At 37.8% G+C, this 271,510-nt stretch overlaps 1 protein-coding gene across 1 annotated transcript; it reads left to right on the top strand.

Annotated features, from left to right (window-relative positions):
* Positions 1–112,245: 112,245 nt before the first annotated feature.
* Positions 112,246–254,839, top strand: LOC128867347 (protein doublesex-like). The gene is made up of 4 exons (XM_054108497.1): positions 112,246–112,290; positions 172,860–172,997; positions 215,089–215,506; positions 254,320–254,839. The coding sequence occupies exons 2-3, from the start codon at positions 172,922–172,924 to the stop codon at positions 215,415–215,417; spliced, it is 405 nt and encodes a 134-aa protein (XP_053964472.1). The 5' UTR covers positions 112,246–112,290; positions 172,860–172,921; the 3' UTR covers positions 215,418–215,506; positions 254,320–254,839.
* Positions 254,840–271,510: the final 16,671 nt, after the last annotated feature.

Here is a 271,510-nt window from a genome sequence, read left to right as displayed (position 1 = left end):
CTGAAATTGTGTTGGTGATATTCGAAAAAAATCAGCACAGGTTCCACTCATATTGTTGGCTGAATAACGACTGATGGGACGAGTATGTGAAATGAGCGAACAGAATTCTACTGCCGAACGTCCGGTGAGGTGGTAAACGAAGTTACTTGCACAATTTCGTTTTTCACTATCATTCTCAGGATGATAAAATTACCAGGTTTGCTCTTTAATTATGGTGACAAAGAAAATCGCGAGCGGAACTTCGGCTGCCACGTCACTTGGTAGATTCGTTCGAATTATGTACGATCATTTCACATGTACTCACACACTCGTCCAATTTCTCGTTGTTCAGATGGCCACGAAGTGTCACTGAATGATTCTATTCGTATATATCACCAACACAATCTCAGTTTTTTTATAAACACATAACGAATAACGGTCTGCAAAGACCACACCTGCTCCTCTCATCGCCCTGCTTCCTCTAACAAGTGCGAAAATATCGCCCAAGCAAAGGAAATTTTAAAAATAAAGCTAACCCAAAAGTGCTCCATGCGGAAATTCTTAAGAACAGACAAAACAATTACTCTAAATTCTCCTTCATTAGCTTCGATCGTTTTGAATTCAAATAACAATATTGAACTAAAAAACACTCAGCCACAAAATATGATCTTATAGAAAACACCCAATCTTCATCCAATATCTCACTTTACATTCGATACCCGCTCAATCGCAAAACCAATACCCCAACCAAGCTATTAATCCACAACATTCCTTTTTGTGCAATAACACCAGTACAGAAAACTATCTACCCTCTTGACTTCTCTCCTATCAGCAACGTAAGCGAAATGAACACTTACTCACTTACCAACTCTTTACCTCTCGCCGACGACTCCTCAATGTCACCAGATAAAGAATAAACAGACAAAAACACAAAACATAATATAATTTAGCAATTATCGATCAACTAGTACAAAAAGCAAAAACAATGCACTACTTATATGTTATATGTGGCATACAGATGAACACTGCTTTGTTTATTTTGGCCACACTCTTTCTTTTCTTTCACTCTTTGTCATATTTTTTAATTTAATAATTACTAAAGCACCCCAATGTAACATTAAAGGCATAACTGGAATAACTATCACGAATTGCAACTCTTGGTAAAAGTATGTTTTTTTCCTTGTTCGAGTGATCAGATTGGGGGTACTTTTTCCAATAGGTATTTTTTGACAGATCACGCGTGACTACTGTCAAACTAAAAATATAATTTTTTTCAGTATTCATTGAAATTTCATCATGCAAAGCCTTACGCCTCAACAACGTTTACAAATCATACAACGAAATTACGAAAATCGACGCTTTGTGAAAAGTGTTCATCGCGCGCTCATGGCTAACTTACGGTGTATGTACACAAGAATGATAGAAACAGGATTGCGGTCATCAGAGAGTGCGTGACATCACATTAGATGGGTTGTGCAGTGTTGCCAACCATTTACTCTTCGCAATAAATTTAGTGGTTTTTATACCCAAAATGCGAGAATTTTTAAGTTTGGTAATTGTTTCTTTTTTTTTTATTTAAAGTTACCGAAACTGTAAGTTAAAAAAAACTGTTTATTAAACAAAATAATGTTAAAAAAGATATCTCTGAGAAGATTTTAGTGCTAATGAAACTTTGTTGGCTCTTATAAAATTTGATATTTTGAAAGTGAAAATTTAATTTTTTGTTCCTTTTAAGGTTATGTTAGAATATTAAATCTTCTTCTTTCAACTCTTCTTAACATTGAAATCCTTTTTACACATTTTAAAAAGCGTTTAAATTTACTGAATGCGAATTAAACCCATAGAGGTGTAATCGTTTCTTCGGGTCCTCAATCCTTGGGGGGGCATAGGGCATCAAGAGGTGTATTCATAGTAAAAATAAGCAAAAAAAAAAAAAAAAATACCAGAAAATACCGAAGAAACCATCATGACATTTTTACAAAAAGAATAGTTTATCTTGTTACATAAGCTCAAATATAGCAAAAAAGTCGTTAATAAATAAAAGAGTTTCTCATAACAAAAAACTCATAAATTAAATTAAACATTTATTTAAAGAAATGCACAATTTAAAGACAATTTGTCACGCATACAAAGTTCTTTAAGTAATTGAATAAAAATTTGGTATTTTATTTTCTTTAAAAGGGCATTTGAGTGCGTTTTTATATCCAAAGCTAGGCAACACTGCAGTAGCAAGAGAGAGACTGGACTGTTGAAAGCAGAAGAACACCAGCAACAAATGCAATCGCGGGCAATGCCACCAGATGTTAAAAAAAAGTAAAGCTAAATAAAACTGAGTGAATTATTTAACTAATTATTAAAAAATGTACATTTTACAAAATTATAAACATTACATTTTAATTAGAACAGGCTAGAAAAATGTCATGAAGAATTAAAACTCCTAGACTAAGTAACAAAAAAAATGCTAAACCAAGTTACGAAAATGGTAATCCAACCAAATGTTGGTCACCAATTAAGCTAATATGACGTCACTAGCTGTCAAATTCGCTGAAAGCAAAGTAACGGTACCACGATAGGCGCCATCTCATTATTCTTTCCATCATGCGGGGTACATACAGTGACTCACAGCTTATTTGATGCAGCCAAAAAAAAGTATTAATATATCAAATATATTTTATGGAATTTCCATTACGGAAAAAAATCTTATATTTTTTATTGTTAAATACCATGCTTTATTTGATAACAAGAAATGTTTCTTCATAAAAAAGATATGGCAAATTAAAATAATTCAGATACACTTTTGAGGTCACAGCTTAAATGATGCACTAAATTAAAGGTATTCAAAAACATAAACACAATAATAACTCGATTTCGTGATTACGGATAATACTTAGTGGGGTATCCTTTTTGATTCAGAACAGCTTTTAATCGGGAATTCATAGATTCTACAAGTTTTGCTGTATAATCGGACCTAATTTTATCCCATTCTTCCTGTAGTGCCCGTTTCAGAACAGAAGCATTAGAAATATTGTGGTTTCTTATTTTATTTTCCAGCACTGACCTCAAATTCAACGTTATTGAGATCTGGACTCTGTGCAAGTGTCTGTACTAAATGTGGGCAGTTCCAGATAAGTCAAGTTTTTACAATACCAACCGAATACTTGGGATCGTTGGCTTGGTAGAACCTAAACGAATCCCTAATGCCCATTTTATCTGCACATTTGTACTAAATTATCTTTTAGCAGATCCAGATACATACATCTCTTTATTCATGTTTCCTTCGATAAATATTAAATTTCCGACGCCTAAAAATGACATTCAACGCCATACCATCACACTGCCTCCGCCGTGTTTAACTGTAGAGCGCAAATTACATAGTTGAAGCGCGGTGTTTGGTTTTCTCCGAGCGCATGACTTCCCATCAGACCTGAAAGGTTAAATTTGCTTTCATCCGCAAAAACAACGGACTTCCAAAACGAAATGTCTTTGTTCAAATGTTGTCTGCAAAACTCCATTCTTTGTTTTCTATTTCCTTCCATGAAAATTTTCCTCGCGCAGAACTCTACGAATAGTTTCAGAGTTACAGATCTTGTCTAAGTATTTTTCGACTTAGTTCGTTAATTTTTGAGGGCTTAAATGGGGGATTTTCTTTCACTTTGCGAATAATCCACCTCTTATCTGCATCATTAAATATTTTATTTGGCGCAGATCTGCCTTATCTTCTATCCTGTTTTCGTGGCGAAACCTTTCCATAATGTGCTGGACAGTTGAGGAACTAATAGCAACAATTTCTGGAATTTTTCGTTGGCTTTTGTCCTCTTTTTTCAAGTGAGGTCTGTTTTCCCATTTTAAAAAATTTAAATTTTTTCAAATTTTCTCTACAAAATTTTTTTGAAAATGACTTAAGACGCTAAGCTAAACAGAAAAAAATACATTTCAACGTTATTGCATTCTTAGAGAAAATATAAAATACACTGCATCATTTAAGCTGTGAGCATATTTTGTTGAGAAAACTATTTGTTTCTTTAGTTTTTCAGCAAGCTTTGTTTTTGTTATTGTTCTTTCTGCAGTGGTTAACAGTACATACATGGGTTTGATTGAAAAGTAATGAGGCTTATTTTTTTTGAGCAGTTTTATTAAACCTTTTGGCTTATACAACTAATATTCTTCAAAATTGGACCCTTGAGCGTCAATACACCGCTAGTAGCGGTCCTTCCACTGCAGGAAACATTTTTAAACTCATCCGCCGGAATCGCGTTCAATTCAGCTGTCACAGTTTTTTGGATCGCCTCGATGGAGTCGAAACGCCTCCCCTTCAGCTTTCTTTTCAGGCGCTGGAACAAGAAGAAGTCCGGAGGGGACAGGTCTGGGCTGTAGGGAGGGTGGGAAAGCACCGGAACCCCCATCTTGGCCAATGCAGAAGTCCAGAGGAAGGCGGTGTGTGCCGGCGCATTGTCGTGATGAAGGGTCCAATTGTTGACGATTTCCCGCACATTGTAATAAGTTAAATTTAACTCTTCACTGATCTCACGTAGACTATGTTCGGTCAATGTTCAAAAATTCACGAACCCGGTTCACATCTTCGTCTGTTTGCGTCGTCGAAGGCCTTCCAGATCGCTGTTCGTCTTCGACGTCCTCCCGGCCTTCCTTGAACGACTTGAGCCACCGTTTTATCTGGGCACTGGACAAAGATTGGTGCCCATAAGCCTCCTTGAGTAGCCCAATGGTTTCGGTACTCGTTTTGTTTAGCTTGCAAAATCCTAACACACTTTTAAAACATCTTTCACGCGCGGAGCGATGTTGACTGCACCGCTGTTGCCAGCGAACTGGCACCGGTTTCTAGTGGAAGGGGAAGGTCCAACGATCATTTTCCCCCACCAGCCGATTCGGTTGATCGCTTGGCAGACGCTCCGCGCGGGAAGGCTCATTACTTTTCAATCAAACCCTGTATCTCTGTCGGATACATTTTTTATTAAATTTAATAAACATCGAGTCAATTTCTTTTTTCTAAAAAAGTATTACCTGCATCAAATAAGCTGTGAGTCACTGTATATATATAATTGGCGCGTACACCATTTTTGGGTGTTTGGCCGAGCCCCTCCTCCTATTTATGGCGTGCGCTTGATGTTGCTCCACAAATGAGGGAACGTACAGTTTCAAGCTGACTCCGAACGGCAGATATTTTTTAGAGGAGGTTTTTCATGGCAGAAATACACTCGGAGGTTTGCTACTGCCTGCCGAGGGGGGAAGGGGGGGGGCTGCATTAGAAACAACTTTTTCGTAATTTTGGTATTTCATCGAGATTCGAACCTACGTTCTCTCTGAATTCCGCACCACTCTGAATACTCATGGACCAACCATTCGGCTACCCGCCGTGCAAAAATTACCAATGGCATCACTGTTCGTCATACACAACTTTAGGCGCGAATTACTTTGCGTTTACACACAAATCTGTGCCTGCTCTAATTTTTATCGGAGATTTATTAAAATGAGCAGCCAAAACAAACCAAAACAAAACGAAATAAACCAAAACAAATGAGAAGAAAGTAAATTCATAACAAATTCCCCAGAAGAAGGAATAAGCAAAACATAACTTTTGCGTAATGTAAGCAAACAATTATTTGTAGCACTTAAATTGAAGAGCTTTGCATATATACAGACATACATATATGGAGCTGACGATTACTACTTCGAAAGTAGCTTACGCATCCGTCTGAGGCTTTTCATAAATTTTAGTAATTGGGTTGTGAAAAAGGCATACGAATTGGCGTGAAATTAGTCAATTTCCTGCGAACCTTTAGTATAAAAGAATAGAATCTATACATCTGTCATATCTTAATTTTATATTTTATTATGACGTGTAAACAAGATAATTGCAATAGTAATTGAAAAAGCGAATAAGACATTTGACGACCCCCGTAGAAATATAACAAACTACACAACATACGTACGTACGTACGCCAAGCTTGTTCCTTTCGGGTTAATGGCTTATGACTAAAGAATAAAATATCTGATTTTTGCATTACTTTAATTCCATCTGTTATTGGCCGCGGAGTACTTTGTTCTTTCAAATTTCAATGAATTCAATTATTTCCATTCATACGGGACGTGATAGAGCAAACAGTTAATTGGAAACTTTCAGGAAGTACTCCTTATTTCAACGGAGGCAACGTCACGTACACCTGTATTATATGTATGTATATGTGTATACGTATTTATATTTGTATATTTGTATGTATGTATGCAATGACCTTATTTACAACGTGGCAGAATTCAGAACCTTGTTTTCGCCCGCGACAATATTAAAGTTAAGCAGGCATGCCAAAGAATCCGACACGGAACTGACTTTTGTCGGAAATGAGGTGATCTTCTTTTCTTGCAAATTGTGGATTTGGAATTTATTCCAAGCAGTCAATAATTCATAAAATTTTTTAATTTACTTATTGTATAATTTTGTTGTTTGATTCTTTTTAATTGCGTACGACGAATGCTGTGGAAAATGTATGTATGCGCAGAGTTTTGATGGATCATAGCAGTCCGCTGGAAATCTGCGTAATAGTCCGGAAGCCAGGGGTCGATTTTGGACTACGTTTTTATACCGTAAAATTCTTGACTGCACTTGTGATTTAGTTTTCATGAATAACGAAAGTGAGCGTCAGCTGGCGCACCCGCAGTGGGTGCGATTGTGGGAGGGTACAAAACGTGTCGAGAAAAAATTTCTACCAACTCATTTTATACCGGCTGAATTTTTTTTTGTGTATTGTTGACATTTAGTAGAATAAAAAAAAAATAGTCAGCTGCGCGGTAGAGGCGGGAAAACACGTCAGCTGAAAAAGCCGAAGCAAGAATGTATCATTGCGTTCCTACATCTCGGCGGCGCGCGGTCTTCCCACCGCTATAAACGCAGCTGACCATAATTATTATATTTTCATATATGTCCAAAAATATGTAAAGAAATTTCAATCGGCATAAAGTAGTTTTACTTTTTAATTTATTTTACAAGTTCGCCTTTTCAGCTGACGTATTTTCTCCCCTCCACGGCGCAGGTGATTATTATTTTTTTTATTCTACTAAATGTCAACAATACACAAAAAAATGTCAGCCAGTCTTAAATGAGTTGTTACAAATTTGTTTTCGACACGTTTCGCATCATCCCACCCACCGCTAATGGACCAGCTGACGGTTGGTTTCGTCATCCATTGGATGGCGTCTTCAGTATTCAGTATTAAAATCAGTCGGCATGAAATGATGAGGCCCCTGGCTTTCGGACTATAAGCACCAGCCGAGCACTAGCAAGAATCATAGAAAAAAGATTGCGCCCATCGGAGAACGCGCGGCGTTGCATTGGTGTAGATGTGCAGTGTTGCCAACCCTTTGCTCTTCGCAGTACACTTAGTGTTATGTTTTTAAACGAAAATGCGAATGTTTTTGAGTTTGGTGGTTGCTTTTTTTAATTTGACACTAACAAAATTGTAAATACAAAAATTGTACAATAAAACAAAGGACTACAAAACGCCACTCTTGCATTTAAGCTGTTATATACAGTTAGAAGGCTGAAAAAAGCGTATTTTCCAGAATTTCTCTGAAAAAACTTTCGAATTTATTGATCTAAAAATTTGTACACACATTATTCTATCTGTTAACTGTATTTGAAGGCTTAGAGTTAGTAAAAATATTTACTTGGAAAGGAGATAGGGCTGATCTCCGGAAAATCCTCTCGAAAAGAAAGTTTTGCGGTGACCACTATATCTCTGAACTGGTCCCCTGAAATTAAAAAACCAAACAGATTTCGTTAAAGTTAATATATATATGTTAAATATACTAATTAATCTAAGGAATAAGCAAAATACATTTTTGACGTGATAACGTCTTATAATTCGATTTAACAGGCTGCACGCACGAAAAAATGTGTCGTTACCTTGCTCATTTGTCGTTACCTTGCTCATTGTCGTTACCTTGAATGAACTGCAAGCGAAAGCGCGGAACGAACAAAGCAAACGAACGGCAACGTTCGACATCTTGCTCTCTCCTACTTAAGTGAGCGTATATATGTATGTATATGCGCATATGTACATATATACATTCACGTATTTGTACTTGCATATGCCTTCTTATTGATTATTATTAATTTGATTTACTTGAAGAATTTAAAATAAAACCAAGTTTGTTAATAATACCTGTTGTTTTAATGTTATTATTTTTAATTTTTTTATTATAATATATATGAAGGAAAAAATGTATGGTAATATTTACCTTATACCTTATAAGATATGTTGTATACTAATATATGTATATAAACATGCATATACATATACAATTTCGCGCAATTTTCAAAAAGAACAAATCTATATGTAAAGATGCATACAAGTCATATGGACATATCAAATATACGAATCTATTCCGTACGCAAGCAAATGTAAGCTAATGTGCTTGAACTGCAAGCGAGAGCGCGGAACGAACGACAAAGAGCACAATCGGTCCCCGCGTTCGGCAACGTTCGACATCTGGCTCTGTCCTACGTGAGTGAGCATATATATGTATGTATATGCGCATTTGTATATAAATTCACATACTTGTATTTGCATATGCCTTATTCCTGTGTGCATGGTAATGAACCATTTCTCTGTTGAGAATAAACGATGATAGGAAAAATAGGAAATGAAAGGCCGTGTTTCAAGTGTAATATGTCTTGAGAAAGTCAAATCGATGATGATGCCTCTTAGTGTTGTTGACTTATTAACGTCTGATGCACAATCGAAATTGAAGATATCTTTCATGAATTTGATAAATGTTTCGTCATTTTTCACGTTTGTGTAAATGTAACTTGACCTATTCCATTGCAATTCCATTTACCTCCTCCTCTATATCCATTCAAAATATCTATCAAACAAACAAAATTAAAATTTTGTTTTGAAAATTGCAACCCTTACATCAGTATTTTTTTATGACGTTGTCACGTTAAACTATCGTCAGTAAACCGACTTTACAGACAACCTCTTTTTTTTTTAAGAAAATTGCGGTTTCTTAAAAAAAAACAAAAAATCGATTTTTGAACAAAATTTCTGCCTTAAATTGTTTATGAAAAAAAAATATTTATCGGTGAGAAAAAATCTTTGATGAATTACTAAAAAATATATTTAAGAAGCTCGTGTTAAAATTTGAGACTAATCGGTTTAGCCGTTTTCGAGTAATGTTGGTAGCCGACTTTGAAAACACCATTTTGAGGAAAACGCGTTTAAAGTTTGAGAATCGAAAAATCATCCTGAGTGATGAGCCCATTTCCACCTCGGTGGCTTCGTCAACAAGAAACATTTTCGGATCTGGGGCTCATAAAATCCAGGAGTTATTGTTGAACGTGTGACTGTTTAGTGCGGTTTATGGTCCGGCGGAGTCATTAGACCTTACTTTTTCGAAAATGAAACTGGAGCAACAGCAACGAAACCATTGATCTTTTTCTCGAAGAGGTGGTCACAATTGGCCACAGAGATCTTGTGATTTAAAACCGTGTGACTTTTTTCTTTAGGGCCACGTGAAAGAGAAGATCTACGCCAACAGCCCAGGGTCGATCCAAGACCTCAAATTTTCATGAAAAGGACATTGTCCCGTAAGCGTGGTCGTGGTGGTCATTTGTCTGATATTATGATGTTTCTTTTGATGACTCAGAACTGTTTTGTGCACTTAATCAACTTCAATAAATTTTGGTTTCCCAAGTCTAAAACTGTCAAAACAAACGGATATTCATCTGCACACGGACTCTAAGTAAGTTTATTGAAGAACTGCCGACAATTACTACCCCCGATACTGATATTTAATAAACTTTAGTATATTAAAGCGAACGTGAAGCAAATTTCTCACTGAGCTTTTTATAATTTTGTTATAATTTTATCCACATGAGGAATGCAATAATTCCAATAATTTGTACCTACGCTTATAATTTTGCTGCGTCAACGGCTGTGCCATTCTTTGCGATTTTCAGTCGTGTTAAAGCTACAGCGTAAATTATTTAGTTTCATAATAATTTTACATTACCCAAACCAGTCCCATTCATCCTTCTTATGTACATATAATTTATCTTGACAGCTCACTGACAACTGTGCTACTGGTCTTTTGCAGACGGAGTTATATTTGAGTGGTTGCAAACCTTTTTATTAAACAGTGCGGACTCGATATTCGTAACCTTTGATACAGCAATTTCTCAATTTTTACAGTACTGTGGCAGGTGTAGTTATTTTTCACAATAATTTTGTGGAAATTCATGGATACTCAGCCAAACTCCGCAGTTCTTTTGAAACTAAGGATGAATCAAGCCGTTTTTTGATGCTTACATTGTAGTGAACTCTATTCCGGGATGACTCTTAATAGTTTGTGCATGTTGCACTTTTGCCCAAAACAAAGCGCATTATTATTGTGAAAAAAGAAAATGCTATAAATAATTTTATTACAGATGAATTTCCGCATATATACAATAATATATCGGCAATTGGCAAATTGATTCCCGCGATTGACCAAAAACGACCAGAATTGGCCAACAGAAGAGGTTTTGTGTTCCATCAGGATAACGCAAGGCCACACACGTCTGTAGCGACTCGCAAAAAACTCCAGGAGCTTGGTTCAAAAGTTTTAATGCATCTGCCATATAGTACGGGCGTGGCACCAAGCGATTACTATCTTTTTCCCTCATTGCAAAACTTCCTGAGCGATAAGAAATTGGTGTCAAGTGAATATTGTGAAAATGGGTTACTAGAGTTTTTCGCCAATAAGGACTAAGACTTCTATGAAAGAGGCATTATGAAGCTACCTTTAAAATTGACGCAAATTATACAACAAAGCGGTGCATATTTGACCCAAATCGGACTATACGAAACATCTTAAGGGGACAGATACCTGTAAACGGCCATATTTTCCCTGATTTTCTTTAAAATTATTTAAAATGAAGAAGTCAATATATTTTTGTCAAAAAAATACAGTTTATTTATAAAGGGTGATTTTTTAAGAGCTATAGAAAATTAAAAAAAAACACATGTAAAATTCATGAAATTTTTATTTAAATCGATAGTACAGTCCATATAGTTTCATGTTTGAAGATTATTTCATGCAAATGTTGACCGCGACTGCGCTTCAAATGGTCCATCCGCTTAGTCCAATGTTTCGGCCGGTATCTCACATATAAATGCTTTAATGTTGTCGTCCAATGCGTAAATTGAAGTAGGCTTGTCTGAATAGACATGAGCTTTAACATCGCCCCAGAAAAAATAATCTAAAGGCGTTAAATCGCACGATCTGGGTGGCAAATTGGCAGGTCCCGAACGTGAAATAAAATGTTCACCGAACTCGCCTCTCAACAAGTCCATGGTTACGCGTGCTGCGTGGCATGTGGCACCGTCTTGCTGAAACCACATGTCATGCAAGTCAAGCTCTTGCATTTTGGGCAAAAAAAAGTTGGATATCATTTCACGGTAGCGCTCACCATTCACAGTTACGTTACGATTCGCAGCATCTTTGAAGAAGTACGGTCTAATGATACCTCCAGCCCATAAATAGCACCAAACTGTGACCTTTTCTGGATGCATTGGTAGCTCTTGCAATTCTTCTGGCTGATCTTCACTCCAAAATCGAAAACTCTGTTTATTTACGTACCCCTTGATCCAAAAATGAGCTTCGTCGCTGAACACAATTTTTCGATAAAAAAGTGTATCTTTGGCCAACTTTCAAAGAGCCCATTCACAAAAAATTCTGCATTGCGATAGGTCGTTTGGCTTCAATTCTTGCTCTAGCTGTATTTTGAAAGGCTTCACACCCAAATCCGTTCGCAAAATTTTCCACGTTGTTGAGTAACAGAGGCCCAATCGCTGCGAACTTCGAGGACTGGCCGATACAGCTGCGAAATTTTCTTCAGTTCGCACTCTACGTAAGCGTGTTGGTGGTTTGATGTCCAATAATGTAAATTAGGTTCTCGAATAGCCAGTGGGTCGATTAAACCGACCATAAAATGGAAGAAGCGCGCGATAAACTTTCTTAACAGAACACGCATTTTTATAATAAAATTCAATGATTTGCAAGCGTTATTCGTTTGTAAGACAATTTAGGTTAAATTATAGACCAAACTGAAGATGTTTGACAGTGAATCAAAACACGAAACGTACGTCAGCTGCTTAAACCAACTTTTTAAGAAGATAATAGCTAAAAAATCACCCGTTACAAGTAACTCCGCCGCTATTTTTTTCACAATTATCACTGTTTGTCGACTTTCATTTAGTTTTTCAGCTGTTATATATACCATTTTTTTAAATAAAACAACAGCGCCTTCTTCGCCGTCTCGTGGCAATTTTCGTATTTATTTCATATTATAATTGATTTATTTCATATTGAGCGGCAAATATTCAAAATAATTCCACAGAACGATACGACAATCCAAATTGCATAAAACCCATAATTTAATACGAGTACGCAACTCTGCTCGAAGTTTCGAGCAACTTCGTTATTCGCTTCATAACTTTGTACGTAGCGCGACTTTCCTGGCAAACTTGCCGTGTTTGTAGAACCAATTGTTATACGAGTAACAGTATTCAGTTACGATCAGCAAACATATTGACAGTTCTGCTCTGCGGGCACGTTGGTCGTGCACTTTGCATTTAAATGGCGGTCGCAAATGATGAAATGCAATTTCGCACGCGCGACTGCTGCTGTACAACATTTTGACCGACATCACTACGGTGGCTGTCAGTATTGAGTTTATCGTTTATCGTTATCACAGCAACTCATGTGCTTACACAGAGAATGCTGAAAATTCGTTTGAGATATTCTCTTTTTAACCTTTTTGCCTTAAGGTATGTTCACATGAGTCTTTTTTTATTTTGACGCCAAATGAGAAACGCCAGTTTAACCCGTAACGCTTTGAGTGGTGAAATGGGTAAAATGAGATAAATAGGAAAGCTTCATTCTTTTGCAAGAAGAAAAAGTAGAATTTGTGGAACAACATCAAGACGCACACCCCAGATAGGAGGAGGAGCTCGGCTACCCACACAAAAAGGGTGTACGCGCCAATTATATATAAAGGGTGGTTTCAAAGGCCGGTGTTGATTTAGAATAAATTACAATTTTTTTAAGAAATTATTTTCATTTCTCTTTATTATGATAATATTGGTATGACTCAATTACGTATGGAACAAAATATCGGCCAAATGGCCGCCGCGGCCTCGGCGGCACATCTCCATCCGATGGTCCAAATTTTCGTTGACGCTGAGGCATAATTGAGGTTCTATGCCGTTAATGTGCCGAATTATCTCATCCTTTAGCTCTTGAATTGTTGCTGATTTATCGACGTACACCTTTTCTTTCAAATAACCCCGAAGAAAGAAGTCCAACGCTGACAAATCACATAATCTTGGCGGCTAATTGACATCGCCGCGACGAAAGATTATTCGGCCATCAAATTTTTCACGCAAAATAGCCATTGTTTCGTTATCTGTGTGACAAGTGGCACCGTCCTGTTGAAACCACATATCGTCCACATCCATATCTTCCAATTCGAACCATAAAAAGTTCGTTATCATCTCACGATAGCGAACACTATTCACAGTAACTGCCTGACCGGCCTCATTTTGAAAAAAATACGGTCCAATGATGCCGCCGGCCCATAAACAGCACCAAACAGTCACTCTTTGGTTTTTCGGCAATCACTCTTGGATTATCATTCGCACAAATGCGGCAATTCTGCTTATTGACGAATCCACTGAGGTGAAAATGTGCCTCATCACTGAAGATGATTTTCTTTACGAAGTGCGCGATATGCATTTTGATTTTTCATAATAAGCTTGAATAACTTTAACGCGTTGCTCGATTGTGTATCTTTCCATGTTTCAAAATGCAGAAAAAAACTTGACGTTTAGGTGTGGTTCACATTCAACATCGGCTCTTGAAATTTAACCACCCTTTATATATACATATATATAATTGCTAGGTTAGGTTAGGTTGACCTGGCTGGCTGAAAGCCATCACATAGACCTACATATTTGTCCTTAGTGGTACCAGATGGAGCTCGACCTTCACGTTTCAGTGTAGTAGGCTTCTTGTAATAAACTAGCGTCTTTTGCGAATCTAAGTAAGCTCCGAAGTTCTAACCCCGAGAGTCATTCTAACATATCATATCGTAGAGGTCAATTTTTATTTTCGACTGCGTTCTCAATAGGTGCGGATTCTACGTAAAATTATTATATAAGAAAAAAATCAATTAGAGCATCAATCTTATAACAATTTCGAGCACCGCAAATTTTAACGCATAGAATTATTTTGAAGCATACCATTGGTCAATGCGTAAGGCGGGCAATTCCTCTAGCACTTTCAAATTTTCCATTTTTGTTTTGTTTTTTTACTTTTAAATTTCATTTACAATCTAAAGAATATCTTTTCAATGTTTTATGCTGAATGGTTTTAAGCTAGAAAGTCCCTATAAAGTCAGTGAAATGATGAGCGTCGAAAATACCGAAAGTAGGTAAGGGAGCGCGCACTCTTTACGGCCTATAGTTTTTAATTTTTTACCCATATAATTTTTGTCATTACTTTCAACAAAAGATACCAGAACTGCACAGAAAAAAATAATACAAATACTATGAACGATTTTTATCGAAGAAGAAGGCTTGGTTAAATTGCTTTTAACTTTACTTTATAAGAACGAAAACTTTAGTCGCGTTTCGCAAAAAGTTATTGAAAAACTCATTGGCTGGAGGAGCTGCCTCCCTTTGGGGCCATTGGTAACAAGCGCTCAACGTTCAGGGATTGCGACCTACAAAAACTATTTTCATATTAATTGCGTGATCTAACGCTTGTTTAATACAATTCGTTGCAAGTGATAAAAAGTTATTCTGAGACGTTTAAAAAGCATCAGGCGCATTCATGTCTGCTTTCAAAAAGTGACGAAGCGAACTCTTAAGCAAAGCAAAAATTGTATGCACGTAGTCCCTAACCATGGTGGAAAGAATAATGAGATGGCGCCTACCGTGGTACCGTTACTTTGCTCTCAGCAAATTTGACAATGGGTTACGTCGTTTTAGCACCAGTATGGCCAGATTGCCATCTTCGCAACTTGGTTTAGCAATTTTTTTATTTTTATTTAGTCTAGGAGTTTTAGTTCTTCATGACATTTTCTAGCCTGTTCTAATTAAAAGTAATGATTATAATTTTGTAAAATATACATTTTTTAAAAATTAGTTCAATAATTCACTCAGTTTTATTTAGCTTTACTTTTTTTAACATCTGGTTGCATTGCCCGCGATTGCAGTTGTTGTTGGGGTTCTTCTCCTTTCAACAGTCAAATCTCTCTCTCGCTACTGCAGTGTTGCCGAGTCTTGGAAACGCACTAAAATGCACTTTTAAATATGAAATAAAATACCAAATATTTATACAATTACTTAAAGAACTTTGTATGCGTGACAAATTGTCTTTAAATTGTGCATTTTTTTTAATAAATGTTTAATTTAATTTATAAGTTTTTTGTTATGAGAAACTCTTTTATTAAGAGAACGACTTTTTTGCTATATTTGAGGTTATGTAACAAGATAAAGGACTCTTTTTCTAAAAATGTCGTTGTAGTTTCTTCAGTATTTTCTGGTATTTTTTTTTTTTTTTTGCTCTTGATGCCCTATGTCCCACTAAGGATTGAGGACCGGAATGAACAATTACGCTTCTATGGTTTTAATTCGCCTTCAGTAAATTTCAACGCTTTTTAAAATGTGTAAAAAAGGTTTTCAGTGATTTAATAAGATTTAATATTCTAAAGTAACCTTAAAAAGAACAAAAAATAAAATTTTCACTTTGAAAATATCAAATTTTATAAGAGCCAACAAATTTTCATTGACATTAAAATCTTCTCACAGTGACCTTTTTAAACATTCTTTTGTTTAATAATACTTTTTTTTAATTACAGTTAAATTAAAAAAAAAAAAAATAAACAAATACCAAACTTAAAAATTTTCGAATTTTGGGCATAAAAAAGCTCTGAATTTATTGCAAATAGCAATGGGTTGGCAACATAGCATAACACAGCTAATGCGACGTCACGCACTCTCTGATGGGCGCAATCTTGTTTCTAGCATTTTTGGTCCTTAAGTATGTGTGATGCGGAGAAAAAAAAAAACGATAGCACTGCAAACTACCTTGTTTACAAAGTGGATCGAAGGGGATGCACGCTTATATTCTCATTGCTCTGTATGCAGAATGTGGCGGAGAGCCACAATCAATCCTCTTAAACAAGAAATACCAGACGTGGAAAAACATGAACTCGTTTAGGTTTTTAACATTTCCTAATTATTATTAATAATGAATTATTATTGAATAGCCAGAGGGTAATGTAATGCGTGGCGAATGCTAATTGCAACGCGAAAAGAAATTTAGTAATTTTTATAGCAAATATCGCATTTAAATACAGTGGCTCAACAAAGAACTCGGACATACATAGCATGCAACTTCAAATTCAAAAGCTTTGTAAGAAATGCAAGTTAAATATTTTTATATGTTTCTGTTGGGTATTCAAATAAGATTTTAAAAATAGTAATAAAAATTTAGAAATCTATTACCTCCTTGTTATTAAAAGTTTATCATACAGCATTCGCAAATTGTTGTCAAAAAAGAAGTTGTAAATCTGGCATTATTGCGATTGTTTGGCACTCTAAAACGAGGAATCCCACAATTAAATTAGGCTTGGTTGACCAGTGCAAAGAAAGCACCAAATGTAATAAATTAAAGTAAAATTTTAGTCGTGTTTTGTTGAATAAAAGTCCAAATTATAAACATGGGTAGACAGCGGGGACAAAGTTCAGTTGAAGGATTTAATTATTAGTCATCATGAAACGAGTAAAATCGTTCGGGAAATCACAGAAATAGTGGATACACCCCGTTTGACTGAAAACGAAGTGATAAAACCTGTCAAAGAAATAAAATCCGTGGAAAATAAGAAGAAATCGGGACGACCAAAACTGTTTCGGATGCAGATGAACGATGGATAGTGGAACAAATTGAAAAAAAAAAACCCAAATTTGAGCGCTCCCAAGCTCGCAACAGAAGTCGCCCAACAACTGAATATTAAGTGCGATCCCGAAGGTATACGAATAGTGTTGCGAAAGAATAATTATAATGGAAGAGTTGCACGAAAAAAACCTTTCCTCAACGAGATTAACCGACACAAGAAAATAAAATTCGCAAAGCGTCATGGGGATAAAGATTTCGAGTTCTGGAAATATGTTTTATTTGCAGACGAAAGCAAGTTTAACATATTTAAGTCAGAAGGACAATCATACGTGTGGAGCAGACCTAACGAAGAGTTGCTGGAAAAAAACTTACGCCCGACAGTTAAAAATGGGGATTGGAATTGTATGGAATTGTATGTCCGCTGCTGGTGCTGGAAGTTTGAGATTCATTAAAGGCAATATGGACCACAAACAATGCCTAACAATTGTGAACGAAAATTTGGTCGAAAATGCTGAAAAGTTGGGAATTAAGGACAATTTGCAGTACTATACAACGAACACAAGCATAAGGCACTTGGTGTGCGTCTATGCCTTATGCACAACTGCCCTAAAGTACTTGAAACACCTCCACAATCGCCAGATATCAATGCAATTGAACATCTGTGGACTCATTTGGAAAACCAACTGAAAAACCAATTTATTAGAAAGAAGAAAGACCTAGAAGATGCTATTACAAAAGAGTGGCGGAAAATATATCCTTTAATAAGCAAGAAACTGGTCGAATCCATGCCAAGAAGACTGAAGGTCTGAGGAAAAATTAAGGATTGCCGATTAAATGTTAATTACATTTTTTTTTCTGTGTACTTGCGAATGGAAGCCACGCACTAACCCGTTCGGCCTCCGCCACCGTATCCGAACACAGAAAATAAATGGTTCGAATAGTACAATTTTCTTTGGTATCGCATTACAGAGTAGGGCCTGATACTTGGAATAGATTGGTTCAGCATTTTCTACAGTATTGCCAGAGATGTACATACTATGCATACAAATATTCTTAATTTAAAGATGTTAGAAAATATGTATGTTGAAGAACATTTATTATTGTTTCGATTTGTTGTATTTCAACAGAAATATAAGAAAGAACTATGAAAATTATATATTGCTTTCATTTGGTGCTAGTCAAATTGCATTTAGAATGAGTCGACTCCATCCAATATTCCTGCTGGTTGAAATATCAAGTCAGTCCATAAGTTCGTGCGTTTTTTAAAGGTGGTTTTAAAATTAATAAAAAATATGTTTAAAGTATTCATTAATCAATAATATATTTTCCTTCATTATTTACAATGTCTTCCCAACGTTTAGGCAATTTTTTAATTCCCTGCTCAAAAAATTACTTGTGCTTGGGGCCAAAATATGCTTCGCTATCTCTTTTTATAGCTTCTTTTGAGGAGTAGTTCTTGTTACGGAGTATGGTGGATGCGGTATTAGCTCCCATCCGAGCTGTTGTTGTTGTTGTTGTAGTAGTACCTTTGCCCTGTCAGTGTAGCGTAATCACCGGTCGTCTTCGTCTAGCTCATCTAACGGTAGGCCCAGGAAACTAGCTGTTTCGACGGGCTGTGTCCAGAGGGAGAAGGGTGTTAGATAAGTGGGTTTGATGGGGAATGTGAAAAGGTGGTTAGTGTCATGCGGGGTGCCTTCACATGCTGGACATATGTTTAGTATGTCGGGGTCGATTCTGGATAAGTAGGAGTTTAACCTGCTACAGTATCCAGAAAGTAATTGTGCCAAGGTTACGGGGGACTCTCGGGGAAGTTGGAGCTCTTTGGTGCGATTGGTGGTGGTTGGACTCCGATAACGGCATTCGGGGGGTTGGGAGCTTAGGAAGGTGGTGATGGTCTCCCGATGAATGTCGTTTATGGTCTGTCTGTACACTGTAAAAACACATGGGTCCGTCGAATATGGGCAACCCGTATATAACAATTTTTACAATAATAGGTCCAGCAGTTTTTAAGTTCATCGATGACATACAGACAAACATTCATTTTCATATATAAAGATTATGTTAATATACTTAAATTTAGTTAATTTAAATTTAATTATTTTTAAAAGGACCCTGAAATCCCACATAATCAACAAAAAAAAATCCACCATAAAATTAATTTTTCAGGACTCCCAAAACAAAATATTTAGTTTGAAATAAAGTTACTCTATGCTTAGGGTAAAGGTAATTTTCAAAGCGTGGGTGATACTGGTCAATGTTATGATAAAAAGAAAGATAGAAATAAAAAAATGTCAGTTTTTTGTTAAAAACCAAGAAAACATTTTTTTTGTTTTGGGTACAACCCTAATGTACACTTGTATGTATATACTTATGCATACATAATTTGTATAGAAATTCGCAAATGTTTGTTGTCTTATTAGGGGTATTCCCGAACCTTCACGTACTTGAGATCAGCATGATGCATAGGTAGCATAAATAGTATGAGTGGAAAAATGTTTCTTGTTTCACGTATTCAAATGTAATCTTGCCATGCTTATGCTGCTATGAAGTCCGTATTATTTCCATATAAGCACCGTGGCTATTTTTGCATGCTTGCACTCATGCAAAGCGTGAAAACCACTATTCAACTAATGACTTTTTTTAGCCTCGTCAGAACGTTACAACAATGTTGCACCTATTCGTATGTATGTATGTGTGTCCGAAGAAGAAATAGGGAATGGAAGCACATAAATAAATGTATAAGATTATACCCGCACGCACTCGTGCAGAAGGGTATTATAATTTAGTTCATATGGCGGTTGTGCTTATAACAGCATAAAGGGATCGAGATAGATATAGACATACATACATATAATATATAAGTTTGAGGAAAGAGAAATCAATTATTTTCCCGGTAGATGACTGTAGTGATCGATATCTCGTAAAGTATCGTTCAAAAAATTTAACGTTTATGCTCGTTGTCAAGGCCACATTTCACACTAAAAAAGTTTTTTTTGCTGTTATTGGTTTGTTCCATGCAGTTCTGAGTTACACGGTGTCAACAAAGAGAAACAATTTTTTGTTTTCATTTTATAGTTTTTTTTATAAAGGCGGAAATGCAAGCCAGACTATTGAAATTGAGAATGGTGTTTATGGTGCCGATACTGTAATAGTTAATTGCGCTCAATTTGGGTTTCGGCCATTCCGTTCAGGCATTTTTAATGTTAAAAAAGTGTCCATAATATCGAAAATGTAGATAAAATCACAGAAATAATCGAAATTGGCCGGCATGTTAGTAGTCGTAGCACAGCCCAGGAGCTAAAAATCAGCCATAAAATAGTTTTAAACCATTTGTGCTAAAACTTTTCCCAAAAATAATGCATTTCTTTTATCCCAAACTAATACAATAATACAAAATTGTCAGAATGATGAGAGAAGTCGATTCAGCAATGAATGTCTGTCCGCCCGACTCCGACTTCATTGAAACTCTGCACAGGCTTCGTATATTACTCTTTGTCCAAGGTAGATTGCTATTGAAAATGGGCGAAATCGGTCAGTAATCGGTGCCACCTTCCATATGCAATAATTTAAAAAACAAATGTTATGAATAAAGCAAAATTATTTATATTTGATAAAAGTTATAAACCCAAAAAACGAAATACGATGAAAGAAAAACTATTGTAAAAAAAAGCGATGCCACGCCTATTTCTGGTTCAACATGATATAAATATAATTGAAATTGCAGCGTTTGAGAGATGCTGTATATCGCAAACGGCCGGCAATGTCTGAAAAAGTTCTTGGATTTTGCATGATGATAACGCGCCATCGCACCGAGCCCAAATTGTGCTGGATTATTTGACCAAACACTAAGTAAATATCGGACGAGCACCGTATTCACCTGATATGGCCCCATACGACTTCTTTTTGTTTCCCAAGTTGAAGTTACCACTTCGTGGAAGGAGATTTCAGTCGATAGAGGAGATCAAAGAGAGTGCGACGAAGGAGCTGAAGGCCATCCCTTTGTCGGCCTACCAGGGGTGCATGGAAGACTATGTTAAACGTTGGCCCAAGTGTGTTGCTTCAGACGTGTCATATTTTGAAGGAGATAAAATAAATTTGCCTGAAATTTAACTCTGTTTTGTTTTATTTAAACATTCCCGGTACTTTCTAATCATAGGGTATATAAAATTATTATTTTCAAATTTCTCTGATTTATAAAATTAATTACTGAGAATATAAAAAATTTAGTTAATTTAAATTATTATTTTTAATTTATTATACAATATATAAAAATGTACATAAAAATTTATATGTAAACTAAATCAATAATAACAAAATAAAACTTTAATAATTAAATAATTAATTCAACTAAAAAAACTTAAAAATTACTTAATAAATTATATTTAAATGCGTTCCTTTGATGTTACAAACTACAACTCCCCTTATCTATGAGTTTATTTCCGAAAATTAGCATCCAGTCCACATTAAATTTGACTAAAATTGGCGTCGTTGACGTTTAGGTGTGGTTCACATTCAACATCGGCCCTTGAAACTTAACCACGCTTTAGAAAAGGCACTATTTGCATTTGGTGGTCTTGGAGGTGTGCCGCCTAGGCCATTTGGCCGATATTTTGTTTCATACGTAATTGAGCCATACCAATATTATCATAATAAAGAGAAATGACAATAATTTCCTAAAAAAATTGTATTTTATTCAAAATCAACACCGGCCCTTGAAACTTAACCACCCTTAATATAAAGTTCGGTCCGGCTCGAATTTCGCCCCTCCTTACTTGTTTTCGGTATTATGCTGCGTGGAATTTCACGAATGCATTTGTGGTACATGTGAATTAACAACAAACATGTATGCCAATATCAATTTAAGACCGCAAAACTGGTCGAGAGAGCGAATGAGTGACTGCTGAATTGTTTTTCACTCCGCCACGAACGCTTCAGAACGCAAAGAACTTCATTGTTTTTTACGCACACGAACGTTGTTTCTCCTGATGATTGCATATTGCCCGTACAACCTGTTGCTTTTCATGCTTTTTTTTTTTTTTTGTAATCAATCGTTGCTAGTGTAGCAAATCGTGATCTGCACTCTCGTTCGAATTGTATCTGCCGCCACATAAACAAACAACTACAACACAAATAAACAACTATGTTACCTTTATTACTTATGGCTGGACAGATTTCGCACACTTCGCTATATTTTTTGGAGGCATTTTGTTCCAAATACTTAAAATTAACTCTCGTCGGTATATAATTATGTTTATGCTGTAGTATGAAGAATTATTTTCCACCAAAATGAGCAAATTTTCATATGAATACAAGGGTACGTTGTGCTTGGGCTCCCTTTTCTTAACCTTTAACTGATGAGGTGAAATATTTATTGCATATGCCGGCTATGTAGGCCGGCCGCCGTAGCTTAATGGGTTGTTGCGATACTACCATTCGGAAGTGCGTAGATTCGAATCTCCGGACATGAAACAGCAAAATGATAAAACAAAAAAACGTTTTTCTGTCCACAATTGCTTTTACTAACCAAATATTGGGTTGTAAGCCTTTTATTTAAACAAAAAACAATAATTATATCAATAAATTAATCGATTATATATTCGCCGTTGCGGTTTACAAACTCTTCTCACCTCTCGAACTATTTGTTGATGGCGTTCCGCCTAAAATCGCTTGGTGTGGTGTCAAATAAGTTGTTGAGCCGGTATTTAAAGGTCTCTTTGTTTTCGAAGGTAACGCGCTTAAAAGGGTTTGCTAGGGAGCGGAAAAGATGATAATCGATCGGCGCAAGGTCCCCAAAATACGGCGTATGCTGAAAGGCCTCCCATACGAGCTCATGGAATGTGGCTTTGACGACTTGTGCAACATGGGGTCGTGAAGGAGTATGGTTTGACCACAACAATCAAGTCTTTTCAGTCGAACAGCCTCATTCACACGGTGTAGCTGGGCAATGTAGAGCTCCTTGTTTACCGTGGCATTCTTTTCGAGCATTTCCCAGTGCACCATCCATCCTCCCACCCACCCATTTCCCACCAAACACTTATCACGAACTTTTTTGGTTGAAAATCCGACTTGACTCTCGGCTTTGGCGTATCTCCTGTATCCACCCAATCCTGCCTTTGCTTCATATTGTTGTATAGGCATCACTTCTCATCTCCCGTGACTATTCGGTACAAAAGTCGCTGTTTATGACGGCGTGGTGCTCGATGGCGGGCGAGATGCTGGGAAGCAATTTGAAGGCGACTTTTTTTGTTTTTTCGTTGAGCTCGTGAGGCAGTCGTGAGGGGGCCCAGGCTTCCAAATTTTGGATAAAATTCGGTAAATAAATTGAATAACTCAAAAATACATTTAACATAGTTTTGTAGAGCAGAAAGAGTTGTATCGAATAAATACTTACCCTTTGCCAAATGGCAAACAAATCGTTGTAAAATAAAAGAAAATATAAAACCGCTATGAACTTATTCCCCTAATTAAAATTTGTTTCATCACCATAAACAATTGGCTCTCCCTGTTGACTCGTAAATCTAAAGATGCTGCTAAACTGCACCAATCTGCTCTCCTATTAACGGCCTCAACAATCCGTAGTTCTTCCCGCGTTACCTGCACGTGAGAAATTTGCATACTTAGGGAAACGTAAAATATTATTTATGTAATCGCATGCGTATGCAAATGTACTTACCTACAATTTCAGGTCCACTACATTTTGCATGCAATAAATATCCACATGGAGGCAAACGCGCGACTGGTTTTCGCCCATGCCCATCAGACAAATCGCTCATATCTATTATTTATTACTCGCTATCACACAAACTTAGGCTAAGTTGGGTTAAATGGTTGTCCATGCAAGTGACGACGTGGACGAGAAACACAAATTTCGTCACTTGACCACTGATACCATTGAGAAGATAAAACGGAAAAGAGAGAAAGAAAGTAGGGGAGAGGAGCTTATGTTTGATGGTTGTGGGGAAATGTCTAAAGATGATTAAATACGGTTGCATTAACCGCTTCATGAAATTTATCAGGTGTGTGATATCTACAGTTGCTACATTGGCAGGTGTAGCAAAAAAGTGAGAATTAAGAGGTCTGAATGTCAGCTCTATGTGAGCAGGAAAACTGAGGTGAAGGTGCTAAGAGGATTAAACTGGCACTGGCTGCAGAAAGGACTCGAAGCAATTTCAAGTTTCACCGCGTGAATACCTATCGCAGAATGTCGGAAAAGGACACCCACAAGAATTGTTAGCCTTAAAAGTTCTCACGAGCGGCTTCGATCTACCCGTGGCTAGAAGGATCTCCCGACTTACCATACATAGCCAATGCTCGTTGAACTAACGTGAAGTCCAACTTTCCAGCAGCAGACCACAGGTGTTTAAGGGAACCCCAATTCATTCATTACGCACGAAAACCACATCGATGATCCCCTATCTCTCTATCCTGGAGCTCATCCACCCAGCTGTTTTTCCACCTCATTGATCGCTTATCTCTCTATACTCGAACTCATCCACTCAGCAGTTCTTCGAAATGTCAGGATTTCCCCGACTAATTTCGAGCGCACTAACAATAGTCCTAATTGGCGCTGTACAGGCTGGTAAATACTTACCTTCCTGACCGGAGTTGTATAAGTAAGTAACCATTCAACGGCAATCACCGCTTCAAAGATACTACCGTGGCTGGGTAGCTTAAATAAAATATTGATGCGGAGCTCCTCGCAGAATACACTTTCACCAACACTCCGTGCGGACTTCTTCGAGCCCTCCGTCAAGAGGTTTACTATGCCCTGTCTTTAAACCCGCCAACTCTTCCCTTGAGGAAAAAGCTCGTCTCGAACCCAGCGATGGTGTGTATTGATTAGTCAGATGTACTTAAAGTTTCGAAGGATACTCGTCCGTTGCTTAAGTCTAGTCTGCAGTCCGAACACTTCGACCTGATTCCAGCACATGCGTTGGGAGTTTTCTCTGCGTTGTCCACAGGTACGATATTCAGCATTGTGTCAAGCGCTAGAGTTGGAGTAGTCCGCAGCGCTCACTGATCGCAATGACTCGCTGTAGACTCTCTCAAGCTTCTTAACCTATATCGCCCTCTGTAGCAAGTTCACCAGATGAGGACTTCTTACAACAGAATTGGCTTAATAATTATGCCATAGAGTGAGAGGCTGCATCCCTTGACCCTCGCCTTGGGCTTCCACATTAACTTTCTGTCAAAGATTAGTTCTGGCAATTCACCCCGGCGGTGCGCTCCATATTGCGGGGAGTTAAGTTCTTGGTATTTTATATTTCCTCGTGAATAAAACGAGCTTTGTTTTCAGAGGTTTCGTCGTTAGACCATAAACCGCGGCCCATTTCACATCTACTTTTGATTCATACAGAGTATTTAAAAACTTTCCCCCTAACAATGAGTGTGACGTCATCAGCGTAGGCAACCAACCTGCAGCCTCTCCTATCCAGCTCATCCAGCAAGACATTGACAGCAATAACCCAGCATAATAGTGAGAGAAGATTACGACTTTATTCACGCCTTACGAAGTGCTTCTACTCACCTGCCGGCGGAGAGAGATGATCCACTCTGCCACGAACGATCTCTCGCTATGCATTCTGTAGATTAACCTATTAAGGCCGTTTTCGACCCCAGTTTATCCGGAGTCTTTGTGAAAAAGGGACTTCTCAAAATCTTGTGCAAGGCAGGCTCCATCGATATGCCTTTATAGCAAGCATAATAGGGGTGCGACAAACGCCATCGAGGACATTCTCAGCCCATGCGCAGACCAATCATTCTTTGACGAGCTTTCAGCAGAAAAAATGAAAGACTGATTAGCCTGCATTTATACGAGCTCTTTTCTGCCTTGGATATGAATGTAACTCTCACAGCCCTTCACGATATGGGTGTGTAGTACCCCGCACAGACAGGGACGAGCCCTCGAGAAAGGATCTCTGCAAAAGTATAAAGAAATCGAGTTAGATGTAGACATATATGGTAGATAAATGCTCAGAATATTGAGAGGAGTCGAGTTAGCCATCCTAAAATAAGTTCTATTAAAATGAGTGCAAGTGCAAAAAGTTCGATCCGAACAAAATTTAGAACTTCCTTTCTGATTTCACCAAAATTTTGACTTGACCGGATCAATTTGTTTTTCTGTCGATTAAGGTCTAATAAATAAAGGGTGATCAATTTAGAGGTATCGGATTTCAAATTGAAATAAAATAACGAAAATTCAAATTGATTTGCCAATTTTTGATATTTTTGTGTAGAACTATTCATGACATTTATTTTATAAAGAAAATCCCTTTTAAATGTTGGCCGCAACTACGCCGTAATTCAGCCATCCGTAAACACCAATTTTGAATGTCTCGCTGGAGGACTTCGGTCGGTATCTCGTTAATAACTTTAGTAATGTTGGCTTCCAGCCAGTGCGCACTTTCCAAAAATTGTAGAAGGAATACCCATATCCATAGAACTGAGATCTCACTACTACTCATTGTCTACCAAAAGTTATGAATCTACTTCCAAATAGAGCAGGACACAAAAGGTACGATATTGTCTCTTTCTACCCTTCCCTCGAGCTTTGAGACATCTGTGTATACATGGATGAAGTCACCCTGTTTTACATGATCCCGTTGCCACTCTTCCCTTGAGGGTAGGAGGGTCGTGAACGTGGTAACGGCAGTTATAGGGGGGGGGGGAAGCGTCCATCAGTGTGGGAAGCTCGGAAATGGGTTGAAATGTGACCACTTACATATTTTGCCTGTAGATCTACTCGAAGGAAGTTTCGCTTTCGTTGGCGTGGCTGACATTACACCGATTGAACAGATTCGAGTCTTTGAACCTTGTCTTTTAACTCTTTTATGTTCGCACCCTTTTCAAGGAGATTCCACCATACTACATTACCATAGTAGATAATTGGCCTTTTTTTGTTTTTTTGGTAGGTGAGAACCCTACAAAATACATTCGCCCCTAAAACAATCCCTCCTCATCTTTTGGAGAGATACCCTTCCCGGAACTACTTTCTGCATTACTTCGGGGGAGCCCAGAATGGCGTTCATGAAATTGGTCCACCATGCATGTAGCCAGCTTCATGCTATAGGTTCGTTTTCTTATGGCTCTGTCTGTGAGGCTTTATACTGCGTTGTACTACGTCGAGGTCTATCTTTTTTCTCCGTAATACGCCTTCAACGTATATTTTAACAGCATTCCACGCGTTCAAGCATCTTGCCGATCACATTGTTCGGCTCGATGTCGCCAATCTGCTCTCTCAGAGTATCTCTTTCCACGAGCAAATTGCCGCAATTAAAAAACGAGTGTTCAGCGTCATCGTTCGGTGCTTTGCGGTATATGCATCTGAGGTCGCTTACCTTATCCATGCGGTATAGAGATATCCGGAAGTATCCGTGGCCCGAGAGACACTGAGTCATGAAGTAACCCACTTCCCCTCAAGTCCCTTTCAACCCATTTACCTATTGTATTGTAGCTTTGCCGTCCATCTGCCACTCGATTCAAAGTCCCACCGCTGCATGGCTAGTTTTCTGTCTAAATCGACTCGAGATCGTCATCCTGTTCGTTTTGTTTATTCGTCTATCTGTTCTTCTTATTCTTATTCTCATTCTTACTCGTATTCCACCTCTTTTTCTCCTTCTTCTTCTTCATATATTTATTAACATCTGACGTAAGTCAATATACAATTTCGTCTTCATGAAGTTTATGTGCCTTTACTTTAGGATCCTCTGCACTCAGTTAAAATTTAAATTAAAAAGAAAAAATAATTAACTGCCCTTTGCCTTAAAACAACAAGTGGGAGATGCCATGCTGAAACCAAATTAGCTACATACATTTCGATTCTTATTTGCACCAATTGTCATTTGCAAGTTGTTGTACATGAGTTGCACTTTTCCTATCTACAGCAGATAGGAGAGTGCAGAGAAGAGAGTGAAACTAGTGTTAGAAATAAAAACAAAAGAGAAAATAGATTGCAAGAGGTAATAATATGACGTAAATTTGGAGAGTCATCAGAAAAAAAATTTCGCAGCCGGTTAAGGCCTTAATCTCTTAGAGAACTGATAGCTGAGCTAATCGCACACTGATAAGCGCTGAGATACATACATATGTATGTATCAAGCACACCACGTGCATACGAGTGTGCACATCAAGTGCCTAGCTGAACTTCTACTCTCAGCTGTAAGCTTAGCTGTGTTTGCTCCGTCAAACATGTTTGATCGCGTTTTCAGCGCGTTGCTGTGCTGTTACATGGAGGCAGTCATAAAAGGCAAAAAGCAAAACAAAATTGTATTTTATTTATTTATTTTATATAAAATATTATACATTTTTAAAACTCATTTGAGTCATAAAATAAATAGCTACAGTGGCTCACAGCTTATTTCGTGTGCCCGTTTATCAAAATAAAAAAGTTTAATATTTTTGTATAAACTTTATTTAGAAAAAAAACTTAAACGTAATATACATTCAAAGATAAATTATTTCTTGTTACAAACATACATAAATAAACTTAAATTATTTCTTCTTAAGTAATATATTTACAGCAAAATCAAAATTATAAGTAAATCCACGTCACACCTTATTTCGTGTGCTTAACCAAACTAGAAAAAACATGATTTTTTTTTTTAATTTATTATGTTTTTACTAATCTAATATTTTGTAGGGTAGCCTTTTTGTTTTAATACAGCTTTTAACCGGGATTGCATGGAGCTAACAAGTTTTCCAGTGTATTCAGGAGATATTTTCTCCCACTCCACTTGCAATGCTGTTTTTAGAACTTGTTTGTTGCTTATGTTATGTTTTCTAATTTTTTGATCCAGAATATTCCTTAAATTCTCAATTACATTGAGATTAGGTGATTGTGCTGGCGTTTTTACCACATGAGGGCAATTCCATATAAGCCACCGGTGCACTAATTCCGACTTATGCTTCGGATCATTGTCCTGATAGAACCTGAACCTGTCCCGAATGCCTAATTTTTCAGCACTTTGTAGTAAATTATTTTTTAATAAATTCAAATAAACTGTTTTATCCATAATTTCGTCGATAAAAACCAAGTTTCCGACACCAGCTGTTGACATGCTGCCCCAAACCACTACATGGCCCCCACCGTGTTTATCACGCAGATTCTTCGGGTCCAGCTCCGCGTTGGGCTTACGCCAAACGAAAGACTTTCCATCGGAACCAAAGAGGTTGAATTTGCTTTCGTCGGCGAAAATAACGTCATTCCAAAATGTTTGGTCTTTATTAACATGGTTTTCGGCAAACTCCACCCTTAATCTTCTGTTACGCTCATTAACAAACGGTTTGTTTCAGCTGCACGACCATGGAAATCAGCTTTGCGCAGAATTCTTCTTATTGTTTCAGGATTACATGACTTATCAAATACTTTTTCAACCTCTTTTGTCAAAGCTGGCGCACTAATTCGTGGGTCTTTTTTAATTTTTCTTAATATCCACCTTTCATCAGCTTCTGTAAAAATTTTGTTTGGAGCTTGGCGGCCTTTGTCAACCACTCTTTTTTCACGAGAAAAGCGTTGAATAATGTACTGTACTGTGGAAGTACTTAAATTTACAATTTCAGCAATTTTTTTCTGCGACTTTCCATTTTTGTAATGCGTAATCACTAATTCGCGCCTTTCAATCGACGTACGACGACCCATCACGGTATTTTTAAATTAAGCTGGACAACCGACTATTTTCAATGTGTAAACTAAATAAGGATATAATCTAATATACTATGCAAAACAAATTTCCTATAATTGCTAACCGGTTTACTGGCGCCGATAACGGTAAAAGTGAACACACGAAATAAGCTGTGACGTCAATTTACCTAGTATTCTGTTTTTGTTGTAAATATTCTACTAAAGCAGAAAAAATTTGAATGCATTTATACATGTTTGTAATTAGAAATAATTTATCTTTGATTGTGCATTTAAATTTTTTTTAAAGTAAATCAAATAAAAATAATTTTACAATTCTTTAGTTTAACATACAGCCACACGAAATAAGCTGTGAGCCACTGTATATAATTAAATTATTACAAAATAAATTTAAAAGTAAATATTTAATTGATAAATAATTTTCATATAATAAAGAGTGGCCCATGTTGAATGTGAACCACACCTAAACGTCAAGTTTTTTCTGCATTTCATTTGACATTTCTTAATTTCAGACTTATTCAATTTGAACCATGGAAAGATACACAATCGAGCAACGCGCTAAAGTTATGCAGGCTTATTATGAAAACGGGTGTTCAAATTAAAATGCATATCGCGCACTTCGTGATTTTTTCGGTCATTTTAATCGTCCAAATGTCCGTACAATCGGAAAAATTGTGCAAAAGTTTGAGCAAACCGGGTCTGTAGGAGATGTGAAAACACCAGTGCATGCTCGTACAGCTCGTACAGCTCGTACTGCAGAAAATATTGCTGCTGTTCGCGATTGTGCGTCCACCTCAACTCGTCGTCGTGCCCAACAATTGCACCTCTCACGCTCGTCGTTGATGAACATTATGCATAAAGACTTGCATTTATACGCTTACAAGGTGCAATTGACTCAAGAACTAATAAAGCCTCTTGACCATTTCAAACGCCGTCAATGGTCAGAATGGTGCCAGGAAATGGCAAAAGTGAATGACCAATTTTCGCAGAAAATCATCTTCAGTGATGAGGCACATTTTCACCTCAGTGGATTCGTCAATAAGCATAATTGCCGCATTTGGGCGAATGATAATCCAAGAGTGATTACCGAAAAACCAATGCACCCACAAAAAGTGACTGTTTGGTGCGGTTTATGGACCGGCGGCATCATTGGGCCGTATGTTTTCCAAAATGAGGCCGGTCAGCCAGTTACTGTGAATAGTGTTCGCAATCGTGAGATGATAACGAACTTTTTATGGCTCAAATTGGAAGATGTGGATGTGGACAATATGTGGTTTCAACAGGACGGTGCCACTTGTCACACAGCTAACGAAACTATGGCTATTTTGCGCGAAAAATTTGATGGCCGAATAATCTCTCGTCGCGGCGATGTCAATTGGCCGGCAAGATCATGTGATTTGACACCGTTGGACTCCTTTCTTTGAGGTTCTTTGAGAGAAAAGGTGTACGTTGATAAGCCAGCAACAATTCACGAGCTAAAGGATGAGATAATTCGGCACATTAACGGCATAGAACCTCAATTATGCCTCAGTGTCATCGAAAATTTGGACCATCGGATGGAGGTTTGCTGCCGAGATCGCGGCGCTCATTTGGCCAATATTTTGTTCCATACGTAATTGAGCTATACCAATATTATCATAACAAAGAGAAATGACAATAATTTAAAAAAAAATTGTATTTTATTGAAAATCAACAGCAGCCCTTGAAACTTAACCACCCTTTACTACGTAGGGTGTACGAATAAATTGTGTGACCACTGTATGCACAAGGTAAAAAAAGAGAAAAGTGGTTCGACAAATTATTCAGGCGGCCAAACGAAGTATATCGAAAACAACTGCAAAATGATTCCATTCTGGTAGGCCAATTGTCAAAAAGTGGTTCCTTTTTAAGAAAAAACAAAAAAAAAATTAACAAAAAATACTTTTTTCGGCATATATGTAGGTATATGAAACACAATTTCATTCATGTGTCAGCCTCGGTTGGCTTCACAGTAGCGCATCCCACTCACCCCGCTTTCCGAGATCTTGGTGATCATTACTGGCTCTATCTCACGAATAGCTCGCTCGATATTCGCCGTAAGGCCCTGAAACGTTAATGGATTGTTCACATAAGATCGATCACAAAAAAATCTCAGACTGACATCGCTGAGGCGGCTGATAACACGATTACCAAACTTGGCATGCAAAGAGCTTCATTGGCTTCAAAATCCGTACTAAACTGTAGATGCATTGGCTTGTTGACAATCACATGCGGGTTCTCTGAACTGCAGATGCGACAATTTTGCGTGTTCACATAGCAGCCGAGATGGGAATGTGGTTCGTCAGAAAAGATGATTTTGATTTCTCTTCAATAAACGCACAACATTGAGCTTCTCCGAGAGGCGGCTGTTGTTTTATGAGAAGCCTTTACATGGCAAAATTACATCCGGAGGCTACATTATCGGCCAAGGGGCGACCGCTGTTAGCAAAAACTTTTTCTATCAATTGATGTTTCATACTTCCGAATAGTAGTCACGCACCAACCCATTCGGCTACGGCGGCCGCCCTTTCCTAATCAATTTAAAAAAGGCGGGATGGCCAATTATCTTACCAATTTGTCCCATTGATTTCATTTCTCTATGCGCTGAAATCTCAGACGAACTTTACATTATTATCAAAAGTGCAAGCTGCGTCTCATCTGATTGGTTGTGAAAAAACATCGTTGCGTGCACCGAAAAGAAAATTGGTAAAATCCAGTGCTTCGAATCAACAGACTAGCAGCTAGTTTTGAATCAGTGTATTTGCCAGTAGGGCGTCTTTCGTATATAAAGATTACGAGTACATTTTCATTAGTGCATTTTTATTTGGGTTGGGATGGCTGATAGTTAGTTCTTCTCTTCGGCGTACTCTGCTTAGAAGTTTAGTGCGTCAAAGCACACGCGAAGCAAACTAACACAACTCGCCGATATCTTTGCTTGATAAACTAACGATTTGTGAATTGTGGCGCGATTCATGACGCGCAGTAAATTAATTAGCTGAAGTGAATCGATTTTAGAAATAATAGTTGGAAGTTGGCGGAAAAGTTGAGACGATTTTTATGATGTTGACGACTTCTTGTCGGCCGGTTATTTTTATTTTTACTATTGCCGTAGCTTTCGTGCCATGGCTTGCAGGTGCAGTTAAATGCGCACATGGACGAAATGCACAAGCCAGAGTCACCCGGCGGACTTGAGGGAGCCAGCACTGCGTCGTCACACTGCACCCACGGTTTCACTCCACACAGAGTCCGTTTAACTACTCATCTGCCGTCATTTGATTACGTTTCAGTTTTAGTTTAGTTAAGTTCAGCTCTGTTTGGTGGCGTAGAATGCATTTTATTTGCACACACAACGGAAAAAAGTCTTAAAAATACTTTTATGACTCCAACAAAGAGGGTATTTTCATAATTACTACCATACGTGCGCATGTTGCTGCTGGTCGTGCTAAGTTGCTGCCAATGGCTGTTCATTGCTGCTCAGTCGGTTTTGCAGTTCGCTTCGCACAGACTGATATTTTTCCTTAAAAGGTGGTCATTAATCGAAATTGCAAACATTTATGTTTTGAGGCGTGAATGGAACCTAATGTAGACTAATGGAATAAAAACAAGAAAAAAAACATTCTCTCTTTCATAAATTTGCCTTTGATTAAAAACCATAAATCGGGCTTCGGTTATGCAAATTTTGCCAGAGAGAGGTTTAACTTTATTTAATCAATCTATACATAATTAAAAAGGTATCTTAAATCGGGTATACCGGGTATAAAACGCTTTTGTTTTCTTAGTCTTTCAACAGATTCAATTAACACAATTCTACGACTAAACCAAGACGCATTTATGCAAGGAGGTGGCACTAGACCAACAACAATGTGTTGTGCGATTGATTTTCAAAGCAAAGTATTGGGAAACTTAAGGGTGGTTAAGTTTCAAGGGCCGGTGTTGATTTTGAATAAAATACATTTTTTTTAGGAAATTATTGTCATTTCTCTTTATAATGATAATATTGGTATGACTGTATTACGTATAGAACAAAATATCGACCACACCTCCATCCGAAGGTCCAAATTTTCGATGACACTGAGGCATAATTGAGGCTCTATGCCGTTAATGTGCCGAATTATCTCATCCTTTAGCTCTTGAATTGTTGCTGGCTTATCGACGTACACCTTTTCTTTCAAATAACCCCAAAGAAAGAAATCCAACGGTGTCGTTGACATTTAGGTGTGGTTCACATTCAACATCGGCCCTTGAAATTTAACCACCCTTTAGAAAACAAATAATGAATTCGCCTTGTTTCATTCTAAGCTGACAGCCACATGGACACGGCAAAAGTTAAAAAACAAATCAGCTGATTTACCAACTTCACCTTAGACTAAACTCACCCCAAATTTGAGTGTGGCGAGACTTTTAATGAAATATAGAAAATTTTCAGATTTTTTTTATTCCATTTCAACTGTCAGTCGAATGTCGAAGCAAAATAATTTCGACCTCAATTCCTACTGTGGGCATAAAGATTCAAATGATACAACAAAAGCTCAATAATAAATAAGTATTATCGTCAAACGGAATTAATTTTTGCATGATAACTGGAGTAATAAGTGGTTGAAAATAGTGAAATATCCACGGCTTCTCTCTACATGAATTGTCTATAAATTCCTTAAAATGCTATTCGTAACTAATGAAGAAATTTTCCTAAAAAAACTTTTAAAAGTGGTCATGACACCGCTCACTTTGGCAAACACCATCAAACTTCGCGCATAGGAACATTGCATTAGAACTTATCGAGCCATGACCACCTCTCATGCAACATAAATTGTGATTTCTGTTCACCCTACCGCCTGCGTAAGGACTCCAATAAAAATTTCGATTTCTCGAATATTTTACTATGAAAATTAAAAATATCTCAAGGCCAATGAAATTATAAGTTACTTATAAGTCCATATGCAGATTGGTATATGATTCGTATGTCTCTATGGTTATATCGCTTTACTCGCAAAATAATAAAAAAAAAATTAATAAAAGTGATCATAAATGGTTTCAGAGATTCGCAACTAAGTTTCCGGATTTGGCACCGTTGTTTCTAGCGAATCATATACGAGTAGTTGATTATGTCTACATTTCAATAATAAATAATAAGATTTCGCACAAACGAATGTTTTTTTTAGAACATCGATCCTAAACGTCCATTTCTGAACAAAGAAAAATGTATTGAAGCGTTGCTTAAAATGAAGAATTGCTTTAAGACGCCTACAACGAAAATGCGCCATCAGAAACTAAATGCGAAGTTTGGCTTGAACGGTGCCAAAGCAGCGATAACTTCGACGCTGCTAGCAAAGAGCGCTATGGAAGACCAAATATATTTCAGAACACCGATTTGCAAGCATAACTGGACGAAGGCGATAACCAAACTTAAACACAACTCGCGAAGTTTTCTAAATATTTTCATCTTTTGTGCACAAATTTCCTTTCCAGAGGCTTAGTGCGGCGCATTTAATACCGTACGCGTAAAAAATATGCAACTTCAGATTTCTACTATCAATGATATCAGATTTTGGTTATTTTCATTGAGCTGATTGTTTTATAATTCGGTTGGCTGTAAGCAACACAAACATTTATGAAATTATTCAATGAAAAAATAGTTCAATTAATTCAAAATTACTTTCAAAACTTGCAGCCAGCTTTGATTTAATTGATTTATTAAAATTACCTTACTCTCAGTTTTCGAATTCTAACTGAATTATGTGAAGATATGACCTGTTCATAGAACAGACAGATAACTACAATAATCATAGAATTCTTTTTTTAAATTCCGAAAAAATTCAGTACATCTAAATTTACAAACTTACATACATACATCGAGAGCTCATCATTAAATTGAGAAAGCCTCACATCACCCAATCAAAGCGCCCGATGGTAGGAGCTCAGTTATTTATGGTGCTTACTCTGCGCTCAATAATATTGCATTTATTTCACCCTGTGCTAGGCTGTAAAATGTTCCTTTTTTTTACTCAAACTGCTATACTCGCACCAGGCGAATGTGCGACATTTTTTACTCTCTCTCAAAAAGTGAGAGTTAGCCTTGTACAGTCGTTTTTTGTTTGACTGAGTACGCAGTTCGCCCGAAATAGTCGAACGAAAACTTTCATTGTTGGAAAAAATGAAGTTGAAATGAAAAAATTAATAAATTCTCAACCCGTTCACAAGTGGCAGATTAGCTGCAAATTTGACAATCAATTTTTAAGTTGATGAAAACCTAAAGCCACTTGTGCTCATTTCCACTGCTATGTCTGCATCTACCATATATGGTAGTTCCTTTTACAGCCTCGTAATTGCGGCAGCATCCACCTCCAGTCTAGAAGAAGTTCGACCGCTTCTTTGAGACATTGCGATCGCTTTTTTCTATAAAATGTATGAGTGCATAATTAATAATATTTAATAAGCATTTTATTGGAATTATGTTTACAAACCTCTTTGCTTTGCCGGGGTCCATTTTATTTAGTTTTTACTACTTAGGAGATAACATAGAAAACACAGGGTTGTACCTAAAAAAGTATTCTTATATTCTAAGATTATTTTATTGTATAATCTCGGATTTCGGGAGAGAAATTTCGTATGGGTAAATTCACTTTTTAATTACGGATTGGGAGTTAGGCTCGAAAAAGTAGATAATCTTTTGAAATCTAGTTTCATATATGTGAAGCTGCTATAAATCGTTCTATTATTAAATGTTAAATATAAGTAAATATATTATAAAGAGTCTTTCAAAAGCGACACTGAGATGTCAGTAGTGAATAATTCTTAGACGGTGTCTTTTTTTTATGCAATCTTTGATATTTTTAAATGTATACAAATGTACAATTTCGCACGACAGAACAACGCGTTAAGCTTATCGAAACCTATTATGAAAATAGTCGATCTGTAAAAACAAAATTTGTAATTCTTTTGGTGCAAATAATCATCCGAATGAATAGACAATTCCGAGGTTTGCAAAAAAAGTTCAAGATACTACAATAGTTCTGGCAAGAATAGAAAAGGATAAAAGAGGAACAGTCGAGCAGACCAAAAACTGGACGTTCTCTGGAGAATATTGCCGCCGTAGCACAAAGTGTTGCTGATCAACCTTCAACAACAATTAGGCATTCATAAGAAACGTTGTGTTTCCAGATTTACTAAATCAATCGACTATTTCATCATCATTATTTTCCGCTAACTACTGCGGGAGCATAGGGCCGACGAGGTGAAACATCTGAACCGAGTTCGATGTTTTGCTAACTCCTTTATCTCCAGCCACGATTTTCCAGCATTCTCTGTAGCCTTCAAAACCGTGCGACGCCATGACGTTTTACGACTTCCCCTTTTCCGGCTGCCCTGGGAATTCCAGTCAAGTGCGTAGCAACAGATTTCCCCGGGAGGTTTCCGTAAAGTGTGCCCGATCCAACCCCATTTACGCCTTTTTATTATTGTAGCGACTGGCTCGATGTTACAGCGTTGGTATAATGACGAGTTGCTTATTGGGTTGGGCCACCAAATTTTGAGAATGCGACGCTGTCCTCTATTCATAAAGGCTTGTAACTTGCTTGGAAGGCTGTCGCTAACTAGCCATGCCTCACAACTATATACATAAAAGAACTGTGAGGACATTGGAATTTTGTTTCCTTGTTTGGTGAATTTTAACTGTAGATGTTCTCATGGTGGGCATTTAAATGATGTAATTTTTCACATGTAATCCTTAAGAGCTATATTTTGCATAAAAATAGTTAAACCTGAAAGAATCTAAATGTTTACACGTTTGGTTTTAACACAACCTCTTTTTAGTATCCTTTCTCCGATTCTTTGAGGGAATTTTCGCTTTCAAATTCCATTGGCCTCCATTTTACTTCTACAAAATACGAATATTTGTTATACATTTTCACAGGCATATGGCAATTCTTCCTAATGCCAGTATATAGGTGCCAGTCTGGCACTCCTCAAGTAGCACTAAAGCGCCGTTTTGATGCCATTATGAGACCTCTAACAGGCAGATATCTACAACCAGCCAGAGCTGTTGATATAATGGAGAAGATTGATTGGATTTAGGTTGGCGCAGCAGCATGTAATGAGGACATATTTTTTCGATAAAAGAAAAAACTATTAGACATTGCGTCTAAGCTAAGTTGAGTTTTATTATGTACTATTTAACATTTTTGCATCACCCTCAAAATGTGCGATGTACTCAAAAATCCGACGCGCTCAACTGCTCGCCTGTCCCAAGGCGAATCCATTAAAGGTGGTGTTGGTAAATCAGCTGAGGTTGTTTTTTTCTTTCGTCGTGTCCATGTGGCTGTCAGCTCAGAATGAAACAAGGTGAATTCATTATTTGTTTTCTAGATTCCCAATACTTTGCTTTGACAATCAAACGTACCATTGTTGTTGGTTCTTTAATGAATGTGCCTTGACCTGTCCATAATACCTTGCGGCGGCAAGACTTTTACGGTTTGTTCTAATGAAAATATATGTTACAGGATTACCAAAGTTATTTATTTCCCTCAAACTTAAAAAAAATGATTTGATGCGGATTATTCGTTCCGTTCTTATCCATTCTTGGTGTTAAGAGAGAGTTTTTGTTCGCGGATTATTCCCTTGAGTCGTGCAAAAAGGTCAAGGCATAGATACTGCAATCTCTTACTGCATTTAACAGATAAATCAGACTAGCCAAAAACTGAGCAACAAATACAAAAGCGAACACAATTTTTTACTTACGATTATATGGATATTTTTCATCAAACCAAAAAAAAATAAGCTTTTTGTTATTCATATTTTGAGTATGATTACCCTTCTGTGCGTTGGCAGACTTGCGCGTCTGAAGCGTGGGCATGGCAATTTTACTGCCTGCATTTAACTGCCGAATTTGGCGGTTTCGGAGGAGGCAGCAGAGCGAAAAGCTTGGCCGCTTTGACACGAACTGCTTACAATACATATACGCACACAGATACATACAACTATGCATTTATAAATACTCTCGCACACACGAAAGTTAATAAATACCCATACTTATGCGTACATTGAAGTACACATGCATTCATGTATGATATTATGCATATGTATATGCATACACATATATTTTAACCGTAAAATTTGTTCAACACATAACAACAAGTCAATAAAATTTAAATTATTCTCTTCTGACTGGAATGTAAAAAACAAACACATAAATAAGTATAAGCGCGGTCTTGAAAAATTGGCTACTATTGCAGGCAAAATTATTTATTAGTCTGTTACGTGTAAACACTGCGAAGTAAGAGATTAATTAAATTTACAATCTTATATTTGAGCAACAAAAGCAACTGTGGAAATGCATAAACATAAGTGCCTTTTTCTATTTGAGTGCGGCCTAATAACAAGCAATTTGAGCGTCCGTCGTTAACTCTGCCTCAACATATACAGCTTCTCTTTACTCGATAGAGGTCATACTTTGGCGTCAATGGATCTTGGTGGTCGAATTTCGTTGTATTCCGAGCTGCAATAGAGCCAGTAGTGATACACGCCCCCCTATGTCAAAAGTTGTGAATGAAGGAAAGTATGTACGAGGCTATAAATATGTAAATTAGCGCAAAAATCGCGTGGTAGGTATTCGGCTGAGCTTCTCCTCAAATTTGTGGTGTGCATCTTGATGTTTTCTTACAAACGGAGAATCCTTTTCATGACATATTTGCCAGTAGAAACGGACGCTAAAACGTCGTTTGCTTGATACGAGGCGATCGCTATTAAAAAAAAAAGAAAGAATGACACAAAATCATCGGATGTTTCATATCCGTAGTGAGCATCGAAGTCGGATCTAACCGAAAGCTTCTTCTTCGTGATTGGCGCTATAACCACTCAATCGATTTGGGCTGAGTTTAACAAAGCGCGCCAGTCGTTTATTTCTCGTGCCAACCACCGTCAGTTGAACACATCAAGTGAAGCTAAGTCCTCTTCCTTTGCTACCACCAGCGGGTACCGCATCGTATACTTTCAGAGCCGGCGCGGATGTATCCATTCGGTCGGCATGGCCCAGCCAACGTAGCCGCTGTGCCTTTATTCACTGCGCTATGTCTATGGCGTCGTAACGCTCATGGCCTTCATTGTCCCATCGCCTGCGATACTCGCCGTACAAAGGTTCAAAAATCTTCCACATAATCCTTCTCTCGCACACTCCAAGGGACGCCTCATCGATATGAGATGTCACACACAAATCGGCTGCATTAAAAGTAACTTGAAATAAGAAAATTCTCTACGTCTTGAATAAGCCTTGCAAGATGCAAAATTGCAAAGCTTTAATATGTACATCAATGACACAACAACAAAACCCATACAAGAAAATATTTCCAATATATCTAGCAAAAATTAATATGTACATATATTTCCTTGCATCGAAGTACAGTATAGGAAAACTCGTGCGCCTCTGTGCCAGCAGTTTATTGATGTTTATTTTAAGGTGGTGCGGTCAAGATCAAAGCGTTAACTGGCTCTCAGCGAATTGGAAAGAGGAAAGGTTCAGCTGATTGGCTGACGTCACCGGTGTAATGACAACGGTTTATTTACGAGAAAATTGAGATTGTGTTGATAAATCAAGAAAAAAATTGTTATAATCAAACAGTTTTTATTTAAAGTATAACGCAGCGCATAAAAAGCAAAGTATTAAAGCAAAACATATCTATCCGCTGTGCCTACTTACAAGTGATTGAATGAAAAGACACAGTAGAAGTGCATTTCGACAGAAAGTCTAAATACATCAAATAAGGTTGACATGTAACTAAAATATACAAATTCTTTCAACAAAAATCAACACAGTTTTCGCTCACGTTGCTTTGTTTTTCTTCATTATCACTAAGACAATCTCAGTTTTTTGGTAAACAAATCGCCGTCATGACGACCCATTTGACGTCAGCCAATCAGTTGATACTTACACTGTCATTGAAAGTCCGTTAACGGTCTCATCTTGGTCACACCTTTACAAAATTTGTCGCCGAGCTAGGAACTATAATGACCAGTTATACAAAATGATAAATTCTGCTTCGATCTCGATGTTAAGTGGTCGGTGGGATCAAAAACAAAGTGTAACTAGTTTTCTTAAAAAATAAAATAAATAATTGGCGCGTACACTTCTGTTAGGTGTTTGGCGGTGTTTCTCCTCCTTTTTGTGGATTTTTCAGCATTGCCGCAGAGCCTTTGTTAAAACATGGGGTCTGAAACCTGATGTGGTCCTATGGATATGCACAGCACTTATCAGACCAATCATCACTTACTCCTCTGTGGCCTAGTGGCGACGGACCATGGTTAAGTCCACAATCCGCGAACTATACAGGCTGCAAAGAAGTGTATGTTTATGCATTACGGGTGCCATGAGTACAACCTCTGGTGATGCCCTAAATGCTATGCTTGATTTGCTCCCCTTGGATCTTAAGATACCACAGGAAGCAATAAAAGCAATGTGTGGACTCCATAAATATGGTTTCTCGCACAAAGACGGAACTTCGGGACACAGAGAAATCTTTAAGTTGATATCAGAGCAGTATTCACTGTTTTTGACACCTAAAGACGACCTCATACCCACAGTTTCATTTGGAAGGCAATTCGATGTCAGATTTCCACTGCGTGAGCAATGGAGTAATTCAGAATGCATTCAGGGAGGTTTGACGGATATTTTTTTACGAAGAATGAAATAGGGTCTGGAGCCGGATGGTACTTAAACGATAACTGTTTCCCAAACGAAAATGTTTGCTATCCTGAAAGTAGCCGAATGGATAATCGAGAGGAGATGGAGCGGGAAACAGATTGGAGTTTCCAGTGACAGTCAGGCTGCACTGAAGGTCCTGTAGATCGCGAAGCAAACCTCAAAGATTGTTCAAGCATGTACGAAGAAGCTTAATTCTGTCAGAACAGGCTTGTACTTATATGGGTTCCAGGACACTGTGGTGTTCAAGGGAATAAAATTCCCGATGAATTGTCCAACCGTGGATCAGCGGTTCCCCCCAAAAGGGCCAGAGCCAATAATCGGCATCAGTTCTACAGGAATCGTAGATTGGATTGAGCGCAATTTACATAAAGAGCGATGGTTCGGTCTAGAACACTGCAGAACTGCAAAGTGTTTTCTGACAAGTCCGCACAGAGAACTGTCAAACTTTCTACTAAAACTTGGAAGGAAAGACGTTCGGTTGATGGTTGGTATTATTACAGGACACAACCCATGGGATCAGCATATGACCACCATTGGAAACATTGAGAACCCAGTGTGCCTGACTTGCTTGGAGAAGGCGAATAGCACTGAATATTTTCTCTGTGAGTGTCCTGCCTTTGCTAGAGCAAGGCTACGAGTTTTGGGTTCCGTTCTCTCAAACTGGAGGATATTTTCCAAGATTTGCCAAGGAGTCTGGAAAATTCTCACAGGACTAACTGCCTTTGGATCTGCCTCTATTTTTTCCTTTCTCTTTCTCTGAAACTTTTCTCCTTTCCACCTTGACTATCTACACTCTTTCCAGAGCTCTAAATAGAATGGGTTTTTAAACCTGAGTGTTTTAGGAGCGACCAAATCTCTTGGTGCTTCTTGGTCCGACCTGTTCAAATTTCAACTAATTGAATCATCCCAAAATCATTATGTAGCTGCCATCGTACTTCACGGTGTCTGTTTTTTTGTTAACTGCGTTGGGAACTCTTCTCCTTTAAGACGTCTGACATTTCCTCCAGTATTATTTCCATACTTTCCATTTCTATCATTTCCTAGCATTTTTTCATACCCTCTGATCGACATCAAGATTTGTGCTCTTGAGCAAAACTTTCCCACTTCCTTAAATTTCCTTGTATCAACAGAGAAACTTTACGAGCTATTCTGCCTGGTAGGCTCTTGCTCTGCAACTGCTCGCTGAAGCGGCGTTGCTGATTTCAGCTGCAATGGCCTTTGATGACGTAAAAGGATTTCGAAATGCACACTAAAGGGACTCAAGCGCCTAGGCGTCACCAATTGCAAAGAAAGTGCGCAAGCTGATAATTAAAGTAATAATTTATTTATATGCTTTATAATTATGGCGTTTATCTAATTTATTTTTTTCCTTTATCTCTTACTGGGGCATGTGGCGTTCAATTATTGTATAACTGATTGAAATTCCTTTTTTCTTCCGCTATCAGGAATGCAATCAACCTTTATCCACATAATTCAAATCGTTTATGTTAGTTTTTTGCAAACAACCTTTTCAATTGATATAGTACATATTAATATGCGTACGACATTTTATTGCTTACACGTGTCAAACCATCGCTACATAAATGATTTCTATGTTAGGCAACTTCATGTTTGACAACCTTCACTTAATTGAGATGGATGAAATCTGAATACCCTTTATGGTGAAAAGGTTTTGTGTAAAGTTCCAGTTCATAGATCAAAGTGATTTTGTTAAAATATCGAAATAAATTAATAAAATTCTGAATAAACATATATTTGAAGTTCATTGTTTAGATGTTAAGTGTGAAAATGATATTTGTACTTTGTTTCAGGTGATTATTTCTATTTCATCGGGTGATAGTTGAAGCCAATTTGCACACGTTTAATAAATAGTATAAGCTCTGTATGTATGCGCATAAGTGTGTTCATGTATAGTTATCAGGTGTCAGGTATCAGGTTGCTATGCATTCGATCGAGCGCAAATTATTGACAGCCATTTAGTACTATTAAGTTTTAAACTTTAAGACCCACGCCACACACGATAAAGATTAACATTTTACTTAAGTATTTCATTTGAACATTTATATAAATTTAAATGCAGGAGTATACAATTTTTAACCAAATTCATTTAGTACTAATATTGAAAATTTATGACTTGACTCTTTAAATAAATATTTTCCCTTTTCAATTTCATTGCATTTCTTCCCTTCAATTTGTTTGTGTAGTGCAGCTATTTTGGAGTATGAGATCTAAAAATCAAAACTTTATATATCATTCGACCAATAAGCAGTAGGTTTTATCCAATTTGCATTGAATGAACCGAGTGCAATGTGATACAATATATAAATGTTTTTCGTTTATCAAACCCTGGTAGCGATACATAAAAATTGTTTTTAGATTTTGAAGCTTCCGTCTATTCATTTATTTTGATATGAGATTTTAGTTTGTATGGGAGTTGTCATGCTCCTTTTCCAGTATATAATGTTTTTTGCCTTAAGGGGTCCCGGTGGTCTCGAGCACGAAATTTGAGGGTATTTTCAGGAATTTTCTTGCAACAAAAAAATGAAAAACGATATTTACATTTTTTAGGCTTTTTATTTAACTTATTTTATATACAAAAAATAAGGAAAAAAATTTGTTATTTTTAATAATTTTAAAAATGGCGGCATATAATGTTTTTTGCCTTAAGGGGTCCCGGTGAAGCTGGAAAATTTAGGTTATTTTCAGGAATTTTTTTTACAATAAAAAAATGAGAAACGATATTTTAATATTTTAGGCTTTTTATTTAACTTATTTTACATACAAAAATTAAAAAAATTTAAATTTTAAATTTTTTTTAATTTTAATGAAAAAAAACGTTTTAATTTTTAAATTTTAATTAATATAAAAAAATTTTAACTTTAAATTTTACCGAAAAAAAAACATTTTAATTTTTAAATTTGAATTTAAATTCTAAATTTTTAAATTTGAACTAAAATTCTAAATTTTGAAATTTTAATTAATTAAATTTTAAATTTTTTTAATTTTAAATTTTAAATTCTAAATTTTTAAATTTTAATTATTGTAAATTTTTAATTTTTTTAATTTCAAATTTTAAATTCTAAATTTTTAAATTTTAATTAAATTTTTAATTTTAAATTTTTAAATTGTAATTAAAAATTTTAATAATTTAAAAAATGGCGCTGCAGTTGACCCTCTCGAAAATTAGACCTGAATGGTGTTGTCCATTTTGGCTTTTCTATTTATCTGAAACACAAATACCAAAAAAATTATTAATCAGTATGACCTTAGCTATGTCCCGCTACTAGAATAACAAAACAAAAATTTACAAAATGGCGCGGTTTTAATAAAAAAAATACGAAATAATTGATATAATAATAAAGGGTCGTTAAGTTTCAAGGGCCGGTGTTGATTTTGAATAAAATACAATTTTTTTAGGAAATTATTGTCTCTTCATTTCTCATTTCTCTTTACTATGATAATATTGATATGGCTCAATTACGTATGGAACAAAATATTGGCCAAATGGCCGCCGCGGCCTCGGCGGCACACCTCCATCCGATTGTCCAAATTTTCGATTACGCTGAGGCATAATTGAGGTTCTATGCTGTTAATGTGCCGAATTATCTCATCCTTTAGCTCTTGAAGTGTTGCTGGCTTATCGACGTACACCTTTACTTTCAAATAACCCCAAAGAAAGAAGTCCAACGGTGTCCTTGGCGTTTAGATGTGGTTCACATTCAACATCGACCCTTGAAATTTAACGACCCTTTATGATTCTGGTACGGGCGAGAGCTATTGATATGGTGAACAAAGTTGTTTTGAGATAAATGAAATTGAAGTTTGAGTATATAGTATATTCTTAAGATACAATACTTTCGAAATATCGAAAAAACAAAAATCATTTTTTTGAAATTTCTAGACCACCGGGTCCCCTTAAGAAACGAACAAGCTGCATTTCGCCCTCGCCGAAGTCGTGTTGACCAAGCAAATTTTCTTTGCATTAGTTGAGCGGTGCTCCCCGCTTTGCATGCTGTTCGTTGACTTTAAGCAGGTTCGACACAATCAATCGATACTGTATATGGCTGGCGTTGAGCAGAAACGGAGTTCCCGCCAGGATAATCCACCTCGTAAAAGTCCTTTATGAGAACTCCGAACTGGCAGTGCTTCACAAAGGCAACAACAGCGATCCATTTACAACCAGTGCAGGCGTAAGGCAATATTGTCCCCTGTCGCCGCTTCGCTGCGCCATCGCCCTAGACGACGTCATGAGCCAAGTAACTCTGCTCAAAAGCGGCATTGGAGGCAAGAGGAGTTACACCAGACATCTTGAGGACCTGAACATCGCCGATGACATCTGCCTTCTCTCTCATAAACCCATTGATATGTAAGCGAAAGCGGGCTCGGACTAGAAGTCAACATCGCCAAGACGAAGTCTGCGAGAATCAACCACAATAAATCATGTAATGGTTGACGGATGCCCGGTGGAATTCGTCGAAAGCTTCTGCTACCTCGCCTGCACTATCATAACAGACGGCGGAGCAAATGAAGATGTCAACTGCAGTTTAAACAAAGCAAGGGCGTCGTTCGGGTGAATGCAAACAGTATGAGCGAGTTCGCTAATCTCCAGACGCTCTAAACTGCGAATATTCAGTTCATGTGTGAAGTCAGTTTTGTTGTACAGAAGTGAAATATGTTTGGTCTCCCAACACCATCACACAGAGGCTACAATCTTTCGTCAGCAAACACCTCCGCATCATCTGTAGACTATTTTGCCCGAACACCATTAGCAAAGACGAGCTGTGGAGCACAACAAATGAGGTACCATCCATCCTATGACAAATCAAACGCAGAAAGTGGCGATGTATGGGTCACACGCTTAGAAAATCACCAGATAGTGTCACGAGAATGGCACTGGACTAGAGCTCGCAAGGGAGCAGAGATCGCGGTCGGTCAAAGAATACCAAGTTACGTTGAGGAGGTCAAATTATGTTTCGTACCTTTGCACAATTTCGTGAAATTTAAATATCGCAACAGAATAGGCGGTTCGCTATTTTTCAAATAAATTTTGTGTGGTGGAAGTCTGGCTAATATGGAAAATCAACTTCTTCCATAAGGGTATTAATAGAAAAATACTCTTCATTTTTTCCATCAGTATGTGTCCGATTTAATTTTAGGAGCTTTATCGTTTATAGAACAAATAAAACAAATAAAACCCTATTTGCTTGCTACAGTACCACTTCTGTGAATTGTGCTTTTGTTTTTCCTGACAGCATTAGAAAATTATTTTTACTTTGCTACGATTTTTTTTATATTTTGCTTAAGTACTTTGAAATTTGTCTCCAATTAATCTTCACTGAAGTTCTCGCCTTTGATTTTGTTGCTGTGCTTGCGATTTCTATGTGTGATTCAATACCTCAAAATGTTTAGCATATGAACGCTGAAATAACACCATAAATCCCAACTGGATGTGTATTCTCTTTCTACTTTTCTGAAAAAATGTGTGTCCCAATATACGTTTATAGACACATTGCAATTATTTGGGAGAGCCGACATTGCGCGTGCTTTGTGCGGCGAGTGCAGTTGACAGTTGTTTTTGCAAATCAGACATTTTCCATTTCTGTAAAAATCAATTACCCGCCCATTTTGGTTTCTCTGTTGGACAAATCTTAATTACATGACCCTCCTGGTACAGTAATTGTAATGAATTACTGTGGTATGGGAAGGACAAGAAGTCGCTATTTGCCACAAGGGTTGCCTTTTATAGGTAGCACCTTTGCAACACTACGTGCGATGAGTAGTAACTCGATGTTTTTATCGAACACTTTGGTATTTTTTTGTAAAATCTTAAATATAATATTTTCGCTTACGAGCTTCATTTGTTCTTTTTCCTGTGGGTTTTTATTTTTTCGTGAACATTTTCGTGCGATGATTTTTTACGATTTTCAAAATGGAATCGAGGCAGCAGTGCATTAATCAACTTTCTCCGACTTTTGGCGCTGAAATACCACACTTAGCTGCTGTGAAGTGCTGGTACAACGAATTCCAACGTGGCTGTCGATCAGTGCAGGATGAATTTCATAGAGGCCGTTCAAAAACGATTGTTGTTATATTACAAAAAAAAAAAAAATCGATGTTGTGCGTCAATTGATAACGTAAGATCGTCATGTGACATATCGTGTGGTAGAGTCATCCTTGGGTTTTGGTGAGACCAGCATACGAGTACATACAAAATTGCATAAACATTTAGTCGTCAAGAAGCTACCGGATGTCTCGAAAATTTGTAAATTGCCCGAAAAGCGACTCATATCGATTGGTGTACAGGAATGTGGGAAAAATTCAGCCATGGTGGCTCAATTCACGTCTATGACATCGTAAAAGCTGACGAATCTTGGATCTATGCATATGAGCCGGATTTCCGAGCTGAAAATGATACATTTTTTTCAATTTTCTCAGTACTGATTTCAGTTTTTAAATGAGGGTGCGAGATTGCTTACAAATATCCAAACGCAAAACAAATTTACCTATTGGAATACGTTTTGATATTTTGAGCTTTTGTATTTTTTTTTTCCTTTTGATATTTTCCTCTTTGAGAAGGAATGTTGTCAAGTTCTCAAACATTTATTTACTGACTAAAACAGCAACGAATACCGTCTTCAGGATAAAAGAAGGTGGTTTTCGGAATGCTAGGACGTTTGGTCATAAAGTTATCTTAAACACCCAAAGGCTCGATAGCAGCTCATCAGTTTTTAATACCGCTACTCTAGACTTCAGAATAGAGCTCAAGGTTAAGTTGCCCATGCGAAAGGAGTGGGATTTGAATTCAGTGGTCAAAGAGAATACAACTGCACTTTACACTGACGAATCCCAGATGGATTGCGGAGTCGGCGCCGGTGTACACTTGAAAGACCTCGAAACCATGAATTTACCCTGATTTTAAACGCAATGAGTCCGATTTTCACTAGTAGTTTGCTACCTTTCCATAAAACTGGCGAAGAACTTCAAGAACTTGGTATTGCAACTTATACAAAACTATTGAGTGGTCCACCTTATCAAAGGCTTTCGAAAAGTCGGTATGAAATGCGTCTGATTGGGAACAGTTTAAAAACGCACCCACTATTTGATTTGCAACTAAAACAAGATTAGAGCAAGTCGACCTGCCAAGGAAAAATACATGCTGGCAATGAGTTATAACCTTCTCTATGTGATCGAAGAACTTCCTTTGTATTATGAGATTGAATAACTTAGCAATAGTGCTCTGCGTGACAATAGGTCTATAGTTACAGACGTCGTTCCGATTACTTGATTTGTAGACTGGGGTCACTTGAAGCTATATGCAATAAAATGTAGGTACCTCTAAATTAGACTGAGCATTGGTGCGAATCGCATGGTCTTTCGGCGAATCCTTTAAAAAGTATCTTAGTGCTTTTCACTAGGAAACGCAATATGGAAGGCGTGCTACTACCCACATTGAAATGGGTAACACTGCAACTGTCTTCTGAGGTTAAATACTTAGGAGTAATCCTAGATAATAAGCTTAACTGGAGGAAGCACGTCGAGCAGAATGGGGTCTAAGACCGGCGATAGTACACTGGTTGTTCATCACCCTGATTACATCCATTATTACATACGCCTCTGTAGTATGGTGGAAGGCTACAATGGTTAATTCCAGAGCAAAACCCCTAAAGAGACTACAGGGAAGTGTGTGCTTGGGTATTACAGGTGCTTTGAGTACGACATCTGGTGATGCTCTTAATGCCATTCTGAACCTGCAACCTCTAGATCTTCAAATTCGAAGGAAGCGATGAAGCTGGCGTACAGGTTCAAGTTAAAAAGAGTCTGGGGAAATGAAGAAAGCACTGGCTACTGTCAGATATACCACTAATTGTCGGAGCGGTGCACACTGTTCTCGATGCCAGTGGACAATCGTGTGCCTTTCGTTAGCTTCGATAGGAAGTATGATATTTTGATCTCAGATAGAGGTCAATCGTTAATTCCAGAGAACCTATTAACGGGATATCAGCACACTTTCTACACCGACGAATCCAAAACCAGTGATGGTAGCGGATCTGGATGGTACTTAGACGAAGACACTAAGTACTCCTATACCACAGGACAGATGGCCACGGTATTCTTTACGGAAGTCTATGCCATCTTAAACGTGGCATACTGGATAATTAAAAAAAAGTGGCGGGGTAGCAGTATTGGAATTTGTAGTGACAGTCAAGCTGCACTGAAAGCTCTTGCTAACCCACGCTGCTCTTCGAAATTAATCGGTGAATGTAAGACAAAACCGAAAAGTGTTGCAAAACACAACCCAAAGTTAGTCTTATTTGGGTGCCTGGACTTTGTGGTATTACAGGGAACGAGTTAGCTGATAAATTGGCTAATAAAGGCTCTGCAAGTATGCTACTGGGCCCTGAACCCTTTCTAGGTGTCAATTCTGCACCGATTCAACTATGGATTGACGACTTCATGAGGTCTACCCATAGAGGACGTTGGTTTGGGATGAATTCGTGCAGAGTGGCCAAGTGCTTTGTGAAAGAACCAAACAGGAAAATAGCGACCTTTCTCCTAATAATAATAATAATAATTTATCCTAGTAGGTGGTCTAATGACCGACACTGCGACCTAAAAGATCTTTTGTGTCAAGCTACCTAATTTAGTATGGATGATCCTTCTGATCATCCGCGAAAGTTACCCGACCACTACATCAGGTTCTAGTTTGCCTAGTTGTTCTCTGCCTTTGGAAAGGAGTTGGTTGAAAGCCATGTTCTTCCAACAATTTTTCTGCTATACGTATAAACCTTAGTATATCTGTAATAGGAGCTTTCTTTATTTCTTCCGGATCCAGTTGATCACGGTGGAAAGTTTGCATTCTGGTTCTAGCCAGTGCAACGCACTCGCACAATAAGTGCTCCGTTGTTTCATCATCCTCAAAACAGAGTCTACACTCAGTGTCCCTGAGAAGTTGAATTCTGTTAAGATGATAGTTTAGATAGTAGTGGCCCGTAAGAAAGCCTACTATTTTCCTGATATCTACTTTCCGTAAGTTAATCAGTTCCTTTTTGTAGGTAAAAGGTCTAACCAACCTCTTGGCTTGACGAAGTTTCAGATTATCTTCCCAGTAAGCTATTCTGAGAGTATGTTCCCACTGGTCTGCCCTAGATTTAGCTTCCGCCCAGTTGATACCACAATATGGTTCTGGTCCTATAAGGTCTGATGTCGATCCAACCTTTCTCCTAAAACACAGCAGAAACGAACAGAGAGTACTGGAGAGTGTAATCACAGGGCACAACGCAGGTGGTCAGCATATTCTGTCTTGAGGATGACGACACTGCAGAGCATCTTCTCTGTAGCGGTCCGGTGTTTTCCAGAATCAGACTTAGGATATTTGGTTGCGATATACTGAGTATGGATAAGGTTCATACTCTTCCTCTTCCGGATCTCTTAAGATTCTTCAATGAATCCAAGAGATTTGTGGAAGAGTGACCTCAAACTAATTTTTCCGTCTTACCACCCACACTGTATCTTTTCTATCTCCATTATTTCTACTGAAATCTATCCGGGTGTAGTACAATGGTCTACTGACTGAGTGCTTGGACTTGTCCAACCCCCAAAAAAATCTAATCTAATCTAAACTTGTTCAATACAGCTGAGTTTCCATGTATCAATAAAAGTTCCATTACTTAAACTAGACGAAATAGCCCGCTCGAATAACGAACTTTAAATTTAAAACCTAATTCTGGTTACCGGACACCCTGTAACTTTACTTACGAAGACATAGTAAAAACAAAACTGTGAAGCCGTTTTTCTCAACTGTTTGGTCTTTTGAGTTAAGACACTATTGAAGTAAATGGGCGATATGTTTCTGTAATGTATAACGGATGATTTTTTAGCTATTCTCTTTTTAAAAAGTTGGTTTAAGCAGCTGACGTACGTTTCGTGTTTTGATTCACTGTCAAACATCTTCAGTTTGGTCTATAATTTAACCTAAATTGTCTTACAAACGAATAACGCTTACAAATCATTGAATTTTATTATAAAAATGCGTGTTCTGTTAAGAAAGTTTATCGCGCGCTTCTTCCATTTTATGGTCAGTTTAATCGACCCACTGAAGCGGCTATTCGAGCTATTGTGACTAAATTTAGAACCAAATTTACATTATTGGACATCAAACCACCAACACGCTTACGTAGGTGCGAACTGAAGAAAATATCGCAGCTGTATCGGCCATTGTTAATGATGACCATCAATTATCGATTCGTCGCCGTTCACAGCAATTGGGCCTCTGTTACTCAACAACGTGGAAAATTTTGCGAAAGGATTTAGGTGTGAAGCCTTTCAAAGTTCAGCTGGTGCAAGAATTGAAGCCGAACGACCTACCACAATGCAGAATTTTTGGTGAATGGGCTCTTGGAAAGTTGGCCGAAGAAACACTTTTTTATCGAAGCTCATTTTTGAATCAATGGGTACGTAAATAAGCAGAATTGTCGATTTTAGAGTGAAGATCAGCCAGAAGAATTGCAAGAGCTAATAATGTATCCAGAAAAGGTCACAGTTTGGTGCGGTTAATGGGCTGGAGGTATCATTGGACCGTACTTCTTCAAAGATGCTGCGAATCGTAACGTAACTGTGAATGGTGAGCGCTACCGTGAAGTGATATCCAACTTTTTTTTGCCCAAAATGCAAGAGCTTGACTTGCATGACATGTGGTTTCAGCAAGACGATGCCACATGCCACACAGCCCGCGTAACAATGGACTTATTGAGAGGCTAGTTCGGTGAACATTTTATTTCACGTTCGGGACCTGTCAATTGGCCACCCAGATCGTGCGATATAACGCCTTTAGATTATTTTTTGTGGGGCTATGTTAAAGCTCATGTCTATTCAGACAAGCCTGCTTCAATTAACGCATTGGAAGACAACATTAAAGCATTTATATGTGAGATACCGGCCGAAACATTGGACTAAGCGGATGGACCATTTGAAGCGCAGTCGCGGTCAACATTTGCATGGAATAATCTTCAAACATTAAATTATATGGACTATACTATCGATTTAAATAAAAATGCATTTTTCTGAATTTTACGTCCGTTTTTTTTTTTTCAAAACTTTCCTATAGATTTTAAAAAATCACCCACTGTGGTAATCACCATCATTGCTCGAAAGATATAAAAAAGTATATAAATACATACATAAATTTTAATGAAATATCTAATTTTTTTGCTATTTTGATAATTGTAAACATTTCACATTACTTAGCTAACATTTTCCTCTGGCAACACTCGAATACTCGGAAGACGATTTCCGCACTTAACTGCCAAATTGATTTGTTTGCTGATAATGCAAATTTCTTCTCCGAATTATTGTCGACAAGTTGGAAAGAACTTTCTCTAACTGTTCTCCGGTGATCAGATGCTTATCAGCCTGATTGTACCTTAAAGAGGTCTGCGTGCATTGTTTCAAGGAAAATAATTATCAATATTATTCAACAGAAATAAACAATACATACGCACGTCTATTCTTGCATACATATGAACATACTGTATATACTCATATAATATATCTATGTATGTGTGTGTGTATGTACATATTTGAAGTCAATCGCGGTTGTTTAAATTTCTTTTTGTCCTTCAAAACAAGTTGACGGATTACTCAACCGCAATCATTAAAACACTCAAACCACATCTACGCAATAGTAGTTCCGTTACATAAGCGCGAGTATGAATAACCGACAATATGCGATCGTAAAATCTGGCAAGGCCCCTTCCTTTGCTCTTGCGATGGGTGCGCCCGTGCAGCAAACTGAAGCAAAACAAAAAATTATATTGTAATTTACAAGAAAATTTACACTTTGAATTTTATTTGCATTCTCTTTTATAGGATTTTTATGATGTCAGTTGTCATTTGGCTCTAGTTATTTCCTCTCCCGCGCGTGTGCGTTGCCAACCCATCCGATTACTCGTATAGTCGAATGACGTTTTTATTGCTTGCAATTCGCGACATTGCTGCGTCAAATAGTTTCGTGCACGCTCAGACTATATTTAAATTTACTTTTCGCACTATACATAGAATTCAAATCCGAATTGCTAGTTACCAGTGAACTAAGTTTTTTTTTTTGGTTTTTGGAAATTAAATAGTCAAATTTATATATGGAATTACGGTGCTTACATAAATACATACATACATACATATATTTATATTTGCAAACGTGAGTCTACGCTCTTCTCGTAAACTGACCTACAAACTACTTTTAAATTGGGGTTCTGTTCGAATTTAAAGCACATTTTATTGTCGACAGACGATGCAACATCGAGGCTTATAAAGATTAAGCGCAGGAATTGTCCACCCGTAGCATATTTAAGGGGCTTGCAGAGTGTGGAGCCAATAAGCGCAGTGGAGAAATTAAATTTTAAAAACAGAATTTTTACTTTATCGCTGGTGTTAACCAATTTTCAGTCAAAAACTTCATGAATCTTTAGACCGCAACCTCAAAATTGAGTAAAAATTAGTATCTAAAAGTTGAAGAGAATTGTTTTTTGCGGAGGAGACATACCTACAACCTCTTCTCTTCTTCTTTTCCCCGAAAAAATTTGTTTGCTTCGAAAATAAGTGGTTTTTACACATCTTTTTCAAACATTTTCATTCTTCTAATTAAATAAATGAAGAAAGCCTAGGTGCATTCAGCCAATATAAACCTTTCCTGAGATTGATATTTCTGAATCAGTGACCAGCAAATATGAAATGACCAGATAAGAATTTTAAATTAAACAGCCCAAGTGTGACTTCGTTTTGAAACTACATTCACGCCGTTATTTATGAATGTCTCTGTATTGAAGTGATCGTCTCGGTTTTCCTGGCAGTACTTTAAGCAATCGGTACAATTTTTGATAACTCAGTCTAACGTTATTCCGGAAATATCATCTCGAAGCTCGTTGAAAGTGGTTTATTAGTGCAGACTAAAAATTTGACGGAGACACGAATTGGAGTCATTAGTGACAAACAGACTACACTAAAGGCTCTGGAGAACGCAAAGCAAACTTCAAAGAATGTTCAAGAATGTAAGAAGAAGCTTAATTCTGCTACAAGACGGAATAAGCTTTCACTTATATGGGTTCCAGGACACTGTGGTGTTAAAGGAAGAAAATTTGCGCTGGATTGGCCAACTGTGGTTCGTCGGTTACCCCAAGGGGAGCAGAGCCAATAATCGGAATCAATTCTACAGGAATCGTAAATTGATTGAGCGCAAGTTACATAAAGAGCGATGGTCCGGTCCAAAACGCTGCAGAACTACAAAGTGTTTTGTGACGAGCCCTAACCGAAAACTATCGAACTTTCTTCTAAAACTTGGAAGAAAAGACGTTCAGTTGATGGTTGGTATTATTACAGGACACAACCCATGGGGTCAGGAATTGACCACCATTCGAATCATTGAGTAACCGATTTACCTATCTTACTTAGAGGAAGCAGATAGCACTGATCATTTTCTCTGTGAGTGTCCTGCCTTTGCTAGAGCAGTGCTACGAATTTGGGGTTCCGATGTCATGAGAAGAAGTATTACTCGTTTTCTCAAACTGGAGGATATTTTCATATTTACCAAGGAATCTGGAAAACCCTCATAGGACTAACTACCTCTATTTCTCTATTCCATCCTGTCTCTTTCTTTCTGTTCGTTCTATCGTTTCCTCCTTCACTTACTATCCTTTCACCTTCCAGAGCTTTATATACAATGGCCTCTTTAGTCTGAGTGTTTTATGAACTACCAAATCTCTCAATGCTTCTTGGTTCGACTTTTTCAAATTTCAAGGACTTGACGTGGGCGCAAAGAAAATATTGGAGAGGCGTCAAGTCGCTTAATCGTAGCGGGCAATTGACGAATGCTCGTCGTGAGCCGTTAAATTTCTTTTTCGCTAGCGCGCAGGATGCGGCACCCCCTTGTTGCAACTGCAGCACATAACGGTATCTACTCCCTCATTTCGAAAGAAATGCTTGCATTGATGCTTGGTCGAACATTTGTGGTTTGAGTTCGCTCAAATAACGACAATTTTATTTATTGAGTTTAAAAGAGAACTTCTCCGAAAATATAACTTTTTCACCCAAATCCGTATTTCCGGCATACAGTTCTAGCGTCTAATTAGTGAACTCGCGGCCTTGTCTGAATCGACATTTCTGGGTATTCTCCTATTCACTATTCTTGTATTCACTTCGCCCCAATATCTGTTATGTTTGGGATGTGTGCTTATGAAGATGAAATCTTTGAGCAAAAAAGCAAAAGACCATAATGCGTGGACGAGTATGCCGAGAATATCAACCGAGGTAGGAATTCGTTGGAGAAAAAGTTCCAATGTCCTTCAACCAAAGCACTCGTACTTGCTTGAAAATGAAAGGTGCTCTTCTAGAAAAGCTTTGTAACTTTATTCATTTGTTGGCACCAAAGCGAATTCTTTAAAGTCGGTGGCGCGAGACCAACAACAACATTTTGTACAATAGAATGTCTCCGTCAAAGTAAAAAACAATGAAGGGATTTATTTGAGAAGACAAAATAGAGAAATAAAATCAATTTATTTGTCGTGTTGAAACTATTTTAGGTTCATAATAACTTTTGAATTTTAATTTATTGCAAAATTTCGTTTCGGCGAAAGAAGGAAAAAAATCAACTGAGGGTAGTCAGAATTTTCAAAAAATTAAATGTTTTTGCATTTTCTTAAAGTATAATGTCTTAAAAATATTGTGTTCAAGGTTGAAGTGAATCCGATAAATACTTTTCGAGGTATTTAACAATTAACAAAGAGCGTTTGGGCGCTCCGGAGAAGATAGCAAAACTTTAAATGCATTTTTCTCAAAACTATGTTTTTTGAACTGGTCACTGTAACTTAAAAAAAATGTATACTGCTTTTGAAAAACATAAAAAAGTCATGTTTGATCCAAGGATTTTTTTTTTCAAAAATTTCGATTTTTTTAAACAATTAATTGTCGTTTTTTTTCTCGAAAATATGAAAAATATTTCCTGACGACGCCATATTGTTAATTTTGAAACAAAAGCTTCATAAGGCACAAGATTATCTATTAATAAACGTAATTTCTCTTGTCCGATTGATTTTAGATGAATCTCCAAGGGCTTGTGATGAGGGACCGCGAGGGACTTCTCCATACAAACAGCGATAACTTTTACAATTTTTTTTTTTTTTTTTAATTTTGCTTAAATCAAGCCGAAACATGATTTATTAATGCTATGTTTTTATTTTTGTAAAATAAAGCAATTGGCTAGGAAAAAAAATTATTGAAAATCACAATGTTTTTGGGCCTCTGATTACCTCTAACCCCTTAATAGATTCGCCTTGGTTGGTACGTAATAGAAGCAGAGGTGATTGGAAATAGAATTTTCAGTAAAGTGTAAAAAGTAGCTTCTTCTTCTTTTCATATTTCATATTCTTGGTTTAGCACCCTGTATATGAATATATATATATATGCGTACAATGCGCCGTACAACGCAAATCTAAATTAAGGTGCATATAGAAACTGTTTTGTATTTTAGTGGTATACTCGTACTATAGACGAGATTAGTGAAAATTATGTGCATTAAAAATATTTCTCAAAGGATTATAAGAAATCAATAAATTTGCTTAAATTTAGTGGTTCACATACTTACACATGCGTGTGCAGATGTGCTCGTACATCCCATTAGCAGCTGAATTCACTATTGCAAAAAGTACGCGAGTTGGTAAAAGGCCGCGGGGAAAGAAACAAGGGAATTTCGTTTTAAATTAAAATACTCTTAATTTTTCGGTGCTATTATAACTTTGTTCGTCGTGTAAACTCGGAATGTAGTTTTTATTACATTTTAAACATAGTTTACACTTTGGTTAAGGGGTTACATATGTACGCCCATCAGCGCCAAAAATGCGCTAAAAGAAAAACTGTTTTTAGAAGGGGTGACAATAGAAATAAATATAAAAAAATTGTATACATTGTTTATTAGTACTTAAACTTTATAAACAAAATTATTTAAATTTTTCTTTACAAAAATTAGTATATAAAAAACCTCCACTCCATCTGAAGTTTTTGAGCCGTCTGTATAGATGTTAAAAGTTCTATGGCCAGGCTTCCTGCCTTTGTGCCATCCCTCCTCTTCAATAGGCTAAAAAAAAAATACTATCTTTGACTCATAAGTAGAAAATTTAAAATAACAAATATAATATTTTTAATTATTTCTTAGCTAAAATAATGTCTTTTCATTGAGAAATATCTAAATTTCTATGGCATTTCTTCTGTGAAATTTAATAACTTTTTTTTTGAATAACTTTTTTTTTAATGAACATGCACAATGATTACGTTATAAAGCGGTTTTCAGTAAGAGCGCTTCAACTTTTTTTTTGAATACAACACAAACGGTTTGACTTTTTTAACTAATTTTTTTTTATTATCGAGTTTGAACATATACATTTAAGTATGAAATTCGATTTCTTTTGCATGACCACCGCGTGCACGTTTTACGAAGTCCAATCGTTGAACCCAATTTTCGACCACTCTTTTGCATAAATTGGCCGAAATTCCAGCAATTTCGCGTTCAATATTGGCTCTGAGCTCACAAATCGTCGCCGGCTTGTTACTGTAGACCAATGACTTCACATAACCCCAAAGAAAATAGTCTAGAGGCGTCAAATCACACGAGCGCGGTGGCCATTCGACCGGTCCATTTCTGGAAATAATGCGCTCATCGAACTTACTCTTCCACAAATCAATTGTAGCGTGTGCTGTGTGGCTTGTGGCCCCGTCCTGTTGAAACCACATGTCGTCTAAGTCCATACCATTCAATTGCGGCCAAAAATAATCGTTTATCATGTCGCGGTATCGATTTCCATTCACAGTAACGTGGCGATCGTTTTCGTCAACGAAAAAATATGGGCCAATTACGCCGCCGGCATGTAAACCGCACCAAACAGTGATTTTTTCGGGATGCAACGGTGCCTCACGAATCACGTGTGGATTGCTTTCTGCCCAGTAACGCATATTTTGCTTGTTGACAAAGTCATTGAGCCAAAAGTGAGCTTCATCACTGAAGAGGATTTTTTGGGAAAAATCTGGATTAAAGTAGTAGCAACAGAACGATTATTTTCCTAAAAAATTTGCACGATTTGCAATCGTTGCTCAAGTGTGTAGCGTTCCATGATGAAATGTATACTAATGAAGTTTACAAATGACAAGCGAAAAATAAAAAATATTGCGTCGTTCGCCCTCCCTATCGGAAAAAAGTTGAAGCGCACCTATTGAAAAACGCCTTACTAATTTCATATTTTTCCAATAGCTGTCGCACGAGGAAGTTTTTGATAAAACCCATGATGGAAAGAATAATGAGATGGCGCCTATCGTGGTCCCGTTACTTTGCGCTCAGCGAATTTGACAACTAGTTACGTGATTTTAGCTCCAGTATGGCCAGATTACCATTTTCGTAACTTGATTTAGCATTTTTTATTTGTTATTTTTATTATTTTTTGTTAGTTTGTTTTAGTTCTTTCTTCAGGACATTTTTCTAGCTGTTCTAATTAAAATGTCATGTTTATAATTTTGTAAAATATACATTTTTTAAGAATTAGTTAAATAATTCACTCAGTTTTTTTAGCTTTACTTTTTTTTAGCATCTGGTGGCATTGCCCGCGATTGCCGGTGTTGTTGGTGTTCTTCTGCTTTCGGCAGTCAAATCTCTCTCTCGCTACTGCAGACTTGCCTAGCTTTGGATATAAAAACGCACTTAAATGCCCATTTAAAGAAAATAACCCAACAAATTTTTATTGAATCACTTAAAGAACTTTTTGTAAAAATGTCAGTATGGTTTCTTTAGTATTTTCGGGTATTTTGTTGTTTATTTTTACAATGAATATAACTCTTAATGTCCTATGTCTCACTAAGGATTGATGACCGGAAGAAACGATTACACCTCTATGGTTTTAATTCGCATTCAATAAATTCAAAGGCTTTTTAAAATGTGTAAAAAGGTTTTCAATCTTAAGAAGAGTTGAGAGGCATTTAATATTTTTGCATAACCTTAAATGGAGCCAAAAATTAAATTTGCACTTTCAAATTATCAAATTTTATAAGAGTAAACAAATTTTCATTAGCTCTAAAATCTTCTCAGAGTGACCTTTTTTAACCTTTTTTTGTTTAATAATATAGTTTGTTTTTTAACCTAAAGTTTCGGTAGCCTTAAATTAAAACCAAAAATAAACAAACACCAAACTTAAAAATTGTCGCATTTTCGGTATAAAAAAGCACTAAATTTATTGCGAAGAGCAAATGGTTGGCAATACTGCACAACTCAGCAAACGTGACGTCACGTACGCTCTGATGGGCGCAATCTTGTTTCTATCATTCTTGGATAAAACCCATTCGAGACAGCTCTCTCTCGGGCTATCCTTCAAGATATGCACTTAAAATTATATATGCGATTGTATTAAATTATTAATTATTATTATACTGTTATTCCTATTTTTATACTATATATATACATATAATACAAGAGGGCGCAAAATTAATCATCTAATTTCGTGTTTGATTAACTTTTTTACTAATTAAAAAAAATAAAATTTTGAGCGATGGCAATCTTTATTTTGACCTTTACGCGCTCCTTGGCTTGTCTGTTGTGTACCGCAGCTGGCTATTTCGCAAGTGTCAAATATGATTGATGTGCGACGCCATTTGCAGGAATTATAAATCCTTCGATATGATGATTAATTTTGCGCCTCCTTGTATTAACATACAAAATTGTATATACATATATATATAATTGGCGCTTACACCCTTTATCGGGTTTTGGCTGAGCTGTTTCGCGGATGTATTGGATTTTAAATTGAAATTTTGGCTGAGCTGTTTCTCGGATGCATTGGATTTTAAATTGAAATAAAACTAGGAAAATTCAAATTGATTTAAATTTAAATTCTTTATTATTTTTGTGCAGAACCATTTATGACATTTATTTTTTAAAGATAATCCCTTTCAAGTGTTGGCCACAACTGCGCCGTAATTCTGCCATGCGTAAACACAAATATTGAATGACTCACTGGAGGACTTCGGTCGGTATCTCGCGAATTATTTTAGTAATGTTGGCCTCCAATGCCTCAATCGGAGCTGGTTTAGCCACAAAGCATTTATACCTTACATACCCCAATGCCCCCACAAATAAAAGTCCAAAGATGTGATATCACACGATCTTGGGGGCCAATCCACTTGCTCACCGAAACGACGCCAAGTAGCGCCGTCTTGTGGATATCACGGGCTTCAATTTCCGACATCAAAAAGTCGATTATCATGGCGTGATAGCGTTCGCCATTCACTGTTGCATTGGCGCCAGCCTCGTCTTTGAATACATATGGGCCGATTGTTCCTCCAACCCATAGGCCGCACCAAACGGTTGTTTTCAATGGATGTAATGGCTGCTCTTGAACAGCTGCGGGTTGCTCTTCAGTACAAATATGGAAATTTTTGCTTATTGACGTAGCCATTAAAAAAGAAGTAAGTCTCATCGCTGAGCCCTCATTGTTGGCTTGAGCGCGCGTTGTACACTTTTCACAGCGCGTCGGTTTCCGTAATACAAAGGTACGATTTGTAAACGTTGTTGAGTCGTAAGCCTTTCCATGATGAAATGTCAATGAATACTGAAAATAAATACATATTTAGCTTGACAGCAGTCACGCGTAATCTGTGGTAAAAGTACCTGCAATCCGATCACCCTTCATTATGATATTAACTGATGTTGTTCCACAAATGGAAGTTTTAAGCCAACTCCGAACGGCAAGTGGTTTTTTTGTGAGGAGCTTTTTCTTGGCAGAAATGCACTCGGAGGTTTGTCATTGCCTGCCGAGGGGCGACCGCTATGAGAAAATTTTACTTCTTATTTCCTATCACTTGGTGTTTCATGCCTGGAGATTCGAAGCTGGGCATTTCTGAATGGTAGTCGCGCAGCCACCCATTCGGCTACGGCGGCTGATTAAAATTAATTATTATTTTTTTATTATTATTTCTACTTGACTACTTTTAAAGTTTATAGAATTGAAATTATTCAACTGCATGCACAACTTTTCGCGCTAAATGCCGGAATTTATAGATTTTTCTGCATCGGCATTAACATAAAAGATGCGCATACATATTTACATTGGTTTTTTGTTTTTATTAGTGCCGCCTGAAAAAGCTTTTGATGCGGTGTGTGCATTTACGTACACATAATTTCGAATATAGGAATGCGTTGCAGTTGTGGTTTTGTCCAGCGGCAACCATCGGATATCAGCCATCAGTGATCAATGGTCGCCTAGCCACTTGACCGCCTAATAACAAAATAGTGAAATGCGGGACGCAAAATTTTTGTTTGTAAACAGTGTTTGCCAATTTTATGCCGTTTTAAAATTTTTATTATTATTTAAAAGAAAAATGTAATAAAATGACGGCACATTTTCTTCTTGAGCCGTTTTATTATTTTTGGTCAGCGTTTCATGTTTTGCATCTCAACATGCAATTCGTAAGGTATAAGAGGTAATTTTGTAAGAGTTTGCATCAAAGTTGTAAATGTCTGGCAGCAAATTTTCTGTAATAAATTTCGTATTCTTATGACAATACGAATGCACAACGCTGACGACTGTTGTTGTCGTTAATGCCGCCACTGCCGCTGCCGCTACCGCTGCCGCTACCGCTACCCCTTGGCCACTACCGTCGTTGGCAAACGACTGTTGATCTGATGTTTGTTTGTTACCGGCCGTCTCGACCAAACTCAATATCTACATACCTCGTCTCTCCCTCCCCTCGGTAGTGTGGCCAATGATCCGCGCGTTGCCGTACGAAGCAGGTCTAGATCCGCAGGGCAATACTACTATAATTGTGTAGCGTCGACGGCATAGTCGGCCGACAGTTGAAACGGTTTGGTGACGACTACGCAGTTCAGCTATGCTACTCTGCGCAGACGCGTTTTATGGCGTTTTTATAATGGTTTTACTTATTTTCCTTTTTCATGTGAAATTGCGCGCAAGATTTTACGATCGTACAGTATTAGCAAGGGATCAACGGAATGAAGACTGGCAGGCAATACCTACAAAAGCAAAACAAAAAAAAAAAAACAAAAAAAATCCATCAACGGCCTCCATGGCTACGATTCGATGTTTTCCCTTTTGCGTTTCAGTTTCACAGTAGCATACAAATATTAGTTTTTAAATAAGAAAACAGCGCATGAAAAAATAAAATTTTAAAATTTTGCATACAATTAGCAGAGTAGCAAAGTTTTTACTGCACCCAATGCGCAAAGTGTAATGGATCGGCCTTAATTCAAGCGCTGCTCGTCGATGCTGGCCAGAGGATGATACAAAACGTAAAATCCCAAATGTGGGCCCAACTAATGAACTGTTTCGTGTATGTTCGAGTAGACAGAATGAAATTAGTCGCAGAGCAACAAAATCCACGGCAGCATATTTATGTATGTACATAAAAGATGTGGCTACCTGATTTCACCAAAACATCGATTGGTCTCGACTTCTGCATATCGGAAGATGGAGTTGGCTACCTCCTGCTTTAATATTTGTAGGCTTCGATATTTTATTCCTAATTATTGCTTTATTTTAAGTACTTGTATGTAATATGAAAGCAAGATTTGGTGAAATTAAAATGACTAATAATTCGTAAGAATATCAAAAGTTAGTGAAAACCAAGTAAAACAGACTAAATGACACTTATGGCTTTTAACATCCGTGGAACGGACTTAACTTAGACTTAAACTATACAGTTAGAATTTTCAAAAACTCGATTTGTTTTTATTTTATTTTCTTAATTTACATACATTTAAGAATACACACAGAAAATTTAATATCCTTCCACTGAATATTTTCGAAGTTACACGCAAATTTGAAAAGGCGTTCAGAGTGCTTGAAAGTACAAGGCCGGAGCGGCAGCGTGTTTTTGTCAAATGGTGTTTCAAAGTCGGGGATCAACATTACTCGAAAACGACTAAGCCAAATTTTAACACGAACTTCTTAAATATATTTTTTAGTAATAAAATACCGATAAATATTTTTTTTTATAAACAATTAAAGGACGAAATGTTTGTTCAAGAATCGTTTTTGTTTTTTTGAGAAACCGCCATTTTATCAAAAAAAATTATTTTGCTTATTCCTTCGATTAATTACTAGATTTAACATTATATATATATATAATTGGCGCGTACGCCCTTCTCGGGGGTTTGGCCGCGCTCCTCCTCCTATTTGTGGTGTGCGTCTTGATGTTGTTCCACAAATGGAGGGACCTAAAGTTTCAAGTCGACTCCGAACGGCAAATATTTTTATGAGGAGCCTTTTCATGGCAGAAATACACTCGGAGGTTTGCCATTGCCTGCCGAGGTGCGACCGCTATTAGAAAAAGGTTTTTCTTAATTTTTCGTGTTTCACCGAGATTCGAACCGACGTTCTCTCTGTGAATTCCGAATGGTAGTCACGTACCAATTCATTCGGCTACGGCGGCCAAGATTTAACATTACTTTAACGAAATCTGTTTGGTTTTTTAATTTCAGAGGGTCCAGTTCAGAGATATAGTGGTCACCGCAAAACGTCGTTTTTGAAAAGAGCTCCTGGAGATCAACTGTAGCTCCTTTCCAAATAAATAGTTTTACTAATACTAGGTCTCAAAATACAGTTAGGTTAGGTTAGCCTGGTTGGCAACAAACCACGCATAGACCTTTTGGTCCCTAGCGATACCAGATGGAGAAATAAAATACAGTTAAAAGATAACATAATAAGTGTAAAAACTTTTAGATCAATAAATTTAAAAATTTTCTCAGAAAAAATTCTGGAAAATTCGCTTTTGTCGGCCTTCTAACTGTTTATAACCCCTTAACACAGAAGAAGTTGGCGCGGTTTTTATCCGATCTCAATAACATTTACGAGTATGTCGGATATAAATAAAGTGGGCAGCAATACGTGCGCCAAGTTTGGGCGAGTTTTATTGAGTCGTTGTCATGAGAAACACTCATGGGCGTGGAACTGACCATTTCTTAATTTTATATTATTACTGGCAGACACGACAGACGCCGTCCTGCCGAAACATTGGCTCGTCGGCTATTAGCTGATTAACTGAAAGTTTTTTTTAGACATATTTGGAATTGTTCACTTGATTAGCGGCAATAATTTTTTTGGTAAAAAATGGTTATTAAAGCAACCGTATTTGATGTAGTAATCCAAGGTTTTGTGATAATTCAAATGAAGACTGTGTTTTTCTCAAAAATCAAAATCAGCAATGCATCAAAATATTATTCCCCCTAACGGTATTTCGCAGCGGTAAAACTTCAGCAGCTCTAATACTGTGCTTGATTTATTGGTTCACTTGAATAGAGGCACTAGCCAAATAAGAAAAAGTAACAACAAATATGGGATGTTTTTTACATTTATTATTTAAAGATTAAAGCCCTCGCCTCATTTGAAATGGTGTTTTTTAGGTATCTCTTTAAAAGCATGTAAAACGGAAACCAAAAAAGATTTTTTATTTTTGTTTTTAGAATTTTATTTTTTGATCTATCTTTAAAAAAACTTTTTTTTTGCCCTACAAGGCTCGTGCAAAAAGTTGTTAGCCTTTAAAAAATGGTCTTCCAAAATATGGTATGTCGCTGGCGACATGCACTCCGGGGCTCACAGGTGTCTGAAATCAAAAAGATAGAAAGGTTCTTGTTCAGTATGAATGTCGTTATCGTGCGAATTGCGATCTTTAAAAAAAATTTGACAAAATGGTGGACGTTCAAAGATGAAAACCCGTTTTTTTACCCTTTTTTACCTTAAAGTTCCGAAAAAAACTCTTTTCCTAACGATTGTATTTCACACGATAACGAAATCAATTCTAAGTCATTCAAATTTTATTTCAACAAAATTGATTAAGTGGAACCGGCTATATCTGTGTCTATTACCCATGTGAAAACAGGAATAAAAGTCTTTTTTCGCTTCCGTTATACGCACTTTTAAAGAAACACCAAAAAACACCATTTCAAATGAGGCGAGGGCCTTAATAGTTTGTGCTGCCCCCTTGTTTATAAATTACTTCGTAAATACGTTGATGAATGGATTTGTACAAATTCCCCAGATAGTCTAATAAAATTTCAGACCAGGTCGTTTTAAAGATTCGAATTAAATCATTTTTGTCTTTATTGTTGTTCAATTGTTGGCCATTCTCATAAACATTACGAGTAAGCCATTCGCATAGATTTTCAATAATGTTCAGATCTGTGGACTAAGGTGGCAATGCTAAAGTTTCTACCTTTTGGGACGCAATTCAAGTTTTGACCCCACTTGAAGTGTGTACGGGTGCACTGCCCTGTTAAAAGATCCTATAATTTCTTCCAAATGTTTTAGGAATCTTCGGGAAAAGATGATTCTAACATAGTTTTATAGCTATTTTCTGTCATTTTGTAGTTTACAATTTTCAATTCGAACGCGCCATGGTACGAAATGGCTCCCTATACCATATTCGTTTTTTTTTGTCGGGACGGCAAATACAGCACTCAGACAACATTAGGACCATTGTACTGCGCTCGGACTCCCTTTTAATTTTCTTTAAATCTACCTGACCTCCGAAAAAATCTGAGTAAATGTCAGTCAATCAGTAGATGTAGTGGCGCCAAGGAGCCAAAGTGGTCACTTCCTAACATATCAGTGCCAAAGACCTCAAGCCTGATTCGAGCGAAGGCGGGGCGTACAGACGCACAGAAAGTGGTCCGCCGTCTAATCCTCCTCTTCACAAGCTGGGCAGAGTGCACCCACCTTTTCCATGTGCTCTGCCCATAGAAAGTGGCCTGTCATCAGTTCAATCAGCAGCCTGCAGTCCCCCTTGCTTAATAACAGGAGGATTTGCGACAGTCGGTCGGACATCTGCGGCCTGCTAATCTCGCTTGTAGGTTGTAGTAACCCATTTTCTAACCGTGGCTTTGATGGCTGCAGAAGGGAGTGGCAGAACAGGCTCCGGGTTAAAAAAGTTGGCGTCAGAGCCCATCCTAACTAGGCAGTCAGAGGCTTCGTTCCCCACGATTCCTATGTGTCCTGGGACCCATGTTATCATCAGGCAATTATATTATATCTACCGACATAGTGCAGCCTAGATTTACAGGATTCGACCACGCTTGAAGTGGTTGGAGGGCTGTAACGGGCCATGTCGTTACAGACACATACAGATCTGCCTCTCCACCTGTTTTCCACAACAAAGTTCATTGCTTCTTGAGCAGCATACAACACCGCTTGAAACACAGTTGCATGCATTCCAAGATCAAAGTGCAGTTTTATCGCGCTGGATTCCACGTAGACCCCATAGCCGGAAAAATGCGAAAAACCCCATACAATAAGACCACCTTCATGGCTGTAATGACGGCTGAGGTACCTTTCCTCTTTTCTTAAGTCATGAACGTGGTAATTGTGTCCGTTAGGTTCATTCAGAGTGAACTTCCTCTCGTCACAAAAAACTACTTTTTTCTACTCACCGGGAACGTTATATGTAACAGAACTCCAAGCTATATTGCCCCTTACAAAATCGAAGCGTCGTTCCTTGCAAAATTCATCCAAAGGTGTCTTGTTTTTGTATTGTAATTTTTTGCCCTTTTAGAATAGCTCTTCGAACGGTGGATTTACTGGCTGCTAACATTTGCCATTTCTTTAATTTTTGCTGTTGCAAGGATGAAATTTTAGGCAATCCTAAGGATTTTGCCGATTTCCTTCGGTGTTAAAGCCCTCGTAGCTCTGCTTTTGTAGTTCTAACCCGTCACTTTGATTCACGTAAATATCCACAACTTATGGACGTCGACCAATCTTTTTGGCAATTTGTCGATTTGAAAATCCCTCTGAGGTCAAGATATCGATTTGTCCTTTTTCGCGATCTGTTAAACCTTTCTGCTTTCCCATTTTTTAGAATTAAGAAATTTTCGACCAAACACAGTGAATGCTTAAAAAATCGATCCCTTTTCACCAATTAGGAAATAGAGGGTGCAATTATGAGTAATTTATAGAGCCAAGAATATTTTTTAATTGATATTAGCACTTAGGAAGGAAAACCAAATATTAAAAAAATCCATTGAATGCATCAAATTACCAAATATACAAATGTACAGATATGAGTACAGGTGCTCAGATATTCAGATACATTTATTGATTTGAATTTACAACTATTCGGATTTTCTCCTTCACTGAAAAAATTGCTCACAATAAATGTACAATAACTACAAACAATGCATTCTCTGTTTGAAAAGCTGCAATTCGTGTAGTTGCTGCGAAACTCGTTTGCTTAAATGAACTTTGTATGTAATTTGTTTGATTATTGGTATCCAATTAGAATGAGGTGTTAGCTCATTTGTTAATTGAATGCTGTTCAAATTATCACATTTCTAAAATATCTGCCTTGTTCGCTTCTATGAAGATTTTTTGTATTGAAATAAATCGAATTTGCATGAAGATATGAGGGCTGGCTTTTATGTTTTGCACCTTTGTAACGCTACGTGTGATGAGTTGTGATATTTTTATTGAATTTTTGTTTGGTATTTTTTAGTATTAAATTACTTCCATATAACGTTTCTGCCTACGAGCTTTATTTGTTCTTTTTCAGTGAGTTGAAAAATTCATCTCGCCTAAAAGATGGAATTAACTCACGCAAATTATTGCGCGGTGACTTATTACGATTTTCGGCGTGGATTATCGAGATAGCATTGATCAACTTACTTCGAGTTTTGGCGTTGCAGCACCACACTTAGCCACTGCGAAACGCTGGTTCAACGAGCTCCAACGAGGCCATCGATCCTTGAATGAGAATTAATTTAGTGGATCGCTGGTGGAACGATATGATAACGAAGGTTCGTCATGGGACATATCGCGAGATAGAGCCATCCCTGGGTTTTTGGGGGACTATCATACATTCAATATTGCATGAAAATTTGGCAGTCAAGAAGATTTGTCATCGTCGAATAACTCAAAGTTTGACAATTGCCCAAAACAGGACTCGTGTCGATTGCTGTCAAGAAATGATGAAGAACTTCAGGCATGATGATTCAAATCACATCTATGGCAACGTAATAGGTGATGAATCTTAGATCTATGCATATGAGCGGGAAACAAAGCAGCAATCGATGGAGTGGGTGTTCCAAGATGAGCTTAATCCAACAAAAGATTCACGCGGAAGAAGCACATCAAAGCAAATGATCGCCTATTTTTTCGGAAAATCTGATCATATCGTAACTATGTATATGACTAGAGAAACTTAAAATAGTAAGTTCTGAGTGGTACACTACCATTTGTTTGCCGGAAGTTAAAATGAAGGAAAACCAACTACCGAAGACGAATCAGCTTCACCAAGACAATGCGAGCTCTCGTAAGACAGCTTTTGAGCACACAAAAGATCGAGTTGATGTGTCATCCACCCTACAGCGCCGATTGGGCACCTAAGGGTGTCTGCTTCTTCTCAAAATCAAAAATAAAATGCGAAGAGAACGTTTTTCAACACCTGAAGAAGCTGTTGCTACCTTTAAACAGCTCGTTTTGGAGGCATTCATTTCTGAGTAGCAAAAGTGCTTTGAGAAGTGATTGAAACGAATCCAGAAGTATATGGTCTTCCAAGGAGAGAATATTTTGAAAAGCCATCAGCCCATTTTCATTATTATTTTACTGTGATTTTATTATTTAGGCAAAAACATGGTCTCGTGTGCCTTTTTACTCTTCCCGAAGCTAAAATTACAGCTCCGCGAAAGGTGATTTGCATCAATGGAGATCATACAAGAAAATTTTCAAGAGGGAATTGAAGGCCATAAGAGAATCAGTAATGGATTTCAAAGGTAATAGTGTGATTACATTATATTTGTGAAATGGTGCCGAGTCCTGTTGAAACGTCCATGGTCTGCCACCGAAATGCTTGTCTCCCCACGGTTTCAAAACAACCTCCACAATACTTTCCCGATAATTTTGCATTTACCTTGACGCCAGGCTCGATGAAAACGATTGCGGAGCGTACATCTACGATTATAGCGGCCCAAACCATTACTTGTGGCGGGTGCTGCCTCCTGGTGGCTAATCGATGACTCAAATTCTCGTATGAACGGTCGATCAAATAAACCCTATCATTTAGGAGTTTACAATTCGCTCAATTTGAAAAATTTTATCGTCAGAAAATACAAGGTTTGGAAATGGACTGCTTTCGCCCAAGCGCCAAGGTTTCGCTGAGAGATCATTTTTCAGTATACGACGGATGCTACGGTCGGATATTTTCAGTTCTTTCGCCATTTGATTGGCACTTCGGCGGGGATTTCCGGATACATGGATAAATATCCATGGCTGTCGCTTCTACTTCGACACTTGGTGCAGCAAAAATGCGAAGCAAACAATAATCATTTGGCTTTAATTCTTGCTTGAGTTGTTTTGTATAAATACGTAAGCCAAGATCCTTAACTATAATTTTCCAAAAGTAGTCGAAGGACAAAGGCCAAAAAGTTGAGAGCGATGACGAATCGACATTTCGGCGTCTTCTTCAACATTTCGCTCGAACTTCTCGAACATAGGTACATATTTTATTTGTTTTTCTCAAAGTAAATTTCCACAATTTGAAAGCGTAGTTCTGGCGTTAAACGATTCATGATGGCTTGTCAAAAACGGAATAGACAACACAGTTTGCCATTCTCAGCCGTGAAATCGATAGTTCTCATGCAGCTAAGAAACACCCTATAATTTGTTCCTTTGATCAGTAGAAATGGGCTTTAAGGTGCGTTTCATAATCATAAGTCCCCCCTAATTTTTCAAAGTACATATTTCAATTTAAAGATTTCAGAGGAAAATAAAAAACAAAAGTTATCTGTTTCATTACAGAATTTAGAACTTTTTTTTAATACATAAAGAAAATTTTTAGTAAAAACGCATTTTCAGGCGTTTCAAAATGATGAAACACTGTTTAATTAAGTGATCGTTTAACAAAAGTATACTTTTTTCGAATTTTATTTTATATTATATTTTATTTTCATCTAGAATATTTTAGTATTCTATGGAAGCACCTTTAGCGATACAAAGTAACGTTTCTTTCATCGGTTCTGCTAACTTTTTAAGTAAATTTACATCTAGAGAAGCCGATTCTGCCTTAATTGCCGCTTTGACTCTTCTGACTAATATGCCCTAAATGTTTTCTATTGGGTTTAGATCCGGAGAACACGCCGGCCAGTCCATAGTTTCTGTGTCAAATACTGCCTTGTTTCCCTGCTTACGTGCACTCATCCAAAACAACAATCAGCATCTTCTATCTCTTCAGAAGCTTATTTTCGACTAGAGTCTTATAATTATTAAACGCCGAAAAGACTAACAAAAGTGCAGCTTCTTTGAAAAAGATAACGGTTCTAAAAAATAGAGTGAGCTTTCGCACCAGAAACAATTGATGGAAGTTTTAAGGCTATAATTGTTAAAATGGCGCCAAATAAAATCTACTCCGGAAAGTAAAAGCGAGCTTATGGTAGTTCAAAAATTGTATACCACAGGTGTCTTATGATTATGAAACATACCTTAATATGGCGCTTAAATCGTGCAGCTTTTTACCTGTAAGTGAAAGATACTCGCAAAGATAAAACTAAGCAAAATTACACCTACTCGCGACGATATGCCAACGTCAGTCACTACAGCCGTTTGAGATTTGCTTAGTACAACATCAGCGCATTCTCGCCGCTTGGTTGGTTAAAGTGGTGATTCTTCCAGACTCCAACTAGCGTTTCCGCACCATTTTGTTGCCACATCCTCGTTACCAACTTGTTTAACGGTTATTTACAGCATCACTATATCCAGTCTGTGCGGTTAAGGAACCTTATTAGGTTTTTGACGTCTAAGCCAGACAGTTGTTCGAGATTCTCGAACAGCGGTTGGCCCAGGGTTGACATTCTGTCCTTCCATAGGGCAGGGCATTCACAGAGGAAATGGAAGACTGTTTTCTTTTTCTCCAGTTGTTTGCAACTGTGACAGTATGTATTGTGAGGTATACCCATTTTGGCTGCTTGTTCTCCGACAGACCAAAAGCCAGTTATGACTGCCGTTAGTCTCCAGGAGTTCCGCTTGGTATTAGAACAATAAAAATTATAACAAAATAAATAGCTGGGCAAAACACAGCTAAGTCTCTGGTTGCATTTTCCAGCTAGAAAAATGGTCCCATAAAACCATTCTCCGTTCTGTAGGCTCCATCATTTGTAGGATCTATTCGTATATCTGCCAAAGTCGTATGTGACAATTTGATTGATTTCTAGAATATTTCCGAAATTGAGATCTTCAGTATTCTGCTAGCGCGCACAGCAATGATACGATACCACGAACGGCCGCTCTCAAAATGTGCACTTTCAAAAACATTTTGAATGGAAACACTCGAGCAAAACTTGCAAGTGCAGGCATTTATTGAAGAACTTTCACGTTTTTTTCTAAGTACATAAAATGCGCAGGACATGATTCAAAAACCACCCTTTAGCTAAATGGTTTCGACTAAATTTGGAGTGTGTTATTCTGTAGCGAGCACCTCAGTTACGACGTGGCCAGCTGCTCATCGACTTTGTTGCCAGCCAAATCATGGGGCGCTCTTACTCGGGCAAATGCTCGCCTCCAATACAATTATCTTAATTATAGTCATAATTTGCTGCGTTTGCACATCGTTGCTTGCAATAGCTTTTAATAGCTGCGATTCACGACCAGCTGGCGAGTAGTGAAGAAAACTAAAAAAAATTGCCTTGAGTCCAACGCTGCAGCACTGCATTATTTGTGTTTGGTTCAATTGTTATGTCATAGCATTGCTTTTGAAGGCATCCCGCCTAAAATATGCAAAATATAATTGAAAAAATACCACATAAATTTGGTATGATAAGCTTCAGGGTATCACTTGTGCGCTAAGCGGCTATAAACGATGTCGTTTGCTTGATCATCGCTAAATTGCTGTTGCGTTCATATACGCTTAGTCTACTTGATGTACGAGGAATTTAAGCGTTTAAGCAAATGTCTCTGTTAGTTGCTATTAATGCTCGAGGCATGACCTAAACGTTAACTCTCATCGTTCTAAAGGTTTTGGTACATATATTTGTATGTATGCCTATATTTATCTCAATTCATTTATGCAGTTACATACAACCGTTATATGAAAAAATACCTTTGGGCACAATTGCTCCCGGGTATAATGGTGCTCACATTCACCAACGTAAACGTACGTTCCGTGTCAGCTGATGTAAATGAAAAATCACCACTATTCCGTTCCGTAGTATCGTAGATCGTTGACGTGGGTAAATGAAAAATGTTGGATTGTTGCGTAGGAACGTTTCAGCTAATTGCTCGCTCACCGCACGGTGTTGCCAAATAGTACATTTCGAAATATGTAATTTACAAAATACACTTAGAAAAATTTTAATTTTTATTTATGGGTATGGGAATTAGTTTCCGTCCTTTCTTAACCAAATTTAGGAATTATTTAAACAACTAAATAGTAAAGGGTGTTTTTTTTAGAGGTTAGGTTTTCAAGATGAAATAAAACGTATATAATTTAATGTTATGGCCAAGAATTTAGCTTTATTATAAAGATAAGGGTTTGCCATGTTTTAAAAATGATTTCGGGCAAGTGGCCGCCGCGGCTGGCTCGAATAAATTCCAGCCGAGAGGCCCAATTTTCGACCACTTTTTGCAGCAATTGGGGCCGTATGTCAGCAATAACGCGCCGAATATTCTCTTCCAAGACGTCAATCGTCTCGGGCTTATCTGCGTAGACAAGCGACTTCACATAGCCTCACAAGAAATAGTCCAGCGGTGTTATATCGCACGATCTTGGAGGCCACGCCACAGGTCCACGGCGCGAGATAATGCGCTCACCAAAAGTTTCCTTCAATAAATCGATTGTTGCGTTGGCTGTATGGCATGTAGCGCCGTCTTGTTGGAACCAAAGGTCGTCCACATCAACATCGTCCAATTCAGGCACGAAAAAGTCATTAATCATGGCGCTATAGCGCTCTCCATTGACTGTAACATTATGGCTGGCTTCATTTTTAAAGAAATATGGACCAATGATTCCCTCTGTCCATAGAGCACACCAAACAGTGACTTTTTGAGGATGTAACGGCGTCTCAGCAATGGCTTGTGGATTATGTTCACTCAAAATGCGACAATTTTGCTTATTGACATACCCATTCAACCAAAAGTGAGCTTCATCGCTGAACAAAATTTTCTTGTGAAAATCGGGATCGGTGGCCATCTCGTTTTGGGCCCATTCACCGAACGTGCGACGCGCTTCTTCAGGTGTAAGTCTATTCATTATGAAATAGCAAACCAAACTGAGCATAAATCAAGTGACAGCTGTCAAAAACACCATCTACGAAAGAAGTAGTGCCAACTTGAAAACCTAACCTCTAAAAAAACACCCTTTATTTGGTATTATGTGAAGTATGTGCCATTGGAAGCTACAGCTTTACTTCATCTTTCAGGCAACCTACGAATTCCTCTGATGAAAAATTCGAGTTCTTTTGACTTCATCCATTCATTGAGCCAGTTTGCGATGCTTTCGTAAGAAGTGAACCGCTCTCCAATAAGGGCTGACTGCATTGAGCGGAACAGATGGTAATCCGAAGGTGCAATGTCTGGAGAATACGGCGAGTGGGGGAAGATTTCCTTATTCAGTACCTCTAAATATTACCCTATCGATTTAGCAACGTGTGGCCTGGCGTTGTCATGCAGCAAAATCAGTTTGTCAAATCTACCGTCCCATTCCGGCGGCTTTTCTTTGAGGGTTCGATTCAAACGCATTAGCTGCAGTCGGTAACGACCGCCAGTGATGGTTTCAGATGGTTTAAGGAGTTCATAGTAGATGACACCCGTCTGATTCCACCAGATGCACAACATAATCTTTGAAGCGAGAATATTTTTTTCGCTGCCGGTTGACCTGGTTCATCTGGCAGGCTGCAACATTTTCAACGTTAAGGCTTATCATAATCGATCCATTTTTCATCGCCAGTGACGATGCGATGCGGAAAACCTTTTCTTTTGTGCCGTTCAAAGAGTATCTCACACGCTCAAGGGTTCGCCATGCGTTTTCATCGAATAATTTTTGTAGTTGAGTATCTTCGAATGTTTTCGGTGCACCTTCGCGATCTTTATCACTCATGTCGAAATTACCACTTTGGAAGCGTCGAAACCACTTTTTACAAAATGTGTATGGAGCGTGATTACCGTAAATATTGATCAATATACGACACGTTTCACCTGCACTTTTCTTTAAAAGGTAATAATGAAGCATGACTTCCTGCAAATGCTGTTTTTTTTTCGAGACGAACATAAACATTTTTGACATCAGATAAAAAAGGATCTTTACGCTTCAAACGAATGTCAACTACTGCAATGGTGACCTCTCGTATATATCTTCATATCACCAGTATACGAGTATTACTAGAGCGAATACAAAAATAGTATCAGCAGCGACATCTCTTTTACGAGGGCGGAAACTTATTCCCATACCCAATGAAATAACTTAAAACTTTGTTGGTTTTTGGCTTTGATTTATTAAACAATGAAAAATTATAACTGACAACGCAGGCGTGTGTAAAATGTGCGTATGGAAGAATATGGAAAATATGGCAACATTGTGTCGATACCACGAAACATAAACACACACAAGCCGATGTATTGGTGTAAATATATAATCAGAGGAAAGCAGCTGTTTTCTACGGGCACAAGTGTTGCTCAATTTTGTGTATTCTACGGGCAGCGGAAAGAGACTACGATACGTTGGCGAGTGTGAGCACCATAAGTGGTAATTAGTGTGAAGTTTAGTCTTCCCTATTTGCACATACATACATGCTCACGTACATGCATAAGTTCACTGAGCATAGTGAAGGTTCGCAGCGCTACGAACTGTGTTGCAGAGACTGGAATGTTAAACATTTGTGTTCCGTAATTTTGTAAAAGAATAAAAACAAGGAAATTATGTTTTTCACATAGTACAGATATAGTACAGCTGTGTTCAAAATAATAAGAACGCGACGAATTGGAAAATGTTAACTATTTTGTTTGTATTAAATTTTTTTTTGTTTTTATAACAGTGTAGTATGTAAATTCTACAGCAAAAAGCCATATAACTCAAAACTATAAACTTTGCACAAAATTCAGAAAATTTTAACAAATTTAAATTTAAATTTTTTCATTAGAATCTCTAGGAAACTTCTGGGTATGCAGCTTTATAGCCCATTAATTTTCGTATAAAAAAGTGAAAGTCGCTAAAATATCGCCTTGATTTTTGAAAATGTTTTTTTTTTTCTTACAATTTTCTTTGATATAAAGCGCATGCTCTGAAGCCTTTTATATGGAAGAAGAAGCTTAACACCTCAGCCAAAAAAAAAAAAAAAATTAAAAAATCAGTGCGAATTTTGAGGCATCAAAAACTTGCACGCTTTTATTCTGAAGTTGAATTATTCTGAACAAGAATTTGGGGAATTTTGTTGCATTTTTTCGAGATTTATTAAATTTATGTGCATTTTCCACCAAGTTTAGAGACTTGCGTTAAATGATTTTCGCCGTAGAATTTACTATACTTTTATAAAAATTAAAAAAAAAAAATTGTAAGTAAAATATTTATTTAAGCCTTGTAAAACGCCGCACCGCTATTATTTTGCACACAACTATACACTGGTATCTACTGACCAATTCCCCCACCCACGAAGCACAGAATGCAGTGGTGTGGCCAACATCTGACGGCTCTTAACAATTTCGAATGAATCACCTGATTTGCTGACGTAATAGGGCTTAGGTCAGCGGCTTGCTTGCGACAGATAGCTGAAATTGTGTTGCTGATAGATGTACGAAAGAAATTAGCACAGCCATGCACCATGTTACTTTGTTGCCGTCTGAACCATAGGTGACTAGATGCTAAACTCTACTCTTTTTCTCGTGAGAGCGCTTTAAAATGTGCTATTCTCACAACTTTAGCCGGTGTTGCCACATCGGAAGATAAATGAATTGGGTATTTTTTAAACAAATATTGTGAATTTTACAGTTTCCACTCCACCAAAAACAATAAAAATAAGTCAGTGTAAAATTCATCATTGAGTAAAAATTCAAAACTTTAGATGCAAATGAAATTATCAAGCTTTGAAAGATAAAAATAATGAGGGCGGAAACCATAATTCTAGAGAATTATAAAAAATAGTGCAATTTTTTAATAGAAGATGAAAAATGGATATAGCTTTTGGATTTGCTGTTTTTATATGTTAGCTTAAAAAAATTTGTTGTATTAGGTGCGCAACTAAGTTCCCGCTGTTTGTCAATAGATGCCGCCAGCAGTGTGTGCTAGTCGATTATAACTTAGTCTAAACGTCATAAACCAAGTTTAGGCATATGGTAAATAAACTGCTTCGACACATTAGTGATTTTGTTTTTGTGAAAATGTCTGATTTTGTGTCGAATAATCGCCATTTGCGGGAAGTGTTGATTTTCCTCTTTCATTCGAAAAAACGGCGTCTGAAGCGCATCGCGAGCTACAAAAGTTGAAGTGAAACAACGTGCCGAGATAGTTTCCGTCGCTTCAAAGACGGTGATTTTAATGTTGACGACCGTCCGCGTGAAGGAAGGCCAAAAACCTTCGAAGACGCTGAATTGGAGGCATTGCTCAATAAGGATCTGTGTCATACGCGAGAAGAGCTTGCTTCAGTATTAGGAGTTACCCGCCAATTCATTTTCAAGCGATTGCGTGCTTTAGGAATGATTCAGAAACAGGGGACTTGGGTTCCTTATGAGTTAAAACCAAAGGATGTTGAACGTCGTTTTTTCGAATGTGAACAACTACTCCAGCGGCAAAAAAGGAAGGGTTTTCCTCATCGTAACGGGACGGGTGATGCAAAATGGATTCATTGCAGCAATCCAAAGAAAAGAAAGTCATGGGGACTGCCTGATCATGCTTCTACGTCGTCGCCTTGGTCGAATATTCACGTAGCGAGGGTGGGACTAAGTTGGTGTTATTTATTATGAACTGTTAAAACCAAGCGAAACCATCACTGGGGATGAGTATCGACTTCAATTGATGGGATTGAGCCGAACACTGCGCCAAAAGCAGCCGCAATACGCGTAGAGGCATGAAAAAGTGATGACAACTCTCGCTGCCAAACCGGTTAAAACCTATCTGGAAACACTGAAATGGGAAATCCTACCCCACCCGCCATATTCTCCAGATATCGCGCCGTCCGATTATCACCTGTTCTGAGCGATGGCACATGGTCTAGCTGACCAGCAGTTCCATTCGTATGAAGACATCAAAAAATGGCTTGATCCGTGGATAGCCTCAAAAGATGAACAGTTTTACCGCGACGGTATACGAGATCTACCAGAAAGATGGGAAAAAGTAGTAGCCAGCGATGGGCAATACTTTCAATGATTCACTTGTAACCTTTCTTCAGAATAAAGTTATATTTTCATCAAAAAAACAGCGAGAACTTAGTCGTGCACCTAATAAAATATCACAAGATATTTGCACTAACTTTGTTCCTATTTTTATTTTTCTCTCTTACTTTAACATAAATGCCCCCAAAATATGTATAACGCGGCATTAACGTATAAGCGAACTGTTTTTGTCAGTTTTTTTTTTGGCGCCTGATTTCTGGCAGCCCGCCATTTCGTTTATCACTTGTTCGTCAGCTCAGAGATTGCAAGTGCTGCCAAGTACTCAAACGAGTTCCTGTGTGCGTTCTCACATAAAATTAGAGAGTTTCGCATATAGTCATCTTTGGTCTTAGGACTTATTGTACGAGTGTGTGAATACGTGGGAAATGAGCGGGCAAAATTCTGCTGCTGAATGCCCAATGACGTGACAGCCGAAGTTACTCTCACAAATTTGCTGCGGATGGCCAAACCTTGTAATCTATCACCACCTTCGTTAGCTATGTATGTAGTTCACGTCATGCTGCTGCCCTCAAACCCTTTTGGCTTTATCACTGAAAAAAAAACGCGTTAACGTGCCTCGTCAATCAATTTCGTATCGAAATCATTTACTTTTCTGTAAAATTTAAATCTTACTGCAGTTTACTCTTGCTTTTGACACCCCCAATTAAAAAAAAAAACTTTCAAGTGACCATAAGAAGTCGGAAGCATCTTAAATAACCTCTCGCATTCATTTTATATGCAATATAAATAAGTAACAGTTCATTCGCTTGCCTTCCATTATAGCCAACGGCAAAGTACTTTTTGTGCATACAAAGTATTGCCTTCGCATTCTCGCGATTGTTTATCTTTACGCTCAAAGCCATACGCCAGAGTATTGAGTCGATGCATCACGACGAATTGAAAGCGAAAGTGCAAATAGCGCAAAGTATTTTCGAGAGCGCTGGTGAGCGGCTGCTTGCATACATATGTATACACATATTCATATGTTTACATTTGCATAAGTGAAGGAGCATGCATGCATACATAGAAACATGCACGCCAACTAAAAAAAATACAGAGCGATTTACATAACATGAGCATTATTAATAGAATAGAATTAAAATAATATTCATTCGCATATTTAATAAAACTTATTCAAGAAATACCATAAATTACATCTGAAGAGTGTAGCCGTCTGAGTCGACATTAGGAACAATTGAATTAAATATGCTAACGAATTCTCCTGACATTGATATGTTTAAACAATGTTTTGTCTATACTAATATTATAAAGAGGAAAACTTTGTTTGTTTGTTTGTTTGTAACGAATAGGCTCAAAAACTACTGGACCGATTTTAAAAATTCTTTCACCATTCGAAAACTACATTATCCAAGAGTAACATGGATTACATTTTATTTTGGAAAAAAATAGGGTTCCGTAAGATATTTGGATTTTTCGGACACAAACTGAAAAAAATCTTATATATAAAATAAAGTCAACTTTTTGTGTGTGTTCGCTAACCGGCCGTGTCTGCACCGAATTAAACCAAACTTACACACAATATTAAGAAGGTATTGAAGATGGTTTCCGTATAGTTTGAATACCTATTGGTAGATAGGGTCTCGAGATATAGGTCAAAACGTGGACCCGGGTAACCTTCGGACGTGTATGTACAATGTGGGTATCAAATGGAAGCTGTTGGTGAATGCTTTAGTTCAGAGTATTTTTCATGCCGCTCCGTGACTAGGGTCTCGAGATAGAGACCAAAACGTGGAGCCTAGAATGTGTTTGTACAATATGGATATCAAATTGAAGCTGTTGGTGAATGCCTTAGTACAGAGTATTTTTCATGCCGCTACGTGACTGGGGTCTCGAGATATAGGTCAAAACGTGGACCCGGGTAACCTTTGGTTGTGTATGTACAATATGGGTATCAAATGAAAGCTGTTGATAAGTGCTTTAATACGGGGTCATTTTCATACCTATTGATGACTAGGGTCTCGAAATATATGCCAAAACGTGGACCCGCCGTGTCTTTGCACCGAATTAAACCAAACTTATGCACATTGTTAAGTAAGTATTGAAAATGGGTTTCGTAAAGTTTGGTTGTAATTCGGAGCAGTGGCAACGGGTACAGCGTTCTTTTGAGCCAGCCATAATGTCGCTTACTTTTTTAACGCTTGGGGCGGAACTGAACTGTCAAATTGACAGTGTGAGTTACAATGTGTCAATATTTCTTTCTGATTTGGATGCCATAAGGAAAAAACGTAAGTGCAACATGTAAAAATTGTTTGTGAATTTTTTTGGAGTGGATTTTGGAACAGTGAATAATTTCTTACGAAATTTGAGAATTTAATGTGAAATCCGAATGAAATTATGTGTTCGTGGAAAAAACAATTTTTTTCGTTTTTGTTTTTTTTGAAAAATATAAATGGATAATGGTTAAAAAAGCTCCAGTGCTTAATAAAACATATAAATTGAAACGAAAAATTCATGGATGATCAGGAAAAAAGACGATTGTTTATTCATATGCGTTGATTTGAAATTTAAAATCAATCTCCTTTTTTCCTGATTTTCAATTTATATTTTATATTTACTCAAAAACAAATAGAAAAACAAAAAATATTGTTTATGCCAAAGCGTTTGAATAAAGAATAAAGAAATAAATAATATGAAAACCATATATTTTCTGTTCTAAACCATATCTATTCTATTTTAGTGTGCCCAGCGAAGGGGGCCGGGTTTGCTAGTATTGAATAAAATACAAACAAACATACGTACGTATATACCATATATGGAGTGTATAAAGAGTTACCGTTCTCGGAGTTGGTAAAAGGCAAACAAAAGGAGGCCGAGGAGGAGCTCGGCCAAATTTAAAGTCTATAGAGACTAGTAGCTGAGAGCCGGTTAACGGTCTGATGTCTGTTCTCACCTCTGCAATTCTGTATAAAGACGCAGTAGAAGGTATACATCATGATGAAAAAAATATCGAGATGGCGCCTATCGTGATACCGTTACTTTGCGCTCAGCGGATTTGACAATGATGCTGCAAACAGTCACCGACCTAAACGCAGTCCCCTGTCAGCTGTTACGATCAAACTAATCAGAACCCCATGTAAATGAAAAATTCCTTCCCTTACGTATCGTAGTGTCGTAGATTTTGTCGCAGGATTTTTGAAAATTCCTCTCAAGATTGCTCTCTCACCACAGAGTGTTGCCAAACAGTACATTTCGCAATCATTTACAAAATAAACTTGGAAAAATTTTAGTTTTTGTTAAAATAACTTAAAAACAAAGTTGAATAATGTTAATTGTTGTTGGTTTTTGGCTTTGATTTATTAAACAAGGAAAAATTGTAACTGATAACGCGGGTGTGTGAAGAAGTGTGTAAGCAAAAATAGCAATGGCAACATTGTGTAGATACAACCAAACACATACACACACAAACCGATGTATTGTGTAAATATGTAACTAAAAGAACGCAGTTGTCCTCTACGGGATGAGTTTTGGTCAATTTTGTGCTCTCTAGGGGTTGCGGTAAGAGACTACGTACGTCGGTGACTGTTTCGAGCATGAGTTCCGTCGATTTAGCACAGTATGGCCAGCTTACCATTTTCGTAACTTGATTTAGCATTTGTTTTTTGTTTTTTTTGTTATTTAGTTTGGGAGTTTTAGTTTTTTCTTCATGGCATTTTTCTTGCCTGTTCTAATTAAAATGCAATGTTTATAATTTTGTAAAATAGACATTTTTTAAAAATTAGTTCAATAATTCATTTAGTTTTATTTAGCTTCAGTTTTTTTAACATCTGGTCACATTGCCCGCGATTGTGGGCCTTTCAACAGTCAAATCTCTCACTCGCTACTGCAGTGTTGCCTAGCTTTGGATATAAAAACGCACTGAAATGCCCTTTTAAAGAAAATAAAATACCAAATATTTATTTAATTACTTAAAGAACTTTGCATGCGTGACAAATTGTCTTTAAAAAGTGCGCTTTTTTAATTGTGTTATGGTTATGTACAATTTAATGTATGAGTTTTTTTTTTGTTAAGAGAAACTCTTTTATTAAGAGAACGACTTTTTTGCTATATTTGAGGTTATGTAACAAGATAAAGTACTCTTTTTGTAAAAATGTCGTGATGATTTCTTTAGTATTTTCTGGTATTTTTTGTTATTTTTAATATGAATACACCTCCTAATGCCCTGTGTCCCACTAAGGATTGATGACCGAAGAAATGATTACACCTCTATTGGTTTAATTCGCATTCAGTACATTCAAACGCTTTTTAAAATATGTAAAAAGGTTTTCAATCTTAAGAAGAGTTGAGAGAAGAAGATTTAATATTCTTGCATTAACTTAAAAGGAGCAAAAAATGAAATTTACACTTTCAAAATATCAAATTTTATAAGAACCAACTAATTTTCATTAGCACTAGAATCTTTTCAGAGTGGCCTTTTTTAACTTTATTTTGTATAATAATACAGTTTTTTTTAACTTAAAGTTTCGGTAGCTTTAAATTAAAAAGAGAAGCAAACAGGAAACTTCACAATTTTCGCAGTTTCGGTATAAAAAAAGCACTTAATTTATTGCGAAGACAAATGGTTGGCAATACTGCACAACTCAGAAAAACGTGTCGTCACGCACTCTCTGATGGGCGCAATCTTCTTTCTATTATTCTTGCGTACATATATATATAGGGAATGTAAGTGTATGTAGAAGCTGAGAGCAGGTTAACGGTCTGATCTCTGGTCTCACCTCTGCATTCTGAAGAAAGACGCAGTAGAAGGTATATACTCTTGCTGCCTTTTGTTTTTAGTGTAATTAAAGGAGAAATTGATTGCTCATCTCTGTTATGGGGCATTCACTTGCATATCCCTGCTAAATAGAAATCTACGTTACATTAAGCTTAAATTGCTTAACACAAATTATGCGTATATATTGCTGCCATTGTCGGCGGACTTAAAGAATTTAATGAGATCTCGAGTTCTATGTCGCTTGACTTATCGTTGTGAAAGAGGGAATTTTATGCATTTTTGGCAGAATTCCAATTTGTACTCGTGCTGCTAGAAAATATTTGAATTTCATTTTAGAATTTAGATGTCTAAGTTTTCATATTGGAGATAGCGACTAAATTCACTTCAAGGAAACTCTTCATTAAACTAATTACTATTTACATAAATATTCAAATATGTACATATATATATATATATATATATATATATATGTATGTACATATTACTTGCATAAAAGATACTAAATATAATAAGTTTAATAGTGCGAAATTCGTCCGATTTACTAATGAAGTGAAGACATTCGGCGCGCTGGGTTCTAAAGCACGAAATTTTTAAAATAAATTTCAATTTTTGGTCGTTAGCCTGTTTTCCTTTGAATCTGAGCACAATAGCACGGTCAAGAAATATATATATATATTTTTTTAATTTTATTTCGCAAAACGTGGCACATCCGATAATTCTCCTCACACATACTACATATGTATGTATGTACATATGTATGTACGCAAATGCACGCGCGCATGTAATTTTCACACCATAGATAGTATACATAACAAAAATTATTTTATTTATATCTTTATTCCCGCTATAAATTTCATAGTTCATTATTGAATCTGCAAACATTAATAGAATAAATGAAAATACTGCGTTCCTACTGAGTGTAGTACTAAATTTATATGATATTTGTAGGCATACATTTTTGAATTTTGTAATCATCAGGTAACACATATAAAAGAACATTTAACTCGCTTATGTTTATTACTTAATCTTTTCAGAGGTATTCGATATTGATTCTTTTTATTTGAATTGTGATATGAAAAGTTACGTGTGAGTAATAGTATTGCGGTCTCACAGTGCAATGCGCTGGGGAACATACAACTCAAATTTTACTACTGTTGCTACTTCTGTTGCTACATTTCCCCACCTTTACATCTTGATTTGCTTAGTTGTTTGGTGGGGAAATTTTGTTATTCTAGTCCCCGGCGCTTCTTCTTCTTAATTGGCGCGATAACCGCTTACGCGATTTTGGCCGAGTTTAACAAAGCGCGCCAGTCGTTTCTTTCTCGTGCCAACCCACGCCACTTGGACACACCAAGTGAAACCAAGACCTTCTCCACCTCATCTTTCCAACGCAGAGGAGGCCTTCCGCTTCCTTTGCTACCACCAGCTGGTACCGCATCGAATACTTTCAAAGCCGGAGCGTTTGTATCCATTCGGACGACCTGACCCAGCCAACGTAGCCGCTGGATCTTTATTCGCTGCGCTATGTCTATGTTGTCGTAAAGCTCATTCAGCTCATCGTTCCATCGTCTGCGATATTCGCCGATGCCAACGTGCAAAGGTCCAAAAATCTTTCGCAGAATCTTTCTCTCAAACACTCCAAGCGTCGCTTCATCGGTTGTTGTCATCGCCCACGCTTCTGCGCCATACGTTAGAACGGGCATGATGAGAGTATTGTAGAGTGTTAGTTTTGTTCGTCGGTAGAGGACTTTACTGTTCAATTGCCTACTTAGTCCAAAGTAGCACTTGTTGGCAAGAGATATTCTACGTTGGATTTCAAGGCTGACATTGTTATCGATGTTAATGCTGGTTCCTAAATAAACGAAGTCTTTTACAACCTCGAAATTATAACTGTCAACAGTGGCGCTACATTCTGCAAACTTTTGACGTGATAACGTCTTACATATAGTTCATTTAGCCGGCTGCACGCACGAAAAAATGTGTCGTTACCTTGCTCATTCATCGTTACCTTGCTCATTTGTCGTTACCTTGCTCATTGTCGATACCTTGAATGAACTGCAAGCGAAAGCGCGGAACGAACGACAAAGCAAACAAAGCAAACCAACGGCAAAGTTCGACATCTTGCTCTCTCCTACTTAAGTGAGCGTATATATGTATGTATATGCGCGTATGTACATATATAAATTCACGTATTTGTATTTGCATATGCCTTCTTATTGATTATTATTAATTTGATTTACTTGAAGAATTTAAAATAAAACCAAGTTTGTTAATAATACCTGTTGTTTTAATGTTATTATTATTAATTTTTTTATTATATATGAAGGAAAAAATGTATGGTAATATTTACCTTATACCTTATAAGATATGTTGTATACTAATATATGTATATAAACATGCATATACATATACAATTTCGCGCAATTTTCAAAAAGAACAAATCTATATGTAAAGATGCATACAAGGCATATGGACATATCAAATATACGAATCTACGCAAGCAAATGTAAGCTAATGTGATTGAACTGCAAGCGAGAGCGCGGAACGAACGACAAAGAGCACAATCGGCCCCCGCGTTCGGCAACGTTCGACGCCTGGCTCTGTCCTACTTGAGTGAGCATATATATGTATGTATATGCGCATTTGTACAATATATAAATTTACATACTTGTATTTGCATATGCCTTCTTCCTGTGTACATGGTAATGAACCATTTCTCTGTTGAGAATAGGACGATGATAGAAAAAGTAGGAAATGAAAGGGTGAAAAGTGTTTCGAGTGTAAAGTGTCTTGAAAAAGGCAAATCGATGATGGTGCCTCTTAGTGTTGTTGACTTATTAACGTCTGATGCACAATTGAAATTGAAGAAATCTTTCATGAATTTGATAAATGTTTCGTCATTTTTCACGTTTGTGTAAATGTATTCCATTGCAATTCCATTTACCTCCTCCTCTATATCCATACAAAATATCTATCAAACAAATAAAATTAAAATTTTGTTTAGAAAATTGCAACCATTGCATCAGTATTTTCTTATGACGTTGTCACGTTAAACTATCGTCAGTAAACCGACTTTGCAGACAACCTCTTTTTTTAGTACGACTACCAACTATTCTCTAAGCCTCTTTATATTTATTAGGCTAGGTTAAGTTAAAGGTGCAGCCGCTGAGGTCCATTATGTCGGTATGCAGTGCCAGTGATTTTTTGAATACAGTCTGCAATCCAGCTGCTCCAAAAAACTGGAAATTACATAGATTTCGCTATCAGACTGAAAACCACAACATCAGTCCGAAAATCTGTAAGATTCTCTCATTTTCGAACTGTCCGTGAATCGTTTGCAATGATGTATGATTCGCTCAGCCACTTCTCTTAAGAAATTGAGCGCCAAAATAGTGCGCACAATCGATTTTTGTGATCTAATAGTCAGAGCTTCTTGCTTGCATAAGTGAATAGTGTCAATTGGTTTCAGTAACATAACAGTTTTCAAACCCAATATGGTAGATTGTTGGACTAGAGGTTGATCCCCCTGACGGGGCTGTCGCCTTTGTAACGCTCCGAAGGAAAATCGTAATGAAAGTACAGCCGCTTGATTCAAGTCAGACTCTGTTCTTGGCCACCAACTGTTGAACAGACGCCAAGCGTTGTTTTGTTACATATCTTTTGATTCATCCTGCGTATTTTTTTCCGCAGTACCCGACATATCTGCTAAGCGTTCCCCTATTTACCACCTGGGGAGAAGGCGCTGCGAACTCCTTCGGATAGTCGGAGCTTCATGGTTCCACTCTAACTCCAAAATGTAGGCCATTACCGACAACCTGTTAATTGCCCTATACCTCAGAGCCCTGTTAGCTTCTGCACCATTGGGGAAATAGTCGTTTCCAGATGACAGTTTCGTGCGCCTACCGATGCGCCTATTGAAGTCCCGTAACACCAATTAAGTTCTCTGTAAAACACGCAGATTAAAAAGATCAGCCGGTCTCGATGAAGTAAATGAGAGAGTGAGTTTATTGAACTGCTTGCTTATTCATAAGTAACGGAAAATTATATACATTCGTATTTAGGTACTTCAATACTTCTTACTTATTAGAGAGAAACATTCTTGGACAGTATGAAAATAACTGTGAAAACTCAGATCGAAAGAGAATAAGTTGATACAAAAAAACAGTAAGCGACTTAAACATTAGGACGCTTAACATTTTCCTTATACGTTTCGCGCAATTCAACTTCTACTCAGGAAAAATACGCTGTATCCCTTTGTGAAGCAGAGTAGAAAACTTTTTTTTTTGTTTTTCATTGTTTGTAAAATTATATTTAGTAAATAAGTATTAAAATAAAATCATTTCATTTTAAATGTTTTTAAGATCTAAAACTAAATAGTTTTTTATGAAATTTTAGGCGAAAAATAGTTATGTCGCTAAACTCAAGTTAAAGCACGGTAAAAGTAATCATTTTGATAGGATACATCTGCCACTCACTTCTAACTTCTAACTTTTTTACCCGTTAAGTGTGATGTAAATTACTTTGGCTCATTTCTTTCGCATTTTTTTGTTTTGCTTATCATTTATATCAAATATGAGTAATTTTGCTTTGTATTACTGCAAGAAATAAATTTATGCCCTAGTTTTCGAGCGCACGCGTACAAGTGCGCTCAAATGCGCGCAAATGGGGAAATTATTATTACTAAGGAGAATGCATTAAATCATCCAGCGCGCCACGTCATAACGGCGAGCGAGTTCCTATGAGGGATTATGATGATTGTTCTACATTCCTTGTTTGTTTTTTTTTTTTTTGCTAGAGAAAACGTCGCTTAGTGTTAAAGGATAAATAAAAACCAACGGCTTCATTTTTCCCGACGGAAAATAATTTCGGAAGCTTCTCTGCAGTGCCGATACCGGTGCTTTTTAAGTAAGCACAACAGGAAAATCAATTGAAATTTCACATAAATTGGCTTTGGCTAAGCATACATATATTTGTATTAGGGTGGTCCTTTAATCTAGGAAGAAAATTGTTGCACCAAATTTCCTTGCAAAGTTCAGATTCACCTATGGAGGTGCAAAAGTTTTAAATTTATCAAAAATAAAAAAAACTCTTTTCCAGCACACGTTCTCCGCTAGTACGAGTTCTATATTTGCCAGCCATATGCCTCGGAGCCAATTTTGTTGCTTTAGTTAAACGATCCTGGTATTAATCGAGGCGCTTATTCGCATTTCTTTTTTGAGTTATTTCTCCAACTAACTTTCAAAAATTCTTCATTTAAAACCAAAGGAAGTATACACCGGGACATTAAATAGCGTTCCATTTAGCAAAAAAGAGGCACACATGCCCCCAATTGTTCCTGAATCTTTCTGTGGACTTACAAAAGGCCACATCAACGAACTTCTCAGGAGCATAGAGATGAAGAAGCTCGTTAAACACTGGCGAAACTCTATCGTTCCGCCACAAGCGAAACAATTCCTAACGTTGGACAGGGGAATTTCTGCTAAACTACTGTCACTCAGCAGAGCAGACTTACGACTTTTAACTGGCTAATTTACAGGTCATTATAGCCTGAGATAGCCACTTAAACAAAATTGTATCTCTGAGAGCAACATCTGGCGATACTTTATAATGGACACTGAAAATTCAGAACACATTCTTTGCAAATGTCACGCACTAGGTAGAAAACGGCTACAGCACCTTGGCCGTACTGCAGTGCCTTGATATAAGTAAGTGCTAAAATTTTTAAAACGCCTTAAAATATAGGATACCTCACTAGGCTTTGCACAATAGATCTATTTTGGTCGCAGTGCTCAGTAGCCTAATACTAATAATAATAATAATGCACCGGGCTAGCTAAGGTGGTATGATCGATTTGTGGGACTCGATGACTTTAGTTGCGCATTAATGTTACACCTATATTGCCGATTGTTAATACTGTTATTTATTATTTTTGGGGAATTTAACATACACAAGCCTACATATATAGTAGATATGTATATAGAGTCGGTTTTTTCTTGTAACTTCAAAATATATTTCGTTCTCCTTTTTGTGCGTAATAGTCCCACTCAAGGGCTACGACGTCAGTGCTAACTCAGGTTAGTGTCGTTCGAAATTTTCCCGTAATCGCAACCAAACAAAAATGAGTGAGAAATACGCGAAGCGTTTTTATGCACGCATTCGAAAGCGCCGAAATTATCTTACGCCGCGGCTGTAAAAGGAATTAGAAAATCGAAAAGGTCTTCCCAGTCCCCAGACACAAACCCCATTGAAAATGTGTGGAGAACTATGAAAACGTATCTTGCCGGAAGGCCAGGCCATGATTTAAAGCAACTCTTGCGTCAAGTTCGCAAAATCTGGTCCTCCTCGTTCGAGTTACGCAGAAAAGCTTGTTCAAAGCGACAACGAAGCAGACTACACGGCTTTCATAGTATGATAATTGCGATTCGTAGTTTTGTGCATACTTTCATGTAACACAAATTTTAAATATATATTTTTATACTTCATGAATAATCACAGTTCCTTTTTTCTGACACAGACCGTAATTGGCGCATATATCCCTTGTTGGGTGATTCGCCGCGCCCCTCCTTCAATTTTTGGCATGAGTCTTGTTGTTGTTCCACAAAATGGAGCGACATACAGTTTATGCCGCCTCCAAACAGCAAATGGTTACTTTTTATGAGGAGATTTTTCATGGTAGAAATACACTCGGAGATTTGCCAGTGGCTGCCGAGGGGTAAGCGTTATTAGAGAAAACTTTTTCTAGCATTCATCTTTTCATTCTATCTTTTCTCTCAAAATGCAATGTAGTACCAAGTTTGAGAGAATTTGATAGCGGTTTTAAAACAACAAAAAACAGCTTTTGGATATTACATACACATAAAAAAGTGGAATAGATACATACATACACATATATAAGTAAATGAAGTTTTCAAATGTGTAAAATTACTTTTGTAACGGCGAGCAGCGAAGTAAGCTTTTGCACGAGCCCAACACGACGTAGGCATAGCTACCACATTTTAAAGATACAAACATTTAGTAAAAACGGGCACATTTTTCTAAAATTTTTATTCAAGTCTAATATTCTCTTCAGGATCATTCATTAAATAAATTTTGAGTAATTTTCATTAAGGGGTTAGGAGAAGTCAGAGGCCCGAAAAAATGATGATCTTCAATAGTTCTATTTTTCAGATTTTAGAGAAAAAAACCTAGAATAATTGTTTAAAAAAAATCGAAATTTTTGAAAAAAAAAATCCTTCGACCCATGTTTTTCAAAAGCAGTATAAATTTTATTGGCGGTCGCCGTAGCCGAATGGGTTGGTGCGTGATAACCGTTCAGAATTCACAGAGGGAACGTAGATTCGAATCTCGGTGAAACACCAAAATAAAGAAAAAGATTTTTCTAATAGAAGTCGCCCCTCGGCAGGGAATGGCAAACCTCCGAGTGTATTTCTGCCATGAAAACCTCCTCATAAAAATATCTGCCGTTCGGAGTCGGCTTGAAACTGTAAAACATTTTCCCGATAATAAGTCGCATTCACTTTGACACCAGGCTCGATAAAAACGATTGGAGAGCGTACATCAGCGATCACTGCGGCCCAAACCATTACTTGCGATGGGAAATTGCTTCGAGTGGCCATACGTAGGCTCAAATTCTCGTATGAGCGTTCGGTCAAGTAAACACGTTCGGTTCGGTTTTTTTTTTGGTCCACTTCCATAGCGTTTTGCAATGCTACCAGTATCATTGTAACGTTTTATAGTGCGATACACAAACATTTTATTCACTTTGAGGTGACTGAGCTCACAATGGCCGGTTGTCAATTTCCAGTTAAATATAACGCAATCACACTATTACGTTTGAATTCCATCACAGAAAAAAAAAATCAACAAAACTGAGACGCAAATGCTTTTGATGGCTTATAAACAATATATTGAACTGTCATTAGAACAATTTCGACGTTGATTTCATGAGCTGTTTTACAGATACAAGCAGTGTGAAGTTGGTAACACTTCATATCGTTCACCCTGTATATATATATGTATATATATATAAATTTTATCTTATTTATAAATCTACTAAGCGGTTTTTAAGTTGCAGTGATCACCAGTTCAAAACACATAGTTTTGAGAAAAACGCATTTAAAGTTTTGCTAACGCTCCGGAGCGCCCTGTGTTAATTGTTGAATCACTCGAAAAGTATTTGTCGAATTCCCTTCATTCTGACTACCCCTAGCTCCTTAAAATTGCCGTGTTTTCGGAATAGTCAAGAGTAATACTCGACTTCTGCGTTGCACGTAAGGAGGGGGAGAAATAAATATTTGTTATTCGGAAGACGGAGTTGGAAGCCCGTTTTTGATACCTTTCAGTGTTATCCCTCCCATGGTGAAAAGATTTTCATAGGTGTACTACCTAGCAGACCGTTATTCGGCTCTGAGCGAATTTGACAGATATGCCGACGTCATTCACTAAGCTAAAGCTAAATTTTGTGAAACACAAAACGAATGACGTAGAATTCAAATTTCCCCTCAAAAAATTTTTTTTTTCGCCATACCTAACGAGCAAACCTGGTATCTATCATCCTTGATCCCTTCCTATATCGACATGTATGTACTGAGTTTCGTCGAGTTAACTTAATTTTTGTTAAGCTTTTCTGGGTGGAGAGTCATGGTTAAACCGAATCTCGCATTATTTTGAATATCCCGAAAAACTTTCGAAATTTTTTGTTAACCTGTGGTGCTAAATATTACACGTGTTTTAATATTAGCCAAGTAAATATTGGCTCGCTGTCATTTTTCCCTCAGAAATTGTAAAAAATCTCATAGGTTTATAACAAATATAATAAAAATTAATTGTTTAATAGTTGTGGAATATAGGCGCAGCCAATATCTGAACAAAAAGATGCGAAATATGTATTTGGCTGGCACTTCTTGCGATAAAACTTGTGTTTGAACAAATTCTATGCCTTTGTACACAACAATTAGGCATATTAAGTTTATTTGCAAAATGATTTTCGCATTTATTAAGTCTTCTGATGCAACGAATTCCCCTACACATTTGAACACATTTGAGAGATTTGGCACCTTCAGCTTCAACAAGCCGCAATCGGCTTCATACATACATTCTCTATACTTTCCACTCATGTATTTAATTATTTGTTTGCTTTGCAATAGATTACATTTTTAGAAAGTGTACGTGATAAGATATATGCGAATCTATATTACGGGCGTGCACACCCTCAGTTAGGTGTTTGGCCGAACTTCTCCACCAATTTGTAGGGTGTGTTCCTTAATTTTGTTCCACACATGGAGGGGCGGCCTACAGTTTTAAGTCCACTGGTTTTTTATGCAGCGCTTTTTCATGGTAAAAATACACTCGGAGCTTAGCGATTGCCTACCGAGGTGCGCCCGCTAATTAAAAAAAAAACACCTCTTCTATCATTTGGGTGTATTGAGCGCACAACGCATTTCGAACCCCCCCCCACTACCGCCTAGTAGTTACGCACAAATGAATCCGATTACGGCGCCCGCCAATAAGTATGGCGATAAGAATGTAGCGGATATATACACAAAACGCAGAAATCAGCGGTGGAAAAAAGCGAAAACGTTTGCCTTGGAATAGCAACAAGGCATTCCAAAATCAAATAAATTAAATACAATTCTATAATCAGAGCAAGAAGTATGTATGCGTGTGCAAGATGGTGAGGAAAAATTTATCACTACCAATTGCACATACAAATATACATACATAAAACGTATTTCCATACATTGGCGCGCAAATGTAAGTGAAATGCCGGTCCAGCTGGTTGGCAACGCTATACCCGTGTGTGGCTTATAAATTGCATGTCGTTTACACACCGATATATGCACGTATGCATGTAGGTATATTTCATATGCATATCGTATGCACACACACACACACATGTATGTATAGCGCTCCAGCCTGTGGGAAAGGTTGCAGAGGCGCTGTTGTCGGCGTGTGCAGCAGTGGAGGTGTTTGTGGATAACGGTGTAACGGCAAGTCGTCGTAGGCTGAGTGCAGTCGAGTCCGTTCACTCGGCGGGCCACTCGGAAGGGGTGAAATTTTCAACTGAGCATGCATTTGGCTTACATACCGCTCATTGATACGCTCGCTAGCTCAACAATGCACTCAACGGCTGGCGTGAGAGATACACGTGTAAGCTATTTACAATTTCTATTTTTTGTCAATAGGTGACATGACAGCGAGCAACGTCGGAAAAAGAAATTATTAAAAGAACCTGCACTTACTTATAGGGGAAGCAGGACATATGTTTCTATATACAAATGTATATATGTAAGTATGAGTATAGATAAAGAACTTAAACAATCAATAGCCAATAAAAGTATCGTTAGGTCAGGATCAGCCGTACAAATGTGGACGTGATTTTAGCTCAAAAATGCTTAAACTAATAAAGAAAGTTACAACAATTGAAATTGCTCTTACGCGTTTATGAATGTATATACACATGTACACACATGCATACATACATACATATGTAGCATGAACGTTACGCATTTTTACGGATATAACGCATTGGATAAGAGGTGAGAACGATCGGTTTAAAGGCAGAGCTCCCGATTTTCTTCGCACATTTTCGAACAGCCCGGGCAAATGAAGAACGAGTACCCGCATACCTATTCGATGCTCATTACTCGAAAAGTTTCGGGTATGACATCGAGTATATCTAAATGATTGCAGTGATTCGTGCAGTACTTATTCGGCTCTCAGCCAATGTGACAGAATCAGCTGATGCGCTGACGTTACTTGGTGTGTGTTTACGAAAAAACAGAGATTGTGTTGGAGATATACGACAAAACCAGCCAATGAAAAACAGCCGTTGCCGTCTGAACAACGACTGATTGAACGAGTGTGTGAATATATGTGAAATGATCGTGCGAAATTCGGCTGGCAAATCCTCAAGTAACGTGATAGCCAAATTTCCCCTCACGATTTTCTTTTTCACCATAGTTAAAGAGCAAACCTGGTAAATCTATCAGCATTGCTTGTTGCAGTATTTTAATGAAAATATATCGGAAAGAGGAAATGGCGGATTGGAATGGTGAAGTCTTTATCTTATCAAATATACATATGTATATGTAAGTATGTACATACCTATAGGAACCACATGCAACGGACCCAGAAGCGAAAAATGTTAATAATTGAACAAAGCTCACCCTCTCCTTTTTGTACATAGAGACTAAAAATGCTACACATTCAACTGGTCAGAGAATTACAATTTGAGAAAAGAAAACGCAAATTTGGCAACTCTGACGCAGGTGAGAATGAATGCAACATTTAGCTTGAACTCCAGACCAGTCGCTTCAAGCGTTGCCGTATACGCCGTTTATGCCTCCAAATATAAATAAGTGCAACGCTATGAAAATATCGTGAAAGTTGCCAAATTTTCTACTTTTACGCTTCAGGCGTTGGTGACAAACAGCTGTTTCGTCATTAGTTGTGGTGGGAGTGAATACGACGACGATGTAATCGATAATTCTTTCTAAGCTTTTTTAAAATTTGGCATAAAATTTAGACAAATAAAAGAAGATAAACATCGGTTATTAAGCGCTTATGCACTTGAAGATTTTCTTTTTTAAAATAACATTAAGTAGATTAATAATACTATTTTTTAATCCATAAATTACTCGCTTTAAAATTCTTCTCGGCAAATTTGTATTACCACAAAAATAATCTAAAGGCGTTATATCGCACGATCTGGGTGGCCAATTGACAGGTCCCGAACGTGAAATAAAATGTTCACCGAGCGCGCCTCTCAACAAGTCCATTGTTACGCGTGCTGTGTGGCATGTGGCATCGTCTTGCTGAAAGCACATGTCATGGAAGTCAAGCTCTTGCATTTTGGGCAAAAAAAAGTTGGATATCAGTTCACGGTAGCGAACACTATTCACAGTAACTGCCTGACCTGCCTCATTTTGGAAAAAATACGGCCCAATGATGCCGCCGGCCCATAAACCGCACCAAACAGTCACTCTTTGTGGGTTCATTGGTTTTTCGGCAATCACTCTTGGATTATCATTCGCCCAAATGCGGCAAATGTGCTTATTGACGAATTCACTGAGGTGAAAATGTGCCTCATCACTGAAGATGATTTTCTTCACGAAGTGCGCGATAAACTTTCTTAACAGAACACGCATTTTTATAATAAAATTAAATGATTTGCAAGCCTTGTTCGTTTGCCTTAAATTATAGACCAAACTGAAGATGTTTGACAGTGAAGCAAAACACGAAACTTGCGTCAGCTGTTTAAACCAACTGTTTACAAAGATTATAGCTAAAAAATCACCCGTTAAAAAAAAAAATCACCCGTTATATATATATAAATGGCGCGTACACCCTTTCTGAGTGTTTGGCCGAGCTCCTCCTCCTATTTCTGGTGTGCGTCTTGATGTTGTTCCACAAATGGAGGGACTTACAGTTTCAAGCCGACTCCGAACGGCAGATATTTTTTATGAGGAACTTTTTCATGGCAGAAATACACTCAGAGGTTTGCCATTGCCTGCCGAAGAAAAAACTTTTTCTTTATTTTGGTGTTTCACCGAGATTCGAACCTACGTTCTCTCTGAATTCCGAATGGTAGTCACGCACCAAATTATTCGGCTACGGCGGCCACACGAGTATAATCTTTGATAAAACCAGTTTCCAAGATCGGATTCCTCTGTTGCATTGTGCCACCTTCATCGGGAATGTAGAATACCGTATGATATTCGAAATACGATATTCTAATTTCCAGCTTCTATTTCAAAAATTCGCAGTTTAACATGTTAATTGAGTGCTAAATTCACATTGTATTCGAAAATACAGCAAAAGCAGCCAAGTATCAATTACATCCCGATTAAAAACTTTTTGCTAGCAAATCCCCGCTTACTCGTGTATACATACATACACACATACATATGTCCATATATACAAAAAGCATACACATTTTTACAATCGTTTACACAAGTTTTTAAAAACTACTTAGCGAAGGGTTTAATATTCATAAGCAAACATTTAGGCAGCTTTGTTCTAGCCCTCTAGCCCTCTAACTCTCTACCCGGAAATACCATATAGTATATGTATGTATGTATGTATAATATTATATATTGGTGTTGGCATTGGACAATGACTGTGGCCGACCGTCTGCTAATCCACTTTTGTCAACGACCACTAGTACTCACTTCTCACATCTCCTCACTAGTGCGCCTTTACAATTTTTTGTTTATTTTCTTTTTGAATTTTTTTGCCCTTTATAGCTCACACGCGCTGATCTCTTTGCTATACACTAGTTGCAGTTTGTTTACACTATGTAACTGTGTATGCACATTTTTGTTAGTTTGTAGATGTGTGTTTGCATTTGTTTGACCTTGAATAAAGCAAATGTAAGTTTACAAAAGCAATTCTCATGGCAACCACTTTCGATGTGTAGGGAAGTAAAAATACACGCTCGCTTTGCGTAAGCATTTGAAAAAGCCACACGTTTGCTGAGAGTGAGAGCAATGCATTTCTCATTTCTCATTTTTCTCGCTGCCTACATTGTTGCAAATTTATCGCATGGTTGGAAACATGTGCGCGCATACAACACCCATAAGTACACATACCTATGTATGTATATATGTATATGTAAAGGGGTATATTCAACTATGTGAATAGGTTTATTGTGCAATCGTATTGTATGTATGTAACGAATATTATAGGTGAACAATTAATATTTGCACTGTGCGACCAAGTTATCGCTTTCTATTGTATGTTGCTTATTCTAATTTTATATTTAGAAATATTAATATTTTCTGCAAAATTCATATTTAATATTTAATAGTACATCAAACTGAATCCATACGCAGTGGACATTTTTAGTGAATTCTAGCATAAGGCTCATATTTGGGACTTATGCGCCCAGATACAAAAGTTTCATGTTTCTTGAAATATATAGGTACATGCATATGCACTGTGGTTTTAAACACGTGTGATTGCCAACTAATTTTAAATTAACTAAACCAGTTAATTCGAATGAAAAACATTTTCTTTTCTATAAAAATAACTTTTCTGTAACAAACCAAATTTTCTTACTGACGGAACAGTTAATTTTTCCTTTTTTCATTGAGCAGACATTACGAATCTCTTGTGCGGATACTAAATTTTTTACGAAAACTATAGTATTCTTCTCAGCATTAATTTTTATTAATAAAAGCAACAGAAATAGTAAAAATAAAATTTATTTCATTATTACATTTCACATGAGTAAGTTTTACAAAAATTAATGTTTATTGTGAGCATGAAGTGAAAATGAGCTTCCTATTAGAAGCTTCTAAAATTGCATGGTATTTCATTGCATTACGTTGAAGATGAGGTCATGAGGCCTCCTCAGATAAGGGCAAAGTACTATAGGAGGCAGAAAGATGCCGTTGGCGAATAAAAAAGTTAAACTGCGGCTTTTTTTAAAGTACTAAATATTTGGTGACGTTTCTATACCCTTTCGGTGCAATGATTTTCTTGCTTTTGGGCATAAGAAAAACTTGGGTTGGTGCGTAGCTTCGAATCTCCGTGCATGAAACACAAAAATGGTAGAAAAGTTTTTTCTTCGAATAGCGGTCGCTCCTTGGCAGACAATAGCAAAGCTCCGAGTGAATTTCTGCCATGAAAAAACTCCTCATAAAAACCATCTGCCGTTCGGAGTCGGCTTGAAATGGTAGGTTCGTCCATTTGTTGAACAACATTAAGACGAACGCCACAAATAGCAGGAGAAGGTCGGCCAAACACTTAACAGAAGTGTGAAATTATTTATTTATCTCTTTATATATAAGTATGCATATATTTGCCAATATTTTTAGCTACCGGATATTTTGTTCAGTTACTGAAATTTACACTTAATTTGCATTCCACCAGCTGGACTGCTAAATTTATTGAATAGCTAATATTTTTTCAAGAAAATTTATAGCTCAAATCAGCATTGCGCCATTTTCTGCTAAACTAAGAATTGTTGAACCTTTAATCGCTTCAAATTGATTGGAAATTCTCGCTTTTAGCACATGCAACTACAAAAGGGTAAAAACTTGTACATTTTATCATCTCGACGTGTGCCTACAAACTGATCGCCTTTCAATAAAGTTCAAGCGTAAATTTGTACATTACGGAATTTTTCAAATTCAAAGTAATCAACAACGATTTTTTTTTTTATTGTATTTAAAATAAAAAAGGACAGAATTCTACGTTTACTGAATAAAGTCCACTCACTAGCACACTTATTCGACTTACAATAGCCAATAAACACTTGAAACAAATTCTTCAACTCAATTCTTAAACATCTAAGTTCTAAATTATATATTCAGCATAGTTTCAAATGTGAAACCAAGTATTCTCTTAATTTTTTTTTTCAAATATTTGTAATCAAATTTATAAAAAAGCTGAGTAGTTTATACAAAAAATGTATAACACAAAATTAATAATTCTAAATATGATAATAATATCGTTGCTACATATCTGATAAACAGGACAACCCAATATATGTTGCCGCATGCAACAAAAAAAATGTTTTTAAGAAAAAATATTAGATTTGAGCTAAATTTTCTAGAGAAAATACAAGCTCAGCAAGCATAATAGATACCAGGTTGTCTTGTTAGGTATGGTGAAAAACAAAAATTTAGGGGATCTTTGGATTCTACGCCATTCGTTTCATGTTTCACAAAATTTAGGTTTAGCTTAGTGAAACACAAAATGATTAGCGTCGGCATATCCGCCAAATTCGCTCAGAGCCGAATAACGGTTCGCTCGGTAGTACATCTCTAAAAATCTTTCCACCATGCAAGGTCAGTTCATGAAGCAAGTTTTGATGTTCATGTACCCAAAAAACTTGCAAAGTAGGGGAAAGTGAGAGAGCAAAATGAAATTGCATTTTGAGGGGAAGTTGCAAGTTTTTACTTGTGAGAAAAACAGCTGATTGCAAAGTAAAAATAAAGACGAATTAAAATTTGCGAATTGTGTAAAGGTTCTAAATTTAAATAAAAACGTTGATTTAAATGGAGAATGTAAATAAATATTGTATATTTTAGATAAAATTTATAAAGTTTATTTGAAGTCATACATTGAATAGGAATCGACCAGTGATGTAGACGTATGTATGTACTTCTGAACTACAGCCTCCAGCCACCATTGCTGCAATTTCCGAAATACAAATCGAAATCATTGGAGGTGTATTTTGTGCGGCTTCTACTCCTTGGTCATTAACTGAGTTGGCATGCATAGACGGAAGCTAGGAAAATATAAAGAAAGCTGTGATTGCCACAACAATACAATTCCTAATGGAATTTGCTTCATCTGACAGCGATGAGGAAATGGAACAAATTATTGTGGACTAATTAAAATCATGCGATGCTAAGCTTGCTATTTTGCATTTTACAGGGTGGGCCATATAGCGTTTGCTTTTTGAACCACCTATTTTTTTGAGAATGGTAACACAAATGACATGTCAAATGTGTTCGTAATTTACTTAAAGGTTTGACATTTACGAAATGGGACGCTACACACTTGAACTAAATTGGGAAATACTGAAAACCTATTTCCAAAGTGGTGAGTCTTCTTCTTCTTCCGCGGTTACAGTAAAAGGCGAGCGTTACCGTGACATGCTCAACGAGTTTTTGTTTCCAAAAATTGAAGAGGATGACATGGACGACATTTGGTTTCAACAGGACGGTGCAACTTGTCACAGTGCCAAAGTTACACTCGAACTTTTGGCTACCGTTTTTGAAATCCGAATAACCAGCCGAAATTCCGATATCAATTGGCCGCCTCGGAGCTGTAATTTAAGCTCGTTGGACTATTTTTTGTGGGGAGCCGTTAAGGACATATGCTATGCGAACCATCCAGGGACGATTGATGCTTTAAAACACGAAATCGAAGTTGCCATTCACGAAATTGGAGCCCAAACAATCGAAAATGTGCTTAAAAATTGGGTTGATCGAATGGCCTACTGTAAAGCCAATCGTGGCAGTCATTTGAACGATATTATTTTTCATTCATAAATGACAATGTTCAATCTTCAAAATAAAAAGAAAAGTTTGAAAAAATATTGATGAGTTTTTTTTATAGCCGATTCAAAAAGCAAATTTTACATGGCCCACCCTATATTTTTGATTTATTTTTTTAAATTTAATAAGAGGTACCTCAATTGTAAAAATGTTTACTTTTTTGATTTTTTACGCCAACAATTTAATCAGATGTTCGTAAAAATTGCAAATTGGTTTTGCGTTCATTTTTATTTTTTTTTTATTTTTTTTTCTTTGATTGTGAGTTCTCGGAAATTAAGTTACTGGATAATTTTTCCACGAACAAACATTTTTATGTGCATAAATTTATAATTGACGCCTATAACCAATTTTTGGCCTGCGTCCTGATGTTTTTCCACAAGGATTTATTTATTTGCTTGAAATATAATTATAAATAATCATATTCAAAAACTTAAGCAACTAGCAGCAGAGCCTGTCGGCCTTCCACAATTATATTTTAGCATATTTTGCAATAAACGAATTTTTTTGCTAGATGAAAGAAATATGGTAACACTGTGTGAAAAATGAAGTGTTTGACCAAATTACTTGAATTATGCGCCCATTACCTCAATTTAATTATTTTTTATTAAGAGGAAATTCGTGTATTATTTAGGAAAATTTGTTAAAAAAATTATTAAGAAAATTAGTAGAGAGTTAAGTTTTAATAGTCTGGATTTTAATTCTACCGTTTCTAGATCTCTTTTTTTATCTATGTAAATTGGCATCAAAAAGTTCCTGTAAATAGGCTTTTCAGTCTTATTTTGAAATCCTTTTATTCCTGCGGTCTGTAAGTTTTTGTAACCATAGAAGTGAAATTAAATGAAATTAAGAAATGAAATTAAATGAAATATCACAGGATATTTATGTATTCAAAAGTTTATTCTCTGCGAGAGCAACAACGAATGTTTCGACCGCTGGAACAAAAAAATCAAAACCTCCAATTCAAATCCAATTTTAGCCACTTTAAATTTATACCTTATTGTACCAAAATTCAGGAGCTATAATCTTACATACTCGAAATTGCTCTAAAAATTCTTATAAAAAAATTTGAAATTTTCATGAAAATTAAAAAGAAATTTACGCAAAAAATAATGTATTTCTTTTTCCCCAAACTATCATTAGTATATGTAATTTTTGCTTTAGCAAACTAAAATTGTTAAAAAATATACGAGCGTGCGCAAAATTAATCACCCTATTGGCATATTAATAATTTTTGTAACTTCTTAGCATTTAATCTCTCTAGACCAAAATGGTTTCCTAAAAAGTAGATCAATTGTTACAAATCTTGCAGCTTTTTCAGAATATTGCATATCACCTTTTCAAAATAAGGTTCAAGTGGACAGTGAGTACGCAGACTTTTCAAATGCATTTGGTTTTAATTTCCTAAATGAAGGCTGTAGGCTTTCATTCTACTCTGTTAAAATGGGTTATCTCTCCTCTCAGAAAAGTGTTGCTAATGTTGATGGTGCGTCATCTATTCCTTTTATTGCAACCTTTGGTGTGCCCCAGGAAAGTATACTTGGTGCCCTACCTTTAAAAATTTTGTTAAGAAAATGCCCAGTTGTTTTAAACAATAACGCAAATTTTCTTTTGTATGCTGATGATTTAATGATATACTCGGTGATTGCAAGTACAGCAGACTCTATAGATCCTCAATCTGATTTAGATAATGCCATGGCTTGGTGTAGAAGAAATAAGTTAAATTTAAATATACGCATAAAAATCCTACTGTACTGGTGGTTCTAGATTATCCCATCCAATTATTCATTTTTCTCTGGTATTTTACTCTAAATTCTCTTATCAAAGACGTCTAAATTACACAATTTCAAAGTCGTATTCTGTAGTCGCTTTTATTCGACGTTTTAGTTCAGACTTTGTTGATCCGTATACGTCTCTCTTGTGCGTTCGAAGCTGGAATATACCATTTTCGATTGGAGACCATATTAGGCTTGTCATATTAGTAGGTTTGAATGTGTCCAAAAAGTATTTCTCCGTTATGCATTGCGCTCTTTGCATTTATCTGCTTCAATTCCTTCTTATAAAAGTCGTTGTTAGCTCATTCATATAAAAACACTAGATATTAGAAAGACTATTCTCTCTCTCACTTTCGTTTTCGATTTGATAAGTGGGGTGATGTGACTCTCCATCGCTACTCGAGTAAATTTATTTCAATATTCCTGAGCGTTGCTTACGAAATCATGATATTTTCTGGTTAGGGATGGTTCGATTAATTGTCCTTCCAATGTTCCGATTTCTTGGAAACTTGAGAGAATTTAATACGCTTTGAAACCATATCGATCTGGAGTTTTCTGCCACAACTATATAGATTCGAATTATTCGCTAATATTCTTTCTCTCTAAGCCGTAAAGAATGTTGCGTGTTTTTCATTAAAATGAAATAAATAAATCATAAGTTTCATTTATTTTTCATTCAATTGTTTGGCATTAATCTGTTTTTAATAGTTTACAAGAAATATTGCATTTTGAGATTTGATTAAATGAATGAATAAATAAATAATTTGTTATTCTTCATGTCAATGGCAACGCTTAGACTAAATATGAGAGCAATGTTTTTCAATTCTGTTCTATTCCGTTCATTAAGAGCACTCCAACAAAAATGTGCCTTCTAGTTTGAGAACGCCAGCAGCAGCAGGTGTAGATGCATTGGAGAACTAACGTTTGAGATTTGAGAAAATGGTTAGTTCTCCATTGCTTCTCAACTTGAGATTGAGCAAAAATGTTTATTGGGTATATGTATGGGCAAGGGTGCACCGACATTCATACATATGCATGTGCCTGTGCTACTGATTAGTTAATATGCGCACACATATACACATACACAGGTATTCATGTGCAACGTATGGATCATTATCAAATAAATCAGTGCACGTAATATGCGCTTGTAATACGAGTATGCATACGATTTAGAAAAGGCTTGCCGATATTGATGTGCCGTTGTTGATAATTACCTACATATGTGTAGGGGTTCCTAATAGGGGCGCGTTGATGTTGACAGGCTACGATGAATATGCGGCGGCTAAATCTTTTGCTTGTTATTAGGTCACTGATGCTAAATCGCCATGGCAGGATACACCGTTTAGCAGTTCGTCCACATGATTAAATTTTATTATGAATGTTTTGAGAGTAGACTTGTTGCTCGTGGGGTTTTCTGAGGTCGCAGGTCGATGCCAATAAGCCGCAATCGAACGATGGCCTCACAGTAAAAAAAAAACCACATCAGATAGTGCAAATTTAGATCCAGCTCGATTGCAACTGAGTCACAAAAAATTTGAGCTATCGGTTCTATGCCACCGATGTCATATTCTATGCACTTCTATTGGAAACCCCTCCATCAATAAATACTGCTGTGTGTTTGTGCTTGCTTTTTTTTGGTCAATCTGCATGCGAGATTTTTATTAAAAAAATTATGGCGGTGCGAAAATTTCCAGTTGAGCACTATCAACAAAAACTTTCCTAAAAACCATCTATCGTTCAAAGGCGTGGTCAACTTAAAGGCGTAAACGTGTCTAAAAAATTGTATCCTGTCCTCAAACTTGTTCTAATGAGTGGTTAAGTTTCAAGGGCTGGTGTTGATTGAATAAAATACAATTTTTTTAGGAAATTATTGGCATTTCTCTTTATTATGATAATATTGGTATAGCTCAATTACGTATGGAACAAAATATCGGCCAAATGGCCGCCGCGGTCCTGGCGGCACACCTCCAAAGACCACCAAATGCAAATAGTTCTTTATCTAAAGGGTGGTCAAGTTTAAAGGGCCGGTGTTGATTTTGAAAAAAATACAATTTTTCAGGAAATTCTTGTCATTTCTCTTTATTAATATATGATAATATTGGTATGGCTTAATTACTCACACCTCCATCCGATGGTCCAAAATTTCGATGACGCTGAGGCATAATTGAGGTTCTATGCCATTAATGTGCCGAATTATCTCATCCTTTAGCTCTTGAATTGTTGCTGGTATATCGACGTACACATTTTCTTTGAAATAACCCCAAAGAAAGAAGTCCTATGGTGTCGTTGACGTTTATGTGTGGTTCACATTCAACATCGGCCCTTGAAATTTAACCACCCCTTATATTTCAACTGCAAAATCATATGAAAATGTGTTGTTAACGAGATATACATATTTATGTATGTAGATATGCATTTATTTATGTACAAATAAAATATGAATACAGTGCAGGCTCGATAACGTGAACTAATTAAAATCAAGGGAGTACACATTTGTTCACCTTTTCTAAGGCTAAACAGATATATGTATGTGTGTCAATGAATTCCCTACGTATGACAGCTGACTATAATATAAGCACTCACAGTATCATCATCACTATCCTCATTAAATTACACATTTTCGTTCTAGCCATGGGAAAGTACTGATAGTTTCCTCTTGTCGGTGTGGTATTCTATCTCTCTTTTACCAATAGCAATTTCTTGTAACTAAGAAATATATCTACTATGCCCTAAAAGGCAAGGCCACTAATCATTTTTATTCTTACAATGTAATAAGTGCTGACAACTAAATTCCTCATTGTCGTCACCACACACTTCTCATGTTTGCTATCAAAAAGTAATCAGCATTAATGACAAAAACTTCTCATTTTTGTTATCAAAATGTAATCAGCACTGATGACAAAAACTCCTCATTTTCTTTAAAAAGTAATCAGCACTGGTGACAAAAACTACTCATTTTTGTTATCATAAAATGTTTTATTTACAGGGTTGCCAATATTCGACGGACCCATCTGGCAACCGTGTATCTTTTGACATAGACGTCAGATCGCTTAATGACATACCGCGTTGGAAGCGTCAGTCCAAGCAGATTTTTACCATGGAAGAGTACATGCCACGCGAGCGCTCCCAAATTGTTGAAATTTACATTCAACAAAAGAAATATATTGTGAAAACTCAACATGCGTACGAGTATAAAAAATTAAATAATGGGGAAAGTGCGCCTTCTAAGAACACCATTAAACGTTTGTACGAAAGAAGAGGCCAAGTCAAAACTGACCAAGGCGACCGGATGAGAATATTGCTCTTGGGCCCAAAAAACACATGGGTCCGTCGAATATGGGCAACCCTGTATGTTATAACATTCTTAAAAGAGAAAATATTGAAAATATCATCAAAGACGAGTGGACGAACATTACAGTACCAGAAATGGAAAAAAATGTTAGGCTTAATTATTATAATGGGACAAGTGCGCAAAGAACGACTCAAGTGATCAAAAGTTATGAGACCGATTTATGCAAATATGGAACTTTAATGATCGCGAAACCGGTCCGATTTAGGTGCAATCTGCTATCCAGTTTTCTCGTACATAAAGTGTTAAGAAAGTGTAATAAAGACAAGGTGGTCTTTGTATACAAAAGGTTAAATTTCGATGTTATAAAAAGATCGTCGGGTTAAATAAAACATTTCTGATAACTGTTGCGTACTTTTTCCTTTTATAAAATTACATATAATAGACCGACTGGGTCACCTCAAACGATGTTCGTTTTCCAGGCATTTTTGTTTTCTTTATAATTTACCTACGATTTGATATTTTGATCTACACATCACTCATACGATCACTTTATGACTAATTGACGACTAGCGACGTGTGCAACAACTCAGTGAGATAACGGTACATCAAATTATCTTGACGATCAGCGCCAAAGATAGTAGTATAAAAAACTTTCTTGACAGCTGACGGACAAGGATGATGGGTTTACAAGGTTTGCTCTTTAGCTATGGTGAAAAAGAAAATTGTAAGGGGAACTTCAGCTGCCACGTCACATGGGATTCGCTAGCCAAATTCTGCAAGATAATTTCACATGTATTCACACACTTGCCCAATCAATCGTAGTTCAGATAGCAACGAAGTGACATTGAGTTTATTTTTTTCGTACATCACCAACACACTCGCCGTTGTTTTGTTAACGTCCAATTCGCTCAGAGCGGAATAACTGTATATTATTGAGCACATCTTCTCCGTTCTTTTCACCATGGCTGAGAGAAACATTCGTTTTGTTGTGTTATTTTTGTTTTTGCTTGCTTTGGTGTATTCAAAAAGTTTACCGTTACGAAGTACTGTTAATGTAAGATACTGGAATATTCTCGAGTGACTCTCCATATTCAATAAGAAGCGATGGTTTTAGTTAAAAAAGGGCAAAATTACTTTGCTAGAACTAACTTATTTGATTTTGCCATTTGATTAGGAAATTCCATTCAGTAGCTTAACAATATATATGTATATGTAGATGTTGTCCAGTTGCAAAAAAATTACGACAAAGCAAAAAGTCTTTTAGAGAAATCGCACGAAAATTGAAAAAAAAATCAACGAATTTCGAACGAAACCCTTTTGATTGATCGCAAAAAAGTGGAATAGTTGTTGCTCATGAAACCGAAACGAAGCTTTTAGCAAAATCTAAATTCAATAGGCTGGCAATTTTTCGTCAGCTGTGCTGATTTACAGGTAATCAAATATGTGCAAAAGGCATTCAATCGAATTTTGTCTGACAGTTCAAAATGTATGCGACCTATGCGCACTTTCAATCAGTCGTCATTCAGACGGCAACTATGTAAAATGAAGAGTGTTTGCGTTTATTTTTTCTTATCTCACCAACACAATTTCGGTTTTGTTGTAAACAACCCTCTTTCACATCCCCTGCTACGTCAGCTGATTCCTTCAAAACCGCTGAGAGCCGGTTAACAGTCTAATGTTAGCGACATCTTCTGAATTTTCCCCACCCTGTTAAACTCTGACTCAGCAAATGTTAGTGCAGAAGGTGATATGCTTCTCTTACAGGAATAGTGATCATTTGTTTTATATAATTGACTTACTTATTGACTCACTTATATATTTAAGCCAAAACAGAGGCATTTGCAAAACACCTCTTTGAAACTTTTCAACCTAATTCTTTAGGTACCAGCAGTGATGAGGTAGAGATATTGAACTTTCTCGAATCTCCATGTCAAATGGACTTACCAATCAGTAAGATATCAAATAATGAAGTTACTACAGATACATTAATAGATTAAATAACTGCAAATCACCTGGATATGTCTATATCGATAGCAAAGCAGTTAATGCTCTTCCTGAAAAAGCTATAGAATTCCTAACCATAATATACAATGCTATCCTTAATATACATATACCACTATCCCACAGAGTGGAAATATGCCAAGTATAGTGTCAAGTATTACCGTCCAATTAGTCTGCTGGTAACATTTTCATATTCGAAAGAATATTTTTGCAAAGAATGTTGCTTGTACTTGAGGATGACAGCATCATACCTGAACATCAGTTTGGGTTTTGAGTAAGACATGGTACACCAGAGCAGTGCCACAGGATCGCAAATGTAATTACACCTGCACTGGAAAAGAAAAAATACTGTTCTGGAGCCTTTTTAGATGTTGAACAAGCATTTGATAGCGTATGGCACCAGGGACTTCTGTTCAAAATAAAAAAGATAGTACCAGCACATTTCTATCTATAATTTAAATCTTATTTAAGTGACAGACCCTTCTATGTAAGGCATGGGGATGCCTCATCCGAAATTTATAACATTAATGTCAGTGTACCCCAAGATAGTGTCTTAGGTCCCGTCCTGTACATATACAATATTTACAGCTGATATGCCCAATTTACGAGTAGAAGAAGTAGAAGTAATTACTTTTGCTGATGATACAGCATTTATCGCTTATATCGAGTCCTCTGTAGAAGCTTCATATCTTTTGCAAAATCAACTCCGAATTTTGGAGTCTTGGCTTAACAAATGGAAAATAAAAGTTAATTCGGAAAAATCTACATATATCACTTTTACATTAAGACGAGAGCAATGGCTTCCTGCTGTATTTTTAAATAATAAACAAATTCCCATTAGTGACAGAGTCAAATAGTTAGGGATGCATCTTGATCGACGCCTCACGTGGAAAAGTCAATGAAAGCAACACGTATGTACTGGCTGCTTGGCCGTAGCTCTCGACTTAGTCTACAAAACAAAATACGGCTCCACAAAGCAATTCTGCAGCCCATTTCGTCCTATGGAATACAGCTTTGGGCAACTGCTAGCAACTCCAATGTGGAGATCTTGCAGCGTTATCAATCAAAAACATTACGAAACCTTGTTAATGCCCCTTGGTTTATTACGAATGAAGCTATTCATAACGACTTAGGTATTCCTTTTATAAAGAATGAACTTCCAAAATATAGTACCAGATATCTGAAACGACTATCTAATCACATAAATCCAGCTGCTATTTGTTTATTAGACACAACCAATGAAACTATACGGTTAGAACGCAATCATATCTTAGACTTGCCATTCCTCTAGTATGAAACTACTCAACCTATAAACTTTAAAGTAAAATTAAGTAAGTTAATCTTAAGTGAAAATATTAAGATAATTTCCACAATGAATTTAAGCAATCTTGAAGTACTAATGAATTTAAATAATTTAAGAACGAACTGTACAAGTTAACAAGCTGTTGTACCATAACTTCTATGTAGATTTGCACAAAAGCAAAACTACCGCTGCCATTATCTTCGAAAAAGTTCTATCAAATGTCGAAAAAAAGAAAATCAACAACCAAAATAACTTCCACTATGATTTTACAAAAATAAAATGGAAAGTGGCAGAGATTATTGCATTGCCAAAACCGGGTAAAGATCCAACTACCGTGTCATCATATAGGCCAATAAGCTTATTACCGAAAATATCTAAAATTGCTGAAAAATTACTGCATCATCAAATAAGCTAATTTCTAGACCAAAAACGTATAATACCGGATCAACAATTTGGATTTAGAAAAAAACATTCGACTATGCAACAGATCCATAGAATTACAAATAAAACCCAATCAGACCTTGAAAACAATCGATACCGTGCCGCTGTATTTTTGGACGTAGCTAAAGCGTTTGACAAAGTGTGGCACAAAGGCTTACTCCACAAAATAAAAAGAATGCTGCCTTTCGACTACTATCTCACCGACCGAAGCTTCTATATTAAATATGACAATCAATGTTCAGATATTCATCAAATAACTGCTGGAGTTTCGCAAGGAAGCGTTCTTGGACCTCTACTATATACAATATATGTTTTATTCACAGCAGACATACCACCTCCTGACGAAACTAATTCTTCAATTGCTAAGTTCGCAGACGATACAATACCATTAGCCTCAGACAAAAGATTAATTATCGCTACTGAAAAACTGCAGCGATACACAAACGCAGTTAAGGAATGGTTTGATAATTAAAAAATAAATAATTGGCGCGTACACTTCTGTTATATGCTTGGCCGAGCTCCTCCTCCTATTTGTGGTGTGCGTCGTGATGCTGTTCCACAAATGGAGGGACCTACAATTTCAAGCCGACTCCGAACGGCAGATATTTTTATGAGGAGCTTTTTCATGGCAGAAATACACTCGGAGGCCTGCCATTGCCTGCCGAGGGGCGACCGCTATTAGAAAAATATTTTTCTTAATTTTAATGATTCACTGAGATTCGAACCAACGTTCTCTCTGTGAATTCCGAATGGTAATCACGCACCAACCCATTCGGGTACAGGTTATATTTACTAACAAAACAAAATTTACTGCAGTTCCAATTAAAATAAATGACAAAGCAATTACAATAGAATCAACTATTAAATATTTGGGAATTCACTTGGACTCCAAACTAAATTGGAATCACTACATAAAGCAAAAGGTCAAACAAATATTTACAAATTTATTTACAAATTATGTCTTAAACCAATTTGAAACAGGCCAACAATGCGATGTCATATTCACAGATTTTTCGAAAGCGTTTGATCGAGTCAGCCATTGTATCCTACTTAAAAAGCTGGGTTCATTTGGTCTTAATCCTAGCTTACTCAAGTGGATTCCATCTTATCTAACAGATAGAACTCAATTCGTTCGTATAAATAACATAAAATCTGATGCCATCAAAGTTACCTCAGGCGTACCTCAAGGTAGCCATCTTGGGCCAATATTGTTCTTAATGTTTGCTAATGACATTCCAGACGTTTTCGAGACATCACATTGTCTGATGTATGCAGATAACCTGAAAATTTACAGTCGGGTAGAGAACGTAACGGACTGCAAAAAACTTCAAGAAGATTTAACAAGATTGGAAGCTTGGTGTGTTAATAACTCCTTACCTCTTAATGCTGGTAAATGCCCGCACATGTCATTCAGTAGACGAAAAGTTACGATTGATTTCGATTACAAGTTGGGCACTTCCACCCTCGCAAAAATTTATGAAAATAAAGACTTGGGGGGTCATATTTACATCGAAAATGTCGTTTTCTAAACATACAGACTTTATGATTGCCAAGTCTAGATCTATGCTTGGCTTTGTAATAAGGAATTCAAGGGAGTTCCAGGATATTTCTACGCTGAAGAATTTATATTTTTATCTTGTGAGATCAAACCTCGAATATTGCAGGATCATTTGGAATCCATTCTATATGAGTTCATCTTTAAGAATTGAGAAGGTTCAAAAACCTTTCACTAGATTTGCTATTCATTCACTTCGTTGGCCTTGCAGTTTGCCTGCATATAAAAGTAGATGTCTTTTGTTAGAATTGCCAACTCTAGAAATGCGGAGAAAAACTTCATCGGTAATGTTTATAAGGGAGATAGTTACGAATCATATCAAATGTCACTTCTTGCTGGAGCTAATACTCTTTAATTGTCCCACTCGTAACCTAAGACTGAGCAATATGTTCCATTTACCTTATCACAAGACCAATTTTAGTCGAAATGAACCGCTTGCACGTTGTATAAGACAGTCCATCCAATTATGTAAACATTTGGATATATTCTCTAACTCATGAGAGACTTTCAAATCAAAACTTAATCTGGAGATACACTTTTGGAATTGTGACTAATGTATCTCACAGTATTGTTTATCATATATTATATTTAAGCTTTAGTATTAGTAATCTATTTAAGCTATACTTTAATTGATGAAATGAATAAATAAATAAATAAATAAAAGAAAAACTTCGACAACTTTATTGGTTAGTCTGCTCTAAATCTAGACTCACTATACAGAACAAGCTGTTAGTGTACAAAACTATGATTAAACCAATCTGGCTATGTGGACTACAGGTGTGGGGAACGGCTAAAAAACTGCATATAGAAAAAATCCAACGACAACAATCTAAGATTCTTTGGCTTTTGACCATGACTGACAGGTACACGAAAAATGATGACATCCACAGGACTTTTAATATAGCAAGAGTAGACGAAGAAATCAAAAAGATAACAACAAGGCACTTTGAAATAATACACACACACAGTATTGCAGAAATCAACAAACTTCTTGAAAGGGAAAGAATCACAAAAAGACGCTTAAAAAATCTGACCAGCCGACTAGTATGATAAATGCTAAAAAACCATAAATGTGTAAAAACTATAGTTAAAAAATTGTTAAAGTAGTTGTACAATTGTAATCATGTAAAGCGAAACTTGCATTGTATTGTATATTATTTCATTTATTTTAATTTTATCGCTTTTGACAGTGGCCATTAAGCGATGCATATAAATCCTGACCAAATTGTCCAGACCATATTGATTATTAATACTAATGAAATATTTGAACAAATTAAAAACTGTTATACTAATATCCATAGTTCTTTTTTTTTGGGGGGTTTTTAATAAATTTCGTAATATCCTCAATTACACTAGTTTACAGCTAAGGAAACCCAAAAATCAGCCTATCCCATTCCTATATAAAGGGTGGTTAAGTTTCAAGGGCCGGTGTTGATTTTGAACCAAATACAATTTTTTTAAGAAATTAATGTCATTTCTCTTTATTCTGATAATACTGATATAGCTCAATTATGCATGGAACAAAATATTGGCCTAATGATCACCGCGGCCTCGGCGGCACACCTCCATCCGATGGTCCAAATTTTCGTTGACGCTGAGGCATAATTGAGGTTCTATGCCGTTAATGTGCCGAATTATCTCATCTTTTAGCTCTTGAATTGTTGCTAGCTTATCGACGTATACCTCTTATATCAAATAACCCCAAAAACAGAAGTCCAACGGTGTCAAATCACATGATCTTGGCGACCAATTGACATCGCCGCCACGTGAGCTTATTCGGCCATCAAATTTTTCGCGGAAAAGAGACATTGTTTCGTTAGCTGTGTGACAAGTGGCACCGGCCTGTTGAAACCCCATATCGTCCACATCCATATCTTCCAATTCGGGCCATAAAAGGTTCGTTATCATCTCACGATAGCGAACACTATTCACAGTAACTGCCTGACCGGCCTCATTTTGGAAAAAATACGGACCAATGATGCCGCCGGCCCATAAATCGCACCAAACAGTCATACTTTGTGGGTGCATTGGTTTTTCTTGGATTATCATTCGCCCAAATGTGGCAATTCTGCTTATTGACGAATCCACTGAGGTGAAAATGTGCCTCATAACTGAAGATGAACTGCGCGATATACATTTTGATTTGAACGCCCGTTTTCATAATGAGCTTGAATAACTTTAACGCGTTGCTCGAAAAAAACTTGACGTTTAGGAGTGGTTCACATTCAACATCGGCCCTTGAAATTTAACCACACTTTATATAAAGTCAGTCGCTGAGTCCGAAAATCCACCTAACTTTGTTTTCCTTCTTTGCGTTTTCCAAACAACACCAAATAACGGTGTTAGATTAAATAAAACGGTACATTACGCAAATTTCTAATATTCTGAAGTATTTAATATATGTATAACAAAAATTATTTTTTCAGTTGAGTAATAAATAAAAGCACGTCGTTAACTAATTTTTTTTTTAAATTAATTTGCAGGTAAGCAATGTTTCATTCAGAAGCCTCATTTAATGAGATTTGGGTAAGTATTGCATTTATATTGTATAATAAGCGTAAAGCTAAGTGCTAAAAAAAATTAGTTATGAAAGCTAAAAAAGTGCAAACTTTTTAGAAACATGGATTTTTAGTTAAATAAATTTATTGTCAATTAAATGGTTCGCGTCTGGTATTTGGATGAGTAGAAGCGATGACGAACAAAACTAACACTTTACAAGACTCTCATCATGCTCGTCCTAACGTATGGCGCAGAAGCGTGGTCGATGTCAACAACCGATGAAACGACGCTTGGAGTATTTGAGAGAAAGATTCTGCGCAAAATTTTTGGACCTCTGCACGTTGGCAACGGCGAATATCACAGGCGATGGAACGATGAGCTGTATGAGCTTTACGACGACATAGACATAGCGCAGCGAATAAAGATCCAGCGGCTACGTTGGCTGGGTCATGTCGTCCGAATGGATACAAACGCTCCGGCTCTGAAAGTATTTGATGCGGTACCAGCTGGTGGTAGCAGAGGAAGAGGAAGGCCTCCTCTGCGTTGGAAAGATCAGGTGGAGAAGGACTTGGCTTCACTTTGTGTGTCCAACTGGCGAGCACAAGAAAGAAACGAAGTGCTTTGTCAAACTCGGCCAAAATCTCGTAAGCGGTTATCGCGCCAATTAAGAAGAAGAGAAGCGATATCAAGTTTCGCTTAGTAAAATACTTATTTACTGAAGCGTTTCAATTATGGAAGTTTGTAGTAAAGAACAAACTGGACGAGCTCATTTTTAATAACCACTTCTTAAGGCGCAATGTTTTCTTGATGGAGCTCAACACTCTCGTATTCACTAATTCTGACATCAGAAATCCGAATTTAGTCCGTTGGGTCCGAGGCAGTATCTCATAGGCGATGATTTCCTTCCGATCTCACCCAACATGCGCAAACAACTTCTTGGTCGTTAATCTAGACTATGTGATCCTTTGGGTCCATTATCTTCTTCAGCGACCATTTTTATCTCATCTTCAAGGCCACATTACCAGACTGAATCCTTAGAATAACCGCTGCAGTTGGCACCGCATCTTTACTGCAGCGATTGCTTCTTAAACTTCCCACCAATCGTGTGGCTGCCCACCAAGTCCCTTGTCGGATTCAGCTTGTATTGGGTGTACTACCAACTTTGGGATGGCTCGCTCAGTAAATGAATTGGTAGGGATTATTGTCACCTAATAATTCCTATCGTCTTCAGCATGCTCTTCTTCATTCCGGCGTAAGAGTCATTGAGTGGGTGGTGCGCACTCATCGTGAATTGGAACAAGGTCTTCCATTTTTAAGTAAGATGTGGTTCTGCAGTTCGTTGTTCGTAATTCCTAATCCATTAGCGAGACGGCTCGTCTTTATATTGAGAAGTTTCGGCTCAAGACGATGTTGCTGCGACGCTAGACTTCTTTAATAATGGCTTGGAGTTTGGACCGGCCTTAATTTGATTCAGATTCGTATAGAATCTTCTAAGTCAGTTAGTAGCGAGTCACCTATAACTCGACGTAGATGATGTTTCATGCTCTATATGACTGAAGACTTAAGCGAGATATCGGCAACAATGGAGATCTTTTAAGCGCACTATGCGCCGTACATTTGATGGTCCAGGTGTTATATTTAAAGTTTCACCGCAATAACCGCAAATTTTCGTGCTCCATTGTAAGCATATTGGTTTTTTGCATAGGGTACACATCTAGATTACTAAATTTATTTCTAATTTCTGCCAAATTATTACTGCTCCTCTTCAGAACAATGTTCAGTATATCATCACTTATAACCGATTAAAATATGCTTCCTGCTGAAGTGGTTCTAGAACTAAATTTTTGCTAGGCATTCGGAATTCGAAGTATGTTGTGAGATGCAGGTCTCACGCTTCGACTTGGGCCATATTTAGCCCATTTTAAGCAATTTCTTTCGTAATATAATCGACTTTCATTTCTACGCTGTTGGCTTTCATCATAAGAAAACAATGTTTCAAAAATAATTTCCTCATGAAAGATTAGCAGAAATCGATAATTCAGAAACTGTTTCGTGACCACTTTCTTCTACATACGAAGTCCGTTCTAGCACTAAATTCATCTTTATATTATATGTCTCATTTTACTATGCTTCTAAAATCATCATCATCGTTTGGCACTACAGCTGATTATGAGCTTGTGAACAGTGCACCTCCATGCTGCTCTGTCCTTTACCGTTTCCTTTCAGTTCCTCAGATTAAGTTGTTCCGTATCTTCCTTCACTGTATCTATCCATTTCGATCTTGGTCATCCTCTTGCTTTATTTGTGTACATATGTATTCGGCCCCATTCTCATTAGTCTAGCCATCCTAGCCATTCGCTTTAATGTAACGTTCTGAAGGGTGGTTAAGTTTCAAGGGCCGGTGTTGATTTTGAATAAAATACGATTTTTTACGAAATTATTGTCATTTCTTTTTATTATGATAATACTGATATAGCTCAATTACGTATAGAACAAAACATTGGCCAAATGGGCGTCGCGGCCTCAGCGGCACACCTCCATCCGATGGTCTAAATTTTCGATGACGCTGAGGCATAATTGAGGTTATATGCCGTTAATGTGCCGAATTATCTCATCCTTCAGCTCTTGAATTGTTGCTGGCTTATCGATGTACAACTTTTTTTTGAAATAACCACAAAGAAAGAAGTCCAACGATGTTAAATCAAATGATCTTGGCGACCAATTGGCATCGCCGCGACGTGAGATTATTCGGTCATCAAATTTTTCGCGCAAAAGAGCTGTGTGACAAGTGGCACCGTCCTATTGAAACCACATATCGACCACATCCATATCTTCCAATTCGGCCCATAAAAAGTTCGTTATCATCTCACGATAGCGAACACTATTCACAGTAACTGCCTGACCGGCCTCATTTTGGAAAAAATACGGCCCAATGATGCCGCCGGCCCATAAATCGCACCAAACAGTCACTCTTTGTGGGTGCATTGGTTTTTCGGTAATCACTCTTGGATTATCATTCGCCCAAATGCGGCAATTCTGCTTATTATCCACTGAGGTGAAAATGTGCTTCATCACTGCAGATGATTATATTCGAAAGTGCGCGATATGTATTTTGATTTGAACGTCCGTTTTCATAATAAGCCTGAATAACTTTAACGCGTTGCTCGATTGTGTATCTTTCCATGGTTCAAATTGAGTTAGTCTGAAATTGAAAAATGTCAAATGAAGTGAAGAAAAAATCTTGACGTGTAGGTGTGGTTCACATTCAACATCGGCCCTTGAAATTTAACCACCCTACACATTTTCGCCTTTAATTAGTTCCTCCAGTACATCATACACCTTGTGCAACTCTGACTGCGTCAAATATTTTTCTGATAACTTTCCTTTCAAATGTTTGTAGTTTTGTCTTATCTTTTCGCTCAGTGCCGATGTTTCAGCTCCATAGCACAAGACCGGTCGAACTGCGGGTTAATATACCTGGTGTCGGCTTGGAATAGCATACCTTCCAGGAGTTTATATTTGAAAAGTTTTATAAGTGATGCGCATGCCCTATTAGCTGCTTAAATTCGTTCTTCTATAGTAAGACTCCTTGTATTATCTGTTGTAAGTTTGCAGCCAAGATATGTGAATGCGCTTACTACTTGAAATTTTTGTTTTCCAATATTAACCGCTAATGGTAATTATTTGGTTTTCAGTTTAGCGAGTCCAATATTTCCGTCGCTGCTGCAATTTCAGAAAAACTGATGTTTTGCTGACTATCGGCCTTTTTTACTTTTATTTTTGCTGACTATCGGCGTATGCATATAATTGAGTTGTTCTGTTTGGCATTTGTCCAGTTCTTTTGGCATCGTCTATTGCACAGTGCAGCTTTCAGTTAAAAATTGTTGATGAAATTGTGACGCCTTGTCTTACGCCAATTTGTATGTGAAAGGTCTCAGATTGGTTGTATCATGATTTTGGATTCAGTGTTTCGTAGTGTCATCAATTTTAACCTGATTATGTTTTCTGGGATTTCGCACTTTCTACAAATCGTTGACTTGGTCATTCGGTTAATGGTGTCAAATGCTTGCTTGAAGTCAATAAAGTTCAGTCGATGTCTAAGTCAATCAATTTCATTGCATTTTTCCATTGACTGCTTAAGCGTGAAAATTTGGTCAGAATTTGAGAGACGGCAAAATGCTTCTATGGTTTCTATTGGTTTGGTATTCCGGCAAAATGCTACTATGGTTTCACTAAATTTTCTGTCATTTACTCGAATTGGTCGATGGTGTATTATAGCTCATGTCATATTTTTGCTGTTACCAATTAGATGTGAAAAATTACATCATTTAAAGGTGAGCTCATCTACAAGCAAAATCCGCCAAACAGTCGATCCATGAATGTCTAATTGTTGAGAAAATCGAGATATCGATGTTGCAGGTTGTTCAGCAACACTTTGCGCTACAGCAGCAATATTTTCAACAGAACGTCCAGTTTTTGGTTTGCTCGACTGATCCTTTTTCTATCCACTTCTATCCTTGACAGCACCAGTGTCTTGAAATTTTTCCACTAACCTTTGAATTGTCTACTTCTTCAGACAATTATTTTCACCAAAACATCACGAATTTTGCGATATGTTGTTCTTGCAGTTTGACCATTTTCATAATAAACTTCAATAGTTTTAACGGGTTCTTCTATTGTGTAAAATTACACATCTGCCTATTTGGCAAATGTCAAAGATGGCATAAAAAGGTATTACTCACTGCTGACATCGAAGGGTCACATTTTGAAAGCCACTTTATTTACATTTGCTGTTGTTTGCGTGGTCCCACGGACCTGCGGCACCACTTAAAGGTTAACGATGCGGAATGAGCTCATCTTGTTGCAAATTATAACATTCAGAAGTTATTGTAGAACGGCTTAAATAAGATTTTTGTATGTATTAAAAAAGTTTACTTAGTGCACAATTCGAATTTATTTAATACAATAAGTTTGGGATAACAGTTGCATGCTCACATTAAATTAAAGTTGTGTACGTGATAGCCTCCCTTTCTTGAAGTTAACTAAAACCATTTAAATGCTTGTGTTGGCCGAAAAAGTTTGGTGGGGTGTACAGTATTTCACTAAAAAATACGTCTCTCTTATGCAGTTTCAGCTTTGAAATTAATATATTATATTATACATATATACATATGTATGTATATGGTACATGAAGTGGTATTCATCGATTTCCACCTAAGGATTTCATGCATAAAAGCTTCAACTAAAGTCGTATCAAAGTAAGGTGATGAAGTTCTTCATCAAAGATTTATAAATTAAAATTCATTTGGTGAGATAAATTTTTGATGCCTCGTAGCGCCTCGAATATTGACCTCAATGTGGTTGGCTGGTCAACATAAACTAAGAATTTGATGTGGCTCCAGAAAAAATCAAAACGCATTCCGTTAAATGACTCAAACCCCAATTTCAACTTCACAACTTCGAGTGTTAAGCCCCTTGTACGGCATGTAATGAAAGTCGGCTACCATTCCTCTATACGAAGAAACATTGAAGCTATATATCCTTCCTTATTTCGAGAGAAAAGAAAGTACATTGCATTAATAGCATATTATTTTACAGGAAATAACGCCCGGTAATGTCATCGTGTCATAAACTGTACCAAACACCGTGGTTGCATTGATGCTTAGATTTAGATTTATTGGAGGTTTGCACTTCGACCTTATGGTCTTTTGCGCCCTCAACTTATCACAGTAACTCAGACCCAGACTCGATTCCCTTATTAAACTTAAGATAGAGCTGGGTTGGCCTGAGCGTATGTGCCTTTCTTCTCGCTTCAAATGGCCGAGGTGTTTCAACCTTCTCCGCGCTTTAGCGCTACATTCAAGGGAAGGGTGCATTGGAGTCTTCTGGGATTGGTCGCAGAAACGATAAGAATTAGTGTACCATATCTCGATCATGTGTAGATGACTGCGCAGTCTACAATGACCCGTCAGAATGCCCCTGACCTCAGTTAATTGTTGGGGAGAGTTATGAGTTTTTTTCTACCTCCTTTGGTTGTACCCCCGCAGTAAGTATTTTGCCTTTCATAGATCCATAGTTTGAAGCCAGCCTACTTCCCTTAGCCTCAGATCTTCACTCCTAAGCTTTTCCTTGATGGTGTGTTCTCCCATAGCAAGGAAGAGCTCGGGTCATATTAATGACGAGGCCGCAGCCTGCCTTGTCAATGCATCCGCTACGTCGTTCTCAGTTATACCCCTGTGTCCTAAGACCATATTTAGCGAGATGTGGTTGTGTGTTCTTAACAAATTCAGTTTTTCGATACACTCAAGAACCAGGGAAGACTTAATCTCACAGTAGATGCTTTCCATTTAAATTCAACCGGGCTATTCGGGTCATGTTCTTCGATTTCGATGTAACTTAAATATGTTGCTCTCTGGTCAAAATAATGAGACACGTATTTTTTTGTTCGCCCGAAAAAATTTTTTTTCAAGAGTTATCGGCAATTTTGTTTTTCGCCTCAAACTCGATTTGTTTTAATTATATAAGAACAAATTTTTTTTAAATGCCCATAACTTAGTCAAAAATGAACCGATTTTAATAATTCTGGGTTCAAAATGATCGTAATAACATACACAAGCGACTTCATGTAGAAACAATTGCAAAAAAGTAGTTAAAATTTTTTTATTTAGCAAAAAAGAAAAAAAATTGAAATTTTTTCGAAATTCAATATTTCAAAAAGTGTATTTTTTTTTTTTTTATAACTTTTTCCAAATCAAAAGGACATCTCAAACTTTAATTGAGCTGCGTGCCTAGTAGCTAAAATGAGTTGTTTTTGAGTAATGAATTTTTGAGTAAACACCCTGTTTCGCACTTTTTGTTTTTTGCAAAATAAAAAATTTTGAACTACTTTTTTGCAACTATTTCTATATGAAATCGCTCGTGTAAGTAATGACGATCATTTTGAACCCAAAATTATTAAAATCGGTTCATTTTTGACTAAGATATGAGCATTTAAAAAAAAAAAATCTTATATTATTAAAAAAAAAATCGATTTTGAGCCGAAAAACAAAATTGCCGATAAAGCTTGAAAAAAATTTTTTTTGGGCGAAAAAAAAAATACGTGTCTCATTATTTTGACCAGAGAGCAACATATTTGAGTTACATCGAAATCGAAGAACATGTCCCGAATAGCCCTTTTGAATTGAAATGGAAAGAATCTATATAAGAAAATTTTTTTTAATTGCTCATAGCTTAGTCAAAACTAAGCCGATTTGAATGATTCTGGGTTCAAAATAATCGTAATTACCTACACGAGCGATTTCATATAGAAATAGTTGCAAAAAAGTTGTTGAAAATTTTTTATTTTGCAAAAAACAAAAAGTGCGAAACAGGGTGTTTACTTAAACATTCATTACTCAAAAACAACTCATTTTAGCTACTAGGCATGCAGCTCAATTAAAGTTTGAGATGTCCTTTTAATTTGGAAAAAGTTATAAAAAAAAAAAAAATACACTTTTTGAAATATTGAATTTCGAAAAAATTTCAATTTTTTTTCTTTTTTGCTAAATAAAAAAATTTCAACTACTTTTTTGCAATTGTTTCTACATGAAGTCGCTTGTGTATGTAATTACGATCATTTTGAACCCAGAATTATTAAAATCGGTTCATTTTTGACTAAGTTATGGGCATTTAAAAAAATTTTGTTCTTATATAATTAAAAAAAATCGAGTTTGAGGCGAAAAACAAAATTGCCGATAACTCTTGAAAAAAAATTTTTTCGGGCGAACAAAAAAATACGTGTCTCATTATTTTGACCAGAGAGCAACATATTTAAGTTACATCGAAATCGAAGAACATGGCCCGAATAGCCCGGTTGAATTGAAATGGAAAGCATCAGTATGAAAAAGCCTTGAGTGCCGTCTGATTGTCGCTCAGAATGACAACTAAGTAAATGTCTTCACATAGACTAATGGCATAAACGTCCGCTTGAAAGGTGCTACACATCAGCACAGAACGTTTATTCCTCGGACCATATATTCCGAAGGCCTATGCTTCCTGGTGTCTTCGAGCCATCTGTCTACCAGTACGGTTTTCTTTCAAAAGCTGGCGTACTCCATTTTACCTTGTCGTCCAGTTCAATTCTGAACTTCTTTTCGAATTAGATAACTTTAGCGATATCATCTCTGGATAGTTGGGTAAATGGGAGCTACAGTAGTAACATTCAACAGCGTACACTTGGCTGATTGCCGAATAACTATATGAAGCGATGTCAGGTAGAGCATCAGCTCCATCGCAGCTGCAGGGTAGGTCCGCATCGCCCCCTTGAGGCACACGCATTCTGAGCGCTGAAGCTTGTGATGTCCAAGCAACCGTTTCATATGCTATTTGTGGCCTTATTATGATGAAGTACATCCTTTCTAGGATCCTTGGGCTATAGCCCCAGGATTGATGCTTGGTCGAACACTTGTGGAATATTATTCGCTCTAATAACGACAATTTTTCTTGTTGGCACACTCGCTGAACCAAAAATGGCCCTCGTCCGAGAAGATAATTTTTTGCCAAAATCGGAGTCTCTGCATTTACAATTGGGTCGAAATTCCGATTACTTTTCACACGTTTGGCAATCGTGCAATGGCAAACACTTCCGAATATTTTGAAAGCTGGGTGACTTTAACAAATTTAATGGTTGCTAAAATAATATATACAAATCTACACTTGGAAAAACCTTCATCGTTGTCTGGTCACTCATTACGCATAGCTGTAATATCTGCTCCAGAAATGTAATTGAAATAGATTTTTCTAAATGCTTCATTGGGCCCAATTCAGCCGTGAAATACTGTATATTGTATTAGCAAACAGCAGCAAATTGTTCCGCAAAATTACACAGAAATATGTAGGTATATGTGCAAGTAGGAATGGAATAGCACAAACTCACTTCCACATTTTCACTTATGCGTTTGTGGTTACCCAACAAGCAATAAGCATTAAACTAAGAGGTCTTACTGATATGGACAGGAGGACGTCTGGATTAGGTTCAAGAGATAGGATTCATCTTATTATTATTATTATTGTTATTATTATTATGAGGGGATTTAATACTGCGACCTGAAAGATCTATTGTGTCCCCTTCATGGACTCAGAGGATTTCTCGCAGTGCAGTTTACTTAAAAAAATTAAAAATAAAATTTCTATTTTATTGAGTTCTGTCGTAAAATATGATTCTTCCTTTGGTAAAATATATTTACCCAGGTATTTGTGCCGCATATGCATCAGTGCTCGACACGATGCCAGCGCATTTTTACCGATTTCATCTTCCTCCCAGGCTCCATTGGATTATATTCCCAGTTTAGCAAGATAATGATTCAATCAGCCTGTTAGAATACCTGTGATGATTCTAAAACTATTCTTACTTAATTCCATATAATCTTTAAATCGGCTTGGTTAAAGCTATCTATGATTGATTTTGATGGCGATGAGCCCTGTCTGATCTTCTATCTCTTTCGTCTACTTCCGAAATATGAAAAGAGAATATTGTCCTTAACTTTGTAAATTTAATCACTTCTATCTAACTGATGATATGCATTTAAAATTATTGAATTTTTATTGAAAACAAATTGGTTTATTCAATCCAAAGATGCAAAGGATGGGTTCGTAAAAACGGTACTTTTGTCTTTTAACCCGGAGTTTCGGTTCGGGTCAGCGGTATGGGAATTAAAAATAACTATGTATTTTTGTGTCATTTTTATTCAGTAAACATTCAAAAAAAATAAGTACAAAACATACAAGGTGGCACAAATTTAATCACCCTATCGAAAGATTTATATTTTTTGCAAAATTACGTCGAACGTGAATCATAACATATTTGACACTTGTGAACTAGACAGGCGATGGAAACCCAAGACAAGCAATGGCGTAAACACAAAATATTTTTATTTATTTAGTACAAAAATTATTAAAAAACAAAGTTGGAAGATTAATTTTGCGCCACTTTATACATATATATATGGAGGTCATTTGAAAAGTCCGTGCAAAGTCAGAGAGATGTCACTACTGGCGCTTATCGAGGTTTTGTTTAGTTAGTAGCATCAAGAACACACACCGAGATTCAGCCAGATCGGTATATTTTTTTGTGTTTGGCATTCGTTTGAATCGAGGAAGTCGCGTGATTTTCCTTTTCCATCACGACAACGCACCAGCTCACGACGCAGTAGTTGTGGTCCCATAATGAATGGAAATAGGATTACGACTCATTTCACATACCCCCTGTTCTCTAGACTTGGCTTCTTCGGATCTCTCGTACTAAAATTTTTTCCCACTTTTTGTTGTTTGGATGACGGGAAAAAAAATTTGATTCAAACAAGAAGGCGATTGCAAAACGAATAACTATTTTTCAGTCTCGGACAAATCCTATTATTCGGCAGGGATCAACAAACTAGAACAGCGTTGGACGAAGTGTATTTGTCAAAAAGGAGACTATATAGAAAAATAAAAAAGTTTTACTTTGAAAATTATTTACAATAATTAGTCGTAGAACCAGTTGCCGTCGTAATTAGAAAAAATGTCGTATCTCATATCTGATCATGTCAACAGCGAATCCTCAGCCTTCATCGACCAACACAAATGGTTTGAAAGTTTGAAACGCAAAAAGCCGCACCACCTCATGCAGTAATCAACTCCTTTGCAACTCCTGTGGAAAGCATCATCATTTAATTTTATTACAGAAAAACCAAAGAAAATTGTTCGTTAGTTTATTTATTGTTAACTAACTGAAAAATGTAAAATGAAAAACAAAACAATAACTAGTCCAGATTGGTCGACATTTCCTCGCAATTCAAGTGTGGAAAGTGCCCTATTTAACCAAACCTGGGTTGCTGGAACATAATTTGAGCAAATTGAAATAATTATTTTTCCGAGTATTTTTTCCAAAATTTCAAAACATCAACCTTATGTGAAAGCCGCGATCGTGCGACAGGTAAAGTTCTACAGGAAAAATTTCGTATGCGAGTGAAATTATAGATTTTACTCCATGACTAGTTGTTCATCAGTTTAATTTTTTGCGCTAGGAGTTCAAAATTTCAAAGGACTTTCTTTGAACAAGGAAACTCCGCTCAGGAGCATAGGGCCTCGACACCGCTGACTTAGCTAGGATGGGTTCTGAGGCCATCTTTGAACGCAGTTGCAGGTTCTGCAGCCATTAAAGCCACGGTTAGCAAATGGGTTACTACAACCCACACGCGATCTTGGCAGGGTGAGAGAGGCTGCAGATGGACTAAACTGATGTTACCTGTCATGTCCGACCGACTGTCGCAAGTCCTTCTGTCAGTAAGCAAAAGGGACTGCATGCAGCTGGTTGAAATGGTGACGGGCCACTTTCTGTGGGCGAAGCACATTGAAAAGGTAGGCATCTCAGGCAGTACATTCTATCTAGCTTGGGACGAGGAAGATGAGACGGCGTACCACTTTTTGTGCGTCTGAACCGCCTTTGCTCGAAACAGGCTTGAGGCCTTTGGCACTGATGTGTTAAGAAGCGACCACCTAGGCTCCTTGGCCCCACAAGATCTACTCCGATTTCTACTTCGGAGGTAGGGTAGATTTAAGAACATTAAAAGGGAATCCGAGTGCAGTACAATGGACTTAATGTTGTCTGAGTGCTGTACTTGCTGTCCCGACAAAAAAACAAAAATTTAATAGTACACATAACAGAAGTGAAACTATCAAGGCAGACAAAGAAAGAAGGAGAGACCCGAGAGAGAATGAGAGAGAGAGAGAGAGAGAGAGAAAGAGTATATATCTAAATAAATTCACAACATTTGCAGAGAATACAAATAAACCAAATTTACAAAAAACGGAGAAGGGTCGACCGGTGTAGGTAAACGCCGGACACATACAACACTTTATAGTACGCACAAGCACTAGCCGGAAACGGAAATAAGCGCCAAAAAGTAGGCACAAAAAAAAACACGCCAAAAAAATTGGGGCCAAAAAACGCCCCAAACAGTAGGCACCAAGGAAATATAACGCCAAAAAGGAGGCACCAAAAATATATTTCCTACAAGTTTGCACCAACAAACAAGCACCATAAAGAAGGCAGTGTTATTTCTCACTAGAAATTACAACCACAATGAAAAACTCAGGAAAAATAGCATAAAGTGTATCTAAGATATATATAAGATATAGCTCTCTCTCTCCTTTTCCTCTACGTTACATCGTTTTTCTCTTTCGCGGAACGAAAATGCCCAATACGCTGCATGGCCTTGAAGTTTTACTCTCCATTCTCGCTCGTCCATCGACGCCTAAGAAGTTTCACTTCAAAAATTTTATTCACTTTTAGCCAGGACAAATATAGCGCAATATGAGTAATGTTCTGTGAAAAACGTATCCTTGAAGTCTCCTAATGGATTATTAAAAAAATATATATACCATATATATTAAGGGCGTATACATATATGTAGTAATGTACCTTAACTTCGTTCTTTTTGCTGTTCTATAAAACAGTACAAAAATAGTTCAGCTTTCCTCCTATGGAAAAAAATTTAAAGCTTCCCCTTTGAAAGTTTAAAGCTTTTTAAAAATTAAATTGCTGAGAAAATTAAAAAAATTGAGAAGATTATTAAAACTGAGTATCCAGTATTATTATAAAAAAATCTACAGTTTCACATGCACATGGAATGTTTCCTGGATAACAAAAAGTGTTCATTTTTGATGCACAGTCTTATCAAATGTCTTGATTTTATCTATTAATGATCTATTTTTGTCCTTAGTCACGTTCTTCAATATTTCTTCCTTGAAATTTGCATACTGATACTGATACTGTCCGATGGTAGGCAAAAGATAAAATGGAAAGGTCGGGAACATTTCTCTATTCAAAATTGGTGAAAACGCACATAAAATCTTTATAAAAAGTCATCCAGTCTTCGGTTTACATACCTCAAGCATTTGTGGAAAATTATGGTTCGCTTATTGCTTCAGTTTGTTTGTAGTAAAAAAGTAGTAAAAACCAATTTCCGTGCCTAAAAAAATTCGCATCACTTACCAGTCCTACTCAAACCAACAAATTAGCGCCTCAGAAACCGCACATCGTACACAATTTGCGCGAAGACAATTGTTTGCGTTTTCTTTTCGGCTTCGGCACTCTGCTATGAATAAAAAATTGTTTCACAATTGTCCGAATTGGACTAGTTCACGTTTCCCCGCCATGGTGTTTACTAGACAATTATGAACGGGCGCATTGCTGTGTGCATTTATTAGCATGTGTGTGTCAACTTGAAGGCAAACAAAGCGAGTCGCATCCACCTGTCGAAAATATTAAAATTTATTGAGTACTAGCATTTCCCAGTGGGCTTCGCACCACCATACATAAAATGTTTTTTTATATCGCAAGAAATTTTTCATATTAAGTTTTCTTTATAGAACTCGTAAAATGTTTAAACAGTTGAATTAGTTGATTTTTTTCATTCAACATACTTTCTAAAGATGTCACAATAGCCTTTTCTGTACTTTTTTTAAATTTGATTGTGGTGGTCACCTATATACAGGCAAGGTGAAAGAGCCGATAAAAACTTGTAATTAAACTTTGATTCTTTAATTTCCATTTCAATTTTTTACGCTAAATAAATTATGCTAAAATAAATAAAGTTAAAAATGTTCTTCCAGTTCCTCCTGGAGCATTCAATTTTTTATTATATTTGCGTCCAAAATGACTTGCAATTCTATAAAAAATTGATGCGAAAGTTGATTGCATCGCAAAATAAAATTGTTTTCTTGAGGGCGAATCATCAATCGATACGAATAAAAATTCATCGCACTGACGGTTTTCGTTGATTTTTGACCTGCGATGCAAAAATTAATTAGCGTATGAAAATTATTTAAAAATCATATTTAAACAAAAATAAAATGTGTATGTACCAGTTGTTGGATTTATCATTGGTATGTTGATATGATAGCCATCGCCCCCTCTCCAAAACAAAATGGGGTATTGCAATGCATCATAACAGCGATGGAGTTCTGAAATACGTTGTTATTGCTCATTTCTACGATACAAAACAATATCTCGTGGCTGAAACTGTAACAACAATAGCTACTTCATCAATCGTTGGTACATTGAATCGTCTGGCGTGCTCCCAATTGGTGATTTATCGGCTTTTATTATGATTTTGTGGCCATCGGTGGGCATCAGATCGAGTGCCACTTTGAACAATTTCCACAATTCATTGTGTTGATGGAACATTGTTTGCAATTCATTCACGATTGATCTTCTCGTATTCGTCGAAATTGCACAGCGCTGATCTAATTCACGATTCTCATCACCAATAAAATATATTTGCAAAAATTGATGGTCACTATCTGGGAATGGTAGCAAAGACCCAGCTCTATGGTATATTTGACCTTGAATCTGTAAAGTTCGAGAAATATATGTAGATAACGGATCTGAATTTTTAAAAACATTTTAACTGGTTGTAGTACATGAGAATGCAATCTCTTAACCTGAAGGCGAGTTCCCAATTGGTCTATATCTGGAGTCTTTAGTTACCCAGCGAAAAGAAAAGTCCTCTTTTCATTAGCATTTATCAACAACTTACAATGGATACTCATGTGGTTCAAACACATCCTAGGGTTATCCAGGTCCACGTTTTGGTCTATATCTCGAGACCCTAGTTACGGAGGGGCATTAAAAATACTCTATACTATAGCAATCATCAACAGCTCCCATTCGCTACCCATATTGTACAAACACATCCTAGGGTTACCCGGGTTCCCGTTTTGGCCTATTTCTCGAGACCCTGGTATCCGATTCTTAAAATTTCAAAACACAAACCATCTACTGAATAGTCCAAACAAAGCCTAAAAATTTGGTTTGGATAGGTGAGCCCGTTCTTGAGTTATAAGATTACCAAGGAAATGTAACTTCTTTTTATATATAGATATCCTCTGTATAACCGCGCACAGATGATGCTTGAGGAAGACTTTGTGGTTATCTGAGTGACAGTAAAACACATTTCCACACAGCCGTTAAACGACTATGTATCGGGTGGGTTTTAGCTGCAAGAGAACTAAGATTTGACAGCTGAGAATGGTAAACTGTGTTAACATTTCTGTGCAGTAACAACGCTTCCAAACTGTGGACATATTTAAAAAAACAAAAAACAATCTGTTCGCGAAGTTCATAGAGCAAAGTGAACAAGATAATGCTCATTCGTCATCGTTCTCAACTTGTTGGCCTTTGTTCTTCGACTAAGTGCAAGGATGGTTCCATATGTAGAAGTCCACGCAAGTGGGGAAAGTTAACTGATTGCTATTCACCTGGGAGTGGCCAGCCTGATTCTTCGGCATATGGTTTAAGCAGCTCACAACTTCGGGGATTAGCTCAAGTATCCTCTGGGTAACTTCCGAACACCCGTTCGGGAGTGAGCTAACGTGAGAAGGCGAAGTATTCCAGGATAGCTGGTTGTGCGCTGGGTGGTGGGATCCGCCACTTAAAAATCCGCCCCAATGAAAAGATTAAAAAAGCCTGCGATGAGAACTTCCTATACTGATGACAATCCCTGCAAAGGGCCTTGGCTTAGCTGCATATAAAATACAGCTCGTACAAGAATTTGAGCCAAATGACCATCTCTCTCTAGCTTTTTTTGATTTATTATTCAGATTTATTGGAAGAAGTAGTCAAAAATTGCACTGATCGAATGGTCAACGTAACTCGTAAAGGCCATGAAATTAACTACCAGAATACACTAATAACAAAGAAAATTTCAATAATTTCCAATATTTCTCACAATATTTGCATTACCATTTTAAGTTTTCAAGTTCTTAAAAGAATGCCCGTTATGTTTGATAGTAGTCGCATGTACTTACAGTGGCTCAGTAAAGAACTCGGGCATCCAAGTGATATGGTTTTAAAATCAAAGAATTATGTGTATTAAAATGCTAGTCTAATGCGCTTATGTGTCACATTTACTTTCGTTCTTCAAGCGTTTTTTTTTTTTCAAAACTACCAAAAACTTAAACAAACTTCAACTCATTCGTACATAGAAAATATAGACATAAAAACTTAGCGAAATACATGACAGAAAAGAACTCGGACATTTATATAAAGTAGAGTTAGGCAAATAATATTTAAGAAAACCCAATATAATTAACATTTAGTCGGTAAGCCTTTAATTTTTTCTCACAGCTTCAGTCTTCTTGGCATGGATTCGACCAGCTTCTTGCATGTTAAAGGATATATTTTCCCCTACTCTTCTTTAATAGCATCTTCTAGGTATTTCTTCTCTCTAATAAATTGCTTTTTCGGTTGGTTTTCTAAATGAGTCCACAGATGTTCAATTACCTTAATGTCTGGCGATTGTAGAGGTGTTTCAAGTACTTTAGGGCAGTTGTACATAAGCCATAGACGAACATCAAGTGCCTTATGCTTGGGATCGTTGTCTTCGTTCATAATTGCTAGATATTGTTTGTGGTCCATATTGCCGTTAATGAAGCACCAATTTCTGGTACCAGCAGCGGGCATACAACCCCATATCATTACCGACCCATCCCCATGTTTAACTGTCAGACGTAAACTTTTTTCCAGCAACTCTTCATTAGGTCTTCTCCACACGTGTGATTTGTCCATCTGACCTAAATATGTTAAACTTGCTTTCGTCTGCAAATAAAACGTGCTTCCAGAACTCGAAATCGTTATCTCCATGACGCTTTGCGAATTTTATTCCCTTGTGCCGGTTCACCTCGTTGATGAAAGATTTTTTTTGTGCAACTCTGCCATTATAATTATTCTTTCGCAACACTATTCGTATACCTTCGGGGTTGCAGTTAATATGCAGTTGTTGTGCGACTTCTGTTGCAAGCTTAGGAGCGCTCACATTTGAATTTTTCGCAATTTGTTGCACTATCCACCGTTCATCTGCATCCGAAAACAGTTTTGGACGTCCCGATTTCTTCTTATTTTCTACGGATTTTGTTTCTTCGAAAGGTTTTATCACTTCGTTTTCAGTCGAACGGGGTCTATCCACTACTTCTGTGATTTCCCGAACGGTTTTACTCGTTTCATGATGACTAATAATTAAATCCTTCAACTGAACTTTGCCCCCGCTGTCTACCCATGTTTATAATTTTGACTTTTATTCAACAAAACACGACTGAAATTTTATTTTAATTTATTACATTTGGTTCTTTCTTTGCACTGGTCAACCGAGCCTAATTTAATTGTGGGATTCCTCGTTTTAGAGTGCCAAACAATCGCAATAATGCCAGGTTTACAACTTCTTTCTTGACAACAATTTTGCGAATGCTGTATGATAAACTTTTAATAACTAGGAGGTAATGGATTTGTAAATTTTTTTTTACAATTTTTAAAATCCTATTTGAATGCCCAATAGAAAAATATAAAAATAAAAATATTTAACTTGATTTTTTACAAAAATTTGAAGCTGCATGCTACGTATGTCCGAGTTCTTTATTGAGCCACTGTACTTACTTTCATATATGCATACATATAGGCATGTGTCCGTTATGTATATGTATGTCTTGGTACTGCCACAAGTTCGAAGAATGCATAAGTTCTGTTGAAAGATTTACAAAGCAGGAATTATTCTTAAGGAATAGGAATATTTTGATTTTTTTAATTTATAGGAAACAGGCTTTTAACTAGGCGGTCTCGGTAGTCTAACGTAAGTGCACTAGCCTGCCATCCCAGAGGTTGTGGGTTCGAATCCCACGTAAAGCACAGTCCTCGCACTTTTCCAAACTTACCTTCTTTCCTAGTTTCTAGTTTCTGAAAAAAAACCTCAACCCCAAAAACCTTATCCTTCGAATCCTTACTCCCACACAAAAGTCAGCGCATTACTTCCAATGTGGCTGTTAAATCAAGCAAAAAACAAACAGTTACACATTGCATCAGTGGCGCCAGCAAGAGGAAGCGTCCAATCGCGCTAATGGCGCAGACACACCAAAATTTAGCGAAGTCCTCAACCTTCTGTGTGATCCTTCTGTCGGAAAAATGTGAAACACAGATGGTGCTCCTAGCAGTAAGAAGGCGTTGTTCCTAACCAACGACAGGTGGGCATTCCCACTATTTAGGACTGGTAGCGGCAGGCTAATCACCTACCCTGCCCGAAAGCAAAATAGATTAACGAAACCAACGGAAGAGTGAGTCTTGTCGAGGCCCTATGCTCCCGAGTGGGGTGAACAGGAAAAAACAAAAAATGGCTTTTAAATTTTAAACTGAATGTTCAAATTATTGTATTTGTATACAATTTTTTTTTTCTTTTTTTCAAAATAAACTCAATTGAGTTTGGTTGAAAATTTCACCTGATGAATATGGAGCGGCACCGAAACTCAATCGGCTATAGCGCCAATGAACAAGAAGAACATGGAGTGGTATGACAAGGAAAATCGTTTGGCGGTGGCATTTCAAAAGTGGTAGATGGTATTTCAAAAAATCGAAAATAGTGTTAGTATATCCAGAGTGCTTGTGTATCGAACCATAAATCGATTGTTAGAATCGTACGAGTAGACCTTCGCATAAACTCCTTCAAGAAGACGCAAATCGTGGGTAGAGAACTGGTCACGTAATTCAGATCCAAGTGACGATTATTCTACTCTCATTTCTATTATGAGTTATCTCCACATGAAATCTTTTAACCCCGCAGCTACAACAAATAAGATTGGAAAGATGTAAGAAGTTTTTGCGGTGGCACGCAAACAACGGCAATAAAAACTGTCTTTTTATCGAGGAAAAAATGTTTCGGTAGAAGTTGTTTTTAACAAACAAAATGACAAAGTCTCTGCAAGAGCACCGCAAAAAGCGAAAAGTAATGGCAAAGAATTCAAAGAGGTCATCATCCAGCCTACGTACGATCCAATATCCATTAAAAACTTTGATTTTTTGCGAAAAAGGCATAAAACCTGAAGCAAATGAACCTGAAGCTGTCAATGAAGTCGTGGTGAAGAATGACACCCTGAGCCAGTACTTAATGAAGAAAACTGGGTCTTTCAGCAAGACTCTGCCATGGCACATACAACAAAAACAACTCAAGGGTGGTTAAGGCCGATTATTCCAGTTTTTATTTCTGCTGAATATTGGCGCTCGGGCAGCTCAGATTTAAATCCTCTCGGTTGATAGAAACCGGTTGTGTTTGAGATTGTGGGAAATTTCCCTATTTGAGAGACACAAATTGCAAAAAAAAAATATTTGAAGATTAAAAGGGCATATTAGCATTTGAAGAGATTTTCTTGTAGTTCAATTACCGATGCCCAATTGATCAGAATTCCGTCAACAGTAATCGTTCTTTTTACCTAATTAATCGTTCATTGCGGCATTCGGGTCGGATTCAGTCGTGAAAATCATGGCTTTGGCGATATCAACGCGGTCCCTTTTTTGCATAAAATTCAAGTCCTTAGAAACCAACTTTGCAGTAACACGGCACAAACCCAAATCATTAACTTTAATATCCTGAATGGATCCATAAGCATTGTTCAAGTCCCTCACAAAGTAGTCGACAACTTCTAAGATAACCATGACATACTGCACATCTCTTAACTAGATAACTGAGTCATTTCACCTAAAGGTAAGAGGGGTTCTTAGCCATATGACATTGAGGGTAACTGCAGAGCCGACGAACTAGCTAGACTCGGTACTAAATTAACCCATGAGTACATAGACGGCGGCCGACGTAGCCGAATGGGTTGGTGCGTGACTACCATTCAGAATTCAGAGAGAACGTAAGTTCGAATCTCTTTGAAATACCAAAAATTAAAAAAATAATATAATATATAATAGCGGTCGTCCATCGGCAGGCAATGGCAAACCTGCGATTGTATTTCTGCCATGAAAAAGCTCCTCATAAAAAATATCTGCCGTTCGAAGTCGGCCTAAAACTGAAGGTCCCTCCATTTGTGGAACAACATCAAGCAGCACGTCATAAATAAGAGGAGGAGCTCGTTCAAACACCCAAGAAGGGTGTATGAGCCAATTCACATAGACTATGATATAGACTTACCCTTACAAACATGTAAGCTAATTATCTTTGAGGAAATTATGAGAGCAGCAAATGAAAGATGGCGTAATAACATCACATGCAGAATCGCCCGACAAGTGTGGCCGACTGTCAATGCTAAACGTAGAGAATATAAGAACTAATCTCAGTTAAAAAGGGGCACTGCCTAATAGGCTCGCCCATCCTCTGGGCTGACTTCAGCAGAAGCTATCTAGATGAGGCAGAGGAAAAGACGACTTCGCAGCTTCTGTGCCATTGTCCTGCTCTATTCAGGCGTAGGTTGGCTATTCCTGGTAGACAATTTTTTAATGAATTGGAAGATCTCAGCACTGTGGAAATCAGGCATTTTCTGAATTTTTTGAAAAGTACACACTGGTTTTAGGAAATATAGGGGCACGGCATCACAATGATCCAGAGTGCGTCGCACAGTGGACGACCACTTCAATCTAACCTAACCGAGTGGTTACCTGATATGGATTTTATGGGTTGTTTAGAGCATAAATGCTTGTACTTATATCGTAATTAAAATCATTTAAGGTAGTAAGTAGTCTGGTCAAATACTCATTTTTAATAGAAATTTTGTAGGAATTTTTTTAAAGAAAATAAAATGCTATTGTTTTTATTTTATAGTATATATAATATAATATAAATATAGTTATTATTGACATGAAATATTATAAAAAAACAATTTTTTGTTTTTACATATATTTTGTAGTAGTGTGGCACCAAAGTAAGCGTCTTAAAAAAAAGAAAGGTGGCTTGTCAGCAGGAGTTTGGCTCTTCAGAACATCTGAAAGGATAAAGTTAAACTGATTATTTATTATTCTGTAGGTTTGTCATTCTGGCAGGTGTGACAATGGAAACATTTTTTGGAAAAATTACAAAATGGCAGAATTTTGAAAAAAGGTATGTTTTGACCAGACTACTACCTTAAAGTTGGTATCCATGAGAAGAAAATTACAAACTAATTTCGACATATCTGCACCTGCCTCACAACTTAATTGGCTTCATGAATGGTTTAACTAGCAACATTAGTACATTAAGGCATTGACGCTTTGTTTTTATTGTACGTATGTACGTACATACTTTTTAATCTTCAGTTGGAAATCTTTAAATGCTTTACACTTCCATGCATATATATGTATGCATGTATGTGTGTGCATAGGCTGCGTGCGCTCATTGCGAGGGAGAATAATTTGCGCGCTTTGTGCTTGGTGTAAAATGCATTTCATTTCAGAACTGTCATAAAGATCACGATAGAGCAAGGGAGTTGGAATGGCTTAGTGGAAATGCCTTAGAAAAAACATCCTCTGCATGCGCACAAACGCATATGCAGTAAAACAGTGCAAAGTAGTAATTAATGCTGCTTATCAACGGGGTTTAAACCACGAACTTATCATAGCTGGCTTCTCATCCATTCGAAAAACTGTCATTCATGCTTACATACTGGCATACATACACCCATGCACATACATACATATGCATGTATGTATGTGTATAAATATACGCTCATTCACTCACGAAACGTATTTATACAATTTCTAAATTGAATTTCTGTTACGTTTCATGCATTTCCATTTGTAATTTTCAACACCAATTCGACTTCAATCCACCCACTTGAACGTAACGACTAGGTTGCACGCATACACACACACACACGAGTGTGTATGTATGTATTTATGTGTGGGTACTTGTATTCCCACATAGCAAGCGTGCATACATAAAATAACAAGTGACGCGCTTAAGATTCATTGCAAGTTATTTCGTGGGTGAGGTCAGGATTAACTTGAGTTACAGTAGGTGGACCGAGAAGAGAAGGAATGGTAGGTATATGCAGCTGATTTTGTACGGTGAATAGTACAACATCTGATGGTGTTAACAGCGTTGCACAGCACAACACATCAAAAAACAGATATTTTGACATGAACGCTACTAAACGGTCAACCTGGACAATTTGCCCACTTCCACATGCACACCTTGGGGACCTCATTAAAGTCAATTGGCATCGATTTGGTTGTCAGTAAACGCTCCCTGTGTCGAAACTCGCCAAAACACTCACAGATCATCATTTAAGCAACGTGTGATGTCCTTAACCGGAATTCGCCAGCCGTTTCCTCTTTGTTTGCCCCCTTCGTCGCTGGCGTTAGTTTTGTGGACGATACTTCCAGGGACTCTAAACTCATTTTATCATATTGTTGTTGTCCTCATAGTCGTCGTAATAGTCTGCGTTGTTTTATTTTTCTTGTTGTTGTCATTGTAAGCGTTTGTTTTTTTGTTGGTCTGTTTATATTTTTTTTCTGTTGTTTGTGCTGTTTTTGTACCAGCATTTTATGTCGTTCGTGTCGTAAAAACTTAACCCATACAAATTTTTCAGTGACTTTTGTATTGTATTTGCAGCTCTCGTCTACCTCCTCTCTGCCTAGCTTAGCACTCCTGCTGCTTGGACCCTACACCGGTTCTCGGTCTTCGATCTGCTATAAGACTTGAGCTCAGCGCTTTTGGTGGACAATATCTACCTACACAAATACATTCGCTTATACACATGCACACATGCACACACACATACACAAATATATCGCCATTGTTGATTTCGTTTGGTGTTGTTGTTGTTGCTGCCGTTTGCTGCTAACGCTACAACGCTGACGCGCCTGGGCTAATGCTTGCTAGACTGTGGCATCGTAAAAGTCGAGCAGATTTTACGAGCGACAACTACCAGGGTGGCTCAAATGCGGCAATACGAGCTTATGGCATTTTTCTTCATCTTATCGCATCCTTCATCATGACCGTTGCAGTCGTAAAAATCGGAAATTGCATTGCGATGCATGGATCGGTTACTTCGGTGGCTTCGCTTGATTCGCTTGATTCGGTTACATTAGTTTGGAGTATGCGAGCAGCCAATTTAATTGGTGTGAGATAAATCAGCGGTAATGCAGCATAACTGTGCGTGTGTTTGTCTGCGTACATACGAAAATGTCACTGCAAAAGTGTGCATTTATTTATATGCGAGTATTTATTTGTATGTGCGCGTTAAGTTTGTGCAAAGCTTCCAACAAATGCCTAATTTCAGCTAAGCTCTGTTAATACACACAGCGCGGCCTGACTCTAAGCTGGACTATTAAAAAATACAATCAATAGGACACTTCCCGGGATACAGTTGATTTAGCTGCACTGGGTCTGACTTAGTCAAATGTTCGAATTGAAAACATTTACACTTGCGTTGACGTTGGAGCACTCATGGCGAACGTTAATGTAATCAAATTCGGCTCTCAATTTACCTTATCGATTTTGGTCGAGTAACATGATTTGGAGGTGCCTAGGCGCCTAAACAAAGAAATCCACTCTTGCTTTAGATTTTTGTTATGTAGTCGTTTCGACAGCAAAATGTTAGTGAATACGAATGAGCTCTTAAGGTGCAATTTTTTTTGCGATTCATATCGAAAATGCATATTTATGAAATACTTTTAAGGGGTTAAACGCAGTTATGAAGCAAATAAAAGACGGGTTGTCAAGGATTTATCCTGAAGAAACTTCAGAATATTTTAATTTGAAAATTTTTGGCGGTTATAAAAGCATCCTTCAAGAACGTAACAAAATTTTTTATTTATGAAAATGTTGATTATAGAGCGCGCTGCAGGCGATTTCTGGAACCTCCTTTAAAAAAAGACGATTTACGGTGTACATCGTAACTCAGGATTGGATTATCTGAAATTAAAAAACCAAACCAATTTTGTTAATATATTAGATTATCTAGTAATTAATCGTTCGGCTAATCAAAATAGTGAATTTTCACAAAATGGCAGCTTTTAAAAGAAATGATTTCGATTTTTACGTTAAAATTTGGCCGTAAATTGATTATAAAATGGAAAATAAGTATCAGATTTACAAAAGGAAAAATTAATTACTAGAAAATGTATCTTTAAAGATTGAGTTAAAACGGTTGACCGATCAAACAAGCCGTTTTCGAGATATCGTGTACACCGATTGAAAAATGCCGTTTTGAAAAAAACACGTTTAAAGTTTCAATACCTACCTTAAAACGTGCCGAGGCATCTCTACATATTTAGGTATAACTCCGAAAGTATTGCTTAGATCTACTTCAAATTTCGTGCGTATACTTTTGAATATATGTACATTACAAAAATGCAATAAAAAAATCGATTTTTTTGAAAGTCATAACTGCGTATAACCCCTTAAAACTATGTTATATGTCCATATATAGTATTACTAGCAACCCGCCCAGCTTCGCACGGGTATAAAATATATACCTGTCACTCACTGAAAAAATGATTAAAATCGATCCAGTAGTTTTGGCTTATTCATTATTGCCCGTGGCCCGCACGCGTTAAATTTGGAGTAAAACAATTCTCCTTTCTTTATAGCATGAAGATTTCCTGCTATCTTTGGGATATCTAAATTCATACCCTACATTTTTGCATATTAACTTTTTGCATTTTTACATATGTATTTATTTTATTTTTACAACAATTACTATATTACAGAATGTCTTTATATACAACGTTCATAGCCTTCTTGTCATTAGACAATACAAACATGTTTTCTCACTCAAATCTAAGCCTGCAACGTTGAAGGTTTGACCCTGAGATTTATTAATGGTCATTGCAAAAGATGTCTTTACCGGAAATTGTAAGCGTTTAAATTGGAATGGTAGATCCGATGGTATCAGAGGGATTCGGGGAATCAATACATCTTCTCCGGTACCACATCCTGTGAGTATTGTGCACTCTATTATGAAAGTTTTCAGTGATTTTACCATCAAACGCGTGCCATTGCAAAGTTTAGGTGGACTTAGGTTTCTTAATAAAATAACAGGACAACCTATTTTCAGCTCCATTTGGTGAGGAGGGAGTCCAGACGGTTTCAAAGAATTTAGAAATTCTGTAGGAAATTGAACAGCTTCTTCCAAATCGAGAACAGTATCGACCGAGTAGTATATTTTCGTCGGCGCATCAATCTTTGAAATAATCAAGTTATTTACTTTATCTACTTGTTCGTTAGTTGGTGACAGAATAGCTCTTTCTTTAAACCAAGATATTGTCTTATAACTTATGTTATCAATGTCTGGATAGACATTGTTGACTAACTCTTGGATGTTGTCTATCAAAACACAAAGGTTTTCTAGGTTAATCCTTCCCTCACTTTGTGTTAATTCTCCATTGCCAACTTTTAGCAGCATCTCTGGAAAAAGCCTGTTCTCACGTGAAGATGACGAAATCCTCATATTAGTTTTAAGCTCTAATTTATTGACATACGACTAAAGGTGGGATCTTTTTAGCGAAGCATTTATTTCGTCAGCACGTGTTCCTCGAGTCACAACTGGTAGGATTTGACGAAAATCTCCTGAGAATAGAATTGTACATCCACCCATAGGTGCATTTTTGTTGCGCAAATCGCGCATTGTCCTATCCAGTGCTTCCACAGACGTCTTGTTTGACATGGTAGCTTCGTCCCAGACTATTAATGAGCAGTCACGCATCAATTTTCCTGTATTGCTCTGTCTAGAAACACTACAGACGCTGTTATCATCATCGGTGGCGATTTTCAGCGGGTGCTTCATTGTAGAGTGTGTGGTTCGGCCTCTTTCGAAAAGAGTAGCGGCAATGCCGGATGACGCAACAGCTAACGCAATTTTTCCGGTAGATCTCAATTACTAATTACTGTTGTAATATCTTGAAAATATAGTTTTTAATTATATGCTGTAAAGAGCCATATACATAGATCTATATGAAAACAACAATGTATTTAAAGTATTTAATTGGATAAGGATTAATGTTGTACCCATTTGTTGAAATCGCTTCGAAAATAAGCTATTAGTTGTCGTAAAAAGTAAATGACAAAAAATGTTATTGTATGGAATTGATAGCAAACTAAACGCGCTCCGAATCAATAAAAACTATTCAAAAACTGTATTTTAATTATGTGCGATTTACTAATATAGAACCTGAAAATAGCGTTTTATTTCGCTGCAAAATTGTATGTACATATAATTACATGGAATTCAGTACATACATAGATACATATGTGCATATGTCCGAAATGAAATAATGCGAGCGATTCGTAAATACATACATACATACGTCACCATACGATGTAATTCAACATTAATAAGGTGTGGTGAGATTATCGCTTAACGCCTGTTGCTTCATTCGGTTGACAGCGAACAAACACACAAACAGCTTTTTTTGGAAAAAGAGCTGCTTTTGTTTAAACAATTTTGGTTAAATAACAAATAAATCAATTATTTTTTTTTTGATGCAGAACGAAAGTAAATATTTCAAAGTTAAACTCCAAGAAAGTTTCATTTTAATTGGTGGATTCGTTTATGATTTATGGCCGTGAAAACAAAAAAATTATGTTTTTTTGCCACATTTTGACCGATTGCCACGCCCCCTTTATATATTTCTTCTCATTATATAGATATAAACCTTCCTCTTCAATCAATCTATCTTTAAAAAAAAACCGCATCAAAATCCGTTGCGTAGTTTTAAAGATTTAAGCGTATAAGGGGACATAGGGACAGAAAAAGCGACTTTGTTTTATAATATGTAGTGATGATCAGAAAGTACCGGGAATGTTTAAATAAAACAAAACAGAGTTAAAGTTATTTTATCTCCTTCAAAATATGACCCGTCTGAAGCAACACACATGGGCCAACGTTTAACCCAGTCCTCCATGCTCCCCTGGTAGGCTGACGAAGGGATGGCCTTCAGCTCCTTCGTCGCATTCTCTTTGATCTCCTCTATCGAGGGAAATCTCCTTCCACGAAGTGGTAACTTCAACTTGGGGAAACAAAAAGAAGTCGCACGGGACCATATCAGGTGAATACGGTGCTTGGACGATGGTATTTGCTTGGTGTTTGGCCAAACAATCCAGCACAGTGTGGGCTCGGTGCAATGGCGCGTTATCATCATGCAAAATCCTAGAATTGTTTGCCCACATTTCCGGCTGTTTGCGACTAACAGCATCTCCCAATCGCTTCAAAACGGATAAATAATATTATTTACTGACTGTCTGACCCAATGGAAGGTACTCATGGTGCACTACGCCTTGGCAATCGAAACAGTTAACAGTCACCTTCCCGGTACTTTTTGATCATAGGGTATGTATGTGTTTAATATGAAAAACTCATTGAGTCGTAAATAACTTCCGCCATGTGCCATAACAAATGGTGTGCACATCCAACGTAAAATCGGAGCTTAGATCAACCTAGTTTTTTTAATCAACTCGAGATAAAATTTTGATTCCTCAGTTCAATTTAAAGGGCCCTAGTAAGAAAACCTCCAAATATGCCCCACGATCGGTCAAACACAGTGGGGTCCATATGGCGTTTTTTTTAGCTTTTTCTTTAGCGTATATGAAAAATGAATAGACTAAATTTAATAATATACTACAATTGCGTCCAACCGAAACATTCTCCACTCACATTCCATCAAGGGAAGAGTGGACGGGCGAGAGGGCCTGGTTAACTTGTTCTCGGATGAATCGAAGTGGGAAGAAAAGGTTGGCGGAGGAGTATTTTGCGAGGAGCTCCCCGTGAGACTCAAATTCAGGGGCAGAGGTAGCGACAATGAAAGAAGCCGCTGATTGGCTACTCACATGCGTGCTAACAGTCAAGAAAGTAAATATTTACTCCGACAGCCAAGCGGCGATTAGGGCGCTCGAGTGCATTTGAAACTCGTCAGGGAATGCCTGGCGTCACTTTCGATTGCATCCGAATTTATAGACATAAGGCTCATCTGGGTTCCTAGTCACAGCGACATTGCGGAAATCGGAGAGGCGGATGAGCTGGCCATATTAGGCAGACATGTGAGATGATTTACTCGCGAAGGGATAGAATTGGTATCCGCTTGACTACCTGCGGTCTGCTCTTGGAAAGATAGACTGGGCGCCAACTCAGCGAACGCTGGTCAAGTACACAAACTTGTTAGATCGCGGAATCCTTCTGGCCACGTGTGCATTGGAGGCGCTCGAGCGAGTTTTTGAGGTTGACAAAATCTCAGCTCTCGAACTTCGTTTGTTTTCTCACAGCATACTATCCGCGAGGTGTTCATGCTGTGTGACTTGAGTCCTTTTGGTGTCGGCTGTACGGAGGATGAGGTGCAATCATCTCAGCACCTTAACCTTGGCTGCCCTGCTTTCGCGGGGTTAAGATTTAGGCATCTTGGCTTCTACTTCTTTGTTACGCCTGCTGATATAGTGGGTTTTGACGTTAAAAATCTGATGAACTTCATCAGCAGCCTAAAGCGGTTGACGCAAGCGCAACACAGTCATTGTTTATAAACCACACACTCTAAACCCATACTCCTAACCACCCCACCCCCACCTCTCTCCGCCCTCTCTTTTCGTTCCATCATTCTTCCTCCACCTTACTTCCTTTACAATGGTATCGCAAAGGACGAATTCGTTTTCTTCGCCCAAGCGTGCCCACTCCTTGGGCAACCATTCTAACCTAACATAACCTAAACTAGCCTTCAATTGCGTTCAATTGGTGGGGATGACAGAGGATCAATCACCACTATATTTTATATTTTTACGTAAAATGAATATACGAAACAAATTTCATCACATCGCACCATATTTAGTTAACCGCCCTAAGAAAGGTGGGCGTGGCAGTGACCCAATATTTTTCATAGTTCACATTTCTTCGTTGTTAAGTATATTAAAATAAATGCATATACCAAATTTCAGAGAAATTGGAGTACGTTTACTATTTTTGACCGCAGCTTATATGGGAACTTTACACTGTGCGGCATAAGTGCAATATTTTTGATGCAGAATAAAACGCTGTGAGCGGTAAGCCTTGTAAAATGTATAACAAGTTGGGCCGTTAATTGTTTGGGGGTTGCTCTACGAACAGCTCTACGGAGGACCGCATCGGATCAATTTTTTTAGAAGAGATTGAAACGCCAGCGAAGGATCCTCTTTTTCGATATATTGAGATAATTGCCACTGTGTAGCTTACCAGGAAATGCTTATTTTTAAAAGTTCTGTTTACTTTGGTAAATAGAGTGAATCTAGCAAAAAATAAAATCCAGAAATTTATATATCCAAAGCAGAGTTTAAATGCATGATACACACATACACATGCACTCGTCTTGATTAAATGTATAAATGCGCAAGTGTGTGCATTGCAAATACTCTTCAAAGGCAGTAAGAGTTGCAGCTCCGACGAAATAATGAGCAGTGGTAAGTGCTCGTCTAGGGTCCAGAACGCTGGAATGGAGATACTAAAGCCCGAAGACTAGTTCTTGATCGCGCTGCAAAGTGGCACTTGAGATGCAGTTATTTTTAACTGATATTAGCGTCGCTTAAGCATCAACAAAAAACAAAGCTACGGATTTCAGCAATGAGACGACGCGTATATTCACGCAATATGGTGCTTTGTGACATGGAGGGTGTGCGGAGGAGCTGAAGGTGGGAGTTGCAATAAAACTGCGACATGCACTTTTATTAGCGTTGTCGCTCACAAATGAATTTCATTTTACAGCTTTTGCCAAGTGCACGTGTTGCAACGGTTGAGAAGCTGCTCGCACGTACATTCTCGCACACGTAAATATGTATGTATGTATATGAATGCATATACCAACCTACTTACATGCTTCTGCATACATACATAAGTCGGCAATGCTGTGCAAAACTTGAAGTGCTGCCGATAATCAAACATTCGTTGATGTACTGCAATAATGGAAATGCGCACAGGTTCCTTAACGCCACACCAACCAGCAACGCGAGCAGGTGCAGTAAGCACGTTCGGCTATTCGAGAGTTTAATGATTTTTCGTGATTTTTCGATTGTAAATGACATGAATTCTCAATTTTGTGCCAACAACTTACGTGGATTCTCTGATCGACGTCTCCTTTAGGCGTTTTCTAGTCACAAAGGATAAAGCCTTCGGAGCCTTCAGCGTTGAATCGTTTCTGACAGATTTAACACTGTGAAAAGCGGTAGCAAGCTATTTGACTAACAGCTAAATTACTGGGTTGGGGAATAAAATCATAGCATTTTACTGCAGACTTTTATTTAAACAACAAAAAATAATTTTACCAATAAGTTAGGTTAGGTTAGGTTATGGTGGTAGTCCGTCCGTATGACCAACTCGCTTAGACCTTACAGATCCGTTAAGATACTACTGTGCGACACGGGAATCTTGTTTATTTATTTTCATGAAACCATTTTGAGGGTCTTATGAAGCGCAGGATTCATCTAATCCCCACGCCAGGCAGTTCCATAAGAGTATTGAAAAACTGTTTACCTAGACAACCTAAACAACCTGCTAAGGTTGGACAATTACGATGCAAGTTATCAACTGTTTCTTCCTCTTCCTCATCTCTACAACTTCTACAATATCCATGGGATAATACTCCTAGTCTCAAGGAATGCCCGCCAAATAGCCAATGCCCGGTGACACAAGCCATGACCTTCGAGATATCATCGCTTGAGAGCAATCGCTAAACAATTCCTTTGTTCTTTTCTTGTTTATTTGCGGCCATAGTAGCCTAGCTGTTACGAATGCATATTTATCTTCCCATGACCTATTGGCCTCTTGGATAATTTTGTTTGTCATTATTAATTTACTCGTGGCCATAGGTATTCCAATGATACTTTTGACACTGAGTAGTTGTAAAGCAGTACCTTTCCTAGCTCATCGGCTATCAATAAGTTAATCAATTATATATTTGCCGCTGCTGTTTACAATCTCTTCCCACCTCTTGACCAATTTTTCGATGCTGTTCGGCCAAAAATCGTCTGGTCTGGGGTCAAAGAACTTCCAGTTTTTAAGGACCTCTTTGTTATCGAAGGTAACGCCCTTCATGTGGTTTGGCAGAGAGCGGAAAATATGGTAATTGGTCGGTGCAAGGTCCGGAGAATACGGCGGATGCTTAAGGACTTCCCATTCGAGCTCTTGGAGTGCGACTTTGACGACTTTTGCAGCATGGGAACTGGCGCTGTCGTGAAGCCATACTCCATTTGACTATGCACATCAGGTCTTTTCAGTCGAATAGCCTCATTCACGAGTTGTAACTGGGCAATGTAGAGCTCCTTGTTGACCGTGGCATTCTTTTCAAGCATTTCCTAGTGCACCATGCCCTCCCAGTCCCACCAAACACATATCATGATATTCATTGGAGGAAGATCCGGCTTAACTCTCGGCTTTGGCGTATCTCCTGAAACCTCCTCCTTTCTGTGCTTCATATTGTTGTATAGGCACCGTTTCTCATCTCCCGTGATGATTCGGTGCAAAAAGCGTGGTTTATGACCGCGTGTTGCTCGACGGCGGGCGAGATGCTGGGAAGCCATTTGAAGGAGACTTTCTTTGTTTTTTTCATAAAGCGTGTGAGGCACCCAGGCTCCCAATTTTTCGAAAAATCCCATTGGATGTAAGTGACAGAGGATCGTTTTATGATTGCAGTTCGTTTTTCCGCCAATTCACGACTGGTTTGGCGACCGTTCTTCTTCAAAGGTGATTTGAGACGTTCGTCATCGAATTCAAAATTAATTTGAGATGCTCTTCATCAACGTGTCGTCGACGTCAAAGTCGCCATTTTTGAACTTTGCAAACCATTTCCGTACTGTAGACTCGCCTAGGACACCTTCTCCTTTGCTTTTTGACCTCGATGAAAATCAAAGCAGAGTAGATGTCGAAAATGTAGATTTTTGGAATACCCATTTCTAAGCCACAAACAATAATAAAAAATTAGATAAATCAAAAAAACAATTAACATAGTTCTATAGAGCAGAAAGAGTTCTATCGAATAGAAAACAACAAACAAATCGTTGTAAAGCAAAAGAAAATCCAAGCCCAACTCTGCTTGATATTAAGCAGGCGCATTCATTTAGTTCGTGCATGGAGAGGAGAGCACGTCATCAGAAGGCCTTGCTGCTCTTTTTGTGAAAACACAAAATATCTTGTTTCATTAAACATTTCATCATCATTCATAGCGTTACAATGCGAGGTACGTCACAGCTTCCTTCACAATACTCTTCCAGTCGATCTGGAGCTTTTCTTTTGTAGTTACGAATTCCCAAATCTTTGAGATCATTTTCTACCGCGTCTATCCATCGGTTTCTCGGTTGTCCTCCACGTCCATTGCGAGCTCTCACGTATCGACTCACACAAGAGAGTTTCTGAGCACTCAAAAGATGGAATTAATGGAATTAATTCGCCTTACGGACTTGAGCTGGCACCTAATGATTTCTTTTTCCTCCCAAACATCAAAAATAAAATGCGAGGTCAACGTTTCTCAAAGCCTGAAGAAGCTGCAGCTGTCTTTAAAAAGCTCGTTTTGATCCTATCCAATTCTAAGTGGCAAAAGTGCTGTGAAGAATCGTTGAAGCGAATGCAGAAGGGTATGAAATTTCAAGGAGAAATTTTGAAAAACAATAACACCATTTTCATTATTATTTTACTGGGTTTTCGTTATTGAGCGACATTTAATTAAATGCAGTCATTTCTGAGTCTTCAAATTAGTAGCTTGGGTATAAATTCCATTAAATTTACGCGTAGTCTTAGAGTTTTTATTTTATTTAGTTATTAAGTATTGCAATACACCATACATTTTTACAAAAAGTTATAATGGGAAAGGAAAAACACTAACACCTGCAGAAATCACTCAGGTCCGTGCCTACAAGATCACAGACAAATTGTCATTAAATTAAACCGCTCGGCCTCAGCAAAAGATAATATCGTAAAACTTAAGGAGAAGTATAACACAAACCGGTCAAACAAGAATAACCAAAAGTTATCTCCACGCCAAACATCTGCCATTATTCGGGCTGGCCTGGAAAAAAATGCAATGGCATCGAAAGTTGTAAGTGATTTAAATCTACTAAACCTCGCGTACAACAAATTTTAGCCGGTAAAAATCCGCTAGTTTGAGAAAAAAATTAAATCAAAACTAGCGTTGTCGAAGTTAGGCGATCGTACAGGCAACATTTTGCAAAAGAAAATAGCCGATGAGTGGAGAAATATGACATTTTCGGGTTTGAAGGGTTCCAAGTGTTTTTTACCAAGCGTAACTTTGAAGGGGGTTTCTTGTTGGTTGGGGCTGGTTTCAGTTACCACAGCAAAAAACTACCGTCTGAGCAAAATTTCCTGACACAGGAACTCGGATGGCCGCAGGAGTCGAATGGGTTGGTGCGTGACTACCATTGGGAACTGCGCAGATGATAATTCCGTCCCTAAATTGGCATAATAAAAGTCACTTAAATTTGAGATGATGCTCTGCATTTACATGGCGCGGTCAAGAAGTAAAATTTACACTATTGGAAAGCCGAAAAGTGGTCGAATAGTGGGCAATATTATATTGTACTACAAGTGTATTTTAGTTCTTTCGGTATCTCAGAAAAGCAAAAGTATCATCTTAATAAGAAAATTCTAAATAAAATTCTAAATAACTCTTTAATCGACTAAATTTAGAAAATTATTAAGGAACTATTGCTTTTAGTATGGGTATTTTTTAAGAGCTTGAGAACTTACAGTGATAATACAAATCAGAAATATTGTTGGAATGAAAGTTTTTTCATTATTTTAATCTGGTAGATAATTTTAAGGTTTGTTTTTTTTTATAATATATGATGTCCGGCATATGTTTGCCGGGGCTACGGGTCACATGGCTCATTCGATCAGTCCAAGTTTTGACTACTTTTTCCAATAAATCTGGCCTTATGGAGTCAATGGTGATTTGAATATTGCATTAAACCGGTGGTTAAGCGCACTTCAGAGCAAGTTGCGTCGTCTTGTTGGAACCAAACGTCCTCGATGTTTAGCTGATTAAGGGGTTAGGGGTAATCCGAGGGTCGAAAAATAATGATTTTCAATAATTTTGTTTGCTAGTCAATTGCTTTATTTTACAAAACTAAAAGCATGACATTAATACATCGTATTTCGACTCGACTTTAGCCCGTTTCTCCAGAAGTCCCTCGCGGTGATAATCACAAGTCCTTGGAGATTCATCTAAAATCAATCGGACAAGAGAAATTAGTTTTATTAATAGATAATATTGTGCCTCAGGAAATATTTTTCAGATCTTTGAAAAACAATCGTTCGTCTGGCTCGAGTTTTTTATGTATTTCAAAAGCGGTATACATTTTATTGAAATCTACCAAGCGGTTTTCAAGTCACAGTGATCACCAGTTCAAAAAACATAGTTTTGAGAAAAACGCATTTAAAGTTTTGCTATCGTCGGCTGCTTGCAGCTGCTGCTGGCTAAATTTGCTCTCGAACGCTTCGGAGCGCTAGAGCGCCCTTTGTTAATTGTTGAATACCTCGCAAAGTATTTGTCGGATTCGCTTCAAATTTTCATACAATATTTTTAAGATATTATACTTTCAGAAAATGCAAAAAAAGCTACAATTTTTTTGAAATTTCTGACTACTCCTAACCCCTTAATTTTTGGAAACAAAAATTCAGCCAGCATAGCTCAATAGCGCTCGTCATTCACCCTAACGGCAGCTTCTTCCTCATTTCGAAAGAAATAAGAACTGCTGACTTCGGTAGCGTGTAAGCCGCACATCAAATGGACGAAGTGCTCTATGAATTTCGCAAAAAGGTATATTTATTTATTTTATTTTATTTTTTTAAAGTAAATTTCCGCCATTCAGAAGCGTTGTTCCGGCATTGAACAATTCATGATGACTTACGAAACCTTAATGAACAGAAATGTGAGCACCGTTTGCCATTCTCCACTGTCAAACGACAGTTATCAATATCGAGAATTCTCATGCAGTTGAAAGAACACCCGATACTAGAGTACTTCCGTGCGAATATTCAAACTGGGATATATCCATTTGATTAATTTTCTATTTTTTATATATATTTTTTATTATTTAAGATTCTGTCAATTACTTTTATTATTTTTTTCGCTCTGTGAAATTGGTTTAATTTCACTAAATTTATTTAGCAAGCGCGTATTCTGCTGTAGTAAATGTTGTAGTTGTAAAACTGCTAGTTCTTCCACAACAAAATTACACTCATTCGGTAGCGATGGGGCAGAAAAGCCACCGACGTGTTGCTATAGCAAAATTCAGAAGCATAACCAAAGCATTTCGTTCAAAACTGCCGATCACTGATGATAATGCATGAACGGATGGATAGATGGTTGGATGGATGTTGCTTTAAGTGTTTGTCCTGTTCGTACCATTCGTACTATGGCTGATGTAGTTTGTGTTGGCGCTCTTGAGTGAGCTCATGTTTTATTGTTGCAATGCAAATCATACAAAATAAATACATGACGAAATGCTGCAGAATGCAGAAGCGAACAGGAACAGCACAAACTAATATTGCAACACTCGAGTGCCGCATGAGCGAAACGAGTGGCTGGCCGGTCGCTTGGTTGTGTTGGTTTCTTTATGGCACTCTATTTGCAGTTACAGTCGGATGCCTTCGCAACTAAAAGCTAGAACTAAAATAATTTCAAACTTAATTTTTATGACTTTTGCATTAGAATTTGCACAAAGACGAAAAGTGGTGTCTCCACCCGGCTGTCTGGCCGTCGGTCGACGGTCGTCGGTTGTCGGCTCATTTACGGGCATCACCTCGTATAGCCAGCAGCTGAAATGACACTCTGGAGTGTACATAGATGTATGTATATATGCAGCTATGTGTGCACATGCATATGCATACGTCCATGTATGTACGTACATAAATATGAAAATTCATACATACCTGCATACGAATGTGTAGGTATATTTGCAGATGTATGGATGTAGGTTGGTATTATGTACATCTTCTTTTCATACTGCGTTCTGGGCACGACTTTTGTATTGCGTCTAGGTTTTAGTTTTAGTTTAATGTCTTTTAATTTATTGTCCCCCTTTTAAGATTCATTGTTGTTTTTGCTTGGATTTTACTTAATTTAATTCCACTAGCTTTGCGGTCGTTACTCAGATCAGCAGCGCTGTCTTGTATTGTATAAGTTGGAAATAAAGTGAAGTCTCATGAATCCAAGAACTCGATACCTCCTGGCCCTAATCAATCTGCAACAGTCGGTGCGTGGCAGGCGGCGGCACCTTTTGGCAATTGGGGGAATCAACGCAAACCATTGAGTGTTGGGTTGTTTTATTTTTATTAAAGACACAAACACACATCCATATGCATGAATGTCCAATTGATTCCAAAAATTTTCCTCTACCTAACCTTGCATTTAAAGTTGCATACCAACAGTTCGTCTAATAGAAGCGTAGCCGGCTAAGTTAAAATCCAGAGTACCATTATAAGAATAAGAAAATTTTGTTTGTTGTTGTTTTGTGAGAAATTCGAAATCGAACGTTGTTTTTACAGACAGAGTTCTGCGTATGCAAAACGTTTTGAAGCCGTGTTCCTATGTACACACCCTAAAGGTCGCCGAATGTCACGTGCATCTGCAGTAAAATATTTGAAAAAAATCGAAGGCCTTCATAAATAAATGAAAGCAACGGTATACCGAAGTTCAAAACGCTGAGGACTTTCCTAACCCTGACGAGACCCAAACAAAAAATAATAAAAAACAAAATACCTCTCCAAAGTAAGATTAGAAGCTCAGTGATTTTTTTGTGATAAAACCGAACTTAACGTCGTGTGAAGCTGAAGCAGTTTTAAGGAAAAGTGGTGTTAATGTATTCATATACACGATTCGAAAACGTTTAAGACCCCTGCTCTTATTTTCTCACATTGAAGAAAGACTTACATCGCCTAATACCATAGGGTTTTCCAAACAGAGGGGTTATATTGAAATTCAAAGAAATGGTCGGATGTTTATTTCATTATAAAGAGGAAGGTGTGCCGTTAATAGTGGAAAATAACATCAGGCAAATGACCACCACGACCACGCTTACAGGACAATATCCTTTTCATGAAATTTTCAATAACCGAATGCCAAAGTGGCTGCCCTCTGTCCTCGATAGCCTCACGAATTCCATCTCTGAGGTCTTGAATCGACTCTGCGCTATTGGGGTAGACCTTCTCTTTCTCGTGGCCCCAAAGAAAAAAGTCACGAGGTGTTAAATATCAAGATCTCGGTGGCCAATTGTGATCACCTCTTCGAGAGATAACACGGTCCGTAAACTTTTCCCGATCCCCCCGAAGATCAATGGTTTCGTTGCTTGTGTGGCACGTAGCGCCGTCTTTTTGACAATAAACGTTGTCCAGATCAATACCATCCAATTCCGGCCATAAAAAATCGTTAATCATCTCTCGATAGCGCAATCAATTCAACTGCAACACCTGTTATTACTTTAGTAATACCTGTATACTTTAGAACGAAAATGGGCAAACGTAATATTTACGGAATTTTTTTTTCTAATAGCGGTCGCCCCTGGGCGGGCAAAGGCAAATCTTCGACTGTATTTTTGCCATGAGAAAGCTTCACGTAAAAACCATCTGCCGTTCGAAGTCGGCTAAAAACTGTAGGGTCCATTCATTTGTAGAAAAACATCCAGACGCTTACCATTGGAGCAGGGGCGCGACCAAAGGCTGGATAAAGAATGTAAGCGCCGATTATATAAGTATATATAAAGGGTGATAAGGTTGGAGGGACTGCCAAATTAAATCTATTATTTTTCTATTTTTTAATCTATTTTTTTTTCAGTATGCACTGATATTTCATCATGGAAAGACTTACGCCTCAACAAACGGATTTCGCATTTTAGGAGCCCTTTTTTGGCCGAATTACGACGCAGTTGCGGACAACATTTGAAAAGGATTATCTTTAAAAAATAAATGTCATGAATGGTTCTACACAAAAATAATAAAGATTGACAATCAATTTGAACTTTCGAATTTGTGAACGATGCCAAAAATAAATATGTAAAAACATTTTCTTGACAGCTGAGAGACAAGAATGACAGATTTACAAGGTTTGCTGTTGTTGTAGCAGCATAAACATTCTCCATACTTATATACTGGGAATGCTGCTGGAGTGACAGTCCTTGGCCTGGTATAAATCCGGGTTATTTCGGTAACGTAGAACCGACTGTCGTGGAAACGAACACAAGGTTTGCTCTTTAACTATGGTGAAAAAGAAAATTGTAAGGGGAACTTCGGCTGCCACGTTACTTGAGAGATTCAGCCGAATTCCGCACGATCATTTCACATTTCATTCACACGTTCGTCCAATCAGTCGTTGTCCGACGAGACGAATTGACATTCTACTATTTTTTTTGTGCATCAGCAACACATTCGCGGTTTGTTTTTAAACGTAACCCCTGTTACGTCAGCCCATCAGCTGATTCAGTGCATTTCGCTCAGAGCCGAATAACGGTATATTATTGAGCACACCTTCTCAATTCTTTGAAGCATAGCTAAGAGAATTCTTCATTTTGTTTTCGAATATTTGCTTTGCGTGCTCTGTTGGATTCAAATAGTTGACCGTTACGAAATACTGTTAAAGGCTTAAGCATGTTAATAAAATCATTTTGAGAGAGCCTCCAAATTCTAAAAGAAGCGATGGTTTTAGTTAAAGACTTGCAAATGACTTGAATATTTTCGTATGTCAAAACATTTTCTTAACAAACTGTACATTCACAATCGTACATATGTACATATTTGTATACTCTTTACCAAACCCAAATTCTTAACATGGACCTTGTTTTGTTCACAGAAAGAACAAACATCGTGGAAACATACATAAATAAAAATATCCTTCAATATCCTGCAAAATACAGATGAAATTATTTTTGCGCAACTGACGAATAGTTCGCTTTTCTTTTCATGACTTTTACGATATTTGGCATTTAAAAGTTTGCTTCCGTTTTCTGTATTTAGTTTGCAAGCGTTTTCATTACATTGCAGCGGAAAAACGAAAACTAAAACCAAAAACCAAAGGACCGAATGCAAGTTGTGCAGTTCGAAATTTTGCGTTGAGCAAAAGTAATAAAAACTTGACTGAAATGAAATGAAATAGAAATAAGAAAATAAACGCATTTCATATTTGCACGCAACCATTTGCAGACTTCCATTCGCAGGCGTACACGCACACACACACACACATTTTCACATCCTCATACATGCATTTATACTTTTACATAAATTGCAGTACATGCACATATACCGACATACATACAAACGTGCTTAAGCTCAAATACACGCATAAATTTATTATAGCATTTTTTGATGCGTTTCTTCCTGCCAAAAATCGACACGCAGCTTGGCTTGGTTCTCGACGCAGCCACTGGTGTTGGCAGACGATTTGCTTACATAAACTATTTTGAGCGAAAATTTCTTCCGTTTTACGACTATATATGCATGTATGTGTGAGTGCTCATTCTGAGTGTGTGTAAATTTAAGCGTTTCTTTCGGCCAAATATAATTTTCTCTACTTAACTATCGCCCTTGCCGAGTTTTGCCGTTTCAATATCCACCCTGTCAAATTCTTTTTATAGTCGCCTATACTTATACAATCAATATACACGCGTACATATATATGCATAATAAATATATCTACATTCATGTATGCACATTACTTACCTACACATGCATATATTCATATTTCTATGAGTATACTGGGCCGTTTGTCTAAAATGTTTGAAAACCGAAAATGCATTTTTCAATATTTTTTTTTTTCTTTTTTTGCCTTGTTCACTCCACTCGGGAGCATAGGGCCTCGACAAGACTCAGTCTTGCGCTGGTTTCGTTGATCTATTTTGATTTCTGACAGAGTAGGTGATTAGCCTGCCGCTAATATTTATGTGAATAGAATTAGTGCATGCAATTAAGGAATTATTTCTTTAACTAGTCCCCATTTTACAAAAATACATATGTATGTCTCACCTTGGCATAAGAAAACTTAAGTCTAAAGGTACTCTTCATATAATAGAAATAATAAGCGATTTTTATTCGCTACTTCTTTGCTCGCTATCTCTGGGCTCTGCGTGTTTGACGAAAAATTTGCATGTGAAAGCGGCAACAAAGTTATCGAGCAACATTCAGCGCTAGCGAGTATGGCTATACCTCATAAAACTGTTATGCCTCACAACTTTCACAAGCAAATGTAATTTTTGGTAACTCTTTTCCAGTGCAGCCAAGATATGTTTTGTTTATATCAGTTGCTTCATCTATTCACCACTTGCTAAGGCTTGGCGAATCGAAGAGTTCTAATATTATAAGCGAGGACCATTCAAACCGAAAATCCTTAATTTAAAGTAAAAGACCAGAGCGAAAACTTTAGCGGAAATTTAACCGGCGGCAAAACGTTTTAAAAGTGCAATGGAAACAGTTGTAATGGAAAAAATAGCTTGTGTATCCCGGAATCAACTGTAGATAACGCTCTTAATAGACAATACGCTGATAAAACGTGCTAGCAGATCCACAACAGGTCAGCGGCATTGCCTACTGAAAGGCAAAAAAAAAACGTTTTCTATCATTTGATTGCCCACAGAGGGTTTCGCGTGCAGGACATCCGTATGGCAGTTACGCACAAACTCACTCGGTTACAACGATCACCTCACGATGTTGTAGATCATTTGGGAAAACTTTGATGCACTTCATCGAAAGAGCATAGTCAGCTCAACTTTCAAGTGAATTTTCATAAAAGGTAACACTGCTTGCCGCCCGTCGTAGCCGAAAGTGCGACACTACCATTCGGGTAAAAAAAGAAATAAATAATAATAGAAAAAGTTCTTTTTAATAGCGGTCGCTCCTCGGCAGGTAATAGCAAACCTGCGAGTGTATTTCTGCCATGGAAAAGCTCTTCATAAAGATAATCGGCCGTTCGGAGTCGGCTTGAAACTGTAGGTCTCTCCATTTGTGGAGCAACATCAATACGCACGCCACAAATAGGAAGAGGAGCTCGGCCAAACACCTAACAGAAGTGTATGCGCCAATTATTTTTTTGTTTAATACTCGAAATAAATGGTATGACCCCCATTAGCTCATTTTCATCCCTACAGATTCTGCAGCAATCATTGTACGCGTTTCCCAGTCTTCTAGCTGAGCATAGCAAAAAAGCAGTGACCATCGTTCCTACGACAGTCGGTTCTACGTTACATGAGCGATCCGGAATTATATGCGACCAAGAACTATCACTCCAGCAGCATTTCCCGTACATGCAGAAGGCGAATTGAGTACTGGAGGTGGCGTCCTGCCAAAACAGTTACTTTATTTTTCACGATTTGAACAAGTCTGACGTCAGGTGTCTTAAAAATACTAAAATTTGATGATGAACAAACTAAACGAACTAATGAAAACGAAGTGTTGCGTGTTAAATTGTGAAAGCACAAATTAATATAAAGGCTCCAAATGCAATTTTTTTGCGGAAGACTCCGAGGCAAGAAAGTGTGTGTGTGTGTGTGTGTGTACATAATTTCTTGGGTTTGATTGTTTCCATTGCTTTCGCCTTCTTTTCCTCTTCACAAACAAGTAATTCTCCTTTCTTTTGTTTGTTTATTCATGGGCTCTGACAACAAAGCGAATTCGGAAGGCGCAACCTGGAAAGTTTTCTGCTGGTACAACAACAACCACTACGAAAAATGGCCATATTTGTCTCAGCTGATTTTGACTAATCTGCAACCTGACGTCATGCGCCATCTATTTTTAGCTCGCATTTGGATCCGTTACTAGCTGTAGGTCGTGAGAAAATCCTCTTTAGCTAAGTCAATACCAACTTAACACCCAGAGGAGCTGCCAAATTAAGTAACCGATTTCAGATTTTATGCATAAAACATTTATTTGATTCAGATTTGTTAATGTTATTATTATAAAAATTCCTCACGTCCGTAACATTTTATATTTATTATAATGAGGAATCAACCATTCATTCCCCTTCTTCAGTTCTTGTAGTGCCACACGACAACAAGACAGGGAATCATTCCATTTCTTATATGCTAAATTTTCCCCACAGTTCAGGCAAGCGGATGCCACGTCCATAACACTGGAAATACCCATACACGTACGTGTACATACACATACATGTACGATCAATTCTGGTTAAACAACCATTTGAGGAACTATTTCATTTACAAATTATACTTCGTGAAAGCTCACAGCAAAACACACTGTGCGTTGGCAATAAAAATTTATGTGTGCTAGTGCATGTTGTAATATGCATAGATGTGTGTGTGTGCGTGCGTGTATGTATAGAGTGACGTGAATTCGTCTTAACTTCTTGTGGCATTTACCCTATCTGCGTGCGCATCTTTTGCGATTGTGCGATGTCGATTTATTATTTTTATTGCAGCTACGTTTTACGACTTTTTAGCTCAAATGCATTCCGTCTTCCTTGCGCCATCAACTTGAAGAACAAAACCAGAAACACAATTATATTGGCCACAATAACTGAAATGCAACGAATTTCCGCTTCCATGTATCCACCTCGCTGTCGCTCCGCCGCTCTGACGCTCTGTCCCTCTACTTCTATTTTGTAAATTAATACAACTTGGGTGCAATTTTAATCTCTTGGAAAGCAGCAATTCAAACTTGAGTAAACTTGTATTTTGGGGTAAATTAGTAGTTGCAACAGGGAAATATATTACATTTCTTCTTCAAATTCAGACAACTGTATTTAAAGATTTAAACGAGAAAATACTTACTTGAGAAAACACGAAAACAGACCAGATTCTACTCCGTTTAAAATTAATTTCACTAGGCAAGGAAATAAAAGCTCTGGTGGATGTTCCACTTCTAATTGGAAGAAGCGGGTTTTCTCGGTAAAATGCAACTCTATTAGGCCTTCTAAAAAGTGTAGTGGTTATTGGCGCCTTTCGCAATTGTAGCCCTTCACTTCCCGGTGCCACACTACAGCTGAAGAGCGTTTCGAGAAATAGAGACTTTCAGCTATTAGTCCATAGATGTCGCTAGGAGCATTTTAAACCTTCCCGAATATATTGTTTTTTTCGTCTGTCATCTGTCAACAATATTCAGTTCATTGTTTGTTACGTTTCATACAACAATGCATTTTTGTTCGCTCTTAAAAGTGTCGAATTTCGTGCCTTCAAACTACGATTTGCAGACATCGTGAAACCACTTGTGAAATGCTGCTCTCCCGGTTCAAAAGGAAGTCTTTTTTGCATCGAATCGTTACAGGTGATAAAAAATGGGTGTATTTCTCCAATCCCAAACGTAAACGATCGTATGATCCGCCCGGCCACAAGCCAAAAACAACGGCCAAATCAAATCGTTTCGCCCGCAAGGCAATGCTGTGTGTTTTCTGGGATCAGCGTGGTATGATTTGGTACGAGCTATTAAAACCAGGTGAAACAGTTGACGGGGCACGCTACCAACGTCAATTGGCCGATTTGAACAGCGCTATACACCGAAAATGCCCAGAATATACCGATCGGCGTCACAAAGTAATTTTTCTTGATGACAATGCACCACCACATCGAAAAAGAGCGACCCGGAAATTGGTGGGGATGTACGATTGGGAATCGCTAGTGCATGCGGCTTACTCACCAGACTTGGCACCTTCCGATTATCATTTGTTTGCATCGATGAGCCACGCACTTTCCGAGCAGCGCTTCAATTCTCACGAAAAAGCCAAAAAATTGCTCGATGGTTGGTTTGTGGCCAAAGACGGCTAATTTTTTTGGCGCGGCATCCACAAATTGCCTGAGAGATGGGAAAAATGTGTCGCTAACGATGGCTATTGTTTTGAAGATTAAATTTGTCACAATTTTTTGTTAATAAACTTTTGAAATTGAAAAAATTTCTCATTTCATAAGTATACATATACCCTTCTATGCACCTTAGTGTAGCATCTACGTTAGGTTTGGTATATCTGGCTGAGCTGAATAGATCTCACATAACCCACGAGGGTCCGTAGTGTTACCAGTATTAAAATTGAAAATTGAAATTTGAACAGGTCGACCCAAGGAGCATCCGGAGGTTTGGTGGCTCCTAAAACACTCAGGCCAAAAAGCACATTGTATTTAGAGCTCTGGAAAGAAGGTAGAAGGAGAAAAGTATAAGAGAAAGAGATAGGAGATAATAAAGACAGAGATAGAGATAGTTAGTCCTATGAGAATTTTCCACATTCTTTTGCAAATCTGTAAATATCACCAGTTTTAGAGAACGAATATTACTCATTCTCACGACATCGGAACTCAGAACTCGTAGCCGTGCTCTAGCAATGGCGAGAAAGTACTCAGTGCTATCCACCTCCTCCAAGCACGACAGGCACATTGGGTCCTCAATGATTCCAATGGGGGTCATATGCTGACCCCATGGGTTGTGTCCTGTAATAATACCGACCATCAACCGAACGTCTTTCTTCCAAGTTTTAGTAGAAAGTTGGACAGTTTACTGTTCGGACTTGTCACAAAATGCTTTGCAGTTCTGCAGCGTTCTAGACCGAACCATCGCTCTTTATGTAAATTGCGCTCAATCCAATCTACGATTCCTGTAGAACTGATGCCGATTATTGGCTCTGACCCTTGTGGGGAAACCTCTGATCCACAGTTGGACAATTCATTGGCAATTTCATTCCCTTTAACACCACAGTGTTCTGGAACCCATATAAGTACAAGCCTGTTCTGACAGAATTAAGCTTCTTCTTACATTCTTGAACAACCTTTAAGGTTTACTTCGCGTTCTCCAGAGCCTTTAGTGCAGCCTGATTGCCACTGAAAACTCCAATCTGTTTTGCGCTCCATCTAATCGCGATTATCCATTCGGCTACTGTCAGGATGGCAAAAACTTCCGTTTGGAAAACAGTTGCCATTTCCCCCATAGCATAGTGATACTTATTATTATGGTTTAAGTACCATCCGGCTCCAGATACTATTTCATTCTTGGACTCATCGGCAAAGAAAATATCCGTCAAATTTCCCTGATCTCTGGATTCCTCCATTGCTCACACAGTGGAAATCTGACATAAAATTTCCTTCCAAATGAACTGTGGATACTGCTCAGATAACAACTTAAAGATTTCTCTGTGTCCCGAAGTTCCGTCTTTGTGCCAAAAACCATATTTATGGAGTCCCCACATTGCTTTTATTGTTTCCTGCTGTATCTTAAGATCCAAGGGGAATAAATCAAGCATAGCATTTAGGGCATCAAAAGAGGTTGTACTCATAGCACCCGTAATACATTAACATACACTTCTTTGCAGCCTGTATAGTTCCCGGATTGTGGACTTAACCATAGTGTGCCACCAGACCACAGAGGCGTAAGTGATGATTGGTGTGATAAGTGCTGTGTATATCCATAGGACCACAGCAGGTTTCAGACCCTAGGTTTTACCAAAGGCACTGCGGCATTGCTGAAAAATCCTTAATACGCGCTTCACCTTCAGTGAAACGTATCTCCCAAGTAAGCTTCTTATCTAAGATTACTCCTAGATATTTACCTTCATCGGAAAGACCAAGTGTCACACCTTTCAGTCTTGGAAGACTAAGTCAAACCAATTTCCGTTTTCTCGTAAACAAGACTATGGTAGTTTTGCTCGGATTAACGGAAAGACCTTGTCTCATAAACCAGTCATCGATTTTGTGCATGATTTTAAGCTCAGTTTAGTTACGAATTTCATAAATAATTTTGTCTTTTAGGTATTGAACAATTTCAATATACAGGGTTCGGCACTCGAAGTGTAACCAACTGTAACCGCTCGCGCAGCTGATGCATCAGCTGTTTGTTAGTTGGCTAAATGACAGTCCAAAGTAGTGTTAACAAGCGCGCGTAAGCATTTTGCCGAGAGTAAACGCGAAAAAATAAAATCAGTAATGAATTTCAAACGTAATAGTGAGATTGCTTTATATTTGGCTGGAAAATCACAACCAGCGATTGTTTGTGAGCTCGAACACCTTAAAGTAAATAAAGTTTCTGTTTATCGCACCATTACTCGTTACAATGAAACTGGTAGCATCGCGAAACGTCATGGAGGTGGTCATCAAAAGACTGCAACGTCACGTGAAATGGTTCAAAAAATGAAGAAGTGACTTGAGCGAAATTCCCGACGAATTGCCAATCAAATGGGGCAAATCTGACCGTAGCATCCACCGCATACTGAAAAATGATCTCAAAGTCAAGCCTTATAAGATCCAAAAGGCGCATGAGATCACACCAAAGCAACAACAAGTCAGACTTGAAAGAGCGAAGGAGTTGCTTAGCTTCGCTTGGCCGAAAGCGGGCAATTTCCGAAGATTGTGTTTTCTGACGAGAAAATTTTTCGAATTGAGCAATTCGTAAACTCCCAAAACGATAGGGTTTATTTGACCGACCGTTCATACGAGAATTTGAGTCTACGATTGGCCACCAGATGCAGCACTCGCCACAGGTAATGGTTTGGGCCGTTGTAACCGCAGATGGGCGCTCTCCAATCGTTTTCATCGAGCCTGGCGTCAAGGTAAATGCGAAATATTACCGGGAAAGTATTCTGGAGCTTCCTTTGAAGCCGTGGACAGACAAACATTTCGGTGGCAGACTGTGGACGTTTCAACAGGACTCGGCACCGTCTCACAAAGCAGGAGAGCAAGCTCCGAACCAAAAGAATCACTGGTCTCGAGGCGCTTAAAAAAAGCCATTGTCCGCGAGTGGGCCAAAATACCTGCAAGTCTCATTCGGGCAGCTCGCGATTCGTTTCTCGTCTAGTCTAATCAAAAGGTGGTCATATCGAGCAAAAGTAAACGGCTTCCTACTTTTGTATTATTTTCAAACATTTTGTACTTTGAATTGAATAAAAGTAATTTTCAAAACTAAATTTTTGGCCTTTTTAATTGGTTAGACTTCGAGTGCCGGACTCTGCAAATATGTATGTATTGTATGTACGAGTATTTGGCGCTTAGTCCAATTTTCTTTCCTTAGCTAAATAAAATTTCAATAAAAAATATAACTCACCTCCCTAGGACGAGCTTTTGTTTTAATTTTTCTATTGCTCAGTGTGCTAGTATTTGCTTTGGTTTTTAATTTTTTTAAATAGAAAACTTTAAACCAAAACAAAAACATGAGAAATTATCTAAATTTTAACTTTTATAATAATTTGTTTTATTCACTGCATTGAGCGGAACAGATGCTAATCCGAGGGTGCAATGTCTGGGGAATACGGCGAGTGGGGCACGATTTCCCTATTCAGTGCCTCTAAATATTTCTCGACCGATTTAGCGACCTGTGGCCTGGCGTTGCATGCAGCAAAATCAGTTTGTCATATCTACCGTGCCATTCCGGCCGCTTTTCTTTGAGAGCTCGATTCAAACGCATTAGGTGCAGTCGGTAACGATCCTCAGTGATGGTTTCAGATGGTTTAAGGAGTTCATAATAGATGACACCCTTCTGATGCCACCAGATGCACAACATAACCTTTGAAGCGTGAATATTTTTTTCGCTGCCGATTGACCTGGTTCATCTGGCAGGCTCCAACATTTTCGACGCTTAGGGTTATCATAATAGATCCATTTTTCATCGCCAGTGACGATGCGATGCAGAAAACCTTTTCTTTTCTGCCGTTCAAGAAGCATCTCACACACGTTACGAAACTTCTCTCGATATCCCTCTCCTTCAATTGATTTGGCACACAGTTACCTGCTTTCTGGTCTATTCCCATCTCTAGCAAATGTTTACCGACAGTTGTTTTGCCAACATCCAACGCTTTAGACATATCATCAAGGGCTCGACATACCTACATCCTCATCGAATAATTGTTGATGTTGAGTATCTTCGAATGTTTTCGGTGCCCCTTCGGGATCTTTATCACTCACGTCGAAATTAGCACTTTGGAAGCGTCAAGTTGTATTTGATGGAGGTTGATTACCGCAAAAATTGATTAATATACGACACTTTTCCTTAAAAGGTGGTAATGAAGCATGACTTCCCGCAATTGCTAGTTTTTCGGGACGAACGTAGACACTTTTGATGTTAAATAAAAAAAAATCGACACGTTTCAAACGAATGTTGAATGCGATCGAGATCTCACATATACAACTTCAAATCACAGTACTTCCATACCAAAATATTTCTTATGTTTTAACTATGGTGGTTACTTATGTAGACTATAGGTCGAGCGAAACAATGCACCACAGAATAACAAAAGCAGATGCTGAAATTGAGAGCAGATGGAAGATCTTATATACAAATACAAAATATTCTTTCATGTTCAGCAAATGATTTCAAATGCAATCAAATTTGTGGAAAAGCCGTAAAAAAGAGGAGTAAAACGAAAAACTTCCCTGCAAGGCGATTGCAGAATTGTAAGGTGCCCCAAAGAGAATCCCATGAAGTCAGCCATACAAATTAAAAAAGAGATCAAATTAAATGTTCCTGACATGACTGTACGTAAAAGCCTGCTGGAAACTGGATAAGTAGCTCGCAGTTCACGAAAAAAACCGCTCCTGAGACCAGAAAGCAAAAGATTTGGAATGTGCAAGAAAACATACTAGCATGGGCTGACGAGTCTGAAATAGTTTCGTATGGCGGAACCGAAGTCAGTCACAATACCCTCTACCCTCTCCCAATGGTCATCATCCCCTAATCCCAAGGCCCTTTCTTCCATCCCTTTCTCCTTTCCCGTGTATGGAATCACAACGGACGAATTTTGACTATTTGTCCAAGTGGACCCCACGCAAAGGCAGCCATTTAACCTTGCCTAACCCTCTAAAAACCATTAAGCAGGGGGCTCAAAAATTATTAAATGGATCGATGGGGTAATGGGCATCAATATTTATGTGGAAACAATGCAGAATGTTAAGTTGTCGTTTTGCAGAGAGGAAATGCTAAATGGGTCTACCAGCAGGATAATGATCCTAAACACCCGAGTCGGAATGCCAAGGATTGGTTTCGCGCAAATAAAATTAAGGTTGTGGAATCACCATTTCAGTCCCCCGACCTGAATCCGAGAGAAAATATGTGGGGGACTTAAAAAGAGCTGTAAACATTGAGAAACCGAGTAACGATCTACGACTTTGGTAAATTGCTAAAGATGCGTGACTGATGATTCCAAAGCATGAACAATTGGTGGACTCAGTGTCCCACTGTTGTGCTGCTATGATAAAAAAATTTATTTGGGAAATATTAATTACAACTTTATATCAGACAACTTTGTCAATGGAGTTTTTCTATCTGAATTTTTATGAAAAATATTTCAAAATAATAATACAAACTTTCTAATCACATCAAAGATTAAACTTTTTTTGAATAAATCTAATGTTTTTCTGGTACAACTACAAGGTGGAGTCCAAAATAAACAAGACTGAGCTAAAATAGAAACGACAGGAGCTCTTCTCTGATAACTTCGAGTTTATTTATTCAAAATTGTTCCCCCTGTCCTCGATACATTGTTTCGCGCGATCTAAAAGCTTTTCGAAAGAGTGTTTAAGGTCATTGACCGGAATGCGGAATGTCCTTCAGGATGTCGTTTTGGATGGTCTCTACGGACGCAAAACGTTTTTCTTTCATGGGCAAATGCAATTTTCGGAACAGGCAGGAATCACAGGGAGCCATATCAGGCGAATACGCGAATACGATGAGTCATTTATGGTTAAAATACGATTTATAGTCAAAAAATCAGTCACAATAGTGGATCGATAAGATAGTGCATTATCACGCAATAAGCGCCAGCTTCCTCCTTCGGGGTATTCAGGGCGAATTCAACGAATACGATGCAAGAAACGCTTCAAAACGCCAAGATAAAAAATTGCATTGACATTTGAATTCGCCAAACGCGATTTTTTGGGTGGTAGCTCGTCTGGGGCCTTCCATTCGGCACCTTGACGCTTAGTTTCAGGTTCAGGTTGGAAACACCACTTTTTATCACCAATCACCGGTTACAATGTTGTAAAAGAAGCTCTCGTCTTTTTTCTCTTCTGTAATGAAATCTGTCGAATGTTGAATTCTGAGCAATTTTTGGTCCTCAGTTGTGCGGAATGAAACGTGCACAGACTTTTCGAAAGCCCAAATGATCAGTTAAAATGCGTTTCCACGACAGTCGGTTCTACGTTACCGAAACGACCCGGATTTATATCCCGCCAAGGACTATCACTCCAGCAGCATTCCCCGTATGTAAATATCGGGGATAACAACAACAACAACAACAGTCAAAATACGATAAATCGATGTTTTGGAGATATTCAACTCCGATTCCATGAATTTCAACGATGATTTTAGTTCATTTTTGAAATCGATAGAGTTTTCGGTGATTACTGATTTTGGGCGGCCCGTATGTTCATTGTCATTTATGTCCTCAAACGTGTAAACCAGTCATAACCTCTGGCACGAGAAGGACAATCATCGCCATAGGTTAGGTTAGGTTAAATGGCTGCCCTAGCTAAAGGGCTCACTTGGCTATCGGAGTAAATATTTACTTCCTTAACGGTAATTACCGAATTAAGCAACCAGTCCACCGCTTCCTTAATTGCGGATACCTCCGCTTGGAAAACACTACAGTGGTCCGGGAGCCTAAATTTAAGTTTGATGGGAGGCTCCTTACAGAATACTCCCCCACCAACCCTTCCGTCCAACTTCGAGCCATCCGTGAACATGTTTGCCATGCCTTGCCGCCGAGTGTAGCACCCTGCCCACTCATCCCTTGAGGGAATGTGAGTAGAAAAAGGTCCGCTCGGACCTAGCGTGGGTGTACAGTGGTCCAGCACCGTAGGGATGAACTCAAAGTTTTTAGAATGCTAGAGTGTCCATAACTTAAGTCTAGCCTATGGCCCGAACACCTTAATCTGATTGCGGCGCGTGCAGTGGTAGTTTTTCTTACAATGTTCACGGGCACCACATTCAGCATAGCGTTAAGCGCTAGAGTAGGAGTGGTACGGAGAGCCCCACTGATTCCAATGAGGGCAGACCTTTGCACCCTCTCCAGCTTCTTAACTGATACCATCCTCTCTAGCGAGTTCCACCAGACAAGGACTCCGTATAGCAAGATTGGTTTTATAATCGTGTTAAAAAGCCAAAAAGTGACTTTAGGCGAGAGGCCCCATCTTTTGCCGATAGCGCCCCTGCAACCATACAAGGCGACTGTTGTCTTTCTGATTCTCTCCTCAATGTTTGGCTTCCATGTAAGACCTCTGTCAAGGATGAGTCCCAGGTACTTCACCTTGTCAGAGAGCACCAACGGAGCGACCGATATTGAGGGGAGAAACACTCTTGGTATTTTGTATTTCCTCGTAAATAAGACGAGCTCCGTCTTCAGAGGATTTATCGATAGGTCGCAATCATCGCCATAAACTTCGTTCACCAATTCAAATGTTTCTGTAAATGTTTTACCGATTTTAAAACAAAATTTGATATTAGCTCTTTGTTCGAAACTCATTTTTGTATAGATGACACAAACACACTGACACTTTAGACACAATAACTTCGCTTCCACTGAACCGAATGTCACCAAGCTTTCATTGGAAGTCAACTAGGGATGTAGCTTCCAACGCACTAACTCATTATAAAGATGGCGCCATCAAAAAGATTTTTACGACGCCAGTCTTGTTTATTTTGGGCTTCATTTTGTAGAACTGATTTAAATTTGTGTTACTTAAAGAATAGAAAAATATTTCAAATAATAATAAAAAGTTTCTAATCCCATCATAGATTTAACTTTTTTTTTAATAAATCTAATGTTGTGTTTTGTACAACTTTTATTACACTGTATACTCGTATATAAGATTCTATATTACAAATACGTATAATAAATAAAATTTTTTCTGAATAGTTCCCTCATAATTCTTTCGAACAAATACTTTCATTATCTTAAACCTCCAAGTCAAACTATTTGATGTTTTATGACAAACTAGAACTAGCGAAATTTATATAATAGTCCCTGAACATGTATGTGTGTATGTGTGTGTATGCACACTTCCGGCATTTGGAAGCATCGCATCACAAGTTTGTGAATACATATGCATGTATGTATGTATATGTATACTTGAATTCGCCCACGCGCACACCACACCCATAAAATTTGTTGTAATGCGCTATTAGCGGGCATAAACATATCATCGTTTTTGGTTGCAGCTTGCCATGGTGCGCTTTCCCAGTTGCTCTGTTAGTTAGCTTTTTGCAGCTAGTAAATGGGAGGTCTTTGCATAGCAGAACTGCGCTTCCAATCCCCGCTACTGTGAGAAACGCTGCAACCATTTGCAGCTACAGAATGTCAACATGTCCTTTCTACAGTTGCCGTATCTGTGTATCTCGTTTGCTCTTTTACCCGTAGCCGTTGTTCTGTGCGTTGCTTAAATCATCAGCCAGTCGGAATTCGCTTCAATGTTTTGCTGAAAGCTTTTATATTATGTACGTACGTACATACATATATATGACCCTATAAGCGTAATAAAAATATATATATACAGAAGTATATAGAATAGCACATTTATGGGCGGCGACTTTACTCCATTTTGAGTGTACATTTTTTATTTATTTAATTACAAAGTACATACACTTACGGATGGTTTGCATTTTTTAACTAGGTAATTGTTTTATAGTGAATTGCCACAATGGAATGAGTGAAAATTTGGCATGGTAACGCGACTTGTTCAGCCTATGAAGACAATCCCTAAGGTATGGCAAGAGCTTCCAAAAAATGATGCGCTGGTATATGTTGGTCCCTTATGGTGTTTCTTTGAGTAAGTGAGTCTAAAGCGTTCGCTAAAATGAGGTGGTTTTTGGTTCTCTAAAAAGTTTGTTTGATCCTTAATTAATTGAAAATTTTCGGGTGGAGCTATTGAGTATTCCCTCTGCATATTCATAATACTCTGAGCACAAAACGCCAATTCCACTAGTTCATACTACCCCATTAAGTCTGGGGGACTTAAGCAAGATAAGGATTGTATGATAGCCTTTGTGGCATTTTTTTATATAGTTTTTTTTTTTTTTTTTTGCTGACAATGCTCAGCAAAAGACACATGCAACGGTATGTTTCTCAAAGGAACCACAGGAAGGTCTCAGGCACAATTACGAGATCTCAGCTGCGGGAAATTTTAAAACAAAATTTATTTATTAGATTTGTGCAATGAAGTTGAGTTCTCTATTTGCCGGTCTTTCGTAAATTTTTTAATGATTTCAGTGAATTTTTCAGTCTAAGATGTGTCGAAGTCGGAGCAGAGGTTCTCTCTCTTCCTTAAAGCTGACGAATACTACTAGTGTTTTTCACGCTGAAGTCTTTGATCTTGCAGGCATGCAGAATGCTTAGGGAACGCGGACATGAGGGAGATATTAACATTTTCCGATAGTCAAGCTGCGTTCAAGGCATGCAATGGTGCAGATCCAAACTGGTAATCTCCTTCTTACAGGAGTTAACCAGTTTGGATCTGCACGTAACTCTTCTCTGATCTGGGTTCCAGGACATAGAAGCATAGAGGAAAATGAAATTGCTGATGAGCTTGCCAGGCAAGGGTCAATTGAATTGGTCTCAGAGGACTCCTACCCAGACATCGACATCCCCTTGACTGTTGTTTAAAAAAAACTTATTTTAACTTAATTCTCAGAAAAGCGCAGAAGAAGAGATGGAGCTCTATTTCTTCGTGAGCTACTGCTAAAACCCTTTGGCCTTAGCACAATGGACGCAGGGCACAGAAAGTTTTGAGGACTCCACGCCATTCAATTTCTAAACTCGTAGAAAAGCTTGGTTTATCATTTAATTCCCATTGCAGAAGCTGTGGGAACCTTTCAGAGAAGGAGACTGTTGAGTACTTGCTCTGTAAATGTCCGAGTTTGACAACTAGACGCTTAAGGCCCGCTGGGTGCTCTTTTCTTCGACAGCGTAGGGCAATGCGCCAACCTAAATACCATCAATCTTTTCCAGTGCATCAACAGCTCTGGTTGGCTGTAGGAGGCCTCATAATGGTATCAAAACCGCGCTTTAATGCTTCTTAGGGAGATCGAGACTGGTACTTCATCCATTTCACCGACCTACCTACTAGTTACCGCATTATACCCGTAAAAATTAAATACTTTTTTGTTTACCGCACCTCAATTTCTACTTTTTTTACACCTAAAAACCTAAATTCGAAAAATAATTACAAATTTTTAATCATACCTAATGGAGAATAACTCTTAAATTATTTTAAAATGACTCTTTTTTACTTCAGCATGGTCATCATCATGATGGTAATTACAGCTCTCTATACGTCTCGGTTCATTGCATCGCTTTTTCTAGCATTTATGCACCGTAGGACAACATCCGCAGAGGTGTCGCTTAAAGTGTTCGAAAGGCAGATTATGCGAAAGATTTTTGGATCTTTGCACATTGCTATGGCGAATAGCGTAGGCGATAGAACTATGAGTTGCGGGAGCTTTATGACGACACTTAAGTCGCTTGTGCATTCAGGACCGTCTCTGACGACGCGATTTTCGTTATCGCCGGAAAACTCCCTATGGATATGCATGCACGAGAAATGAGTCATCGCTCTGACAGGCAGGAAGCAAACCCATCAAAAGAGAAAAAGCTTCAATCCCTAGAAGAATGCCAGCATAGATGGCATCATCAGTCAACGGGCGTTGCACCCATATGCTTATACTTGAAATTGCACCATGGGTGACCAGGAAACACGGCGACGTTGACATTCATCTATCGCAATTTATTAGCGGACACGGATGCTTTCGGTCGTACAACCCCTACCGCCCATACTGTTCCACGACGATAAAAGATGCAGGGCAGATTATCTTCCAAAGTGACCGTTTTCGAAATGAGTGTCAAACACTGGAGGTGCTACTTGGACACCCGTTGACGATACCAGCCGTATATCAATGACTGGAATGCTGTTAAGATGAATTCAGCAAAAATAACGCATTACCTCCGATATACGGAATGCTTGGTTGAATATAAGGAACTTTTGAGTAACTAACTGTTTGACTCACGACGATATAAGACGGGAACAAATCGGTACTAACAAGTTTGATATCGCATTCTTCCGATGTTTCTTTTGCTTCAAAAAAGCGGAGCAATTGAGACTACATATGAGCTCAAACCTCCATATGTCAAAAGGAGAGGACGCAGGAACCAATTGTGGTCAATAGACATATACGCGGCACAGATATAGATGTAAGAAGACGAGCCTATAACAGGAAGCTGGCTACAAATATGGTGGACACAGACGTGGGTGAATAGTCCACTGGTCAATTTCATAGATGTCGGTCCTGGCCCATCCTGAAGTAATGCAGAAAGTAATGCCGGGAAAGAAGTCTCCCCAGAAGAGGAAGCAGGGCTGTTTTAATGGTCACACCACTCAACGCAGTAGGCGACGGTCGCTGTAATTGCGAAGGCATTTTTAACCCTTCTTTAGCTATAAAAAAAAAACATACTGCAGCGAATAAAGATCCGGCTGCTACGTTGGCTGGGCCATGTCGTCGGAATGGATACAAATGCTCCGGCTCTGAAAGTATTCGATGCGGTACCAGCTGGTGGTAGAGGAAGTCCTTCTCTGCGCTGAAAAGATCAGATGGTGAAGGATTGGGCTTCACTTGGTGTGCCCAACTGCCGCCGGTTAGCAAGAGAAATAACCGACTGGCGCGCTTTGTTAAACTTGGCCGAAATTGCGTGAGTAGTTATCGCGCTAATCGAGAAATAAAGAAGAAGAAGATATGGTAAAAATTTAATGTGCATTTCTCTTCCCCTCTGCTAAGCGTTTCATACTCGTACACTAACTTTGTAATGCATGACACTCTTTGACGTTTTGCAAGGGCTCTGCCAATCTCATTTTTAGTAATTAACAAAACTGTGCTTAAGTTCCCATAAAAAATCTTGAAGAATATCCCCAATTTCAGTACTTTATATAGCTTGCAGCTGTTTAGTTTTTTGAGGCAGAATGAGTTTTATTTGAAGTGCCCGACTGAGTAGGTAAAAATATGAATATCTAAATAGAGTTCCTTTACCTGGATGAATGGAAAAGGCTTCGCAGCATACACTTCTACATTCTCGTTTCTAACTTGAAAGGCAATCTTTCGACACTTTGAGCAAAAGTTTCTCAAAACTCTGAATTCGAATTCAGCACCAGATATATTAACATTAGTTAAGCAGCGATGAAGGCACTGACGACGCCGTAGTGCAGATCCAAACTGGTCAACTCCTGTAAGATGGATATTAAATCTCTTGGGTGTGCAGGTAACATATCTATGATCTGGGTTCCAGGGCATAGGAACATTGAGAGAAATTAAATTGGTCATCTGGTTATCGGCATTCCTCTTACTATTGTTGACGGGAAATTGCGCAACTTTTTTCTCAGGAAATAGAGCTCCTTTATCGATTAGCACCACACAAAATATTATGCGGCTTGTCACTTCTCATTGATATAAAAAAAAAAACAGAATTGTGTTGCTAGTGCAGTTCTTAAATACATTCACAAACATTTTCCTAGTCATCAAAGAACTTATTTAGGAAAAAAAAGTTATGTAATCCAATAACGAATTTATTTTCCAACTCACCCAAAATTGCATTGTGTATGTATTTGTGAAAACTTTAAAGGAAATAATTTGCTTTCATACATAAATACTTCCATGAACGCCATTTTCGTAACGCATAACAAAGCGAAGCCAACAAATCGAAAAACTTAACTGGCCAGTTTTGTGATGTGCAAAAGCATTCCTACTCGTACTTATGGCCGCCATGCCTGCCGCGTGCCATGCCACATTCCGCAACTTGGCTTGTCATACCATATGTGCACCTACATACACACATACACACCTTGTATATTTTCAAACAGAACCAAAGCACGAAGCAAACGTAAGCTAACACCTCAATGAAGTGTGTTGTTGAAAATTTTGCTATACCAACAGCAATAGCAAAAGGAAAAGCATTGGATAAACCGGCTTCTATTCCAAACAGTGTACAACAATGTACAACAGTAAAAGCAAGCAAGCTGAACGGTGACTGCATCAGCAACTGCACAGTCAACTATAACAGAAATAAAAGCATGAATGTTGCCGACGGAAACTGGCAGAAGCCAGGAACACTGCCTCGCCAACAGCAGCAATGACATCGGCAACAGCGGTTAGCAATCGGCTTCATAAAAGGAGGGAATAATTGCTTGAACCAATGACTACGAAGCTCCGCCTTCTTAAAAAGATACCGCGAATGTTACCGACTCCAGTTGCCGATGCTGATGCCGATGACGAGACCAATGTTGTTGTTACTAGTAATGACTGTGCAACACTAAGCTTGCAGTCATTGCACACAATTACTAATAGTAGTATCAACCCTGTAGTGAAAATCTCTCTATTCATGTTAGACATCTAGTTTTAGCTATTTATTACGATTTCATCAAGGATTAACTAGTCGAGAAGTGTACGTTTTTTCACTAGTTGACATAAAACTAAAATGTGATGTCATCAAACAAATTATAATTGCATTTGCTTAATTTTTCAAATACAAATTTGTTAGTAGATATTGGATTTCTATACATTTTTTTATTTCGTAAAAGCTATTTTTTTATATCTAAAATTATTAGGCGTTCTTTAAGGACAACGAGGAAGATTAGAGGGGAAGTAACATATCTTAGAATAGTATTGTCACTTGCGAAGCGAATAAAAATATAGGTGAATTTAGCAGTCTCGAATTGTGAGATGCCAGCGAATTCGCCACAAAATGCTCGGAGTGTCGTAAAGGAGTTTTCTGTATAGCCGTTTGCGAAAAAACTAAAGGGTGGTTAAGTTTCAAAGGCCGGTGTTGATTTTGAATAAAATACAATTGTTTAGGAAATTATTATCATTTCTCTTTATTATATTAATATTTTTTACGGCTCAATTACGTATGAAACAAAATATTCGCCAAATGGCCGCCGCGCCCTTAGGTGTGGTTCACATTCAACATCGGCCCTTGAAATTTAATCACCCTTTTCATTCGCTTTGCCATTACTGTCAATTGGCCATTGCTTATTCTGTGCGCATTGAAAAAATAGAAAGAATAATCTTATGTATATAATCTAATTAATTTATTAATCCCAAAAGCTATAGAAAAGGAAATTGCAAAAATGGGTAGATATACTAGAAAAATGTACGAGCTAAAAAAGCAGGATCTAAACTAATAGGAAATAAAAGACGAAAGGAAAAAGAAAATTTCGAAAAAAGATGACACAAAGAAAAGATGGAAATGTAGCAAAAGAAGTGAGACTCCAAATACAAAACATAGTTTTAGAATTAAAAACCAAAGCTAATGAAAAATAAATCAAAAGTAGCTGAATATGTGATATAATTTTAAGGGGTTGGGGGTGGTCAGAGGCCCGAAAAAATTATGATTTTAAATAACTTTTTTTGGTAGTCAGTTCCCCAACAGGTATTTTACAAAATTAAAAACATTGCATTAATACATCACGTTTCTACTTGACTTTAGCCCGTTTCTCCAGAAGTCCCTCGGGGTGATCATTACAAGCCCTTGGAGATTCATCTAATATCAATCAATCGGACAAGAGAAATTAGTTTTATTAATAGGTAACCTTATGCCTGATCGAAGCTGTTTTTTGGGGGGAAAAGCAATATGGTGGCCTCAGGAAATATTTTCCAGATTTTTGAGAAAAACCCCGACAATTAATTGTTAAAAAACAAATCGAAATTTTTGAGAAAAAATCCTTTGATCAGGCACGAGTTTTTTATTAGGTGAGCAATTAAGTTCCCGCTGTTTGTCAATAGATGACGCCAGCAGTGTGTGCTAGTCGATTCTAACATAACCTAAAAGTCATAAGCCAAGTTTAGACATACGGTAAACAAACTGCTTCGAAACATTAGTGAATCCGTCAGATACTTTTGGTTTTATGAAAATGTCTGCTTTTGTGCCGAATAATCGTCATTTGTGGGAAGTGCTGATTTTCCTCTTTCATTCGAAAAAAGCTACATCGAGAGCTACAAAAAGTTTATGGATGTAAGATTTTAATGTTGACGACCGTCCGCGTGAAGGAAGGCCAAAAACTTTCGAAGACGCTGAATTGGAGGCTTTGCTCAATGAGGAGCCGTGTCAAACGCAAGGAGAGCTTGCTTCAGTATCAGAAGTTACCCGCCAATCCATTTCCAAGCGATTGCATGCTTTGGGAATGATTCACAAACAGGGGACTTGGGTTCTTTATGAGTTAAAGCCAATAGATGTTGAACGTCGTTTTTTCGCAAGTGAACAACTGCTCCAGCGGCAAAAAAGGAAGGGAGGAAAGGTTTTCTTCATCGCATCGTGACGGGTGATGAAAAATGGATTCATTACAGCAATCAAAAGAAAAGAAAGTCATGGGGACTGTTCGGTCATGCTTCTACGTCATTGCCTCGGCCGAATATTCACGCTGCGAGAGTGGGACCAACTTGGTGTTATTTATTATGAACTGTTAAAACCAAGCGAAACCATCTTTGGGGATCGGTATCGACTTCAATAGATTCGATTGAGCCGAGCACTGCGCGAGAAGCGGCCGCAATACGCGGAGAGACATGAAAAAATGATTCTACAGCATGACAACGCTCGGCCTCACGTTGTCGAACCCGTTAAAACCTACCTGGAAACACTGAAATGGGAAATCGTACCCCACCCGCCATATTCTCCAGATATTGCGCCGTCCGATTATCACCTGTTCTGATCGATGGCACATGGTCTAGCTTGATCCGAGATCTACCAGAAAGATGGGGAAAAGTTGTAACCAGCGATGGGCAATACTTTCAATGATTCAAGTGAACCATTTTTTCAGAATAAAGTTGTATGTTGCATTCTTTTCGAGCATTTCCCAGTGCACAATGCCCTCCCAGTCCGCCAAACACATTTCATGATTTTCTTTGGATGAAAATCCGACTTGACTATCGATTGTGGCATTTCCCTCGGAGCTATCCACTCTTTTCTTTGCCTCATATTGTTGTATAGGCATCATTTCTTATCTCCCGTGATTATTCGGTACAAAAAGTGCTGCTTATGACCGCGCGTTGCTCTATGGGGGGCGAGATGCTGAGAAGTCATTGAAGGTGACTTTCTTTGTTTTTCTTTCGTTGAGCTCGAGAGGCGCCCAGGCTCCCAATTTTTGATAGATGCTATTGAATGGAGGAGATTGAGAATTGTTTTATGATTGCAGTCCATTTTTTCCGCCAATTCACAAATGGTTTGGCGTTCATCTTCAAAAGTGATTTGAGACGTTCTTCATTGAAGACCTTCTGTTGCGGGACGTGTCATCGACGTCAAAGTCGGCGTTTTTGAAATTTTCAAACCATTTCCGTGCTGCAGACTCGCCTATGACATCTTCTCCATCCGCGTCGCTAATGTCCCGGGCTGCTTCGACAGCGTTTTAACCTCGATGAAAAGCAAAGAAGAGCAGGTGTCGAAAATGTTGATTTTTGCTTCCTGGATATCCCATTTCTAAGTCTCAAAACTAACAAAAGATTAAATAACTCAGAAATATAATTAACATAGTTTTGTAGAGCACAAAGAGTTCCCTCGAATAAATACCAACGCTTCCACTGAACCGAATGTCACCAAGCTTTCACTGGAAGCCAGCTAGGGATGTAACTTCCAACGCACTAACAAAGGATGGCGCCATCAAAAACATTTTTATGACACCAATCTTGTTTATGAAATGTCTTAACATTTTTTCTCTGCGAACTGCCAAAACAGTAATAATGCAGTGCTGCCAAATCATAACCAAGTTTCGAGAAAAATGCCAGGTTTTGTTCACTATTCGCTAGATGGTTGCTGAATCGAAAGCAGTTAATATAAATGGGGTCAACTAAATTGTGCCCTAACTTGTTTACACATACATAAATTTATACTCAAAATGTTAAATATACAGACATCCTTATTTGTCTATCCTTTTCTTATTTAATTACAGCGCAGGATGTGTTTTTAGAGCATTGCCAAAAGCTGCTGGAGAAATTTCGTTACCCCTGGGAGATGATGCCGCTTATGTATGTGATATTAAAAGACGCTGGGGCAGACATTGAAGAGGCTTCAAGACGCATCGAGGAGGGTAAGTGTCGTTTCAGAAATGTGTTTCGTATTTTACTCAGTTTCATTCAAGTGGTATTGCGACTAATTCTTAACGCATTTTCTTATTGAGAGACCAACAAATTCTTACAATTAAAATATGTTTTAGGCCAACATGTCGTAAACGAGTACTCCCGTCAACATAATCTCAATATTTATGACGGGGGTGAGCTGCGCAGTACGACGAGGCAATGTGGATGATAATTTTTAACGTAATTACCGAGCGGGTTATGTTTTGAGTAAAACTAAATTAATTTAATTTAAAAGTTTAATAAAGCGTCATTTGAATCGAATGAAAAATAATATAGGAAATATGGTTATGAACTATCAAAACAAATGAAAGCAAATAAAATAATTCAGTTGAACCAATTCTTGGCTGGATCCTATTTCGTGTAATCAAATTAAGAACTATTGAAATATTTGTTTATGTTTTAAATATGCAAATATCTGAAAGTTTGGCATCCTTCGAAAAGTGAAAGTAAAATAATGTTTTCAAAAATTAATTAAACTTCAATCAACAATCCCATGGGAAATATCTTCAATCAACATACATAAATAAAGGATGACATTCGCATGATTCTACAATCAAAAAGCACATCAGGATAACTTCTGCAATCAACTCTGAAGCCCTTCCGTAATTCCACATCATGTCGAGGCACGAAATATGAAGTTTAACAGCTCTGCAATCAACATACCCAAGATATCCACGGCAATAGCGTTAAAGGGCAGGCAATTATATACATACATACATACACATTTAACCATGTTTGCGGAACAATGACTAATGCTGTTGAATTTTTATAAATAAAAAATAAACACTTTTGATTTTCAATTTACTTGGTTGGTTTGAATTATCTTAGCTATGAGCTGAAATTTAGGTACTTACATACATAGGTAAAGGGTGATCAATTTAGAGGTATCGGATTTCAAATTGAAATAAAAAAACGAAAATTCAAATTGATGGGGCAATAATTATTATTTTTGAGTAGAACTATTCAAGAGTACCCCAGCTACACTACAAATAGCACTTACGCGCCGTTTTGATACCATAATGAACCACTACCTGCGAAAAAAAAAAGTGTTGGGAAGAGAAAACCGTCTACAGCCATCTAGTGCTGTTGATGTAGTGGAGGGGAGAAGAGGGATCTCGGCTCGATAATTTCTTCAAGCCATCCCCAAAAGGGCAGGCTAAGGAATCTCAAGCGCCTAGCCGCTAGAGCTGGACATTTGCAGAGAAAGTGCTCAACAGTCTCTTTCTCTGCAGGATCCCCACAGCTTCTGCAATAGGGGTTGTACGGAATTCCAAGCTTCTCCGCATGAGTACCGATCACCCAGTGACCAGTAAACGCCGCAATGAGTTTGGAAATTTAATGGCGGGGTATTCCCATCACCTTAAGCGTTCTGTTTATATCGTATTGAGGTCATAGAGTTTTCGAAATAGCACACGCTGAGACAGACCTTCATCTCTATTGCGCTTTTTTTAGAAAGAAATTATGTAGTTTCCCTTTAACAACGGTCAAGGGGACACCGATGTCTGAGAGCGGGACAGCTGAAACCGGTTCGGTCGTCCATTTCCTGGCAAGCTCATCGGCAATTTCATTTTCCTCTACATTCCTGTGCCCAGGAACCCAGATAAGGGAAATGTTTCCTGCACGATCGAAACGTTTGAGCTCCTCCTTACAGGAGTTCACCAGAAGAGAGGGCCTTGATCGCAGCTTGACTATGCGAAAAAATATTAATAGCTCCCTCCCAACAGCGATCCCGAAGCATTTTGAATGCTTGCATAATCGCGAAGACCACTGCTTGAAAAACGCTGCTCATTTCCGGCAGTTTAAAGGAGACCGAAATACTGGCTGGTTTAGAGAAAACCCCCACTCCCACCCCAAATTCCATCTGGGATCCGTCAGTGAAAACGGAGGTACCTATTCCGTGCCGAATCTCCCTTCTTTCCAATCTTGCCTGCTTGGAAAGCTAGCCCTAGCATTTTTTAAAGATAGTCCCTCTCAAATGTTGGCCGCGACTGCGCCGTAATTCAGCAACCCGTAAACACCAATTTTGAATGTTTGGCTGGAGGACTTCGGTTGGTATCTCTTGAATAACTTTAGTAATGTTGCCTTCTAATGCCTCAATCAAAGCCGGTGTATCCACAAAGCATTTAGATTTTACATACCCCAATGTCCCCAGAAATAAAAGTCCAAACGTGTGATATCACACGATCTTGGTGGTCAATCCACTGGTCCGAGACGAGAGGTAAATTGCTCATCGAATCGACAACGCAGTAAATCCATTGTTTGACCAGCTGTATGACAAGTAGTGCCGTCTGCGGTCTTGTTGAAACAAAATGTGATGAAAATCACGGGCTTCAATTTCCGGCATCAAAAAATCGTTTATCATGGCGCGATACCGTTCGCCATTCACTGTTACATTGGCGCCAGCCTCGTCTTTAAAGAAATATGGGCCGATTATTCCTTGAGCCCATAGGAAACTATTTATTATTTTAAATGGATGTAAAGGCTATTTTTGAATGGCTTCGAGTCGCTCTTCAGCCCAAATACAGCAATTTCGCTTATTGCCGTAGTTATTAACCCAAAAAGGGACCTCATCGCTCATTATCATAAGCTCGCCTAAGTGCGCGTTGAATACTTTTCACAGCGCGTCGATTTTTGTAATACAAATGAACGTTTTGTAAACGTTGTTTAGTCGTAAGTCTTTCCACGATGAAATGCCAATGAATACTGAAAAAAATGCAATTAGTTTGTTAGTAGTCACGCGTGACCTGTCAAAAAGAAAAGCCGATTGGAAAAGTACCTTCAATCTGATCGTCCTATACTATCCTATACTATCATAATACAAGCGAAGCTAAGAAAAAAAGTGATAAATGTTATAAATAAGACAAAATTACTCCCACAAGGAGGCGCAAGATTAGTCATCCCTTTTTGTTTTTGAATATCTTTTTTACTGAATAAAAAAAATATATTTGGAGTTATGGAAATCTTTATTTTGAACCTTCCTCCGCTCCTTCTGCGCTCCTTTGCTTATCTAGTTCAGAAGTGTCTATTTTGACTGACGTACGACGGCATTTGCAAAAATTATAAGTCTTTCCATAAACTGTATTTGGTACAAATGATGAACACAGAAAAGGAAATACGGCTCTGATAGGTGGTGCCACGCCCACTTTATGGTAAATGTGTGTATTGCAATAGCGAAGGAATGAAATTCGTCTACATTTGATATGAATGTTGCTCCCCACGCCACCTCACCTCACTTAGATCTAAAACAATTATTGTTGAGGTCGGATAAAAGCCACGCACACTTTCTATACGTTCAGACTAAAATCAGGTCCGTCCATTTAGGATTTTTTTTGACTTCTAGGCAGTCTAAAATAAATTTTACCAAAATGCTCGCAGGCATATAAAGTTCCATTTGGACAGAATTTATCATCCTTAATTCTTTTACCTACTTTCGATTGGTAAATTTTGGGTAGACGAAAATATTATGGCATTGCAAATAAAAGTAAAGTACACAATGGTTTAGTGACTAATAATGAAGGAGTCACGCCCTGATTCATTTTATTATATTGGTATTTACACCAAAATCGAAGCTATTTTCTAGCATTTTCTCCCATATAAAGCAAAATCACTCGGAAGTATTTGATATAGACGAAAGCTGCTCAACTTCGAGTGTAAAAGAAAAATTGTCAAAAATACACGCGATTTTTAAGCGACTTTAATTTTACGCCTTATTATGCTAAAGTTTAATGGGCTGTAAAACTGCGTACGCCGAAATTTTCTAAAAATTCTGACTAGAAAGTGGAAAGCTTTTAAGACAATTTTTTGGCATTTGTTAAGTTCTTTTTACTTTGGAACTTTGATTTATAAGATAATAATAAGGAATACAATGAACTATGTTTTTATGAAGAAACAACGCAAAATATTTCGTACGAAAAATATTCTAAATATGTGGAAAAGGTAAAGAACCTTGAGGGCCTCGCTTAATTTGAAATGGGTGTTTTTTAAAAGCGCGTAAAATGGAAAGGAAAAAATATTTTTTATTTCTGTTTTGAGTATATTATTTTTTGATCCATTGTTAAAAAATAAAAAAATCTTTTTGGCCACACGAGGTTCGCTCAAAAAGTTGTCAGCCTTCAAAAAATCGATATCGAAAAACAAGTCTGTCGCTGGCGACATGAACTCTGGGACTCACAGGTGTCTGAAATCATAAAGAACACCCCTCTTATAAGGTTCTAATTCAGTATGAATCTTGTTATCGTGTGAACTACGATTTAAGAAAAAAAAAATTATAAATGAAAAACCGTTTTTTGACCCCCTTTAAAGGTCCGAAAAAAATACTACAATTTTTTTCCGAATGATCGTAGTTCGCACGATAATGACATTAATTCTACGTCATTTAAATTTTATTTCATCAAACTCGGTAGAACCTGCTACATCTGTGCCCATTGACCATGTGAAGACCATTTTTTGAAGGCTGATGATTTTTTACAATGGATCAAAGAATAAAAAACTCAAAACAAAAATAAAAAATCTTCTTTCGTTTCCGTTTTACACGCTTTTAAAGAAACACCCAAAAAACACTATTTCAAATGAGGCTAGGTACCTTAATTATATGAGCTCAAGTGTATGTATCATAAGTCGTAGGAAAAATTTAAAAAATTCCATTTGGTAGGTCAATGGTGTGTACTGAGCCACTCTTCGCCGATTGCTATTTTTGACTAACGCTATTAAATGGGCTTTCCAAAAAAAAAAAAATCATGGCGCACCTTTGGTAAAGTGCGAAAAAAAGATTTGCCGCCATTGCACATCAAATTGGAACTCATAAAATATTTTGTAAAGCGCTTAAGCGGACCCGGTGATCTAGAGCACAAAAATTTTATCTATTTTTACGATTTTTTTTTTGCCATTAAAAATTAAAAAAAAAACGATATTTCAACTTTTCGAGCTTATTACTACATCTACCTTCTGCTCAAATATGAACGAGACGTTATCAATAAAACGGTCCGCGGATGACATATGGCAAAAATAAATTTTTTGTTTTTTGGTAGGATAGGTTATAAGCTTAGATGATATGTCAGCGTGATATGTCATATAGTTTGTTTTCTGTGCTACTGTAAACAAGTCAAGTTCGAGTGTGTTCTTCGAATTCTCTTTTATGACTTCAATTGTCTCAAAATGTTTTCCACGGAGCGGCAACTTGAGCTTGGGAAACAAGAAAAAGTCACATGGAGCCATATCAGGCGAATACGGTGCTTGCGGGACGATATTAACATTATTTTTGTTCAAATAATCGCGAACAAGACGTGATGTGTGAGCTGGTGCATTATCGTGATGCAAGAACCATGACTTGTTGTCCCACAATTCCTTCCTTTTAAGACGAATGTTCTCGCGCAAACGCTTTAAAACGTCTAAATAATATTCAGCGTTAACCGATTTTGCGATTTGCGCGATTTTCAAGCACAATTTCCTTTACTTTTCCGATGTTTTTGTCGTTTACTGATGTTGCTGGACGACGTTCATGAGGCAAGTTTTCAACCGATGTACGGCCCTCTTTGAACGATTTGTACCACTGGTAAACACGTGCACGCGATAGAGCAGAGTCCCCATTGGTTGTCTGCAACATTTTTAAGGTGTCTGAAGCCGAAATTTTGTTGGAATAACAAAATTTCAAACAAATTCTTTGTTCAACTTGAATTTCCATCGTTAAATTCGAAGAACACACTCGAGCTTGACTTGTTTGCAGTAGCACAGAAAACAAACTATGTGACATATCACGCTGACATATCATGTAAGCTTATAACAGTCCTACCATCCAACAAAAAATTTATTTTTGCCATATGTCATCCGCGGACCGTTTTATTGAATACGTCTCGTTCATATTTGAGCAGAAGGTATTGAGCATACAGACAATTTTTTATTTATTTTAAAAACAATATTTTTTATTATAAAAATGCCGGTGAAGATGACCCTCTCGAAAAAATCGGACCCGGGCGGCGTAGGTGATTTTGAGACTTCTACTCATCTGAAACACGAAATTCAAGAAGATTCTTAATAAAACAGAGTGCAGTTATGGTCGGAACTAGAACAAATAAAAATTAAAAATTAACGAAATGGCGCGCTTTTGAAAAAAGTTCATAAAATCAAAAGGCCTGATTAAGCCCTCACTACATAGATCTTTAGTGTGAAAAGAAGGAAATTATTTAAATAAAATTATGATTCTAATTCCGATTTCATATTCCAATTTCAAGTGAATCGGTTGAATATATATGTATATTTTTTTTTTTTCATCCCCGCCGTGCCGAAGAAAGTCGTTTCAAGATAAATGAATTTAAAACTTGATGTACAGGAGCGCCCGCACCATTCTCTACCTAGTTAATGGACTGTAGAAGCTATAATATTGGGAATTTCCGCATGAAAATTTCACAGTACATTTTTAAGATACCACACTTTCTAAATATCGAAGAAACAAAAAATCGATTTTTTGAAATTTCTAAACCACCGAATCCCCTTAAGAAAAGATGGTTCTGCTCTCCATCATCTCACGCAAACATGTCCTAAGCTGGTTCAGGAAAAATTAAATAAGGTGTTCAGATATTAAAAATGTCATTAAAGATGCATTCTTTGATTCTAATAATCGCTAGGAGAGGTTAAGAAACAAGCATGGAAGGCATTCATTGACGTTATAAAAAAAATTCTTGGTAAAATGAGATCGGCTCTTTTTCGCGAAAAAATAAAAGTGTTGTTGGTCACCTATTTGAAAATGGGATGCAATGCGTGGTTAGAATTACATTTTCTTCACTCACATTTGAGGGAAATGTCACTCACTCAGGGAAAAATCCTTAAAATGCGGTTCAGTTAGCAACGAGTATGGAGAATGCTTTCATCAAGACGTCGCTGCATTCGAAAAGCGTTACCAAGCAAGATGGGAGTCCACAGTGCTCGCACGTTACTGCTTATTAGAAATGATTGCCCCAAACATTGCCGTTTAAATCAAAACATCAATAAAAGTCGTGATTTTAAACTTGGTACTTTATCTGTGAAGAAAAGGAAGTGAAAAAGGAAGTGATGGAAAATTTTGATTTATTGTTTATAAATCCATCCTGAGAACTAAAAATCCATAGTGCAACCTCAGCTAAAATCAAAAGTTGTAAATTACTTTATAAATGTAATTGCGGTGATTTTTTAAAATATCTGCAAAAATAAATTTTAATTATGTAATTAAGTTATATTACATTCCGAGAATGATCCAAATTGGCCCATGAATACAATTTGTCTGAATATGTCAACAGCTGTGCCAGCCATCGGGTCTAGTTTTCCTAAAATAAAAAACGTAAATTAAAGTTATAACTGAAGCAGCTTGCTAAATGGTCTAGCGTTGTGTAGTAACTCTCGCTTTAGACCACCTTCCCTTAATTAAATGTAAGAGAACTAATAGGGACAACTTCACGGAATTTACCGCAAACGCCTCTAATTTCTACAGATTTTCGAGTTGGTGAACGCGATTTCCGCAAACTGATTATGGCTGCTATCATTCGTTTCGTTCGCGTCGAACGAATTCCCAAAATATGCCCTCACTTCCCGGTAGAAGTAGCAGTTTTGGTGAAGTGTACTGGTCGAAGGAGCAGTAATCGCAAGGGTCTCCGTATGGGTCTTTGTTCAAAGAATCGGCAACTGGTAAAACATCATAACCGGCCCAAATGGGAAGAGGCTCTAAAGGTCTGTCACTTCAACTCTGATGTGAGTGAGCTCTAGCACTCCGTTAGGCACCTATCTCACCAGACGATGCACAACCAGGTATATATCACAAACAGTGGTTGGCCTCCTGTCATCAAACAAATAGTCGACGCACTCGCGTATCGGCACCCACGTCACTGTTGACAGTTATGATTTCGAGGTTGAAAGAGACTTCATTTATTTAGGAACCAGCATTAAAACCGATAGCAATGTCAGCCTTGAAATCCAACGTAGAATCTCTCTTGCCAACAAGTGCTACTTTGGACTAAGTGGGCAATTGAGTAGTAAAGTCTTCTCTCGACGAACAAAACTAACACTCTACAAGGTTCTCATCATGCCCGTCTTAACGTATGGCGTAGAAACGCGGACGATGACAACATTCGATGAAGCGACGCTTGAGAGAAAGATTCTGCGTAAGATTTTTGGACCTTTGCACGTTGGCAACGGCGAATATCGCAGACGACGATGGAACGGTGAGCTGTATGAGCTTTACGGCGACATAGACAAAGCGCAGCGAATAAAGATCCAGCGGCTAAGTTGGCTGGGTCATGTCATCCGAATGAATTCAAACGCTCCGGCTCTGAAAGTATTCGACGCGGTACGCGAACGCTGGTGGTAGCAGAGGAAGAGGAAAGCCTCCTCTGCGTTGGAAAGATCAGATGAAGAAGGACTTGACTTCACTTGGTGTGTCCAACTGGCGCCGGTTAGCACGAGAAAGAAAGGACTGGCGCGCTTTGTTAAACTCGGCCAAAATCGCGTAACCGGATATCGCGCCAATTAAGAAGAAGATTGCCAGCATAACGAGTACAACCTCTTTAAGAGCTATTCCCATATGTGCAGTTAAGTTTCTTTGCTTTTTAAAGCCTGAGTTGAGACAATTTCAGCACTTCAACTACAAAACGGCAGGTAAAGTAATTTGATTCCGCTCAAAAATATATCTTCTCAACGAACTAAAGACTCTGAAAAAAAATAACCATAAATTTTATAGCCAGGCTTTCGCCTTTCCGCTTCAACCTGCCCCACTTTCATTCTCAAAATCAGCTGGTAAGTAACATCAGCTGCAGTTTTGCTGATGACATTAAAATTGTAACGATTACTGTCATTCTCTTTTTGTTTACTGGAAAAAGCTACTGCCAAACGTCGCTATTGCTAAAATGCTCGTGTTTTCATTGTGGTTAGCATGCGGTGATGGCGGTGTTGGCGTTGATGTTTGCATCGTAAATGCATCATTAAACCCAAAATGCATGCGAGAATTTACGATCTGCCTTGAAAAGGGTGCAAGGTGATGGGTGGTTGGAGGTGTGAAAGCAGAACACTGGATGCCACATTTACCTCTATAGATTCCGCATCAAAACTAGTCCTCAAACACATAAACACTCAAGCGCCACCACAGCATCGCTAACCCGCAACATCCTTCAATTTCCTTGGAATGTGCCCATTCTCTAACGCTCGTGTCACCATCACCAACGCCAGTCATTTCGATTGCTACAGAAATCGGTTTCTTTCTTGTTGGTAATAAACGCAAAAGTGTTTATAGAACACAATTTTCTCGCAGCGGAAATTTAATGCATTTTATGGAAAACCGAAAAGCATTTGCAGCTGCATATTAATTTAAGATTGGAAGGAACAGGAGTGACACCAAACAAAGCAAGAGATCATCCGAGAATGCAAATTAGACATGCATGCGTATATACATACACTTATATGTGTATGTATGTATTTGTTATGTGTAAAGTTATGAAATTACGCACGCAGCCTTAAGGGAAACCTGCAAAACTGTGGCTGACTGCGGATTTGGCGTCAATTATATTTATTACATAGCAGGAGGCTTCTACTAACTGGAGGCTGCAATTCACTCACTGAGTACTTAATTTACTTTTTTAAGGTATTAGGGCTTGTATGCGAGGGTATGGGGGTTTGAAAGTAGTTCCAAATACACTGAACCTTAGTTGGTTGGTTGAAGTAGTGATTCATCCAGAATCCAACTAGCGCTTCCGCACCATTTTGTTCCTCGCTACCAACTTGTTTAACGGTTATTTACAGCATGACTATATCCAATTTGTGAGGCTTGTGAACTTTTTTAAATTGTTGACGTCTAGGCCAGACAGTAGTTCGAGACTTTCGAACAGTGGTTTGCCCAGGGTTGTCATTCTCTCCTTCCATAAGGCAGGGCATTCACAGATGAAATGGAAAATCGTTTCCTTTTTCTCAGGTGGCTTACAGCTGTGGCAGTGTGTGTTGTGAGAGATGCACATTTTGGCGGCTTGTTCCCCGACAGACCAAACGCCAGTTATGACTGCTGTGAATCTCCAGGCGTCCCGTCGTTTCATGTTTATCAATGATCGCGTTTGTTTGAGGTTGTAGTTGTGAGCCGTAACATTCTGTTAATTTTGCATGTCGTCTGGTCTCTCCATCTACAATCCGCAATTCGGAGGTATTTTGAGGAAATTGTACTCTTGACTGCACCTAATGGTGTGAATACCGATTCTGCCAGATCGTTATTCATAGCAAATCTCCTTCCTGTCAGTTCATCTGCTTTTCCATTACCTTCAATGCTCCGATGTACCGGGACCAAGATTATGGTAACTTTATGGTTTTCACCCAAGGTGGTAAGGCTATTCCTACTTTGTTCCATCACCATAGAGGTTGTTGTAGCCGAATCCAGTGCCTGGTTTGCAGCTTGGCTATCCGAAAGAATAGCGATATTGCCCTTAAAAGAAAAATATGCGAATAGTAGCCTACATGCTTCCCCAATTGCCAGTACTTCCGCCTGCAGGCATTAAGGAGACGCACAGATTTTTCAATTTTAAGTCTGTGAGAATATATACCAGCTCCAACACCACAGTCCATTTTACTGCCATCTGCATAGAATGTAGTATCGAAGAGAGAAGAGAGTTGCGAAATTCCTAATAAATGTTACCGTCGGGGCGATGTAGTCAGTCCCCTCCGTGCTATACTAGGTTTGCCGCAATAATAGACTGGCATGGCCATGAGTTTTTTCTTCCAGCGACCTGCTTCTTTTAACCTAAGTCAGTGCACTGTCATCTTCTTGATATGTAGATCTCCCGGAATAATGTGTGTCAGTACGTTCAGAGCCACCTTAGGACATGGTCTGATTGCACCGACTGTTATTGCGCAGGCTAATCTTTATATTCTGCCAGTAAATTGATGTTGTACTCTCTCTCTCTAGAGCTTTACACCAAACCACTGAGCCATACTATAAAATTGGTCGTATAACCGCCTTGTACAACTATGATGTATACTTGGGTTGAAGACCCCATCTTCATCCCAGCATCCGTTTACAGGCATATAAAGCGATTTCTGCTTTTTTACCTGTTCTTCAATGTTTAGTTTCCATCTAAGTTTGGAGTCTAGAATTACCCCTAACTACTTTTCACTGGTGGAAGGTGAGTGGGTTTGTCCATAAATATTTGGTAGGGTAAAAATTGGTACCTTATATCTGGTTGTAAATAGCATAAGTTTTAACGGACTTAACGTGTAACAGAACTTATGACGGAACTAAGTATATCCCCGATGGCGCTTAAGATATTGTCATACGACTTTTGACTTTTTAAATACCCGCTTACGTCATCTGCAAGGAAGTTGAAGCTGCAGTCTTCATCCTCCTGTCTATGCCTACGTTTCGACAGAACAGGTTCCGACAATTCAATTTGACTATTCGAAACCAGATCGTCACGTTCGTTCAAGTCAAACGAAAATGAATACTATGTATCTATTTCAGCAATGTTTGCTGTTATCCTAAGAAAAATTTAAGTATTGGCGCGACGGTATTCCATATTGTCATAGGTACCTTTACCCTCTTACTAAGTGCGACAGTTCCTTTTAAAAAGAAAAGAGTATTAAAATACGCTTAGTTCTTGCTAAAAGAAGCAGCACTTCCACTTTTATTTTTGAAAATCAAATGTAAATGAAAAATCTCTCCAAATGCCTAAAACTCGCAAATGAAGCTTAATCAAATCAAAGAAAGGAAGACAGGTGAAATACAGGTGTGTTAAATTCCGCTGTTAAATAGAGCATTGAGCCATTTGAAACTATCCCGTACTTCAAGCGCTCCAAGCAAAGCTGCCATATATTCTTAATGCCTGTATCAGGTTGTGGAGAGATCCACTACTTTTGCGTAAATCGTTTAAAACTGTTTTATGGTCGACCTTTAGCTCTTGGGCGCTGCTACGACCACTAGCATGCCGGCAAACTTTAATTACTTCTGTGATTTTATCGAGATTTTCTTAAGCATCAAAAATGCCTGAATAGCATCGGTGGTAGCATAGGGAAACGTCATGGAGGTGGTCATCAAAAGACTGCAACGTTACGTGAAATGGTTCAAAAAGTGAAGTTTAATGGTTTAAATGGCGAAATGAGTCATCGATTGACCATCGGGAGGCTGCACCCGCCACAGGTAATGGTTTGGGCCGCTGTAACCGCAGATGAGCGCTCTCCAATCGTTTTCATCGAGCCTGGCGTCAAGGTAAATGCGAAATATTACTGGAAAAGTATTCTGGAGGTTGCTTTGCAGCCGTGGACAGACAAATATTTCAGTGGCATACCATAGGCGTTTCAACAGGACTCGGCACCGTCTCACAAAGCTCGAGTGAACCAAGAAGGGCTAAAAAACAACGTTCCAAACTTCATAATGTCCACACAATGGCTCTGAAATTCACCAGACACGAATCCAATGGATGATTCTATTTGGATCATTTTGGAGTGTCAGCTCCGAACTAAAAGATTCACCTGTATCGAGGCGCTGAAAAAAACCATTGCCCGCGAGTGGGACACAATACCTACAAGTCACATTCGGGCAGCTTGCAATTCGTTTCTGAACCGTCTCAAGGCCATAGTCAAGGCAAAAAGTGGACATATCGAGCAAAAGTAAACTGATTCCTAATTTTGTATTATTTTCACACATTTTTTACTTTGAATTGAATAAAAGTAATTTTCCAAAGTAAATTTATGGCCTTTTTAATTGGCTGCAATTCGAGTGCCGGACCCTGTATTGTTCTATTCACTTTTGCAGTTATCAAAGCCAAGAAAGCAAAGCCAGCCTGCATTGGGCCAGCTCCTTAAAGCCCACAACCAATGACCTCATAAACTAGAAATCCATTTTGCGTCATATATTTGCATAAAACTCAGGCAGTAGAACCAGAATACCTAAAAAGGCACCCACACCACAGTTGACTTTTCTACTTATAATTTTTGCATAATGGCGAACTTTGTTTACTAGAGAACCAGCACAAATACGTATAATCGCATCCACATTAAAGTGCTCCCTAGCCACCAAGTGCTTCCTTTGACTTGTTAGCAATCGCGAAGGAAAAAAGCAAGCGAGAAAGACGCTGCCGTTCCGAGCAAACCTGAGACACTTTTTTACTTGGTAACTTTGGTCTTAATTCTTTCTTAAACATAGCCAAGTAATTAAAACGGATGTTAATGATCTCAATTCACACAGACTTCGGTAGTTTTTTCAATACAAAATGGTAAATACCAATGTTGGTATACATACATACATATGTACACACATACTTGCGTATTACAAAAGCGAGCAATGTGTGGATTTGGGCTTTACTAGTGTCGTGCCACTAAAAAGTGTTTCTACTTTTTTTTGCATTTTTTTCTTAACACAATTGACGGTGTATGGAACTTTTTGTTGACACCAGCGATGTGCTGCATTGTGTTTTCTTCTCTGTTGCAACATAATCAATAGTGACATGTGAGCATACATACATATGCACTCACACACACACATATGTATGTATTCATTGGCCACGTACGTGCTTTGCATACCAGCCAAATATGTCAGTGGCTTTTATGCGCATACAAACCCTGTATTTACACAGGCGTACACTTTGGAGGATCAGCTGCATTGTGGTAATATGTGCACACATATATATATATGCATGTATGTATGTGTATCCTTTTCAAGTGTCTTGAATAAAACGTCGCAATGAGAATTATTTTGCTTTACACAATTTATGTATGTTTGCATACAAAGTAGGCGTGCATTACATACACCAAATCATACATACATACATACACTTAGTGTCATAAGTCTATGCGCCTTGTGGGTAGTTGACAAAATAATACGAAAAGAAATTTTTAAGTTTTTAAAATTAACGTTTTTTTAACCATACAACGACTTTTAACTTATTAAATAAAACATCAAACCTCTTGTGAGCGCAGGTATCATTTCTCTGATCTGGGTTCCAGGGCATAGAAACATAGAGGAAAATCAAATTGCGGACGAGTTTGCCAGGAAAGGCTCGACTGAATTGGTCTCAGAGGTCTTCTACGGAGTCATCGACATCCCCTTGACTGTAGTTAAAAAAACTTACTTTCTCAGAAAAGCGCAAAACATATGGAGCTCCATTTTTTGTGTGTCATTTCAAAGACCCTTTGGCCCTAATACAATAGACGCAGGACGCAGAAAGTCCCGGAGACTTCCCGCCATTCAATGTCCAGACTTGTAGCCCAGTTTACCGGCCATTGAACGATCGGCACTCACGCAGAAAAGCTAGGTTTACCATTGAATCCACAATGCAGAAGCTGTCGGGACCTTTCAGAGAAGGAGACAGTTGCGCAGTTTTTCCGTAAATGTTCGGTAGCTAGACGATTAAGTTTAATGGGTGCTCCTTTCACCGACAGCCTGAGGCAGTGCGCCAACCTAAATCGCATCAACCTTCTCCAGTATATCAACAGCTTTGGTTGGCTGTAGATACATATTTGCCCATTGGAGGCCTCAAAATGGTGTCAAATTGGCGCTTTAGTGCTACTCGGCGAGTACCAGACTGGTTTTTTAAGCATTTCACCTACCTAACTACCGGAGTTGACAATTAAATAATAGGTTTTATTTGAAATGCTAAAATGGCAAACTCCAAGAGTCTACGCTCGTTTATAAATAAACTTAAAATTTTGAAAAAACTCTCAAAAATTTGCACGTTTTTAGTAGCTAGCGGAAGAGTATATATATAATATATTGGCTGTACAACTAATTAATTTCGTATTTATTATTTATTTAAGTATAAAAGTCAAAAAATATTTTATTCAAAATTTTGTATGGATTCCATCCCTAAAAAACTTCTCATCTTTTGCGCCGAGAAAGTCATCAAGCCATTTTTTAATACCTTCAACATTGGTGAACCGTATTCCAGAAAGGTGATTCTGCATCGACCGAAATAAGTGGTAATCAGAAGGTGCTATGTCTGGGATATAAGGCGAGTGAGGCAGAATTTCCCATCCGGCATTTTCCAAATAATTTTTGACCGGTACTGCAACATGTGGCCGAGCATTGTCATGATGGAAAATCAATTTCTCGTATCAGGTCGCCCATTCTGGCCGTTTTTCGGCTATTGCTTGCTTCAAACGTATCAATTGTTGCCTGTATAGCTCTCCCGTGATCGTCTGGCCCGATTTTAACAGCTCATAGTACAGCACACCCTTCTGATCCCACCAAATACAGAGCATTACCTTCAAATCTTGGCATGGCTTCACAAATGATCTTTTACGCTTTGTATTGTCGTAATGAATCCTCTGTTCATCGCCACGATGCAAAAACGATTTCTTTTTGTGGCGATTAAGCAGCATTTCAGACATGCAAAATCGGCTCTCAACGTCTCTCGGCTTCAATTCGTATGGCACCCAATTTCCTTGTTTGTGAATGTATCCGGCTGCTTTTAAACGTTTAGAAATGGCTTGTTGAGTGACTTCCATGTTTTTCCAAGTTCTTCTTGACTTTGACATGGATCTTGATCGAGTAATGCCTCCAACTCTTCTCCTCCCACCTCCTGAGAAGTTCGTTAATATTATATATACCTACATGTATATGTATAATTGGCGCGTACACTCTTTTTGGGTGTTTGACCGAGCTCCTCCTCCTATTTGTGGTGTGCGTCTTGATGTTGCTCCACAAATGGAGGGACCTACAGTTTCAAGTCGACTGAACGGCTGATATTTTTATGAGGGGCTTTTTCATGGCAGAAATACACTCGGAGGTTTGCCATTGCCTTCCGAGGCGCGACGAATATTAGAAAAATGTTTTTCTTAATTTTAGTGTTTCCCCGAGATTCGAACCTACGTTCTCTCTGAATTCCGAATGGTAGTCACGCACCAACCCATTCGGCTACGGCGGTCGCCATAGAGTATCACTAGAGAATTTCGCCCTCTTCCGATATGGCCCGATCTCGAAACTCACTTTGCTTGATTTCAATGAAACTGCGCACAATTTTCTCCAATCTTTTCTTTTCTTTTTTGGGCATGAACAAACGCTCATTAGCGCCCACGTTTTGTATATTAGCTTTTGAGCTAACTAACTACTATTTGTGCCGCAAAAATCGAACGATGACGAGTACAGTCGTCAAGCGTAGAGTAAGTCTCACTCTTAAAGAATTGCTGAATTGGTGGAAATGCTTCTAAACATTTTCTCTTCATTGTAGGCAAAATCACATCTCAGCGCTATCGGATTTGCTCATTTTGAGGATAAAAAAATTAAAACTAAAAAAAAAATTGTAATTTACAAATATTTTCAGGTTTTTATAACATTTTATGCACTAGAAATTCCAACGTAGCAGTGCACTCACTTGACAAGAACCACTGACACCACGTGAGATGTCCACTGATACTCACTTTTTTAGTACACTTTGTACTCACTCGATAATAGCTGATCACCAAATACCAACAAATCGCTGATATAAACAAGTTTTATTCCGGCCTGGTCTCAAATTATTCTAAACATCTTAAAATTTGAGAATATGTTTCATTTTTTACAACAATTACAATTTAAATACCCAATGGTACACAAGTATACTCGTCATGACAAAAAATACTCGTCAGACGCAGTTACAGTCTGTGTCAGAAGAAAAGAACCGGTTTAAGATATATTTCTCTCTGCTTTTTCCTGCGAAATAGTCCCACTCAAGGGCTACGACGCCAGAGCTAACTCAGGTTAGAGACGTTCGAAATTTCCTCGCAAATTTTCTTTAAACAAAAATGAGTGGGAAGTACGCGAAGCGTTTCGAGGCGGTATTTTTATGCACGCATTCGAAAGCGCCGAAATTATCTTACGGCTGCAAAAGTGATTAAAAAATCAAAAGAGTTTGTTGTGATGTGGAATCAGCGGTATAAAGTATACAAAAATGTTGATGACTCTTCCGAGCACCGCTTGATGGAAGTGACGACAAAAAAGCAGGAAAAGTGATCGTCCAACTTTGTAAGCGGGACTCTTCTTTGTGACTACGGCAAGCACGATCAGTTCTAGAATAGATGTAAATTCTCAGAATAGATGTAAGTATCAACACCATTGAACGACGACTGAAGGCGGTGAAAACATCCTACCGTCCTACATCTTCAAAACCAATGCTCTCAGAAAAACTCATTGAGAAAAAAAGAAACCAGAAAAATGGCGTCACAGCCCTTCCCAGTCCCCGGACGCCAACCCCATTGTAAATGTGTTGTATGTGGGGAATTATGAAAACGCATCTTGCCAGAAAGCCAGGCTACGATTTAAAGCAACTCTTGCGTCAAGTTCGCAAAATCTGGTCCTCTTTGTCGCCGAGTTACGCAGGAAAGCGTTCAAAGCATGCCGAGAAAATGCCAGTCTATACTCGACAACGATGGCGACTACTTGGCTTATTGAGTAATTGCGACACGTAATTGTGTACATACTTTCATGTAAAAAAAAATTTTAATATATATATTTTATACTTTATGAATAATCGCGTTTCCTTTTTTCTGACCCAAACTGTAACTGGTTAAGAGCTCAATATGGTTGACACAGAGTGAAAATAGACATTTAAATCGCCTTTAATTATTGCCTCAGCATTATTACCGAAAATATGTAAGTACCGTCGGAATCGCTGGCGACGCATTGCGGTAACAATTTCTTGTCGCCAGGATGTCCACTACGACACTTAACAACGAAGATGATGAATTTCAATTTGTACTAAGCTTATCGTTAGAAATTCATTGAAAAATAGTAGTTATAAATAGGAAGGAGGTAGAATTTTTACACCTAGTGTATGTCCCGACCTGCATGCGTACATACATACATACAAAGGGATACATACTTGTGCGTCGCTGCATTAACATCAGCTCACAGTTGTACGAGTACATACGGATGTACATACAAATGTGTTTACCCGTAATTATCGATGAATCCGGAACTGACGTTGATTAACCAGAGGCCTGTATGTGCATACTATGTACTTATGCTCACACACACATGCATGCGTATGAATGTTCGTATGTGTGAATGTGTGGGTATGAATACTTGTTATCGGAACGCATTAGTAAGTTGCTGTTGGGTTATGGCTCAAAAGGAGTTTCTGTGAGTATGGCAGCATATTTGTCATCACTCCGTCACATCAATTTTTCATAACAACACACACGCATACGTGCATACCTACATACATATGTAAGTACTGACGTTTTAAAGTTTTAAAGTTGTATCTACACAGCTTGTGTAAATAACTGTGTTTGCATTTGTGTATGCGGGAATGTGTGCGCTTCTTGAATGAACTTTTTCATCCCATTTCTGTTTTGCGTTCTTGTTTTTTTGTGTGTCATTTGCATGCAGTATTAATTTTATTGTTATGGTTTCAATTTCAATGCAAAATACACATAAACATTTTTTTCGGTTGCCGCTTCGCCCGTTTTGTTTATAAACAATGTCTGGACATGCAGCTGAGTCGATGGTCACCGCGGCTGTTACGCAGCGAAGGCGGCAATAATGGTGATGCTAGTGCCCGACTGCACCGGAACACACATAGTCAGTCAGCCCTCATTTAATTGTGTTACTCAATTTATATGCAAAGTTGACAAAATAATTACATACGAATGTGTGTACGTATGTACGTCGATGGCGGTTTCTATTCAATTTTAAATCAAGTTTTTTAAACAATGGCATTCGCTCAATTGGCCACTTTCAATCGACACTTCTCTTTGGCCGTGTTGTTTATTTACGCATTTATTTGGTAATTTGGTGCGGCTATAAAGTTATGAATTTATTTATTTATTTAATATGCGAATGTAAATTAAAACAATTTTTGTATACTCGCTCGTCAGTTTGTAGTTGTGTGCGTTTGTGCACATAATGCGAGCACGTCCGTGCGTTCGGTATCTCTAAGTGGAATCAACTGCGATGCGTTAACATATCAACGCAATTCATCAACTTATAAGCTTAAAATAAGCACTACTCGGTTATTAAAATTTTAAAGCCAGCACGCAACGGCGTAGAATGCACCGAGATTACTTGCCCTTTACTAGACGTGCCAAAAAGTTATTGGGATAATTTATTGTTGAATCAAAGTTGTCATTATGCGTAGACTCATTCAATTTTTTTATAAGATTTATATCGGACGAGTTTTTTGTTTTGCTATATAAGAACTATCGATATCGATAACCATGGGGTTGACAGCTGAGAATGCCAAACTGTGTTGACATTTCTGATCAGTAAGGTTTTCCGATGAATTGGCCAACTGCGGATCAGCGACTACCTCACAGGTAAACAGAGCCGATAATCGGAATCAGTTCTTCATTAGGGGGTCAAGGGTAGTCAGAGGCCCGAAAAAATTATGATTTTCAAAAATTTTTGTTTGCTAGTAAATTACTCTATTTTACAAAAATAGAAACATAGCATTCACACATCATGTTTCGACTTGACTTTAGCAAAACTTCCAAAAAAAAACTAATAATTGTAAAAGTTATCGCTATTTGTGTGAAGCCCATTTCTCCAGAAGTCCCTTGCGGTGATCATCACAAGTTCTGGGAGATTCATCTAAAATCAATCGGTCAAAAGAAATTAGTTTTATTAATAGTTAATCCTGTGCCTGATCGAAGCGGACTCAGGAAATATTTTTTAGATTTTCCAGAAAAAAACCCAAAATTAATTCATAAAAAAAAATCGAAATTTTTGAAAAAAAAATCCTTCCATCAGGCGCGAGTTTTTTATGTTTTTCAAAAGCAGTATAAATTTTATTGAAATCTGCTAAGCGGTTTTTAAATTACAGTCATCACCAGTTCAAAAAACATAGTTTTGAGAAAAACGCATTTAAAGTTTTGCGATCGATTTACGTAGAGTTATACCAATTATTTACTTACTTGCACTGTGTCATCTATTTCTAGGCCATCTTGGTAGCTTTCAAAATATTGATTTGCTGTTGTCTACGTAGCATTCCGCTCCGAAGCGCTTGAGCGCCCTTTGTTAAGGGGGGAGCCTGCTTTAGAGGCTTCAAAAAATCGATTTTGTTTTTTTGCATAAATGTCTTCCCAAACTATCCAAGAATGTGTCCTCAAAATTTCAGAAGCAAATTCAAAATATTTTCGGAGTTACAGAAGAAATTGTGAGCAAGCATCGAGCAGGTATACGAGCGGCGCGATCGCTTGAACTGCGATTTCTCGGTTTTTTATTTTTGCGATTTTTCCTAGGGAAATGGTTAAACGTTCTATCGAAACGAGATAACATTGATTGTATTCGGAATTAAATTCTCTTCTAATTGAACCTAAAAAACCTTAAGAAAGTTATGATTAACCCACTTTTTAAGCAATCTGAAGTGAATTTGTTTTTCCAAAAAAATGATTTTTTTTTTAATTAGTGAAAAATTGTTGAATTTCTCACTTTTCTTTTAATTTTCTTGGTTTAACTAGAAGCTATACTATTCCAAAATAAAGAACTTTTTAGATTTTTGGTTTCAGATGAACATTGCGACCTGCATTTTTCCCGCCGCACGACACATGCACATTCGAGGCGCCTCGGCAAAATGCTTGACATATATTTTAATGAAAAAATTTGAGAAGACTGTTGAAATAAATAACTATAAAACCAAAAAGTTTCGTTTCAATCGAGTATATCTTTCCTTCCCAAAAAAATTCACGAAAAAATCGATTTTTTGAAGCCTCTAAAGCAGGCTCCCCCCTCAAATGTTGAATAACTCGAAAAGTATTTGTCGGATTTACTTCAAATTTTCACACAATATTTGTAAGATATTATACTTTAAAAATATACAAAACAAACAAAAATCCAGTTTTTGAAAATTCTGACTACCCCTAACCCCTTAGATCAGCGATTATGTATGCAATTTACATACATAAAGAGCGATGGTCCAGTCTAGAGCGCTTGCAAAGTGTTTTGTGACAAGCCCGAACAGAGAATTGGTAAACTTTCTTCTAAACCTTGGTAGAAAAGACGTTCAGTTGATGCTCGGTATTACTACAGGTCACAATCCATGGGGTCAGCATATGACCACCATTGGTAGCATTGAGGACCCGACTCGGCTGTCTTGCTTGAAGGAGGCCGATAGCATTGAAAATTTTCTCTGTGAACGCCCTGCATTTGCGCTAGGGTTACGAGTTTTGGATTCCGATGTTATGAAAATAAGTAATATTTATTTTTTCACACTGGAGAATATTTTTAGATTTGCATAAGAACCTGGAAAATTCTCACAAATTCTGTGTGTCTATTCTATCCTGTCTCTTTCTCTCTGTCACTTCTCTTCTTTCCTCCTTGACTATCTAACCTTTTACTTTCCAGAGATTGGAATAAAATGGGCTTTTTAGCTTGAGTGTTTTAGGAGTTACCATTCTCTCGCTGCTTCTTGGTTCGTCTTTTTTTAAATTTCAATTCAATTTCAAGGTTTGACAGGTCGTCATGAATCGTTTAACGCCAGAACGACGCTTTCAAATTGTGGAAATTTACTTTGAAAATAATACAATAAATCTGTTCGCGAACTTCATAGAGCGAAGTGTTAAAGAAGACACCGAAATGTCGATTCATCGTTGTTTTCAACTTGTTGGCCTTTGTCCTTCAACTACAGGGAAAATTTTACGTAAGGATCTGGGCTTAAGTGCCTATAACAGCTCGTACAAGAATTGAAGGCAAACGACCATCGTTTGCGTCGCATTTTGCTGATTGCGCTCATTTAGATTTAGTATTCCGATTTATTGGAAGAAGTAGTCCAAATTGGGCTGGATTGGATTTTACCCAACTATTCGCCAAGCAGAAATACACGCTATTGAGATATGTACGAAGCAATGTCTTCGTAAAAAAAGAAGAGGAACCCATATTTGCATACTTTCAGATAGTCAGACGGCTTTGGAAGACCCTGAAACATGGTATATGACGACCTGAACTTTCTCAACATGTTAGGGAACGACAACACAGTTTTATTGGGTTGAGTTCCTGGACATGAAAAAAATGAAATAGCGGATCATCTAGCGAAAAAAGGGGCAAATATGCCTCTAATTGGTCCTGAGCCTTTTTGCGAATTGCATTAACGATCTTGGCCTAGGCTGGCAATGGCAAACCTCCGACTGTATTTCTGCCATGAAAAAGATCTACATAAAGATTGTCTCCCGTTCGGAGTCAGTTTGAATTTGTAGGCCCCTCCATTTTTGGAACAACACCAAGGCGCACGAACTTCTCAGGGGTGGGAGGAGAAGAAATTCGTTGAACACTGGCGTAATTTTATCGGTCAACGACAAGCGCAACAATTCGTGCCGCCGGACAGATGAATTTTTGATAATCTACTTTCACTCAGCGGTGTAGACTTAAGACTTTTACAGGCCATTATAGCCTGAGATAGCCATTTACACAAATTGGCCTTTCTGAGACCAACATCTAGCGATACTGTAAAATCGACACTGAAAATTCAGAACGCATTCCTTCGTAGTATTGCCGTGCATCCATATAAATTGTGCAACAAGAAACCCCAGAATGTGCTAAAATTTTTAAAAACCCTTAAAATATAGGGTACCTCAGCAGGCTTTGGATCTATTATGTTTTTTGTGGGAGTGAGCAATAGCCTAATATTAAATATGTATTTAATGTACTTGTCCCAATCACCATTTTTTCGTCCCCATACGATTTCTTCTCTTATTCACCCCGTTGCAAAATTATAAACACATTACAATTTGTTTATAAAAATACAGTTCACACTACGACAAAAATCAAATAACATAAAGTTTGAAACTTTGTACAGAAATTTTCAGAATTACATTAAAACTTTCAACTTTTTAACCAGGCTTTATAGAATTTTTCTGGGTAAGCAGTTTTATAGCTAATTGATTTTTCTTATATCAAAGTTCAGATTTCAAGTGACTAAAAAATCTATCTACAAGTAAACTCGTATATGAAAATTAGTATTTAAGTATTATAAGGCTGGTCTTTATTTGCGTTATTATGTATGTCTGTATGTATTTGTGTGCACGAATTGACAATAATGCTTCATTTAAGATTTAACTTACTTTGTTTGCGTCCTTATGTCCTGCACTCGCGCTTTCGCAAGGACAATAAAAGGTAATAAATAACAGCCATCTAGTCGAGTGTAAAATAATTTCAAATTTCTCAGTAGCCTGCAAAAGTTCAGATATCGCTTCACATACTGGTCAGCAATTGGTCAAATAGAAAATTGTGACCGTTTAAAAGTGTTAGAAAATTTCAGAGTTTAAAGTTTGAAAATTAAGTTGATGTTCTTCCTATAATTGGAGTTTTGCTGAAATAAAAATATCTTTACATATTTATATATGTATATCCGAATAATTGTTTAAGAAATTTTTGAGCAATTGCTCCATATTTTCCTCGATACTGCACAAAATTTAATGATGGAAATACTATTTTGAAAGCCGACTTTAGGTAAAAAACAAAATACAAGTAGAATAATTTTTAAAAGGTAGCTTCCAAGGCGATAGCACAAATTAAAGTGTTTTGTTTTGGATTTTGTCTTTTAGATGGTCCAAACAAGCTGATTATTTGTAAGGTGGAAATGAAAATGCAAATGAATTCGCTTTGACAAAACTTAATTTATTTTTAGCGCATGTTGATGGTTGGGCTGAAAAATGCAAACAAAATCGAACACAATTTATAAATTGAAATGTAAATTAGCATCTCATTTCAACAATCACCAAGCCAAGCCTAATAAAAGAAATCAAATCAGCTGTTCTTCTAATATAACTTTGATTAGATTGGCCTTGGTAGTGACCGGTAAACACAGCTACGAGCCAGAACTTTCTGCGACCTGCGTCTATTGTACTGGGGCCAAAGGGTTTTCGAAATAGCACACGATGAAAGGTAGCTTCATCTGTTCTGCTCTTTCCCTGAGAAATAACAACACTCAGGGGGCTGCCGATGACTGGGTAGGAGTCCTCTGAGACCAAATAAGTCAACCCCTTCCTTCTTGATAGCTTATCCTTCCCTCTGGAATCCATATCAGAGAAATGTTACCTGTACACTCAAGAGATTTGATCTGCACCAAGGCGTCATCAGGGCTTTGCTCGCGGCTTGACTATGAGAAACTCCCGGTTCCATCTTGGAGCCTACAGAGGCCAACCTCCTACTGGAGGAATGGAATTATCTTCTATACTGAGATGCAGCTAAAAAGTTTAGGCAGTTATCCTGAATGACCTTATGTGTTAGAAAATTGTATGAAAATGTATGCTGGCCTTTTTGTCCAAGATACCAAGATACCAAGATGAACACAGATCAGATACAAAGTTTTGCAATATATGTATCCTTCATTTAGACAGCTAAAACCGTGAAGATTTGTGGGCTTTATAGCCAACAATCAAACAAATTATATTAGAAGAATAATTAAGGCCGGTAGTCTGTGTGTTATAGTCAGATATCAGTAAAACGGAGGCTATAACTTATAGGGCACTAACCAGTATTTCTTTGCAGGCCTTCACCTTAACCAGCTGAGGTGATGTGATACATTGGTTCTAGGAATGTCAAACGTCGCCCTCTGGTGAAGTAGGAGACTTTCTTAGGAGGAGAGTGGTCAGTGGTCTGTTTTAAGTTGCACTCCATTAGCAGGAAATTTAAAATGTTTCATTGTCGTATCCTCATAACTGGTCCTAGCCACGGAGAACTTCCAAGGAAGCAGCAGCTCGGTTTTTCTAAAACAAATTTTTTATGAAAAAAATATTTAAAATTTTTCGAAAATTTTCGAACTGATATATTTAGCTTGCTTCTCTAAGTAAAGAGTTGGGTTTTTTTTTTGAAATTGGTACACAAAAAATACCAAGGCGAATCTATTAAAGGTGGTATCGCTAAATCAGCTGATTTGATTTTTTTCTTTCGCCGTGCCCATGTGGCTGTCAACCCAGAATGAAACAAAGCAAATTCATTTTATATTTTCTATTTTGCCAATGATTTGTTTGACAATCAAACGTACAAAACATTATTGTTGGCCTAGTGCCACCACCTAAAATGAATGCCCCTTGAAAAATACTAAACAGGATTTCTGGCAGATAGCTGACATGGCGAATAAGAAGAAGAAGTGAAGCTACATGCTAAAAATTATTATGTTACAATAAAAGATACACATTTTTTTTATAAGGGTTGCCACCTGTTTGTCTGTGTCATGTAATTTCAGTAAATTTTTCCATTACGAGTACCAGGCAAAGTGTATTTATGTAGACTTTAATTCAGTCATATATTTTAAATGAGTTGCCACCTGATTGACTGATTTAAATATGCAAGTTATGATAAAAACTGAAAATAAGTTTTCAAGGCGTTTGAGTTATAGAATTGTTATATCTTATCTGTTATATTATCATAATATAATGCGGCAGCCGTAGCTGAATGGTTTCGAAACCCCGCGCGCTAAACACCAATTCTAATAGCGATCGCTCGGCGGCCGGCAATGGCAAACCTTCGAATGAAGTTTTGCCATACAAAAGCGGCTCATGAAAAACCATCTACCATTCGCAGTCGGGCTAAAACTGTAGGTGCCTCCATTTGTGAAGTAGTAACAAGACACATATATAGAAGGAGGAGCTCGGTCAAACACTGAAGAAAGGTTGTAAGCGCCAACCTTTATTTTTTAAATTTATTTTTTCGTCTGATTCAATACTAAAACACTAAATTGTTAACAATTTTGTTTCCCACTGATTCACCTCCTCATAAATTTTGTGAAAATAAAGAAAACACAGTAAAATTATAATGAAACTGACTTTATTATTTTTTAAAATATTCTCCTTGAGAGTCAATATATTTCTGCTGCAATCAATTTTCCAAGGCTTCAGAGGCTACTCACTTTTTTTGATGTTTGGGAATAAAAAGAAATCATTTGGTGCCAGATGAGAGCTGTAAGTCGAATAACTCATTAATTCGATCTTTTAAGTGCTCACAAACTATCTTGTGTAATCCAATATATGAGAGCTCGCATTGTGTTGGTAAAGTATGATTCGTCTTCAGTGGTTGGTTCTTCTTCTCCGAAAACTTCTGGTATACAGATTTTCTGAAAAAACAAGCTACCATTTGCTGTGAGGTGTTTCTTCCGCGAACAACTTTAGTTAGATTAAGCTCGGCTTGGAACATCTATTACTGCTATTTTGACTCCGGCTAATATGCATAGATCCAAGATTCGTTACCTATTCAGTGATGGTAAATGATTTTTTGAAAAATCCCTCCACAGCCCAAAAAAACTCCCTACTTTTCCCTACGCTTACAAAAAATTTTCCCTATACAATTCCCAACATTTTTTCTCCTGTGTTTACACTATAATGAGGCACTTGCAACGTCAAAATTGAATTATTTGCTTAAGTTTTGGACTTGGTGCTATTTTGACACTTTATATTGTAATAAAAACAAATTTTATTTCAAATATATATAAGTACACATATTTATTATATTACAATATAAACACAAATGTAAAGAAAAATTCAGCTAAAAAACTAAAAGTTAGACTTTTTCATTACATTCAGTTCTGTATAAAGCAAGGCAGAGTTTTTATATTCTCAGAATCCGGCGAAGAACATGCTAAGTCTTAATTCGAAACTTTTGGAACCATTTGGTTTACTCGTTTTTTTCTTAAAAATCTCTGTTTATTGTATGTGTCTTTTTTATTGCCTTCATATTTTTTGGTGCATTTCTGAATTGGTGTGCTTCTGAAAATCAGACTTGCCGCAGTTCAAAACTTTGTCGCACGCAGCGCATTTTCATTTGAATGGATCGTTAGCCACAGCTTCCAACCAGCCACAAAAATTGTCGTCGTCAAGCCACTTGTTATTGAACTTTTGTTGTCAGTCGAAGAGGGGGAACTCATATATAAGTATATATGCATTTTAAATATAAAAAAAGCTAAAACAAAATTATTTGCCAACTTACTTCAAAAGGGAAAAGCACCAGAAAACAAACAATTTTCGCGCGAAGAAAAAATCCCGTTAGCGTTAACGAAGAAAAAACGGCAATGTTGCCGTATTAACGCTTTTAAAAGTATTCTGCCATAAAGAAAAAAAGTCTGGCATGAAACCTTACTGCGGATTTATATTTTAAATGAAATTTTCTAATTTTTCCCGCTATTTCAAATCTTTTTCTGTCCTTCTTGAAAATTCCTTACATTTACAGAATTTAACAAAATCTGTCCTACACCCACATTTTTCGGCAAAAATCCCTACATGAAGGTAATTTCCCCTACATTTACCATCACTGCACCTATTACGAAGTGATAGACGTGCTTTGAACCGCCGCGGCTGAGTTTCTTCAATATTTCCCTACACCAATCGACACGAATCGGTTTTTGGGCAGTTGTCAAATTGTCAAATGCGGCATCCAACGAGAGCAAATCTTCTTGATGACCAAATTTTCATGCAGTATTTAATGTATGCTGGTCCCACTAATGCTCAAGAATGCCTCTATCTCGTGGTATGTCACACGACGATCTCGCGTTATCACTTGACGCACAGCATCGATTGTTTCTGGCACAATAACCTTTCTTGGATGGCATTCACGAAATTAATAACTCAAGAATCGACTGCCACATTGGAACTCTTTGTACCAGCGTTTCACAGTGGCTATGTGTGGTGCTGTAACGCCAAAAGTCCGGGCAAGTAATAAAGTAAAAAGGCAAAAATCGTAATAAATCATCGCATGAAAATTATCACGAGTTTTTTCATATTTTGGACAAGATACATTTTTCAACTCACTGAAAAAGAAGCTCGTAAGTGAAAACGTTTTTTGAAAGTTTATGCTAAAAAAATATCAAACTTTTCGATAAAGACATCGAAATACAACTCATCACACGTAGTGTTGCAAGGGCACAGAATATAACAGGCAACCCTCGAATGTAGTTTTTTCGCGCGTTTGTAGGTTCAGCGATATTTGAGTATGCATGTAAAACAATTATAACCAAAAAGAACATGACAGTCACAGCGATCGCTGTTTTAAAAGAAGTTTTGTAAAATTTAATATATTCTGTAATGCAACCTTTTTTTTAATTCGTTGATAAATAACTGTAATTATTTATTTCCACATTATTATTTACAATTTGGTGGCTATGAATAGTTGGCAGTGGTCAGCTGTATTTAATACTACGCTATTAACATAGGTGTGTATATGTGTGTGTGTATGTATGCGTGTACGTATGTATGTGTGTATGGACGTAAGTATTGTACCTTCAATTTTTGTACCTTAATTTTGCGAAGTTTGCAATTAGCATGAAATCATACGACTATTTATGATATCGTGTCACTGGTGGGCAATAAATTTTTTCTTCTTTTTTTGTTTATTCTTGATATTATTATCTTTGTATATGAGCAAGTAATATCGCCGCTGCAGTTTTGTACTTTTCTGTGGTGCAATCAAGTGGATGGTTTCGTCAGCCCATTCACGACCCATCATTCCCATTTTGAGGCGCATTCCTTTGGTCTGACATACCGCTCATGCCTCTGCGACTATCTTCGGTGCCCGTTTTTCCCGTTACCGCCACAGTGAGGAAGGAAGAAAACTTCAAAACATTGCAATTTCAAATTTTACGACTTTTTATTTGCCAAGAGTCAAGAGGTTTGGCTTCAGTTTCAGTTTCAACTCCGTCTCAGTCGCCATACGTTCGTAGCTGCAGTTTAGCTTCGACTTCGGTTTCGTGGTAATGGCATAGCATTTTACTGCATCAGCTCTGCAGCAGATACTCTTACGCCTGGGTATGCCAAGTTTTTATGCGTTTTGTTTGCAACGCATTAAAATTAAGCAAAATTGCAAGTTTTTCCAGCGATCATAAAAATTGAATTGAAAGAGTGCGAGCGATAAGGTGCACTAAAATCAAAATAAAAATAAAAACGACAAAGCAGAAAATAGCTAAAATAAAATAAAAACTATAAAATAGAAAATGAAAACTTCAAAATGAATAAGATGAAAACACATTACATCAAAAAAGAAACGAGAGAGGCGAGGAGCAAGAAGCGAGAAGAAAAGAAATGTTTTTTGCTTAGATAGCGTAAAAAATTCACGAGGTGCTTTTTAATTGCAATTATCGTGGAGAAATCGTCAAACATTTATATGCCAGCAGGTGCATGCATGCCTTAACCGTCGGGCGTGGCTACTTTTTAAATTGAAAGAAAATAGCATCCCGGTACAAATTTACGCGCTACACGCATAGAAAAATTTTAAAGCTACGAGCAGTTTTAAAAATTTTAAGATTTAAATATTTTTAAAGTGATTTCTGGCTTCCGGGCAATACAAATTCCAATAAACTCAGTTTTTGGTGTTTCTGTATGACACAAATTACGACGCAATTCGTTCGTTAATTTTGAGCACCTAAATGCAAAAAGCGGCGATATTTGACAAAAGATAAGTTTGGAAAAAATAATGAAGCCATCAGTACGCTTTGATTCATGTTTAGGGAAAAGAGTAATTTTTCGAGCTTACAAAAACTAAATCTTTATCCTTGGTACTTGTCAAAGAAAACTTCAAAGCAATAATCGTGTGTTTTGTAGTTGTATGGATATATGTGAGCAACCCCTTTTGGGTATTTGGCCGAGCTGCTCTTCCAATTTGTGCGTCTTGTTGCTGTTCCACAAATGGAGGGACCTACAGTTTTAAGCCGACTCTGAACGGCAGATATTTTATATGAGCAACTTTTTCATGGCAGCACTCAGGCTTGCCATTGCCTGCTGAGGGGCGACCGCTATTAGAAAAATATTTTTCTATCATTTGGTGTTTCATGCACGGAGATTTCATGCACCTATGCACTTCCGATTGGTAGCCACGCACTATCCCTTTCGGTTACGGCGGCCACCAAATATTTATATAGCCGCTATACTATTGTGTTTTCCAAGCACAGGTGTTATTTTGATATTCAAAGAAAAATGCTATTTTTTAATATAAATGATCGGATGTTTATTTCATTATAAAGCGGAAGGTCTTCCGTTAATAATGGAAAATAATATCAGGAAAATGAGCACCACGACCACACTTACAGGACAATATCCTTTTCATGAAATTTACCATAGCCGAATTGCAAAGTGGCTGCCTTATGTCCTCGATAGCCTCACGAATTCCATCTTTGACGTCTTGAATCGACCCTGGGCTGTTGGCGTAGACCTTCTCTTTCATTTGGCCCCAAAGAAAAAAGTCACAAGGTGTTAAATCACAAGATCTCAGTGGCCAATTGTGATCACCTCTTCGAGAGATAACACGGTCCGGAAAATTTTCCCGTAAAAGATCAATAGTTTCGTTGCTTGTGTGGCACATAGCGCCTTCTTGTTGAAAATAAACGCTGTCCAGATCAATATTGGATGGTCATAGAAAATCGTTAATCATCTCTTGATAGCGCAATCCATTCACCAATAACACCTGTTATTGGAAAACCCTTTATAACTTAGTTTGGAGCTGGCTGTTAATTTTTGCAAACACACAAACTCATAGACAATAGGAGTTGTAGCTTGTAAAGATGGACTCTCTTAGAAGACAATGGCGGATCTAAATTCTGCTTAGAAATAATGTGAAACAAATTCTATATAGCCTAAATTCTTTTGAGTCATAATTCGGTATTTTTTAACTATAGTAAAAAAAAATGTATGTTCTGTTTTCAGTTCACTCCTCTCGTGAGCAGAGGGCCTCGACAAGATTCTTCCATAGCACACGGTTCTGTGCTGTTGCTTTCGCACCGTCCAGGAGATGTCGACATTTGTTAGTTAGCGCAGCATCGACCTTCTCTAAGTGTTTTTTGGGGTTCCAGTCCAATGCCATTCTCGTGATGCTTTCTGGTGGTTTTCTCAATTTGTGACCTATCCACCACCACTTTCTGCATTTGATTTGCCTAAGGATACGTTCCTCGTTCTGTAATCTTCACGTTTGGCCAGAATATTCTGCAGATGCTGCGGAGGCATTTGTTGATGAAGGATTGTAGCCTCTGTGTGATGGTGTTAGAGACCAGCCATGTTTCGCTTCCGTACAGCAACACGGACTTCACGCATGAGCCGAATATTCGTACTTTAGCGCGCCTGGAGATTTGGGAACTCCTCCATACTGTATGCATTCGCCCGAATGATGATCTTGCTTTGTTTAACCTGCAGTTGACATCTTCGTCTGCTCCACCATCTGCCATAGATGACTAGATGTGAAACTCTTTTTCTCGTGAGAGCGCTGAAAAATGTGCATTTTTTATAACATTTTCCTATATTGCCACACCGGTAGAAACATGAATTGGGTATTTTTGAGCCAAAGGTCTGGAATTTTTAGTTTCCACACCACCATTGAGGTTAGTATTTAGTGTGCGGTTGCCCAATAGCCTTATATCACTCGTAAACACCTACATATACTAAAAATAAGCACAATCCGTATGAAATATGTACATAAATAAGCAAAAAATTTAAAAATTTATATGTAAATGAAATTATTTAAAACCGAAATACAAAAGTAATTTAATAATAATAAAGTAATGAACGCGAAAAACATAAGTTATAATTAAAAACATGACTTATTGCGATTTTTTAATACAACACAGAAATTGGGTAACAAAAAAAAAAATTCTCAAACAACGAACAGAATAAGTTAAAGCAGATTACCTTTAATTTTTGTAAAATATCTCAAACAAAAATTCAGTTCCCTTACCTACGCTTTTCAACCATAAAATATTAACGTATATACAAATTTACATAAACCAACACACAGTTTTCAATAAAATTACATTATGTACATAAGACTAATTAAGAGTAGAAGTCGAAAAGGATATAACGAGCTTTGGATTCTACAAACTCACTTCAGTTTAAATTATTACATTTCAATTGAATTAATTTTAAGACAAATAATTATAAACATTTCAACACGTCATTTCTCCATTAAGCAAAAACGAACTGTTTTCGTCTGTTATTTTTGGCGCGTTTCTTCTGGCAGTCTGCCATTTCGCCTATCAGCTGTTCAAAATCCCATAATGTGTGAGTGCTGCCAAGTTTTGAAACGTCCTCATGGGCGCGCTCTCTCTCAAAATGAATAAGTTTCACATCTAGTTATCTATGCCATCTGCCTTGGTGATGCAGCCGAGGTAGCAGAAGCTTTCAACGAATTCCCCCGGACATCCGTCAACCAATATCTGCCTTGCGTTATTGACCTCCAGCCCGACAGTGCATGCCAGCGCGACTAGTTTGTCCGCCTTCGCTTGCATGTCAGAGAGTTTGAGAGAGAAGGGGCATGTGTCGTCGGCGAAGTCCAGGTCCTCAAGAAGTCTGGTAAAAATCCAAAAAATTAGTATTTATAAAAAACTTAAAAAGATGTGAAAATAATTGGCAATTCAACAGAAATATTTCGTTGTTAAAATATATGCTTAGGTGCTCCTGTACTGTAGCTGACTTCATTGTTTTCAGTTTAAACACAAATAAGTTACATTTCTTTTACAGTAAAGAAATATTTTATCAGATATAAAAGAAATTAATGTACAATTAAATGTTTAGCGATTTGAACAGTTTCGCAAATTAACGCTGGCTCTTTTAATAATAAGACCTTAATAGTTATGTTAAAATACAAAATTTCACCAATTGCGATTTTACAAAGGAGCATTTTAACAGCCAGAATTTTGAATGCAGAATATTAGACCACGAAAGTTGTATACCCAAACCTGGCTTAACATATAAAAAGTAGACGTGGTTTTTTCCGATTTCAATAATATTTATGTCGAATTAAAATGAGATGCGAATCAGTACGTGCACCAAGTGTGGGCGAACTTTTTTAACTCAGTATTACTACATTTTTACAAAAAAGTGGGCGTCACACCACCGAATTTGCAAAGGTCCAAAAATCTTACGCAGAATCTTTCTCTCAAACACTCCAAGCGTCGCTTCATCGGATGTAGTCATCGTCCATGCTTCTGCGCCATACGTTAGGACGGGCGTGATGAGAGCCTTGTAGAGTGTTAGTTTTGTTCGTCGAGAGAGGACTTTACTACTCAAATGCCTACTTAGTCCAAAGTAGCACTTGTTGGCAAGAGAGATTCTACGTTGGATTCCAAGGCTGACATTGTTATCGGTGTTAATGCTGGTTCCTAAATAAACGAAATCTTTTACAACCTCGAAATTATAACTGTCAACAGTGACGTGGGTGCCGATACGCGAGTGCGCCGACTGTTTGTTTCATGACAGGAGGTACTTCGTTTTGTCCTCGTTCACCACCAGACCCATTCGCTTTGCCTTTTTATCCAGTTTGGAGAAGGCAGAACTAACAGCGTGGTTGTTAAGGCCGATGATGTCGTGGGTTCATCATCGTGGGCTCATCATTTGCACCAAATTTGAGTAATTTTGCTTTATCTACATATAACAGAGATGCAATTTTTTTTGTGTGAAGATTACAGATTGCTGTTAAATGGGAGTTGGGTGATTATTGACCGATTGCTCTCATTTCAATATCAACCTACATACCTTGCACAAAGTGTAACAGGAGTACCGATCTTCATTGAAATACATATGTATGTAAATTGTTGCCCCAGCTATCGTGCTCACCAACCTAGCCATAACGGTTCTCGACTTCTCTCATCACACTGAGCATTTTAACAAATAAACAAACACAGGTCTTTATCTATTCCGATTGCTGGACGCTGCTACATACAACTCTTACAGGTAGGCCTGGAACAGAATTGCAGCGGGTCAGTGGGTAACGGGGTCACGGTTGGTGATCAGCAGATCCACTTCGATCGCTTAAAAACTATTGAAACGGAGACGGTTTTCAGCTGACATTTTGTCGTTACAATAAAATAAATTTGTTAGTGAAATCTTTTCGTTTCCTATATTTATGAGGCAACTCTTCAAAGCTCATTGTTACAAAAACAAAAAAAGGAACTTACATACTTACATATATCTGAAATATTGATATTTTGCTGGTTTTCTTGTGCCTGTCAAGTGATCAGAAAAGCAACCCTGAGTATTCAACCTGTCGGAGTGCAATATAAATAAATCTAATTATTTTGCCGCCGTAAAAATAACCGACGTCAAGAAATCCGTCGCCGCGGTAATTCTGTGTAATTTCATGCTATACAATGTATGATATTCTAATTTTGACAACGGGTACGCGTCACCCCATTACCGGCTGTCCGCTGCAATTCTGTTCAAGCGGTTATGTGAATAGAAATTGTAATACACTTTGCACAAGGGCGCGGGTATAAAATGCAAAACGAAGTGTGACGTAGGTATATGGGTACATATATATGTCAATCACTCATTCTACAATACTATTGCAGACAAATTAAGAAAACCGGTTCTGCGACTACCTAGAGCAAGTTCGAACTTGTACAAATTATACAAAAATCATATTGTTGCTGTCAGAAAAGTGCTGCTGTGAGCAAGAGCCACAGTAGTCGAGTGTTTTGCATTTTGCGATTAAGAAGTCACGAAGTTATCAATTTTAGAGCCGTGGTCTGAACTTTGGCCTTCCACTCCAATGAGCGGTGGTTTAAGTCTTTCCGTGGCGCTTGCGACTGTTTTTCCATCAACGGCTATCATGAAGACGCTATCAGCACCCTACCATGACCACGATTTGGCCGTCCAAGTGGGATAGTCTGTAACCCAGTAGATATGGTTTGCATACAACATCGATATTAGTGGCATGAATTTGCTGCTGTGCACGCATGTCAGTAAAGATAAATGAACCTTCATTGCCATTTAACACGTGTGCTTTCTCAGAGAGCGTATGTATGTATGTACATACATATGTATGTGCTTCATCATACTCTTCATACACTTGCACTCGTACTACTGCCAGAGAACATTGATGTATCGTCATGTACAGCCAATGTTCTCTGCTACTGTTGTTTGCATGTGCCCGTATCAACGCTCTAAACATGCCAAAGCTCCTCTAGTACAGCAAGTATACAACAATAAACATAATTTGTACTTACAGAAGTACTAATGCTGCATTAGTAGAACAGAATGGGTGCTGCATTAATACAATAATAATAAAACATTCTCATTTCCCCTCGAATAAAAACAAATTCAATACAATACCACACAAAAAACAAATACACGTACAAAAAAATTACATTAATAGAATTAAACTGTTGTATTTTACAGCTGTTAGCGATTTTTCTTTTTCTTAACTGCGTTATTGTATGTAAACTTTATTTTTTCACAAGGCACGTTTGCTTCGTCAACATCAGAACACAGAATTTCAATATTTGTGGCAATTCATTGTTTTCTGGTGCGTTATTTTTCGCAATATGTGTGGATAGCAACAGGCGAAAATATACCTTGCTCACTACCGTTATTTTTTTTTACACATTTTAACTTATTTTTCAGATATAAATTTAAGCATTAATTATCCATTCATAATATTTGCACAAGACTGAAAATATTTCAAAAATTTAGACTTTCTGTACTTTTATTATGCTGTATCTGCATTCAATTCGCCTGAACCCTGTATAGTAGTCAAATTTATCAAGAAATGCGCTTAAAACAACAACAATAACGTAAGCTAAGACGAATTGAGTACCATAGGTGCGCCTTGTCAAAATCAGTTACTATATTTTTCGCGGTTGCACTCTCTTTTGGAAAAAAGTATGTCGTTAGATTTCCCACGAGGAAGCAATGTTGAGATTCAAACACTTTCTAGGGAGCTCAGTAAGAATTTTCCAAAACAGAAATTGGTACTAGAGTTGGATGTAATTTGGGTAATAACTTCAGATACTTTACTACTTTAGGTATAATGACAGCGCACTTTCAATCAGAATATTTAACAATACTTATGTAAAGTCAAGGGTGATTTTTTAGCTATTATCTTTTTAAACAGTTGGTTTAAACAGCTGACGCACGTTTCGTGTTTTGTTTCACTGTCAAGCAAAATCAGTTTAGTCTATAATTTAATCATGAATCGTTTTACAAACGAAAAACGCTTACAAATCATTGAATTTTATTATAAAAATGCGTGTTCTGTTAAGAAAGTTTAAGATCCACTTTTTTATCGAAAACTTGTGTTCAGCGACGAAGCTCATTTTTGGATCAATGGGTACGTAAATAAGCAGAATTGTCGATTTTGGAGTGAAGATCAGCCAGAAGAATTACAAGAGCTAATAATGTATCCAGAAAAGGTCACAGTTTGGTGCGGTTAATGGGCTGGAGGTATCATTGGACCGTACTTCTTCAAAGATGCTGCGAATCGTAACGTAACTGTGAATAGTGTTCGCTACCGTGAAATGATATCCAACTTTTTTTTGCCCAAAATGCAAGAGCTTGACTTGCATGACATGTGGTTTCAGCAAGACGGTGCCACATGCCACACAGCACACGTAACAATGGACTTGTTGAGAGGCGAGTTCGGTGAACATTTTATTTCACGTTCGGGACCTGTCAATTGGCCACCCAGATCGTGCGATATAACGCCTTTAGATTATTTTTTGTGGGGCTATGTTAAAGCTCATGTCTATTCAGACAAGCCTGCTTCAATAAACGCATTGGAAGACAACATTAAAGCATTTATATGTGAGATACCGGCCGAAACATTGGAAAGAGTATGCCAAAATTGGACTAAGCGGATGGACCATTTGAAGCGCAGTCGCGATCGACATTTGCATGAAATAATCTTAAAGCATTAAGTTATATGGACTGTACTATCGATTTAAATAAAAAGTTCATGCATTTTTCTGAATTTTACTTGTGTTTTTTTGAAAAACCTTTCTATAGCTCTTAAAAAATCACCCTTTAGTAGACACTGAGTAATTGGATAAATGTTGCATGGACATAAAATCAGGTTCTGCACGGACAGCGGAACTGCTCTAAAGGTCTTACAAACTGCTCGTAGCTCTTGAAAAAAAGTCCAGGAAGGAGGGTTGAGACTCAACTCCATTGCAGGGTGGAACGAGCTTCAGCTTGAGTGAGTGTGCAACAAGGAGGCCGATGAATTGGCGAATTACGGTTCCATTAGGTATCCAATTGGACCGCGGACATTTGGGTGGACTAAAGATGTGATAAATAGAGATCATGCGAGCCGTTTGTGCAGTGCTGATTCCTACAAAACAACCAAATGCCTTACCTGAAAATGTCTTACTGGGTGGTACCGGAAATTTTCTGACGTTGTTTGGCCTTAATGAGACTTAGTTGGTACATTTTTGAGTTTGATGTGTTGATAATAGATGACAAACTGCTAAGATTCATAAAAGAGTCTGAGAAGTTTACAGAGGGGCGATGAACTCCCACTCCATCTATCTCTTAAATCCTTTCTCTACGCCTAAGTTCATTGGGCAATGTTACCTGAGTGCTAGAAAAATTCCATCCATCTACAATTCCATTTTATTCCCTTAACAGCCGTTAAGCAGGTGACTTATGTAGCCTGTGCTGATCTCTGCAACGACTTTAACATTGTAGACTTGGCAATGTAACAGGTGGCGCTAAAGTAATCCTCCTATCAGAAAATGCTATAAATTTTGCGATTGGCCCCTAATGTCAGTGCTGTTTTGACATTTGTGTAGTAAACACATGAGAAATACACGTTAATAAACAATGTTACGCTACACTGCTCCAGAACGCGGAATGTTGCTGACTATTTATTTGACCAATAATCGGTCGGTGACTTTGGCACAACGTGAATTTCGTCGCAGATTTCCTCACCGTCCAACGCCTACTGGTGAAACACTGCGACGTTTAGCCGCTCGCCTCGAAGAGACTGGCAAAACACGAGATGCTGCCAGGCGTGGCAGACCCCGGAGTAGCCGTTCTGCAGAGAATATTGCAGCTGTAGCCGAGGATGTCATGGAAGCGCCGTCGACATCGACCAGACGACGTGCCACGCAAATGGGTATCAGTCGACGGTCTTTACAGCGAATTTTGGTACAAGATGTTTTCGTACAAAGTCCAGACGGTGCATCAGCTGTTAGCTGCTGACCGCCAATCGCGTCTAACATACGCTCAAGCCATCCTTAATCACCACCAAGAGGAAGATGATTTTTCATCAAAAATAATCATGAGTGATGAGGCCCATTTCCATCTTAGCGGGTACGTAAATAAGCAAAATTTACGCTTCTGGGGCACTGAAAATCCGCGTGTAACCCAAGAAGAGCCATTACACCCGCTCAAAGTCACTGTATGGTGTGCTGTTTTCGCTGGAGGAGTCATCGGACCTTTTTTCTTCGAAGACGTCGCGGGCCAAACGGTTACTGTGAATGGTGAGCGCTACAGAGCAATGATCAACGAGTTCTTTTTGCCGCAACTTGATGAATTGGGATTGGAAAACATGTGCTTCCAACAGGACGGCGCAACGGCACACACTGGACGTGCCACAACCGATATGCTGAAGGATGCATTTCCCGGGCGCCTAATCTCCCGTTTTCGCGGTTCGCACTGGCCAGCAAGATCGCCTGATTTGACCGCTCCAGACTTCTTTTTGTGGGGCTTTTTGAAGTCGCGGGTTTATGTCAACAAGCCTCAGACTCTTGCAGCTCTTAAAGACAATATCCGTCAAGAATGTGAGGACCTATCGCCGGAAGTTTTGGCCAAAGTGATGGAAATGCCATAAAAAGGGCTCAAATGGCAATCAACTGTGGCGGCGGCCATTTACATGACATCATATTCTAGAATTGATGTAAAAAAAATTGAAAGACCAAATAAAAATAATCCACAAGAAGAATCAAAGGTTTTCATTTTTTTTTTAATTATAGCCAAAAAACATCGCAAGGTTACTTTTGCGCCACCTTGTACATTTAAGGCACTCGACGCTGTCTTTTCTAAATGGCAGAACTCGAGTGTTGTGGTTTTAAAGACCCCTTTACTAGAAAAATATATTAGTTTGGGGAAAAAGAAAATGGTTTAAAACTTTTTCATGGTCGGTTTTTAGCTCCTGTTATATATACTTCCCAGCTATTAATTTGATGTTTGTTTTAGAGGTTATTTGCGGTTATGTTTATTGTCCCACAGTTCTTAAACAGATTGGGTTCAATGTTCCTCGCAAACCTCTACGATTTTACTATCCATTTAAAGTCAAAGCAGGCAAATCAGAAACTTTGCCTCTATTACGAGGGCTCTTCGTCTTCTTCTTGATTGGCACGATAACGACTTACGCGATTTTGGCCGAGTTCAACAAAGCGCGCCATTTGTTTCTTTCTCGTGCGAACCAGCGCCAGTTGGACACACCAAGTGAAGCCAAGTCCTCCTCCACCTGAGCTTTCCAATGCAGAGAAGGCCTTCCTCTTGCTCTGCTATCACCAGCTAGGACCGCATCGAATACTTTCAGAGCCGGAACGTTTGTATCCATTCGGACGACATGACCCAGCCCACGAAGCCACTGGATCTTTATTCGCTGTGCTGTGTCTATGTCGTCGTAAGGTCATACAACTCACCATTCCAGCGCCTGCGATATTCGCTATTGCCAACGTGCAAAGGTCCAAAAATCTTCCACTCCAAGAGACCCCTCACCGGATATTGTCAGCGTCCACGCTTCTGCGCCATACATTAGGACGGGCATGATGAGAGCCTTATAAAGTGTTTGTTTTGTTCGTCGAGAGAAGACAATTGCCTACTTAGTCCAAAGTAGCACTGCGTTGGATTTCAAGGCTGACTTTGTTATATTGATATAATATATGACCTAGTCTGTACGGTTCTTTTCGTCATAGACTTAAATAAATAAAATGAAATACATTAGAGATGAAGAATAATCCCTTACAAAGGCTAATGACAGTTTTAGTAAAAAGGCTCAATCGTGAAAAACTATTCAATTCAGCCAAAGACCTAACTGAACACTACCAGCCATGAAAAATACCAAAGGAGTTGCTTCTTTATTTAATTTTATAAGTGAAGGATGTTAAAAAAATAATATACCACTATAATATTAGGTCTGTTCATGAAAAAATTATCCAGTAACTTAATTTCCGAGAATTCGCTCTCAAAGCGAGAAATATCAAAAAAAAAGTACCTGAACGCAAAACCAATAGCAATTTGTAAGTTTTACGAATAGCTGATTAAATTGTTGACGGAAAAAATGAAAAAAGTAAACAATTTTGCAGTTGAGAGATCTCTTATTAAGGGGTTATATACCTTGTGAGCTCGAAAAAATGGACGATTGTCATAACTTTTTTTAAATATGTTTTAGAACTTTTATTTAAATGAGGCATATATCATACTGAAGGGTAACTTTCGAAGAATATATTTTGGTGTTTTTATTTTAAAAAGTGTTATTATTTATTGTTGATATCGCCCCTCCCCCGAAACGCTGTTTTTTAGAAGAGGCTTGCGGTGATCACGGTAGCTCACGGTGAAATCAAAAAAATTAAATGATTATTGTAGAAAAATGTTTTTTAGTGAATCTGAACGGTTTATTTACCCAAAAAAAATTTGTCTCGGTATAAAAACCGGTTTGCTAAAAAAAAAAAACGATTTTTGAGGGGTTGAAAAATTAAAAAAAAATTAATTCCAGCGAACTATGCAAATATTTATAAAAAGTGAACCGTTCAGATTCACGAGGTTGTAACTTCGAGTAATTAAAAAAAAAGTTTATGCAAATCGGTCAAATAGTTTTTGATAATTAATGATCACCGCGACGGTAATTTTCAAAAACCACGACCTCGAAATAATCGCATCTAAAGTTTTGCGTGCACTTCGTTTATGGATAATTAGCTCGCTTCCACGGTCTATAACGTTCGTTCTAGTGCTCCGATTTTTATGATTTTTTGAATTTATATTTTTAAGATGATGTACTTTTAGAACATGTCATAAAAAAATTTCAATTTTTTAGTTCAACACAAGGTATATAACCCCTTAAATACTGCGGCAACTGTGTCTGGAGGATGTGGCTCAGAAGTACATATAAATCTTTATAAATTTTATCTAAAATATATTCACTTACGTTCTCCATTTAAATGACCATTTTTATTTAAATTTAGAACTTTGACTCAAATCGAAAATTTGCATTCGTGTTCATTTTTACTTTGCGATCAGCTGTTTTTCTCACTTGCAAATTGATTAAAAATGTATCCAGTAAAAACTTGCAATTTCCCCTCAAAATGAAATGTCATTTTGCTCTCTTACGTTCCCCTACTTTGCAAGTTTTTTGAAAACATGACAAGGCGAATCTATTAAGGGTGGTGTTGGTAAATGAGCTGATTGGTTTTTTTTTCTTTCGCTGTGTCCATGTGGCTGTCAGCACAGAATAAAACAAGGCGAATTCATTTTTTGTTTTCTACTTTATCAATACTTGGCCGTGACATACCAAAAATCAAACATACAAAAAATTGTTGCTGGTCTAGTGTCACCACCTTTGATAAATCGATGGTTTTCGAGAAAAGCGACACAACTCAAAATTAACTCAAATTCGGAGTTTTGCCGTTAAAAGCAAAAATCAACGACAGAGTTTATATATTTTTATCTGGAAAAGCGTCATAAGCGAATCTTGAAGCAATTCTGAGAGATGGCGTTAGTGTCGTTTTGTCAGATGATCGAATTGGCGCGTCAATTGTCTAGAAAACTGACCCACCTCAGTATTTTGTATTTTTGAATTGTGTCACTTTTCTCGAAAACCATCGAAATATACCTTGATACACGGACACCAAAATTTGATAATGCGACAATTGCCACAAATTATTTGCTTCATGAACAGACGGGTTATCTTTTGTACTACTCAAACAAGGTGCTGCAAAATTAATCATCCAATTTTTTTAATCATTTTTTTTACTAAATAAAAACAATGATTTTGAAAGATGGAAATCTTTATTTTATATTTTTATATGCTTGCCTGTCTGTATACTGCAGCTGTCTGATTTACAAGTCTGAAATATTTACGATGGGCGTATGACAACATTTGCCAAAATTATAAAAAAAAATATTATTATTTCTCGGTAGAGTGATTAATTTTGCGCCACCTCAGAATTATTAAGGAACTTGGAGGCTTTTGCAGCTATTCCATAGAAGTATTTTGCAGTCGCTTCACTCTATATAAAAACCATGAAAGTGAGTGGCATGCATAAGTATGTATTTTTTTCGTACCAATGGATTTCCCTCCATATATTTTAAGTGAACATTTACGTGTTAACGTTAACAAAATTAAAACCTCTCGAATTATTCGCGAAAATATTTCATAGTAATCTATTGAAATTTCATCACTTATTTTAATTTTATTTTCCACTAATTGCACCTTCTGCATATATCTTATAGCGAAGCGAATTGTGAACCAAACCATATCGCTACAATTGATGGATAGGCAATTATACTATAATTACTACTCATCTGCAGCGTTAGTAAATGGTCCGCCTACTTACTTGCCGTATCCGCTTGCCTTTGGCACCAACGGATTACTAACATCACAATTTTCGCATTTCACGGCCTCGATACGGCCGCCATCGCCAGAGCTACCTGCTCTTAGTCGTACGCCTCCCAGCCCATCGAAACTATCGCGACCAGCTAGTACCCTCAGCGAAACGATGTCACCTGTAGCGGCTACCACCAGCTTGAAGTCATCTGCGACAGCTGCCGCAGCTACGTAACAGCATCAGCAAACGCAGCGCTTTGGGCCGACTACTCATGCAACTGCTGCTGTTGCGGCTGCGGCTGCAGCGGCTCCTGTACTTTTAGTGTAAGTATCCTTAATATACACATACATACATAGACTTAAGTACGCTCAATTGCTTTTTATCATCTACATTACTCTTATTATTGTTGCTATTACAGGGCCATAGTGCACTACGATTTCTAATGTGGTCGACTGCGAGCCTGTACTTTGGGGCTTTTAATGAATTTATGTATTTTCTCCGACTTTTTCTTCCAAATCATCAATAGATTTTGAGTTACTCCGAGAGCTACAAATTCGCGAAGAAAATGTTCTGGCATTTCATCGTCCAGCTCCCAAAGACGGCGGATTCTTGTTTTTCCTAATTCTACAATAGTTTCTTGAAATAATAACAACGATTACAATGCGCGGTATAGTATCCACTGAGAGTTCGCAAGTTATCGCTTTCTAGATTTGGTGCTCTTCCAAAAGGAAGAATAAACTGTTTTTGTTGTTTGCTCTTTCCTCGACTTTCCATCGAGTGTCATATGAATTTTTTGTCTTACCAGTATTTGAAAACTTACTCCCTTCCAAATACCGCAAGGGAAGCCAGCAAAGGCTCAAGGAGTTCTGGTCTATGGAGCTACGCTAAGTAGTCAATCCACTCATGTCTGAGCACGCAGCCTATTCACACGGTGTTCTTTTGCTGGCAGCAAGCATTTATATTTATGTGTACATACAGTCTGCCTAATAGAAGCGTGTCCGGTAAAATTCTATCTTAAGGTTTTGTTATAAAAAAATTTAAATGCTGCTCAACAGGCGCATCCTTTCCGAAATACGCGTTGTGCGCGTTGTTATCTCAATATATCTCTTAACCTGTGCTTGACATATAAATTGATAGAATGCCACATCGCACGCGTTTCTCCAAGGTATGGAAGGTACTGCTCGCAGTTCTTATTTGAAACAAAAAAATCGAAAAGAGTTGTAATTAATTTGTTTTTCTTTTGGGTGAAAATTCGGTGTATTCCAAAAAACAGAATTTTAAGGAACGTAATTTTTCAGAAAAAATGTACTTCAACATGGTATATAAAGTTTTTAGCACATTTTTGTAGTACAAATGTAAAAGAATTAAGTATTAAAGAGACGAAGCTATGATTCATTCCACATGGCTCATTCGTTTTTTTTTTGTCTCAATTACTCCCGCCAATTCAGATAAATCATACACAATTAAAAGTCTAGAAACCATTTCCTCGCTTTAAAGCTTCAAAGTTACAGCCTTGCCGTTCGGTCGAACCCCAACTATCTCACGCTCATCTGCTTTTGGCTTTGAATCTGCGAAAAAATTGCGAATGAAAGAGTAGTAGTAGTAGGTAATTCTTTATTTAATTTATAAAAAATTATGGCTAACAATTGTTTTGATTCATACATTAATTCATTTAATATATTAAAGTAAATAAAGAAATAAATAAAAATGTTTGTGACAATAACGATGTTGTCTGTCACAGCTCTTAAATTAATTAATAACACAGGTCTGCAAAAAAGTGGATTCGGAATGTTCTATAAAAGTATAGTGTCATTTCCGATGTAATTTTTTGCGTAGAATCCGAATCCGGGGCTTAAATTGCTCTATCACGTCAGGGCTTAGAGATATCCTAACCTAAAAGTGCAAAAAACGCTGTTTGTGCCCATTTTTGAGGTTATCTAGCTACGAAGATTTTGCTCTTCATAAAAAAGTAGGTGTGGTATTTTAAATTATAAGTCTTCCTCTTTTAAATGCCGTTGAGTTTGCTCAGATATCTTAATTTTTCACTGAGATATCGCATTTTGAAGTCTCCATGTTTGTTTTTTGTGCGACTATGTAATCGACCGTATCACGTCTCATGTTATCTCAATGGATTTTCGAATATCGAAAAATTCACAAACATGGAAACTTCAAAATGCGATATCTCAGTGAAAAATAAAGATATTTAAGCAAACTCAGCGGCATTTAAAAGAAAAAGACGTATACTTTAAAATAATATACTATGTTTACTTTTTTATGAAGAGCAAAATCTGCGTAGCTACATAACCTCAAAAATGGGCAAAAACAGCGTTTTTTGCACTTTTAGGTTACTTTTAGGTTAGGATATCTCAAAATCCTGACGTGATAGAGCAATTTAAGCCCCGGATTCGGATTCTACGCAAAAAATTTCTTCGAAAATTACCCTACACTTTCCTAGAACAAAACGTTGTTGGCCTGTGTAATTGAACTCTGCTATAAGAAAATCTCTATAGTGACAGGCTGAATATATGAAACCAGTTAGTGTTCTCCAATTTTGGCCATTTAGTATATACATATATTACTTCAGCGTCGTTTATCTTCTCTGCATTTAAGTATCTTTGTCTGATTTCCTTCAGTACAGGGCACCTTCCTAAGAAGTGATACATATTCTCTTCTTCGTTTGAGTTGCATAGGGTGCAAATTTTTACCGCGTTTCCATAAGCTATTGCATTCAGTTTTAACACGTTTTTTCGTAATATGCACTGTGTAAGTTTGTGTGGGAGTCTACTGCTGTTGTATTTATAGATAGTTCTCCAAATGTATTTCATATGTAGTTCCAACGAATATAAGTAGCTATCTTCTACGTTAGTTTTTAGCGGTATTACATAATTCGGGTTGAAGTCAGATAATTTGAATATTCTTTTAATAAAATAATGCTGAAGTTCATTTATTTATTCGAGCAGCGTATAACGCCAGATTAGAGCGGCGTATGTTTGTATGGCTCTGCACACAGCCTGAAACAGCTTCCATTTAGCTTTGTATGAGATGTATGGCTTAGCTAAGAAATTGTTCCATGTACTATTAATGCTAGCTTATGCTGAATCATTTCTAGCTTGCACATGTTTATATTCTGCTACCCCTTTTATTTCCTCACCTTTGTACCACCAATTTTCTGCCTCGGCTAGTTGAACACCTTTTCTAAAGGCCATCAGATTTCATTAAATTTACTTCCATGTTCCACTCAGCGCAATATATTTCTAGTTTTTTAATCATGGATTGCATGACATTAGGATTATCAGCTAAGAGAACTATATCAGGCGTACATTTATTCCATCAATCAGTAGCCCACCTTTCAAACAGTCATGTAGACCATTCAGGTATAATGTGAAGAGCAAAGGAAATAACGGGCAACCTTGTTTCACCCCTGTACCGGTTTCAAAGTAATCTGATACTTCCCTTCCTGCCCAAACTGCTGTTCTCGTATTCGAATATATATTTTCAATGAGATTTGTTATTTTGTTGGATAATCCCTTCTTTCGAAGTTTGTAAATTAATGGCCTCCTGGGTGCCCTGTCGAAAGCCACTTTCAAATCCACAAAGTATGCATAAACTTTTTTGTTTTCGTTGAACTTTAAATGTACTATAGATGCAAGATTGTATATGTTATCCACCGTTGAGTAGGTTTTTCTAAAGCCGGCTTGAAATTCAGTGAGCATGTTAATGTTTTCTATCCGGTTTGTAAGTCTTTCATTAATCAATCCCATGAAAACTTTTGCGATACAGTTCATAAAGGATATTCCCCGATAGTTACTTGCTATATTTGCATTCCATTTTTTAAAGATTGGGGAAACTATTGTTTCAAATAATGCTTCGAATGGAAGAGTATAACTTTGTGTGTATAAAAAAAATCTATTTTTTGGCGCTCTTAAAGCAGGCTCTCTCTTTAAAAGATCTTTGTTTTATATGAGGTCGCCAAAAATCCGCGCAAACTTATTATTTTAGTTTTTTGTTTTAGGTTAGGTTAGGTAGTGCTAGCTGATCTGTAAAAAGCTCTCACTTAGACGCCTGGATGATTGCCAATGCTATGTATTTGGAGTCGAAGATATATTTTTATAAAAGTCTTCGCGAGTTTTATAAAGCCGTTCAGCCTTCAGTCAGCAATATCCTTCAAGGATGGAAAATATGTTGATCCCAGGCGTATTTGTCGACTCCTACAGAGAGCAGGGCAGTGGCAAAGTGGGTATTCCAAAGTACCCCTAGAATTCGGTTCGTTGCATGTGTTATACACATCGCCCTGGACTAATCCCATTTTGGCTGCGTAATGGGGGGTGAGACAGTGTCCCGTCAGTACTCCAACCAGTGTCTTGCAGTCTTTGCTAGACAGTGATAACAGTTTTTTTAGTCGCATCCCAAAAAACTCATGACACCGATTTCTCTAACTAGTTTCGGAGCCGAAAAACCTGGCTCGCACCACTCTTTAGCCTCTTGTTTTGTTTCAGGATCATGGTGATAGACCCAAGTCACATCCATAGTAATAAATCAACGCACAAAATCCACTTTATCCTTTCGAAAACGTTCTAAATGTTGCTGAGAAAGTCGCATTCGAATGTCTTTTTGTTCCATTGTTGGCGAATGCAGCACACAGGTTTGTGAAACTCAAATACTTCAGTAATAATATTGCTTACACTGCCCAATGAGAGGCTTAGAGCTTCTACTGAATCTATTTCAGTCGCTCGATGATTGCCCAATAAGATATCCTGTATTTTTTCTACGATTTCTGGAGTTGTTACTAACGTCTTTGACGTGGATCGTCTTCAAGTTTTGTGCGGCCACATTTAACCCATCAGGAACCCATTTTTCTACTCTACAAATTGATGCCGAAAAGTCGTTATGCAGTCTTTCAATATTCTTTCATAAACTTTCTTTGCCTTCCAAAAATAAAAATTCAATCACTGCTCGATACTTTATTTTTTCCATTATTGAAAATACTGTGACGCGTCGATACTAAATGGCCTGTAAATAAAGAATGAATTGACAGATTGAAATGAAACTTTATATACGTTCATGAGGCATTTGTCGACTAAAGGTTGTAGCCTCTGTGTGTATCCAAACATGTTTCACTTCCGTAGAACAATACTGACTTCACACATAAGACAAATATTCGCAGTTTAGAGCGCCTGGAGATTCGCGAACTCGCCCATACAGTATGCATTTGCCCGAAACCGGCGCTTACTTTTTTTAGACTGTAGTTGACATCTTCATCTGCTCCGCCGTCTGCCATGATGATGCAGCCGAGGTAGCGGAATCTTTCGACAAAATTTCACCGAGACCTGTCTTGCTTTATTGTGGTCGACTCTTATAGTCTTCGTCTTGGCGATGTTGACCTCTACTCTGACAGTGCGCGCCAGCGTTTGTAAGAGAGGAGGCAGATATCATTAGCGAAGTCCAGGTTCTCAACATGTCTGGTAAAACTTCATACGATGCCTCTTTTGTGCAGGGTCAATTGGCTCATAACGTCGTCTAGGATGATGGCGAATAGAAGAAGCGACAGGGCACAACCTGACATTCCGCCTGTGTTGGTGATGAATGAGTCGCTGATGTTGCCGTTGTGAAGCACTGAAGCAGTTCGGAACTCTCGTAAAGGGGGAGGAGGATTATTTTAGCAGGAACTCCCTTTCTACTCAATAAAAAAATTAGAGAAAGAAGTAAGAATTAATAGTGGTCAGGCCAAGTGTAAGGCTCGCACATTACTTCTCCAGTCCAATTTATTTTAGAGTAAGGACCAACTGATCCAGCGGTGACCCCAAATAATGACATTAAAATACTGTATAATTTCATCTATTTTTTGGTCGCATACTTCTCATCCGACACAATCACATCCTTTTTATCAGTTTCTAGCATCGTGACGTTAGCGGAAAACTACGTTGAGCTCTTTAATCTAATCAAAAAACAGTATCGACGATTTTCACACGAGCAAATTGGCACACACTCTTCCTAAGAAAGCTTACATACCTACCTTACAGAAGAATGCACTGTCATGTGTATGTACATATTGTATGCAGATGTACATATGTATGCACAGACCAACACAAATTCGTACATCCTTTACTAACAAAAACCCTTTTCGTGCGCTTCACGTGTTGGTGCTATTTTATGTGTTAACGAAGTCGATCCATTTCAAGTGGCTACTCGTACTGACTGGCTGCCTTTCAGCGACTCATTTCGTATTCCTTGCAGGAGCGCAGCTTTTAATCAAATCAATTTTGTGCATAGTTTTATGATTACAATTTAAGTTTTGTGCTAAATTTTCTTTTTCATTCCGCTCTGCTGTTTCTCTGTAGCCTTTTGTTCCATTTACGCTTGATTGACACACTGGCAAACCAGTGTGAACGTTTGAACATGTAGGTATGTGTGTGTGCACAAACTTGGTGATATCTTGAGGCAAGACGTTGTACATATTTTGAGAAGGAAGTAAAGGGATGCCGATATAAAAGTGTTGTTCGTTATTTACCTTCAACTCCCACTCATTTCGTATCAAATGATCCGTTATATTTAGCAATTTTCCTACCCAACGCTCCCAAAACTAAAGCTATTTATTGTTTACTTTAAAAATTATTGAAATCATGCACTTATCCTTCAAATGTGCTCACCTATTTAAGTAATACATACAGTGGCTCAATAAAGTATTCGGACACCCAAGTGATATGGTTTTAAATCTAAATATATATATTAAAAACCAAGTCTAATGCGTTTATGTGTCACATTTTTTTTCGCTTTTCAAGCGTATTTTTCCAAACTACAAAAAACATAAACAAAGTTCAACTCATTCGTACATAGAAAATCATCAGCATCACTTTTGGCTGGGCAACCCTGGTCGGGTCTTCGCCTGCTGTAGCATATGCCTCGGTTTCGTGCCTGTGTCCTCCAAGCCCGAAATCCCAATAAGCCTGCTTCTTCTTCTACACCGTCTATCCATCTTAACGGCGATCGGCCCCTTCTTCTGTGTCTGTGGCATTTACCGAAGAGTATTTATTGAGGTAGGTAATCCGTGGTAGCCCGCAATATGTGACCTGCCCATCTCAAGCTGTTGATCATGATTGTGGTTATCTCAGATAGGTGCGCATATATGTAGTTTTTCGAGCTCATGAGTTCAGCGATTCCGCCACTCGTCTTTATCACATATGGCGCCAAACAGAACTCAGCAGAACTCTCCTCTCGAAAATCAGCAGTTTTTGTTTATCTGCATCTTTGAGTGTCCACGTTTCACTACCGTATAGCAAGATGGAAATTATAATTGAGCGATGCAGAGAAATCTTTGATTTTCTGTCTAGGAGGCGACTCTTTTGGTGTTGACACAGCGAAAAATTGCAGCGGTTGACCATAAGGATTCTCTGGCCGATTTCTGCTGAAATTTTGTTGTCATGATTTATGATTTGTATGAGTATGAGTATTTAAATCCCTTCACTACTTCGAAACCATAGTCACCGATTTTTACTATTTGACGCACATTTTGTCTGACAGAGTCCGATATAGTTGAAACTAGCGCTTTGGTTTTGGCTTCGTTTATTTCTAAACCCATACATTTTGCTGCTCTCTCAATACTTGCGAAAGCTTTTTTCAAACTCAGCAGCGAAGATGCGATTATGTCTATGTCGTCCGCGTAAACCAGCAATTGAACCGATTTAAACAAAATAGTTATCTTTGTGTTTACGGCAAACTCCCTGATAACCTTTTCAAGGGCAATATTAAAGAGGATACATGAGAGCCCATCCCCTTGCCGAAGTCCGTTCAAGGTGGCGAACTCTCGCGCCGGATTGTTCTGAACTCTTACAACGTTCCTTACATTCTGCATGGTTGAGCGTGTTAAACGTATTAACTTACCGGGAATACCGAATTCTGCCATCGCTAAGAAGAGCTGGTTCCTAATTATGCTGTCGTAAGCTGCTTTGAAGTCTATGAAAAAATGCTCCGTCCTCATTTCGTATTCACGAGACTTTTCTAAAATCTGTCTTAATACGAGATTTGGTCAATCGTTGATCCTTCCTTTTGAAAACGAACTAGAAAAATACAAACATCAAAACTTAGCAAAATACATGACAAAAAAGAACTCGGACACTTACATATATAAATTAGAGTTAGGCAAATACTTAATATTTAAGAAAAAACAATATAATTAACATTTAGTCGACAAGCCTTAATTTTTTCTCACAACATTCAGTCTTCTTGGCATGGATTCGACCAGCTTCTTGCATGTCAAAGGATGTATTTTCTCCCACTCTTCTTTAATAGCATCTTCTAGGTCTTTCTTCTTTCTAATAAATTGCTTTTTCAGTTGGTTTCCCAAATGACTCCACTGATGTTCAATTACATTGATGTCTGGCGATTGTGGAGTGTTTCAAGTGTCATACTTTAGGTCCACGAGCCATAGAAGCACATCAAGTGCCTTATGCTTGGGATCGTTGTCTTCATAGTACTGCAAAATGTCCTTAATTTCCAACTTTTCAGCACTTTCAACACTTCATTCAACTATACTGCAATGTGTATCAAGCGGTGGGTATAAATCCCTTCCATTTTTTAACTCTTCTTCAATGAGAAAGCAGCCATTTCATCATTTGAGAGTTTTTAATTAAATTTTAAGAGAGAGCTTGACTTGCAATCTTTTGTTTCGCGAATTTTACAATCACATTTCCCCTTTTAAAAAATAAAGGGATCTAAATATTATTTATTATTTCTTCTTCTTTGTTCAGTCTATGATTAAATGGGTCGATGAAGGTTAGATTCGAGCAAAGGTTCGTTGGGTCATTCAATTCATATTTATACTTAAAATTGTCAATCGAAAACCTATTATTCCGACGTAGATTTTTCGGTGGTCCATAAAAGTTCAAAGACTCTAAAAGTGTAGGGCACTCAAAGTAACCATTCACACTATCATAAATGGAAGTCATTGCACTCTCTAATGTGCGTGGATTAATCAATTTACAACCGGAAGCATACAGAGAAAGGAACGTGCTGAATTTAAGTTCGAATAAACAATACGAATGTCTAAGAAAAATTGTTTGAACGCGTCAAACTATATTAGTGTAAGCTTCGTAATATCGACTCCATATTATAGAACCAGATTGCAATAAAGTCATCAATTGACAGAGCGAGAAATAGTCCTGATATTAAAATTATGTAGATGAGATCCGAACCTTGTTTACCGTAGTCAAGGGTGCTGTCAATTACCGACCGTTAACTTATATGTCGAATAACAAGAAGGTCTTAGATGCATTACTCCGATGCAATTCAGCTATTTTACCCACATTTTCAACCTGACGGATCGAGTCTTTAACAAGCCAAGTGGATGCGTCAAACTTAACTCAGACGCTATTTGAAGAGATGGCGCGAAAGATATCTGCAACAACTTCACTCCATCAATCACAACATAAGTGCAGCATCACACAGCACAAGAGTTGATGACGTAGTTCTGGTCCAAGATGCCAATAATCCAAAGATGATAGATCAGCAGATGTTGCCCTCAGCTATGGTGAAAAACGAAATTCGAATTCTGCACTATCATTTCACAAGTATGTAGTCACACACTCATCCAATCAGTCGTTGCTCCGACGGCAACGAAGTGAGAGGAGTATTGGCTGTTATTGATTTCTTTCGTATACCACCTACAAAATCTCCATTTTTTCGTAAACAAACCGCTGTCATGACAACGGTTACGTCAGTCCATCAGCCGGTTAAAGGTCGGATATTGGCCACACCTTACGTGGAAGTTAGCGGTCGTGCAGCGGACGTAATGGTGCCACAAATGGAGGGAGCTATAATTTTAAGCTGATGCCGAGCGGCAGATTGTTTTTTATGAGGAGCTTTTTAATGGCATAAATACACTCGTAGATTTCCAATTGTCTGCCGACTTACTCTACGCTCTTGAAATGTCGTCATCGATTGCGTGGGCCGAGGATGTTGAAAACTGGTTAACACGATTATGCTTCTTTATACGAGTATACTTTACATATATATACATTCAGCGAGACCTTTGTCCCAAATTACTTTTCAATTGCATACCTAGTCCGAAGTAGCACTCGATGGCAAGAGCAATTCTCCGATTCGAAAACACGCTGACTATTTCGTTGGACGGTATAAGCTTCGTTGTCTCTTATCCTCGTTTACTACCTCGTTTTGCCCTCGTTTACTCGCCTCGCTTCTTTATCCAGCCTAGAAAAGGCCCAAGTTGCAGCGCGGAACTTGCAGCAGTAGATTAAATGAGTTACACGGAGTGGTCCCTACCAATCCTGGTGGAGATAGTCGAACTACTCAACTTTATTTTACACATCCGTATTCGTTGTTCAGGGATATCAAAGTCGGACATCGCGACATACCTGACCTTTATATATATATATAATTGGCGCGTACACCCTTTTTGGGTGTTTGGCCGAGCTACTCCTCCTATTTGTGGTGTGCGTCTTGATGTTGTTCCACAAATGGAGGGACCTACAGTTTCAAGCCGACTCCGAACGGCAGATATTTTTATGAGGAGCTTTTTCATGGCAGAAATACACTCGGAGGTTTGCCATTGCCTGCTGAGGGGCGACCGCTATTAGAAAAACGTTTTTCTTAATTTGGTGTTTCACCGAGATTTGAACCGATGTTCTTTCTGTGAATTCCGAATGGAAATCACGCACCAACCCATTAGGCCTGACCTTTGCTCTAGGATATTACAAATGAAGTAATCTAAGGGATTAGCGTCTGGCGATTTCGTAGACCTTAGCGATAAGGAGACTGCTGTTTCATCCAATCATGATTTATATACGTTTTAGGCGATGAAGGTGGACCTTTTCAAATATGAATGGTCTGCATATAATATTGTGTTTGTAGCCAAAGCTTCACGGCTGCGTTCAAGACTTTTTCGCCTTTATTTTCGCGTGCATTTTTACACCTCAGCCCAAGAAAAAAATTTCATTTAGCAATAGGGTACCTTTGAGTAGGTGTACTAACAACTTTTCTCTGTGGAAGCGTACCATTTTTACCCCGGTGTAAGTTGTTGAATTTTTGGTATTTGTAGGTCATCATGCAATTTCCGAAAAGCAATAAGTGATAATAATAATTCAATTTCCCAATATTTTTTGCCTACGAACGTGCGAAACTTTCATATCTTTAGTGAAGTTATCTTCACTTGTGTGCGACTTTCATGCAGTTCTGGTTTTACTCTTTTCCTGCTCTCAAAAGTGGCTTTAAAATTGGCAATGGTAGGGTGCCAATTTACGTGAATTAGCTCAAAATTCTGTGTAATGCAACTGGAGTGAAGCACTTTGAAAACGATTAAAGGTAAACTGGCCACTAAAATCGTATGACTTGACATCGCTAGACATTTCTTGAGGGTTTTCTGAAGTCACAGGTGCTTGTACGAGTATGTACATATGAAATCTACAGATGCTATCAAAGCCTCGGGTACGTGTCACTGTATGAAACTGCGGCGGGTTTTAGAACTATGCCCTATTCCACATATTATAGAGTGCTCGTAGCAAGTGTGGGTCTATAAAATAAGAAAAAGCATGTTGCACCCACCCTGATTGGAAAACCCTTTATATATTTCTGTCTCACCAGCCGTGAGCTGATATTCGTAGTACTACGAAGTTGACTATAAAGTGAACTACAAATATATAAACCATAAAATTCAATACGTCCGAAAAGAGCTGCTGCTGCCCACTATCTGTAGAGCAGCGCATATCTTTTGAGCTCCTAAAAATTAATTCCTCAACTGGTAGCCGCCGTGCACTTAGAGACCAAATCTTTTCCACTAAGAGTTACGATTAATGCATCAACTGAAGCATTTAGCAAATAACCAATTGTTGTAGTGTTTCGCTGCACTCTCCTACCGGTTTGACAGCAAGCCCGTCAATACTGAAGCAATAAAAATAATTTTTATGTGGCCGTTATTCCGTATCCTTCTTTCAAAAAGCATAGACAGAAACATAAAAAACTATCTACCCCACACTTAATTTGCGAGTAATGCTTTCAAAGACTTTTGCATTGTTAACTGCGACCTATTACAATCAAGTGTGTGTGTGAGTGTGTATGTTACAGTCGTATCTTATACCTTGACTAGGATAGCAGCGAGAAGAAGAAGAAAATTTTCTGCGCCATATGATCACGTTTTATTGACCAAGCTGATATTAGGAAATGTCTTAGCGTTTCAAATCCCGAATGCTTCCATACGCATATTAAGTGTTTAATTTGATTGCATGCAACCAAGTAATTTATAAACCTTTTTTTTTAATTTATGACATTGAACAGAAGTGTCTGTCCCCTGATATGTGGTAACTCATCTGCTTTAGTTCCATATGCCAAAAAGCATATGATGAACAAGAACCAAAGTATTTTTGTTGAATATTAGGGTATTGACCTGTTAATATATACGCCCCAAAAACCAAAGTCCTTGAATAATAATTATTTGCTTGTTGAGAGTTAGAGATTTAAAAAAGTCACTGGAATTTTCGAAAATATTTTAAAAGTCTTTTCATAATACAAAAATATCTACATATGTAAACATCGGTAGTAAAATCGGTATTTATTATTTCATCGATAATTATTATTTCGAGACCAAGGCGAATCTATTAAAGGTGGTGTTGGTAAATCAGCTGATTTGTTTTTTTTTCTTTCGCCGTGTCCATGTGGCTGTCAGCTCAGAATGAAACAAGGCGAATTCATGATTTGTTTTCTAGTTTCCCAATACTTTGCTTTGACAGTCGAATGTACAGAACACTGTTGTTGATCTAGTGACACCACCATTAATGAATGCGCCTTGTTCGGGACCGAAATTATAAAAAACTAGTAGTGAGCAAAAAGTTGTAGGTAGGTAGGTAGGTTTGGCAGCCGCATCGCACATAGAGACAACGATGCCACTTGGACCACGGAATGGGTCCGTTGTGAGCCGCGGGGGCTGGGCTACATTTCCCTTTCCATATTGAACCATCCTGAGCTTTTGACAAACCGTAAAAGGTAGTTGATACCTAAAGTGTATAGATTATCTATATTCGTTAAGAAGTAGGATTTTAAAAATCGGTTTCTGCTTCTGGCTAGAGCCGGGCATGTGCAAAAAAGGTGTTGAATTGTTTCCAATTCCTCCTCATTTCTGCAGCTACGACAGAAATCATGCGGTATACGCCTAATCTCCTTGCATGATTTCCTATGAGACAATGTCCCGTGAGGGCCCCTACTAAGGTCCTGATTTGAAGTCTACTCAGTTTTATAATACTCTTGGGCAGACGTAAATTTAGCCTTGGCCATGTTTGCCTAGCAATTTCGCAGGTGTTAGCGATAATCCATCTCTGATTTGCAGAATTGATTAGTGCGTCCTTAATGAGAAGCTTACAAGTTGCGAGAGGTATCTCCATAAAATTACTTATGTCTGGCATACAGGTACCTTCCCTTGCAAGTTGGTCTGCCCTATAGTTCCCTGGTATATCTCTGTGGCCTGGGACCCAGCATAATATTATACGATATTGTTTGGTCATCTCATTTAGAGATTGGCGACAACGTAAGACACTCCTTGATGTTGTTTGGAATGCATCCAGGGCTCGTAGGGCAGCTTGGCTGTCTGATAGAATGCAGATACCCGTTGAAGATATTCTGTTTATCTTTAACCATTTTAAGGCTTCATGAATAGCGTTTATTTCCGCTTGAAAAACGCTACAGTGATCCGGTAATTTAAAGGATTCACTAATAGAAAGCTCTTCGCAAAATAACCCTGATCCTACACCGGTGTCCATTTTGGATCCGTCCGTGTAGATCTTAACGGGTGTGTTGGGTGTTGGATCTTCTTCAAGCCATTCCAGTCTAGAAGGGATTTTCATTAGGAAATTCCTTTCGAAGCAAAGAATGGGAGGGTGATAATCACAGTCACTGGATATATCCGTGTAGGAGTCTAAAATGGTTGAATGTCCATGTGTGACAGTTCTCCATTGTGAGCTCGCTTTGAGCCTTAAAGCGGCGCAGGCCGCTGAGTATTTGCAGAAGAGATCTAGGGGTGGCAGATGTAGCATGATGTCCAAAGCCATGGATGGCGTGGTTTTCAAAAAGTTGTAAGGCTCTTAAAAATAAATAAATAATTGGCGCTTACACGCTTTTTGGGTATTTTACTGGGCTACTCCTTCACCTCCTTGCAAGCTAAAGTTTCTCCAGTACAAAATTAATGTCTTTCTTGCATCGAACTGTCACTGTCAACTTTTTTGTGGTGGATAATTTTTTGGTGTTTTCACTTAGCATTTTGGATGAAACACTTAGCCGTTGAAAAATACTTAAGAACGTTGCGTTGGCAACCATATACTCGAATCTTTTATTGAGTACGGTGCCGTAACGGTACTTTTAGCGTTTGATATATTTGATGCGATCGCATTCATAGCAAAGCGTTTATTTATATATTTTTCTAGAAGCGTTCGCTTTAATTTTTGCCAGTGTTTTGGAAGGGACACTGATATTTTTATGGAAAATGTACAATATTTAAACTACTAGCCAGATTGGGGATAATCGTTAGGTGGTCGAAACAGAATCCCAGGAAGAGTGCTGCTGACAGCCATTGACATATTCGAGGAACAGTGTCGGTATGGATGCGGTCAAGCACGTTTAAATAGTTCAAAATGTAATGCTTCCTTATACGGAAGAGCATTTCCAGTGATTTGGAAATTTCAACACGACAATAATCCGAAGCACACTTCTCGTGTGGCAAAAAAGTTTTCCCAAGACAATTTGATCACTTTTCTGAATTGGGCATCTTCAAGTGCCGGCTTAAATCCTATAGAGCATCTTTTCAAAAACGTAAAAAATGCACCCAGTACGCAGATTATCACAAATTTGTATCAGTTATTTGAAAGGCCAAGGCAGCGTGAAAATCCATTCCTGTTGCACGTTGTACAAATTTAATAAAGTCAATACAAAGGCGCTGTGAGGCAGTAATAAAAGCAGAAAAAAGGATTTTCAAAAAATTTCAGTGAATACTTTTCCCTTTCGCCTGCAATTTTTATGATGTTACTATTATTTTGCTTCGTTTTCGAAAAATTTTCGAATTGCATTAACTTGTTTACATAAATTAAAAAAAAATATGTGTTCCTTCGATAAAAAGACTGATACAGATTGAAAATATTTCAAATTTATAAAATAAAACCTAATATGCAAAATGATTTCAAAAATTGCTTGAAAAAAGTCTCAAATGGTGAGAACTGGGTATCGTTCTTATGTAGTTTTCAACGGCTGTAAGTGTTTTTAAGCCTTCAAAAGTCTAATTGACTACTGTTTCATGTTGTATGAGTTAAGATGCGAGGAAACTAGAGTGGGTGTACCAAGCGGAAGAAGAAACAAAAAATAAAGCAATTGCAATTTGTAGTGACAGTCAATCTGCACTGAAAGCCCTTGCTAACTCACGCTGCTCTTCGAAGTTTGTCGGTGAATGTAAGACAAAACTGAACAGTATTGCAAAACACAACAAAGTTAGTCTTATTTGGGTGCCTGGACATTGTGCTATTACAGTTAGCTGATAAACTGGCGAATGTAGTCTCTGCAAGTATGCCACTAGGCCCTGAACCCTTTCTAGGTGTCAATTCCGCATCGATTCAACTAGGGATTGACTACTTCATGAGGTCTACGCATGGAGGCGTTGGTTTGGGTTGAACTCGTGCAGAGTAGCCAGTTGCTTTGTGAAAGAACCAAACAGGAAAATAGCGACCTTTCTCCTGGTGTATAGTTCATAATGGTTTTTTGGGCGCCAGAGCTTGTCATTCTTAAGACGTGTCCCAGCAATCTTCTTCTCTGCGATTTAGTGAACTTGACTATATCTGCTGCGTTCATTAGACTGAGCTGTTCCGAATTGTTTTGTAACATGTATTTGTACTCGCCTCTCTCTTCAGGCCGAAGATTTTGGGCAGTATTTTCCTTTCGACTACTTTTAGTAACTCTTCTATCAAATTCGTCATGCACCATATTTCGGAGCAATATGTTGCTATTGGTCGGCTATTTTTCTGCACATCTCCATCTTACTTGTTCTAGATAAAAGTTTTGATTTAAACAGGTTCATTTGAACATAATAGGCTTTGTTTGTTTACCATAGGATGATTAATTTTGCGCCACCACCTTGTGTATGTGTGTATATATGTAATATATAGTTCGGCTTCGTCTGGACTTACGCAGTCTCTTCTATACTTGTGTAGTAGTACTCGTAAGTTTTGGCTATACGCACAGATGGGAAATATGAAACCGAGCGGTCGTACAGTCGCACAGTTTCAGAAAGTCAGATAGTGTCTTCCTTAATGCTTGCACTTTTGTTGTAGATCAGGATTTCCCAGCGCTATTCACAAATTTAAATTTATTTTACATCTCCTTTGCTGTTGAAGGATGGTGTTACGGTATCTGTTTACGGTTATACGAGTATAAATGTATTGTGTACTTACTAAAAAAAAAATTATTACTTTTATTAACACTTCGCATTCGTAAAGTTGAAATTTTGTTAAAAAACGTACGATTTTCTTACTATTGAATATGTAACTTCGCAGTGGTGAGTTTATCAATGCCTGGAAAGTTGCTCCGGTAATTCCTATTACCCAAGAGGGACGATTTATTTCTTCGTTAAAAGTTTAATTTGCTCTAACCAACATGGTTTCGTCACGGGGCGTTCTACGGTTTCGAACCTTGCAGTTTTTAGCGATTACTGTATCTCAGCGTTTTCCTCTGGATATCAAGTGGACTGCATGTACACAGATTTCTACAAAGCACTCGATAAAGCCTCTCATAAGAACTGATTCATAAACTGCTTGCCTAGGCTTTCACTCTATTTTTTTTTCATTGGCTTAAATCGAACTTGAAAATTTACTGATTCATAAAATCCGCAGACGATATGTTGAATCTCCTAAGCTGAGATTGGCAGTCTTTAGTCGTGGTGCGCTAGATCTCATCTTTGCTTAAATATTAAGCAATATTTTAATGCCGCTTACTCAAAATGGCGTTTTATTTATGAAAACTCCTATAGTATTGCTAGCCATGTCCTACAGTCTGTTGATCAAATAAAAGACTTCGGTGTTATTTTTGATACGAAATTTACATTTACATTTACCTTATCATTTCAAGATCTTTTGCTGTGCTTGGTTTCATTCGGCGGAATACCTCGGACTTTTCGAACCCATACACATTAAAATTGCTTTACACATCTTTTATATATTCTCAACTTGAGTACGCCACTATTATTTATTGGCTTGATCATCAATTCTCATTCAATAACAGTAAGAAAATTCAAAAGATGTTTCTTAAGCATGCTTTGCGGCCTTTACGATTTACTGAACCTCCATCATGTAATGCTCGCTTACTTCTTTAAAATCTCAAACTTCCAGAAAGTAGAAGATCGGTTCTCTCCTTAACTTTTGCATATGGCATTAAAAAGGGAGAATTTGACTGTGCTGACAGTTGACCCATCTGAAAAAAATAAATTTTAATGTTCCAAAAAGAGAACTTCGAAATTCCTACCTTTTTTGTGGAAACGATAACAACACAAAACGACAGCGCCGCGGCCGAAGCACCAAATCAGTTTTTCTAATAGCGGTCACCTCTCGGCAGGCAATGATAAACCTCCGAGTGTATTTCTGCCATGAAAAAGCTGCTCATAAAAATATTTACCATTCGTTAGAATTAGAGTTTATACGGGGTTGCCAATATTCGACGGACCCATCTGGCAACCCTGTATCTTTTGACAGAGACGTCAGATCGCTTAATGACATACCGCGTTGGAAGCGTCAGTCTAAGCAGATTTTTACCATGGAACAGTACACGCCAAGCGAGCGCTCCCAAATTGTTGAAATTTACATTCAACATAAGAAGTAAATTGTGAAAACTCAACGTGCGTATAAAAAATTAAATAATGTGAAAAGTGCGCCTTCTAAGCACACCATTAAACGTTTGTATGAAAGGTTTTCGACTGGTGATGCTCTTTCTGGTCCAAAGAGGCCAAATCAAAACCGACCAAGGCGTCACCAAGGACATCCCAAAATCGCCGTTCTCAGCAGTTGGGCATTGCTCGGACCACTTTACAACGAATTATCCGCCTTGATTTGCATTTATTCCCGTATAAGATTCAATTGACGCAAAGATTGTTGCCTGCGGACAAGCCTCGTCGATTGGAATGGGCTCAAAGAGTCATCGAAATCCGTCGGGTCCGTCGAATATGGGCAATCCTGTATTTAAATGAAAATGATTATGTAACTGCAAGCAGATGAATGTGGGAGCACACAAACAAACATATACAAAATATATATATATAATCAACATATGCTCATTTAGCGTTTGGCACTTTGACTGAAAGCCCCAAATGAATTTACATAAATGCATGCTAATATGAAGGACCACCTACGAGGTCCACAGAATGGTTTAGTTATGCGTTACTTTACATATGTACGTACTTATGTATGTGTACGCATACCATCTGCCGGCATGCGAACTCTTCTCTCTGCAATTCTGCGTATTCTAGCTTCAAGCCAACTACTTTCTAATTCCTTTGAACACTTTATAATAAATTATATGCGTTAGTGTTAGTATACATAGTATGTGTGTATGTGTGTATGTACCCGTACTTATGTAAATCTTAGAATGGATTGCTTCTGAGTCTGCTTTGAGCTCGTAAAAACGCATTGCCGACAAAACGTGAAAAGGTTTCGGTGTTTGGCGGGAGTTTTGACATTTATGCTTATTATTGCTAAAGATTATGTTGCATACTTACCTTTATGAAAATAACTCAAAATTTCGTGCAAAACGGTTTGGAGAGCGGGGGTGGCTGCTAAGAGCAATGGCGTATTGTCAGATACAGAACAAAGGCAAAAGTAATAAAATTTGAGGCTTTTTATTCGCGTTATTCGCGTATGCACCGATGAGGATAACCGAACATAGTTAAAGCGCTCACAGTGTGTGTGATCGGGCCGAGTGATGGTGGCGGCTGGAAGCAAAACTTCGACTGGGATTTCAACGGAGCGCAGAAGTGGTTGATGCGCTTTGATTATGCATTTGCCGAAATAGACCATTAAAATTGAAGTGGAAATAAAGTAGAAATACAATAAATGCAAAAACACATTTTATGGCGAATAAAAAAAGTATTGTTGGAAATTTAAGAAAAGAGCAAACGCACCGAAGAAAACAATTCTACATAATCGAACAAAGCATCAAAAAAAGAGCTTTGAAAAACCTTGGTAAGCTGGCGAGGTAATTAAATTTGCGTTAAAGGATTCTGAAGAATTGACTGAAGCTGTTTAGTACAATGCTGTTGTTGCATTTATGTATGTATACGAGAATTGCGCATGCGGCCAAGCAGAGAAGCAGAGTGTGTGGATATCACAGTTCCAAAGTTGCGCTGAGATCATTAAAGTTGTGTTGTAGATTAAAAAGTCATTATAAACGGATTGTATTGGTCATTGAAATTGGCGGCGTTTCGCTTTAATAAGAGTTTTATCACAAATACAATATTTTTTGTATAAAATTTTAATATTTTTAATGATCATTTAATAGTTTTAAATTATCGAACTATTGAAGTGATCGTAGCGTTAATCGGCGTTCTTTTTTAACTTTGCTTGGAACTTATAAAATTTTAACAGGCACATGGCAAAATAAGTTCGGAAGCTGAGTATCACAAATACATACATACATACATATATGCTGAGAAGATACCTTCGAATTACTGAAAACTATAAAATAAGCAATATATGTATAAGGGGCTCTTACGGAAGCAGGCAGTTTTGAGTTAATGTGCTTTCAAAACCAAATCCTCGTGTCATCCCTGATTACTTAGAAGTATGAACAAAATTGCTTGGATATTTGTAAAATGCCGAAAATTTTCTTTCCAATTTATTTGAGCACATTATTCATCAGAACGGTGCTGTTTTTGGTCAAATAATCTCTCACAAGCACCTAGTGAGTAGGTGCATCATAATGATGCAAAAGGCGCACATATTTTTCCATAATTCCGGGCGTTTTTTTTTCATATTGCTTCACGCAAATAGCGCATAACTTCATAATTCCTTATTTACCGCACGATCTTGTGGTAAGAACTTCTGAAGCACTACGCCAGAACAATCGAAGAAAACAGTGCTGAAAACCTTGACATTTGATCGCACTTGGCCTGCTTTTTTGTCTTGGCTCTCCTGGACTCTTCCATTAGGACGATTGGGGTTTGGTTTTGATGTCAGTTATGACCTTTTTAAGCAAATCTCGATCATCATTGATGTCATTCAACAATTCTTGAGCGATCCTCATGTTTTTTTGTTTTTTGTTTTTGGTCAAAATTCGACAATTTTGCATGGCATGAGCATACTGATATGCCGACATCCTCAGTAACTTCTCTAATTGTGATTCGTCGCTTCTCCATAACAATTTTCGTCGATTGTTGATGTGCTGGTACGTCCAGAGCGAGCGTCGTTATTCACATCTTCTCGACCTTCTGTGAAAAGCTTATACCAATTGTAAATGTTTTTGACTCAAAGTACTCTCACCGTATACCACTGTCAACATTTCAAGTGTTTTTGAGCACTTAATTCCATGTTTTACGCAAAATTTGATGCAATTTCTTTGATCCATTTTTACATTACACGCAAAACAAAGCAAAAATACACGCAAAAATGGCATATATTGCCAAAACCGTGAATATGCAAAGAGAGAGTGCTTCCAAAGCAGTTATGACCTCATCATTTGCTGAAAAACGTTTTCCACGCATGAAGTTTTTGAGGTCTGGAAACTAATGGAAGTCGCTAGTGGCCAAATCCGGTGAATACGGAGGATCCTTCAACGATTCGAACTTTAATTCATGGACTTTAGCCATTGTGGAAATTCTCTCAATCTTGATGAAAAAAAAGTTTTTCTTTTGCAAATTTGTTCTTTTTTCATGCATTTTTTCCTTCAGCCACTCTAAAAGGTTACAATAATGCTCAGAATTTATTAGTGTACCAGCTCGCAAGTAATCCACAAACAAAATTTCTTTCGCGTCCCCAAAAATTGATGCTAAAAACTTCTTGGCCGATTTCTAGGCACGAACTCGTTTCAGCGCCGAAGAACCAGGCTCACACCACTCTTTAGCCTCTTGTTTTGATTTAGGATAATGGTGGTACACCTAAGTCTCATCTATACTGATGAATTGACGCACAAAATCCACTTTACCCTTTCGAAAGCGTTCTAAATGTTGCTGAGGAAGTCTTATTCGAATGTGTTTTTGTTCCACTGTTAGCGAATGCACCACCTATTGGACACACAGCTTTCGGAAAACCCAATACTTCAGGCAAAATACTGCTTACACTGCCCAATGAGATGCCTTCTTAGAGTAGGGCAATATTATTCAAATAATTAATAATTAATTGTATATTAATTTCTTTTGTATTTGATATATATATACATATTTCCTTATTGTAAGGGAAATGTAAATAATAAAATTCAAACATTGACACTTCGTATCTGCCTCGCTTGTCATACGTTGACACGGCGGAATTGCCGTGACAGTGTTTCAACTCATAGCTTATTTGTGTTTAAACTGAAAACAATTCAGGCAGCTACAGTTCAGGAGCACCTATGCATATATTTTAACATCGAATTATTATTGTTGAATTGCCAATTGTTTTCACGTTTGAGTTTTGAGTTTTTGATATATACTAATTTTTTCACTGAAAACAGAAAATACATTTTTTTACTATAATTTAAAAATACAGAATTATGGCTACAACAGAAATTTGCATAAAGAATTGTAATACTCAGAATATTACTTTTTCTACCAATTATCTACAAATCTTGGAATTTGATTCACATTTTTAACAGGGTTTTTACCTAAAAGAATATTGCGTTGCAGAATTTAGTACGGCTACACAATCGATTGTTGTCAATTCGCTCACATCCTCACAAGATAATTCAAATAATGTTCGTTATAATTTCGGTAATCCTAATATTTTAAAGATATAAGCGAAGTAGTAATACGCCCGACACAATCGGTCCGTTGAGTCCGTTGCGGCAACGAATTTGACTGACAGCAAAATACTTGTAGATTATAAGTATTTGAGTCGAAGGCCCCACATACGTGTCGTAGGCCATGCCGGTTTGCCCAAAAACTGGCAGGTTTCTACTTTTGTTTTGGTGTTTTTTATTACATACAGCCATGGCCATATAAATGGCACATTCAGACTGTGAAAGCAAAGAATTGAATATGTTTTTAACTAAATTATTATTTTTTATTGGGAAAAAAGCAACATAAAAAATAAAAAACTTATTTAATATACTTCCACTTTAAAACAAAAAAATTGTGAAAAAGAATTTCAGTTCTGATTTAATTTACGAGAACATTGATAACTCACAAAACCTCCTGGACACATAAATAGCACATCCTAAAAAATTCCAAATAAAAGCAAAAATAGTAAACAAATCAGATAGTTAAGTAGTAATATTGCTTTACCAGATTAGTAATTTGAATTACATCCACCGTTTTTGATTACTTCTTCAAGCCGTCGCTTCATGTTTTTTACAAGGTTGTGGCAACTTTCCTTTGGAATCGAGTACCAATCCTCTTCAACTGCGGCCCACAAATCATCAAAATTTTGAAAATTTTTTCGACCTTAACGGCATTCCACAAATTTTTTATTAGTTTGAAATCAGGGCTCTGCGCCGGCCAATCAGGTACATTAATTTTTTCTCTTCTGAGCCATTGCTTCACTGCCTTTGCAGTATGCTTTGGATCCTTGTCCTGCATAAATGTCCAATTTAATGGCATAAACTCAAACACAAAGGGCTCCATTTTATTCTGGAGTATATCCAGATATTCAAATCTCTCCTTTTACCAACCACGCGAACAATCGGCCCTACACCGTGCCAGGAAAAAACTCTCCAAACCATGATACTTCCGCCGCCGTGTTTAATCGTCTTTTTTGTAAACCTAGGATTTAGCGCTTGATTTTTTGGACAACATACAATAGTTTTCCCATCTGGTCCCATTCTATTTATTTTGGCTTCGTCGGTCCAAAGTAGGTTTTTCTAAAACTGAACAGATTGGCCTTTGTGGGCTTTTGCAAAGGCAAGTCGGTGTTTGATATGTCTTTTTGAGAGAAGTGGTTCCTTTTCTGCTTATGCGGCCAAACAGCTGGGCTGCGTTAAGTCGCCTTCCTAAAAGCTTTCTGCGCACCTGTAGACCAGATTATTGGTTTATTTCAAACATTATTTGCTGTGCCGACTTAAAGGGACTGCTTTGCTCTTACGTATTATAGCTCTATCCACATTAACATCGGTTTTTCGCGGCCTGGGTTTTCTTTCCGATGGCACATCATCATTTCAGCTATTTCTGCATGCCTTTTTCCGTTTTGACTCATACGATATATTATATAAGAATTCTTTTCTCCGGCGTGCAATGTTTTCCACGCCCCATTTTTACTTATTACTTAAAAATTTTATTCAAGAAACAAAAAATTCGACTAAAAATCGTTGAAACAATATTAAAGTTTTACTCTCCGCTGCACAAGTTAAAATGTGCTATTTTTCTGTCCACTTCAAAACAACAAGAAGCATAAATAAAATAGAACGCAAAAAATTCCATCGAAAAAAACGGTAAATTCCTCGCATAAATGTAAGCTTAATAAAGGTAATAAATGTAAACAATCAAATTTATTTGATCAAAGCAGAGTTCGTACTAAAAACTTAACTTAACATATAAGGTTCACATTTGTGCTATTTATATGGCCAGGGCTGTATATGTAATTAAATACAGAATATAAATGTAATTTTAATGAATTGAGTCAATTCAAATGCACCCTAGTCCTTTCAATTGCTCTTCTATTGTACTTTTTTAACTACATAGTCACCATTTAGACTTATACATTTCGTTCAAAGCTGTCTTAGTGTGTTAAGCCCTTCCAAATAATATGATAGGATTTTTCCAAGTCTGAAAAATAGTCATTCGTTTCTGGAATCACCTACTCGTTTGAATAAAATCTTTTTCCCGCCAGCCATTTTTTTCAAATTGGGGAACAAATAGTAGTTCGAGGGATCCGAGGGAGCCAATTCTGGAAAAAAGGCGGAATGTGAAGCGAATTGGAACCCTATTTCCATTAATTTTGCGTGACCGCAACTGTTGAGGCGTGAGTTATCGTGATGGAAAAGGACTCACTCAATTCAAACGATTGCCAAATACAATAAATAGAGCGATCTGGTTGAAACTAAGTTTGTTTTCTTCCAAGAGATGCTACTAACTTAACATAACCACGATACGCACAAGTAGTACCATTTCTCTCAGTTTGCACGGATTTTTCAAACGATCCTCATATGTCAGATGAGTTACACAGATGGAAAGCAAAATTTTTGGAGTCAGACAAACGAATAGGCAATAAGAGTTACAGCTTTTAACATCAGACTGATGGACGGAAGTTTAAGCTAAGCATATAAAAATATATCGATCTCAGTAATATAATACTTATGTCAGATCTTAATGAGGTAGGAAGTAATACGTGTTCCAACTTTGTTCGATTTTTATTAAATCGGGATATGCATTCTATACAAATCGATCCGCTCTAATGCTCATAAGTGTAAGTGATTGCAATCTATCTATGCTTAATGAGTAAACATTTAGTGGAAGTAAGCTTTTTTACACATTTACCTTAACGTACGAGTGTTTCATATTCGGCGGCCCTCCATAAAATTTTCTATACTTTTTATTATTGCTCGTTTTAGACACAAGACTACTATTCGGTTGACCTGGGTGCGAAGTCCACTAAGCGCATTAAACATGAAATATAAGAAAAAATATATTCGAATATCGGTCGCTCCTCGGCAGGTCAAGAGAAAACTTTCGAGTATGTTTCTGACATGGAAAAGCTCCTAATAAACACTATTTGCCATTCGGAGCCGGCATAAAACCGTGGAGCTCATATCACAAATCAATTTCATACAAATATTATATTATATTATATTTTGAAATACCAATTGCATAGAATACTTAGTGTACTCTCTGTTAAGCGAGCACCCCTTCTTCTTCTTAATTGACACCATAACCGCCTACGCGATTTTGGCCGAGTTTAACAAAGCGAGTCAGTTGTTTCTTTCTCGTGCTAACCGGCGCCAGTTGGACACACCAAGTGAAGCCAAGTCCTTCACCACCTGATCTTTCCAACACAGAGGAGGCCTTCCACTTCCTCTGCTACCACCTGCTGGTATACTGGTATCGAATACTTTCAGAGCCGGAGCGCTTGTATCCATTCGGACGACATGACCCAGCCAACGTACCCGCTGGATCTTTATTCGCTGCGCTATGTCTATGTCGTCGTAAAGCTCATGCAGCTCATCGTTCCATCGCCTGCGATATTCGCCATTGCCAACGTGCAAAGTTACAAAACTCTTCCGCAGAATCTTTCTGTCTCCAAACATTCGAAGCAACGCTTCATCGGATGTTTTCATCGTCCACACTTCTGCGCCATACGTTAGGACGGACATGATGAGAGTCTTGTACAGTGTTAGTTTTGTTCGTCGAGAGAGGACTTTACTACTCATTTGCCTACTTAGTCCAATGTAGCACTTGTTGGCAAGAGAGATTCTCCGCAGGGTTTCAAGTCTAACTTTGTTATTGGTATTAATGCTGGTTCCTAAATAATCGAGGTCTTTTAGAACCTCGAAATCATAACTGTCAACAATGACAGGAGGGCCGATACGCGAGTGCACCGACTGTTTGTTTGATGAGGTACTTCGTTTTGTCCTCGTTCACCACCAGACCCATTCGCTTTGCCTCTTTATCCAGCACTAACAGCGCGGTTGTTAAGGCTGCTGAGTCAATATCACCTAAGGGACTGAAAAAAGGGTCCGCTTATGGGAGGTGTCCACTTAAGAGATGTGTCTGATAGGAGGGAATACTCTGTACTTATATTTGTATAATGCAAGCTGTGTAGATTGGATACTAACGATGTGGAATAGTTTGGGCAACGTGTATTAGTATTCGAGTTTAGAAAAAAAAAATTACTTCTATTTTTATTGACTCTCTGACGCAGATTCTGTTGCAGTAGAAAAACTGGTATTCTCAATACACTCGCTTTCCATTGCTCCTGGAGAGGCTCCTCGGGAAAAACTATTTACAGTCTGTCTAATGGTCTGCCAATTTTATAATATTTATATTGCGCAATAAATTCAATAAAAAGTATAGTCACCACAATTACCAATAATGGGGTTTCACATCTGAGAGCCATATTTTGTGTTAATTTCTGCACACGTTGTGGAAGTAATTGAGTTTCTGCTTAACTCTTGCTTAAACATTCATAATAGGGTTGGCATCAAGCAACTGTGAAGACCAATGAAATATTTCAATCCCATTTTTCTGTTTTCACTCTATACAGCTACGCTTTAGATACTTGGGATCGTTGTCCTCTTATAAAATCCAAGATTAGCTCGTTCTTCCAAATATCTGCGCAGCTGATGGCAATGATGTTTCTTGGAACATTTTCTTCATCAAAACTGCATTTGAGTTGGCGCTAAATACAAATAAACGGCCAAATTATTTTTCGGAGAAATATGAATCTTGAATGGATGCTTAACAGTTCGTTGAAGTTGTGGATTATCAGCAGAACAGCAGGACCGATGTATGCAAGGAATCGCTCAAAAGGAAGCTATATCCGTGAATATTACTTTTGCCAATTTCTGTTTGGAATATTCCGTTGCCCATGCCAGTCTTTTTTCAATGTGTGATAGTGAGAGCAGTGGTTTTCTCAATGCGCTCTGGCATTTCAGTTCTTTTGTACGCCTCGAATCCTCGAATCGTATCTTTGGATACAATAGCACGACTTTTCAATAAAACTGCTTTAGCTTCCTTCAACGATAAGTTCGGTTTTGTCACAAACAAATGAACAATCTTCTGATCTTGCTTTGGAAAGGTATATTTTTTGGACCTCGACTGATGAAGTCGTCAATGTTTTTAACTTGCGTACGCCGTAGTTCTCATTTGTTTATGTACGTCTTCGACTCCTTCAAATATTTAGCTGCAGATGCACGTGACATTCTTGGTCCTTTAGGGTGTGTACATGGGAACACTGCTTCAAATCGCTTTTCATGCGCGGGCCTCATTTTCTAAAAACAACGTACGCTTTCCAAATTTCTCCCAAAACTAACAATTCGCACAACGCGTATGCGAAAAGGATACACCTATTTAGCAGCATTTCAATTTTTTTATAATGGAATTCTAAACTTGAATTTTTCCGGTCACGTTTCCATTAGGTATACTGTAATTCTTCTTCCACGTTTCTAAAATTAGTTTCAAAATACCCACTATTACGCGTACACGCGCCATTAATCATTTTTATTTAAATTGTACTTTGCTACACAATTTTGCACGTTTTTTCGAGCGAAGCTATCGACGAATGTGACCTTTTTGGCAATGTTGATTAGAACGGCGATAGCGGCAGCATGGATGGCTCCAATCGATGCATGATGCTTCCCTTTCATCGCCCAGTACAGATTCGGAAATAGATAATAGACGCAGGCTGCATACGAGTTATGTTGGAAAATGAAATCACAAACTTTTTCTATATTTTCTGGAGACCTCTTTTTTCAACGTTACTAAGCGTTTATCAACTAGTTTGTAATCGGTTGGGTCACTCGAAAATTTGCGTGGGATAAACAAACATCTCCATATGATTTTTAAAGCATTTAGTATGATTTGGTAAACATTTTGCAAAGTTAATATATTTAAGTAATAATATTTAGTACAGAAAGATGTATAACTGATGTAAGGATATTTGATAATATGCTTATTTTACATAGAGATACAAAGTGTGATAAAATATTAACGCATTAATACATTTAAGATGATCACAAGGTTTAGAGTTAGTAAATGGAGCTATTCTGATGCATTGATGCGCTGGGCAGTCATCGAGCCGATGAGATACTGTGAGGTTGCAAGACGGACATGGTGGTGCAGTTTGGCTGTTCAGTAGATGTAAGTGTGTGGTAATCGTATGTCCAATTCTGAGCCTGAAAAGTTCTTAAATTTTTGATTGGCAGATTTGCAGGAAGGTTTGATCGTTAACCATCGGGGTTGCAGGTTTTATAGGAATGCCGGTATTCACTCCATTCTGTATGCCATCTTTCGTGGTGCTGTTTTTTGCAGAGTTTGCGAATATCTGTATTTGTGCGGTAATCGAATAGAAGAAGAGGCTCGGTGTCAGCTTCTTTTGCACTTTTATCCGCAATCGCATTCCCTTTAATGCCTGTATGTCAAGGTATTCACATTACTTTTATGTAAGGCGTTTTTCAATAGGTGCGCTTCAACTTTTTTCCGATAGGGAGGGCGAACGACGCAATATTTTTTATTTTTCGCTTGTCATTTGTAAACTTCATTAGTATACATTTCATCATGAAACGCTACACACTTGAGCAACGATTGCAAATCGTGCAAATTTTTTATGAAAATTTATAAATTTTCCAAAAAGTCATCTACAGTGATGAAGCTCACTTTTGGCTCAATGGCTTTGTCAACAAGCAAAATATGCATTACTGGGCAGAAAGCAATCCACACGTGATTCATGAGGCACCGTTGCATCCCGAAAAAATCACTCTTTGGTGCGGTTCACATGCCGGCGGCGTAATTGGCCCATATTTTTTCGTTGACGAGAACGATCGCCACGTTACTGTGAATGGAAATCGATACCGCGACATGATAAACGATTATTTTTGGCCGCAATTGAATGGTATGGACTTAGACGACATGTGGTTTCAACAGGACTGGTTTCAACAGGACTACAATTGATTTGTTGAAGAGTAAGTTCGATGAGCGCATTATTTCCAGAAATGGACCGGTCGAATGGCCGCCGCGCTCGTGTGATTTGACGCCTCTAGACTATTTTCTTTGGGGTTATGTGAAGTCATTGGTCTACAGTAACAAGCCGGCGACGATTTGTGAGCACAGAGCCAATATTGAACGCGAAATTGCTGGAATTTCGGCCGATTTATGCAAAAGAGTGGTCGAAAATTGGGTTCAACGATTGGACTTCGTAAAACGTGCACGTGGTGGTCATGCAAAAGAAATCGAATTTTATACTTAAATGTATATGTTCAAACTCGATAATAAAAAAAATTAGTTAAAAAAGTCAAACCGTTTGTGTTTTATTCAAAAAAAAAGTTTAAGCGCTCTTACTGAAAAACGCTTTAGCTATGGTTGGTTAGAGTGGTGATTCAGCCAGAATCCAACTAGCGCTTCCGCACCATTTTGTTGCCACATCCTCGTTACCAAATTGTTTAACAGTTATTTGCAGCAGGACTATATCCAGTCTGTGCGGTTTAGGAACCTTATTAGGTTGTTGACGTCTAAGCCAAACAGTTGCTCGAGACTCTCGAACAGCGGTTTGCCTAGGGTTAACATTCTGTCCCTCCATAGGGCAGGGCATTCACAGAGGAAATGGAATATTGTTTCTTTTTTCTCCGGTTGTTTACAACTGTGACAGTATGTGTTGTGAGCGATGCCCATTTTGGCGGCTTGTTCTCCGATAGACCAGAAGCCAGTTATGACTGCCGTAAGTCTACAGGTGTCCCGTCGTTTCATGTTTATTAATGTCGACGATTGCTTGAGGTTGTAGGTGGGCCATAACGTTCTGCTGATTGTGCATTTCGTCTGGTCTCTCCATCTACAATCTGCAATTCGAAGGTATTTTAGGGAAATTGCGTTCTTGACCGCACCTAGTGGAGTGAATACTGGTACTGCAAGAGCGCTATTCATGGCAGATCCCCCTCTTGCCAGTTCATCAGCTTTTTCGTTACCTTCTATGTTCCGGTGTCCCGGGACCCAAATTAAGGTTACTCTATGGTTTTCACTCAAGTTGGTGAGGCTATTCCTACTTTGCTCCACCACTTTAGAGGTTGTTATAGTCGCGTCCAGCGCCTGGATTGCGGCTTGGCTATCCGAAAGAACAGCGATATTGCCCTTAAAAGAGAAATCTGCGATTAGTAACCTACAAGCTTCCCCAATTGCTAGCTTAGCTATATACTGAAACAGATTTTGGCGGATTTTGTGTATGAGGTGGCATTCGTTCGATGGGTTAAGAATGGCTTCTATTGAAGACTTACTGTCTGTGCATATAATATGCTTACCACTTTTACGAGAGGAGTACAGTACCGTTTCAAGCCGAGCAGCTACTTCAGCTATAAAACCTGAGCAATATGTGGGTAGAGCACTGACGGTAATGGTGACACCATGTGCGTTTGTAACAGCAAACGTTGCCTGGTATCAGATTTCAAACCCTCGTTGTATGGCTGTAAGGTTTCCCTAAATATTTCCAAATATTCGTTAGAGCTGATTTTGCTCTTATGGTGGTTCTGCACAGCGAAAATGAATGAAGATTGAGGAATAATGAAAGTTGGATGGGACGCTGTTTTTATAAATACTGGTGTCGATATTATATCCATTTCCTGCACTACTGATATGCACCATGATAATGTGGATTTCTTCATAGTTTTGTGTGCATAGAGCAAAACGGAGTTAATTTAGGTAAATAACAGCTGATTCCGGCAATGGAGAAGTTTAGGTACTACCATCATTGTATTGTACTCAGCCTTATGCGAGATATCAGGTAGTCCGGCTTCAGTTAGAACTGCTCTGACTGGTGATGAAATGCCACATTTTCTCACAAGCAAAATTTTACTAGTATAACGAATTCAAAAATTTCAAAAAAAAAAATGACATCTTATAGAATTGACAGGCGGCGGCGTTAATCCGGATTACCGGGGAAGTTAATCTGATTAAAATTGTCTTGTGACAGACCTATTGGTGAACAGCTGATTTGTTTATTGGATAGTTTTGTTAGTAAAAGATGGACCGCAGGCAACAACTACGTCTTGTTTCCACGGCGCAATCGTAATTCCCTTGGTGGCCTCTCCTTCTCATGCTTGATTTTTGCTTTTATTATTATTTGTTGTGAATATCGGTGATGGAGAAAAAAAGTAAGTTGACTGTCTAACTCCAAGAAGGATTGAGTTTGATCCTAAAATATTTTTGATAGAAAATTTTATAAAAATTCTCACATGTTTTGTACGATTATAAACTTTCCCAAGGCGAAAGTTAGAATCCAGCTTAAACTTTCAAAGGCTGGTGATCACTTCACAGTTCTTAGAAGACACAGTTGCTCGAACTACTCATCATGGAGGCCGCCTCCACAACTCTTGAAGTGTTCAGCTACCACCTCGATATAATAATTTTATCAGAATTTTATCAATTCGCGAGATCATTAAAACTAAATTACTTACAAATGAGGTAATTCGCTCCAAAACCTTCTTGGTGAATTTTATACTCCGAAGGGTAATTGGTAAATGAATGACGAATGAAAGAGCAGATTACGTGCAATGCAAGCAAGACGAATTGAATACAGAAGGTGGTGTCTTCCGAAAACCGTTACTTTATTTTTAGCGAATTTGGCAAGTCTGACTTTAATAATACAAAATTACGGTGAATGGGAACTACTGAAAGTGAGGTGCTACGGATTAACTTGTAAAATCACGAATTATAAAAATGCATTTGGAGGAGACGACCGCCGTAGTTGAGTGGGTTGGGGCTTGATTACCATTCGGAATTCACAGAGAGAACGGTGAAACACCAAAATTAAGAAAAACATTTTTCTAAAAGCGGTCGCCCCTCGGCAGACAATGGCAAACCTCCGAGCGTATTTCTACTATGAAAAAGCTCCTCATAAAAATATCTGCCGTTCAGGGTCGGCTTGAAACTGTAGGTCCCTCCATTTTTGGAACAACATCAAGACGCACACCACAAATAGGAGGATGAGCTCGGCCAGAGCAATGGCAAACCTCCGAGCGTATTTCTGCCATGAAAAAGCTCCTCATAAAAATATCTGCCGTTCAGGGTCGGCTTGAAACTGTAGGTCCCTCCATTTGTGGAACAACATCAAGACGCACACCACAAATAGGAGGAGGAGCTCGGCCAAACACCAAAAAGGGTGTAATTATATATATTATATATATATTTGAAGGAGATTTTATTTGAATGACGCCGTGGCGAGAAGGCGTGTGTGTGTGGTTATGGTAATAGTTGTACGGGTTAGGCTAAAGCCTTTATGCACTGCGACCAGATTGATCTATTGTGGGCCCCCTATTACTTAATGATAATTAATTACTATGTCGAAGAATCGAACCAGCTCCTTAGGAGGGAGCAATTGTGGGTATTCCTCCTCTAGTAGGTACGAACTCACAGTTGATGATTAAGACTCCTGTTCATCACAGCCAAACCTGCATGATCTAGAACCTGTGCTCGATAATCCTATTGTGTTAAAGTGTTGTTAAAGTGCTCCACAGAGCAATCTGAGGCCCTTTTCATCTAGAGTTAGAGCAAATTTTGCTCTGTTGGCATTGAAGCTCAAAAACTTTTTGGAGTGATTAAGCCCGCTTCTGCTACTCCAATGTGCCCTGATTTTAGTTTGGATCCATTTTTCGGTTTCCCGTTTTATATTATTTTTGTTAAAGCCGAAAAATGGGGTTGGTCCAATAAATAGCCCTTTTGCACCTTTTTGGGCATAAAAGTCTGAATTACGTTTCCTTCGTGTCCCTCATGTCCTGGTACCGAATCAGTGAGGCCCCATTATGAGTGGCCAGTTTGTTGAGTGCATTGTTACACTCTATTAGGACTTTTGACTTGAATGTACAGCTATACAAGGCTTTAAGAACCGATTGGCTATCCGAAAGTATTTTAATTTTTACTTTCTCGAACCCTCTTTTGGATATGATTTCCACTGTTTCCATTATGGCGAAGAGCTCCGCGTGGAAAATTGAGGTATCTGTACTTTGTGCTAGGTATTTGTGTGCTCTAGGCCCCACTATTCCTGCTCCTACTCCTTGGAGCGTTTTGGAACCATCTGTGTACCATTATTGTGAGTCATCATTTATCCATGTTGGGTTAGTGTTCCTCTCTGTTCCTTGTATCTGTTCCGTGTGGTCATCCGCCTAGGTTATGCATACTGCATGTTGAACCCTGTTCAAAATACTGAGGTGTCCAGTAAGATCCCTGATTTAAGTATTTCTTTCATATGAAAAGAGAGTGATTGCATACTATATTAGCTTCCTCTTGTATTGCTAAATGTGGCGGTGGTAAATTTAAAAGCGCTTTCATGCCAGCAGTTGGGGTAGTTCTCATGGTCCCTGTTATGCTTAGGCACTCCAGCCTTTGTAGTTTACACAGTTCTGATATACCAGTAGTTTGATTTGCTGTGTATAATTTCTTGTGTTTGGCAGTTTTTGTCTCCTTTTGCTTGTATATCTCGGAGCTTGACGACGCGGAAGGCGCAACCTTGTGTTCTATCATTCTTGCCATGGGAGCATAGCATTACTTGTTCACCACAAAATGATCCAGTTCTGTTCGTGCATTGAGAAAGTTCAATTTACTGATGGGTATTTTGTCAAAATTAAAATTGTGAACGACAAAATCCCTATACAATTTTAGAGTACTAACAAACCCGTTATTGCACTATATGTACATATATAAGTATGTATGTATGTATGTATGTACACGTATGCTTTTCCCGAATATGTCCAACCCTGACGTCAATTTATGATATACTTTGTTGTGTGCGTTGTATTCGGTCGTTAAAAAGTCATTTCGAAATGAAAATATTGTCGAGCTTCCGCTCATTTAGCGATGCCCAGACACTACCGTGACACTACAACTACATATAAACTTTGCTCGCATTTTCTTCCCAAAATCAGGCGTTTACTCGTTCCATTCACACCACTTCAAGTTATGTTATTTAACAAGACATCACATAACTCACCTACCTACAGCGGCAGATACAAGTACTTCCTGTCGCTAAGCGTCGCTATGCTGCCTGCCTTATGTGTGTGTATGTATGTGCGTGCATATGTGGCATCGTAAAACTTTTGTATTTTGCCATTTTTAGTGGACACGCATTATTAAAATACGCAATTCCTCATCTATGAACTTAACCAACGCTGAGTTCCGACTCCGTCGCATTTTAAATATAAAGATATTATTTTTTCCTAGTCTGGTTCTATTGTAGTCTGATTTCAGTGTAAACAATTTGGATATGGTTTTCTCGAAGATTTATGACCACTTACTACTTTATTGCCAAACATACAATGAATTATGTTGAGAAATCACAAATAAAAAATAAAACGAGATTTAAAAATCATCCTCCTAAGACTTGCTTGAAGTGTTCATTTAAGCTACGATTTTTTAAATCCCCCAAATGAGACTGCATACATATCCCAATTATATAATATTAGCAATAGAAAAAATAAATAAAGTAGTCCTAAACTCCTTCCAAACCGAACTATTAATTTTTGGATTCAAACAAACTCATAGTTAAGTTGGAAGTTACAGCAGACGGATGGGCGGATTTTCAGTCTTAAAAAAAATAATTGGTGCGTACATTTCTGTTAGGTATTTGGCCGAGCTCCTCCTCCTATTTGTGGCGCGCGTCTTGATGTTGTTCCACAAATGGAGCGACCAACAGTTTTAAGCCGACTCCAAACGGCAAATTGTGTTTTTAAGAGGGGCTTTTTCATAGCAGAAATACACTCGAAGGCTTGCCATTACCTGCCGGGAGGCTTCCGCTAGTAGAAAAAATAAGTTGTCTGTAAAGTCGGTTTACTGACGATAGTTTAACGTGACAACGTTATAAGAAAATATTGATGTAACGGTTGCAATTTTCAAAACAAAATTTTAACTTTATTTGTTTGATAGATATTTTGTATGGATATAGAGAAGGAGGTAAATGGAATCGCAATGGAATAGGTGAAGTTACATTTACACAAACGTGAAAAATGACGAAACATTTATCAAATTCATGAAAGATATGTGCACCAGACGTTAATAAGTCAACAACACTAAGAGGCACCATCTTCGATTTGCCTTTTTCAAGACACTTTACACTCGAAACACCCTCTTTCATCGTCCTATTCTCAACAGAGAAATGGTTCATTACCATGCACACAGGAAGAAGGCATATGCAAATACAAGTATGTGAATTTATATACAAATGCGCATATACATACATACATATATATGCTCACTCAAGTAGGAGAGAGCCAGATGTCGAACGTTGCCGAATGCGGGGGCCGATTGTGCTCTTTGTCGTTCGTTCCGCGCTCTCGCTTGCAGTTCAAGGAAGATAACGATGCATTAGCAAGATAACGACGCATTTTTTGGTGCGTGCAGCCGGCTAAATTGAATTATAAGACGTTATCACGTCTTTAAAACTTTTCTATTTGATATCCACGAACGGAGAATCGAGCCTACGCACTTCCGAATGGTAGTTATGCACCAACCTATTCGGCTACGGCAGCCGTCATAATTTCAGTAGGCATCTCAGTCTTAGCGCACAAAAATTCGGCGTGGTTTTCACAAATCTCAATGAAGGATGGTAGATTTACCAGATTTGCTCTATGGTGAAAATTGTGAGGGGAACTTTCGTTGCCACGTCACTTGGGGATTCGGCAGTCGAATTTTGCACAATCATTTCACATTTATTCACACAGTTGCCCAATCACTCGTTGTTCAGATAGCAACGAAGCAACATGAATGAGGACTGCGAAGCTTTTTTTCGTATATCACTATCACAATAGTCCGGGAGCCAGGGGTCGACATTGGTCAGCGTTTTTATACCGTTAAATTATTGACTATACTTGTGACTTAGCTTTCATGAATAACGGAAGTCAGCTGGCGCACCCGCGGTGGGCGTGATTGTGGGAGGTTACGAAACGAGTCGAGAAAAAATTTCTACCGCTACCTTGATCAGCGGGTGATTCTTTGAAGTCCGCTGAGAGCCGAATAACGGTCTGTTAAAATAGCTCACCACTAAAAATCTTTTTACCATTGATCTCAATTATATTTATTTATTTGCGATCGAAGTGAGATAGGAAGCAAATGGTGTAACAAGTATGGGTGAGTTTTATTATGTCTTTAAAGAGATGCACACACTTGCCGAAAAATGCATGTTGTACTGCTCTTTTTTTAAAACTTTACTTGCGGCCGCTGCAGCCGAATAATTGCACGCGACTATTATTCGGTAAGGTCCGGATTCAATGCCCACTGTGGGTATGAAACACCAAGTGAAACAAAAACTTTTTCTAATAGTGGTTGTCCCCTCAGCATTCTATGACAAACGTCCGAGTGCATTTATGCTATAATAAAGCTTTTTATAAAAAGTCATCTGTTCTACGAAGTCGTCATAAAACTGCAGGGAACTCAATTTGCATAGCAACACCAAGACTCACACAAAAAGTGGCAAGAGAAACTCGGCCAAACATCTGAAAGGGTTGTGCAGGAGCTTCTTCTTCTTCTTAATTGGCACGATAACCGCTTTCGCGATTTTGGCCGAGTTTAACAAAGCGCGCCAGTCGTTTCTTTCTCGTGCTAACCGGCGCCAATTGGGCACACCAAGTGAAGCCAAGACCTTCTTCACCTGATCTATCCAACGCAGAGGAGGCCTTCCTCCTCCTCTGGTACCACCAGATGGTACCGCATCGAATACTTTCAAAGACGGAGCGTTTTTATCTATTCGGACGGCATGACCCATCCAAAGTAGCCGCTGAATCTTTATTCGCTGCGCTATGTCTATGTCGTCGTTAAGCTCATACAGCTCATCGTTCCATCGCCTGCGATATTCGTCGTTGCCAAGGTGCAAAGGTCCAAAAATCTTGCGCAGAATCTTTCCCTCAAACACTCCAGGCGTCGCTTCATCGGATGTTGTCATCGTCCAAGCTTCTGCGCCATACGTTAGGACGAACATGGTGAGAGTCTTGTAAAGTGTTAGTTTTGTTCGTCCTCTCTCGACGTGCAGGAGCTACTAAAGCTTAATATTAGTTCGATCATTGACCCTAAACGATTATCGGGAAAAGGCTTACGAAGTTTCAGGCCAGCTAAGAAATCTATTTGCATAAAAATTATAATTGAAAAAAGATTTGGCGCTAAAAATGAAGGGTTTAAGCTATTTTTAAAGGGATTTTTATGAAATTTGAGTTGGATTTAGTAAAGCTCATTTGAGTTAGACTCCAAAGAAAGTGAGCGGTTTTATTCAGCGACAAAATTAAGTTCAATCAATCGACTCACTGGAAGCAGTTAAAATAAGGTCAAATGTTGCTCAAGAATGCCTGGCAGCTTTAAATGATATTAGCACCGTCTTCAAAAACAGTCTTATATGAGTTCTGGAACAGAGAGATATTGAAGGAAGTTGCGAAACCGATAAGCTAGCCAGAAATTGTACTAATTTCCATTTCTTGAAAACAGAGGCAATATTGGAATTCCTAAGGCAACTTGAAAATTAACGATACCGAATAATATTATCCAATAAATATAAATAGACCAATTGTGTTACAACCAGGCTTATTTGACCGTAAATAGATAAGAAAAGGTGGCGAATTGCCCAACCACTCAAGAGAGAACATCTCAAAGGGCGTGGCTTGCATTACCGGTCATTAGCTGTTAGATAGGGACTCTCCTAGGCTAGCAGTGTTTTCTCATGAATACTGCTGACGTTGTAGAGATGAGGAAGAGGAAAAGGTAGTAGAACTCTTCCTCTGCAATATCCCAGCCTTAGCTAGAAGTAAAGCAAGGTCGTTCGGAAAATACTCTTTTGACTGTCTTACGGAACTATTCGGTGTTGGGATAAAACCTATCCTACGCTTCATAAGAGCGTATAAATGATTCCAATGATGAATAAACAGTAGTTTCCCGTGATGCACAGTGGTACCACAACGGATCTAGTACATGGTCTTAGTGAGTCGGCTATTTTTTAAACCGACTAGCACAAAAGCCTACCTAAGCTACGTTCCACGATTCAAAAAATAAATGCCATGAAATATTCTAACGGATTATAATAATACACAAAATTCATGCCAATAATATTTCTGTTTTGCATTATCATTTTAAGTTCGCAAGCTCTCAAAAACACCTGATACAAGATGGCGCAAAATTAATAAAAAACATATTTCTATTCTGCTCAAGCTTTTAAAAAATCACTCGTTGCAAAGTGATGCAATATTAAAAAAAGTATTTCTGTTCTGTATTATCGTTTTAAGTCCTCAAGCTTTTTAATATTTGTCAATGGTGTCATACGTCATATTTGACACTGGTGAGCAAGCAGTGAAGCGCATAAAGGTTAAAATTAAGATTGCCATCACTCAAAATTATTTTGTTTTTTATTTTGTAAAAAAGTTATTGAAAAGTAAAATAGGTTGATTAATTTTGCGCCACCCTGGCAGACGCTTAAGCTGTGAAACCGGTTTAGGAGGCCAATATGTTGGTGATTTTCCAGTATTTTTTGAACAAAGAAGGAATAATTGTTTAAGTTTAGAGGATATTTTATTTATATTTTTAGGTACACTTTTAAATTTTTTTTTAACTATTTCCGCGTTAGATAGTGGCGTTACAGCGTGCTCTCCATGGACGATCGCCATCCGAGTGTTGCTGGTTGCTGAAGTTGCAATTTTTCTCTGAAAACAACAGTAATTTTTTTTATTAACAACATATTTCCTAAGAATATGAGCCTAATTGTGGTAAAAAAATATTGAAAATTGCATGCTTTTGAGGCGCTTGAACACAAAGTGGTTTTTTTATACCATATTTTTTCATCTATTTTGCTTAAAACAAATATTTTTAATGATAATATAAACCCAAAATTAGGTTCCTATAGATTGGGATTGAATAAAGAATACTCCAAAAAAAATGTATAACGGTTGGTCGATAACTTTTTGAGCTAGAGTGCCCACCAGTTGAAAAAAGTAGTTTCGAGAAAAATCTCGTTCTAACTAGCGCGCGCTAAGGTGCGGAACCGACGGGCAGTCACTTAAGTGCTCATAGAATCGGGAATAATGCGAATTTCGCATTACAATTTTTACCACATATTCTTGAGTAGTTATACTAACGATTTATGCAATAAAAAAAATCGATTTTTGATCGATCTACACCGGTTTCCCCCCTTAAAGTTAAAAAAAAAAAAAGATTTCCATCACTCAAAATCATTTTTGTTTGTTTGGTTTTTTATTTAGTAAAAAAGTTATTCAATAACAAAATTATTTGATTAATTTTGCGCCACCCTGTACAAAATAAACAACGAAAATATATGTATATGTTTTTACAAAATGCAATAATATATGTCTCTTGTTCTTTATCTTCTTTCAGTGATGACTAAACCATTGATACCGAAGCTAATCCATCTAATTGTTAAATACCTAAATATGAAAAGGAATAGCTGCTGGAAATTACTACAATTAACTGGAAATTCAACACAAATTCGGGACATAAAAAATTAGTAAAAGGGTTAAGCACAATTTTGATTTGTAGATGTCGTTAATTCATTAGGAAATTAGATAAGCCTTTGGACTTATAAATATTGGTAATAATTAACTCTTTATGAGACCAACCGGAATGTGCTAAAGCTCCGCGAAATGGAAAATTATGTAATAAACAAAGATCTCAATACATCAAGCAAATTACATGTATACATACATATATTAAATACGAAAACAAATATAAAAAAATAATAAATAAAAATAACAGAAAATCAGTTAAATTTTTCACCAGCTGTAATATTTTATACATACCTACATATGTGCATACATACAATTTCCTAGTAAAATATTATTTTGTACATTCTCAAAGTGTAAGAAAGTTGTATTAGATGAATAAATAAACTAATGAATCAGCAAATAATTAAATTCCCTAAAATAATTATAATCGAATACACAAACTTTACTGGCAAACAACTAAACTAAAAAGCAAAGGAAGGGCAAATATCTTGAAGGAATCTTTACAAATATATTTCGATTTTAGTTTCAGCACAAAGTTATTCATTCCATTTGAATTGCATAGCAATAAAATATATGACGACTTATTTTAGTAAAAGGTTTTAGTTTAGAGTGATTTTCTATAGCAAACTGCGCAGCAATCAGAGTTAATGAAATTTAGCCCTGGAGAAAGCGCAGAATTGGCCACCACCATTGAATACCATTTCTGAAAACTGACCATTTTCTCCTATTTTAGCAAGCATTCGAAAGAATTCCTAAGATACAAGCGGAGATCTACTGATGGATCCAAGCAAAACTATAGTGTTAGTGGTGGAAGTAACTTAAAAGAGCCATCACAAAACCTAAGTTCCTTAGCAGCAATACAAGAAGCCAAAAATCGAATCTACGCTATGGATATTTTTGCAAGAACTGACTTAGGTAAATCAGTTTAATAAAAGGGAAATGGCAGATATGCCCCATGTATCCATGAAAAAAGTTTAATTAGTTCAATTCCGAGGTAGGCATATTAAAACTGTCTAATGGATGTACACTGAAAGACTATGGGCCTCCTATTCAACGGCTTTTGCCAAAGTTGCAGAGAAGAGGCAACGGAATAATAATAAGATACCAGCAAGGACACTGGACCTATCAGACGTATCAGATGGCAATGAAGTAGCAGGAGAGGTGTTGCCTTAATTTTTTTCGTACAACACCAACACCATCTCAGTTTTTTCGCCAAAAAACCGTTGTCATGATCCCGGTTCTTCTTCTTCTTAATTGGCGCGATAACTGCTTACGCGATTTTGGCCGAGTTTAACAAGGCGCGCCAGACGTTTCTTTCTCGTGCTAACCAGCGCCAGCCAACTGGATCTTTATTCGCTAAGAATCGATTAACGGTCTGATATTCGCCACACCACTGCGTTCTGCACATTCAAGAATGATAAATTTCAACGTTTGACCAATCAGCTATGATGAAAAACTAAATTGTGCGAGCAACTTCGGCTGGCACGTCACCGGGTACTCGGCAATGGATGCAATGAAGAGTTTTAAACATTACGATCTGGTTGAAGTGTGACACATTTACTTCAATAAAAATTTCTTTAAATATTCTGGCGAAATTAGGTGCTTCGAGTATTTAAATCTTCTCACTTGATGAAGCTTACTCAGTGCTGAACTTTAAGAGAGAATGAAAGAAAATAAGTAGCGCACATACGAATACCATATTACCAGGGTTAAGGTAGTACGAAGAGAGTATCACACAAAAGAAATGACTGTAATAGTTAAAACCATTTTCTCAACTGAGCTCATTTTATTATGCCGATAAACACAGTCTCGTTCTCTCAAACTTTGAAAAAAATTAGAACTTTTTGTGACTCCGCAAGATGGCATTTTATACTTCACAATTCGAAATTCTAGGAGCCTTGAAATATATTCTATGAGGTTAGGTTGACCTGGCTGCCTGAAAGCCATCACATAGACCTATTGGTCCTTAGCTGTACCAGATGGAGCTTGACCTTTATATTTCTTTGATTTGCCTAAGCATGGGTTCTTCGTTCGTTAATCACACAGTGCGTCGTTACTGATGGTGTTTAGCCAGAATATTCTACAGATGAATGAAAATAGAGTTCCAGAAATGTTTCGAGAGCTGAGTCAAAGGCTGGCATAAGTGTGTTGCAGTTGAAGGCGATAATATCATATTTGAGGAATAATTTGTATATTGCATTTCTTGGAACTTTTTGGTCAAAGTGGTAAATTCGAAGAGAATCAACTTTCGAAGCGTGTTACAGAATAGAGCCCCTCATATTGATGCTCGAAACGCGTCATATTTTTTTGTTATTTTGTGAAATATGTTGATGCATTTTTAATAAAAGTTCTATCTAAAATTTGCAGTTTTATCTTAAAAAGAAAAATAAATAAAAATTGCATATAAATTATTGTAAATAGTTCCATAAAAATAGGGAATCAAAAGTATTCACTTAGAAAAAAAATGTTGGAAAAAAGTGGAAGCTGGCTAATAAGCCGATATGTAAAATTATAACACAAAGTACATGAATTATTTGTGACAATTTTTTTATTTAATTTTATGGGTGTTAAAAAAAAATATATGCATACATACAAACATATCCGTGAGCATTTCACAAAAAAAGTTGTTGTTTTACATTTAGAAAGTACATACAAATATTTATCAACGCAGATGCCTACTTTCCATGACCAGCGATGATTCACTTCAGAAAAGAGACCCTTTATATTTCGGATGCATATCGCAAACATTAATTCATTTAATTACGTGAACATCTTTGAATTTTCGCTTTGTATTTACATTGCGTGAGAAAAAGCATTGAAGTGTCGCTACCTAAGCAAAATTATTTTAAATTTATAGTTATGATGGAATTATGCAGGTGAAGTAATAAGAGCAGTAGGAAAGACGTGATACTTCCTCATAAATTTACTCTATTACACCCGTTTAGATTATTAAAGCGGCAATTACTTGGAATTTTTGCGCAATAAATTCTTTTGGAATTATTTCCAACTATGAAAAGTAAATTAAGCCATTTAAATTAGTCTATTTTAAGCTTTACTATAATTGAAATTAGAGATGGCAAACACTAACAATAACTAAAGGGTTTTAAAAATTTTCCAAGAAATGTTAGAAAGTTATGGAATTTCTCACTACTCAAAGTAATGTAATATTCTAAATCCACGGAATGCTTAGATTAGATTAGATTCGATTTGTGGGGGGTTGGACAAGTCCAAGCACACAGTCAGTAGACCATTGTACCACGCCCGGATAGATTTCTGTAGAAAGAATAGAGATTGGAAAGATAAAGTGTGGGTGGTAAGACGGATAAGTTGGTTTGAGGTCACTCTTCCATAAATCTCTTGGATTCATTGATGAATTTAAAGAGATCCGAAAGAGGGGGAGTATGAACCTTATCCATACTCAATATATCGCAACCAAATATCCTAAATCTGATTCTGGAAAATGCAGGACAGCTACAGAGAAAATGCTCTGCAGTGTCGTCATTCTCAAGACAGGATAGGCATATCGGGCTGTCTACGACCCCCATGGTAGCCATATGTGTATGCTGACCACAGTCGTTGTGCCTTGTAATTACACTCACCAGTACTCTAAGGTCTTTTCTGCTGAGCTTTAGGAGAAAGGACGCTATTTTACGGAATGCTTACCAATATTAAAAATGAATTGCCACACAGAGAAGGAATTGCGGGTACAGATAACGAGAACTTTTTCGTATGAAGACCGTTCAGAGTTGGAAGCATCCATATCTTCGCTTTCTAGATAAAAAACACAACTATTGGTTCAAATCACTCTAATAGCTTTAGGTAAAAAACACATATCAAAATGGTGAAATTAGTAAAAACGAATTTGCATAAGTAATTCTACCACTTCCATTTTCCAAGCAGAGGTCGACGCCTTAGAGCTGTCTGCCAGAGATTGTCTACGGAGAGGCACGCGCGATGCCAATAATAACATTCTCTCTGACAGTCAAGCAGCTCTAAAATCGCTGGATAGCTTCTCATTCCAATCAAGATTGGTCTTGGAATGTTTTAAAATCCTCAACACCCTAGCATCAAGAAATTGTATTACTTTGATGTGGATTCCGGGACATGAGGGGCACGAAGGAAATAAAATTGCGGACACTGTAGTGAAAAAGGGGCAAACACTCCCTTCATTTGTCCTGAACTTTTCTGCGGGATAAATAACAGCTTCAAAAGTGCCTTTCCGCATGAGCAGGAACAACGCGGCCTAATCGATTACTGGAGAGCCCAATCGGGCATGCGGCAATTGAAAAGACTCATAGATCCAGAACGGAGAAAGGCAAACTTTACACTGAACTACCTACTAGCAAGACACTGTAAACCGAAGAACATTCACTGTTTGTATAGGACCGAAATCAGCCACAAAGGGAGAATAATTGTTACGCATAAGTTCGAAACTAACCTCAATCAATCGGCTATGCAAAGATATACTTAAATCTTAAAAAACAATGCGTAACCATCCACGGGTGCTTTATTTTCTTTGATCCAAAATTCCAAGTCGGACTTAATTTCACATTTAAGGTTAGCATCTCCTGAACCCTATAAAAAAGTATCAGGCTGCTCCAAAGAGACATTAGTGAAAAAGAACCCGAAAAAATAAAACGGCGTTCTCATTCTTGTACATAAATGCCTCATAAACTGCGTAAACATTGTAAATTTACGAGCCCCCAAGACAACTGTCAAGATTTGTATGAGAAGTGGTTTAAATCAAATATGTAAGTTTAAGCGCTTAGAGGGGAATATTTTTAGAAAAGAACATACAAATTTATCAATATACTGAGAAAAGAACACGGACATTTTACCGTCTTGGCACAATGCTACTATGAGAAAGAAAACGCTATACATAGATATTGTTGTTGTGTATGAATTGACGCTATTTGTCAGTCCGACTCAACATGGAAAACGAGTAATGCATAGTTTTGTCCCTTATCAATCCAGTTATTTCTTCATTTAGTTACTAGTATCATCAATTCTCGTTGTGAGTACAGTCCCCAGCTTAATTGTAGTAAGTATAGTGTTACCTCTTCTACCACACTTCTCTTGTGTGGACATTTTTTCCTATACCAAGCCTTAGACATCGGAACAAAGCACCCTCTTTTGAGCGGAGATCCCTCTTAGGCGTACGAAATTTGACTGACGGTAAGTGTCCGAAGATTTAACTATAGTATATATCGTCCAATTTCAATTGAGCTACAAAATGTGATAAGAAAAGTTTATTTTTTTCAAGCTCTGGTAGCACCCCATAAAAATTCTTTGCAAATTCAGATATTTCCGTTCATTTATTTATTTTTCACAGACGATATGAGATTTAAATTTGTACGTGAGGTGCCACGCCACCTTTTCCAATACCCGATGCTTTTCGCCTTAAGCGCGACTCTCTTAAGGGGTTATACGCAGTTATGAAGCAAATAAAAGACGGGTTGTCAAGGATTTATCCTGAAGAAACTTCAGAATATTTTAATTTGAAAATTTTTGGCGGTTATAAAAGCATCCTTCAAGAACGTAACAAAATTTTTTATTTATGAAAATGTTGATTATAGAGCGCGCTGCAGGCGATTTCTGGAACCTCCTTTAAAAAAAGACAATTTACGGTGTACATCGTAACTCAGGATTGGATTATCTGAAATCAAAAAACCAAACAAATTTTGTTAATATATTAGATTATCTAGTAACTAATCGTTCGGCTAATCAAAGTAGTGAATTTTCACAAAATGGCAGCTTTTAAAAGAAATGATTCCGATTTTTACGTTAAAATTTGGCCGTAAATTGATTATAAAATGGAAAATAAGTATCAGATTTACAAAAGGAACGATTAATTACTAGAAAATGTATCTTTAAAGATTGAGTTAAAACGGTTGACCGATCAAACAAGCCGTTTTCGAGATATCGTGTACACCGACTTGAAAAATGCCGTTTTGAAAAAAACACGTTTAAAGTTTCAATACCTACCTTAAAACGTGCCGAGGCATCTCTACATATTTAGGTATAACTCCGAAAGTATTGCTTAGATCTACTTCAAATTTCGTGCGTATACTTTTGAATATATGTACATTACAAAAATGCAATAAAAAAATCGATTTTTTTGAAAGTCATAACTGCGTATACCCCCTTAATTTATTTAACTGTATGAAAGTTCAGAAGGCCCTCTCCGAGCTGTTTGATATCAAACGAGGCTTCAGGCACAGCGACTCGTTGTGCGACTTCTTTAACCTGGCGCTAGAAAAGATCGCTCAGGCACAATTTCTTATAACAGGGTACAATTGTTGGCGTATTTCGATGCTGTTGACATCATCAACCTTGACAATTGCGCTGTTAGTTCTGCCTTTTCCAAACTGGAGAAAGAAGCTAAGGGAATGGGACTGATGGTGAACGAGGACAAAACGAAGTGAAGTACCTCCTGTCATACCGATTATAGTTTTAAGTGCGACGCTTCGTTCCCATAGATTAAAACTGATTTTACTCAAGCTTATTATTACTCTTTTGTTCGCTTCTTTAGACCCCCCAATCGAGACAGCCCAGCAAACATACTGGCCGCTTTGGATATCCTTCGCTGAATGTCAGTTGCTGTGCCACCGTCGGTGTGTAGTAGTAGAAAGTAGCCGAATGGATAATTGAGAATAGATGGAGCGGGAAATAGATTGGAGTTGACAGTAACAGTCAGGCTACACCGAAGGCCCTGGAGAATGCGAAGCAAACCTCAAAGATTGTTCAAGAATGTAAGAAGAAGCTTAATTCTGTCGCAAGACAGAACTGGCTAGTACTTATATGGGCTCCATGACACTCCGGAGTTCAAGGAAGCGAAATTGCCGATGAATTGGCCAACTGTGGATCAAGGGCCAGAGCCAATTATCGGAATCAGTTCCGCAGGAATCATGAATAGGATCAGCGATAATGTATGCAATTGACATAAAGAGCGATGGCCCGGTCTAGAACGCTGCAGAACTGCAAAGTGTTTTGTGACAAGTCCGAACAGAAAACTGTCAAACTTTCTACTAAAACTTGGAAGGAAAGACGTTCGGTTGATGGTCGGTATTATTACAATACACAACCCATGGGGTCAGCATATGACCACCATTGGACCCGATATTCCTGTCTTGCTTGGAGAAGGCGGATAGCACTGAGCGCTCTCTCTCTGTGAGTGTCCTGTCTTTGCTAGAGCAAGGCTACGAGCTTTGGCTTCCGTTGTCGTGATAATGAGTAATATTCGTTATTTAAAACTGGAGGATATTTACAGATTTACCAAAGAATCTTTGTCTCTATTCTCACCTATCTCTTTCTCTGATACTTTTCTTCTTTCCCCCTTGACTATCTACCCTCTTTCCAGAGCTCTAAATGCAATGGGCTTTTTAGCCTGAGTGTTTTAGGAGCCATCAAATCTCTTAGTGTTCCTTGGCTCGCACAATGCAAATTTCAATTTCACACTTCTGTTAGGAGTTTCGCCGAACTCCTCCGCCTATTTGTGGTGTGCGTTTTGCTGTTGTTCCACAGGTGGAGGGACCTACAGTTTGAAGCTCCGAACGGCAGATATTTTTCATGAGGAACTTTTTCATGGCAGAAATCCACTCGGAGGTTTGCCATTGAAAAAAAAAACTATTTCTATTATTTGGACAGTGGGGCTCAAGATAACAGAAAGAATATATAGAACATATGTATGTAAAATAAAAAACTAGTCACTAGAATAAATTGTTAAGTAAATTTACTATAAAATATTATAGATATTAAAACAACCCTTTTATATTTGGCGCAAAGTAATGCTGCTCAAAGTTAATATTGAAGTGCATACTCGTGTTGCACAATGCAATATATAAAAAAATTTACTTATGTATACACGAGTGTGTGCCAGTATTGCATGTGAAATACGTAAACTTACTTTACCTTAGCAGCATTTGAAAAAAAATTAATAATTGTATGATGACAATTTGCACTATTATTACAAAGACAATAACTGATTCAATATATAAATTCATTTTTTTTTTTTGCCTCCTTTTCTTTCAACGCACAAATATTTGCACGATTAAATAAATATGCAGCTATTGAAACGAAATCCATATTTTATACAATATTTTTTTTTTTTAAGAAAACTTGGTAATTATAAAGTTAAACATAGTTTGTACTACTTCAATTCAATACCAATTCAACTGTAGAATTCAATCGACCATAACCAACTGTTTCAACAAACTGATCCAAATGCAAGTTGATAATACTTTCTGACAATGAATATTGAAACAAAAGGTAAATACCAATGAATTATATTACTTTAATATGAATTGTAGTGAAATGAAAGAGTTGAGGTGTTACGACAAATCCGCAGAGTGAGATCTTACATATTTTCCAAGCGAGCTTACTAGTGCGAACATTTGTAGCTTCTATGTAAATATGTTTGCATATATGTATGTGTGAATGTATATGTGAGTGTATGGACATTTAACAAAACCACTTACATACTTGCAGTTGGTCAAGAAAATCTTTTACATACTAAAATATTCAGATGGAATTGCAACTGAACTTCCAAATAATTATGACACTCATTGAAAAATATTTGGAAACCGAATCTCTCCAAGAAGAGCGAGCTGAAAGAAGTAGTGATTGTGAAGATCTCCAAGAAGGGTGACCTTATAGAAAAATGCAAAGGGCGTGGCATCATTCTACTTCACATAATACGAGGCGCGTTCAATAAGCACCAGTGTTGAAATGAAGACACCATTTTTTCAAATTTTTTTTTTATTTTTCAACTTAGTCCCTTTTAGAAAGATACACTTTTCCCAACGCTCTGGCCATTTTTTAATACCACCAGAAAAATAAGATTTGTCGAACTCTCCAAAATAATCCTCTGCCTCGGTGTTTGAACTAATTTTTTTTCCGCGAGCCATTTCTTCATGTTAGGGAACAAGAAAGAGTCGAGGGAGGCAGATCGGGTGAATACGAGGGGTGCGATGCGATTCATGCAGTTTGGCGGCGACAACTCCGGTTAAATGTGCTGATGCGTTATAATGGTGAAACAGCACCCTCTTTTTCGCCAAATGCGGCCATGGCTCCTTCAAGTTTCTGTGAAAGCGATGTGGGATAACACCGTTCGCATCCCAAAAAATCATCGATGGCTGATGGGACTGTCTTCGCCTTCTTTGGAGCAGATTAATCGGAAGAAATCCATTGGGTTGATTGTTGCTTAGTTTCTGGTTAGTAATGATGAATCCAGGTTTCATCACAGTGACAGCCCGACGCAAAAATTCCTTCGGATTTCGCTTAAATTGCTCCAAACACTGCCCGAAGTTAACAGCCGCATCTGCTTATTGTCCACCATGAGCAATCGCGGCACCCATCGGGCCGACAATTTCTTCATCGTCAACTTATCATATAAAATATTAATTGACCTTCCGGTCGACACCCCTATAGCGACACCCCAGAGCGGAACACGCTCTGTCATCAAACACGGGTAAAGGTATGGGTACGCCCCCCGAACAGTAAACAAGAGAATAGTTCAGATAGTTGGCAAAAGAATTGCGGCAGAAATAAATCCAGAGCTGAGACCTGAACAGTGTGGCGTCCAACAACAAAAGTCGTGCATTTGACCACGTTAACAGCCGGAGAATCATGACTGAGCAGTCAATTGAATACAGATCGACGCTACATCTCTGTTTTTCTACTTCGAAAAGGCTTTCGATAGCCTCGTCCACGATGTAGTAATATGGAAAGCACTGGCATGTAAAGGAGTCGTCCAAGCTTTTATCGATCATTAAAACCTTACACCAACAAGCCAATGTTAGAGTACGACATAACAATTCACTAAGCAATAAAATCTCAGTGGGTCATGCGGTCCGGCAGGGCTGCGATTTGTGCCCACTAGTATTTAATATTGTTCTCGACATGGTTGTGATGCATGTATTGCGCGAAGGAAGTGGTGTCACTTGTGGTTTACACAGCAGTATTAACGATCTTGACTAAGCTGACGATATCTGTCTGCCTACGCATAGCTTTACTGACGAGGCCGCAAAATTCCAACGCCTTGCAGAAATGGCCGCCTGCTGTGGCCTCAAAATCAATATTTATAAGACCAAAACACTAGGAATCAACGCTACAAATAAGAACTGTTTCGCAATGAATAACCAGCCGATTGAAGATGTCTACTACCTGTGTAGCGTTATTACCACCGATGGCGGATCGAGAGCTGGTGTTAATCACAGACTTCAGAAAGCAAGACAGAGGTCTTTGGGTGACTACTACCGGTGCAGACGTCCTTCTTTTTAGACAACACGCATCAAAATACTAATTTTCAACTCCAATATAAAGTCAGTATTCCTCTACGGCTGTGAGTCGTGGAACATGGCTGCCAACGATATAGAAAAGTGCAAGTTTTTATCAGTGCTTGCGACGTATATTACGCATTTTCTGGCCAGAAGTCGTTACGAATAACAGGCTAGGGGAGGAAACGCAACAAGTTGCTATAAACGTTGAGGTTAGGAGAAGGAAATGGTGGTAGATTGGCCACGTCCTGCGTAGACCAACAGGCGAGGTAAAGAAAATGGCGAGGTAATGAAATCCGGTGGGCAACCGTATGCCAGGACGCCCAGCTCATACCTGGGGAAGACAGACCGAGCTCGAAATTGCAGCCCAAACAAGAGCTGGATAGAGATAGTAAAATCTCTAGCTTTAGATAGAGAAAATTGGAGTATTTTTATAACGGCCCTTGGAGGAATAATAGGAAAATATATATAAAGTATTCAAGTTATTTCTTTAACTAAAACCATCGCTTCTCATTGAAAAGCTCTCCAACTTTCAAAATTATTTCATTAACTTGCCACTGACTACCATAAGTTGGCAGTACTTCATAACGAATCCACCAAAGCAAGCAAAAACAAAAATACAAAAACAAAACGAGCGCTTCTCTCAGCTGTCAACAACGTAGTTTTGCACACCTATGTTTGGCATCGTTCGCTAAGATGATCTGATATACCGTTATCTCACTGAGTTGTTACACACACGCTAGTCATCAATCTGCCATGATCAAAAGTGATCAGCTGATCAAAACATGCCTGGAAAACGGACATCGGTCGGAAGTCGGTCTATTATAATTATAAAGGGTGGTTAAGTTTCAAGGGCCGGTGTTGATTTCGAATAAAATACAATTTTTTTTAGGAAATTATTATCATTTCTCTTTACTATGATAATATTGAATAGCTCAATTACGTATAGACCAAATATCGGCCAAATGGCCACCGCGGCCTCGGCGGCACACCTCCATCCGATGGTCCAAATTTTCGATGACGCTGAGGCATAATTGAGGTTCTATAACGTTAATGTGCCGAATTACCTCATCCTTTAGCTCTCAAATTGTTGCTGGCTTATCGACGTATGCATTTTCTTTCAAATAACCCCAAAGAAAGAAGTCAAACGGTGTCAAATCTCATGATTTTGGCGGCCAATTGACATCGCCGCGACGTGAGATTATTCGGCCATCAAACTTTTCGCGCAAGAGAGCCATTGTTTCGTTAGCTGTGTGACAAGTGCCACCCCCTTGTTGAAACCACACGTCGTCCACATCCATATCTTCCAATTCGGGCCATAAAAAGTTCGTTATCATCTCACGATAGCGAACACTATTCACAGTAACTGCTGACCGGCCTCATTTTGGAAAAAATACAGCCCAATGATGCCGCCGGCCCATAAACAGCACCAAACAGTCACTCTTTGTGGGTTTTTGGTTTTTCGGTAATCACTCTTGGATTATCATTCGCCCAAATGCGGCAATTCTACTTATTGACGAATCCACTGAGGTGAAAATGTGCTTCATCACTGCAGATGATTATCTTCGAAAGTGCGCGATATGTATTTTGATTTGAACGCCCGTTTTCATAATAAGTCTGAATAACTTAAACGCGTTGCTCGATTGTGTATCTTTCTATGGTTCAGATTGAGTTAGTCTGAAATTGAAAAGTGTTAAATGAAATGCAGAAAAAAACTTGACGTTTAGGTGTAGTTCACATTCAACATCGGCCCTTGAAATTTAACCACCCTTTACAATAGGGAAAAGTGTGCAACAGTTATCAGAAATGTTTTATTTAACCCGACAAATTATTTACAACATAACAAATCGTGCAAAAAAAATGAAAATACGCTGGAGCCAAAATCTGCAAGTGGAAGACCACGGAAAATATTTAACCGCGCCGAACTTACTTTGTTGAGAAAAGTAGCCGCAAGTCCGCAGATTTCGATAAGAAATGTTGCTAGTGTGCTGAGACATGAGTGTGGCGTAGAACCCAATTTTCGCAAAAGCATAATTATGCCTCACGAGTTGCGCGAAAGAATCCTTTGCTCACTGCACTTCATATTGAAAAGCGGCTATTTTTCGCTAGAAGGTACCTAACTCAGCCAGATAGCTACTGGCATGATGTGAGATTTTGCGATGAGACTCAAATCATGCTGTATTACAACGATGGACCCAATAGAGTGTGGAGGCAGCTATTAAAGTCTCTGAAAGCATAGGCGGAATATTATCACTGCCGGTGTAATATTCCGCAAATTTTCAGTCATGATGTGAGATGCATCTTCAATTCAAGAAATTGGGAAATTTGGTGTTTGTAGAAGATAAGATGGAAGTACGACATTATTTGAATATTTTGCAGTGCCATTTGACAAATATTTGACAACAAAACTTAGCTTCATTGTTGACAACAAATTTCACCAGAACAACGAACCAAAACATAGAGCTCATATCGATGGTTTTCGAGAAAAGTGACACAACTCAAAATTAACTCAAAATCTGAGTTTTGCCGTTAAAAGCAAAAATCAACTACAGAGTTTATATATTTTTATTTGGAAAAGCGTCATAAGCGAATATTGAAGCAATTCTGATAGATGGCGTTAGTGTCGTTTTGTCAGGTGATCGAATTGGCGCGTCACTTATCTAGAAAATTGACCCAACTCAGTATTTTGTATTTTTGAATTATGTCACTTTTCTCGAAAACCATCGATATGGTCAGAATGTGGCTTCTTTTTGTTGCAGTAAAGTATTGAACACACCAGCTCGAAGATTGAATTTTAATCCAATTGAAAATTTGTGGACATATTTAAAGAAAAAATATGGAAAAAAAACACTCAAAAGGTCGAAAATACTGATTTTTTATTTCAGTTTTTAAACCATGAGGGTGATCAGTTTGAAGCTACTTTTCCCAATAAGGTTTTTTTCACAGATCACGTGTGACTACTGTCGAACTAAATACATAATTTTTTTCAGTATTCATTGACATTTCATCATGAAAAGACTCACGCCTCAACAATGTTTACAAATCGTACAACGAAATTACGAAAATCGACGCTCCGTGAAAAGTGTTCGTGGCGCGCTCAGGCCAACTTATGATGATGAACGATAAGGCCCATTTGGGACTTAATGACTACATCAATAAACAAAATTGCCGTATTTGGGCTGCAGAGCTTCGTAAGTCATTCAATAACAGCCGTCCATATGGTACGGCCTATGAGCTGGAGGAATCATCGGCCCAGATTTCTTCAAAGACGAGGCTGGCGCTAATAAAGGGTTTTCCAATAACGGGTGTGATTTTGCATTGGATTGCGCTATCGAGAGATGATTAACGATTTTTTATAGCCGGAATTGGATGGTAGTAATCTGAACAACGTTTATTTTCAACAAGACATCGCTACGTGCCACACAAGCAACGAAACCATTGATCTTCGGGAGGATCGGCAAAAGTTTACGGACCCTGTTATCTCTCGAAGAAGTGACCACAATTGGCCACTGAGATCTTGTGATTTAACACCTTGTGACTTTTTTCTTTGGGGCCACGTGAAAGCGAAGGTCTACGCCAGCAGTCCAGGGTCGATTCAAGACCTCAGAGATGGAATTCGTGAGGCTATCGAAGACATAGGGCAGCCCTTTGCAATTCGGTTATGGAAAATTTCATGAAAAAGATATTGCCCTGTAAGCGTGGTCGTGGTGGTAATTTGCCTGATGTTATTTTCCACTATTAACGACATACCTTCCTCTTTATAATGAAATAAACATCCGATCATTTATATTAAAAAATACAATTTTTCTTGGAATATCAAAATAACACCTCTTATTGGTAAACCCTTTATGATAGTAAATGGCGAACGCTATTGCGCCATGATAAATGACTTTTTGATGCCGGAAATTGAAGCTCGTGATCTCCGCAACGTTTAATTCCTACAAGAGGGCGGATGGCGCTATTTGCCATACACCACGGTTTTTTTTTTTTATTGAAACGTTATAAATAAATAGATACATTTCATGTTATTACACCTAGTTAAAGGTATAACTAACAAGCAATTTTAGTTTGTGAATTTATGAATCTACTTATTAATAACCACTAGGTCCAGTGGTTTCGTCCTCTTCAGCCTCCTAGTATATATTGCTTCATCGCAAAGAGATGAGGCTTCAGCATTGATGTGTTGCTCAATGCTATTGGCATGCTTGACAGCGTAGAGATTTATCATACCTTGTTTTGAAAACGTTGAATGATTTCAATATTACTTTTTGCGGTGCATCCCCACAGTTGAGCTCCATAAGTCCACACTGGCCTAAGGATTTGTTTGAAAATTTCAATTTCAACTTATTTTCAATGCGTAATTTAGACGTTCGGCCGTTAAGCCAGTACAAGTTTCTATATTTTAAATTGAGTTCAGCGACTTTGGTTTTGACATGTTCCTTTCACCTGAGCTTAGTGTCTAATGTCATGCCCAAGTACTTTGCTGTACAATCATACGGAACGTTTGCGGAAAATATTTGAATGGGTTTGTATAAAACTTTTTTGTTTGTAAAGTTTACGTGTACCGATTTGGTGTCGTTATGTTTAAAATTCCACAAACTATATTAGTCCAGTTTGTTATTACAGTAATAGATTCCTGTAGCTTCGCAGTAGATTCATCCACGTTTTCGCCAACAGCGAGGACGCACGTATCGTCTGCAAACGTCGCTATTTTATAGGATTTAGGAACAGGCAAATCGAAGGTATACAACAAGTACAATACAGGTCCAAGTATGCTGCCTTCCGGAACGCCGGCATTGATTTTTCTAAGGCTGGTCTATGCCTGTCCATGTTTTACGCGAAAATATCGATCTTCAATATAAGAAGTCAATAATTCGGTAAATTGCATCGGAAGTAACGTTTTAAGTTTATAGATCAGCCCCTCATGCCAGACTTTATCAAAAGCCTGAGCTACATCTAGAAAAATCGCAGAAGCAGATGTTATTTTTTCCAGATACTCTTCTATTGTGTGAGCTATTCGATGAACTTGGTCTATCGTCGAGAGTTTTTCTCTGAAGCCAAATTTATGTGTTGGAATTAGTTGCTTGAGTGAAATTATTTCTTTTAGGCGCAAGACAAATAGTTTTTCGAAAAGTTTTCCCATGAGTGGTAGTAATGAAATTGGGCGATATGTAGCTGCCTCAATTGCATTTTTTCCTGCTTTAGGGATCATTATGATCTCTGAAATTTTCCAATGTAATGGGATATATTTCAGGCTGATGCACGCATTTATAATCGTTGTTAGTTTAATTAATGCCTTGTATGTTAGGTTTTTAAGAACAGCCGAAGTTATAAGGTCAAAACCGGGACTCTTCTTTGGTTTCAATTTAGACATTTGTGATGATACATCCTCTGGTGTAAATAGTTTAATTTCGCAAAATTCTTGAACCACACACCACGTGAAACAATGGATTTACTGCGTCGTAGTTTAGGTGAGCAATTAATCTCTCGTCTCGAGCCAGTGGATTGGCCACCAAAATCGTGTGATATCACACGTTTCGAATGGTATTTGTGGAGGTATGTAAGGTCTAAATGCTTCGTGGATAAACCAGCTTCGATTGAGGCATTGGAAGTCAACATTACTAAAGTTATTCATTCAAAATTCGTGTTTACGGATGGCCGAATTGCGACGCAGTTGCGGCCAACATTTGAAAGGGACTATCTTTAAAGAATACATGTCATGAATGGTTCAACACAAAAATAATAAAGTCTTTGAATTTTCGTTGTTTTATTTCAATTTAAATCCCATACCTTTAAATTGATCACCCTTTACAAGGAAAGATTTACTGAAAACGAGACATCGGAAGAAAAAAGTTATCATGGCTGCGGAATATACGTCAATGGATTGGAGTTCAAACTATTGGTTTATTGGTCTTCTTTTTAGTTAACCAGAAACAGGCATACTTTTTCAAATCAAGTAAAAATGTATAGATTTGTATTTACACGTTTTTGTGTAAACATTTCATTTTATACATTTTAATTTATGCATTGGTTTTGATATATTTTATTTTATACTTTACTTGATCGCTTACATTCGGTAAGGAATTACAAAATGTATGTATGCGAGTACATTAACTCCCTTAAACAGTTAAGCGTTAACTGCAGCTGTATGTATGTACACATGCTTTTACTAATTTGCTTACATAGTTACAGCAAATATTGCAGTAGTGTAAGTAGATGAAAATATTATACCAACTGTAGACCTTTTGGGGGTCAGCCTCACTGGCTCGTATGAAAATTAAGGGGACCTGGTGGTCTAGAAATCTCGAAAAATCGATTTTTTGTATTTTCAATATTTCGAAAGTATAGTATCTTAAGAATATACAGTTAACTTTTCATGCCGAAATTATCAATATTATAGCTTCTACAGCACATTAACTAGGTAGAGAGCGGTCCGCGCGCTCTTCTAACCTCAAACTTTAAACTCATTTATCTCGAAACGACTTTTTTCGGCACGGCGGGGATGAAAACAAAAAAACTATTCAACCGAATCACTTGAAATTTGGATATGTTGTTCACAACATGTATCGCTATCGTCGGAACTAGAATAATAATTTTATTTAAATAATTTCCTATTTTTTAAACTAAAAAACTAGTGAAAAACCCCCGATTTTACGAACTTTTTTTAAAAATTGCGCCATTTTGTCAATTTTTCATTTTTTCGATTTGTTCTAGTTCCGACCATAACTGCACTCTTTCTGATTAAGAATCTTCTTGAATTTTGTGTTTCAGATGAGTAGAAGTCTC

The sequence above is a fragment of the Anastrepha ludens genome, chromosome 2 (assembly GCF_028408465.1).
Source record: "Anastrepha ludens isolate Willacy chromosome 2, idAnaLude1.1, whole genome shotgun sequence".
Lineage (NCBI taxonomy): Eukaryota > Metazoa > Arthropoda > Insecta > Diptera > Tephritidae > Anastrepha > Anastrepha ludens.
The sequence above is the reverse complement of the archived record's forward strand: the minus strand, read 5'-3'. Positions and strand labels throughout refer to the sequence as shown.

What these genes read in the sequence shown, in the direction of transcription:
- LOC128867347 (XM_054108497.1), top strand. Translation starts at nt 172,922, where the DNA reads ATGATGCCGCTTATGTATGTGATATTAAAAGACGCTGGGGCAGACATT. An exon ending in TTCAAGACGCATCGAGGAGG is followed by an intron (nt 172,998 to 215,088) that starts GTAAGTGTCGTT and finishes TATATCTTATAG; the next exon opens with CGAAGCGAATTGTGAACCAA.